The sequence below is a fragment of the Nematostella vectensis genome, chromosome 7, assembly GCF_932526225.1.
Source record: "Nematostella vectensis chromosome 7, jaNemVect1.1, whole genome shotgun sequence".
NCBI classification, from domain to species: Eukaryota; Metazoa; Cnidaria; class Anthozoa; order Actiniaria; family Edwardsiidae; genus Nematostella; species Nematostella vectensis.
Window position 1 is genome coordinate 15,031,981 of NC_064040.1, and position 221,096 is coordinate 15,253,076.

The window sequence follows — 221,096 nt, forward strand, 5'->3', positions numbered from 1 at the left end:
GACTCATCCTTTAGGCCCTTGAGCTCGGCGACTTGATCACATTTTTTGGTAAAATTCAGCGAAGACAAAGCAAACAAATCCACTGGTCTCGATAAATCCATGCTACTGAGATCTGATACTGACCATGAGCGAGTCCTGGATGGACTTGGAGAAGATGAAATTACGTTTTCAGAGGAGCGATCTCTAGAGCGTCCTTCCGCCATGACAGCCACACTCATATAATGACAAACCTTAAGATCGGCGAGGTTCGAGGCATTCTGTGGTAGGCAGGATATGGTGAATGACAATGGAGCTAATGTGTGTAGAAATTGTGGTGTTCATCATGGATACGATTATGCCGTCGAGTATGTTGATTTTTACGAGAATATGTACAGGATACGTAGGAAGTCAGTGTACCATCGGAAGAACCATTTAGAAAATGTGTTGTTTGATTTTGACTTAGAAGGGAGTAGGCACGACCTACTTAGGAGGTTCAGACTAGTTGAGACGGCTATGAATAAGTTATTTACTAGGAGACGATATATTCAGATAAAGTTCATTCTCTACAAATTGTTTCAATTGAAAGATGAAAAGCGGAGTATGAGGCAATGTATAAAATATATCAGTCCTAGGACACTGAGGTATTATGAGAAGTTGTGGAAGCAGGTTTGTCATCAAGCGGAGAAGAAGTTATCACCATCTTTCTCTAAAGATATGTATATGCTTCCCATATGGGGTCTTATCATAATAAAACCTTATGCTAAAGTTTTGTTTAGTTTGTCTCATTTCTACCATTATCTGTTCGCGGATATGGTCCTCGCTTTTTTTTCTCTCAACTGAGGTGATCGTTTATATACCTTTTCCCGTATCGACTCTCACATTTCATTATATTTTTCAGCCTCTTTGATAATGAGATTGAATTCGTCTAAGGATATTTGGTTGTCGGTCAATGCTTTGCTAATAAGGTCATCGATTGAACTCAATTTAGATTCAGCTAGCTTCACGATATCTGCGTGTTTCTGTACATTTTTCGACATTCTCTTAGAGACTGATGCCGTCACTGTTGAAACAATAGCACAAAAACCTGACAGAACACCTTAAGGTGCAGAGGGATCCCAACCCCAGTCAACCCAGTCCCCAATGCCCCAGCCGATAGGGCTACTGAGAGGGAACCCGACCTGATAGCTATTTTATTTATAATCGACCGAGACGTCGCGTACTTTTTCCTAACTCTTTGGTGGTGTTCGAGGTTCGCGCTAATAGAGTTCTTAATAGAACAGATTTGTTGTAGTCTGAAACTTTTACCATTGTCTTCCTCGGTTGGGATGGTTGGGTAAATTTGGCCACATCTCTCATGTGGTCTCGCTTCGTACATGTTGTCTATTATATTATATGGTTAGATAATCTCGATGTACGTTTCTTGTTTTTGGCTATCGTACATGTATTCGACATCGCCGGATAGCTCCTCACACATTACGTTGCAAGTGAAAAGCGCTGGGTTAGCACTCGACTCGGTGTTAATGTGTAGGACGGTTCCATTAGCACCCCATGCAAAAAGCCTGTACCTCACAGCTGAAATTGTCTGAGCGTTATCGAATACTACACCAGTGCTCGTGTGTAGGTGGTTTTTCGGCATGATCACACAACAAGAGGCGCCTACTTGGTTACTAGACGCTAGAACGTTCTGCCGAATGAATTGGTAAGAGGCGCCCCCAACGCTCCTCTTCCAGACGAATTAGGACCTCGAGTCGGTGGACACGCCGATGATCTCCGTGCAGTATAGGGCTAAGTTCGCAGTTAGTTTGATTATGTTTTGGTGGTTCTGCAATCCTGGGCTGATGTAAAAGCCAGTTACCTCTCTCCAACCATCGTTGCCGAGTAATATTTGGGCTTTGTGTATGTGCCTCGCCCTGTATGAAGCTATACGGGCACTTTTTCCTATATCGTCAGTGACTGACTCACTCACTTGGTAGTTCGCCGCTGTTTCGCCTTTGATGCCGAAGGCATACACTTGGATTTTTTGGGGGCTTGGAGAGTTATGTGAGACGGTGAAAGTGATAGTACCTATGAAGTTACCTGTGTCGATTACAGCCTCAGTGAATCGGTAGCCTGGCTTCCCATTCATGGCGCCTCTCTTAATGCTATCCCCACGGAAGCCCCACCCGGCCGTTTGGATGTTGATGGTTCCCATCGTAAGCATCACATTTGGGTCTATGCAGTAGCACTCGATTCGAATGGTGTAGCCTCTAGATGCTGTCAGTCCGGTAGTGTTATCGATAGGTAGAGAGATGGCTATTGTTTCTTGTGCCCCATTTGGGACATTGTCTACTAGGTAGAAGCCTTGGTGTTTAGGGTACAGCCCTTCTGATATATAGGCTCCTCTATTTATTTTCAGGTTGCTTGATGTTGAGCTCCAAAGGCTTTGGTTGTTTAGAAACCACAATGCGTGGTGGGTGATATATCGTATGTTAGTGGATAACTTTTACTCCCTGTGCGCCCTGGTCTCCTTTGTCGCCCTTGACCCCTTGTATGCCCTGGTCGCCTTTATCACCCTTTTCCCCCTGTAGACTAGCGTGGTAACACTTCAGTCACTCTGACGTTGGCACTGACGACGCTTTTTTCTACGATGTTGAATATTACGTCTTTCCCTAATGCCTCAAGCTTGAAGGCTATTCTCTTGGTCGGGCTGTAGATTATTGGGTATATAGTCTTGAGCGACACCCCATTGAAAGAGTTCTGTAGTCGTGCCATACCCCAGAGGAGTCCTTAAGCTGTGTGTCGACGAAGAGGAGCGTCCCAAAGGTCGGATCCGTTGGGTTGCAAGTCATTAGCTCCCCATTCCCCACACCTGTATTTAGCGCCGTCATGCTGGTCTTAGCGCTTTGAAACCTCAGTCAACTGTCGTCAACCCTGTCTCCCCTCACACCTGGGGCTCCAGACGCTCCTGGCGGCCCTCGCTCACCCTTAGGGCCTTGCATGCCTTGTTTAAAAGTGAACTCCTCAAAAGTTCGTAGTTTAATTGTCACGTTTGATAGTGTCTGTGTGAAGTTGAAGCCGGTGTCATTTAGTTCGAACTTACCGATTTCCGTAGCGAAGGTCGCGTTTCTAACGTTTGGGAGCTGTACCACGGTGAACGACCCATAGTTGCCCGTGCTTAGTTGAACATACAAAACGATCCATTCGGTTAGACTGTCAAACTTATGGTTAAATTGACCGCTTGATATGGTAGTGTCGTAGTCGTAGTACTCTATCTTTTGGTCTGTCAGTGGGATACCAACCTCGCCGAATTTAAGCCCTTGCACCTTAATCAGTCTATTGTCTTGGCTTAGGTTGTTCTCTCTAATCTCTAGGATTGTGGTGGATGTGACCTCCAGTTTGATCTTGTAACTAGGGTTTGACCGACTGATTTGATCGTTGCCGTCCAGGTTGCATATCGTGTCTCTGATACTGCGCTTATCGACTTAACCCATTTGAAAGTGAAGATGACGAGATCACATTTTGTCATGTCAAAGCCTATATTGATGGCACCACTCACACTCCAATCATCTGTATCAACCTGGCCGACGACGATGGGTTTGTTACTTCCTGAGCCCCCGTCCCTAGCAGGCGCACCTGGCGGCCCTTGTTCGCCCCGAGGGCCTTGGACACCAAGATTCAAATCTTGTGCTTTATTATTACCATATAGTAATAAGTTATACTAAACTCGACCGTAGAAGTTACTGGCTAACTTCTTGTCTGGTTTACTCACATACAAGAATGAGTACGGTTTACTCACTGATTTACTGTTTTGTTCCTTGCTAACGCAAAGCTCACGAGTGATCAGTCCTCTTTCGTTTGTAGATGGGAAGTCGTATACACAAAAGTGACTACAATTTAACCTGACGTCCTTTGATGTCTTATAGTATGACTGACTTAGGTATATTACGCTGAAGTTCTTATGCCGACCTCGAATGAAGTAGTCGATAATTGATGCCTGGTTCTTTTCACACACGAAGTCGTCGAAAATGATTATTTTTTGTGTCTCATCGTCTAGCTCCCCCACGGGGATGACGTCGTCACTGCTACACTCGATAACGCTGTAACCCACTTCGTGACTGATGTCGCTAAATGTGTGGATGAGGTCTTGGTATTTCGACTGCTCTAGGCGTACAGGTAGATCTTGTCAAAGTGGATGAGGGGTGTCACTAGCATATGGATGAGGCAGTTTGTCTTTCCCAACCGTGAAGGGCCTGATATCAAAAGTCGGAAGTTATCGCTAGGCATGAATTTGCAGAGCTGCTTGTACTTTTTGTTCGCTCCAGTGTTAGAGTCGTAGTTTGGGATGTCCATTCGTATACAAGTACCGTAGATAATTTGAGATAGGTTGTGATAGTTCAGATAAATTTGTGTAACGTATATGTATATGGACATTTCCAATTTGAAGAGGCATATCATCCCAAAGATTGAAGCTGGGAAGATGGTTAGGATCGTTCGTGAGGCCATTAAGGAAACAGGACGTATCAAGCAGGATGAGTATGAGGGTCAAAGAGAGGCGTTCAAGCCCTTAGTTGAGAAGTTGGATAAGCAGATAGAGGAGATAGACGATCTGAGAGAGAAGTATATAGACTCTATGAGTAGACCAATAGTGTATCGAGAGAGGCCGGCTATCACCGATGGAAGCGAGGCTGCTGCGTCCAAGATGGTGAATTTGGACAATGGCTTCACCGACGATAAAAGAAAGATTCTGAGTGACGCTGGGCTTCCTTTACCAAGTGTAGTGTGGAATAGGCAGATGCGTGATGATACAACAGTTAATAAGATGTCGGATAAAAGCAGTAAACTGAACCAGGATCTGGGGAGGAAGAAGGGGCGTCTCTTTGTTACTTAGAAGTCTAAGGAGAAACATGCTGACGTGATAAGTGGCTTCACTAAAAGGATTGATGTGATAAAGAGGTATAGGGATAGGTTAGGGAGTTTTGGTGAGGGGGCTAAGTCAGTAACCTCAGATGGCGAAGTCAGTCACCTCAGACTAATAGCCCGTAAGGACGGTCAGTAGGTGTACGACATGAGAGTCGACTTCGATAAGATAGATATACTCACAAAGCGTCTCAATGGTAGTAAAAAATACAGTGACCTCTCTAGAATGGAATTCAACGAGTTGAATAAGCTAGGTGAGCTCCCAATACATAGAACCTCAAAGAAGTATTCAAAAATTGGTTCAGGTGTGGTGTACTACAACGACCCCAAAGACCTTCTATCTAGGTTGGATTTACTTGGTGGTTCGATTCAAGCATGTAACGACTCGGTTAAGGGTAAGTTCTCCGAAGTCGCTCATGTGCTAAGGAGATTGGGTGTTATCTCGAACGACCAACTTGGAGAGCTTTTATCTAACTATCTTGTATAGATGGAAAATATTGTAGAGAGAGCTGTGTACATCTCATCCCGTGACCGGGAGGCACGTGGCGTCAACCGACCCGATGATTTCACTATTCAAAATGAACCCGTCATTACGGCTTTCTAACGACGCCAGACACGAGATCGCCGTCGACAAGATATCGATGACCTACAGCTGGCATAACATCAACCCCAAATATGGGAACGATAGTGTCAAGTACTCACCTGATGGTGGGGCGACTTGGACAACCGTCACCTTTTCAAGTCGGATGTGCTCATACCATGATCTGAACGGTTTTTTACATCAGGACATGAAATCGAACGGTCATGTAGGGGTTGCTGATGGTAAAGACAAATTATATATCGACATCGTATTCGTCCTCACTACCTACAAAGTCGTCGTCATAGTCGGCGATAACTATGAACTGGACATAAGGGGGACAAAATTCGGCGAACTTATAGGATTCGACCCAAAAGTCATCTCGAAGACTGAGTATGGATCTAAATTACCCAACATCATGAACAGCATCGACATGCTCCACATCAATACTGATCTAATAACCGACAGCATTGTAGGAGGTCGCGCTAGTAACACGCTATTTGTCATACCGACAGACAACTTGAGTAGGAGCTGCCAGTTCTCAGTCCAACCAACCAGAGCGCTGTTTAAAAACGTGGCTGCCAATTTGATTAGCAGTATGAGATTCTACGTCGTGGATTCTATTGGTCATCTTATCAATCTCAACGGTATCGAATGGCACATGACTCTAATCCTGAGGTTTATAAATTAGTTTAACCTAATTGTATATGAGTTCTCAATATGAGATATGACCCTGATGTGGCTAGATACGTGTTGAAGCATATCTACGGCGGGGGCGTTTTTGACTCGATAACTAATCTCGGCCGTAAGGTGTTTGGGAAGACAGCAAAGAAGGCTGTAAAGGATGCGAGTAAAGCAGTCTCAACCGCTATAAGCAAAACTGGTGATTACGCTGAGAATAGAGCAGGGGATCAGATCGTCAAGCTCCTACAGAAGAACAAAAAGGGTGCCCAACCCACTGTTAGCCCAACACCAACCAAAGATGCTCCGTTAACTCTGAGATCAACGAACGTGTCCAGCGTATATTAAACGGATCTGGAAGGGTGCGAAGGTTGAGAGTGTGAGGTATTATCTAACCTTATTATATAAATGTATAGAAATCCGAAGTACGTACAGCGCTATGAAGACGTGTCGTTCGATCTAGAGACTCCACTAGTCTCAAACGTCGCGAACAACGCGCACCAAACTCTCACAGGTTATCGTATTGTGGCCGACAACATTGGAGAAATCGCGCCTCTCGATTGGTACAACGCCCGTTTTGAGGTTAATTTCAAAGTCCAATTGCTAGCGGATGGTGGAAACATCGCTGTCGACGATCACAATGGTATTGTAAATGGTAGTCATTCACTGATCAAAGAGATATCCGTCAAGGTCAATGGCATTCTTGTCTACGACAACACACAGGCAGATCACACCGTCAATATCAAGAACCTACTTGAGTACGACACTAGAATACGAGAAACGACAGGATCAAACGAGTTTTACTTCCAAGACACTAGTAGATTTGCTGAGGAGAGAGCTGGTCAAGCGGGTCATAATATAGGTTTTTCTATTAGAAAGGCTTTGCTCGGGACATCTGCAACTGTCAACACTGATACCTCTCAATAGATACTCTTTCTTCGAAGCGTTCGAAGACAAACTCATGCCTAACACAAAGGTTCAGATACAGATCACTCGGAACAGTTACGCGACTCTCATATGGCAAGCAGGAGCGAATTGCCGAGTCGTTATGACGAAATTCAAACTGTGGGTGCCACGAATCATCGTCAACTCGGGGGGTGAGAGCATGTATATGATTAAATATTTAGCTCCCCATAAGTGGACTTACCTAAGGGAGATGGTCGAGCGGTCAAACTCAGGAAGAGCCCAAACAGGGAGCTTTAAGATAACCAGTGGAATCAACCGTCCTAGACACGTTTACGTGTGGATATCCAATGACGCCAATGAGGATTCTTAAACGGTAAATCCATTCCTATATAACACATTTTCGGTGGCTAACAAAAGGACGCTAACGAGTTGTCATCTAGAGGAAGGGACTGGTAACCAGTATCCAGAGAGTGAGTACCAGGTTAGTTCTGAGATGTCTAGGGTGTTCCGAGATGTCTTAGGATACGTCTATTCTATTAATGACTACAAAGGAGGAACCCTACTGTCCAGAAGCAGCTTCGGCAGCATTTTCCCATTCATTTACTTCGACTTGAGGAACCATAAGGCTGATATTAAAGATGGTACCACCAAATTGACATTCAAATATAGATTAAGCGCTGGGACTAACGCCGACTACAGCGTGTATGCCCTTGTTTTGTACGAACAGGATATCGAGCTAACACAGTCTAATGGGAAGCTGTTATTGAAATCATAAAACGGTTTTTGTATAACGTATTAGTATAGATGTCGTTGTCAAATACAATGTAAGATTGACTCGAGGTCAAAAGGAGAAGTTGCTCAAGTCATATGAGAAGAAAGCACCAATAACTCTTCGACTAAAGCATAGCCAACTGTCAGGCTCAGATACTGTGCTGTTGACAAAAAGCCAGATTAATCGAGTTGAGAAGTCGAAACGGAATAGGACAGGGACTGACATAAAAATCAGTCAGACTCAGATTAGAAATCAGGAAGGTGGATTCTTGGGCGCTCTATTGACAGAACTTGCCCGCCTTGGGTCAGCAGCACTTCCATACCTATCTAAGGCCGTCGCGCCATTAGCCAGGGGTGCTCTTAGTGGACTAGCTAGTTGGGGTGTCAATAAGGCCTTACCAAAGACTGGCTCTGGGCTATTCAGTGTCCCGCAAGACAAAGTTGACAAACTAATAAAGTACAAGGGCTACCTAACGCAAAAACAAAAGGAGCAAATCGTTCAAGCCCTCCAAACTGGGTATGGTATCCCACAGTTTAATCTAACTAGAAAGCAACAGGAAGGGGGGTTCCTCGGGGCGTTGCTCGCTTCGATAGGGGAGCCCCTGCTTATGTCAGCTCTATCGGGTAAGGGTCTCCAAGTAGACAACCGGCCTCAGAACTACCTTCAAACGTACAGAACCCCCCCTCCCCTCACCACCACCCGAGCCTAAGGCCGGCCGCCTAAGCCAAAGACCACCTCCATTTTACGGTCAGTGGGATGACCCAACGATTGGATATGGAGCTAAACCAAAGAGAAGGCAAAAAAAAAGGCAAGAGGGCTCCTGCTAGGCAAAAACAGCCCGTTTAACGGTATCCCACTACTCGGAGCGCTGCTATAAGGTTTGTTAATAAACCACTTTCAAACATCGACCTTCTAAAATGGGTCACCAAGCTAGGCATAGAACACTTCAGAGGTGTACATAGTCGCGATGATCTACCCAAGCGGATCCATAAAAAGGAATGTGGGATAGTCAACCTTGACGATAGTAGAGGCGCTGGAACTCATTGGGTCTGCTACCGAAATATAGACGACACGTACTGCGAATACTTCGACAGCTTTGGAATTGGAGTGCCACATGAGGTTGAGCGGTACCTAGCTACGTCTGGAAAGGCGCTTGCTTATTCAGGGGATGAGATCCAAGAGAGGCTGTCAGTACTTTGCGGCTACTGGTGCTTGTACTACCTCCTAGAGAGACAAAAGGGGGTCTATATGTTCGACGCTATTCATAATGACTCGATAAGTCTAAATGACCAAGGGGGGAACCATAGGTTGTGTATACTCTAATGATATATGAAGTCTTACTGCATCAAGGAGAAGAGAGTCACTGATTGCATCCCAGACTCTGAACGGTACGAGAAAACTAAAAATGGACGTACGATTCTAAAGTGTACTTGTTCATCATGTGGCATAACTAAGAGCGAATTCGTCAGCGCAAAGGAAGGTGGTAAACTAGATATCCATAAAATGATCGGCTACCTGCCTAAGTCCAAGGGCGGGTTCACACCTGGGAGCTATAAATAAATGGGGCCATACAACCCGCTTGAGAAACAACTCGTATACGACAAAGAGACTGGCCAAGTGACTAATCGGAAGGTCAAACTGCTGAATAAATCGCGGCGTACCATGACATTTGCTATGACATGGGGAAAAGCAAATGGAAGTCCGACGGAAAAATGGTCGAGTCGCTTGATCGAATACCGTATGGTGAGATGCCTAAGTGGGGGTAAACCGCACGCTTCCTTATCAATGCAAAACGAAAACTGGGCCTCGGTGTTAAAATGCCAAAAAACGGAAAAAGCCGTCGAGTGAAGAAAACTGGCTGATGAAGAACTAGCTGATGAATTACACAAGCCAGTAAAGAAGAAATTCACCCGACGGCGCGTTATAGTTAATCATGCAGATGAGATATGGTGTCCCGACTTAGTCGAGATGCAACAGTTTAGCAAATGGAATAAAGGGTTTCGATACCTACTCATGGTTTTAGACGTATTTAGTAAATATGGTTGGATCATACCGTTAAAAGGTGAAACTGTAACTGAAGCATTCGAAACAATTATCAAGGAAGGAAGAAAACCAGAGTATCTATGGGTCGATAAAGGTAAAGAATTCTATAACAGACACCTGAAAGACCTACTAATGAAAAATGGTATACAAATGTATTCGACTGAGAATGAAGAAAAGAGCAGTGTTTGCGAACGATGGAATAGAACAATTAAAACCAAAGTGTGGAAAGAGTTTACTGTTCAAGGTAATACGCAATATTTAGAGATGCTACCTAAGATTTTGAAGCAGTATAACAACACCAAACACTCAAACATTAAGATGACGCCCGTAGAAGCTAGCAAGAAGAAGAATGAAGGTTTAGTACACTTCAGTCTATATGGTAACATGGAGACACCAAAACAAAAGCCTATATTTAAAATAGGCGATAAGGTTAGGATAAGTAAATATAAACGAAATGTGTTTCACGAGGGTTACACACCGAATTGGACTGAGGAAGTTTTTATAGTTGATAAAATACAATACACTAATCCAGTCACTAACAAAATTAATGATCTAAATAATGAAGACATACAAGGTAGTTTTTCTACGAACCTGAACTACTAAAAGCCAAGCAGGATGTTTTCAGCATCGATAAAGTCATTCAGAGAGATTATAAAAAGAAGAAAGCTTTGGTGAAGTGGAAGGGGTACAGTGACGAATTTAACAGTTGGATACCATTCAGGGATTTAAGGAACATGTGAAACGTTTTAAAGGGATACTATATAATATATAAATTATATCAATGGATACAATATATATATACCATCATTATCGCTTATGTTAAAGTCCATAAAACCTTTTCAGAGTTGATAGACTTTGTCAATTCTTTATATTTTCATCTTCAAAATGGTATGTGGTTCGTATGGACCCTATAAAACACGAATTAGCGCGAATAACTCAAATCTGTAATATTGGGGTATTTTGGTCAACCTTCGGAAAAACACCAATGAGCTTCTCTGGGAGCTCTTTCAGAAGTTTCTTTCTATCGCTACCCATCAAACTTGTGAAGTCATAGCTACCACTTCCCCTACCATCTGCATTAAGCTTCTCCCACACTTGAAATGATACCCCACACGACCGTATAGTTTGTACTAATTGACTCAGATGGCTTGTGCTTCCTTTGTTTGATCTTTTACTGATCTGAAATATAAAAAAAAATTCTGCTTTGAGTCAACTTTTTGTAGTGGCATTTCCTAAAGCTCAGTGGCACTTTACATTTTTAAACTTTACTACAATTCCATTGCTAACAGTTTTTCTATTGTACGACAGTCAAGTGCTAAGTGACTTTATTATCTCAAAACCATGACGTCATACAACGTCACGCAATCATACATAATACAACATCCCCCTTTCAGTTTACACAAGATCATGTCCATAAACTTATAACTAACAAACTTGAATTGGAACGGTCTAAATTCTAATTTGCATCCACACTAAATAATCATCATAATCAGGTGTTCAGTGACACTTGTGAACGTCCAACTAATAATAAATCATGTCTGGATTATTAGTGGGCTTTAAAAGTCTGCCCGACTTTCTAACTACTGCCTTAGATGGGCTAGGGGAGGGAGACGCAGCAGGTCCTGGCGATCCTTCTCCTCCTTAGCGTACTGGTGGTCGGTTGGAAGGGCTCGGTAGGGAGCTGGACTCTCCAGATGTCGCCACTGGTTCATGGACTAACACTCTTCTGTTCCTTCTGATCCCTGAGCCATTTTCTGTTACCAGTTGGTAGGATCTCGGGCTTGCAAGTTTCTTCTCTATCTCTCCGTACCTTTGCTGGTCCCTTATGAACACCTTGTCTCCTTGGTGGAGTGTTGGGAGTTCCACAGCCCTGTGGTGAGAGTTGTAGTTACTGGAGTAGCGCTCTCGATATTCTTGTTCTCTCTTAAGCAGCTGTTCTTGGTCGATCTTTCGGGGTCTTAGGTTTTCGGGGACCGTTGGCAACTTGTTACGCAGTTTCCGCCCCATCAGAATCTCACTAGGGGTTAGGCCGTTTGCCAGGGGGGGCAGAACGGTATGCTAGGAGACCAAGGTGTGGGTTTGTGTTCTTTTGCAGGATGTTCTTGGCGGTCTGGACCGCTCTCTCGACCTCACCATTTGCTTGTGGGTAGTGTGGAGAGGAGGTGATGTGGGTGAACCCCATGTCCTTGGCAAAGTTGGTAAATTCCTGGCTAACATACTGGGGTCCGTTATCCGAGACGACTGTGTCCGGTATTCCGTGCAGAGCAAAGATCTCGCACATGTGGCGCGTGACTGCAGCTGAGGTAGTTGATCCTAGCTTTCGGATTTCAAACCATCGGCTTGCGTAGTCGACAACGATAAGGTAGTCGGTCTGTTCTAGTTCAAAGAGGTCTGTACCGACCCGGCTCCATGGTAGGTTTGGGAAAGACAGCGCCATAAGGGGTTCTCTTCGCTCTGGTCTAAGTTTGGCGCAAGTTTGGCATCTGTTGACCATTGCTTCTATCTGCTTGGTTATGAGCGGCCACCACACCGAGGAGCTCGCGCGCCCTTGGCACTTGGTAATGCCAAGATGGCCTTCATGAATGGTCTCCAGCATCTCTAGTTGCATGCTTGAGGGGATAACTAGCCTGTGATCATACATCAGGATTCCTCGGTTGACCGTCAAGTGTTGCTTCTTCTCCCAGTATGGCTTTAGGAGTGGTAGGGATGGCATAATGGGAGGCCATCCCTCTAAGCAGTAGGTCTTCACCTGCTTGCATATGGCGTCGCAGTCCTGGGCTTCCTGGATGTCTTTGAGGCGCAGTTCCGTTGCAGGTAGGGACTCTAGGACTGATTCGCTATGTTTTTCTAATTCCTCGATTTGTTTTAAGTCCTGGGGAGTGGGACTGCTTGTGGGTGCACGAGACAGGGCGTCCGCTGTGTTTTGGTGCACTCCTTGCACGTAAGTGACCTCGGGTGAATACCTGGCCATTCGGAGGCGAAACCTCAAAACCCTCGGGGGCAGCTTGGAGAGGTCTGTGCTTGAGAGAAGGGGTACCAGTGGGCGGTGGTCCGTTTCTAGGGTGAATGGTGTCCCAAGGATGTAGTCTGAGAACTTTTCACATTCCCACGTGGCGGCCAGCGCCTCATTCTCGATGACTGCGTATCGCTTCTCCGTGTCGTTTAGAGAGCGTGAAGCGAAGGCGATTGGGCGCCGGTTACCGCTGCTGTCGCTTTGCAGTAAGACTGCTCCAAGCCCGTCCTGGCATGCATCGGCAGCGACGATGCTTCGTTTGTTTGGATCGTAGTGTGCCAGCACATCTATAGAGGTCAGTTTCGTCTTGATCGCCTAAAAGGCCATTTCCTGAGGCTGATCCCAAAGCCACTGCTGCTCTTTCTTAAGTAGCTGGCGTAGGGGCTCATTGATGGTTGCTAGGTCGGGTATAAATTTGGCCAGCTGGTTGACCATACCATTGAAACGCTGGAGCTCTGTCACAGTGGTAGGTCGGAGAAAATCTTGGATTGCTTTGGTTTTCTCCGGGTCTGCTTCTACCCCATCCTCCGAGATTACATGCCCGAGAAACTTCATGCGCTGTTTAGAGAACTCAAATTTCTCGTTCAATGTGACTCCAGCGTCCTTGAGCCGCTGTAACATTTTTCTGGCACGGCTGTCTTGAAGCTCCTGTGTGGGCCCATGTATGAGGATGTCATCCATGTGACAAACTGTGCCATCGAGGCCCTCTAGGATTCGAGACATGGTACGCTGAAATATCTCAGGGGCTGAGCTGATTCCAAATGGGAGGCGGTTGAAGCAGTACCTGCCAAATGGTGTGACAAAGGTGGTGAGCAACCGAGACTCCTCGTCGAGGAGTATTTGCCAAAATCCAGAGTTGGCGTCTAGCTTGGTGAAGACTTTGCATTCCTTAAGCTTTGCCAAGTTCTCGTCGACACTTGCCATAGGGTGGATCTCTCGTTTTACTGCCTTGTTCAGCGGTGTCAGGTCAACGCAGATCCTGACATCACCGTTGCGCTTGGGAGCGATCACCATGCCTGAGCACCAGTCTGTGGGCTCACTTACTGGTGAGATTACCTTCTGACGAACCATGGCCAGTAGCTTCTCTTTGACCTTAGGGAGAAGTGGGTGCGGTACACGTCGGGGTGTGTATAGACAAACTGATACTGCGTCCGGTTTCAGAGGTATCTTGTACTTATCCCTCATGAGGCCCAGCCCTTTGAATAACTCGGGGAATTCTGCCTTGAAATTAGGGGCGGTCTCCACATTGTGCACTGCTGCTGACGGTATTAACAGCTGGAGTGCCTGGATTGCTGACTTGGAAAGTAGATTCTTAGATTGGTTCTTCATGACGTAAACATTTTCGCGGGGTGTCCTCCCTCCGAATGCAAATAAGGCGTCTGTTATCTGCCCTTTTATCAAGTGGGACAAGTTCACTCCACCGGGTCCTCTGAACATGCTTGTCGCCTTGTCCAATCGCCGGTTTTCCAACCACGGTACCTTATCGCCAACCACTGTCACCTTTGACCCACTATCAAGTTTCAAGGTACAGGGGTTGTGGTTTATGAGCACTTCCGCTGACCAGAATTCATCGTTGGTGGTGCTCACTTCGCCCATGAAGTAGCAGTCGTCTAAATAGTAATCTTCCTGGTAGCTTCCTTCCTCTTCTCTATTTACTTCATGCACTTGTTTGTTTGACCGACAGACTACGGCGTAGTGGCCTGTTTTGCCGCAGTTACGGCACTTTGCATCCTTAGCAGGACAATCTTTCTTGACATGGCCTGCCTTTTTTCCACACCAGTGACAGGAGGTGGAGGAGTTATGGCTTCCCGGGGTTGGTGGTCTACGGTCTTGGGTTTGCCTTCTTTTGTTCCCGTTTGTTTTTTGTTGTCCACCGTTGTTACCGTTGTTACCCCGGCCCTTTCTTTGGTTGTTTCTTATTGTTCGGCTGCCTCTTATCTGTATGGTGAATGGTTTCTGCCTGGCTCGAGTATGGTTTCCCGCTTATCACTTGTCGGTGAGTTCTTGAGATCTCGGCAGCTCGAAGGCTTTCCACCACCTTATCTAGGCTTGGCACCGGCCGTTCCCTTAAAAGGCGTTCACGTCCACTCTCATCGGTAGTACCTATGACTATCCGATCTCGGATGAGAGAGTCCTTCAAGTCACCGAACTCACAAGAGTTGGCTAGATGACGCAGGCGGACGACATATTCGTCGACGGACTCGGAGGGCTTCTGTGTTGCAGAGTTGAAAACAAACCGTTCATACAGCACGTTGCGTTGGGGTACAAAGTATTTTCTAAGCTCTTCTATAATCCTCTTCGGGTCTTTCCTGTCGGCGTTGATCAGGGTGGGTAATGAGTTCATTATCTTCTTGCTTTCAGGGCCCATTACCATGCAAAGTGTTGCGGCTACTATTTCCTTGCCTGGAGGGGATGTCAATTTCGACCTTAGATCGGTAGCAATGGTATAATAGTCCCATGAGGATTCGAAGTCCCGGAAGTTCTCCACTACGTCTCCCTGTAACGACATTGGGGGTGGGGCTGGGATCTGATATGTAGCCATTACTGTAAATAAATTCGCACAATAACAAAGACAGAGTGATAATTTCAAGAAGTAAGTAACGCTTAAAAAATATCTGAAAAATTATGCGCGAAAAAACGTCGCGAAATCGCGAAAAAGATCGTACTAGAAAATTATAGCGTGCGGGGTATACCTGTGTTACGGTCCCAGGCCGCGCGCGGTCAAAACGTCGATGGCACGTTTTGTTTTCGTGAATGAAAACCCTCAAACTGAATAAGCCTGCCGAGTTCGAGTTTCCTTTGGAACGGCAAGAAAACCACGTTATGCTTACTTTAAACTGTCCTAACACTACTCTAGTTAAAGTCTGTATACGTCCGGAGTCGTTATAAATACCCGCTTGAGATGAAAGTCCTCCTAGAATTGGAATTGATGTGAACCTGCCGGCTTGTCGTAGTTTATTTCTGACAACGGTAAGCTTGTCTTTGTAAGCTTATTTACAGAAAATACTCTTTGAATAAATCAACTCAGCTGTTAAGTCGACGTAGATTGTACTTCCCAGTGTGTGGTCGCTGTCTGTGGTTCTTGTGTTTCTTTCCAGCTCGGTGAATTGAAGTCAGCGGTACGTTGTCCCTTGACTTGAACTATACTCGCTGAGGTTAAGTTTTTGTGCAGTGTCGAACGGATCGTGTCTCCCACAGTTTTTTCCCTGTTTTTCTTCGGTTTGTCCAACGGAATGTCCCAGATAAAACGCTGACTTGTTCACTTGGATATTAGGCTGCTAAAAACTGATTTTTAGCGGGTCCTCAGGGCTGCCACCATATTGTACGACGGTCAAGTGCTAAGTGACTTTATTATCTCAAAACCATGACGTCATACAACGTCACGCAATCATACATAATACAACATTTCCACTTCTTATAGTAATTGTACATGGACAGTCATTCATGTCTTTAAAAGTGCTTTATTTGTCATAAAAAGTATATTATCAGGTAGATTGTAATGACCTTTCCCTTTTCATCCCACTGCATTGCATCTTCTATTGCATTATCTATCAGGATGTCTGTCACCCTCAGCATTAAGTGGAGCTCATCTAATAGTATGTGGTCAGGTTCGATGTTGAATAGGGGTTTATTTACACAGCAGTAATTCTCTCCTTTCTTTTTCCACACTCGATAATATCCTGTAGGGTCCTGCGTAGTGGGTCCTTCTCATCATCCTTGCTCATATCACCTCTGGGGAAATTACAAAACAGTTACCTTGTATTGTAGGTCACTTAGACCTAGTATTCTTAACAATTTTTACCTGTCTTTCTTGTGAACTTTGCACCAAAGACAAGCATATGCTGAGTTTGCAGAACTCAAACCCATTGTTTGTAAGAGGAACTGAAAAAAAGAAACAAATTACTAGATGTTTTTCTTTTTAAAATGTCACATTCTGCTAAGAACCTGTAGACGACTGTTACCTTATAGTCTCCGCCCAGAATGAACTCTACATTTATCTTCTTGCCATCAAGTTCTTGCACTGCATCAATTTCTTCAAGAACATCTTTCAAGCTCTCTGCTATTGTCTCATACTTCTCTGGACCATTGATAACTGCCACTGTGTGTGTACCTCAAATGTATTTGTAAGATGGTATAAAAAACATTGGAATGTATAGCCTTGTTCCATGTGTAGCCAGAGATATAGCATATAAATGAGGTACACATACCTTTCGAGGAAAGCAGATCATCAGGTGCATTCAGTATTGCAAAGCTAAAAAGGATGAAATTTGAGGAGCGGCTCATTCTGGCCCCGTCACCACTGAGCTTTATCCTGACATGGTCTGTAACCATACCACTTGCTCTCTGTTAAAAGAAATGGGATACCACTTCTATTTTAACTTGGGTATTTATGATTTATAGCAGGCAGTCTATATTTCCAGCAACCAGATTATCTAGTAAATATCATGAGTGCATATGCTTATTTTTGTAAATATCATTACTGTACTGTATGTACAAATCAGGATTTGTTGTTGCATTGATGTTTCCTGGGGTGTGATTTGTTGTTGCATTGTTGTTTCCTGGGGTCTGTGTGTGTGGGGGGAGGTATCATTTCTTAATACATTTTTGTACATGAATCAATTCTGATTCAAATTACTACAACTCACCAGACTCTTGATTTGCTCTACCAGTCTCTCCTTGAAAGAGAACTGGGCTCCTGGAACTTGTCCTGGAGTGGGCCTGATGTTGCACTGTTTATTGAGCTCTGAGCGACACTGTTTTATGATATAGCCTCTAGGGGAGCCATCGACTATTCTTGACACCTTTTGGATAAAATCATCCCCAACACCAAATTTGTCAATCAAAAATAGAACACTTTCTACAGTGGCTTTGTCCTTTTCATTAAGTGACAGGTATTGGGCATTCTGGCCTGGTGTTTTGGATCCACCTTGACATGCTGTTGACAAGTCCAGATTGTAGTTTTTCTCATTGACAGAGTCAGCTACTTGGAGAAAATCAAGCTCTAAGCCAAACAATTCTACAAATGCAACTGCTTTCTCTGCTTTATTTTTTAGTATTTTTATTTTTCGGTTTTTACTTTGTTCGGTCTTTAATTCAGGGATGGGGGTCCCCACATTTGCATCGCATGTTTCCCTCTTCAAGTGCCTAATTTGCTGTCTCAAGGAGTCATTATTACCCTTGAGCCGTTGCACCTCTTGTTTCAAGGCTGTAACTAGTTCATCACGTTCTGCAATGGAAGAAGTTTCCTCAATTCGTTCTTCCACCAAATCCTTTATTTCTACAACTTCTTTCCTCAAGAGTCGGACTTTGCAAGCGCTGGTGCAAAAGTCCAAGCGCTGTTTCACCGATCCCCGTACGTTTAGTTTCTTTTTCTGTGCCGAACTTCTCCTGCATAGATCGTCCAATCTTTTTTCAAGTAAGACGCTTTCTGAGCTGATCTTCAGAGTGGCCCCTATAGACTTGTTTAGCAGGTCGAGGTACCGAGTGTCCTTCGTTTTGATTAAATACCAGCCAGCAAGGAGGGGTCGCGGCAAAGTTATATAACCGATGACATCGTTTTCTGCAAGGCGTTGCTTGTGCTCGTACCTGGAGTCACTTTCCGTCAGTAAAAAACTCGAAGAATGGATCCGTCCTTTGTAATATATCCGACATAGTGTTTTGCCAGGATGAAAACCTACCGACTGGTGTTTTTGTTTTCTCGTTACGTCGCCATTTCTTTGATAACTCAGTCTTTATAAACTGTAAACATTGCGTAGTATTTTTTTACTACGCGCGTACTACGATGAAACTACAACTTCATTCATGAACTACCCGCCAATGAAGTTCCCGCTAAATTTCAAAATGATTGACAGATAAAGCCTGGAGAGGAACGGCCTTTAGCAATACAGGGCTCCCGGCAGTCTTAGACAATTCGTAGCAACATCAACAGCCAGTTTTCAAAGAGATGGCGCGCGATAAAATGCTTCAACTTTCTCGACAAACGTTCGATTTGTCATTCGAATGTCAGGAAACTACGAACAAAACTTCAAGGGAGATGTGGAAATCATGCGTTTTATATCGCAAAAACCGGATTACGATGAAGCGGTAAAGACAATCTTCTCGATGAAGACTCAAGGTAAACATGTCTTTATTATGATTCCGATGCAGGTTTTGAGCCAAGAGATGTTATTACTGAGTGCTAGGTTTTATTTCAAGGGTATCTTAGACAAATTTACGTTTTTTTATTCAGATGCATTTAGCGAACAACACAATGAAAACGCTATTTTTAAAACCTACAAAACCGAACTATTTTTTCATTATGTGTCGAACATTATTCTATATCTGTTATGTTAAATCTTTGAAAAATACGATTCCGATGCAGGTTTTTTCATTCTCACATTCGGATACGGTTAAAAATTCGTTGTAGGGTTACGCGTAAGTCATTTCTTAACAAACTTCGTTGTTTCTTGAAAACCGTTAGCTCAACTTCTGGTTATTAGCGCGCATGCGCGTGGTTAAATATTTCTGGCAATGTGCCTAGAATACTATAAGCTAGATCCATGCAACTACTTCACGTCCCCCGGTCTTTCATGGGACGCCATGCTAAAAATGACCGACATTAAACTGGAACTCATGACAGACATCGACATGTTCCAATTGATCGAGAAGGGCATGCGCGGTGGCATATCATACATAGCCAATAGATACAGCAAGGCCAACAATAAGTACATGGAATTATACGACGAGACGGCGCCCTCGAAGTATGTTAATGTACTTGGATGCAAATAACTGGTATGGATGGGCTATGAGTCAGTACCTACCAACTGGTGGATTCAGATGGATGACAGAGAAAAGAATCGAAAAATTGAACCTAGCTAAGTACAGCGAGAGTAGTAAAAAGGGGTTGATACTAGAAGTCGACCTAGAGTACCCCAAAAGCCTTCACGACCTCCACAACGACTACCCACTAGCCGCGGAGAGAGTGAACGTATCAAAGGACATGCTGTCCAAGTACTGCGACAAGATAGCAACAAAATACGGCATACAAACAGGTCTAGTCTCAAAACTGATCCCAACCTTAAAAGACAAAGAGAAGTATGTACTACACTACAGAAACCTCCAGCTATACACAGACCTAGGCCTAAAAGTAACTCAAGTCCACCGAGTCTTCGGAGTTCCGGAGTTCGACCAATCACCAAGGCTAAAGTAGTATATAGACCTCAACACTGAAAAACGTAAGAACGCCAAAAACTCATTCGAGAAAGACTTCTTCAAACTGATGAACAACTGCGTATTCGGAAAGACTATGGAGAAGTTTAGCCTACGGGCACTATAAGATCGGACAATAACCCCGATCACCCATTCGAGATGCGAATCTTTATTTGACACATACCGGCATCCACCAGTTTGGAGAAGGTATAGAGCCTCAACGCACTGATCTCTAGTATAGTAGCATACTAATATGAGCACTAAGGAGACATACAACCACGACAAAACTGAGGAAGAAACTTGGTTAGAGACCACGGAAGAACCCAACGAGCCAGACTGTGAGTCAGACTAAGACAAGCCAGATCCTGAGTACCTCCCAAGCGACTCAGAGTATGACTCCAGCGAATACGACTCTCAATGAGGTATAAGCACTCGCCAATTGTTTAAAAATAACTTCTAATATAGTAGTATACTAATATGGAAGCAGAACCATTGATAAGAAAGTCAACAGTCGTCACCTACAACGACCATGGTGAAGAGACCACGCTGTCTGTGGAGGCGCGAGGAGTACAAAATCGGATCCGGCGGATCTGAGAGCGCCACCGACTACTCCTTCCACAAAATTGGACAAGACTACAAAAAGTCAGGCGTTAGTAAGGTGAGGAACGAAGTAGTCACGACATTCACATACGAAGACCGAAGCAGGAAAGTGGTCGGGAAGGTCAACGTCATCCACAAAAATGGACTCAAACGGGACGAGAACATGGAGAGGATGACGATCTACCCAAGTAGGAGCCGCCCGTGGATCCTAATGTCAGGGAAGGGCAACCCGGAGGGCGAGCCCAGGCGAACCGAGCCCGCGCTTTTTTGCACCAAGTCTGGACGACTCGGAGGCACACCCAACATGTACGAGCCAACGTCTATGACATGATCGAACCCGCACACACCTCACGGATTCCACGAAACGAAGAAAGCATATAGTTCCAGTATTTTATTCATAAGCTGACACCAAAATCTTGTATCATATAGTCTCACCACAATATGATACCATTAGTTTCACCAAAATATTTTATCATATAGTTTCACCAGTGAAAAATATCGTACGACCAATCAGATGCTAGATACGATGGTTTTCACTAGTGAAGAAAATCGTATCAGTTTTTACGTAACTTGTTTACCTTCGCTTTAGTTTTTTTCACTTTTCCATTGCTAAAAAAGAAAATGGCTTCTTAATGTTTTGAGTCTCTCGATAAATCAATAGAAGACTTTATTGAGGAGCAACAGAATGAGAATACGAAGAAAAAGGACAAAACAAAACGTTGCGTTGCTTGAGCAGTTTCTAGACTTTAAAGAAGAGAGGCGAAAGATTAAAGAAATAACCCAAGCATTTACAGAGCATTACCAATTATTCTACTGTCTCTGAAAGACAACAAATGAACAGGTCACGAACACTGAGTGAGGAACGGCTAATTCATCCTATCATTCACAGGAAACTACTCAAGAAAATCATGCAAGTTTAAAGGGTCAATGACCGGAACGACATTTGCTCGTTCGTACAACAAACACTAAGCCGGTCAACAAGATCTTTCACAGGTGCCATATCAGTTGAGGGCAAATAAATGTTTTAAGTAACTATTCGAATCAGTCTCCAACTCTAACAGTCGAAAAGAATTCAACACCAAAAAGATACAAGCAAATTAGAGCATTGGATTCAGACTCAGACTAGGCTCTCTGTCAACTGAAGGTTTTTCATTTACGACTTTTTTTGTCCGCAGACCATTTTTGACGTTAAAAATACTTATTTTCACTATTTTGTATGCTTGTTTTGTACAAAATCTTATGTTACTGGAATAAGATTTTCGATAAAGTTTAAATGCATAATAAATGATTGCCGTTTCTGTCTATGTTTATCTTTTTCTAGTTTCTAAATCTCAGTATATATATAATAAACAAATTAGACTCGCTCGTTCGTTTGATTTCATCACAACTCGTGAATAAAAATCGTACGCGCTCACCAACCATGAAGTAATCTCTATTCATATTACTGAAATTGTCGGAAGACAAGATCTAATGTAGTAAGTTTCTCCATCGTGTTGTTCGTCATGGACGTCAAGCTTTATCTCAGCAAGTCGCCTCTCTATTGAATCAAATACAAAGTTTCTGTAATGAACGACGTCTGAGGTGCCTCCAGGGAAAGCAACGGTCAGCGGATACACGTCAATTACCGGGACTCCCGCCTGACACATGGCCCACGTGGCGTATGCATTGAACAATCGAACACGCTGGGGAGGGATGAAATGGACAACACTGTTAATTAATCGAACGCCCTGGGGATTAAATAAACCACACAGTTTAATATCTCGGGCACAAACTTCCAAGACGGCTAAAGCAGTAATTGGTATTACAACTGCAATTTGCCATTCGGCATATACACTGTTCATTGAAATAGATGTACATTTACTCACGTGATCTGTAAAGAACCTCCACATGGTCCTGTTGGCAAATACTGCCTTCTCTTTATGAATCATTGTCGTCGACTTCCATACAACTCGCGCCCTTTTCCCTTTGATTTCTTGCAAGTACTCTGCCAATTCATCTATAAGACTTTGGTATGTGGTGAAGTTTATCGCCATAGAGTAGTGCAGGCCGATATTTAAGACCATCAGGCTACTGCTGTCCTTCATCGAGGGCTCAGACAGCACGGACCGAATGTGGTTTAGCACACGAGTCGAGTTAAAGTCCTTGTCGTCGTTTTTACGTTTCTCCCACTGCATAGAAATGTATGTTAGTCATTGTATATATGATATTGCTTGGGAGGAACCTTGGCATGCTTTTGTTTCGAAAATAACGACAGTTAATTATACGAATTATGATGAAGGTAGGTTGTGGCTTGTGATTATAATGATAATGATAACGATAAAAATAAGGATGACAATGACCATGATATGATCTAACGCTTTCGGTAATCAGACAGACATACCCATTCGTTTCCTACGGGGTAAATCCAGTTATACGATACACGACAGCTGGAGAATATTGACGTGCAGATAGGCTTGCTGGCCATGGAACCATGAAGACGTACTGCAAGGGAGTCACCGTATATCCACAGGGTCCCTGAAGGCTTATGGTCAGGTGAGTAATGTGAGAGGGGGGGATCTGGAAAGACCCATGATATCAATATCAACAATTTGGTCAGGATCAAAATCATTATGTGATTAACTTACTGTTAAGGTGAGCTTGTCCATTTTAAGAGACATCTTTTAAAAATTTATTGAAAAGATACCCAGAGTTGCATACCTTTTTTTGCCTTTTTTGTATTGTTTTTTTTATTATTAATAGCTTTATTGGACAATAATTGTAATGTACAAAATAGATGCCCAGTGGGGCCGTGCGTAAACGGGCACTAGGCCCATGGAAGACACACCCCCAACTTAACAAATTGAAAATAAAAATAACAATAAAACCAATTGTGGTAGAAGCAACAGTCCTGTGCGATGCTCCATGTGCAGGGCAAGTCTATGTTGAATTCATTGACAAGTAATCTTGATAGTGTTTCTTCAGAAAATATGTAAACGTGACTAGGCAAGAAGAACTTATTAAGCTGAGTTACATAATAGATTCCATGGTTTTACAATGCGATAGAAATAAGATGCTTGAACCTTAACGTAAAAGAGCTCAAAGCAGCTGAATAAAAGATGTAATTCGTCTTCCTTGTTTTTCGACATCTTTAAGGTACACTTAATAATTAGAGAATATCATCTTTTGCCCTAGACGCACTATGTGTGGTCCCAACCTGAGAGAAAAGGGCGCCAAGTGTTTCCTCGCCATCGACCGTAACCATCAGACACAAGATCACAATGCTCGGAACACTTCATGTCAGATAGTAGCTCTATGATATATTGAAACAAATAAAATTATTATTGTCTAATGACCCAGGAGAAGATTTAGGAATTCTAGAAGGGAGCAATCATTTCGAAGGGCATTGGGGACACCGGCACACTGGAATTCCCTGGGCCCTTCACTGTGACTCTTTTTAATATTTAGGAAATAGAAAGATCTAAAAACGAGCAAGTCAATTTAAAGATGCTTACAAACGAATACTAGTAGATGTCTAGAACATATAAAGCCTTTTTTCCAGTTATGTGATGCTTTTGCTTTTCACGTGACTCACCGGTAATGCTGACTTCTGGTAGACGCCTTTCTGGTACAGTGATTGTCAAGTTGAAAGGTTCATGATAGAAAAATCGATTTAACCGACCTATTACTCCTTCTTCTTGGAACTTCCCATGAGAATTTCCTAAAACGAGAAAGGGGTTTGTTGTTGTTGTTGATGTAATTACTGTCCTTATCCGCGATTAAAGAACGCATTACCTTATAACCATCACATAATCAATAAAGTGTATTAGACTACGCGATATCAGTTTTACTCGACAAGAAAATTCAGCCGAAACATTTTTGTAATCGAGAAAGGCAATTTACCGAACCCTATTGAACGGTTGTTTCTGAATCATTAGCGGGTATAAGCAATCGCCTCGGTGTCGGGTGTTTCACTTCGACACAGAGGCGACTGCTTGGAGTCTGCGCCCTCCCTTAAACTAATCAATTGGAAATTTGTTGCCGTGGTTCAAACCTGCTTATACAATTTGGATGCGGTAGGTTTAATAACGGGGGACACTGATGCACATCTTAGAAATACACGTAACTCAAGTTACTAGGTTTACCTATTATGAACCAGTTAAAGGGAGGGTCCGTCAGCCCTTGGCAAAGCGTGTAGTCCAGATAGATGGCCAGTCGGTACTTCCCTGGATCCATGACCAGGAATACGGCCTCGTAGGTGCCATTATCATGATCAATGACTGTAGCCGCCGTTGACGTATTCCCTTGCACCAGCACCAACCAATCGTCGCCACCAATGCGCTTAGCAACTCCGCTGGGCGTGCGAGACTCGATGAACACTTTGGAGAATTCCCCAGCCGGACGCACATCCATGTGGGAAATAACACTCGCTGAGGCGCTAGTGCGTATGTCCTCACCCCAGCCCCGCAACACCACGCCGAAGTCCATGTTATTAGCACACGGTCGAATAATGTCTTCCCAAGCCATACGCGTACGCCGGACACGTGACCACTGTCTCACAAATTCACCTTTTAAGGTTTTCAAACTAATTTGAAATTGGTGTTCTCTAGCTTTTTCAAAACCTGGAGTCCTTTCAAAAGAAGACGTCCCCATCTTCATGAAGGTAACATTGTCTTTTATATTTTTTAAATTGTCCTTAACCCCATAAGCAGATTTGGGAAATGGACGCAATTCTCTCGAGCCATTGCAGTATTTATCCCACACAAGATATGCGCGGAAATAAATGAAAGACACTACCCACACAACAACAAATACAATCACTAATCTGATTGGATTTGGTAACAGCCGATGAGTCAGTCGGTGGTTTCGTACGGATGTGGTGGGGATCATCTTATGACTTTCGCAATCTGGGAAAAATAATGATAGCCAATCATCATTCGAGTGTGTAGCCAGGAAATTAACACATTTTGGTGATCTTTAGGGGGGGCGTGTTCGTCCCCTCCGCCCATCCCTATAGCTTAAGGCGCCTACCATTTAAGTAATGCTCCGTGTGAGAGCTAGACAGCCTAACGGTGCACGCTGGCGTGTCAAATATGCTTCAGTCAATTCTGGAAATTTTATTGCCTAAGACAAATTTATAGCATAAGATACACATACACAACATGATTCATAGAGTGATTTTCATTAACCCGTGAACTACACTTTATTGTGATCTAATTCTATTTTTCTCTTTTGTGTTTAACTGCCTATTACCCTTTGACTATCACACTTTGTTTCACGGGTTAATGAAAACCACTATAATATTTTTGTAGACTCTAGCTATAGGGTTGATTATTACCTATTATGCAGCTTTTCAGGAATTTATATGAGGGGTACCTTGTAAATATAAGACAACTAACAGCTATTGGTTTTTTTTTCTTCTTCTGGTTGATTTGACACAGAAAATATATAGGTAGACAGCAAAGGTCAAATAAGGCCGTAGAGTTTTTTTTTGACAGCAAAGGCCGCGTGTGATCTGGAACCTTTATAACAATTGCTGGCTGAAAGTGACCCATAAAATGATATTTTGTTAGCGACATATAAAATTGGCTTCTTCGTTGCCTCCTTTTTGCGTTGTTATGGTTATATCATTTGATTCTGTATAAATCTCATTTAATGACTTAATAATATAAATTATTATAAATAAATTTAAATTACTTAATAATATAAATTGAAACCAGCCACGCAGGCAAACAAAAAAAAAACAGTTCCTAAGAACTTTGCTAGCATTTGTGAAATCTCAAACCCTGACTACAAAGTAATAATGATATTAAAGGAAATTGTATTCTTATATCTTTTTCTGTGCCTTATCTAGCCCGAAAAAAATATCTACCGGCCGGGGTTAACGACCATTACCAAAGGTGTCAAACGCGATCCCTCCCCTTCAGTCGGGCTTGTGTTAATATTTTTCCAAATATCTACCGTAGCCGCGTTTGGTTGCAAAAACTATGAATTGACAAATATAAAAACTATGAATTGCAAAAAAACTAAATAATTCGAACCGACGCAAACCATTCGGTGTTCTATAGGGGAAGAAACATTTATATTACCTGATTACAAAGCAAAGAGATTGACAAAGATTGACAAAGATATTCACATATCTTTGTCATTGGTACCTTATGTCTGGATGAACCGTAAGCCCCATTCATGAGATCATGGCGAAAACCGGCCTCTTTGCGATCGTGTACGACGTTGTATTTAGTGCATAGTGGAAATGATAACAAATGAAAAAAGCGCATCTCAAGCCAAAACAATGGGCTTGATCAATGACAAGAAGTACTGGTAAGACAGTTTCCATGAGGACCTGCATTTTGCAGGTTTATACCCGTCGGAATTTGTTGCTCTATTTTGAGGTCATGTTTTATTTTCAACCAAAAAAGCCATAATATTTCTGTTGTCGGCTGCATAGTCCTTTTTTATTAAACACATAATACAGCAAACTGACCATTTTTTATTACCATGGTAGCTAAATACAGGCAGCAACGTAGGCTCGATTTCCAGTGTGTCCTAGATACTGACCCTAATCCTTCCTAACCATATAATTGAAATTGTGAGATTGTATTAGCTGTTATTTGTTTGATTTTTTTCGCTAGAGTTTCTTGCGTAATATAAAACAAAAAAGGCTTTGGTAATTTTTGGTAGATAATACTTTTTTGAAATATTGAAAATTGCAAGACACTCTTAAATTGTCCAATTTAGGCAAAAATTATTACTTATTCATGATTTATGGAAACTTTGCACAATCATTTAAAGAACGGATCATCTACTTCAAAGTACCAATTTTTTTACTTTTAGTAAAAAAATTTCCCTATATGGGAAACGTTACTATGGGGTTTAAAGTGCCCCTAGCATCGGATTCCAGTAACTTGTTTAACTTATCCGGAGATGAAGAATAGGTAAAGAGTTTTCATATGATATCAGAAAATATCTCGAAATTTGACCACGGGCAAAGACACAAGCGTTTAAAAACAGCTCTTTCTTTTCACAAGTTGACCCCATAAAACGAGCCCAGTGAGAACAGCGGGGGCTAGCATCAAGCTAAAATGTGCAAGAAATTTTCTCATCGAGTAGCTAATGAATGACTAATTTCATTTTGAAGTTGAAAACGCTTTTCCTTTTTATATCGTTTTTTTTGCCGCTAAAACATAACAGGGAAAAAACTGCTGTCGCTACTTTTTATCAATAGGTGAAAATAACCTTTTGCTTTTTTTAAAATAAAATAACGCTTTTAGGGGATGTTAGCAATTAAAAATAAGTCGAACAACCCTTCGTTGTGAAGGAAAAGGACTAGAAAAGGAAAAAGAAAATAAAGAAAACGAAAAACAAGACTCGAACCGCGGACCGAGGGATTCGTATTCATGCGCGCTCACCGATGGGCCATCGAGGCAAATGGGAAATTTCAGGGAAAAATTATGTATATATTTGGTACCTGTTGAATCGAAGCATCACGTCGAAAATTCGTAAAAAGACGTAACTCAATTGAAAAACTAGAGACCTTAGAATGATTCAATGAATCTACAATTTTGACACAGTATTAAGCTCTAAATAAGCTTCTTCTCAAATTACTATAAAAAAAAGTTTATCCAGAAATTTTTGCACTAGCGATAAAAGTATTTGATTCGACGAGGACAAAATAGATGGTCTTTTGGTCTTTTTGGGAAGGGGGTCATTTTTGTTAAAGCGTTGGGCATAGGAACTCTAAATTTCAAATTAGATTAATGTTTGCGGTTGATTACCGTTAAGAATTGGTAATATAAAACTTTAAAGGTTTAGATTTTCAGGCTTTTCTTTGATCATACGATAATTGATACCCCAACTTGAAGTAATTGATTCGCGGCCTCATAATGATTAAATCCAATTAGAACTGCGCCCCTGCTTCTGTTAACTCAAAAACTGACAAAAACTAATGTTTAAAAAAAATTCTATCGACATTTTTTTTACGTAAGCACACTTTTCATTAGAAATAGGGGAAATGCCGTAATTAAAAAAAAATTGACGCCGAAAATATCTTATTTATAGTTATACAGATGATCATATTGATTAAGAAAACTAGACCCTGCGCGCAGGGTTGACTGGGATACCTGAGATCTGCAACTTGCTTGGGCCCTGTGTTGTGACATGTATGACAAAGATTTTACTGACCACTTTGTATATGATAAACAAATATATATATCATCTTGGTTTTTATTTTTTAAAAGTGCCATATCACAACACTGATTGGGGCAAGAAAAGTAAGAGCATCATCTCTTCAGGTGAGGGGGTGGACTCAAGGTGTGCTCCATGGTTGTCCTATCTTTTACGGTGTAAAAATCTTACAAATACTATCCCACAGCAGAGTTAGCACCGAAATAAAATTAAGAAAAGCTGAGAATGTGTTTTGAAATTGTAATTTCTTAAAAAATGTCTTTGGTTCACAGCTCTCAATGTGCTATGTTTCAGGGGTAAATTTATATTGACACCCAGAGTGAGTCATATTGTATTAACAATATAATTTTATTGAAATTTATTTATGTAAGTGCTATGTAAACAACAACATTTATTTATTTTAAATTCAAATGAGAGGGCTATAGAATATCCAGACTTGATTGAAATTATAGCATATACATATTTTCAAGATCAACAACACTACAAAGGCAACACAATTATCTAGATTTTATTGAAAATGTTCCATAAAAATAAAATGACATTCAATGAGAGATAAAGGTATTTTAGGGAAATAACAAAACTTATATCTAAAGGAAGCACCAAAATACCCCAAAAATAAGCACCAAAGTACCAAAATAATTTTCATCGATTTACATATCTTACACTACACATGGCTACTGACATGTTTACCTCTAAATAGAGACCAAAGCAAAGCAGCAGGCTTTTAACTTTTCTCCTCCTTTCTCCTTTCTTTTCTCCTGCGGCCAAGCCCACTACATCTCCCCCTGCGGCCAAGCCCACTACATCTCCTCCTGCGGCCAAGCCCACTACATCTCCTCCTGCGGCCAAGCCCACCACATCTCCTCCTGCGGCCAAGCCCACTACATCTCCTCCTGCGGCCAAGCCCACTACATCTCCTCCTACGGTCAAGCCCAATACATCACATTTTGCGGCCAAGCCCACTACATCTCCTCCTGCGGCCAAGCCCACTACATCTCCTCCTGCGGCCAAGCCCACTACATCTCCTCCTGCGGCCAAGCCCACTACATCTCCTCCTGCGGCCAATCCCACTACATCTTCTCCTGCGGCCAAGCCCACTACATCTCCTTCTGCGGCCAAGCCCACTACATCTCCTCCTACGGTCAAGCCCACTACATCACATTTTGCGGCCAAGCCCACTACATCTCCTCCTGCGGCCAAGCCCACTACATCTCCTCCTGCGGCCAAGCCCACTACATCTCCTTCTGCGGCCAAGCCCACTACATCTCCTTCTGCGGCCAAGCCCACTACATCTCCTCCTGCGGCCAAGCCCACTACATCTCCTCCTGCGGTCAAGCCCACTACATCTCCTCCTACGGCCAAGCCCACTACATCTCCTCCTGCGGCCAATCCCACTACATCTCCTCCTGCGGCCAAGCCCACTACATCACATCCTGCGGCCAAGCCCACTACATCTCCTTCTGCGGCCAAGCCAACTACATCTCCTCCTGCGGCCAAGCCCACTACATCTTCTCCTGCGGCCAAGCCCACTACATCTCCTCCTGCGGCCAAGCCCACTACATCAGATTCTGCGGCCAAGCCCATTACATCTCCTCCTGCGGCCAAGCCCACTACATCTCCTCCTGCGGCCAAGCCCACTACATCTCCTCCTGCGGCCAAGCCCACTACATCTCCTCCTGCGGCCAAGCCCACTACATCACATCCTGCGGCCAAGCCCACTACATCTCCTCCTGCGGCCAAGCCCACTACATCACATTTTGCGGCCAAGCCCACTACATCTCCTCCTGCGGCCACGCCCACTACATCTCCTCCTGCGGCCAAGCCCACTACATCTCCTCCTGCGGCCAAGCCCACTACATCACATTTTGCGGCCAAGCCCACTACATCACATTTTGCGGCCAAGCCCACTACATCACATCCTGCGGCCAAGCCCACTACATCTCCTCCTACGGCCAAGCCCACTACATCTCCTCCTGCGGCCAATCCCACTACATCTCCTCCTGCGGCCAAGCCCACTACATCACATCCTGCGGCCAAGCCCACTACATCTCCTTCTGCGGCCAAGCCAACTACATCTCCTCCTGCGGCCAAGCCCACTACATCTCCTCCTGCGGCCAAGCCCACTACATCTCCTCCTGCGGTCAAGCCCACTACATCTCCTCCTACGGCCAAGCCCACTACATCTCCTCCTGCGGCCAATCCCACTACATCTCCTCCTGCGGCCAAGCCCACTACATCACATCCTGAGGCCAAGCCCACTACATCTCCTTCTGCGGCCAAGCCAACTACATCTCCTCCTGCGGCCAAGCCCACTACATCTTCTCCTGCGGCCAAGCCCACTACATCTCCTCCTGCGGCCAAGCCCACTACATCAGATTCTGCGGCCAAGCCCATTACATCTCCTCCTGCGGCCAAGCCCACTACATCTCCTCCTGCGGCCAAGCCCACTACATCTCCTCCTGCGGCCAAGCCCACTACATCTCCTCCTGCGGCCAAGCCCACTACATCACATCCTGCGGCCAAGCCCACTACATCTCCTCCTGCGGCCAAGCCCACTACATCACATTTTGCGGCCAAGCCCACTACATCTCCTCCTGCGGCCACGCCCACTACATCTCCTCCTGCGGCCAAGCCCACTACATCTCCTCCTGCGGCCAAGCCCACTACATCACATTTTGCGGCCAAGCCCACTACATCACATTTTGCGGCCAAGCCCACTACATCACATCCTGCGGCCAAGCCCACTACATCTCCCCCTGGGGCCAAGCCCACTACATCTCCCCCTGCGGCCAAGCCCACTACATCTCCTCCTGCGGCAAAGCCCACTACATCTCCTCCTACGGCCAAGCCCACTACATCACATCCTGCGGCCAAGCCCACTACATCACATACTGCGGCCAAGCCCACTACATCTCCTCCTGCGGCCAAGCCCACTACATCACATCCTGCGGCCAAGCCCACTACATCACATCCTGCGGCCAAGCCCACTACATCTCCCCCTGCGGCAAAGCCCACTACATCTCCTCCTACGGCCAAGCCCACTACATCACATCCTGCGGCCAAGCCCACTACATCTCCCCCTGCTGCCAAGCCCACTACATCTCCCCCTGCGGCCAAGCCCACTACATCACATCCTGCGGCCAAGCCCACTACATCACATCCTGCGGCCAAGCCCACTACATCTCTTCCTGCGGCCAAGCCCACTACATCTCCTCCTGCGGCCAAGCCCACTACATCTCCTCCTGCGGCCAAGCCCACTACATCACATCCTGCGGCCAAGCCCACTACATCACATCCTGCGGCCAAGCCCACTACATCTCCTCCTGCGGCCAAGCCCACTACATCTCCTCCTGCGGCCAAGCCCACTACATCTCCTCCTGCGGCCAAGCCCACTACATCTCCACCTGGGGCCAAGCCCACTACATCTCCCCCTGCGGCCAAGCCCACTACATCACATCATGGGGCCAAGCCCACTACATCTCCTCCTGCGGCCAAGCCCACTACATCACATCCTGCGGCCAAGCCCACTACATCACATCCTGCGGCCAAGCCCACTACATCTCCCCCTGCGGCCAAGCCCACTACATCTCCCCCTGGGGCCAAGCCCACTACATCTCCCCCTGCGGCCAAGCCCACTACATCTCCTCCTGCGGCAAAGCCCACTACATCTCCCCCTGTGGCCAAGCCCACTACATCTCCTCCTGGGGCCAAGCCCACTACATCTCCTCCTGCGGCCAAGCCCACTACATCTCCCCCTGCGGCCAAGCCCACTACATCTCCTCCTGGGGCCAAGCCCACTACATCTCCTCCTACGGCCAAGCCCACTACATCACATCCTGCGGCCAAGCCCACTACATCACATCCTGCGGCCAAGCCCACTACATCACATCCTGCGGCCAAGCCCACTACATCACATCCTGCGGCCAAGCCCACTACATCACATCCTGCGGCCAATCCCACTACATCTCCTCCTGCGGCCAAGCCCACTACATCTCCTCCTACGGCCAAGCCCACTACATCACATCCTGCGGCCAAGCCCACTACATCACATACTGCGGCCAAGCCCACTACATCTCCTCCTGCGGCCAAGCCCACTACATCACATCCTGCGGCCAAGCCCACTACATCTCCTCCTGCGGCCAAGCCCACTACATCACATCCTGCGGCCAAGCCCACTACATCTCCCCCTGCGGCAAAGCCCACTACATCTCCTCCTACGGCCAAGCCCACTACATCACATCCTGCGGCCAAGCCCACTACATCTCCCCCTGCTGCCAAGCCCACTACATCTCCCCCTGCGGCCAAGCCCACTACATCTCCCCCTGCGGCCAAGCCCACTACATCTCCTCCTGCGGCCAAGCCCACTACATCTCCCCCTGCGGCCAAGCCCACTACATCACATCCTGGGGCCAAGCCCACTACATCTCCTCCTGCGGCCAAGCCCACTACATCACATCCTGCGGCCAAGCCCACTACATCACATCATGGGGCCAAGCCCACTACATCTCCCCCTGCGGCCAAGCCCACTACATCACATCCTGCGGCCAAGCCCACTACATCTCCCCCTGCGGCCAAGCCCACTACATCTCCTCCTGGGGCCAAGCCCACTACATCTCCCCCTGCGGCCAAGCCCACTACATCTCCTCCTGCGGCCAATCCCACTACATCTCCCCCTGCGGCCAAGCCCACTACATCACATCCTGCGGCCAAGCCCACTACATCACATCCTGCGGCCAAGCCCACTACATCTCCCCCTGGGGCCAAGCCCACTACATCTCCTCCTACGGCCAAGCCCACTACATCTCCTCCTGCGGCCAAGCCCACTACATCTCCCCCTGTGGCCAAGCCCACTACATCTCCTCCTGGGGCCAAGCCCACTACATCTCCTCCTGCGGCCAAGCCCACTACATCTCCCCCTGCGGCCAAGCCCACTACATCTCCTCCTGGGGCCAAGCCCACTACATCTCCTCCTACGGCCAAGCCCACTACATCACATCCTGCGGCCAAGCCCACTACATCACATCCTGCGGCCAAGCCCACTACATCACATCCTGCGGCCAAGCCCACTACATCACATCCTGCGGCCAAGCCCACTACATCACATCCTGCGGCCAATCCCACTACATCTCCTCCTGCGGCCAAGCCCACTACATCTCCTCCTACGGCCAAGCCCACTACATCACATCCTGCGGCCAAGCCCACTACATCACATACTGCGGCCAAGCCCACTACATCTCCTCCTGCGGCCAAGCCCACTACATCACATCCTGCGGCCAAGCCCACTACATCTCCTCCTGCGGCCAAGCCCACTACATCACATCCTGCGGCCAAGCCCACTACATCTCCCCCTGCGGCAAAGCCCACTACATCTCCTCCTACGGCCAAGCCCACTACATCACATCCTGCGGCCAAGCCCACTACATCTCCCCCTGCTGCCAAGCCCACTACATCTCCCCCTGCGGCCAAGCCCACTACATCACATCCTGCGGCCAAGCCCACTACATCACATCCTGCGGCCAAGCCCACTACATCTCTTCCTGCGGCCAAGCCCACTACATCTCCTCCTGCGGCCAAGCCCACTACATCTCCTCCTGCGGCCAAGCCCACTACATCACATCCTGCGGCCAAGCCCACTACATCACATCCTGCGGCCAAGCCCACTACATCTCCTCCTGCGGCCAAGCCCACTACATCTCCTCCTGCGGCCAAGCCCACTACATCTCCTCCTGCGGCCAAGCCCACTACATCTCCACCTGGGGCCAAGCCCACTACATCTCCCCCTGCGGCCAAGCCCACTACATCACATCCTGGGGCCAAGCCCACTACATCTCCTCCTGCGGCCAAGCCCACTACATCACATCCTGCGGCCAAGCCCACTACATCACATCCTGCGGCCAAGCCCACTACATCTCCCCCTGCGGCCAAGCCCACTACATCTCCCCCTGGGGCCAAGCCCACTACCTTTCCCCCTGCGGCCAAGCCCACTACATCTCCTCCTGCGGCCAAGCCCACTACATCACATCCTGCGGCCAAGCCCACTACATCTCCTCCTGCGGCCAAGCCCACTACATCTCCTCCTGCGGCCAAGCCCACTACATCTCCTCCTGCGGCCAAGCCCACTACATCTCCCCCTGCGGCCAAGCCCACTACATCACATCCTGCGGCCAAGCCCACTACATCTCCTCCTGCGGCCAAGCCCATTACATCACATCCTGCGGCCAAGCCCACTACATCACATCCTGCGGCCAAGCCCACTACATCTCCTCCTGCGGCCAAGCCCACTACATCTCCTCCTGCGGCCAAGCCCACTACATCACATCCTGCGGCCAAGCCCACTACATCACATCCTGCGGCCAAGCCCACTACATCTCCTCCTGCGGCCAAGCCCACTACATCTCCTCCTGCGGCCAAGCCCACTACATCTCCTTCTGCGGCCAAGCCCACTACATCACATCCTGCGGCCAAGCCCACTACATCACATCCTGCGGCCAAGCCCACTACATCTCCTCCTGCGGCCAAGCCCACTACATCTCCTCCTGTGGCCAAGCCCACTACATCTCCCCCTGCGGCCAAGCCCACTACATCTCCCCCTGCGGCCAAGCCCACTACATCACATCCTGGGGCCAAGCCCACTACATCTCCTCCTGCGGCCAAGCCCACTACATCACATCCTGCGGCCAAGCCCACTACATCACATCATGGGGCCAAGCCCACTACATCTCCCCCTGCGGCCAAGCCCACTACATCACATCCTGCGGCCAAGCCCACTACATCTCCCCCTGCGGCCAAGCCCACTACATCTCCTCCTGGGGCCAAGCCCACTACATCTCCCCCTGCGGCCAAGCCCACTACATCTCCTCCTGCGGCCAATCCCACTACATCTCCCCCTGCGGCCAAGCCCACTACATCACATCCTGCGGCCAAGCCCACTACATCACATCCTGCGGCCAAGCCCACTACATCTCCCCCTGGGGCCAAGCCCACTACATCTCCTCCTACGGCCAAGCCCACTACATCTCCTCCTGCGGCCAAGCCCACTACATCTCCCCCTGCGGCCAAGCCCACTACATCACATCCTGGGGCCAAGCCCACTACATCTCCTCCTGCGGCCAAGCCCACTACATCACATCCTGCGGCCAAGCCCACTACATCACATCCTGCGGCCAAGCCCACTACATCTCCCCCTGCGGCCAAGCCCACTACATCACATCCTGCGGCCAAGCCCACTACATCTCCCCCTGCGGCCAAGCCCACTACATCTCCTCCTGGGGCCAAGCCCACTACATCTCCCCCTGCGGCCAAGCCCACTACATCTCCTCCTGCGGCCAATCCCACTACATCTCCCCCTGCGGCCAAGCCCACTACATCACATCCTGCGGCCAAGCCCACTACATCACATCCTGCGGCCAAGCCCACTACATCTCCCCCTGGGGCCAAGCCCACTACATCTCCTCCTACGGCCAAGCCCACTACATCTCCTCCTGCGGTCAAGCCCACTACATCACATCCTGCGGCCAATCCCACTACATCTCTTCCTGGGGCCAAGCCCACTACATCTCCTCCTGCGGCCAAGCCCACTACATCACATCCTGCGGCCAAGCCCACTACATCTCCCCCTGGGGCCAAGCCCACTACATCTCCTCCTACGGCCAAGCCCACTACATCTCCTCCTGCGGCCAAGCCCACTACATCTCCTCCTGCGGCCAAGCCCACTACATCTCCTCCTGTGGCCAAGCCCACTACATCTCCCCCTGCGGCCAAGCCCACTACATCTCCTCCTGCGGCCAAGCGCACTACATCTCCCCCTGCGGCCAAGCCCACTACATCACATCCTGGGGCCAAGCCCACTACATCTCCTCCTGCGGCCAAGCCCACTACATCACATCCTGCGGCCAAGCCCACTACATGACATCCTGCGGCCAAGCCCACTACATCTCCCCCTGCGGCCAAGCCCACTACATCACATCCTGCGGCCAAGCCCACTACATCTCCCCCTGCGGCCAAGCCCACTACATCTCCTCCTGGGGCCAAGCCCACTACATCTCCCCCTGCGGCCAAGCCCACTACATCTCCTCCTGCGGCCAATCCCACTACATCTCCCCCTACGGCCAAGCCCACTACATCTCCTCCTGCGGCCAAGCCCACTACATCTCCTCCTGCGGCCAAGCCCACTACATCTCCCCCTGCGGCCAAGCCCACTACATCACATCCTGCGGCCAAGCCCACTACATCACATCCTGCGGCCAAGCCCACTACATCTCCCCCTGGGGCCAAGCCCACTACATCTCCTCCTACAGCCAAGCCCACTACATCTCCTCCTGCGGCCAAGCCCACTACATCACATCCTGCGGCCAATCCCACTACATCTCCTCCTGGGGCCAAGCCCACTACATCTCCTCCTGCGGCCAAGCCCACTACATCACATCCTGCGGCCAAGCCCACTACATCTCCCCCTGGGGCCAAGCCCACTACATCTCCTCCTACGGCCAAGCCCACTACATCTCCTCCTGCGGCCAAGCCCACTACATCTCCTCCTTCGGCCAAGCCCACTACATCACATTCTGCGGCCAAGCCCACTACATCTCCTCCTGGGGCCAAGCCCACTACATCTCCCCCTGCGGCCAAGCCCACTACATCACATCCTGCGGCCAAGCCCACTACATCTCCCCCTGCGGCCAAGCCCACTACATCTCCCCCTGCTGCCAAGCCCACTACATCTCCTCCTGGGGCCAAGCCCACTACATCTCCTCCTGCGGCCAAGCCCACTACATCACATCCTGCGGCCAAGCCCACTACATCTCCCCCTGGGGCCAAGCCCACTACATCTCCTCCTGGGGCCAAGCCCACTACATCTCCTCCTGCGGCCAAGCCCACTACATCTCCTCCTGCGGCCAAGCCCACTACATCTCCTCCTGCGGCCAAGCCCACTACATCTCCTCCTGCGGCCAAGCCCACTACATCTCCCCCTGCGGCCAAGCTCACTGCATCTCCTCCTGGGGCCAAGCCCACTACATCTCCTCCTGGGGCCAAGCCCACTACATCTCCCCCTGGGGCCAAGCCCACTACATCTCCTCCTGCGGCCAAGCCCACTACATCACTCAGTTTCGACCCATGGCAGAGGTTTCTTTTCCTCGCGAACGCCATCCCAGCGAAATACAGAGAAAACAGGCCTATACTAGCAGGGATGTCGTATTTAAGTCTATAACATATTTTGGATTGACATTACCCAAATTTTTTTTTGTGTGTGTGTAATATTTTTTGTTCCGATAATCAGAAGTTATTGCGGATTTTCTTAGGCCTAACCATTTGTCCCCCTCTAATGTACACTTCGCGAGAACTTAAAAAGTTGTATTTTCTTATGTTATTTGATGCATAAATCATGTACAATAGAAATTGACATACCTTTGACTACGACAGTCGTTTGATGTACTTGATTTCTTTTAATAACTGATTTAGCTAGGCCTGACCATTTGTCCCCCTCACAATTATATTTTCACCAAAACGACTACCTTCACCCGGTGAAAACGCCCGCTACAGGCCCGCTAGCATCTATCCTATATGCCCGCTGGACCATACTTTAAAGAAGGCCCGCCGCTAGCGTCCTTTTCAAATGCAGGCCCGCTTAACGCCCGCTAGCGGGCCTCGAAAAACGCCCGCTACTTGCCTTCGGTAGCGGGCTTTCTGGACGCCAGCAGGCATTAAAACTGAAAACAGCGGGCCTTATGTACGCTAGCGGGCATAAGAGCGGACTACAGCGGGCGTTACTTGAACGTAAATACCCGGAGGGCCTTTAAAAGACACAAGCGGGCTTCAAGAGACATCAGCGAGGAAAAGGCACGCTAGCGGGCATCGAGGTCTGGTTAACAAGCGGGCTTATTGCACAGTTAGCGGGTTTAAAAACGGACGCCTTGGTGTAAAATCTACGTTTGTTACGCCAATGGGTACCAACGTCATGCACATAGCCAAATGCCATCGCATTGGGATTTAAAATGTCACCTAAGCAGAATACACAACTTCTCCTTCAGAACAGAAACCAAAACATGAGAAACTATGCAGGTAATATACAAAGCATCCATTATATTATTATTATTATTATATTATCTGAATGAAAATCCTTATTTCCAAATAGCATTTATAATCTTCTAGGCTTTTATAGGACCATCTATTTTAATTCCCACCCTTATCGAACTTTAAATTTTGGGTTTTTAAAGTTGTTGCCATTATGTGAGGAGAGGACAGGAGGGGGGAAATCTAATAACCAAGCAAAAAGAAGATTATCCCCCTTGCGCTTGTCAAACTTTTATAAACCTGCAATCTATTCCCTGTAGAGGGACAGTAAACCATAAAGCTACCAATTAACTGTTTTGCTTGTTTTCTTATCAAAAGAGTTTGAAAAATGGAACGGGCAAGTGGAGGAAGAAGAACACTGTTTATATGTCAAGTTCTTAGGGGACAAAAAGGACACAGAAAAAACACCATTACTTCATATTTTCAATGTAATAGATGATGGACACGACAACGAAAAGAAGAAAGAGCGGACATCTAAAGTACAAGGTAATAATGCAAATTTTCTGTGGCAATAAAGTTTTGTGTTGTTGTTGGCATAGATACTGTAGAAATGAAGCATGAAAATAGAGAACTTGTTTGCCCCAGTCTCAAACTTTACATAAATATCCTAAGTTTGCTGTGGCTTTTACAACAGCATCATAATTGCATACACCTATTTCATATAATTTATATAAGTGCAAACGGCGAATGGCCATTGTCAAATTGCAGTTCTTCTTATCATCTTTATTCTTACAATTAGATACCCACAAGCAGTGACTGGGCTTGGAACTGCCATTTGCGAATTGCTATTCGCACTGACAACGTTTATTGAAATACATTTTTTGGTCTAAAAGTTTATTTATTTGGCTTGCCACCACCTTATTCTTATCAAATAAGTTATTTTGTCTTATTGATGATGTTACTTTTGTTCCAGGGACATCTAAAATCAACTGCAACTGCACATGAGTTGGCCAAGGACTCCCAACTGCTTGCTGCCTTTCCAGCCATGAAAATTTTGCAACAATGTTCTTGTTCTTTAAGGAGGTAAAACAAATTGTGGTGTGGTTCACAGCTCATTCTTCATGTCACCGCACCGCACTGTGCACCGCAGTTCTACAATGCATATGTGGCAATAATGGGGTGTCCTCTACCAACGAAACTTCTATGTGCCTGGCATGTAGATAAGACCTGGAAAGAGGAACTTAGGAAGAAAATTAGGTGCTTAGAGGTTTAGGTTGAGGTGTATCAAATGCTCCGTACAGTAATGAAGCAGACATCAAAATCACTTTTTAAAAGATTCTCTTCAAGAATTACTTAATAGATTGTCAAGTGGATCAAGAACAAAAAAAATCCATAGCTATTTTATCAAAGAGTGGGTAAGGAAACAAAAGCATTGGGCGTATTCATATGGAGTCGAGGCCTTCCATAAAGTCTTTAAGAGACTCTACCTACGAGGGAAAGTAAATAAGAAAGTGGACTGCCATCTTGTTGACCTGATGAGGTTCATTCGAGATTAGGGGTTCGATGGGCTAGTCAAATTAACAGAGGGGAACTAACCTATCGGATTTCAAAAATAATAGACCGCCATAATCAAAGGCTAAATATGTCAACAGACTCAGTAAACAAGATAGATGAAGGAAAGTGGTCCGTAGGTGAGAATGGAAAAGACATACACAGTAAAACCCCTTGAGTGCTGATCTCGAATTATCGAGTAGCTCCGTTCCTGATCAGCCGCCAAAGAAACAGAGAAAACTTCAGGGAAAAATCCAGCCTTCTATCTTGCTGTTTACTAGTCACCAAAACATATCACCGAAAAACTCACAATATTCAGCTGCAAGGGAGAGGAAATGTAACATTTTAGCGAGACTGAAATAGAACAAAGTACTGGCCTTACAAAGATCTACAGGAAGTTCTGGAATCGAATAAGTGAGGAAATCTGCCGTGCGGATTTTCTGAAATCTTTTAAAGCAGGGGCAGTTTAGGGGGCTGTCAATGTTTCTTGGACTCTTGATAAAACTAAATACCTCAAAGAAGACGTAGAAGAAGTAAACGATACACTCGAGCATCAATGCACTAAGGCACAAGCAAACCGAGTAATAATGTGGAATAAAACAATACACAAAAACAACGAAAGGGTTGACAAAGGGAATGATAGCTTAACAAATCTCAAGACCAACTCTTGAGGGCAAGACTGGAGCTGTTTGAAGCTGACAATCCTTCGCTGCGCAAACAAGCGTACTTACTTACTTACTTAACCTCTTCATCCCCGGTGGGACATAAGGCCGCTACAAAACGCTTCCACTTTCGCCGATCGCGCGCCATGTGCTGAGCTTCTGCGAGTGTTAGCTGGTGTCCCGATAACTCAGACAGGATGGTTCTTCTCCAGGTTGTTTTAGGTCTACCGGGCTTTCTCCTTCCTGGTGGTGTCCACCTTAAAGCAACCTTTGGAATGCGTCGCTGGTCCATTCTTAGAACATGCCCAAGCCATCTCATGCGTCGGCATTTGATTTCGTCAACAACACTATGGCTTCTGGTCTTTTTATATAGCTCTTGATTGGAGATGACTGCTGGCCAGAATATGCAACATATTCTTCTGAGACATCTATTGTGGAATACGTCGATCTTCTTCATGTCACTCTGTACCACTCACAAGCGTACGGAACAGTGCAAAAGGTTGAAAAAGAATTAGAGCAAGATCTTAAGTGAACTGCGAAAAGCACAAGACGCACTGCGCGTCGAGTCTTGAGTATCCCACTCAAGACTCGTCGAATCTTTGCTGTGGAGCATAGACAGAAATATCTGGCTCAGTGCAACCCATTTACCAGGAATTCAGAACTGCAGCTGACCAAAAATCTAGAGAATTCAATGATGAAAGAGCCCTTGTCTGGGCTTCACCAAGTGAGAAAGGAATTTTCTAGTGAATGGCCTCATACTCTCCAATGTGGGCCATCTTTGCTACCCAACCTTATTCAAAAATTGTTTTCAGGCTTATTCTGGGTTCCTTGGACCTGGAAATGTTTTGTTTGGCTTTGGGGCAAAGAGACATAAAAAACTGTTATGATTATGGGGGAGGAGATTGCCCGTCTGTCTGTCAAGGTGTTTCCAAGACTCCCATGATGCAGTGCAGGCATGCAAAATAGGCTAAACATGGTGACTCGCTTTTAATGGAGGTTCTAGCATTGATTATTGTGACTGATTGCTGTAAAATGGGACCGGACGGAGCGCAATAAAGGTATCAATTTGTGACTTGATCTGTGTTTGCTTGTCCCTATTTGTAGTTTGGAATTTTGTGTCTTTTTTGGTAAGAAATGTGTCTGAGTTAAGGATTTGTTTACGAATTGGTCAGAAGTCAAGGTTGATATTTTGACAATAGAGTCAATTCTATTACATTGCTTGGATGCGCTTTTGAAGGTCGTCTATGCCTTGGAGGAATCCATGAGTATACGGGTTTGGTGATGTTTAGTTTGCATTTCTGACGTTTCGGAGTTGGGCCTTTATTTTACAGGCGTCTCAGGGCGTAATAGTAATGAAAGACTAAAAGGTGTGTCCATTAGATACTTTAAAGTCTCACGTGACTCTATTCTATTCCTTATTTACCGTCATTTATTATACATTTGTGTGAATGTTTTTGAACTTTTGTTGTTTTCATTATATTTTAACTCACTTCTTTCTCCACCAGCTTGTACACCTTACCCCTTATCAGCCTTTTTGTTTTCCGGTCTATACCTCCCTACCCACTACGTCCTTCCTAATCTTCCCTCTCACCCTATACGCAATGGTAAGAACAACTGCATCACTATCCAGGACACTCCTTATAGTCCAACTCCACTCACTGTAGCATTATCCCCACAATAACCCTCCCGCCCTCACACCTGCCACCTACCTCTACCCGTATCACAATCATTATTCCCCTTTTATGTCCCCCTTCTCCCCAGGTGCCATGGTACGAATACCCGCTTTTAACCAAAAAAAAGGTGACAAGGTAGAATAAAAATTAAACGAAACTTACCTGGAGTCACCAGGAACAAGGAATTACGTGCCCATCCCTAAAGGATATACCCACTCAACTGATTTGCGGTGGAATATTTTTGATAACCACACCTGGCGCCCGTTTCTCGAAACACCCGAGAATTCTCGGGCCCGAAAACTTTATTTTGCATTTTTGCCCAAAATTTCGCATGTTTTCCTTTTTGAGAACCGTTTTCATGTTTAAGAACAGTTTAAACTTCCTCTTGGTTCATATTTCAAATGATTACGCTCAATAGGGCTATTTTCGAAGTTCTGCTGAAGCCAGAAAGTTACCCGAAAAGTCTCGGGTGACTGCGAGGCCCCGAGAACTTTCTTAATATTTAAGCCATGTGAATTTCGGGCCCGAGAAGTTCGGGAAATATCAAAATCTATAAAAGAATCATCCTGTACATGAATCTTTGTGATCAGTTTGGCGGTAAGTGCTTTCTCACGTAACTCCTTGTTCCTGGTTACTTGGCAGAATCCCAATCAAACTTCAACTTCCAGGTATTTGATTGAGATTCTAAGTATCGTTTAATTTTTGATTTTATGTTGTTGCTGGAATCCCTATATGGAAGTCAGATGTCACCATAATATCATTATGTGCTCGTACTCACAAGTACTGTACTACTCAAATGTACCAAGTCGACTGTTTCATCTCATTTGCATGCATTTGCATTGAATACGGCTCATGGATAATACGAAAATTGAACTTAGCCTAAGTCATTTAATAGCTGGTGCGTGTCCGAGTCGGGCTTATTTCAAGTGGAAGCATACGTTGACCCTATTTCACACGAGACAACACTATTAAAATGGTTAAATTCCTACTTTCGTGGAACTTGCACGTAAGTATTCATTACCAGTGACTGTTTATAAGATTTCATTATTTTGTCACAGAACAAAAGAACACGGGAATTGTATGCACTTTCACAAGTCAAGGACCTAGTCGAGCATGCCGTTTGAAAAAAAACAAGTTTAATATAATTATCACTGACCAGTTTTATGTCAAATACTGGTCAAATATACATAGTATTTTGTATGTACATAAAAAATCAGCAGGAACATTGCACACCGGTAAGGGAAGGGTCATTATTCTACTGGGAGGGAGGGCTGCTATGTTGAGGGGGAAGGGTTGCGATTTTATGAGCGTTGATTTGGGGAGGGTCTCAAATTTCGATACAGGGTTTATAGAGAGGGTTTTATTTTTTAACAGATATTCTGATCAATTTCCGAGCCTCCTAAAAGTCTGGAATTTCAAAATTTTTCTGCGGAGAACCCCAGACCCCCTACAAAATAAAAACGGATGTGATGGGCCTGCTTACAAGTTCACGGCTTGCGTTCCGCTGACATTGAAAACCATTATCCCCTAAAATTCGGCTTCTACTTTTTATTATTATTATTTTTTTTGCAGTTTTGGTTTTATTTACTTCAATCACTGAATTTGCGAATTTCAAATTCATGTCAAAGTTCCCCCGTCCTACTAGCTTTTCAGATTGGTAAGAAAAGATATGTAAATAAGATTTCAGTTGTGAAGGAGCTAATGATGCTATTTTCCATTTAGGTTTTAATAATGACGGGCATTTTATATATTTGGAAATGGCAAAATTTTCACGTGGGCGTATGCCCCCACACCCCCTATACAATATTATTTACACCCCTGAAAAATGGGCTCCAAACAACACCTCAAGGCATGGTGGTGTTCTAGGCGGGTGTAAGAGCTCGGTCGGGATAGGGTTTGGTGGCCCAGAGACAAAGAATTACAATGAAGTTGGGACGTTTAACAATATAATTCACTCGCTTTCGACATCGGGTTCAAGTCTAAATCTGATACACCCAGCATCGTATTACTAGCGACCTAACTGTCATACAATCATCGACTTAATCTCTTAATCTGTTTTGCTACAGCACGCACACATCACTACATATACCCACCCATCCCTTCTTGTATACCACCCATCCCTTCTTGTATACCCACCCATCCCTTCTTGTATACCACCCATCCCTTCTTGTATATGTAATAGCACGGTCAGGATAGGGTTTGGTGGCCCAGAGACAAAGAATTACAATGAAGTTGGGACGTTTAACAATATAATTCACTCGCTTTACATCGGGTTAAAGTTTAAATCTGATACACCTGGCATCGTATTACTAGCGACCTAACTGTCATATAATCATCAACTTAGTCTCTTAATCAGTTTAGCTACATCACGCACACATCACTACACGACCTCCGCTGCCCCTTCATGCGGGGTAGGCGCGTATCCAGGATTGTCTGAGGGGGGTGCGCGGTCATAGGTAGCATATGGAAAAAGCCTAGCGTTTGAAGATTCCTTAATAAGAAATTACCCGCTTTTTGAGCGCCAAGGGGAAGGGGGGGGGCTGAAGGGTGCGTGCAGCCCCCTGTGCATATCAAACATATCCCCCACATATAGTGTCCTTCGTATGTATTGCCTTATATGGGCATTGATGCCCATATTCCCGTTCCCTGATCTCCTGAAAACATGGTGAAAATATGCTGATTCATGTCAATTTGAGACTTGCGGCCAAAATTTGTTAGAAAACCTTGATCGCTTGGTCAAATCTTTTTTCTCACTGATCTTGAAAAGCCCTTAGACCCAGGCTCCCAAGAGGTCGGCCGAGTGGGTATGAAGGACACCCAAATTTTGATATGTACGCGCCTACGGGGGGAGGGGGCGGTATCTGTCTCCTCACAATTTGAATTTGAAACGGCGACATCCAGGCCATCCGCAAAAGGGAAATATTTGTCTTCTTCGCAAAGTCCCTAATCCCCTTTCTTTGTTTGTGCTGCGCAGTTTGCTCGTTACATATGGAGAAAACGTTGTCGTTTTGGGGATCTGGTACCGAGGAAACTTCTCTCAGCTGACTAAAGATGGTCACAGTAACTGTTTTTCTCTTCTGGTTATGAAGTTTACGAAGCCCCTGGGGTACACTTACCTTAAAAATTACAAGAATCATGCAGATTTTCAAAATAAGGAATATATTAGTATTCTTATATGAAAGTGACTGCGTTTGGCAAAAACTATAATTTTTGGCTAAATTTTCTTGATATGATTACAATTGTGAGTTGTCTTTATTTGTGGACAACTTCTTATTACAATTGTGGGTGTTTATTACATTTGTGAGCTTTGCACTCATACAGTTATATGGAAGAACGTGTCGTACCAGGCGCGTACACAGGGGGGAGGGGTACGCAGAGTGCGCGCGCACCCCCCTCTCGGCTGCCAAAAGGCGGTCATTTCTTATTAACGGATCTTCAAATACTAATACTTCTTTCATATGTTAACTATGACTGCGCACCCCCCCTCCCCTCAGCCAATCCTGGGTACGCGCCTGCGTACGTAAAGCATCTAACAGTTAGAGTATATTTACTCTAAACTAACCAATACGTTTTTTTAGCCTTTTTTGTGTTCTGGGGGAAGGCTTTATTTTTTGGCCTTTTTGGGAGAGGGTCACCATTATTGTGATTGAGGGAGGGCCGCAATATTTGAACCAGAAAAAAAATTCAACTTGGCAGCCCTCAACCCCCCCCCCCCCCCCGATAAATAATGAAGTTTCCCTAAATTCCATTTCAGACGCGTATGTTCCTTCAAAGCCTGACCAGAATAAAGCAATTCAATTCCGAAAATTCGCCATATTGTGGATCAGTCTATTTGGTGTGTGGGATCTGTCTATTTTGTGTAGGGAAAGGGTGCTGTTGCGAATTTGCAAAGGTTTGAATTTGAATCAATTATTTTCACATTTACATAATATATATATATATCTTATTCGGTCCAAAATAATCCGAATGCCTCTAGACCGCGAAACACACGATTCAGCTAGGCGACTCGAACTCGAATCGTACCTATTTCCAAAACAATAGGCTCGACTGAATTAGGTTCAATTTCGGTTAAGCATTATAGCGTAGCCAAGCGCGGCCGCAGGCCGCGCGCGTAGCCCATAGGCATAGAAATATGGTATAGGTATGCGACTTGGTTTTTGTGGTCATCGCGCGGGTACCCTGTGGTGTCACTCGCCAGCCAGCCAGTCAGTCAGCCACGCGACTCCCAGGCCCCACTCGGCCCCGAAATTGCGACTAAATACAAGCACGGAGCAGGGGAAAAAGTTTCGAAAAGTTCTTGTCGATTATGCGATGATTATTTATTTTGCCTCAAATTTTGTGACTTAAGGATAAAGTCAACTAGAGGAGATCTACTAACATTCATTCACGCCAAGATTTATCTGGTTTTAGCTAGTAAATTTAAGCAAGTAACAGTTCACATTAAAAAGCGAACAGAACCACAAGAAAGCGACCAAAAAAAAAAAAATGCAAGGTGAGTTTCGGACGACGATTTGTATTGTCTATTGAGGATATGACAGTTATTAGGCTTTTTGTTGTCCTTTTTGTATGCTTTGAGAATGCGAGTACTTAACTCAGTAATCAAATTATTTGAGCATAACAGGTTTTGTTTTGACATTCTTCGTTTAATCTATATTCTTGATTGTGTTGAATAAAATACAATACAACAAAAACTGGAATTCGTCTTTAATAAGAATTCTTCAGGGCAGATTGATTGTGTTGAGATATTTCATAAAGGCTAACCAATATCGTGTTGCATTTGTCAAATACTGCTAAAGAAGACCGTTCTTGTCTTTATATCCTGTGCTCTTAGTCCTAAGAAGATACATATCCTTAGAAGATACAGCAGCTTTTTCAACTTACAAGAGAAATTTTCCTTACCGAGGATAAAAAAAACCCTATTTTCAATATGTATTGTTGTTATTGTCTGCATCTTGCATCTCATGTGTTTATTTTTTTTTTCAAATAGTTGTGGAAAATTAGTTAGATTATAAATGGCTTGATAAAAAGATTGTTTTGAAAGAAATAATAAATAATTGTTTTCACTCTTTTATGAACCAGGAACTACCTGAGGGCCAAGATGAATGCTAAAGACTGGAAGACATGACAATTAAAAATCATGTCTTGAAGAGAACAGTAGGATGTTCTTATTCACTGTTTTCACTTATTCACTCACTCTCACTCTATTTTAGAGGTTTAGATTTATTTCATTGGAATAGTTGGATCCAGGGTTTCTCAAAACACCAAAATATAATGCATTACTGGATGTATATTTGTAGATATTAATTTCCATGGGGATGGAAAATCACCACTTAAAATGGTACATTAAAACTTCAGTATCTAAAATTGTGTATGACACTATATTCCATCTTTGAAATCCTGTTTCATCCATTGTTCTTCGCAAGGACAAAGCTTGTCAGAATGTAGCTTTACAAATGTACATTAATGGAACTTTTATTAAGGGAAGGGTTTTTTAGGGCAAGATACTCAAACTTTATAACACTAGCAACAACCTTGTTCTTTTTCAATAATAGAATTCTGTTCACATAGCTTGGATAGCATAGACATGGCCTCTTTAAAGGCCTGTGGTGGTGAAAGGGTTAAGATAATGGGAAAGGGGAAATGTCAAGAAATGCTCAATCAAATTATTTTCATTACTGTTATATTTTTTTCACCAAACCTTTCAAGTTGAGTCAATTTACTTTATATCTCCTCTCCCGTCGACTATTTTTTAGTCAATTGATATTCTTTGCTTTCTCTCTACCCCAAACATAGATCAATGAAAGGGTTTGGTTTGAAATTAGAAGTTAGCATTTTAGCACTGTCAGTGATGCCTTGGATGTTTTTTTTTAGGATTTGCTTCCAAAATCAATCTGTTTTTTCTTCATTGCATTCATTTGGGAGTAGGCCACCAACAACAAGGCCACTATATGGTAAAGGGGGGTGCACCAATATGTAATGCATAAAAGGAGATATATTTTGGATTTTAATTTCCAGACATTTTTTTGAATATTCGGTCCAATGAAGGAGAGAATCGCCTCTAAATCAAAACATAAAAATTACAGTATGGCATCTAAACAGTCTAAATATATTATTTTGAATCTTTGGAATGCTGTTACATCCATGACATTTTCTGCACAAGGGCAAAGCTTGTCAGAGTATTGTTTTGATTAAAAAAAATATTCATAATGGAACTTCTATGATGGGACATAAGAATTTACCATTAGACTCTTGACAACTTTGACAGCCATATTCACACCAGGAATTGTGTTTGTTAACTTTGATGTACTGCATAATTTAAATTATTGAATAAGGCCTGGATCCATTTGGTTGGTACAATAAATAAATCTCAGTAAAGAGCAGGATCCTAGATCCCCCAAAAATACCCCGATCAGTCAACACAAAAGGTGTTCAATGCTGGCTCCGCTTTTAGGCAGTGCCTAAATCTATATATTAGTCGAAATATTTCCGCATACTTCAGGAACCGCGGAGCATGTTGAAAAGTGTGTGTTTGTGCAGTGCTGGTACATCTGTCCACAAGCCTAATATTGACTCTATACTCGTTCTTTTGCGCATTTGTCTCCTTTTCGCTTGAACAAGACGGCAAACAATCGCTCAAGTTTTAACCACGGTCTGTCTGCTGCTCTCTGCCATTGGTAAGCAAACCGAGCGAATCACACGCGATTTTTAAAAGTGCTTAAAAGCACTTGCGTCTGGGAGACTCGAGCGCGGTAAATGGTACATACGAGTACGTATACTACAAGTCGTTAAACCCGTGTCGTGTAAATCATAATTCTAAGCTCATATAAATCAGAATTTTCATAACCTTCACCGTTTTTTTTTCTTTCGCGCAATTCACAAAAAAAGTGTTTGTCATAATTGGCTCACGAGCGTTCGCCTCATTTTTCGCGTGGTCGGAATTCTCCCAGCATGCGGTAGGTAACACGTTACGCTACGACTCTCTAGTGTCACGCGAAACGACACAGCGTCTTTTAAAACGTTTTCTCTCAAATTAACTTCATCTTCCTTTTTCTTTTGAATTGTATTGCTTGTCAGCGAGATAATGCATTGGAAAGTCCTTTTTTTAGAATTATCTACTACCCCTCCCTAGAGCAAAAATGTACTAAAATTCCGGTTATACAATTCCGGTTGTAAAATTACTATTTTATTCAAACAGGAATTTCCGGAAGTGGAAAGAAAAGCGTGACTCGTGAATCAGAAACGAATGGGTCGCTTAAACTCGGAATTTCATCCAAAAGACTAGAAGAATTACATGCACTGAACTAATATTTATATTCGTAAGACGTCCCAGAGATGTTTTCTTACGAAAGGTCCCACGAGGTTTACACATGATCGCTGAACAACAACAGCGGACCTACACGAATGATGCAACGCCGAGTAAAACGCGAACAACAATGACACTCTGCGATTGAACTAAGCATATAGACGGTCTAAAATCACTAAAACCTAAGGCGAACTCAAGAAACTACGAGGCAAATTGTTGGGGTGAATAAGCGACGAATATGAGAGGACTGAGGCAAAATCACGGTGAGTTAACGCTTTCATTGTAAACAACAGCATCGAACAAGACCGGCATTGTTTCGATCAATGAAAACACTAATAAATTTTGCCGTAGAAATATGACGGAGACATATTTTTATTGAATTTGATAAGTAAAACTACGAGGAATGGTATCGTCTTTTATAGACATTAGGCGAAAATGGGTTTTGTACTCGAAGTTTGTGACTGAGCGAGTTTTACTTACGATAACATTCTCGCTTTACTATTGATCAAATTGAATTTATAGAATTTAACACAGTTTCCCAATATTTAGTAATGTTAGTAGCGCATAAATCTTTTTATTGTCACAATTTATCCCATTAAATTTACCATTATTTTTTACCATATTATATTTCTTCGTCGTTCATAGTAAAGTAATTGGTAATGTAATCTTTTGGTCTGCTAGAATTAGCTATGGCGATGGTCTTTTATGCATTAAATGATATTTTGGATGTTTAACATCTACACGCTAAGCAGGAAGCTATTGACTTAATCCATTCTGCGTCAAAGCGAGGAATAGTTACATATTTTTCGATACAAGCTTCTTCTTTTGAAATAAATACTTTTACTTGGTCTCACGATCAATAACATAAATTTAGAATAACAGTTTTGCTTTGTTGGTTGTTGATTTATTTTGCAAATAGCTAAGGTAACTTTGGTTCTGAATAACAGCACATATCAAGGCAATATTGTAAACATGAAAGATCCCCGGAGCGAACAAATCGTAGGTCAAAAAGTCGTATCCTCATCTTCCGAAATCGCGTCGTCTCAAATCTCGTGTTTTGTCAGAGATTCAAATAAGGATGCACTTCGTAGAATCGATGTGTCGTAACCCGTTGTGGTACCAAATACCAAAATACCAAATAAATAAGCAAATTAGAATAAATAAACTAATTCAGGTTTGGAAAGCTTTACAATCCTTTTTATGTGACATTGATATGGCTTCCTCAGAACAAGGTTTCCGACCGCAATATGGATAAAAATTGATACTCACTCAAATTTCCCCGTTATCAATTGAAATGCATTATCATCAATTTATTCGGTGCATTCCATCTATGAATTACTTACCGATTTATATCATCAACTTGCTTATCAATTGTTATCAATTAGATCATGTATCAACTTATATAAATTAGAATTTTGATTATTAATTATTATCAATACTTGTATCAATTGAAAATCATTTTCAATGAAGCGCAGGGTGTGCGCAAAAAGACTTGGTTACCTAGAAGGACCAGTAATTCCACGGATACAAATCATTATATTATCCTAATAATCATAAGATATGCCCCCACTACAAGCAGCTAAAGGCCATTCTAGGCCACCGTATTTGAAGGGGAGCAAACAAATATAAGTCAATCAATTGGCCTAAAAAAATGACCTGTATGAGAAAAAAATGCGAATATTTATGGATATCGCTCTTCGTAGCGCATTCCATGACTTCCTTACCTTTCTGCCTGTGCTTTTATTTTCACAACCTTCAAAGTGTTGCTTAGTAACTGCAAAAATGTTCAAGTATGAGCACAAAGCGCGGAAAAACAAGAGGAAATTTGTTAATACATGCTTGAAACCGTGTAGACAGCGCCAACATAGCTGTCATAGTTTTTGAGTTGCTGTGAAGAAGTTGGATTGGATCATTCTAACATAACCAATCATGGTGCCGGCAGTGCTGGCTGATGCTTCCCCCCGGGAGGGGGGGGGAGGTGATGTTGGCCCTATCGGCCCCCCTCCCGAGGAGGGAGGGATGGAGGGTTATCATTTTTGCGGGAAATTCAAATCTATATATGGCTTCTGCTATTGTACGTCTTTCTTGTCAGCGCAAAACGGCAAATGGCGGTTCTATAACCAAAAGGAGCCATAGATCTCATTAAATTTCTATGACCAAATAAAATCGCATAATCATACCATTTCTCCATACCTATTGAGCTCCGCGCGCGGCCCCGGTATCAAGTGTTGGGGAATACGGATAAATCATACAAATATCAATCATAGGTCATCGATGTATGGCTCTGACATTGCTGGACTTTTTTCAACAACTTTATTTTTATGAATAATTATTACCCATAAGCACGGGCTTAGAACTGCCATTTACAATTCTCCAATCGCCACTTGCATTGACAACCTTTTTTGAATAGTCGTATATTTTTTAAATGATGATAAACTTCTGATTACATACATAACATTAGATGCTTTTGAGACATTAAAACATTGGTGTTTATTTTTTACAGCGGAGGGTGGATGTCAACACGATGTTTCTTAACAATTCATATTTCAACGTTCTTCGTAAAATCGACAACAGCTGGGATGATAAACCGCTGACATCCGGGAGATCGCGCACCAAGAAATGGCGGGAAAAATTCTCCCGCTCCAACTCGTCCAAGTCCTCCAGATCACTCGTCAGCTCCAATAGCGTAGAAAGTGGGACCTGCAGCGAAGACGCCAATTCTGGTTACTATGGTGATGACGAGATAGAACCGTGCCTGCAGTGCCGTGCAGCGGATTTCCCCCTGAGAAGTCAAAAGGCGAATATCGAAGAGTATGACGTCATTAGTATTGAGGTGAATGTTAGACACCCTCGGCGAAATGGATCATCTTGTCGACATTCAAACTCAGTAAATTTTGATGAGTTTGTTGTCATTCCTTCCTCACGCGAGGAATTTTGCGCGGGAAAATTTAAACAAAGTACTCCAAAAGCAATCTCAAATAGGACTTTAGGGTCAGAATCATCTAGTACCACTTCTCCGCACATTCTAGTCACGTGCACGCCTAAGATTGTCTCGTGCGCAACACCTCTTAGCGATGCTGGACCCATGGTGCATTCGCCATCCTGCACGTGCTGCACGCCTCAGAAGCCCGTGCGTTTTCGTCTGGACGCCCCGTCCCGTAGTAGCTTTGCTGATGCCAGGTTTTGGTGGCGGGAAAACATCACGTGGCAACTGCGGCAGCGCAACAAGACGCAAACTGCGAACTTCGCGGAGCTACAAGAGACTGGACCACACTCGCGCGTCAAAGTAAAGATTAACCGAGATATCGCGCACTTTTTAAACAGCTACGGGGAGTTCAGGCCGCACAACGAGTTCCTCAACACAGCGCTTGTGGAAATGGAGGGGAACGCTTTGTACAGGGCAGACCTGGTAGAGGCTATCCGACTACACGGGGGTGGGGAAGAGGAATTGAGTGGAGATGGGCTAGCGTCGCTGGCTCAGGCGTACATTCGTAAGCAGTCAACAAAAGCTAATCCTCCAGAGGAAACAGACGATGAAAGCCGGCAATTTGTACAGCGGCAGTCGAAAAAGCGCATGCACACCCGTTTATTTGTCCCGCGGTGGAAAGAAAGCATCACAAATCAGATCCAAATGCGAAACATTTTAGAATGTAAGTATTTCACCGATGCTATCGTGAGAAGATCACTACAGGTAAACGTTAGCGTATCCGTAAGCACGATTGACGAATCGCAAACAATGACAGAAATAGAGGACTATGACGTCATATCTTCGGATGAAACGACCCAAGGCACAGAGCTGTGTGGGAAGGCGCTTAACTCGAGCCAGTCCACCTCGCAGGGATACCACAGTGCTCCCACGCCACTGGTGGCTAATGGGAGTGCTCAGGTGATGGTAGTACCGTAGGCGTGTTAAAAATAGAAGCTGGAGTGCCTATTTGCGAAAGACATACAAGACAGGATTCGTATATGGCTGCGAAAATGTAATTAGTTTTATCTAATTGGATACCATAACTAGACAGAGAACTATCTTTTTATGCAATACTGACCGAAGAACCGAACGTTGGAATGTTTACAGAGATTTTTATGAGTGATAAATGGACCAGCTAAGTGGCAATCTCACCAGTTTACTTCCGGTCGATGACGTAACAATCTCCGATGATTTTTAAGAAAAATATTTCAAAATTGTAAAAGCAGTGTGTCTGAAGTTTCTTGTGTGTCTGAGAGTGTGACTGATAATTTAGAGTGGATGGTCTGTTAACTAGCGCGGATTCTAATAGGATTCCTTTTTTCCTAGTGCTGGATGGATATATCCACTTATTTGAAATGTATATATGTGCATATTCGGTGATCATTTTGGAATACGGTCTTATTTTATCTTATTTTCAAAAATGTTCGCAAAGTGAATAGTTGTATCCTCCTCTAAGCCCAAACCAGTAGCTTTGCCTGGATCTTTAACCGATATAGCTATTCATTCCAATTTTTAAATTTTATGTTTGCTATATTGTAAATAATTGTGTTTTACACAAATAAGATATTTGATCATTTCGATGTTTTTTTTTTTTACGTGACAGACTTTACTTTAAAGAAGACGTATGAATCTTAATAAAAAGAAAATATTTTACATGGCATGTCTGGTATCCCGTGCTAAATGATAAGGAACAAATTTTATCCTGTCTATAGGGACATCGGCTCCTTTGATGTTTCTGTCAAACATCGGCAAATATTTGTCGCGTTGGGTCAAACAGGTCGCACGGGTACCTGTCAAGGAATCTAACCACACTCAGGGGGCTGTATTTTGATGTTTATTCCCAGGGGGGGGGGGAGGGTACTGAGCCTATGTTTGGGTATAGGGGTGCCGCTGGGGGGTTTGAAACCTGACCCTGTTAAGGACAAAAATCCTGAAAAACCATACCCTGTTTAGGACAACACCCTCAACACCAACACCTCAACACAACACCATTTTAGGACCCTGTTCAGGACAACACCCTCAATTTTGGGACGACCCAATTGATTTATACCTTTTTTTGGGTAAAAACACATCCTTAAGACACGTTTCATCAAGCATTTTAAACTCCAATTACTTAGTCTAGAAAAATGCTGTATTTTATCGCAAAATCGATAGCATAACCAAGCATCCGGTTAGCACGTGAGAGCAAACAAGGCAATCAGATCGGCGGCGGGATCAGCTGTTACGAGGTTTAGCAAGGCAACCAAATTGGTACCCTGTTCAGGACAGCCTTGCTTAAAGTTATATTCAATGAATCACGTGTACATTACAAAGGGTCTTATTACAAATCATTAATCCACAACTGAAACTAATCAATAACTGAATAACTGGACTTAAGCGCATTAACTTGCGCGACAGCACCTCAACACTTCAAGATAACTACTATTAAGTTTATCTAAACAGAGATGTCTTTGAAGCCTCGCCAGTGCGTCCAAGGGCAGTTCACTGTAGAATGAAGATCTATTACAGGACCGTACCCTGGATTTTTAATTTTTCTTGGGGAGTACGTAATCTGAAAAAGTGGGCCTAATTTTTTCCGGGGGAATAGATTAATGACACACCAGAGTGTACACCTTTTTATTTTATTTTATCTTATTTGCTTATGTTTTATAGTTTTTTCTACAAAATAGCACGTCCAATGCGAACCGGGGTGGGGGGGGGGGGGGGGGGGGGGGGGGGGGGGTTGGTGCGAATCCTACGGTCCTACGGGCCGGGCGAGTATGATAACAAGTAGTGATGTATGGCTGTTGTTGAACCATGGTCATAGAGCGGAGACCCAGAGGGCTCACCCCTCCCCCTTGGCCGCCAAAAAGAGGGTCATTACTTATTGAAGGGAATTCAAATACTTAGCATCCTTTTTCCATGATACCTATGAATGCGCACACCCCATTCCCACTTATTTATTTTCAATTTTTGAAAGCTCCGCCCTGGTTATCGTTACGCTCACCGCGAAGACACCGTATGCCTTTCAATGAAAAAATACGGCTTCCTAATTAGTTCGTGGTAATTATTTCAGCTTTTGTTGAAGACTTCAGCTATCGTGAAATTTATATAAACCTAACAACATAACCCGTTCAACGTCGATATCACTAGTTAATTCCATTAGTTCCGATTCCTTTCCAGTTCTTCGTTTTGCATTGGAGTGAATTCGATCCCAGTCGTCTTTGAAGATCGCAAATAGATCGTAACCAAGGTCGCCCCAGCTCCCTACGGGCGCTCTGGCGTGTGCCCCTTGTTCGAGATAGAAGGCGATTGGACTAAAAGCTGCGCTACCCATGATGCAGTGCTACAGGAAAAAAAAATATGATGAAAACGTGGTGATACGCTGTTGTTTTTGCGATTTTTTAAAGGGATTGATGATGGACTATGATGCATTGCTAGTTTTTAACTTAAATAAGCAAAACAGTAAAACGTCCAGAATTTCGTCTAGAATAATCCAAGAGACATTGTGGCGACTTTTCAACTTTCTATAGGCGGTGCGTAAATTTCCAAAAACAACCGTTTTGACGATGTTGAACGCGCATCCAAAATGCCACAGACTGGCGGGCCACAGCTGATCCAAAATGCGAAAAAATGCAAAAGCGAAATTCGAATCTAGCGCCAATTTTGGCTATAGCACTCTGACAGCTCTATAGCTTTGTCTGTAAACTCCACTTCGTATGCCATTTTATATCAGCGGTGGCCCGGTGATATTTTGGATGTGCGCGCAACATCGTGAAAACGGTCTATTGCAAAGAATGGCTGCCAAAGCATAGCATTATGCTAACCCCTTTAAGCACTACATGTCTGAGCGAGTATACCTTCCTTGTTTGGCCGAATATATCGAAAGGAAGCTGGAGTTTGTTGTCCGTAACAAGCAGTATCTCCCCAGGACGACTCGACGTTGATACGGAGCGTAGAGCCTCGAAACTAGTACCAGTCCCCTGTCCTCGTAAGACGGAAGTGACCTGAGAGAGCTGGCTTTTGTCCAAGTAATATCGGACATCTCGCTCTACTTGTCTGGTCTTGTCGGACTCGTAGACCAATACTGTGATGTGAATGTTGCGTTCTCTTGTCCGAGTGTACATATCTAAAGTTAAAAAAAAGATAAAATTAAGTCATGACTTTTGTATGCTTCTTTCTAGGCTTTTGGCAAAATTTTTGGTATATCATTTTGAATGGCACTTCGCCCCAGTACTGCAAGGTCACCTTACCCGGGCGAGTTCCCAGGATTGGCCGAAGAGGGGTGCGCAGTCATAGGTATCACATGAAAAAAGCATAGTATTAACAGATTCCTTAATAAGAAATTACCCACTTTTTGGCCGCCAAAGGGGGGGGGGGGGGGTGGTGCGCGCGCACCCTGCGCACCCCCCCCCTGTGTACTCGCCTGTTACCTTCAAACGAAAACATCATGATCTTCGTCAACTTGTCCCATCTAAACACGGGTACCACCACGCGTATGGCGGGGTTCTGCTGCCATGACAACAGGGGCTGACAGAGCTGCGGGTCACTATACGGCTGGTACACGTACTCGGCTATGCGATACAGAGCCTCTGAGTCCAAGGCCTTGATGATTGCGTCGATAAAGTATCTGTCGCCTTGAAACTCGTCTGTCTTACTCTCGACGCTCGTAATTGACACAAGACTATACTTCCTGGTCAGAAGATATTGTTTATCTCAAAGGCGGGTCCGTGTTTTTTTTTTTAATAGGGGCGGTCGTGTCAGGGGTGTAACGGACATTAAAATACTGGGTGGGGGGCACGATACAAGAGTCACGAAAGGAAAAAAAAATGAAGGGGGTGTGGGGAGGCTTCAGTCGTGCATGTTCTTTTTTCTTGCCTCTAAGACGTGCATGAATGTTTTTCATCGTTGTATGCAATTTTGTTACTGTCTGGTTTGGGCTGCATGCATTGTTTGGACTGCATGCATTTTTTCCAGGCTTTTCATCGTGTGTGAATTTTTTTTTGTTCCTTACCCACCCACCGCTTCACTTTTCTAAAGGTCCGTCCTTAATAAAGTTGGGGGCACAGCCACGCCCCTACAGGTCATTTTCTTATATTTTTAGAAAACCTTTTGGGGGGGGGGAGGGGGGGTTGCGAGTAATGGAAGGACCCCGAATATACTCCCAGAATTTTGATTTACTCGAGAAATAAGTGTGATACGCAATTAGAAATTGTTGCATTCATTTAAAGCAAGTATGAGCTGCAGAGCTACCTCGTCATGTTCATGTCCATGGGTGGGCATTCGATGCCCAAAGGACCAAAAGCCGTTAAAATTTCCTTTGGTAAACCCAAGGGAGGCAAAATAACTTAGAAATGGGAAAGGGCGTCTATTTAAAGACAAGCACTTGCGAGAATTCGAATCCTCCGTTTCTGTTCCTTAGACAGGGGTTAGCCTATTAGGCGTTTGTTGGTGTTTCCGCAAAGAACACTCGGATTTTGCTTGGAATGTGTCCGCCATTTTGAATTACGAGCGCGCGCGAACTGGATTTGAGTACAAAAAGGCAAAAGCTTGGGAACCCCTCCCCAGCGAAATCCAGGTTTTCTTCGCGGAAACACCAACAAACGCCTACTATTAGGCTGAGAGAGGGTAAGAACAAATACAAGTCCTACCACCCCTCCCCTACATTTACGTATTTATAAAGCTTGACAGGAAATACATAAGTATTTCGGTGGTAAAACAAACAAAGCGAGGCCAAAAAATTCCCTGATCTTGAACTCGTCCAAAACTACCCCCTTTTTTGTTGGGACGTTCTATAGGGAAAAGCGGATGGTTACGGTCCTAAAGGAGGCAAAAGCAGATTTGCATATCCGCATAGGGATCTCCCAGGATTGAAAACGTAATTTTAATTACTTACCCATATTCTAAGGGGTCCAAATGATTTTCAAACAGATACGGGCATTCAATATTATGACACGATAACTCGACTACAATACAAAGACTAGCTATTCTAATTGCTAGCTATTCTAAATCACATTCAATGGAGAAGAGAATGTGCAATTTACCTAGTGCTGGGACACTTCTGTCATCATACATCCCGCGGAGGGGAACGTCCATATTAGTATACCAGGGTGATCGGCTTTTACTGTTTTAAGGTAAAAAAAATTCTACCAACTGCTATTCCTTAAGATGTTGAAACTGTTCCGCGTTCTCTCTTATCCCTTAGGGGTTCTCACGCTGTTGGATTATCACATCCTTATAACTGGACATGATTATCACATCCTTATAACTGGACATGAATGTGGTCAGGTGCTTTGATGGGTAAGAATTTCTGTTGACCATACACAAAATGCTATCCCTTAGGGTTATCGAAATGATTTGTGGCCAACGATCACCGCTGTCTGTTTTTATGGGAGTCCCCCCGGACTATACATACCCTGGGTGGCTTGCTTCAAGCTGTACAAGATAGCTAGAGACCACCTCCTTCGCGGCATCTTCAGCTAGCGCTCCTTCCCCTCTGTCTATTACACTACTAGAACCGACTGCCGCGTAAAACACGCGGTTAACTCGTGCTCCCTTTCTTGTTTTCTTTTGGTCTCTTATCAGAACTTCAGAGTCTCTGTTTTTACATTTGAGGAGAAGTTCACTAGTCAAGGCACCCCCTAGTCGATGTTTTCTCGTGTAATCACTACTAGCATCGTAATGTCTCTTTATTCGGTCTTCTCTGCGCATATCTAGAAGGTCATTAAGAACGTCATTGTTCATTAAGGTTTGCATATCTGCAATTGGTGCAAAGGAGGAAAAGAACTCATTGCTGATTGGTTGATACATCAAGCTCCCAGGCCTTTTCCAATGAACTTGCACAAAACTATCACCCCTTCCTTGCTTATGAATTATTTCAAAGTAATATCGGTTACATTTTGTCAGGTACAGTTGTCCTGACATTTGGTCAGCGTACTTAAAGAAATCCCCTGGAAATGTCGACCCCGCTACTGCTCCATCTCCGACTGCCGCAACCACTCGGGCATTCATCGGGTTCTCGTCGGTACTGACACGAAGCTCGGACGAATCATCAGACGCTATTGCAAATCTAAAAACTCCAGTTTTATCCGCATGAATGTAGCCAATAATCCATTGGGCGTAATTCTGCTCGGAATTCATCTTGATAAGCGATGTGTTGCTTAGAGAGTGCACATCCGAGGCAAAGTAAGGAAAATATGGGTGTCCTAGAATTGACATGACATCCGAACCAAGAATATCTTTCCATACAAATCTGTTTAGTTTGTCAGTTTGCACGGGGAGTTTTTTCAGCACTGTCTGGTTATCCGCGCAGAGATTCCCCCAGTTGATGGGCTGCATGAAGTCATCGCCAGTGGCCATTGCAGCTAGCCTCTCTAATCGATGGCTTCCGGTTAAAGGTAGAAGCTGGAACTGTATATACACAAGAGCTAGACAGCAACCAAATACAAGCCTTAGGTAGCACTTGCAGCGCCTTTTTCTCATCATGGTGAAAGTTCCACGATCTGATGAGAGCTGGCGCAGACAATATTGAACTTGTGAAGTGTGAAACAACTGCAAAGCACTTAAGAATTCCTTGCAAAGATATCATTGTGCGAGCGTGTGAAAACACTAATCTTCTCACCAATAACGAAGCTGTTGCTAAGACGATGAGTCCCATCCATGCGGCGAATATTTCATATAAACAAATGAAGATTTTTTCCTCTTGAATATTTTATGATTTAAAAACGATATTAAGCTATTCAGCTCGTTATCACTCGTTACAATTGGATTGGCAATTTTAACGAAAATAAGGAGAAATAAGATGAAATAAAAAAATAAAATACGACCATTCTTCTCAAATTGACCGTAAAACTTGTATCAATCTGGAATTGTCTGTGAATGATTGTAGATCCCTGGTTTGTGCGCTGAAGTATTCTTATTTGATTATTACTGAGTCCATCCAAGATTTTAAAGTTTTGTTATTGTTATTATACTCTAGGATCTAGAGAATAGGATGATGTTTCGCGCTTACTGCATGTATATTACCAGGGCGTAGAAAGGAAACAACTTAAACATTATTTTTAGCACTTGTTATTCCAACAATGGTTAATAATATGGCCATGAATAGGTGCACTTACTATAAATAGCACGGCGGAAACAAATCACTAATACCGCTTTGATAAAGAATTGAAGTTCGTCATCAAAAATAACAGATAAATAGGTTGAATTTGTGACGGTCTAAAGTCAATTAAATGTTAAGTATGAAGGGTAGGTGAGCAAACTAACAATTCTGACAAGAAAAAGAAAACAGCCTCGTGCATAAACGCATACTCCCTTTCTTAGACTATTTACCATACGCCTATCAAGTATTAACAGGCGCGGCTAACACAGGATTAGGGGGCGCATACATGACCCATTTTTGGCCGCAAAGAGGGGGGGCGCAGACATAGGTATCATATAGGAAAAGCATAGTATTTTACGAATCCTTAATAAGAAATGACCCACTTTTTGGTCGCCAAGGGGGGAGGGGTGCGTACGCGCCTGACTAATGGCCTGTCTATGGTAGTAGGGCTATGTGGACCTAAAGAACATCCCCCGCTCTACAAATTGCAACCACGGAAGTCAGAGAGCGTCCACATAGAACAGCTTTTAAAGTGTATCCCCATACACCTTTCAGTCGAGACCAAGAGAAGGGGACGGGGGGGGGGGGGGGGGGGGGGGTAGCAGCAGTAGTGATGGCGCTATTCTAGGATGTGGCGAGTTCTTGGAAACTTCTATTCAGGCACGGGCTGAGTACAAAGGTGTCCTTTATATCACCCGGATTTGTATCAATCAACGGGATATGTAACAACAACCGGATTTGTAACAAAAATAAGCCAGATATGTAACACCAACCGGATTTGTAACTAAAACCAACCAGATATGTAACAACAACCGGATTTGTATCAATCAACGGGATATGTAACAACAACCGGATTTGTAACTAAAACCAACCAGATATGTAACAACAACCGGATTTGTATCAATCAACGGGATATGTAACTACAACCGGATTTGTAACTAAAACCAACCAGATATGTAACAACAACCGGATTTGTAACAAAAATCAACCGGATTTGTAAACAACGTTTAACAAACGAGTTTGTAACAACAATCGACCGGATTTGTAATCAATAATCGACCTAAGGATTTCGGGTTGTCGGTGGGGACTCTAACGATGATGTCATCAAAATACTGTTTGGTGCATAATCTTTTAGCAGATACATTGTTACAAGGCCAATATAGAGGCTGTCCGGTGGTTTCTTCCTACGTTTTTGTAAACTAAAATAGTCCTAGGGGAACAAACTTGGTTGAGGTGTCCATGCTGGCAAGGGGGCCAATGCTGGCCAGGGGGTGTACTGGCGATGTCACGTGACGTGACGTCATAGATGACGTCATCGAAGCAAAAATACCTATATCATCCCACTAAAATAGTCCTAGGGGAACAAACTTGGTTGACGTGTCCATGGTGGCGGGGGGCCAATGCTGGCCAGGGGATGCACTGGCGAAGTCACGTGACGTGACGTCATCGATGGCGACATCAAAACAAAAATACCTATACCATCCCACTAAAAAAGTCCTAGGGGAACAAACTTGGTTGACGTGTCCATGGTGGCAAGGGGGCCAATGCTGGCCAGGGGATGCACTGGCGAAGTCACGTGACGTGACGTCATCGATGGCGACATCAAAACAAAAATACCTATATCATCCCACTAAAAAAGTCCTAGGGGAACAAACTTGGTTGACGTGTCCATGGTGGCGGGGGGCCAATGCTGGCCAGGGGATGCACTGGCGAAGTCACGTGACGTGACGTCATCGATGGCGACATCAAAACAAAAATACCTTTATCATCCCACTAAAATAGTCCTAGGGGAACAAACTTGGTTGACGTGTCCATGGTGGGAAGGGGGCCAATGCTGGCCAGGGGATGCACTGGCGAAGTCACGTGACGTGACGTCATCGATGGCGACATCAAAACAAAAATACCTATATCATCCCACTAAAAAAGTCCTAGGGGAACAAACTTGGTTGACGTGTCCATGGTGGCGAGGGCACTGACGAAGTCACGTGACGTTACGTCCTTGATAACGTCATCGATAGAGGTCAAACGTGGTTGGCCTGTCCCAGTAGGCATGGGAGATAGGTGACGTCATGTCATCGTTGACTCAAGTTAATTGGATAAACGCATATTTTTAGACGACAAGAACAATTTAAGCCTACCAAAGCCTGATCTCATAAAATAATTGAAATTAATAAAACGGCAACTTTGGTATAATTTAACAATTAGACATATATTTTTACGTTATCTTTGAATAGGACAGAGGGCGCACTTTAGTTTTTATAATTATTTGCTTTTTCCTTCCCCAAGATAATCGATATATGAAAGCATAGTAAAAGAAACACGGAGAAAGTTATATTTAACAATTTTTTTTCTTGGAACTAAATCTTTCTTTTATGAAAAAGGGATTAAGAGAGTCAAATAAGATGTTCAGACATGTGACACGAACTTTTCATTCTCACACTGTATATGATTGGCAGTTGTACTTATTGTAGATGGCTCATAAGTTTGTTTCTAACACAACAAAACAAATGCACCATGTGCTGAAGCAAATTATCGCTTGGATAGTGGAAAAGATCGTCGACCGGTTCTCGTAAAATGCGTCGTGACGGGCGAATATTTAACGAAATATTGCGAAATATATCGTTTTAAAGCTGAATAAACGTATAATACGACCATATATTTACATTAAGTCAATTCTGTATGATAGGCGCTCGAAAACTGAAAAAAAGGAAAAACCCTGAGCATGCGCACTTTGAAGAGATGGAGAAAGAAGATACAATTTCTTACAATGGCCATCAGTTGCTTGTATTCCGGACTGATTTCCCTTTTCAAAACACAAATAACGTGAGGCCGAAATGCAAATACCCAGATTTTGGCTTTTTAAGATGATTTTCCTTGATCATCCTTGCCCTATGTATGAGCTCATAGACGAAAAGCTCAATTTAATGACACTTTAAAAAAATCGCATCAATTTTAAAAAGTCGCATTTGATATTTTGTTTGATATTAAGCACTAAGTACTTAGGTGAATTTTCCGCCTTGTTTGATGTGAAATGAGCTTATTCAGAAACGTCGAGTCATGTTTCTCCCTCATGTCTGTGCTCCCCGAAAACTGACATAACAAGTGGTGTTTACATATCAAGCTATTGGACCACAGGGTTACCATTTGAAACCGGCTCAACCGCAGGGTATCAATCACCACATATCACACATACCAAAATCTGCGAATTTTGATTGGTTGTTTTGTTCAAAAGAAAATGTTTCTCAAAGTCGTACGACGTTTTGATACCCGATCTTACATAACAGTTTATAACTTGGCAAAAAGAAGGACTCTCTAAAATCGCAGACACGATATTTATCTCAAGTTATCGACTAAGACAATGTTTTAAACATGAACTCTCTACGATGAATTCTGTAGGTACAATAGCTTCGTAAAGCACGCAGATTGAAGCGAGACTCATAGCAGTTATTCGCTGCTAAAGCTATGTAAACATAAGAGCTATTATGTCACAATTTGTCAATACAAGCAAGCTCCCTGATGATAAGAAGAGCAGTTAGCTGTTTTTCACTGGGAATTACTATAAATTAACAGAAATAAGCCAACATATTTATTTCTATAAACAGAATACATCGGATTGGTAATGTTAAAAGTCGACTTGCGTTACAAAATTCAACATTCTTTGACGGTGTTCTAACAGGATTAAGAGGATTAGTCTCGCCTCTGTGCATGTTTATTGTGAGCAAAAATTATGTTTCTCTTATGATTACAAGTAATGTTTTAGAACTTTTAATAAAAATATTTTGGGAAATAATAAAGCATTCGGCTAAACTGCAGAATACCCGTCCACTTATCGCATTTTCCTTGTATTTACTGCCTCGTTCTATAGAAATCGAGGTGTTAAGTCTCATTGTTAACTCTTTGTGGACGGGTATTCTGCAGTTGCTCCAAGCATTCTGCCATTAACACATTGACCCCTCAACCGGCCTGTACCGGCCATGAGAAGTACCCACAACCCACAACATTCATAAATGCAAAATAAATACAACAAGATGAAGACACTCAGGCATCAGTTTAAGGGATGAATGGTCCTGAAGATATGCATCCAACCAAGGCAATAGGAACTACTCTTTAGCCAAATAATAATCTCACAGAGGTTCTATGACAAATTTCAAATCGAAGGAAAAAAAAAAAGGAAATTACCCCTCTCAACAAAACGCTCAAAATACAACACAAGGAAGAGAGATCAGCAAACACAGCCCAATTAGCATTTGTTCTGATCCTCCAGGTTCAATTCCGTGGCCTCAAAACACAATGTCCACTCCTTGAAGGCTTGTGAAACTCCACTTGGGTGCCATTACGGATTGCAAAGCATTCTGGGATATTCAGGGAAAAATTCACGAGGGGAGGGCAACTCAACACTCCTCTCTCCAAAGTCAGATGTTTTTTTTATAATTCTTTCAGCCCAAAGCCAAACAAACAAATTCCAAGTCATACAGGCCCAGAATAGCAGAGTAAATAATTTTGGAATCAATTTGATTCCAAATCAAAAAACAGCATTTAGGAGATCTGCGGTGATTCTAGAAAATTATTTTCTTATCCAGGCAAAGTCAAACAAGAAAAAACTTTTCCGGCAGAAAACGATGAGCTTTTCCTTTCAAAATCCTATATGCCATAGAAAAATAATTTCTAAACCCATCTTTCGAAGTAAAAAATCCAAAAGACCAGAATGTCCCTGCAATTTTTCGCTGCAAAGTCAAAATTTATCGTTCTTCCAGGGTGCTGACAAACAGTCGGTCCCCTGAGCGCGGTCGGGGCCTGGCACAATAGAAAATACAATAAAGTTCTCAGCGGTTGCCATGGCATTGCATTCTGTTGAAGACCGGCATTGTATTTTCTATTGTGCCAGGATATAATTGAGATATAATTGTATAAATGGCATTAGTCCCCTAGATGGGCCCAGGGCTCTTGGGACAAATATTTCTCAATATTGTTAAAATAAATAAAAAAAATTGCTAACTTCTGAACCATAGCAGCTAAGAGGCTAAAACTTGGTGACTTTTCCTAAAATATATTTTCGGACGTTTTGATACCATTGACATGTCGAGGAGACGCTCCATGTTACCATGGCAACCGTTTTTTTACTCAGGTTTCCCAAAAACTAAAAAGTAGTGAATTTTTCATATTTTGGTCCTGCTTTTCAGATTTAAATGCCTCTTCTGACTTTATAAGTTTGTTTAGGTGACAAGTTTCACAACAGCGCTAGACTTTTTTTACCTCGGATATTTGGGGGAAGGGGTGGGGGTGGGTAAATTTTGCTCTCTCAAAGCTGTTGTTTAAAAATGTCACTAGATTTACTAGATGACACTTTTAAAGTTAATATTATGCATTTATCATTACTATGAATAGTAATACATTCTTGCAAATACTTTTTTCAGTAATAATTCTAGATTTTTTTTTCTTTTGCAAAGATCATAAGAATCCAAGATGGCGACCCAAGACGGCGGAAATTCTTGCAAAAAATTGATTATAAACGTTTTTGTGGCTTTTTTGCATTGTAAAGCAGTTAAAAGGTTGATTCTGACATATCTGAAAGATGCAAAATGATTTAAACCCAATATCTGATAATTTAGGCAATATTTGAAAGAATAGCTAAGCATCCTATTTATGACGTCATAATCTATTCGACCACAACCGATATAGGGCGTGACAATTCTTTGCATGCTGGTGATCATTGTCTGTAAGTTTGATGGTCATAGCCTAGGCGGTTCATGAAATACGGAGCCCCCCCCCCCCAGACAGCTAAAAAAAGCCAAGTCTGAATAGGGTTAATAAGCCCGTTATTAAATTAAGCGTTGAAAATTTCTTACATTAAGCTTTAACTGTTTAAGTTAAGCGGCCGCGCATGTAGCTCCATATGTAAAGAAATTTGGTATACGGCTATACGACTTGCTTTGTGGTCGTCGCGCGGATATCCTGTGGTGTCACAATCCATCCAGCCAGCCAAGTCAATCATGCAACTCCCAGGACCCCACTCGGTCTTACGCTTTTACGTGTTTAAACGCCTCACTTAAGTGCTTCCATTACTATTCTCATCAAGATGTCACGAAGCAAAATCAAAACAGAAAGGTAATGTTATTGTGTTATTAATAAGAGAATTTCTCTTCCGCAACAAAAAAACACAAGTTCCGCACTATAATTTGAAATCAAGGGAACGTATAAATTATATGAGCAGTTTCCGTTATATTGTCAAGTTTTTCTGGTTGTTGTTACATATCCAGTTGATTGTTGTTACAAATTTTGTTGTTGTTACATATGTGGTTGTTGTTACATATCCCTTTGATTGTTACAAATCCGGGTGATACATCCTCTGGGTGGATACACCGGCCAATTTCCATTTTGCAAGATCAAAGTTTGTATGAGGTATGATAAATAGGCTTCGGCTCGCCGGAATCTGACAGGTGCACTTTCATCAGATTATGATTTTTGTTTTCAAATTTGTTCCTTACAGGAGAGTGAAACAGTGACAGTCTTGGAGCCCTAAGACAATTTAAAAAAAAAACACCAAGGTTAAGGCTAGATAAGAATAAATATTTGTAAGAAGAGCGACTGTAGTATGATTCTGAGATGGGACATCTTATTAGGCCTATTATGAAAAGATTTAATTTGAAAAAGAATGAGAAATCGTTTTACACAGATTATAACCCAATAGACATGGAACATTTGGAGTAAATGCAACTAAATACACAATGTATCACTAAAAAATATTTCACTTACAGTTGGTATAACAGTACTCCCAATAGAACCTTAATATGCATTTTCGTTTAATATGTACATGTATATTGTACTGGAATGAAATTTGGTACTTAAGGAAATGTATGATTCTAAGCTTTATTAACTAATCATTGAAACTATCATCACCAGAAAATATCTTTGTATGCATAAAGATAAATAATCATGGAGAAAACAAAAAACAATGCACACAAAGGTTTGGTTTAATAAAGGCCAGCAAAGATCACTGCTGTAAATCTATTCTCTTTCACTTGTATTTATTTTTCCTCATTTTAGAAATTCTTCAACTACTTATCTGATGCGGGCTTTTTTTAAAAGTGAATGACAAAGTAGCTTTGTTTTAAATGGCATGCTTACTGCTTGTTGAGTAAGTACACATGTGATTGCACGCACTATTTATCGGATTTTTTCCCTGTCTTGGATGATGGAACATACTCACATTCTCCTATAAAACTCCCATTATGAAATCCCCCTTGGCCCAAGAAAATTACTTTTGCATATTATAAGAAAGAACACTGATTTTGCATAATGGGAGGTCCCTGGAGATGCAGCTTGCTCCACGTTCTAGTCCACTTTCAAAGACACGTTTGCGCCTGCAAGTCATCTTATTCACAATCAATGGGCCGCTGTTTAATTAAATGTCCACTAACAGCATCCGCCCCCTCCTTGTTTCACGGGGGTGCTGGAGTTGATTTTGACGTTGCTGCCGGCACCTTGAGGGGCCGGGGAGGGGCCCATCCGGTTCTTGATTTCAGCTGCCATTGTCATAAACGCTTGCTCAACATTGGTTGCATTCTTTGCACTTGTTTCCAGGAAAGGGACGCCGAGAGATTCAGCATATTCCTGGAGAAAGATAATACCAATAAAAACTTTACTACATGTGAACTCAATCAGTGATGCATAAGTAAATAGTTGCCTATCCTAGACTTGCTCTATTTAATTTGCATCACATTTGATACCCCTACAAAGTACCCATTGAAACTACACTATTGAAATTTTAACTAATCTACTTCAATGAGGATCTAAAAATAACAGAAAATGTGAGAGCTTTATACCCTAACAAAGTGAAGTCTAAACTTTTTGTACTGAGAGAGATGCTTGTGAGGTAACCAACATTTGCCAGAAACTTTAAAATAACTATCATGATAAGAGTGTAAAAAATAAAAATAAAAAGTAAATAAAGGGCACACCTTAGCTGTTGTGAAATCCACCACTTTCTTTGTAGTGAGGTCACACTTGTTTCCAACAAGCAACTTATTGACATTTTCACAGGCATAACGGTCAATTTCTTGTAGCCACTGTTTTACATTATTAAATGACTCCTACAAAACAACCAGATTAATTCATCAGATTAGGCAAACGATGATATAACAAATGTAACCATGCAATCTAAACTCTGAAGGAAAACAAAGAACAGAATGAGTTAATGGGAGTTCAAGTTTAACAGATCAATTGAAAAGCACATACATCTTAACTGTGAGGGAACAGCAAAATTGAGCTATCCAAGTTTGAGTTAGCTGGGTGTTACTGTACAAACATAACATGAAAGCCATGTCTTGAAAAAGGTGTCTTACTGGAGAAGGGGATTAATAAGTCAGTTCAGAGTTTAAGGAATGACCAGGGAAGAATGGGTCGATCGGACCAAAATCAACTGGAAGTAAAGATTCCCCACACAAACCTCTGTATTTTTTTGCGAGATATGGGGTGTGGGCTTCAAAATGCCATATTTTACGAAAATATAGACCAAGGTTGGATGCAATCTGAAGCGGTAGTACCAATCTTTAAGGCGATGGGCCTCTTTGGGTTATAGGACTAAATTTTTTTTAGCCTCCAGCAACGATAAACAACCAACGCTTATCGCGCCCAAAATGGTATTTTGCTGTACCGTGTGTGGCTTATTCATTGTTTTATCAACACTATTTCTTCGGATATCAGAGATTATATCCCAGTGATTAATTTCTGTGTGCTCAATGGTCAATATGGGTAACATGCATATTTTCACCAGACAAATATCAGGCAATAAATATCAGCCATTATTACATGATTGACACAGTTTCCATTGTTTTCTGTAGAGCTTTATTTCACGTACAAACCTCATTAATAGGCAGGTAGCTAAGAGCCCAGGGAGGGTTTTGATATTCAGCAGGATAGAGCGGGGCTAATGAATTGAATTGAACTACTCATTTTAAATGCAAGGGATGTATATAGATACATCCCGGGGAAGCTCGTATACATCCCTTGCATTTATAATGAGCAATTAAATCAATTCACTGCCTGCACTCTTTCATGCTGAATATCAAAACCCAACCATATGGCACTTAACTTTACACTTTTCTAAAATCTATTGGACCATAAACATGACAAACTTCAAATATTATTTTTTTACAGCTGCAGGTCTTTTTAGGAGTTTGTTGCCACTTTCGTCCTCGCCCTTTATGACTTTATCAACTTTACAAACATCCTCTCGCAATCTTCATCAACCCTAGAATCGAACACCTTTGATACTATCGAAACTTACGAAACCATCCGATCCTGCCACAGCTCTGGCTCTAATTCCTCTCTTCTGCACACTCTTGCCAAGTACGAACAGACCACACCGTGTTCGTTTTAGTGTTCTCCGGAATCCTGTTGTTCTTTCTCTTCTCAACTTCTCCGTTCCGACAAAATCGAAATCCGGAAGAAACTAATTGGCTTGCGAAAACATATTCTCTGTCAGTTCGGACATGTCTTCGTCACTCTCCGTCTCAGAAAAATATGAGCGTTATGCAAACTAAAGGGTGCAACAAATCTCATTCAAACGCTCCTTTTGTAAAGGAAATCACTTGCTTATTGCATAATTGTTATTCCCTACAAATAAAGAACAGCTATCGACTACCCCCTATTATAGATAATTGTATATAACATTGTGAAATGTCATAAACTGGCCGGGAAGGGAATACTCTTCTTTGTATTTGGTACAATTAAGATACCAAGGCCTTTGTTTTCAAGGATGAAATAGTTTTCGTGACTATTTAGCACATACCCATGTGGTTGATTGTTAATAGTTTTCCTTTTTAATCGCCGTAGAAATTGAAGAAGAAATAACTTTTCGATATATATGCTAATTTCAAAGATTAAGATTCTGCGGCCTTGGGATCTATATCGCTTATTGCCTCTGCTCTCGGTAATTAACTCTTACATAATGTCCAGCCAAAGTGATATCTGTCCTGTGAACATTTTTGTGCAGTCAAAACTTGCTTTTCATCTGCTCAATAATTCCTCAAACAAACACCAAGGTTTTTAAAAACGCTATGAAGGTACTGAAAAAATGTTTGATTCTTTCATAGAACTATCATCAATATATTTTTTTATCCTGAAATGCAAAAGAAAAAGCAATGACAAAAAAATTCACAACAGCATGTGCTGGTGGCGTCATTCCCGTGCATGTCAGCCAGCGCAGAAGAAAATTGAAAACTTTTGCTTCGATTTCTATTCCAGCCCTCAGCAGAACAATAAGAAAACAGTGTAGGTGAAAATCAATCAGTTGCAAATGCAAGCTTTGAGCTTGTAGTTTTTGTTCTAATGAAAAAATTGTTGCATGGATTTTTATGGATTGCTAATGTGAAAAATACAAAGGGGTTTGCTTTTTGGCCAACAGTTTATTTTTAATAACATTCACCATCATTGGACTGCTGATATCCCAGCTGCCATAGGAGAGTTTTGACTTTAGAAAGGGCATACAGTGTTGTAAACATGGTGATCGTAGAAGAGGGGTTAATCGTTGGTTTTATCATCGCTCACCGCAGAGGCAATTTTTGTATAATAATCATCAAATTAATGAATCATACCTTAGGATTCATGTTGCATGCTGTTTTGGTCAAAACCTACTTTTTGGAATGAGTTTATACACCCAATATTGCTCGAAAAATACAGAGGTTTGTATGGGGAAAAAAAGACTTCCGGGGGATTTTGGTCCCATGTTTCAGATTCAACCTATTTTCCCCCGGTCATTCCTTAAACTCTAAACTGGCTTATAGAGAGACTAATTTCAAAATCTCATGTTTGTAAAACAACAATCCTGGCCAAAAAAAATGGGACTTGTCCCCTCCCCCTCTTGCCTTTAAAGCCGAAAAACGCTTCTAACGATATTAAATGAGGGGGGATGTATTGTAGTTGCTGATTGGAGGCTGTTTGGCATTTACCAAAGTGTCAGATGCTATGTCAGGGTATACGTTCATTTGTCTTTTTGTATATCAACAACTCATTTGGTGTCCTTAATCAAAGTGGGATTGGTTTTGTTTTCCATTTTAGATCACCATTTTAAACGAACTGTTTAAAATAAACATAAAGCAGCTTAGTCAGACTATATTTCCTTAGCTTAGAGGATGCCAGGAGTAATATAAGAACCAAACTTGTTATAACTTGAAAACTAGTACCAAAAATGATTAGCCTGTACATAACTTATTCCTGATCATTCAAAATGTTATTAGACAAGTTTATTGTGGAGTAATTATAAGTTTTGAACTAGTTTAAGCTTAATTCAAAGATAAGCAATTGACTAAACCATCCCGAGTCAAACCATCAAATACCAGTGATAAAATAACAAAACATCTGACTCAAACATATATACACTGAATGACTTCGATTGTACAGGGTTGTGCTTAGGGAACTATTATGCTAGTACTTTAGTTACCTAATTACTTGAATAGAAATACATACTGACTGAAGAGGCTTTGTTTAGCATAAAAGGAAAGGGAGCTTTCGCCAGAGGAAATGTAACAGACTCCAAGGACCAACAGAAAGCAAGTGACTTTTAGAACTAGCAAATACAAATAAAGGTAATTCATCCTGAAAATATTTTATCAAATCAGCACCCATTTAACAAATGACCTAAAACGTTAAAGTAATTGGCCGGGAATCGGTGTGAGTTAGGTGTCTGGATTTTGCATAATAACTTATTTTGGTGTAGAATTTTGCATGACGTTGCAAAATAAAATGAATACTTACTTGGTCCGTAACATCATATACTACAATGATTCCATGGGCTCCACGATAATAACTTGAAGTAATCGTCCTAAAGCGCTCCTGCCCGGCCGTATCCCACTAAATTGGGTTGAAAAAAGCAAAACTGTATCAACAAAACAATATCAACTCCAAGCAACATTCGTAATTCTTTCAGGAATGAATTATGCAATTTGTTGGGGAGCTAAATGGCTGGTTTACCACGATTTAATATCAAAGTTGTCATGAATGATTCTACTTACGATTTGTAGTTTAATCGTCTTTCCGTCCAGTTCTATGGTTCTGATTTTCTGAAGAAGAGAGATGACCCAGTTTCAAGCCGAGACTTGGACAACAAATGATATGTATCGAAACATCACAAGAGAAAAGCAACCTTGAAACTGAGGATACTTACGAAATCTACGCCGATTGTGCTGATGTAGCTTTCTGTATAGGTATCGTCCTGTTGCGATAACGTAGGATGAGAGTAAATACGGAATAGTAGGAGTTTATGAGCAAGGCTCAACTATTAGGCAATACTTTGCAACGACGATACGGAGGGGAGGTGGGAAGTGTGAGGGAGAGATTGACCTCGCAGGAAAGTACTCACCGCAAACCGAAGCAACAGGCATGATTTTCCAACACCAGAGTCTCCAATAAGCAGAAGCTTGAACAGGTAATCACTACAGAGAAAGAGAATAACGTTTGTCCCAAGTAAACGAAGGAAATTTAGTCTGCAACGTAGATCGTCCATAGTTCAGTCTAAAACCTGCCCCTGGAAAACACCAACTACGCCATGATTTTTACTTACTATTCCGGGTTCATTGTGGACATGTTAATTTATAAAACCCGCTTGTCTATTCCTAGCAGAGCAAAGCTTCTGCTAAACCGAAATCCGAGTGAAACGATGTTAAAATGCCGGTATTTCGGCCGAATTTCTCGAGAAAGAGGAAGCGAGTTGTTCCGTCAGCTTGGCGTGGTGCTAACAATGCTGCCTAGAGGGGGAATGAGCCAATTGCTCCAAATCATGACGTCATCGTTTAGCGGCCGACGTGGCAATGAGTTGAAATCACGCGCAACCCGATATAACCCCGTAAACTCGGCCAAAACCTCGCTATTACGAACACCTAGGCATCACTAACGATAAAGCGTTACCACAAATTTGGTATCTCGATAAATATGTCAAAAAAGGCTAGCTTTTGTGCTCTCTTGCTAAAAATGATGTCTCGGAGTGAGCTTGTGCCAAGTCAACCGTCAAACAAATTCTATCATGCTTCTACAACTAACATACGTACATATACATTGTGTTAACAATCATGTAGCAGGTATTTTTTTTCAAAAAAAATATTCGATATGTTAATATAGGGACATGATCTTTATGAACTGTTTGCTAAAATAATTAGGAGAAGATGTCAGAATCCGTAATTACTGGCGGGCTAATTATTACTGCGCCGCTCTGAATCACCTTGCTCTCATCAACGAAGGTATATGTGTAGACACTTTTTTCACCTAACCAACAAATTCGATATTTGAGTGTGCTATCTTTTTTTTTCTTTTCGTTTTTTTACCCGAGAAGACTTATGACTATTGACCAGTTGACCGTCCGACCAACCGTTCCTTTGGTTATATTTTGGTGTAGTCGTCGATGCGGATAGATTAAGATTATTATTGATAGAGCAAGGTTATTCTTTCTACTTACAAGTATTCTGGCGGTTCAAGATCTCCGCGATTCGACTGCATTTTAAGCTCCTATAAAATAGCCCCCTTTACAACTGCTTACTAACGAAAAATATTTATATAATGCGCTTTGGAGAAAAATCCTTAATAAATGATAGCAAACATTTAGAATAGCATTTTATAAGAAGCTGAGTTACACATAGACAAAAGTTACGTATATCATTTTATAAGAAGCAGAGTTACACATAGACAAAAGCTACGTTGCTTTTATGACGCTACGCGGGTTACGAGGTATGACGTCACATCAATATATTTCACCCTCAGCAGCCGCCAAAATAGTCTGCTGTGCAGACGCCCTTAGTGCCCCCTCCCCTCCCCCCTCACGGACACACATACACATGCGCTCATTATACTCATTTGCCCCAAAAGACACCATATCAAGAAAATTTAGTGAAAAAATGTCGTTTTTCCCAGACGCGGATACTTCCTATATATATATATTCCTTATTTGGAAAAACTGCACGATTCTTGTCATTTTTAGGGCTGCCGTACCGCAGGTGCTTCGCAAACTTTGTGAATTGTATTCAGAAGAGAAAAACAGTGACTGTGACCATCTTTAGTCAATGGAGAAAGCTTCTGAAAAGAAACTAAAATTCCACGGTACCAGAGCCCTAAAACGACAACGGTTTTTGCATATGACACAAAAACAACATACCATATCAATCAATGTTGCTTTCAAAACTGCCGTTTTTCTAGCTCGTTCGGTTAAACCCTTAGGACATTACATACCATATTTGGATGTCAGCTTTAATCATTTTTGTCTTTTTCTTTTCTTTATCTTTTTCGCCCGGAACGGTGAACCTCCACGTAAACCACAGGCAGCCCATGATTTCTTTTTGTGCCTATTGATCTTACGGTAAACATTGACCATGTACAATGACAAAAAAATTAAATAAATAACTTGCTAAAAATATTAGTTTAATGTTGTGTTTATGTTCACGTTTTGCGTGTTCTCTAGCCGGATTAAAGCGAATACCTATTAAAAAGAATACCGATTCGAGCACTGTTCAGGACGGACTTAATGCGGCCAGCATCAAAGGTTTCCCGCGTTCTGACCTCAGGCACTTTTAAAGCCATTTAGAAAAGCGACTGCCATTGATTGATATGATTTTGACACTGCCTTTCATTTGTCTGTTGTAGACCGCAGCTCTGCGTTTCGTTTTATCAGTTATTTTTGAAGCATTTGGCCATAGAGTGCGTTGTCGATATCGCGGATGGCCAATTTCTTGTCATTGTAAATTATTACTCATGTGTCGTATTTTGTTCTCATGCAGCTGCGATTGGCCTGATACACTCAATGTCGGATCATCTTGGTATTGGCAATTACTGTATCTGATAAAGTATTTGCCTTGGGTGATGTGAATAGACGGAGACGCAAAGCGTCTCAGAAGGGGCTCAGATGCGTTTCTATAAGCCTTGGAATAATGGTTCAATAGAGGACGCGTTTAATAAAATAAACTGGGCCTACTGACAAAACGCAATATAAATGGACCCTGTCGCAATTCGAACTCGCAAGGCATGAAAGTTTTTAGGAAGCTTGTGAAGATGATCCAAGGACACCCCCTCCCATCCACCCGCCCTTCCTTGAGAAGTGTGGTTTTAAACAGTTGAATAAACGGGGGGGGGGGGGGGGGGGGGGGGGGGGGGGGAGGAGGGGGCTTTGGAATGTCCACGAAAGGCAAATATAAAAGGGAATGGACATACACCTATTCAAAATAAGTTTGTACAAATCTTGTATCGTAACGCACAGTGCTTCATGGGTATCAAATAAGCGCAAAATGAAAACAAATCCAGCCTCCGAAAGACGTAGAAATCTTGTTTATGTTGCTGTAAACTTTGACACAGCTTTTAGATACCATAGAGCCATTTATAGCTTACCATGAAGCATTGCGGGTTACGATACATTGATTTTGCAGTGCAACCATATTTATTGTATAGAATAATCAGTGGAAAAAAAAAATTGGCGGATAGTCACCAATACATCCTCTTCTCTGGATCTCTTCCCCCCAAACTGACCAGCAGACTCCTTCGCAGGGAATTTGTTTCCTGAGGTAAAACAGGAGCTAAACATTTTTCTGGCTTCTTGAGTTTCGGGTTTCTTGACAAATGAGGAAGATGGAGTAACCCTTTATGCGGTCGCCACCTCTTTCCTCAAAACACTTCTTCTCGTACCTAGGAAGATAGTGCCTACCTGTTTCTTTCTTTGGAGAGACAACTGAAAGTGGTTTCCAGGGTTTCCAAGGAGTTAAGTACAGAGACGATACGCAGTTCAAAGACACATTTATTTTTTCATAAATAAAGCCGACCCATTTACCTTGATGGTTATGAAAAGAGTAGTTAGCTTGAAGTATCCTAATCATAAAGAGGCCATTTCAGAAGGAAAAACACATATAACAGCGAGTTAGGAAGCTTAATACGTTTTCACGGAACAAATCTTCAAAACATCTGCTAGGCACGTGGGATTCGAGTGATTTCACTCATATAACATCAAAGCAAAATCACCATCTTTTCCACATTTCCTAGTAGACAGGTTTCCTGTCTGTATGTAAAGCGGTAACACTTTACAAACGTGCCAAGATTAAGATTTTAGAGACAGATAGACCGGAAGGACCAAAATAGCATAAGTTGTTTCCAACAGGGGCTATGGCATTAGTTTTTGAGGACGAAAGAAAACTCAAGCTTGCCTGAAAGATAAAGAATTTCAAATGAGTCTTTATGGCTCTTTTGGCCTCCCGTTTGAGGTTGAAAAGAAATTAGCAGGTAAACTCCAGACGTGGTTATGGTAAAAAAAAACTATCGTCACCCTCTCTAGCGCGATCAGCTGTTTTGTGAAGTCACCTCGATATCCGCAGGCTCACTCCTGTAAACCTTCTCCTATTTTAATCTAAATGTGTGAGCTGAAAGTATGATTTGCCTAGCGAAGGAGCGACGACATGACACGAGACACTACAGGTACCTGCTACTGATAATTACAAACAATTCCTTGCAATCTTAATCTTATTACAATATTTATATATAAATAGCCTTGTTTTCTTTCCTACTTCCTAGAATACCTTTTTTCTTTTGCCACTGATAGAGGTTAGATAGGAAAGAATGTGGTAATTTCTAAATCTATTCACTTTCTGAAGTCCTAAAAAGTTATGGCTCTTGATAATGTAGCAATATATAGGAGTGCAGTTGTGTTCTACTTTTTATCTTCAGCCGGACTCTCTTGAATGCTTGATGAGGTACTTCCGGTAGATCCCAGCCTCCCTCCACTTCTGTCAAGGGCGATCCTACTACTTCCGCTGCCAAGTATTCGGCTTGAAAGCGCGCTACTGAGGCTGCTCAGGGTGCTAGTGATACCGCTGGTCTGTCTTCGTGACAGCACTGGTCGCTCCAGTCTCTCCTCGACCTGGGACTGCTGTTCGCTGAGTGGATCACACGTGGACCAATCAGGAAGCTTAGGGTGCTGTTGGTAGCGTTCTCGTGTAGTGGATCGGTCTGCGAGAACCTCAAGACTTCCGAAAATAGCACCTTTAAACAACAATGGATTTCGATAACGTCAAAGAAAATTTATGTTTTTCGGTTCCTCATTCAGTCGGCCGGTATGTCGGCTTGACGCCGGCGCCCTTGATGCCCATCTGTCTGGCCTTACCTCCTAGCCAGGCTAAAAAGTTGGCCTTACCTCCTAGCCAGGCTGAAAAGTTGGCTTTACCTCCTAGCCAGGCTGTAATGTTGGCCTTATCTCCAAGCCAGGCTGTAAGTTGGCCTTATATTCAAGCCAGGCTGTAATGTTGGCCTTAATTCTTAGCCAGACTGTAATGTTGGCCTTAATTCTTAGCCAGGCTGTAAGTTGGCCTTATCTCCAAGCCAGGCTGTAATGTTGGCCTTAATTCTTAGCCAGACTGTAATGTTGGCCTTACCTCCTAGCCAGGCTGTAAAGTTGGCGTTACCTCCTAGCCAGGCTGAAAAGTTGGCGTTACCTCCTAGCCAGGCTGAAAAGTTGGCTTTACCTCCTAACCAGGCTGTAAAGTTGGCGTTACCTCCTAGCCAGGCTGTAAAGTTGGCGTTACCTCCTAGCCAGGCTGTAAAGTTGGCCTTACCTCTACCTCCTAAAGAGGCTGTTATGTTGGCGTTACCTCCATGCCAGGCTGTAAAGTTGGCGTTACCTCCTAGCCAGGCTGTAAAGTTGGCGTTACCTCCTAGCCAGGCTGTAAAGTTGGCCTTACCTCTACCTCCTAAAGAGGCTGTTATGTTGGCGTTACCTCCATGCCAGGCTGTAATGTTGGCGTTACCTCCTAGCCAGGCTGTAATGTTGGCCTTACCTCCTAGCCAGGCTGTAATGTTGGCGTTGACAGGTGGCTGATGCATCTTGACTGTCTTGATAAAGAGCTTGTCTTTGTATTTTGGGGACTGGAGTAGCAGATAAATCTCCTGCATCAGACGATGTCTGCAGAAAGAGAGGAAGGCAATCAGAATAAAGTAGGTTAAAGTAGATATCTGAATACCAGAGGTGGTAAGTCAGAGCAAATCAAGGAAACAATGAAAAAGTGAAATATCCACTTTCATATAATCTCACATAATCTGAAAGCCTGTGCCCACCAACTTTCCCTCTAGCTTATGTTTGCAATGCTGATCAGTACAAGAACCTGCACAGTGAGGGGGGGGGGGGGGGGGGGGTGACTAGCACTATGTAAAACAACGTAAATGTATATTTTTTGTTATAATACCCCCTTCCCCCACTTTTTCTATGGTCTGAGTGATCTGACTGCCTGTGTTCACCCCAACTCCCTGCAATATTTACAGTGCTAATAAGCTTACTTGAAGCCTGGTGTCATTGCTGTCCCTCCAATCAAGACAATATTTTCTGCGAGGGTCTTACGGGTATCAATTGGACACTGTGTTGGGAAAAGAAAAAAACATGCCTTGGAAACAATGCCAAGAATAGATTTCTCTCATAGGAAACAAAATTAATAACACATTTGAAACGACTACCAAAATCAGTAAAATATATATACAGGAAAAAAACAGTTTTTGTTTTGTCTGTGCCAACGATTTTTTGTGTATGGCTTGTAAAGCAAATAATAAAATATGAATAAACATAGTTCAAGCTCCTTACCAGAAGCAAAGAGTCAAGTAGAGCTGTAGCAAGAGATTTCTCCTCTTCATCTCCATCAAACAAGATATCAAATGTCTGCTCCCTGGTGAAACAAGATGAAGATGCAAAACTAATACTGAAACAAGTAGATGGTATATAGGTTGATTATACACTAGACTGGTTTGTTATTGTGTATGTTTTATATCAACACCTGTGGAGAGCTGCAAAAGCTGTGGCACATGCTTCACTTCATACGGCAATTGCTGTATCTTAAATGGCAATGTGAAGAGACAGAGAATGCGTTTCTATTGAGCTAAGCCTTGGGATAATGGTTCAATAATGGTTCAATAATGGTTCCCTAACAGGGTGGCGAGAGAGGCATCTGTTAGCAGAAGACATAGTCTAAATTCAGGGTTAGGTCAGCTTGCCAGGTTAACAACAGTAAGAAAAACATTTGGGACACTGAATCCTTTGTCCTCTCAGATAAGGAATACAAGTAGGAGGTCCTGCTTCTCGTCTTATCTCATCTACTATCAAGGGATGTAAAAGAACTGCTAGGGATACAGGCCAGCGGTACCATCTTCAGTGACACTTACACAAAACAAATTCAATTACTAATTACTCAAACTTGTGGATGTAAACCACATGGAAGAAGCCCTATCAAAGCTAGCAAGTCAAGTCATTTGCATGTGAAGAACATTTGATCATTTATTGCATTTTTTCTCTGTTTATTTGTCTATGTTAGTCTACGGTACCTGATTTGTCCTTCAATCCTAAGAATCCTGCCTCCATCCAAAGGGTAGTCAACCTGTGGGACCAGAGAGGCAGGACGTGCCTCGTTTTGGGGTCCACTGAACTTTGGTGCAACAAAGCATGTCAAAACTGCAAAACAACACTATGCTCAGAACATTTTCCACCAAAAATACAGCAGCAAGGGTTTTTAAATGTTTGGAATATACATAAACTAACTGGTATTTATTATTTTATTTTTCTATTTATTTAAGATCAAGTTGAAGATTTGGCATATTTTGGCAGTATGGTATAACTGGAAGTGACAGATACAGAGATAAAAAAAAATGATGCCACAACTAGTATGAATAACAGTGGAAAATAAGGTTAAAGGGAAATTTATAAAACAATCACAGCCAGAAAGCAACTCAAGGAATCACTTTCTTGACAAATACTGCAGGCATGATCACGCTTCACTTTTCTCTGCATGATGACATGGCAGCTATTGCTTTTTGCTGCAAACTTTTGATTACTGCCTCTGGCTTGTAAAAATGCTCAAATAGTACAATACCTCAAATAGTACAATACCTCAAATAGTACAATACCTTTAATGTCTTCAAGAATTTCCTCCTCTAGTGACCCTATAGAAAGTAATCCAAATCATCACAGGAAATAAATCTCAGGTGTAAAAAATGTTAAAACAAGTAAAAGAAGGTGTACTTGATAATGAAATGTACAGTGATTTACCCATAACAGATGACAAAGGTTTAACACCAGTTTCTATTTGAACAAGGCTTATAAGTGATTTTCCCATAACAGATGACAAGGTTTTAACACCAGTTTCTAACTGAACAAGGCTAATAATAAATGATTTTCCCATAACAGATTACAAAGGTTTAACACCAGTTTCTAACTGAACAAGGCTTTAATAATAAGTGATTTACCCATAACAGATGACAAAGGTTTAACACCGGTTTCTATCTGAACAAGGCTTCTCTCCATCAGTTGCTCTTCGAGGTGTCTGTCACAAAATCATCAAGACGAAGCAATTAGAGAGAGGGCACAGGGGTGGTGTTGGGGAGGGAGGTGGGTGGTGTGGGGAAGGGAAGGAGGGACAGGGGGTGGTGTGGGGAAGGCAGGGGGGTGGTGTGGGGTAGGCAAGGAGGGGGGCGGTGTGAGGAAGGCAAGGAGAGGGGGGGTGGTGTGGGGAAGGCAAGGAGGGAGGGGGCAGTGGAGAGGGAAATGTGCTTCACCTTTTCACAACCCTGCTAACTGCATTTTTCAATATTCTGTGGACTCCGTTCTAAGCTAACCCAATTACAAATGATGCCTTTTGATTGGTCAGTGCGTTTGGAGAAGTGGTGTTATTGGAAACCATCTCAGTGCTGGCCAATCAAAAACGATTCAAGAATTATGAATGAAGCCAGAGGGTAATTGTAAATCGTCAATGAGAGTTATAATTAATGGTCTGGTTTAGATACCTGTGAAGGGCTTTTCCTGCTAGTGGAATGCCTGTGGTGGCTTTCAAAATTGCAGTGCCCTCATAGATGTGGTGTTCTATCAAGGACATGTTTAACAAACAATAAAATCAACAGCATTATCTGGATTAACAGTTACAATATTCAGATTATCACAATACTCGAGAAAAAAATACTGGAAAAAAATTTGTTCACACAAAAATAGAAAACCAAGAGCCTTCGTAGTCTCTACATTATTCATACACGTTTGTAACATAATCCAAAATCGATGCCAGCAAATCATCCTATCTTATGCCAACTACACTGGTTATGTAGCAGTGAAACAACAGGGTATTTAGGCGACTGCCAACACGGCAATTGAAGTGGTAGTGATTAGTCAACTATGCTAGGCCAGGGATAGGACAGGATTTGGATGGTTGCCTAGTGAGCAGGTGGGCTTTGTGAGAAAAAATCATTTGTTCTTAGAAATAAAGGATATTGGTAACACGAGGGATTCACTATAACCACAGTCCATAACAAGACCAGAAGGAATGCCTAGTGAAAACAGGCTCAGAAGATGGGACGGCGCAAACGACACTGACAGCACCTGCAAGAGAAAATGTATTCATTCATTTATCTATTATACAGTGGATAATAAGTGCACATCAACACAACAGGAAGCCAGCAACTGTTTTTTGACAAAATAATACACATGCCAGCTTCAATATAATGGTAAATTAGGAATAATGAATAAATGGTCATATTAATTAACAGAAGATTAATTTGCGCAAACCATAAACATGGATGGTCTGGTAGAAACACATGGTATAACCAGGGCTTCTGGAATTATGTGCTTGTGCGGAAGCGCATAATTCGGCTTTTTCGCGTAATCTGCATGATCAACCAATTCCTGCGCAATCCCGTAATTTGGCTAAATTTTGAAAGACAAAACATTTAAGTGCACAGCTGATGTGTTCTTTTAGGGTTCTTACCATCATTTCTCGTAAAAAAAGCAGATATTTTTTGTAAAATCCCACATATTAGTGCCTAATGATTGATTTTCTGCAATTTTTTTTTCCTAATTTAGCGCGTAATTTAGCAAAGAATCCCGCGTAATTTTGAGTTTTTTTTCGCATAATTCCAGAAGCCCTGTATAACATACCTCAAAATGTCTGAAAAGAACTTTTGCCAGAACTTCTCTGAACTGAGTAGGACACAGAATTGACTCACATATCACAACTCTTCTCTCTTTTGGGTTAACCAAGAGATATCTGACAATACAAAATAAGACAAAAAGGGTGTTAGATCATTTAGATAGCCAACAATATCTAGTAAAAAGGGTATTTACAGTACCTAAAGTAAATGAGGTGGATGAAATCTCGCAGAATGGAATAAAGTTCATCTGGCTTCCTGTTCTTGATGTGAAAGACAGATACATCCTCTCTCTAGAAAAAAAAAATAATCAGTTTAGTTAATAAATGAATAAAATTAAAAAAAAGGACACACACAAATCCAGAGCCAGGCATATATGTCAATAGCCAACACGCTAAATCTTGCAAGATCCCAAATGGTCTTCATAGACGTTTTAGTGATACTAAGATCGGGCCATAAATTCCAGTTTGCATTGAAAGTAAACTGTTTATTACTAACAACTGAAAAAGTGGGTCATTTGCTAACACCAGCCAACTTTGCTCACTCGTAAGAACCAACAGTTCCAACCAATTTATACATGGGCACATTATTTATCACACACAATATTTCTTGAACATGATGTTTCTGTAATAGGTCATAAACATTATTAGGTTCACAGCATAGTTTAATTGGGTGGCTAAATAATCAGAGGCAAATACAGGGGGGTGGACTGGGTGGATATCCACCCCCCTTTTTGAGTAATAAAAAATAAAAGTCAAAAAAGTGGACACAAATATACTTTTTTGAAGGAATTTTTTTTAGATACAGGAGGTACTGTCCATGTGCCTTTGCCTGCTTGACTTTGCTGTCGCAACAAATCCAATACAGCATTGAGTAGTTAGATATATGTGACCTACCAAGATCCACTAGACCACTTATCCACCCCCCATTTTGAAATTCTAGATCCGCCCCTGATGATAACAGTTTATCACAGTAACATGCACACATATTGTGTCAAGAAATGATATGACAACCTTATTATTCTCTTTATCCAGTTTTTACCTTTCCATTTACAATGTGAAATATTCTACTTGGGATTATATGTCTTGGTGCAGTTTCTTTGGCAAAACCAACTCTGAAAAAAATCACAATTATCCTGTATCTCAATAAAAATAAAACGAAGGGTGGCAGTTTTCCAGCAGAAATACGAAAGCCCTATAAAAACACTCTTTTTCCAGGTTTTCATATTTTTTAAAGAGATAACGAGGGCCAGCGAAGGGAATGAGCTTCTAAATTCAGTTAGAAACTCTAGAATTTCGACACTTACTTTGTATACGCAGCACCGATGTCAATAATAACGGCATGTTTTTCCCCACCAAGTCCAATTACATCGAATATCGGCATAGTCAAGCCGGAGCAGCCGAAATTTCGGCCTTTTTATTGCACACAACGCCCAGGAGGAGAAACCCAATTTTCCAAAATGTCCAACATGGCGGCGAGCGCAGACTCTGAAAATGTCAGCGGTAATGCAAAAGACAACAAGTCTTGCCCAGGATTTCACGTTCGGCTAAAAACTTGCGTTGACACAGGGTTACCAGGGCAAAAATTAGGGATTTGTTGGCTCTCATTTAGCGCGAAAGCATTCAGTGAGTCTTGAACCTTTTGCGCGCCAGAGGGCTTCCAATGTTTAAATTCAAAATCCCTGAGAAAAGGCTTACATGTAAAAAAGACAGAAGAAAGCTTGGTTCCAGCTTTTGTTCCGCGTTTCCACTTTATTTTCCTCAAATAGTAACAATAGTATTAGTCGTAATTACTCGGGGTTCCTGTGGAACGCCGAGTTTAGGTTTCGGCCTTCTTGGTAGTCGCATTTGGTTTAATTATAAAACAAAAATGAATTATTTTCTCAAAGCTGCTTGATCTGCACTACATCATTTTCGACATAAAATCACCTATGAGAACCCCGAGTTCACGCAGTTATGCGTCTAGTTCAATTTTACGGTTGGGCGAGCGGTTCCACCTCTCTATTTTCAGGTGATGTGGATTGGAAATAACAAGAAAGGGAATCCACGAAAGAATAATAATCCCACCCCCCTTTTTATGGAAACCCTTGCTTCGTCCCCCCCCCTGTCGTCAGGAGTGGATGCATGCGATCTTCTGCACCTTCAAATATCTATTTAATGACCGTTACTTATGCAATATTATTGTTAGTCTGCAATGCAGGCGTTTATCCGGTGTTTCTGTAGCGAAAAACCAGCCTCGAGCCATTCGTGGTGGCCATCTTGGATTTTAAGCCCCGTTTTTCAAAACACAGGGTCCCCAAGCTAATGTTGTATTTTACGTGTTTCATTCTGTAGATATATGGTGCGTTTATACAATAAAAAAAAATTGGGACGAAAAATATGATAAAATACCTTCAAACTTTTATTACCTGTTTGTGGAGTTGTTATTTACAACCCTGTGAAGTTTCCATCCATTTGGGGCAATATTGAGCGATTGTTGTTCCCCCATACTAAGAGAAGATTAAGGTAGCACTCTAATGATGCCGATCGGCAAAACGGGCGGTAGAAAATCGCTTCTAGAAAACTGGAAATTCGAAATTTCACCAAAATAACTGCAAACAATATTATACACAGTGATTAACGGCCCGGCAGCCGGATGGGGTCCTAAAAAAACAAACGGTCCGGCAGTCCGAAATAACCCTATGTTCCTCGTTGAATTCAGCTCATATCTATTCCAAAACATTTTTTTTTTGCTGGGAATACCCAAGCGCTGTCTTTTGAATAGATTTATTGGGTTTGGCGTTTTCTATAAACGCTGTACACAGGATATTTACTCCCCGAGAACGGCACAATGGCAAAATGACAATAACAGACAGCACGATATCTGAAATCGCCAATGCGTAAATCCCGATAATAGCTCAAACTCACCTAATCCCCCCATAAAAACTGTCAATTTTTGTTTGAAATAGCCAAGCGCTTCAAGTTGAATAAAGAAATAAAATTTTGCATCATTCTTCGGGGGGGGGGGGGGGGGGACTGGGGACTTTCGTAGAACCCCAACGCCTACGGGAGGGGTGTGTTATAGGGGTCAGGGGGTCGCTTTCGAAGGGGATGGCGACGCGTGCCCGTTTTCGGTAGTATTAAGGGAAGCAAGGGGGGAGCCTAAAACGATAACAGGGTGGCTGGCCCCCCTTGTGTGGTAACATGTGGGAACCTTGCAATTAGACACTCGTCTGTCCTATAGTATACCGAGCATTCGAGAATGAAGTGCGGAAAAGATTACTGCAGGTGGCTAAAGGCCGGCCATGCAAACACGTGTGGCAAGAGGTGCATGGACATCTACTGCAAGGTGCACCTCCAAAGGCTCCGTAAGGGCAGCCCCCTCCCCGTGCCGTGCAAGATCTGCGGCATAGGGACGCCGTCGGAGACGCGGTTGTGTCGCCCCTGCGGAACGAATCGTGTAGGGCAGAGGATGCGCGACACAGAGAGGCGCGCTCGGAAACAGTTTGCACTCGCCCTGTCTGATATTTTAGCCTACGATACGGACAATTTAGAGACTGGGTGGCACAGGGTATACCCAAACATGGACGCTTAGATAGAGAAGATTCTCAATAGCATGCCTGACAAAGAGGCGCCTGCCGTACTAGCAGGGCTGGTCCAGAACATCCTGGACGGGGACATCCCCGAGGTTGTCAAGCACAAGCTGCTTATGCAGGGGGTTTCATAGAAACTAGTGCGAGGCGCGGATCGCCCCTCCGGGTCTCCCAGCCCCGTCTTAGGCTTGGGAGGCGCGAATCGCCCCTCCGGCCCCCCCAACCCCATCTCAAGCAGATAATGTTTCACGTACATCAATAATTGGGGCAATTGCTAGTGTAGGCCGGGGGCCGTTCCGCGTACATAAGGTCGGGGCGAAAAAGCGCATGGATAAATCTACGCAAAACCTACGGAGCGCGGAATGACCGTTTTTCGGCCGTAAATTCGAAGCCGCTGGCGTGGCGTTTAAACCTGAGTTTTACTCACGTGGTGCCCCCAATCCCCAGTTTGGTCGTGCTTGTTTTCATGACTTCGAACTTCTCTCGGGATTTCTCTGCTTAAGCATCGGTAAAAGGGCGATGAATACCGTCGTGTGTTCTTTTTATCGAACGCTCGATCGCCGGCGAGGTCTACGATTTTATGGCAGCCACAGAAGCCTCCTGTTTACGAAATACGGTTTCATAGAGGCGGTCGAACTCTTTAAAACTCCATCTACGAAGGCGTCCTCTTCTTTCCCCTCGGCTGTTACTGGAAGTTTCCAGCCAAGCACTTTAGGTCTAATCCCGTGTTTGAGTCGAGCCGCCATCTTGGGTAATTGAGCTTGGTACTTCATGACATACGTTTTTAAGGACTTTGTGACTCGCACCCTAATAAATGAAGCTGTTATGAAGTATCATGGCTATATTTTTCCAATGATGCAGTTCGAACCCCCAAGGACTTGCAATTAGACATCCGTCTGTCCTGTGGTATACCGAGCGTTCGAAGGATGAAGTGCGGAAAAGATTATTGCGGGTGGCTAAAGGTCGGCCACGCAAACACGTGCGACCGGAGGTGTATGGACACCTACTGCAAGGTGCACCTCCAAAGGCTCCGTAAGGGCAGCCCCCTCCCCGTGCCGTGCAGGATCTGCGGCATAGGGACTGTGTGGCATCGAGAGGCGCGCTCGGGGGTGGTTCGCACTCGTCCTGTCTGACATCGCAGCCCGCAGTACGGTCAATTAGAGACTGGGTGGCACAAGGTGTGCCCAAACATGGGCACACCTAGAGGAGGTTCTCGGTAGCATGCGTGACAAAGAGGCGCCCGCCGTACTGGCAGGGCTGGTCCAGAACATCCTGGACGAGGACATCCCCGACGATGTCAAACACAGGCTGCTTAAGCCGCTCGTACCGGCGAAGGTGTGGACAGACGCAGTCGACCCTTTGCTGCCGGGACGACGGCAAGAGGGCCCGGAGAGCTTAGACCCCGAGGAGTACTATTCTCTCTTCGTCGGCGGCGCCCATCTTCGGTTCCCAAGCGTGGATGCCACTCTTCGGGGCCAAGACATAAGCGCCGGTGTTTACCAGGAGATACGAGATCTTGGTGGAACAGGTGTCATTGCTCTAAAGCCGGTTATGCGGGGGCCTGATATTGATGACGACGGCTCGGTGTGGTGGGTCTCGCACGAGCGAGAGTCTCTGAGGGCAAACGCAGTGTTGCCGCTGTTGCTCGAGATGGTAGACCCCGACCGGCGTTACAGACTCTTTACGGTCGTTGGTAAGGCCCCCGCAGAGCCATTGGCGCCAATCACAGAGGAGGAAGGGCGTTTGGAGCACAAGATCGGTGGGTCGTTAGTCAAAAGGGGGGGCCAAATCGCAGTCGGTGCCCTGGAAGGCATCGATGCGGGTATTTGGGAGAAAGGGCGAGAGTACCTCGTCTACGTGAGAGGGGAGTGACGCCTTCGCTAACTGTGTTGTGAGCTATGTTGCCGACTTCTTGAGGAATCGCGGCACCTCGCGCTCCCTTGGTCTAACCAAGACACGAGGCAAGATCCTCGAGCGATTTGACAAGAAGCTGGCCACTACGGGATGCACCAAAGAAGACCTCTTTGAGATGGAAAAGAAGCTCGAGGTAAAGCTAGTAGCCGTGGACGCCCTGGGTAACGTTCTGTGGGACTCGGGGAAGTACAAGACTAAGACGAGGATCACCATCCCTTGCCACAATAACCACGCCTGGGCGGAGCTTCCGACTGAACCACCTGCGATCGCGACCGTCCACGGCCTAGACTTCGAGGCTGAGGGGGAGCTTCGTTCGTTATGTCAGGAGAAGGCAGCGCCTCGCGCTACCAGTGCCGCCACAAAAACGGGCGAGGCAAAAGTGCGAGAGGTGCTCATTCGCTTTATAAACAGGGCGATCCCCAGAAGCACGAGGATCTGGCTGTGTGGGCGTGTTATAGTCACGCACGAAGGCAAACTGTACCGATCGGGACAAGACGGATGGGCCATCGACAGGGCGTTTACAGACGAGACTGGATATGATCCTCAATGGCTCCCTGATGACCACCCAGCCTACCAAGAGTACACCGAAGCTACGCACTCGATGGGCGGTGCAATAGGGTATCGCTTCAAGAAGTGGACCCAAAGAGAGAACATCAGGCCAACGCCTCTTAAATACAGGGACGTCTGGCGAGCGGCGCAGGTTGAGTCCAAAGTGTGGAATAGCAAGGAAAACTTAGGGGCGCAGTCTCATGCGCACATCGACATGCGTGCGGCGTACCTAGGATGCAAGGACAGCGTCTTCGGCGGCGCCTCGGACGCCATTGATTTGGTACGGAAATACAGTTTCCCTACGAACGTGTATCGTATCGCGGATGTTGCGGGACGGCCATTGAGCGAGGTTCTTCAACTGACCGGGGCCATTCAGCTGACCGAGTGGGGGTTCTCTGAGGCCTGCCACCCCTACACTTCCGGGAGGGTAGGGCAGCACTTGGAACAAAACGAGGGCTGGATCACCACGCCAGAGCTCAAGGACCTGTTAGACTCGGGTGACCTCGTCATGGCCGCGGCGAGGGAGGTGTTGTATAGCGTCGGAAAAAAGGACTCTATCAAGTTCCCCCACTCCATCGCGTGCCGCCCCGGCGGCGAAGACTCGCAGTACCCTGAGGGTCGAGATCTCGCTGTCCGTTTCGTAGGCAAGTGCGCTCGCCATGGCGACGAGTCCTCGATCGTAGTCCGCGACCGTGAAGAAGCCGCGTATCTGACAAACCTCCTTGCGGGCACCGACCACTTAGTTAACTTCGAGCATGCCGACGGGGCTCATCTGATCCAATACAAAGACGGAGTTCGGCGCTCACAATGGTACCATATCAGGGCCTTCGTCTTGGCGTACACAAACATAGCGTTGCGACGCATGTTGAGGCGAATCCCTCGCGAAGGCGTCCTCCGAGTGTGCACAGATGCCATATACGCAAAGGCGGTGCCCAGTGGTGTAAAGCTCGTGGAGCGAAATCCGAGGTATGGAGAGTGGCGCCACAAGAAGCCTGGGTACGAGTGGCGACCCGAAGCGGCTTGGGGTCCGAAGAGGTCGGGATGCTTGGCTAGGGAGCCAAGCACTGCGCCGAGTCTGCCGTGCGATCTAGTGGCCGCAACCTCTGCAAGGATGTATCTAGCCGGCCAGGGAGGATCGGGGAAGACCGAGTGGGCGGTGAGCATGTTCCGCGGCCGCAACGTTGTGGTGCTCACCCCCGAGAACGACCTCGCCTACGACCATCGCAACAACCCGCGCCTCGCGGTGAAGGGTCAAACCTACCACCACTACCTCTGCATACCAGCGGAGAAGCCGATAGAGGAGTGGAGACCTTACGAGCTGGGGCACAAACTCGACCGTCTCGCAGAAGTAATTATCATTGACGAGTGCTGTAAGGTACAGACTAAAGTGCTACGCGCCATCCTAGGGTACCTCGCCACGCGGCCGTGTCAGGTAGTGTGTTGTGGCGACTATGGGCAGGTCCCGCCCTGGGGAGATAAAGAGGGGCCTCACGATATGCTCAAGGAGTGGGCACAAGGGAACATCCGCTGGTTCGAGTCCGACTACCGCTGCCTGTGTGAAGACTGCGGAAAGCCGTACAGTACATGCGACTGCGGCTCTGCCGCGCCCTCCTCCAGGCTCCACGACATAAAGGGCCGGATTTGGTGTCAGCCAGATTCCCAACAGCTTGAGGTGTTTCGAGAGGAATGCTGTATACACCGGCATCTCCCGCGTGCGGCTCGCCGACCAGATAGTCCGTGTCATCGGGGGGGATGACACCCCAGGTGCCTTGGTTCCCACAGGACTGCAGGCTACGCCCAGTGAAGAGCTCATTATAGCGCGAATGAAGCGATACGCTATAGACGACAGGCAAAAGGGTCGAACAAAGTACACGGGGCCGCACCACGTTCTGACGGTAGACCACGTACTCGGCATGATTGCTGACGCGGAAAAGAAGTGCACGCTCAGGGCACTCAGCTTCTGCTTCAGGGGTACACCAAGAGTCATCCCCAATGCTTCAGTATCGACCGGCGGGACGACAGTCAGGGTCACTACAATTGGAATGTCAGACTCACGTGCCTTAGCTGCAATAGAAGGCACAAGCGCTGATCGCGCTAGTGTGACGCTAGGGTGACGCTAGCGCGACCAGCAGATTTCTTTGTTCACGCTAGCGTCACGCTACGCAACTGCGAACGCTTGAAGCCGTGCTTAGAGTACGCCGTGTAATACAACACCGGCTGTCCGGGCTCCATGACCCTCTTTAGTATTGGGTATGCCTTGCTTGTCCTACCACGGGTCCGTCGCTCGCCGTCGGCCCTTGTCCTGAAGGTCTTCCTCGTTTACGGCGAGGTACACCTCCGTTCCGACCTCTAAGCGGACCTCTAAGGGAGGCTTTTCGGCTTTGAGAGGCACGCGCCTCAGCTTTATGGCGTCTTTAGGCGCAAAGCCAGTCATACGAGTCTTCGTTGCGTTTATGTCCGAGATGACGATTGGCAGAGCAGTAACCCACTTGCGATTTGTCTTGCCGGATGCAAGCTCCTTCGAGTACTGCGCACGAAATAGGCGCTGTGCCAGCCAGCGATGGAAAGACTCGGTGAAAGCTTGGCTCCTGTGGTGCCCTGGCTCAGCCCGTCGGACCTCCACCCCGTGGTCTGTTAGCAGCTTTGTGGTAGCACCCTTGAACTCCGTGCCGTCATCAACCATGAAGACTTTAGGCCATGTGAGAGGTCCCTCTGCATAGATGCCAGCGAGTTCGCGGGAGACGACGGCCGCGCTCTTAGTCCTCAGTGGGCGGGCGGCTTAATACCGTGAAGCAACGTCAACGACAGTCAGGGCATACTTGTACACGCGGTCGGTTGGCAAGAATAGCAGGTCAGACTGGTGGATACGGTTTGGTATCTGCTCCGAGAAGTGGGCGTAGGTAGTCGGAGGAGGGGGTGTCTGTGTGTAGCCCCCGACGGGCTGCGAGCTTACCCACTTGCGCACTCGATCTATGGAGGCTGAGCCCTTGGGAAGTTTGGCATGCAGAGCGGTCACTCACTGGAAGCCGCCTCTGGCGTAGTATATAGGGCGAAGGAACGCATCGAGTTCCTCGTCGGGCATGCGCTTGCCGTTCCGGCGTGTATCGCGATACATTGCAATGCGTTGCAACGCATGTATCAGTCTCCAACAGGCGGACGCCGTCTGCTCGGGCGTGCATACGTACTGCTGCGCGAAGCGCTCGGTCTGCAATCATCTTATACGTATACGTATACGCGCAGCATGGAAAAAGGCCGCCTAGACGCAGCGCTGGAACGGTAGCTGCATCACAGCAAGCGGCCAGCTGCGTAGCCGATGGCGACAGCGCCGGCGCCAATGTACGCCAACTCGGCGTTTTTCTGCGTTTTGCTGGGGATGTAGTAGTCGGACAGCTCAGGAGCCCGCATCGACTCCAGGGATTGTTCCGGCCGGGTCTGGTTGTAACGTTTGAGCGCGTAGTCAGTGTCGGTGAAGTTTTGCTTTGCAAGGGACCCTCTCTCGCGACTTTGAGCTTGCCAATCGAGGATTTTTTGTCGCCGCTGTTGGTAGCGTCCATAGTCTTGTTGGTATTTCTCTAGGGCCTTGTCGTGCCTCTCCTTCTCAGATAAGGCAGGGCTCTCATCGTTCGACAGGAACTTTGCGAGGTAGTTGCCACCAACGAACGCATTCGCGTTTAGGACGGCGCCGCCAACCAAAATCGCGATAGAGGCCATGTTTGTGCTTTGCACACTTCACGTGCGTACACTTCACGTGCTGTGTGTATGTATACGTATACGTATACGCATGCGCATGAATTGTGCAAAGCACGCACGAGTCTAATACGCGGCCTACGCACGCCACAGTACACTACTACATGGGCAGGATCTTCTGGTTCTCAAGGTAACCCTTCAAAGCGACAGCATCTGCAACGGCGGCAGTCATTTTTGCGTAGTTCATGGCGTTCGCGGAGGGGTCTTTGGTGAAGTCCTCGCGTAAGACCTTGCGCCCAACCCAGCCGATACCGGCGACGAGGCCGGTTATGACTGCGGCGTCGGTGATTGTCTTTGTAATCTTGCTCTGCTGCGTCGTCGACATATCGGTGCACGGACGTGCGGATATGGGTGGGGCCCTCGTGTCTAAATGTCTGCTTATTCCATGGATAACAGCCGAGATTTGCACTGTCCGGGAGCGCGAAGCGCTGTCGCCGGAACGGCAAGTCGCCGGTCCTTGGTCTGCTGTGCGGATCGGTAGCTCGCTGGTTAACAGCTGGTGTGCGAGTGAACACGGCAGCTAGCTCCCGCCTACGTGTGTAGAGGCCGAACAATGACACTAGAAGACCAGCGACCCCGATAACCGAGCTAGCCGACCAGGCAGAGTTGCTTTCCGGGACTGGTGTGTGTGCGATGCCTTCGGCATCGTCGGCGCGCAAGCCCTCGCGTCCCTGCGGCTCGCTCGGCCCCGGGGCCACCGGCGACTGCACGTCACGAAGTGTCTCTTTCTTCGCTCTGTTAATTCGGTTCCACTTTGCCAAGCGCCTTCCGGCTTCAACTCGCCCAGGGTGTTTAGGTCGGGTCGCGAGTGGTTCGGGGCTCGTGATTCTCTCCGCCAACGCCGAAGGCGTACCTGCAGGTTCTTGATGATGCTGAGCAGCTTGCTCCGCAGCTTGTTTGTCAGGTTCCGTTGACGTTCCGGCAGGCTGGGCACTAGTACTTCCCCGAGATTCCTCCATTTGTGTTGACACGCGGTGTCAACTACTTGGTTGCTGAAGAAGTGGCAAGCTTTCAAATGAACGTCTGCTCTGGGATGGCAGACTCGCCACTGTGCGTATTCCGTTCCGGCAGGCAAACCACTGGTGAGTCCGCGACTGCTACCTCGTGTTGACACCGCGTGTCAGCGCTTGCAGTTCCGGCGGTGTTCACATGACGTGCTACGTGTAACGCCCCGACGGCTAAAGCCATCAAACGACCTGCAGAGCTCAAAATGTGCAGAGCTCGTTGTTGATGATGTAGTCGGACACTAGGTCGTTGTGAAGATCGGCCACACTGTCTATCGGCAGCGCCATGCCTACTAGCTTGGTCGTAAGCTTCAGAAAGCTGTCTGCCAGGGCGTCCGTAGTCCGGCTGGCTAGAGCGGTCTCGTATCGCTTCTCCCTCACCTCCTCGGCGCTCATGCGTTTGACGTCGTCGTGAGTCAGGGCCTTGCCTACCATTTCTCTCGACTTTCCCGAGGCTACGAGAATCGCGAGTTTCTCCCTCGCGTCTGCTATCTCAGTTAGCTCACCTCCGGTTGCCGTTCTGGCAGGATGCGTCGAGCAGTCCAACGACTCGACGGCCGGGAGGCCTGCGGCTCCCCCCTCAAGACTCTCAAAGTGTTCGTCGCTCATCATGCCGTGGCTAAGGTGCACACACACGTTATGCCCTAGGGTGGTGGTTACCGTTCGACTAGGGCGATGGTATAAGGGTGACGCAAGCAAAACTCTAACTTCGAGAACTTTTTCGTCTTGAGCGCCTTCATGTACTCTTTCATCTTCTCTTCTGAGAGCTCCGCGCCGTAGTCATGCAGGATAGCTTTCATTTCCGCCTTGCTCGGGGTATAGAAGACCACCAAGGCCGCGATGTTCTCACGGAACGGCTTCGTGATGCTGGTGAGCTGCTGCGTGATCACCCACACGCTGATACCCACGTGGCGCGCGCTGAACGTCAAGTTGACAAGCTGGTCAGAGCGCCTCTTTACGTCTTTCGAGGCCGCACAGTCGTCGAGTATGATTAGCGTATTAGTGCCTTCGAAGAGAGCGGAGACAAACCTCAGCAGTATGTCGATCTGACCCGCCTCAGGTGCGATGACAAAAAGACGATTGTCGCCCTCGCCGAAGCCATCGTATGTTTTGTTGTAGACAACGGTAGGGCACACGCGTACGATGTAGTCAAACTTGCCCCGGAAAGGGCCGCGCAGCCGGTCCACTACGAATTGGGTCTTCCCGCATGACGTCGGGCCCACGATGAGAGCGTTAAATGGGATGTTTTTCGGGTCCATACCGCTTCGCGCAGAACACGCTCCGGCGTATGTGCTCAGTATTGTATGGACTCTAGCTGTCCGTTCATAAGGTTAATTTGAGCGTCGGCCACCACAAACACGTGACAGTTTACGGTACCCGTGCCGCTCGCCGTGCGTTTTATCTCGAGGTGCACACCGTCGCGGGTATTGACCAATCGGAGACCACCCCCATGGATGGCGCTGTCGTCCGTCGTTCGAAGGTCGATCCACAGAGCAAACTTGTTATCGCCATAGAACGACTCGGGGCCGATTGCCGGGGCGGCAGGCGCTCCGCTGTGCCCCCCGGGGAGGGGCGGACGAACCGCCTTTTCGCTTCCCTCCAGAAATCCGTGGGGCGCAGCCCCTGGCTGAAGACCTTGTTTGGCATGCCGTCGATTGTAACGCGAACGCTCTTGATGTCGGGGTACACGAACTTCTCAGAGTCGCGAGCCCCTGCCGTGTATGGCTCCACAAAGAGGAGCAACAGACCACTCATAGACCTTCGCGGCAGGTTAACACTCTCGTTGAGAGAGTGTCCCTTTGCTAATCACGAAGGTCTTGTGAAGGTTCACTTGCTCGTAGAAGAACGTTGTGCCGTTTTGGTAGGCGGCGGCTGCAGACCGGGCGAGGTTGTCGTCCCTCAGGCTTTCGTATTCCAGCTCTAGATTTTTGATGGCATAGGATAATTTGGTAGCATCGCTTCCGACTACTACCTGGTCAACCGCTGCGAACGTGATCTCGAAGAGCAGCGCCTCGGAGAGCGCCCTTGGGTACAGCACGCCGTGGTCCGTCAGCAGAGAATGGTCTAGCGGGATGGTGTACCTCGCCACGTGGGCGGCGTTTAGAGCGTTCTCCTTGGCGTTACTAGTCGCTTTATCGCCAGCCTTTGAGCGAGGCTTGCGCATGTTTTCTGACTGTATGCCCTGCTCCAGGCGGTCCTCTCTCTCGACCTTGGACAGGTAAAGCTCCTCATACGTCTTGAAGACGTCGTAGCGGTTGGTGTCCTGGAGCGTTTCTCCTGCAAACGTGATTTTCAGGCGGCTCACGAGATTTCGGCCGACGTTGTTCACGAATGTATTATTTGCATGGCCTGAGATGGAGAGATCGAGACCGACCCTCAAGGAGCCAGGCACGAACGTGACGCCTTCCGATAGCTTTGGGACCGCCACATATAGCGTCTCGCTCGAACAGTTCTCTCGGCTTTCAACCCCAGAGGAGTTCTGGGTGTTCGTTGGGGGTCAAGTTTATCGCTGACTGACATCGTATATATATACGTATATATGTATACATAAAGTACGAAGCCGCGTGGCTATGGTGCGGACCGTTAGACATGTCTAATATAGCATAGCACGAGTTATGCGCACGCATCATGGGTGATGTTGACGTTGACATTGACGATACCTTGCCGGGTGCGTCCGCCGATCGCGGGGCGGGGGATGACAAGACGACGCCCCTTATCCCGTTTGACCCCGACGATGGGGAGTCGATCCCAATGACGAGCACGTCGTCGCGTACGCATGCTGCGCATGGCATGGCTACGCTGAAACCTCGTTCATCACAGAGGGTGCAGCGACAAGACTAGGTCTCCAGTCCCTCAGGGAGGAATACCCAGACCTTAACGAGAATCTGCTACGGTTCCAGTCAGACCGGAGGGGAAAGACGCTAATACAGGTTCGCAACCTCGACAAAGGAGGTTGGTCTAAAGCAAGACAGCTGTTCAATGAGGACGGGGGCGTTCGACAGGACGTTGCAAAGCTGAGAGGCTTCAGACTGGCGATGGGGTCCGTGGCAGAGATCATCCAGGAGAACACAGAACGGGTCCAAGAGCTGCAAGGGGTGGTAGCCACAGACAGGGAGACCATCGACGACCCTAACACGTCAGAGAGTAGCCGCCAAGAGGCCCGTGAGCGCAACGAGGAGAGGCTGTCCGAGATTGACGAACTAGAACGCGAAAACCTAGAGCTCGAGAACCAAAAGCCGCTAAGAGAGCGCATCAAAGCCATCTTCAAAAAGTACGGCTTTACCATCACCGGCATCGGGTTGGCCGTAGCGACGACGATCGCGGCCATTGTGACGTCGCTCGGCAAGTCGCTCTCCTCCGTGGCCAGAGGGGTCGGTAACGGGCTAAAGGCCATCGGGAAAAAGCTAGGCGAGCTTCTCCCCGGGCTAGTAGGCAGCATCGCGAACTTCGTGTTTAAGTCTGCAGGAGAAGCGGTGAAATTCCTTGGCGAAAATGCGTGGCTGCTCATTCTAGCCGTAGCCGCGTTCTTGGTTCGTCGAATGCAAAGGACAACCCCGCCTTGAGGGCGGTGTGTTAACTTTTTTCGCCCGTCATGCTATGCGTAGCGTGCGTACGTGGAGAGGGGGCAGGGGCCGCGCCCTCGGCGTGCACTTTCGCAGGGGCGGAATCCTTGCTTTGCCGCCGGGACGGCACGCGGTCGATCCCAGGGTCAGTCGCGTGTTGCACCCTAGGATGCCCGCCGGCCATGTTATGAGCACCGACTGGCTTTGTCTCGGTGTTGATCGCGTTTGCGCCGAGCGTCATGGAGTCCGTGGCTTTCTGCAGCTTATTGTTGTAGCCCACGACGCTTTGCGTGTTTATCACCAGATCGCTCGGCATCAGCCACACCCCTGGTGCGACCGCAAGACTCAGTCTCACCTTGGCCTCCTGCACGGCTAACTGGTACCTTTGCACGCTTTGAGCGATGTCGTTTTCTATGATCGCGTCTTCAAGCAGCTTCGTGAACTCCGCCTGCGCCTCCATTGCCGGCCCACCGGCCCCCGCGATAGAGGAACGGACGTTTACCTGCGCGCCAAGCACTGTGTAGACGAACGCCTCGACCGAGCGATCGAGTCTTCCTATCCCTGCTTTTGTCAGCCCCTCGCCTTTGGGAGGCGCAAACCAGCTATATTGCACCTCCCCGTGGTTGTCGTTGCGTATGTAACCCACCTGCTTCCCACTATTGTACGTCCCACCTTCGTCGCTAAACAGATTGAGGTGGCTCGGGTACTCGTCCGCCGCCGTGTCGTAGCCACGGATCACGTGCACGTTGCGATACCCCTCCCCCGGGTAGAACACAAACACATCGCCTAGCCCGTGGTTCCGCCCGCCTTTCCATCGGAAGTCCGGCTTACGCGGCAAACCGAACTCTGTACATAGACGCTCGAAAGCGGCCTTCTTGTAGGGGTTACCTTTTTGCGTGAAAGGGCTGTCGCCAGGCAGGGGGGCGCCGAGCTCGTAGAGTATCCTCCGGGTGGTAAAGTAGACGTGAAACCTAAGAAATCCACTGATGAGAGAGGGGAGCGTGGCGAAAGCGGGGTCGACTAGGGACACCCCACATCCGGCGGTTGCGCACCAGACCGCAAAGTTGAGTTGCTGTGGCCAGTACCCATAGGAAGGCTCCGATAGCCACCGGCGAGACTCCTTGGCGGACTTGTGCGTGACTACTGTCTCTTTGAATATGTCTCGGACCCTAGTCGTGAATCATTTGTCCTCAGCCACGTGTATCTCCAGCTGCGTGAGCAGTGGGGTGATGTCTGAGGCCGTGCTCTCCACGGGGGTCGCGGGCACGGCGTAGAGCAGCTTTTGCGCGAGGGTCAGAGACCTAGGGAAACCGGTTTTTGCGCGTTTGACTTGTTCGGCTATAGCGTGTTTGATATGTTTGGCTATAGAGGCTCCCGCCGCAACTGCCTCCTTCTTCGTCTCCTCCTCCTCCCTTCGGGGAACCTCGTTTAGCATCCGCCAGCCTTCCCAATCCATGCTCAGCCTATTAAACACGAAGGCGGGCTATGTTCAACACAATGGTGGTCCTACATGCTCTCTTAAGGTGACTTTGCCGAAAATAGAGGCCCTCTACATCTTCTGCGATATCGTAGACCGCACGCAATGCCTCGCCTTAGACAAGCCTTCAAACGTTCTCGCCTGCCTAGAAACCCGCGGGAGGCCGCACGAGAAAGCCGTCTATTGGCCCGACATCCACGTTTGTGTCGCAGCATCTTCCTCTGAGTTTATCTTGAGTATCCAAATATGGATCAGGGATGACCGCGGTAGACGGGTGGACTTTAAGGGCAAGCCTGTTCGCCTCGTATTAGAGCTAACCTAGGTCCGGCGTAACAAGCATGGCAAACAGCGACGTTAGCAGCGGTGCCATATACCCCTCGCTTCCCAGCGTCTGCCCCCGGCAAACGCACATGACGCCTACCGCTCCGGCAAGCATCGGGGGCGACGTGCAAAGCTTCCGACTCCAGAAAATATGTGACACTCAGGCGGTTCTAGACAACGAGATAACGCATCATCGAAAGGTGCGGAAGAAGTATAAGCGCGCCTTTGCCGTTACCCATGCTGTGTCTGTGGCATCCGGCATCGCTGCAGGGGCGCTTTCCAGCGCCGGGGTGGGGGTCTCTTTGAGTGGGATAGGGGTTCTGGTCGGCGGTCCGCTGGCAGGGGTCGCTGGGCTGGTCGGTGTCGTGGGCGCGGGCGCGGGGGTAGTCTCTAGGGGTCTTAGCCAAGGTGGCTAAACACGAAGACACGATAGTTTTAGCGGAGAGTAAGAAAAACTCGATCAGCGAGCTGGTCTCTAAGGCTCTGCAGGACGGGCATATCTCAGACGAAGAGTTTTGGCTAATACTTCAGGAACAAGAGAGATACTACGCGCTCAAGGCCGCTATCAGAGCTCGACACGGCCTCGCACCGCGTGAGAAAAAAAGCGGGAAAGGGCACTCCCTGGAGACACGCGAAAAGATGAAAAAGAGGCTGCGAGAAATTCGCGAGGAGTTCGGGAGCGAGGTGTTCGAGTAAAACTCAGGTTTAAACGCCACGCCAGCTGCTTCGAATTTACGGCCGAAAAACGGTCATTCCGCGCTCCGTAGGTTTTGCGTAGATTTATCCATGCGCTTTTTCGCCCCGACCTTATGTACGCGGAACGGCCCCCGGCCTACATTAGCAATTGCCCCAATTATTGATGTACGTGAAACATTATCTGCTTGAGATGGGGTTGGGGGGGGGCGGAGGGGCGATTCGCGCCTCCCAAGCCTAAGACGGGGCTGGGAGACCCGGAGGGGCGATCCGCGCCTCCCACTAGTTTCTATGAAACCCCCTAGTCCCCCCCCGCTCGTTCCGGCAAAAGCGCGTCGACGAGAGGCTGACAAAGAGGCCGCGAAGCAAGAACCTTGGCGCGAGTTTGACCCGCTTCTAAAGCGCCCAGGGGACTTAGATCCCGAGAAGTACTATTCTCAATCAAGTTAATCAACTCTTTCCGTATCTAAAACGCCATTCTTTACCCGTCTTGTCGAATTACTTATGCTTGACGCGAACCCATGGGATGGATTTTTCACACACTGCGCCTAGGCTCTGGAATTCCTTACATCTGAACATAAGAAATTGCGACAGTTTAAATGAATTCAAGACAATGGTTAAAACCCATCTTTTCAGAAGTGCTTTTTAACATGTTTTAAAGAACCTATCATTTCTAGCATTATATGTTAATATATTTTGAATTGTTTGCTGTTTTTACTTTTTATTTGTTATATCAAGTGTATTTTGAGATGCTATGAGTTAGTTAGTTAGTCTAGTTTAGCTAGTTAGTTAGTTGTTAGTTAGTTAATTAGTTTGCTAATTAGTTAGTTAGTCAGTTAGTTAGTTTAGTCTAAGATACTACATAAGTTTGAAATACTTTATATAAAATATTGTTACCTTATTTTTTATATTGTAAAGCGCCACGGATTTATAGTAGAAGTGGCGCTATAAAAATCGATTATTATTATTATTATTATTTTTCAACCGTCGTGTGTTTGCTGGCTCCTCCAGCGAGCATGCGTTTGTTACGACAAATGAGTCGACCACCGGCGGTACGTTTTTGTTTTATTCCCGCTTCCCCACATTTTTAATCTGAAGCGTATCGTTGAAAGGTAGTAAACGCGTAGGGGCAGAGCGGGGACAACAACTTGGAATGGTAATACGTGGTTTATTCAACACTAACAGGACATTACACATCACCTAGAGCCCATGTTCAGATACATTTTTTATCCTGCACACACAGTACGGAAATACAACCTTTAGGCAGGCAGAAAGGCGAGAATGAAAGACAAACCGTGGACAAACGAAATGCGAACTTAAAATAATAAACTAAGAATAAATAGAGGCATGTGATTTATAATTTGTAGCATATTATTTTAAATCTTCCTACCATTTAGATTTTAATACCCGCCGTAATAGGCATTGGGTTGTGTAATATTTGGTGTGTTAAATAAAGACTGAGTCGAATAGTGAATGGTTCGTTTACTACATTGCTGGTCAACGGTCAGCAAACGACTGACTCGCTAGTTACATCAACAATTAACAATTAAAATCAACTCAAATCACGCGTTACCAAGGTGACGGTACAACATTACAGGTTGGTTTGTATACTTCCCTGCTAGCAGAGGCCTCTTTTCTCTATATTTCGCTTGGCTAAAAAGAGGCCTCTGCTAGCAGAAAATTTGTATACCCGCCTTGATAGGCATTGGGTTAGTTTGACAAGCCCTCACTCGGGCAAATAAACAATCCAGATCGGAGGAGACTTGACCACAGGCAGCCACAAATTTCTGGGAATATTTGGCAACGCCAAACGTCTCGTGTTTTTGTTGACAGCATCGCCAGTCGCCATCGATGGATATCCATGCTAAATCCCCTCTGTAACTCTAGAAAACTGAAGTGAAAATGATCTAACACCAGTGAAAAATACACTTTGAAAGCCGTGAGAACTCATACGAAGGTAATTTAGACAAGTCGTAGCCATACCTGTCAACCTCCGAAAATCTCAAGGCTTGATAATTTCTTTGGGTGAGGGGTGGGTATATTCTTTTTTTGGGGGAGGGAGGGGTATAACCTCGCCGGCGTTCGCCGTAAAGAAAGCTTTCGCGAACAAATCCACTTATAGATCTCACGAGGGTGTTAGATAAATTGCGCTGCGCACGGGAATTATTGTTTTAAATATCTTAATAGAAAATAGGCAAAATGACGATTTTCTATAGAATAATTTTTCGGAAACGATGAAAAAACTCTAAAAAGCGGGAGATTTGATACTAAACGCGGGAGAGCCGAGAAGGGGTCCAAAATCTTGAGACACCCGCCTAATGCGGGAGAGTTGACAGGTATGCGTAGCTTGAACTTACCAAAAAACCTCCAAGATACCTCGCCAAGAATAAGAAGAGTCGAAACCACATAACGCCGAGTACTTTACTAAACTGGCGCGCATGCACCGTTATGTAACAGGAAACCCACACAAAAAAGACAGTCGACTACAAAATTAGACTTGCTCTCCGCTCTCTGCGCTCGCTCCGAGCAATGAGTGAGTCTATCAAGGGCTATCCGTTCCATATTCTGTTAGCATTAGTTCTAAAAGAGTGTTTCTTGACCATTATTTTCTTCACCTACTACAACACGACTGGTATAAGCAGCTTCATGATCTTCCATAGTCTCAACCTGAATACAAAAATGGCTCCCATCCGACGGAAGAGGTAAACAGAAACAGAGATGTACAAAAAACACAGCCGCCCCAAGCAGAGTGACCGCGCCTGTCACATAGAACGCCAGGGAGTAAGAACCAGTGCGATCTGCAATCATACCTGGGACAGATAAATTGTGATAAGAATTTCAGAAAGCGGCAGTTTCATAAATGCAAGGGTAACTCTCAATTCGAGCAGGGGTGAAGAGGGGGGGGGAGCTGAGATAAGTACTGTACCCTCATCGCACCTGCGATAGCGGGACCGGCAACGCTAGATAATGACGTCACCATCTGAGCCTGCCCGAACGCCGACGGACCTCTTTTCAGGTCAACACTGTTTATAAACAAAATATTGATAGTCACTTTGTACGCGCCGTCTGCAACCCCATAAGCCACTGCGAGAACCGCCAGGAAAGTAAAGGTCGAAGCCAACGTCAGCAAAATAGTGACAACTCCTGATAGGACAGCTGCTGCTTGATTGACGTGCCTCGGTTTGATGAAACTGACGTCACACAGGCGTGCGGAAATGAGGCGGGAGATAATGCTGCTGATGCCAATGAAGACGAATAGAAGAGAGCCTTTCTGGGCACTGACGCCTTGCTCCGCAGAGTACTTGATCTATGAGATACACATTATAGAATAGTCGAAACACAGCACTATAAACACATGTTTTATTTAGGGGGTGGAGGGAAACCTCAGGGATGTGGGTCGTAACATGACTCAAATTTAGATTTGAGCACATATCAGTCAAATTTGTTTTAAAAACTGTCGTTTTTCTAGCTCGCTCGGTCATTTTCTTATAAGGAACTACATACCATATTTGGGAGTCCCGCTTTAATCAATTTTATGCTTTTTTTATCGCTCTGGAACTTTGTAAGTCGAGAATTTCCACGTAAACTTGCAGGAATTCGTGTTTACTACGATATTGCTGGCAGAAGCTGGCAGCCATCTTGGAAATGGAGCCTAGTCCCTATCGTTTTAGAATATCACCCGCGCGCTCGCCCCTTTTAGACCATTTAGAAAAACGACAGCCATTGATTGATATGCATTTTGCACAAGATTACCGTTCTTAATTCTGTTGCACTAGCGCCTACACTGGGGTCAGGGCGTGATGAACAGTAGAGGGCTTGTCGTGACTTTATTTATTTAAAGCCTGAAGTCTTGGACACCTAGGGAGCTAATAGTGAAAATCACGATTTACTTACGTACTTACCAAGTTAACAAAAGGCGCCATATGACCAAAGCTACTGATAGAAATAGCCACAACTGCCACAGTGAAGTCCGGATATTTCCACACGGACAAGTCAAACATTCCCCTACAAGGGGACTCCGTGGCGGCTCCTGCCGATGCGGCACTAGCATTGTTGGCCAGCGGTACTTCCACATTTGGATCATATATAAACGTTAGAAGCAGAAGCAGCACAGCCCCTGTAGCGAAAACGCGAAACGTGTCTCTCCACCCGAGGAAGTCTATCAATAACTGAGATAGCGGTCCGAACACTAGCACGCCCATAGCCAGATGATAGTGTTTATCGAAGTACCGGCGCACTGAAATGAAGGATGCGCAAATAGAACAAGCGTTGCCAAACCCCATAAAGAGGCTGTATGTGAAGTATAGAGGGTATTAGACCGGGCTAGGGAGCTCAGTACCAGACCCAATAGCGAGGAGAGAATCCCTATGCCGTTCGTGACGCGACATGTCCAGCGTTCGCACAAGTTGCTCGCGAGAACACACCCGAGGAGCGTGAAACCAACCGATGTCGATCCAACGAGCGCTGTGCAAAGAAACGTTTATATGGTGTTAGCATATGGACCCACTCGTAGCCTCTATTTTGATGGCCGATTAGCCAAGGGTCGAGTTATCCTCAATAAAATAGCTGTATGTAATTTAAGGAAAATCATAAAGGGAGAATAGAAAATGGATAAAAAATTTAGTGAATTTAGTGTAAAAACTGCATAGAAACCTAGCCTTCACAGGTTTTGAATGACGTTATTGAAAAAAATAATTTCCAGATTCGTCATTTTTGTTCAAATTAGAACCTGTTTTGGGGTAAAAGATCTAGCTTGGAAGGATATTATGGGTTAGGTTCTTATACGCGGAGTTTTAATGTAGCAATATGTCAAGCTCTCACGAAGGACTATTAGGTAAAGCTGGTGAACATCAGTTAGACATTCAATCCCTCCTGTTAACGAACACTTTTGCAAGTCAAATTCTTCAGACAAAGTCTATAGATAAAGCATTAGCAGACACGTCTATATAACGGGTGCTCGTTACACAGAGGTTAATAAAGCCATAAATGCCCCCTTATACCTGTGAGTTGTCTGTTACTTCCCAAAGATTCCATTAGCGTGGGTAAAAACACACCAAAACTGAAGACCAGTCCAGCCATCACCACTGAGCATGCGTAACCATAGGCCAGAACCAGCCAAGCCCATCGGCCGTCTCTTGGATGTGGTGGGCTGGGTAGCCTGTGGTGATGGCGCAAGGAAGGCATAAAGCTGGAGAGAAAATCGGAACATGATATTATCGTTCTGGGCAATACAACCATTGGCCCGGAGTATTTGCTTCGGTTGTAGTAATAACCAGTTTTGTTAGTATGACAAGACGCAAACGATTTTAACTGAAAGTACCCCCATAGGAATATGTGTATGGTACGCATTTCATTGGGGATTTAGAAGACCAAGCGTTGTAATCCTTTTAGTGTGCCTCAGTGTAATCCGCGCTGTCGTCAAAGTTGACAAATTGATTCAATAAAACGATAAAAGAATAGAATCGGTACATATTATAACTTTTGAAACATATTAGAACCTCTTTAGTAGCCGCCCTGACGAAGGACTGCAAGTAGAGTCCGAAACGTTGGAGTCTTTCGACTTCTGTTTTCCCTTAACTTTTTATAAACAACAACGAATATATATGCCGTCAAAGAACGCCGCTTTACAGAAATCACTTGGAATAACAACGATCCTTAGTCTATATACTTCAGGGGCCTACTCCCCGTGTACGTTGCGGACGGTGTTTGTTGTGGCGAGTTAACTGTAAATCAAAGAGATTGAGTGAAAAAAAAAATATTTATTTCAAGCCTGTGAAACAGTGAAATAAAGTCCTGGTAAAATTTTACCATACTTTGTACACTTGCAAAAGGGGCCAAAACGATACGTTGGAAGTATAAAAATACTAAGGGAATCGCAAGTCCTGGAGGAACTAAGCATAAATTAAATTCAAAAGCAAAAGAAGATGTATCGAGATGGAGGGGGTACTAAATAGCGCTTACCAGCACGGTTAAGAGCACGACAAATTCGTCACGACACACAAGCAAATCTGACACTGAAAAAGAAGCTACACTGAAAATCGAGAACTTACAGTTTAGATCATTTGCGTCTCCCCAGGAGCGGGGGGGGGGGGGGGGGGGGGGGGCTAGATTGGGATGGTCGTCGTAGCCAGTCTAGCCCCGCCCAGCTTTACAGGAGACCACGGTTGCAAGAGAGTTTATATCGTTTATTTTAATCAAGGGAACCTTTTTTTCAAGTGTTTTCTAAAATACAGAACAAGTGTAAGTGTCGATACAGAACAAATGACTGTCGCTCATTTTATTCTTTTCTTTTGCAATTTTTAGTGTCAATTCCTAACGTGTGTCAATTCTAAGCAAGATTTAAAGACAACTAGCATCTGCATGTTTTAGGCAAAACGCTGCCCAAATAACTTATCTGACTTTTTATCTTTATACAGTACACTGACAATGGCTTATTTGATTCAACTGTTTATACAGATATCTTTAAATGGATTGCTTTCTATTTAAGACTCACCTTATACTTATATGCTTTTAGCTCTCCTTTAGTTGAGTTACCTTATTCTTGATAGTGCGGGTCATGCGAGACCGTATAGCTCTGTTGGACATAGCCTACGTGATATTATTCGCAAAGAACTTAAGCTCGTCGGTATGGCCGCCGGCGATATCAGCGATGTTGTTGCGTGGCTGAACTTTTTTAATGACAACCAAACGAGCAACAGAAAGCAGCCTGTCAACAGGGAAAAGACGAGCATCCCAAAGGAAATTTCAGAAATTAAAGAACTTGAGTTATTCAAGAGAAAACTCTTAGTGTCTGCCTTGGCCGTTGAAAAGGAGCTGGGGAAAAATACCGAAGCCACATTGACATACATGCCAACATTCAAAGTTAAGAAAACCGGAGATTTTGACTTCAGCTGCAATTTGTTACTAAACAAAGTTTTAATTCCAATTTTTGCCACTAGGGGGGTCTGCCAACACAACAAAAACACCAACAATGTCAATTCTTTACACAACATTTTGTAATTTAAAAAAAAATTTCAGATGTAACTTATTTAAACACAATCTCATAATAAAGTATTCAATGATACATTATACATTTTTTTGAGTTTGATGTAAATACATAGGGGTTATTTGCCGGGTGGGAGGTCCGTATCGTGATCGAGGTCTTGAAAATACTGACCGAGGCCGAAGGCCAAAGTCCGAGGTCACGGTATTTCACGATACGGACCGACTTTAACCCGGTAAATAACTAATGTATTTTTTTTCTAGCGCCAGCGAAAACACACTTTGAGCGAGAAGCGCTCGCAAAATATCAATTCTCGGACCGAGGGCAGATATAGGAATCTCCGAACCGCTCTTTTAGCCAATCAGAATGCAGGATTCGTTACCGTGACCGCTAAAAAAATAAATGCATGTTTTAGCTATTGGAAATAAACTCTTGTTATACAAATGCCGGAAAGATAATTCACTCACATAGATGCCGCGGATCAACTTTGACTGTAGAGACTTTTCCGGGGTAAAATTCGGCTGTCAACGCAGGCTACTTTGACTGCCGTTTCCTAACTGTTAACACGGTCTCAAGCGGAAAAGGTGCATTTTTAAAACATTTTAAACCAAGAAACTAAAAAACAGGATGTCATTTTATCAACCGGAGATTAACCTAAGAACCCGGAGTCTCCGGGTGAAAACCTTAGTGTTGGCATGTATGCATTGATTGATCACATCGCCGCCCAGGTCAAGTAGGCCAACTTGAGAGCTTCTCGACCAGAACGCAACAATAATGGGAATATGAGAGGGGAAAATTAAAAAACAATCTCTTTCTAAAAGGGAGGAAATTCTAAGTACGGCTTTGGAGCTCCCGCACGCGCCGCTCGAGCGGAGCCCCATACCTAAGAAAAAGTGGCATATAAAACAAATATGGTAATCCATCGACTCGAGTTTTCATGATGCGATGTCCGTCCGTCCGTCCCCTAAAAGCATCGTATGACAACCAAACTTGGTATGTGACATGTATGTGTCAAGGGGGTGCCCCAATATAGTCACGTGATTGTGACGTCATCGATGACGCAAAAAAATGCTGACGTCATCAAAATAAAAAGATTTATATTTCACGAAGAAAACATCGTATGGCAACCAAACTCGGTAGGTGTCATGAAGGTGTCAAGGGGGATGCAACAATATGTTCACGTGTTGTGTGACGTCATCGATGGCTTTACTTAAAGCAAAAAAACGTGAAGCAAATACATTCATATCTCTTGAAAGAAACATTGTTTCACAACCAAACTTGGCAGTTGTCATGTTTGTGACAAAGGGGAGTGCTAAAATATGGTCACGTGATTTGTGACGTCATCGATAACGTCACTAAAATCTAAACTATTCTGATTTCATTAAGAACAAAAATATCCATATCACATGAACGGAACATCATATAAAAACCAATCTTGGGAGGTGTCATGAAGAGGTTAAGGGAGGTGCACCGATATAGTCACGTGATTGTGACGTCATCAATGACGTCACTAGAAGCAAAAATATGCTGACGTTATTAAAATAAATAAATATTTATATTTCATTAACGAAACATCGTGTGACAACAAAACTCGGTAGGTGCGATGTATGTTTCAAGTTGTGTGCAATGAGATGGTCACTTGACGTCATCGATGAGTTCAATATATTAAAACTACCCTGACCCCGAAACATCGTATGGCAACTAAACTTGTTATGTGTCATGTAAATGTGGGGGGAAGAGGTATAACAAGTTGGTCACGTGATCTGTGAAATTGTCGTCAAAATCAGAAATATACTATTTGATATTTCTAAAGTTATTAAGCGAAAATAAACAAAGATTTGGTCGTTTGGAGCTCCGCTTTTAGGCAATGCCTAAATCTATAATCAAGCACTATCTTTGACGTGCACTTTATTTAAAGACGAGAGACAACAGTGCTTTAACATTAATTTTATTGCGACGACAATCAACGAGCTCCCCTGAGTATTTCAAGTTCACGGGCAGCCTGCGTATCAAGCGTTTTGTGGGGTTTCAGTGGAAATAGAGACCGCTCTCTACTCCACAAAAACGCTTGCTAGGTAGGCTAAATTACGGGGCAGTTAAAAAAGTAAGTCTGTTTTTCTGTCTTTTTTTATTTAATTATTTATTCGCTTAGTTCTCAAGTCCTAGGTCACTATAATTTATGCGGGAGTGACGCATCGACTGTATGAAAAATGTGTAATCAAAATAAAAAGTAGATGCTAATAGACACAAAGTCCTAACAAAAATCCAATTTCACCGAATATATGATTTTCACATTTACATTGCCCCATATAGAAAATTAGCATAACTAATTTAGATGATGGTTTTATCGTTGCAGTGGCCCCCAAAATAGTTTTCTTTGAAAGGGGTGTAACCCCCAAAATAGTTTTCTTCGAAAGGGGTGTGCCAGTCATACGGATCGTTGATGGTGATGGTGGAGTAAGTACGCAGCTGCTTTGTCTCCTATTATCTTTGTTCTACAAAGGAGTTCTTTTGTCTCTATTCTTCTCGTTCTTTGTGTCGAGGTGCGGATATTGTTAATTTGCCCAATCAAATTGCAGCTTGTGAGAGCTGCGTACCGATCCCCCGTTCTTTGTGTCGAGGTGCGGATATTGTTCATTTGCCCAATCAAATTGCAGCTTGTAAGAGCTGCGTACCGACCCTGATGGTGAGGGTTCCAACACGGAATCGCTGAATTAGGATGCTCGAAAAAAAAAAGTAAAGATGAGAAATCTGAGCTGAGCTGCACTCGCTCGCGCAATAACTTTCTATAGTCGTGTCAAATTTCTTATAAATCATAAAAATATATTTTACAGACCTGGAAAGTCTCGATGGAAACGCATTACTGACCGACAAAGAAGTGTGTGGGGAGTTTGTAGTTAGTTTGTGCCTCGCCCGTTTCGTTCTTTAAAAGCAAACGCGACCGTACGGCAGCACTTTTCAGAAAAATATATATACTTATGCCATATTTTTATTTGTTTTCTGTATGGTGCCACAGCTGTCTTTATAATTTTTAAGAGCATTACGATGCGTGTGTGGCAAAACGCGACTCGAGGCCCTGCAAGGAAAAGGAAAAGGGGACCCAGAGCAGAATCACACCGTTTACTTGTACTTACCAAAGCACAGAAGCCAGCATTTCAGACTTCGAAATAGCGGATAATCCAGACAAGACACATCATGACCCCTATTTGATAATGTAAGCAACCAAACCGAAGAGAAAAAAATATATCGACTACAATTAATTTCAGCACCTAAACTAGAAACTGTTTTTGTTCTCGCTACCTCAAGACTGTATGAAAGACTTGATAGGCCTTATGCGCAACTGAGCGCGAAGTGGATAGGTGAGGTGACCTCAAGACTATTTGCTTTTTGGCAGATGTGTACAGCGAAAGTGGCAACAACAATCATACATTCCATTTCTGGAACATCGGGCAAACATTGATTTTATTTTGTGGTTTATGTTTGTCGAAATTGTCTAGAACAAGTTTACTCTGTTAAGGAGGCTCAAAACAGTTTTTAAGTTAATATTCGCACTTACTAGCTCAGAGGGGGCGCTCAGGGAGACACGAGGACGCTTTTACTTACATGTTACAATAATGCTTGGAGGCGCATTATCACAAGGGACATATGTCATTAATATGATCAAAGCGCTCTTACTCAATAAGAGTACATTATTGAGATGAATGAATTAAATTGTTTTATAGCAATGAACCTCCTATTGTTTTGACGCCGATTACGATCTTATAATGGACCCCTTGGATAATCCTGTCAATTCTTTGGACGAAGGAGCAGTTACTCCGAACAAAGCAATGCCAACTCCGAGGACGGTGACTTTATTGGAGAGGATGATTTTTGTAACTGTGATTCTGATATTGCCTTTCCATTCGAGGAAGGTGAAATTGAGAAATCAGAAGATTTTGATACTGACTGGATAACTTTTGCGATAGCCATAGAACAGGCAGATGACGTACGTCTGCATAAAACTCAATGATCTGATCAAAAGAGGTCTAATTTACAAGGATAGAATACTATATAAGTATTTAAAGCCGCATTGTCACCAGTTTACTTCCTCAGGTCCGACATAAAACCTCAACCGATAAAAGACAAAAGAATCTATTAGAATCCGAGATAGTCAACAGGCCATCCGCTCCAAACTATCGATCACATCCTCGAAGAAACTTCCAATAGACACACTGCTTTAAATATTTTGAAATATTTTTCGCGTTTTCCGTTAAAAATCATCGGAGATTGCTACGTAATCGACCGGAAGTAAACTGGTGACAATGCGGCTTTAAAAGGACACTGTCCATTGTATGGTGGGCGTAAATCATGTATACGACCCAGAGGTATTGCAGTTCTTCAACACCCTGGAATACCTTGGGGCGAAAGTGTTGTGTTCTTTCTTTGTGGGCCAATGTACCACGGTACGGGAAGGGGAGGACGAAAGAATACAAAGGATGCCAGTATGAATTTTGGAGAACCTTCTAAAACCACTAGACAGAAAGCAAAAGGGGGATACCCAACCTCCAGTGGCGTCCAAAAGGCCATGCACCTTTGTTTTCTTAAATTCATAACGGAAGGTGGAAACAAAGACGATCCTTTGATTGACAATGAACAGACGAAGTTATATGGTGCCGTTTTGCAGAATGACGGGACTGCGCTACAACCGGAATACAATTTGATGACATTCAAAAGCGCAACGTTGGGCTCAAAGCAAAAGTTGATCTGAAGTTTGTGAGAACCCGTCAACAACCCCTGAATTTCTTAAAGAAAATGTCATAACTGAGACCAACGTTTCCCCCATGACCTTTTTTCACAGACTCTCACAATGCCAGTGGCTGTTGAATATATGTCAAAGTCGGGGAAAGATGGACATAATATGCTCAATTTGTTTAGAAAACATATTTCTGTCTTGCAATGCTGCAAAGCCTGCGTCGAGAAAACTCCATCTGTCGAATGTATTTCAAAATGCGACGAAGATATGTGTGTAAGAAAGTGCAGCGTATGCATAAATGCCAAAGATGTGACGAATACAAAACTAAAGGACATTCAAGCTACTCCCCTTGACTGCGAGCGTGTGACCGCTGCCTTTCAAACAACCAAACGTGCATTCGCCTGGTAATACTCGCTTTATCAAGTAATTGCGAGGTAGGGAACAAAATGGCAATGGAAATTTTGGAAAAGCAGCAAAAAGAGAAAACAAATGATCCCGAATGTGATTTTTGTGCTATCATTCCTGATGGCGTTCACGTCGGGAAAAGCCTCAAGTACAGCTTCGCTAACTGGTTCTGTCTACTTGAAGGGCACAGGGTTTCTCTAGCCGTGTTAAAAACACTTCTAGATGACAGTGATCCCGTGATCAGAGCAAAAATGAGAAAAGCGCTGATGAAAGAAGAACAAGGACAGAATGGCAGTCGATCTTACAGTCACTCGGGAAACCCGTCGTGCATACGTTAGTACCAAATAAATACCGCCTCACAGACACCAACAAGGTTGGACTGTATCCCCATCCGACCTCGGTGACTCTCGGTCCAGCTGGCAAGGTGCTCTTCTTGGACTGCAATCCACTTACAAAGAAAAGTAAGTTGTGCCTATAACTTGTGCCTGTAAGCCTGTTGTGCCTGTAACCTATATCCTATCTCGACCGCACAGGATTTGCATTTGTGGTAGAATAAGAGAAGCAAGAGGAGAACTGTGATAGAGGTTGCGGGCAAAATGTCCCCCAAGATGAACTCTCTTAAAACAAAGAATGCAGTTCAGGACGAAAACCAGGACGTATGGGGCGTGTACCCAAGTGACGGTAGCGGAGCTAAAGGAGAGACTTGAGGAATCTTTGAAAGTGAAAAGTAACCAATGGAAAGAATCCAAAACGGCTTTGGACTCAGTGAGAATGGACAATGATCTAAAAGTTGAGGCAATTTGTAAAGCAAGCGAGGATATATATACACAGTGGAGACCAGCCTGGACGGAGTGGGAGTCTTAGGGCATGTGGACTTGTGGAGGAATTTGGACGATTTCCCGCGCAAATCAAGGAGGTTGTGGACATGTGCGTCGTGAGTGGATGTTTGGTGGTTGCTCATAAGAACGGAGTGGAGAAGATCGGACTTTAATCGGCATCACGTTTCACTACTGTCGGATTGCAATAGTGTTGGGGGCGTTGCTCCATATGGTTCAGATCGAGTGGTGAATGTGCGTGCCATTAACCACGGGAGTGGTCAAGTGAAACCGGAGTCACTGCTTTCGGTGAAGGTCGAAAACTTCCATGCTGTGTGCCACTTTAAGCATCCGACCTGTTCGGCACTACAGTATGCACGAGACGTGGGTGCTACTGTGTTTGAATCGACTAACGGATGACTCAGTGGTCAGCATTTTACTTTACCCACCCTACATCATACTACCCTGTTCCTACAACACAAATTCTCCTGTCTGAAGTTCCCAAAATATACCACCAAACTAAAATGCAGATGTCAATAAACGATATGAGACCAGGAGGCATTGGGCAAATGTGTCCGGCAACGAAATAAAAGGCTGGACCACTCCCGCTGAATATGTATGCAAGTAGTAATGAACGTTCAGGAGTACAAGTGGTGTTTGAATAGGAGCTGGACCAGTTGTCAGAAAACGACAGTAAATCGGATCTGTCAGATGACGAGGTGATCGTCTAGGAGAGCGAGGGAGAGGAGTCTGAGGAGTCGGTAGAGGCGATAAGAAACAACGAGGTGAACTTTCTGTTTCATAACTCCAGAACAAGATCAGGTCGGGTAGTGAGGACGACGGAGAGAGCAATGCTATGGATTTAAGGTATTTATTTTTTACTTTAGTCACTTATATTGCGTATGCACCAGACACTGAAGTGTCGTGTTCGGGGGTCGTTTGGGTTCGCGGTATTTAGTAAAATCTCTCGGTTTCTCAGGAAAATTGTTATAAAGCTGCAATATTTCAATATTCTTATTCAACTATTCGGCATCATGTTTGACTGCGGTGAATGGGATTTTACAAAATCAGACGCGATGCAAATTAATTTCACGTCACAGACAAGCTACAGTTTCTTTTTAGTGTTTTGAACGGAGAATCGTGCAACCTTTTTCGAAATATAAAGATTTGTATTGTAGTATGCAGCAAATACAAGTATTTGTTTGGATTTTGGACGCGGGTACTACGGTATTTGCGATTTTTGAACGCGATATAACAGTATCGAAAACGTGAAAAGGAAACTTTTTCGGTCCGTGGAACGTGAAGGCCATTTTTCTGGTTCGTGATCCATCCCTTTACCACCCTGTACAGCTGACCGGATTAGAATGCCATTTTTAACTATCAGATGTCATTTATTGGCTCGTTTTGTGACAGCACTATTGAGATTCCGAAGATAGAGTCCATCTGAATTTATCCAACCAAGCGCCTATTTAAAACAGAGTGAGGAACTAATTTTGCATGTTTTGATGATCTCGTGGTAAATAAAACGCTAAGCCCCTCAGGCACGTTGCCAGAGATTGATATGGATTGGGTGGGGTGGGGGCGTCTGCGACTGAATATTATGCAAAAGGAGAAACCACTGTACTGCATCATGGTGGACTACCATGAAATAACATATTTTACGTCCAGTCCAACAAAACAGCCAACATTTCAGGCCCGGCAATGCTGGCGCTGGGATGCAAAGGTTTTTGCCTGACATTTCCTTTGTCTTGTTGTCGAACAAAAGTAGCCAAGTCAGCCCTCTTTATTCAATCCTTTTTATCAACACTGAATAGTAAGAATAAAATATTGAGATTTGCAATATTTTACAAGTACTGATTCGAATTACGACATTGATAAATTGTACATTATATATGATTACAATTATACGCTTTTGTAAAGAGTTAATAATAAGGTATTAATTTTTTTGACTGAAAAATTCTCCTTATTGCTTTCAATAATTTGTAGTTTTTCAAAACAATGGAGTTAGAAAGCACCCTTGATATAACAGTGGATTACAATAGCGTTTGACAAGTTCTGTATCAATGTTCAAGTGTTGTATAATTTAACTGAGATCATTTGACCACCCACGATACCCTCAAATACTGTTTGGGTAAGATAGGAAATTCTCAAAACAAACCTTATAGCCTAGAGAAAGATGATAAAAATGTTTAAATTTAGCCCTGTAAACAATCAGGGATCACGCCACCTTGAGAAGTGACAATCAAAGAAAAATTCAAGGAAAAAATGTATACACCATTTTCTGAAGATGGGTCATGACAATTCATCCATCTTTTCTGTGTTTTCTCTATTCAGTTCAGCATGCCACAGGCCCCAGGTTTGTTTTGGCAGGAGAGTCGGTAGAAAGACTCTGAGAGCTTCTGGCGGGTGACCCTGAAGACAGACTCTGTAAACTTGTTTGGCTGCTACTTGCTGTGCTCGATAAGCCTCTTGTACTGCAAGCCCTCAGCCGCTGGACTGCAATCAGGAAAACAAGAATGTTACGTTAAAATGTTACTTGAATCCTCTGGCAAGATTCCAAAACTAAGGCCATTATAAGAAAGTGTTTTTTGTTAAGACCACCATCCATGAACTGAAATGAAACCCAAAATATTTTTGTGCCATTTAAATCTTTGTTGAAAATTTGGGGTCTTACTTGTGCACAATGCAAATTTATCATAAAAAGCAAGAAAAAGTAGCATTAAAATTTGCATGTTTACAGTAATTTGGACAGAAATATAAGGAACTATTCTCAGTTACTGAGAATTGTTTTTTTCTATTACTCAAAACCACATTCTTTTAAATCAGAAGGTCACACAAATATGTCCTGTACCTACTGTATCTGTAAGTGCTCACTTACCATAGCCATTCCCCTGAAGAAACAATATCAGTGCTTGTGCCACTTTAGCAGGTTGCTCCTCTAGTGGCATTCCACCGCAGTCTGACACTTTCATGTACTCTGATATCTTGGGATCCAATCGACTGTTGCTCTCCACCACATCGTCGCCATGGGGGGAAAACGTCCCTGTTACCAGCAGGGTGGGGCACTTTAGGGATCGTGGGTTGGGACCTCCCTCTACTGGTCGGACAATGTCAATATTTGTGCGTGTGATGTAAGAGTTGATAAAGAGGGCCAGATTGTGTGGGTTTAGGAGTGACCTGAGGCTATCTTTGTAAGCTGAAGACAAATCCAAGTTTTCCTCCTTTGTTTTCTCTCCAAAGTGGTGCCAAAGTAAGTAATCCTCGACAAAAGTAGTGAGCCCCTTGTTATGGAGCTGCCGCACACACACCTAAGGAAAACACCATAAATCACTACTTTTAATATCAGTTCTCCAACAAAATGGGTTACCAGACACAGGCCTTACTCTTAATAAATCTTTTTCAAAAGCTCAATGGTTCATTTCCTTGTACTGTACTGCTACTCTTTGTGTTGGCAAGCTGTCAAATGTAATAGCTTTCAATCTATCATAAACAAACTAACTTGTGAATACACTAGCCATAGCTAGCTACAGGCGCATACCCACGATTGGCTGAGACGGGATGGGCAGTCATAGTACTCATATAATAAAAAGATAGTATTTGAAGATTCCTTAATGAGAAATTACCTCCTTTTTTTGGCTGCCAAGGCGGGGGGGGGGGGGGGGGGGGTGCGTGTAGGCGCCTGAGCTAGCAGGATGCAGTTGTCCCAAATAGGTTTATACATTTACAAAAAAATCTATATGAACAAAAAATGCTGTCTGAGACCTAGTTCCAAATAAGACATCACTTCCCCGAACACAATCTCTCTGAATACTGTAATGGCTTGTCATGAATTCCCACCAACCCTCTACTGATGTGTGATAGACAACGAAGTATTTTCCCACTTACTCGTTTATTCCTTAAATTTAATGCCTTATTTTATAATAATTAGGGCAGAAGGGGCCTGAGTGGGGGGGGGGGGGGAGGGGGGGGGGGCTGTGTAACTTAAAAATTCTGTCACCACATAAATTCAGTCCACCAAGTTAGTGCTTTTCAAAGGTTATTCTTGTACAACAATTTCAGGTGACCCTCCAAAAAATTCTGAGGGTGCTATGGTAATGAAAATTAAGGTGTGAAGCCCTATCATTAACCTATCGTGGAAGGGGATTAATGAAATGTAACAGCAGCACATGCTTGTCATGTGTAAATGTTTGACACGTACTGTACCTTTTGGTATCCCCACTCTATCCATCCAGACTTTCCAACGGACAAATTCACCAAGACCAAAGCATCAACAAAATCTGGATACATCAAGCCATAGCGGCAGAGCACATTCGCGCCCGCGCCCACCCCTAGGCCAATAAACCGAGAAATGGAGAGTTGCTTTACGACTTCGTGAACAACGAAATCGGCAAGCTCCTCCATCGTAGGATAAACAAAAGTTTCAGGCAGCTGTTTTTCGCAGTTTTCTTGTCCCGGGGCGTCTATGTGGTAGATGCAGAAGTGCTCCAGAAGGGGCTGCACGTCGACAAAATTGAAAAACCCGAGGAAAGCGGAGGTATGATTTTGCCCGATATCGTGAAATGTGACGATTGCAGGTTTGCCCTCGGTGCCTTGCATCGAGACTCGCACATCACCATACTTCGTCTCGACATTCTTTTCCGCGAATAGACACAAAAATGCGTTCTGGTCGTGGAGAACTTTGCGATCTGACTCGTGAACTTCGATGAATGACAGTGGGATATCATTTGTCATTAGGGGCTGAGCGTCCGCCATCTTCGCTCTCGCTCTCTTCTGTATTTTTTTTTTTTGCACCCTTCCTCTCACTGGGCATTATGGGTAATATAGACGCGCGTGGGTTTCTGGGAGTATCGCCAGTCTCCTCTCTGTCATCGGAATTTCTTTACAAGCACAACAAACAGCGAAAGCAAATTCCAAAGTGTCTACAACAAGAAAGAACTTGTTATTTCTTCCAGAAACTCGCGCAATTTTGGTGCCTGGTAATGATATATAGTGTTAAAATGTTCTCATAATTTAGTTAGCTTACATTTGCGACGAGAAGTGGTTTCCCGATGGAATAGTCCGTGGGCGGGAAAGTCGAAAATCATGGCTGTGGAAACCTTGGTGAAGTCAAACATGGACGAATCGTTAAATATCGGAGATGACGATGTGCGTGAATTTGAGCGGAGTGATGTGCATGAGAGCCAGGGAGAAGAAGATGAAATAGAGAGCTTACAGAATATTCGCCTGCAAGCGTCTAGCGAACTTTCTGATGGCGAAAGGATGATGTTGTATGAAAAGGCTATCAGGTATTAGTAAGTTACGTCTTTTGGAGACAGCTGATTCCATTGTTGAGCAATTATAAGAACCCCTTTCACAGGTAGCCCAGGCTCACGGCGAGTGTAGTTTTATTACAGAGTTTAAGTAGCAGCAACGTCAAGTTACTGTTATATTTTCAAATTAGCATATTTATTTCAACATGATTTGTTCCCTCATACAAACTCTGTAATAAACCTACACTCGCCGTGAGCCTGGGCTACCTGTGCCCCTTTCACTCAAATTCTAAAGGCCAAAAAGGCAATTGTAGTTAGCCAGGCTCTACCCTATAAGAAGGGGGGCATTTGGGGGGTCTAATTACCACAATACCTTACAAAATTTTCGAAAATACCGCAGAAAAAATGGGAATATCACATACCGCACAGAAGGACAAGGTTTTGAATGCATGCATGACACCCCAACATTTCTAGGTTTTCTGCTAGATCATCCCATACAAAGGGCAAATCCCAAGCACTGCAGGAATAATTAACGCAGCAATACCACAATATTTTAATTTTTTACCGCAATACCACAGTTTAAAAAACAAATCTCACAGTGTTTTGAATACCGCATCACCACATGTTTTTTGCTATTTTACCGCAATCTTGTATAAGAAAAATGCCAATGCTACAATTCGCAAAACCCAATGTCCCCCCCTAAGTACCATCCAGGTGCGAAATAAGGATTGACTAAGGGATGGGGGGGGGGGGGAGGTTAAGGTTTTCAACAAGAAAGCATTGTCTTGTGGTTGCTGAGGGGTGGGGTACATGTCTTAGGCCCACCCCTACAAAGTAAGCAGAGATAATGATTTTTCCGAGCATTCTTCAGGTAGTGTGCAGGCCTGTTACCCAGGATTTTTCTTGGGGGGGGGGGGGGTGCTACCTTATTTTTCCGGGGATGGGGGAGTTTGAGCTTACTGATGTACTGATAAAAATCCGACCACCCCCAAAAGAACAAAAAGGGATTTTTTTTATCCCTTGCAGTATAGTTTATTATCTGATTTAGCTAAAAAGGTTGATTTATAGATTTATGACATACTAAAGTGATCTAGAATGCCTTTTTATTATATAATTCGCCTATGCTATAAAGTTTTGTCTGCAAATATCATGCCTATTGCGATTGGGAAGTGGACTTTCTGCTGTTGTTTTGGGTGCGAACCCACCCCCTGCACCCCCCCAGATTTTAATCACTTGATATGCATGCCTTTTTGTAGTTTAACATCATTTTATCCCACTTAATTTATTAGGTACATCAATTGACTGGAACTAATGCCTTGATTTTATTTTCTCCACCAATCTTATCCTTTATGCTCCCTGTCTAGATTTAAGGTAAGATTGTACTTGAACATTTGATATAGCCCCTAAGGTATTCTGTATTGTTGATGTTTCTATTTGTTTTTCCTCAGAGGAAAGGTAGCTCTAGACACGCCTTGTACTGTTTTCTCGGCTGTCTACAAGGACTCAAGGGGGGAGCTTCCTTCACTGTCCTGCCTCAGTGTCTTCATTATGTGAGTATGAATTTGTTACCATTATCACTTCAAGCAGCAATACCAGATTTCAGGGATACAATAAACCTTGCTGTATCTATATCTTACAGATTGCTGAGCTCTACAGTGAAGAGGAAGACTGTATCCTTAGTGAATGCTGAACACAACAAAATAGTTTCTTAACTGTACATAGCAATCATCCTATGTCTCAAGTCAACAGCACCCTTGTACACTGTATAGTTATGTTAACATTATTATAATCAACTTCTTTTACGGGGTTTTGGGGAGATGAAGGGAGTTCTTGTTCCTTGACAATTATAGATGGCCCAGCAATTCAGTTTGCACAGGCAGAAAAGCTGTACTATGAGACTGCACTGATCACAGCTGGGACATCAGACCTGTTGAACCAAGAGAAAGGTGGGTGGAGCATAGCCTTTTCTGTAGGTGTCTCCATGCAACGTCTAGATGCAGCAGCCCTGTGGCAAGTGGTACAAGCAAGCAGCCCCTGAACAGCCTCATGCTGCCAAATTTGTCTCTTATGATTTTGAAGTGTTGTCTGGAGAGGCTGGATGGAGCAAAGGGTGGGTGATTAGAACAGAGTACTGTAATTAGGACATTCAGGAAAACAAAGAAAAAGATCGGTGACAAGGGATATGATAGTCTCTTGAACTAGGGTATCAAAGGGAGAATGGAGCAAGGGAAAGTATTGTTTTGAGCCACTCCATATTGTCATGAGTTACTGTTAGGGATGATTAACCAAGGGGTTGGAATGGGGATAGGGGGTTTGAGTTAAAAAAAGGGATTGACAAATTAAAGATTGAGAGGGAGGGTAGGTCAGCGAAACTCACTGGTCAGGCCTGTTGCCAAGAAGCGTCAATCAGAAAAAAGTGTTTTTTGATCATTTTTTTTGTCTTTTTCAGAGGCCAGCCCTTCTGGAGACCTGACATCCACTGTAAGTTCAAAATGTTTATTATCTTGGCATCTTTACTGGTTGTGAAAATGTATAAAAAAGTTTGTAATGGGGTAATCCAATTATTTGTGCAAATGGCACCTTAAGTTGGAAATTTGTTCTAGACATTTTCTAGAACTATTTTTGAACCTCCAAAATCTGAAATCGTTTATATCTTCTAAAGGTAAAGCAACAAGATGACGGCAAAGATGAATCTGCATCTGCTTCCCATCCAGAGACTGAGAAAGCTGATGAATTTGAGAATCTGGCGCACATGTGCTTAAAACAGAAAAAGTAAATATAAATTTTGTTGTACAATAATATTTTTCAGAAACCTCTGACTTGATCATCAGCCATGACCATGACCACAATGCTAGACATTGGCTTAAAGTAGAGCCTTTACATCGACTTTGAATTGATTTTTCAGCACACAGCTAGCACTGGAGTACTGTGCAAAGGTAGGATTGTCATGATCGTTCCTAATCAATCATATTTTTTGCTGATGACTGTGTCGTATGTTCAATACTTTGTCTCTTTCTAGGCTGTGAAGTTGAGGCAGGCTCATCTAGGTGAGCGGCACCCTGCAACACTGCGTACTCTGGACCTGTTTACTGTCATCTATGCTGAGATGGGCAAGGCACAATATTCAGGTAAAGTACCGAATACTTTTTTTTCATATTTCAAGATCTTACTAAAACAATTATCCAATTTTTTAGCTGCCCTGGATAAGCTATCTGCAATTCAAAAAAAGGATTCAGAAAACCACCAAACCACCAATGAAGAGGAACCCTCCAATGGTGAAACAGAAACAAAGGTAAATGAAAATAAATCTACAGAGCAACAACAAGCAGAGAAAGGGGAAAGGACAGCAGACCAAGATGAACAGAGCAATCCATTGCCAGAACAGCAAACAGGTGAGAAGGAAAGATTGCCAAACGAACAGACAGTCAGATAGCCATTAATACACACAAGCAGGCAGACAAACATATATAAAGACAGATAGACAAATTGGGAAACGTACAGACGCGGGCACATTAAATGATGGACATGCAGGAAGAGGTACATAAAAATATTCAGACAGACAGACATGAAATGTCCACATCACACGAAAAAGACAAAAAAAAAATGATTAAGTTATTGTTCTGAGGCATTGCTATACGATTGTCTCAGTAACAAATGTTAGCAAAGGAATGTTTGAAAATTATCAAACCAAAAGGAATGTTAGCAAAGAAATGTTCAAAAATTATCAAACCAAAGAGGTCATATCACTAAACACAGACAAAGATATAAACCTGGTTATTTTATGTTATGCTGTCTAGGCCCTCATCACCTGATATTGACCATACAAATACCATTCCACATCTAACTATGGATCATGTCATCTTTCATCTTCAGATGATGCAGCATCGGATGCCATCCATGTCACCCTGACCACCAGCGTTGCCTTATCTCTCTACTTTATTATCACCATAATGATGGGTGTTGGACTTACTGCAGTCATCTGTTACTACACCCAGGCCGATCCACATACTGCCTACTCCTATGTGATAACGAGGCTGCGCTTCTATTACTACTACTATTTCAGGAGGGCGCCGCATGGCGATCATTACTTCTAGGGTTGCAGTGTTTTATGGTTTGCATTTGCATTAAACAGAAAATTTGATGAGGGTAGGTTTAAATTAATTTGTGGACACAAATGTATATGCACGCATATCTTTTAGAGCTTTTTAAATAGTAATTTTTTTAGTTGTAGTAGAGTAGTCCCGTCTAGTCCCTTTTTTTGCAAGTTTTATTAGCATTACTGGGTATTTTTATAAAAATTGTACAGCCTTGAGCTTTCAGGTGCGTGCGGAAGGTGCGAGTGCACCCGCCTTGGTGGACAAAAGTGGGTAAAAACTATGCTTTTTCAATATAATATCTATGACTGCACACTCCCCTTCAGCCAATCCTGAAAACGCGCCTGGCTTTTCAGAAGTCATTTTATTTATGTATGTATGTAGATAGCTCAATAATCTTACTCTAAACATTTGTACAAAGCAACAATAAACAGTAATGATTTAACAAATAGAGAGAGATCTTGAAAGATAGCTCTGTGATAGATCACAGAGACCTTGGTTCACCCAATACTGTCCCTATATCAGAAAGGATATTATGGACTCTCTATTTCCATCTGTTCCACTTGGTTTTCATCATTCCCTGATGTTCTCCGCTTGAACATCTTACTATCAGGATTGTTTTCTGGATTACGGCAGGTCTTAAGTTTACTTTCCAATGCTTTAACCTGGTCTTTAGTAACTGTAACAATGTGACTTGTAACCATGTTAACAATTGAGTTAATGGTATCCATGAGAGCAGTCCCCTTGTCAGTTACTCCAAACTTCTCGTTTACATACTTCTGTAATTCACCACCAGTACTCCCAACTGAGAGCGCAGCTAGCGCGATCTGTGATGGGGAAAAGTGAAATGCTACATCTGTGCGCATGGCACGTAGTAAAAACTCCTCTGCCTTAATGCGCCAACTCTCAGGATTAACCTTACCCTCTGATAAATACATCTTAATGTCAATCAAAAACCCCTCCATAGGACGGAAAGGGTGATGGATTGTCAAATGAAAATCCAAACGCTCCATCAACAACAACTCATGTGCTAAAATAAAATCCATTACTTTCTCTCGACGATCTCTCGGCAAAATTTGCACAAAGTTTTCAACTGAAATGTTGTACTCTTCAACCTTGCACGCCATGAACAAGCAAACGAGAAACATTTCTTTCGGCGGGTGATCCATGACTGATGTCTTCACATAGAATCTCTTTAGGTATGTAATAGCGGTAGCGGTAACTGAACGAGGAACTGGCGGCTGGAATTTAGCTGATACTTCCACGATGACCAGCTCATAGTATTCCACCAGTTTCTTTTCTTCTTCAACTGTCAGGTATTTTACGTTTTTCTTGTCAGGATAGGCATCGCTATGGCGAGATTTGTACGCGCTGTTTACATTTTCACGCAGCTTTTGTACTTCTTCTTGATTTATGAATATCCAGTGCTTTCTCTGAGTGCTAGTGTGGAACATTTTGACCAAAACTTGTGCAGAACGTTTTCACGGTTATTGGCCGTTTGGCTTGAGGGGAAGCAATTTTCCACCGGCGTAGAGGAAGGGTGAGTCTGCAGGAAGTCAGCGGTTAATGTATATGTTCGGAACCAATCGGTCGACTCGTCCGAAATCCTGACTGATAAAGGTAATTTCAAGATGGCGCTGAAATCGCGAGGTATCTACAAGATACTAGTCTACTAGTTTTACAACAAAATTACGCTCTTCATTTTCTCTGCATTTTAGTGGTAAAATCCATGACAACACTCATTTCCAACGGGGATGGGGGGGATTAGCCGAGGGGAGCGGCAAGTAACTCGGGGGGGGGGAGGGGGGGTGAATAACACATTGTCTCTCTCTTCATCGGACGGGGATCATCGTCGTATCTTTTAGGGTGTAAATTTGGAGCCTTGGGTATCTTTTAGAGGGGTGAAAATGAGAATGCCCAGATTTTTTACCTCGGTATCTTTTGGGTGCTATTATACAATCGCTCATATGACTTGTAGCTCATTAAAGAACGTTAACACGTGTCAATCGGTGTTTTTAGATCTGTACAGGACCCGAAATGATCCCAGGGCCCGAAACGATCCCAGGACCCGAAATGATACCCAAAAGCACCCCAACTGATCCTCGGGCCCGAACCGATACCGAGGAGTCCCCGAAATCAACCCCAAGGAATTGCGGTAATGGACAAAGGGAAAGCAGAAGAAATACTTGCAATTTTGAAGCGTAATAAAGGGTTAACAGCGACTCGATTTCTAAGCAACGTGACTTAAAAATATTAAATTCCAACACAATACTTCTATTTATTACATTACGGCGTTAAACCCATAAACAGGGTCCTGGGATCATTTCGGGCCCTGTACAGATCTAAAAACACCGATTGACACGTGTTAACGTTCTTTCAGATCACTAACCAGCGAAAACATCACACAACCCACGGGACGATAATTGATAGCGAGCTTAACAATGATCTGTTTGTTTTGTCTGAGGTATTTTTTAGGGGGTAAATTCATGCCTAACCACGCCCGTATACGTATAATATCGGAGGTCCCCCCTCTCCCCACCCACCCCGGGACAGGCATGTTCTGTCCAGCCGTGCGCACTTCACGGCATCCTGTTACAGGTTGTAACAAAGAAATACTCGCGAGGATTAGCTGCTTAGATAAAATTTAATAATAAATATACACTAACACTATAAATGGAATACTGCTTCCAAAATAGAATAAAAAATAAAAGGAACTTTAACATCATAGAAATGCCGATTTTTGTGCTGCCTGGTAGTTCTGGAATCTTTCGCAATGGTTATACGACCCAACTATTATTGTAAGGAGAGTTGACCATGGAAATTACAGCTACAAGTAAAAGCCCTTCTAAGTTCTTAAATGCTCGAGTCGTTTACATAATAAATAGCGATGACAATACCTACATTATAATGTTGCACTCTATTTTTATACCGGACGTTTTGTAATGCCTAATACACCGGAAGTCAATGTACCACACCGCTGATAGCCGGGGAATCAGTCGGGATTTCCGACTGCGTACCGGGTTCCGTAAAACCGCTGACTTCCCGCAGACTCACCCTTCCTCTACGCCGGTGGAAAATTGCTTCCCAGACTTGAGACCAGACTTTAAATTATGAGCCCGCGATGATGGAGGACTGGTGGCTATTACTAAATTTCGAGATCTCAAAATTCGAAAGTGAACTCATGTAAATGGTGTATATAGTAAGTCATTTTAATCTATTTTTTGTTTATATAAATTCCATGTACTGTTCTTGATTGGAATACAAAAATGTTGTGATAAAAATGTGCATTGTTTATTGTTGGGGCTCCTGTGGTATGACTCAGCGGTTACAAGCCTTAACTAAAATGATGTAAACTTTCGGCAAACGTGAAAATCTCTTTCTAGTTTATTCAAACCCTGATATTCCTAGCTATCGATATGCGAAGAGGTAACATCAATGCTCACTTCTGGTCTCGAACCACGTACAAAGCTGATAGAAACGATAGATCTTCCGGGGAAAGACGCAGAGAAAGTGAGAGGGGTGAAACTTCTATTTCATGGCGACGAAGAAGCGAAGAAAAACCAGTTTCTGACGATAGTGTTACGGGGTCCAGGCAAGAGCCTCTACCCAGACAAAGATGGACAGATGGTAAACTTACCCTCCCTTGCTTAGTTTTATAAGTGTACCGGATAAGACGACGATAACACATACACTAAAAAAATAATTACAGCGTACTTAAACACACCATCCCGGCGTAATTAATCAATGAAAATCGAAATCAATCGATGCTAATCAATCGATTAATATTGGAAATCGATGATCTGCAAGTTTGTGACCTTTCATTGGTTACTAATCGATGATGGTACCATGATCGATTAATATCGATTTTAATCGATTTTCATTAAATATGATCTGAATGATCGCAAAGATTTCAAAAGAGTACAAATGTATCATTTATTAAGTATACGTTCATTGTTAAAGACCCTTAATGATACCTTTTTGAAATGGGCAGCAACAGAGTTATAATCCTTTTCAAAATAGCTCATTAAAAAAACATAATTACTTTAACATTTCAAACATGTCGCTGGTCCTTTTCCAGGCTTCGCTGGCCCACCCTCTTTCCCTTTGACAGACCCTTGTGGATCCTTGAATAAAAGAACAAATGCCATTTATATTGTGTCTCCCTGCACACAAGCATCGGAGTAAACGCATAATTCGAGCTGAGCTTGTGTGGCAAGATGAGTGAAGTGAGTGGCCTGCTATGATCTCTGTCGACGAAACGAGCAAAACGTTAAAGAGCATTTCTATTAATTCAACAAATCATAGTTCCACTAATGACTATCAACAACCGCAACGACAGTCTCCCTGCACACAAGCGTCTAAGTAAACGCGTAATTCGGGAGCAGAGCTTGCGTGGCAAGATGAGTGAAGCAAACAGCCTGCTATGATCTCTGTCGACGAAACGAGCAAAACATTAAAGAGCTTTTCAACAAATCATAGCTCAACTAATGACTATCAACAATCGCAACGACAGTCAATCAGTAAACTTATTTTTCGATACACGAAATCACATTATGAACATTTGTTGGCCCGGAGAATGTTATGAAATAATATCGAAGCCAGGGAAGTCAATCGATGACAGCCGATGATAATCGATGAAATTAAGGAATATTTTTGTGTGACTATCGATTAATCATTGATTACCAATATCAATCGATATTAATCGGCTGATTTCATCAATTAATATCGATTTATCGATATTAATTCAGATTGATTCAGGATGGCTCCTGAATAAATCCCCATAAAATGTGACAATTTTGGAGGGATTCCGCTTTCTTTTTCATGCATTGTTTGATTATTCAACTATCCAGCAAAACAAACTACTATAGTATTGATGTAACAAAACTGCTCCAAAACCCAACACAACCACCAGCTAGATAGACCACCTAAAATAAGGCCACCTCCACTTCCTCTTTAGTTTTTCTAGTTTATCGATTAATCATTGATTACCAATATCAATCGATATTAATCGGCTGATTTCATCAATTAATATCGATTTATCGATATTAATTCAGATTGATTCAGGATGGCTCCTGAATAAATCCCCATAAAATGTGACAATTTTGGAGGGATTCCGTTTACTAGTGAAAATTCATGTCTGTTTTAATATGCGAACCCATTGTCTACGTTGTTTACCTGAATAGCAGCACAGCATGTGATAGTAGATCTGCCGATATCTGTCATCGGACTGGGGCCGCCAAAAGCTATCCCGAGTTTGGTCATATAAATAACTGGCGAAAACAATCACATAGAAAAAAAAAACTCAAAGCAAGGTTTAAAGTATTTGTTTATTGAAATATAACCTAAAATATGCATTAATTGTGGGCTGATGCCCCTGTGTCTTTGTATGAATATCCGATCTAAACCAAAAAAAAATAATGAAAATCGTATTTTAATTGATAATGGTACAATCATCGAATACTTATGGACGAAAGGTCACAAATTTGCTAGACATCGATTAACCATGGATTTCCAATATGAATCGATTGATTAGCATCAAGTGATTCCAATTTTTCATTGATTATCGTTTTTATCAATTAATAACGCTGGGGGGTCTTTTGAACATGCAATATACGCTGCATTCACGGAAAGCAGCTCTTAACTTAAATGAGCATGTACTAACTGACCGTGTGGGGTCATGCCAGTAAGTGTTACTTGAACAAAATTCTATACTTACAAAAACATGCTCTGCGTTTTATGTTTTTTGCTAAAACTAATGTTTTACCCATACAGTCGTTATATTTTGAATCGGTGTGCCATCTTATGTATGATATCCGAAATGGAACCGCCCCACCCAATATTCTAAACCTCTTCACGGATATCAAAAGCGTCCATTCTTACAATACACAATCATCAACCTCAAATAAATTCTACATACAAAAATCTAGACTTGAAATCAAGCGAAATTCTTTTTCAAGAGTAGGCGCAAGGGTGTGGAATGAGCTGCCACAGTCATTGAGAGAGTCCTCCAAAAAACAGTTTAAAACAAAACTGTGTTCAGCCCTTGTTGATATCCTTATTAAATATGATGACTATATTGATGTCTGCCAAATCAGCACAGCTTTGAAAAATCACAATTTATTGGTATCATAAACTCACATACTTATGTTTGCTTTGTTTTCCCCTTTCTATATCATAAGATAATTAATGCTATTAATGCTCTTTTTCTCTAAGACCAGAAGTGTTTATTTAAATTTTCATTTTTCTCCCAAATTTTGTCAAATTTTCAAATTTTCTTAATATACTAGTTCTCACTTAACTTTGCTTATACAATTATATTTAATATTTATGTAAATAAGTAAGTGACTGATCCTTCTTGATTAGCTCGTCTATTTGCGGATCAGTCACACAACAACTTGATACAATAAAAAAAGTCAAAAGTTAAAAAGTTACTGACTTACTTTCTTACTTACTCACTCATGTACTCACCCATGTACTCACTCACTCACAAACTCACTCATTTACATACTCACACACTTACATAATTTTACTTTACTCACTTACTACTTACTTACTTACTTACATACTTTTTACTTACTTTCACTTGCTTGCTTGCTTTCCTGTTTGCTTACATACTTACTTACTTACATATGTACTTACGTACTTACTTTCATACTCCTCATAAAGGGATGGGGGAACGCTCAACTTCAAGTATAAGCATAACTGGGGGAGGGGAGCGGGGGGTCGAAAGATCCCAAAAACTAAAAGCCCCTCACAAAAAATTGACAATTGACTAATTCACTGTATAACCAATTCAGCCCCTTTCAAAATTAATTAACTTTGGACTATGCAAACGATGTATGAATACAGCTTGATGGAATACTGTTTACATTTTTTATAGCTGACAAGCCCTGTCAAAGTGATGATTCTAAAAGGCATAAAACAGTTAACCTCGAACAAGACACATATACTGCACCCCCAAGCATGCCATGCTATACAAATGCCCAGGGTGTTGGCAGGAACTGGTACTATACCAGGTGGAGTAGGGACCGGCGGCACAGGGCCAATAGTGTTCCTTTCAGTGTGATGTCATACAATGTGCTGGCAGACAGTCTTATGCAGGCACACCCTGGGCTGTATGAGGGATGTAAGGAGTGGTGCTTGGACTGGGAATACAGGAAGAAGAATCTTTTAAAGGAAATTCTACATTGTAATGCTGATGTAGGTTTGCATTACAATAAATGGCTATTTAAATTGGAGCCTTTTTATAATGGTCTGAAGACTTTTTATATTCATGTGTCTGTTTATTGGAGATTGTATTCACATAGAATTTGAAATTGACTGAAGAATTGGGAGCCAGGACTTTGGAAATGGCCCAGAGGTGTAGCCAGGATTTAAAACAGGAGGGGACCAAAAGGCCCTTTCAAGGCATTTTCACCAGCATTTTAGATAATGTATCACACAATTACTGTATTTTTGGCTGCTAGAAGGGGGGGCCCTGGGCCACCCCCTGGCTACGCCCCTGGGGCCCATAATATAGGTCTATTTTATAGAGGTTCCTCCATATTAGAACCTTTAGAACCTTTATATTAGAACCTTTAGATTAGATTAGATTTTTAAAGGAAATTAAAAGCTAAAGCTTGAAAACCCTAGTAGTACATCAAGAGTTTTCAGTCTTAACATTATATTTTCATTTCGTTTGTTAATTTTTTTTTCATTTGTTACATGGTTTTTATATGTGTGCTCAAGATTGGACAGGTGCTATTGTTAAGTCGGCCAATGGTTCTGGGTAGTGATCATTATTGATATGAGAAACATCCCATTATCCAGCCAATGGTTCTGGGTGGTGATCATTATTGATATGAGAAACATCCCATTATCTGATATAGATTTTTCTTTTGGTTTTTAGATATTATGTCTTCAAGAAGTAGAGTCTGAGCACTTTGATAATTGGTTTTTCCCAGAACTTTGCAAAGCAGGTGAGACATCATATCGTAAGGCAGATTTAAAGGGGTTTTAGAAAGTACAATTATAAATGCGCTTTAACTGCTACTACTACTACTATTATTATTATTATTATTATTATTATTATTATTATTATTATTATTATTATTATTATTATTATTATTATTATTATTATTATTATTATTATTATTATTATTATTATTATTATTATTATTATTATCATTGATGTTTTCAAGAGAGAGTCTAACAAGAGAGTCTAGACTTTTTCATGCATTGTTTGATTATTCAACTATCCAGCAAAACAAACTACTATAGTATTGATGTAACAAAACTGCTCCAAAACCCAACACAACCACCAGCTAGATAGACCACCTAAAATAAGGCCACCTCCACTTCCTCTTTAGTTTTTCTAGATGTGTTTCATAGTACAAAGGTTTGACTTCCCAAGCTGGGATTTTGTGCCAACCTAGATAACTTCCTTATTTGTACATTAATTGCTATTGGTTATCTTTTACAGGATATAAAGGCTTCTATAAGAAGAGAACTGGGAAGAAGTTGGATGGTTGTGCCACATTCTACAAGAAATCACGGTTTCATCACTTACTTACCCAAGAGGTTGAGTTTTGCAGAAAGGACATCTTGGTCATGGACAGGGATAATGTTGCCTTGATTGTGGTTTTGAGACCTAGATATGAGAATGGCAAGACATGCAATCACACTGCACTCTGTGTGGCCAACACCCACCTATTATTCAACAAAAAGCGAGGAGACATCAAGCTTCTGCAGTTGTCTTCATTATTTGCAGAGATACAGCAAGTGACATCCAAAGTGTGCTCTTCTGAGGGTTCAAGGGGCATTAAGCAGTGTGGGGTTATCCTCTGTGGGGATTTTAACATGACTCCATGGTGTCCACTATATAGCCTTGTGGTTCAAGGCTTTTTGGATTATGAAGGGATGATCAAGACAGCCTTGTCTGGGCAGTGCTCACCTTACAGGAGGTACAACGACAAAGATAGATTATGCAGTGATATCATACCTAGGGAACTGAACCTTATGTATGACTGCACTTGGGGACCAGCCAATAAGAGCACTGAGGAAGAGAATGTTGATAAAAAGGATACGACTCAAATAGGGACCAATGTACAATGCCGGTCACTAGGGCAGACAGCACCCACTGTAAACTTAAATGATTGGCCACAATTAGGAGCTTCATTATCTTCAGTCTCGGACACATCGTCTTGTTGGGCACACTCTGGAAAAAGTACTATCCCAGTGACAGAAAGTGATCCACCGGTAGGAGGATCAAGCACTACTTTGATCACCACAGCCCCACTGGGTAACAACTCTAATCTTCAAAGGTGCCCAACAATCACACACCGACTGAATTTCTGGAGCGCATATAACCATGCTCACCGTCGAGGAGCCCATGAAGTGACCACATACCATGGCTCCCTGGAGCCAGGCTGTACTGTAGACTATATATTCACCTCTGGCGGGGACTCCGCTCAAGCGTGCAGATACTGTTTTAAGCGGCATTGCATCATTGAGTTGCGTGGAACATTAGGGTTGTTGACTGAGGAGCAGATTAGGCAACTGGGTGGTTTACCCTGTGACAAGCTGTCTTCAGATCATTTGGCTTTGCAGGCCTCATTTTTTCTTCATTTGTGAGGTTTTAGATCATTTATAGATAACTTTGTTTCTTCCTTGAAGAAACAGGTCTTCCTTGGCATCAAGGATCCACCTGGACAACCAGACTTGGATGCTACACCTTTTAAAAGAGAGCTGTTTAATTTAAATCATATGATTTTAGATATAGTACTATGAATCTGGCATGGTGATGGTTAGAGTCAGGGAAGTACATAGACATGCATTTGCTTTGGCTGAATGATAAAATTTCTTCATTCCTTTCACTCATCATCCTTTCAAAAGGTTTATCACCAAAATTCAGTAGCGAGTGGGTTTTAAGGGTTTGTGGTGAGGTAGCTTTAGTGCAGATTTTCGGTTTTGGATTTTTTTTGGTGTTGTTTTGCAGTTTCTTAAGGTCGCTCGCGCGTAAGTCAACAGATCACAAACTGAGCGCATCATCAATTTTAAACTTCGCACAGAAGCGTCAATGTTTATACGATTGCTCTAGATTTATTACCAAAGACGACTCAATGTATGGAGAGTGCAGAGAGTTAATTCCCTTGAAATAGTTCTACAACCCAAAATTTTTTTAAACTTGGCAAAAACAATATTGATGTTAAGGGCTTTCAAAAAATGTAATAAAAAATGGGGTTACCAACCTCGTTTTCACAACAGAGGGGCGTAGAGTTGACGCGTTTTTACTGATCGCGCAAGGAAAAATCCCAACTCTTAGTTTTCAAAAAGAGTGCCTATAGTAATCAAGTTCTGTTTGTCGAGCTGCCAAAATCCGATATCCTAAACAATAACCCGTAGTCAGGTAGTAGGTAAAGTTCAAAACAAATCACATTTTAAGAGATCGCACTGAAAGACATTGTTTTCGCCACTATTTATACGGTAAAAAGCGCAATTTGGAAGTATTTTTACGGCTTTTAAGAGAAATAACAAAACTTCTACAACCCAACTTTTTTTCTTCTTTCAGTATATCATTTTTCCGTATATATTTAACTATTTGAGCAAATAAAAAATGGGGGTAACCGACTTCGTATTTCTGTCAAAGCGATTTTAAGTAAAAAACGCGCGCCTTTTGCTGTGTTTTCTTGTACAACTGTGGCGCGCGCGCGCACTTAATACCGAAAAAATTCGAACAAACAGCGCGCACCAGTTTGCATGTTTTCCCGAAAAATCTCATATGCTTTTTTGTGTGATTTTCTGTGAGATTTTGCAGTTTTGATGGCCCCCTTACATCCCCTCAGTGGCAGATTTCACCCTGATTTGTTCACATTTTATCAATAAGTCTGTCTTCTTAGGCCTTAGTGAACTGTGCTAATAAAAAAAAACTCCCCATCCCCTATTGTCAAGCCAGATCCACCCCTGAAATCAATTTTCTTTTCTTTGTGTTTCGCTGGGCGAGTCTCAACAAAGAAAGAGGGCCCGCTAATAGGGAAAAAATGTGTGCGTAGCTCGCAATATGTGCGCGGTCAAATAAGGCTCTCCCAGGGAGACTGGGTCAAGCCAATTGACCGCGCGGTTACCTAGCATAATCAAAATGGCGACGTGGCACGACTGACTAGAAATAACATCCGACGATAATTCTCCAATAAATCAGCTCTGTACCTCGAGAGGGACATATTTACACTCTCACTGAAACGATGGGGCTTTGTAAATGTCCGAAGAAGAAAGTCACCAATCAGTTTTGCTTTGAACATCGCGTAAATGTGTGTGAATACTGCCTCGTCTCGAGCCATTCGAGGGTAGGTCGGCTTGTGGCGCACTTTTGCACTGCGTTCTCTGAGGGTCTTGTTGATAATGAGATCCTGGATATGAAGAAAATTTTTTTTTTCTTAGTTTGTGAATGATATGGGGTAGCGACTATGCGTTATTATGCTAGAGAAAAAGTTAAGGGAATGTTTGTAGATTGAACTGTTTTGACTATTTGGTAGAGAGCTCATTCCAAAATGATTTTATCCCGGTTTTCATCCTGGAACGATTTCTCTTTCTACAACCAGTTCTCAATAAAACTCATTCCTGTTTCACGTGGGTGCAATGCAGAAGTCATCCTTGAATGAGACTCGTTTTGGAATGCACATCCCATTCGTATATCATATGGATCCATCTAGAGGACTGGTGGGGGGCGGGGGAGGGGTCATGCTGCCAGTAACCTATCAGATTGTGATAAGTAGCTGTTAATTATGGATCTTGTTTTTGTTGTGATTTCTTGTGGTTTGTTTATACCCTAGTGTAAAGTCGTATCTACACTGGTATTGATTTCTTGTGGTTTCTTCATTCCCTAGTGTATTCTAAAGTCATATCTGCACTAGAATCGATTTCTTGTGTGTTTTTTTTCATTCCCTAGTGTATTGTAAAGTCTTATCGAGACCATAATTTATTTCTTGTGGTTTCTTCATTTCATAGTGTATTGTAAAGTCATATCATCACTGTGATTTATTTCTTGTGGTTTCTTAATTCCCTAGTGTATTGTTAAGTCCTATCTACACTGGCTCCAAGACAGTGACTATAACCCAGTGTGCACTCTCTGTAATGGCAATCTCTCAGATGGGGATGTTGTCAGATTAATCTGTTATGGTGAGTAAGCTGTGGAACAGGAATGGCCTTAAGAGTTTCAGTAATTAATTCCAAAGGACAGACGGCATGCACTGCTAAATAATTCCTTGCTTCAATGACAATTGCAGTTCGAATTCCCTTAGGGGCAGCCCTTTGGAGTTATCTGCAGACTGCTTTTGGCCTCTCTTTGGGGCAAATCCAGGATATTGATGACAACCCATTTGCTTTTTAACAGATGTATTCCACTTGTCATGTATAAACAACTTTGCTCAGAGCTTGCCACCAAATACAGCACCTGCAGGGTATACTTGCCCTAACTGCAAGGTAAGTTATCAATTTCCGGCGTACATAAGATCAGTGACACCACGTTACTTGGCCATCTCGTTGCAACCCCTTTAGACACCTACATGTCAAGCTGTGCTGATTAACAATGTTCCTGTCATGGGAGTAATAATATTTTTTTATTGCTGTCATGGATAACATCACATCAAATGAACTTAGTGTGTAACTAAAAACTTGAGACTATCCACCCAATTTAAAAAAGGGCTTTGAGCCCAGGCAGACTCCATAAAACGTATGTACCAGTGTGCAGTCAGGCTCACAGCCGTTTATGCCCACCAGAATGTCATATTTCCACCGGAAAAGATGGTCTCCCCTGTTGTAGAGCAACTTAAACAAAAGCTGTCTGCTACTAGCTGGGCCAAGGCTGGTCTTGGGATACCTGTGGTAAGATATAGACCCTTTCATGGTTAAAATAACAATCCTTGGGAGACCTGTGGTTTTACACCAAAGAGAGGCTCAAACAGGTATTCATGTTTCTTCCCGCCAAAAGCAAGTAACACAAACAGAACACAACAACCTTTTTTTAAATTTATTTAATACTTCATTGCATAAACATGCCAAAATATGCCTGTTTAAGCTCTCTTTGGTGTAGGACCACAGGTTTCCCAAGTATAGTATTTCTAGCCACCCCAGTAAGGGGGATGATAGAATGTTAGCGCAGTGTATTGACAACCATCGACAGTTGTCCTTGTCAGGACTTATCAGCATGGTATACTGTAGCTGGAGTGTTTCAGATAAACTTAATCAGTAATTAATTACAGGGTAATTTTAACCTATGCAAATCAATGTTCTTTTAGGTGTTCGTAGTGATATAATGTTGCCATTAAATTAAATCGATGTTGAAACAAATCTTTTTTCTTATTTTTGAAACAGCTACCAGAGCAAACTCAAGTGCCATCCCAACAAATGATGTCCAATCAATTGCCGCAAGGTTTGTTCAAATTCTTCATGGGTACCACACACAGCTTACATTGTTTTCAGGGGTATAAATTATTTCTACATTGATGACTTTGAATACCCTGTAGAGAAGTGCAAAAAAGTGTAAAACAGCAATGATGTGTGAAATATTTAATAAGCAATCCTTCAAATTGGGACCCCTGTCCCACCATCAACAATGTACACACTAGAAATAATGCAATGCACTTTCACAGCCATAAAGTAAAGACGTTTATTCTTGGACATATAATAACTTCCAAACCCAAAATGTTTCTTATTGCTAGACCTATTACTGGTTTACACATTAACTGCAAACAAAGAAATTGCACTTTTGTGTAAAATGGAAGTCTGAACATGAGTGTAAAGTGGAAATCTGAACACGAGTGCCCACTTTTCGAGGTGCACCCTTTTACCCTCCCTTGCTCTAAATCCATAAAATCAAGGTGCAAAATTGAGCACCCTAGCTGTTTATTTATCTACAGCTACTCAAGCCCAATCTTACAACAAACCTGAGGTACAAACTCAGCAGGAGATGTACTATAAGGCAGCCACAGCATCCCGGCTAGAACAGAGACCTCAGAGGGATCACATCATCCAGATGAGCCAGCAGGCTGTTAATCCATCTGCCTTGCCCCAAGATGGTAGGCACAGGAATGTGATAATCTGGTTTGAGTTGGATGACTCACATGCTTCAATTTAATACTGTAAAAGCCATTCTCTCCAATAGGCCCCCCTTGAACCCCTCTTATTTTCAAATAAGTCCCCCTATCTCTATTAAGCCTGTCCTCCTCCCCTCTCTTTCTAAAAAGCATGACAAAATGTTTCCTAGGATAAAAGTGATTCTTTCTTGGTTTATACATTAAGTATGCCAAATGTCAATGTCAAATGGCTTCTTTAGTATCAGTTAGCAGTGCACAAGTATCTTTATAATGTCGTCTGGCAAGAGATCATTTACGTTGTTATGTTGTTTTTTTTGGTTTTAGCCATAAAAAAGAGAAATAAGCATGTCTCATAATATGAAATTTATATGATTTAGTGATCACCTTTCATTACAGTATTTGGGATAAATACTAGAATGCTATGAAAAAATGAAGGGGGAATCGTCATTTGCCTTGATAACGTTTATTGAAATAGGTGAATAAACATTCTATGATCACATCCCCTCCCTGTAACTTCCCCTTTTGAATCAAGGTCCCCAATTATGCCAATGCATCTTTCTTTTGCCAAGGTTCCTCTGCTTCCAGCCACTAATTTCTTCCCATGAGTTATTAATCAAGTCACATGGCTGTGACAGAAAAGAGAAATTCGATCAGAGAGCAATGATAACATTGCAGGTTGTGATTGTTACTCAGTTACACTTTTCCTTACTTTCTAGGTACAGTATCACGCAAAATACCAGAGAAGCGACCTGAAGAGTCTCTAAATACATCAGTTGACCATGACGAGAACAAATACCAGCGCCGGGGTGCCATAGACTGGTTCTCAAGGTGGTTTGGGTGAGTTCAGTACACAAATGGCTATTCATAAGAGGACCTGGACCAAAACTATAATGCATAAGCAAATTAGATGAAAAAAAGCATTCTAGATCACTCTGGTGTGTGATAAATCTAAAATTCAAACTTTTTTGTAGCTAGATGCGATAATAAACGTTCGGTGGAGATGGCATAAAAATCCTTTTTTGTTCCTTCGCACATTTTTATCAATTTTCAATATAATTGTCACGCTCAGGATTTCCAGTGAACAAATAAAATAATAAATTTGAAAGATAAACCCACTTTTAGGTGGGATGTTGAATAACGACAACACATACAATGTGGCTCAAGTTGAAGGCTTAAGGACATGACGAAAAAACCTGGAAAATTCGCAATTCGAGATAGAGGAAGAAGACACAATTTCTTACAATGGCCATCGGTTCCTTGTATTCCGCACTGATTTTTAAAACACAAATAACGTGAGGCCGAAATGCATATACCCAGACTTTCGCTTTTTAAGATATTTTTCCCTTGATCATTCTTGCACTATGTATGAGCTCAGGGACGAAAAGCTCAAATTTCAATGACACTTTACAAAAAGCCGCATCAATTTAAAAAAAAAAGCCGCACATGATATTTTTGTATTTTATTACTCACTAAGTACTTAGAGAAATTTTCCGCCTTATTAGATCTGAAATGAGCTTATTTGATGCGTTAAGTCATGTTTTTCTGTCATGTCAGGCTTAAGAGACTCATAGCTTAGATACGAAGTTATTTTTTGTGTGGAAACTGCTCCAGCCAGCATTGCGGGGACCAGTCTAAGAACACCAGTCTAAGAACACCAGTCTAAGAACACAAGCTGCCAGCAGTCGCAAATTGTAGATGGCAGCTTTTGATGTTTTTCTACATTTTCCCCCAGTACTTGAAACTTGGCGTGTTAGTTCTATGACTCTTCGGGCTTGTGCGCCGTTTTGTTGCTTTTGTTGAAGAAACATCGGGCGCCAAAAGCCAAAAGCGTAGAAAAGAATTCAGAGTTATTCCCGTGATGCTTTACGTTTCATCGTCCCGCCCGTGATGCATTGCGCGTAACGCCGTTTGATGACTGCATACGAGTGCGTTGCCTAATGATTTCTTTGCTGGTTTCAGGAATCGAGTGAACACAAAGAAGCAAACGTACGATGATCCGAACGCGTCACTCAAGCGCACCATGATGATATTCTTCCTGGTAATCCTCGCATTTGTAACTGTCACCGTCATCTTTACACGTGTTGGGAGGAACGCGGCTGCAAACGACCCCTTTTTAGACCCGCGGTCCAACCCGCACATCCGGGTAGAGAAAGACTCGTAGCGGCGACTAATAGAACCCACCAAAATGACGTAAGGACCCCTTCTGAGGCTCGCGGTCAAACCCGCACATCCGGGTACACAAAGACTCATAGCGGCGACTGATATAACCCACCAACCCTTGTGAGTGCCGCGGTACAACCCGCTTACCCATCAATATGACGTAACCTTAAGATTGATGCCTTATAAGGAGTGGACAACTGGTGCGGCTTGCGGCTTCCGACCTAAGCCACATAACATCCGAGCAGGTTATAGTGACTCATATTACCGGAGCTCCGCTCTGCCTCGATATAAACGTTTGGCACTGTTTTAGTGTTAACAGGATAATATTCCTGGGCAGCTTTTCGGGGGGCCAGCAATCTTAGAAACACACCGGGGGCCGGGCGAACGATCGCAAAGTACCCTGGGTCTCCGAGCAGGGTTCTGACGAAGGGCCACATTCATATGAAAACGATACCAAGAGTACTTATAAATAATAATAATAATTTGTAAAAAAAAAACCCTTTCTTATCCGGTTTTTAGCTCCAAAGGTTTCCAAGCCGATGTCTTGCGGCTCATGAATCGTAATAGTTGTTTTAGAAAAGTAGGCATTAGGCTAAGGGACCTTAGGCAGGTTTTTGTTGCAAGTTGATCTGTCTTCAGCAATCACGATCTCCCGAAGCCATTAAAATGTTGATTTTGCTGCAGACCAGTTTTCCTTGCAGTGATAAAACAAGTAACAAAATCAAGTTTAAATGCAAAAGTAGGATGGACTACTTTCTGAGACACTATTTTTCTGCAGCAAAACGATTTATTTCGAGTTGTTTTTGTCGGATGGTGAAACGCACACCATTGGTCCTCAACATTACTTGTTTTACACTGCCTTGATGATCTTAGATATTGAATTATGGCACAGTTTGTTTCTGTCTCTCTTTTAACGTTAAAAAAAAATTAAACTCGTGCAGTCAACCTTCGGTAGAGCAAAATTCATGTGTACATTTGAACCACTTACGGGGTTAGAAAAAATATCGAGTCCCTAATGCTTGCTTTTCTAAATATGACTTCAAAAGTCTTTCAATTTGTTAAATACTATCAGTAAGAATGAACAGATCACTATTGGAACAAAATAAATACATCAGATAAAGAAATACTTGTGTATCAGCATTTATTTACAAAGTTTAGATAAAAAATTAGACAAAATATTGCACTATAGGGAAGCGCTATTTGTACAAAATAAACTGATTTTATCTTTCGCATTCAGTTTGCGATAAACTGATTGACTTGACACCGTGTGGTTCTGTCGGCGCAAATGCCTATTGTCTGTTTCCTCAACCCTGAATGGCTCTCGGACGGTGCGACCTGTCTCTTCTCCATCCGCGCGGTTTTAGGATTCTCAACTTGTACTTTTAAAACATCTGACATTAAACGCCAGTATAAGTTATGATATACTACGCAAAAAAAAGCGGAGCTAAGAACGCAACATGAACTCAAATACTCGTTGCAGAACAGTCGCGCATGACATTCCCCTTCTTCTCAAGGTCATGCGCAAAGAGAAATCCGCCTCGCAAAGTTGGGCGTAGTTACCCTGGGTACCAAAGAGCCTTGAAGCGGCGACAACGCCTCGCGTAGAGCCTCTTGTACACAAGGTAGCGCATAGAAGGTCCCCTTTGCTCTTCCGCTGACCACGTGCGGGTTTTAGTATAGTAAGCTTACCTTTCTAACTACATTTACACTATATTTGTTTCTATGCTGAATGTGCCAGTTCTTCAGGACGAAATTCTAAGAATACTGCCTCGTAGATGATTCTGATCATGAACATGGCGAGGTTTAGGCCTAGGGAGAGAGCATTTAACTTTAGATAGAAATATGGTCTTCGGCCCGCATCCCTTTCAAGACAATCATACTATTTTCTCTCGATATTCCCATGCATCAACATGCAAGTGCAGCCGAGATCATCAACCCACAGAGGATATTACAAAAAACCCGGTAAAATATTTAGTTCTAACAACATGTCAAGCTTGGATTTGTGTTATGCAAGGCGATTGACTTTGAATGAAAAAAAGCCACGGTTTGTTGCGTAAGTTTTCTGGCGCTTTGGTTTGCGCAACCGAGAGCCCATGGCAATAATTAGGAGCGTACAACGGACTCAATTTCTTAGAAATTGTTATTTTTATTATATTAACACAAGTAGCCTAGGCTCATAGCGAGTCTATAGCCGAGAGCAGCCTACTCAGCCGTCCGCTCCAATTAAGTACAGTTGGTCCTCTTATAAGCGAGTTGGTAATATTTATACATTAACTTTTCTCTCATCTCTTACCTGTTGAAGCAATGCTTATATAAAATCCTACGAGTTGATCCGATAACCCGTTATACACACACCCTAAGGCGCCCATGCAAAATGCTACGCAATGCATGAACTAAAAAAAGAAGATAAATCAAAGGGAAAGTTGAAAACTGGTTATAAAATGATACATTCCTGTACCTAGGATAATATTTTTATTTCTAATACTTACTAATATAAGAAATGTGATGCCGTAAGATGTGTTCTCCGGTGTCTCGAGCCTCTTTGTAGCGACGAAATCGTTGACCAAGACGCTGAACAACACGATGCAAAGGATCAAAGATAAGGTCGGGTAGATCTCCTTACGATGTAGTTGAGTTCCTCGGAACTTAAACTAAAAGAGACAAACGCATTTATTTTTCCAATACCAATGCTTGACAGAAACATTATAAAAAAAAACGTGTGTATAAAATGATTGAAACAAATATATAATTCCTACCATTTGTCATGTTTGGTGAGAATTCTTTAGTTTTTTGTGTTTCTGGTGGCTCCAGGATTAATTCGGAACGTTTTCGTTCGCACATGTGGATCGTGCAAGTCTCAGAACTTGGAACACTGGCTATTACGTCACTGATTAGAAGACATCTCCGAGCGTTGCCGTAGAAACGAAACTTTAGTGGAAAAAAGTCACATTCGTATTTGCTGCCAATACGCATAGAGTTTGATAGGGTTCTTTTAGAGCAAAGTTTATAACTATTAAACATTTTAGAAATCACAATACATCGCTTTAGGCGGCCAGTTTACTTTATATGCCGGGTTTCCTGTGTAATCGCAGGCTCAGCAACAGCGGGCTTTCAATTCAAGATGGCGGACGAAGCGTGGTGGAATCGCCGTCTGTCTACAAACCAAACTCTTCTTCCGGGAGTAAGCTGTCATCTTAAAGTTGAAGATTTAGGTAAGAAAAATGCCACATATAACTCATCAGACTAAGAAAGTTTGAAATATATATTTTTTAAAGATATTTTTAATACTATCTATTTTGTAATCATGCATGTAATTAAAGTTATTAAGTAAATACATTTTCTAGATGTGATAAAAACTGCCAAGCATGAACTCTCTCTGCTTAGCTGTAATTTAATGAAGAATCAGTTATGGACTGAGATGCGAATACTCCATGCTGTCATCTACAAGAACAACAACCAGCACAAAAAGGAGAAATACTTTCAAGGACTAAAAAAAGTGAGTGAATCAAATATGACCTGATGTTAAGTTTGGGAACTATTGAAATGGTTATGATTTTATTTGTGACGATGATAATGGGTGATGTTAAACGTTGATGGTTGTGGTAATGAAGGTTTTCATAGACCATGATGATCATTAATGATGTTGGTGATGACAATTTTGATGTTAATGATGATAATGATGGCAATAATAATAATAATGATGATAATTGATGATGAAGGTGATAATTGTGAGCCAGGGGTATATCAGAGGGTTGGAAGAACCCCCACATGACTTGTGACTCTAATGGAGAAAAATTTATTACCACTTCAAGCTAGGGTGAGCTACCTAAGAGAAATGGTCTGCTAAATGGGTAAACCAGCACCCCCTCCCCCCTCCCGCTCAAAATCTTATTTCTTGGCCTGAGTGGTAATGATAGGCAAGGACGATGCTATGTGGTGTTTGTCGTTTGAAGATGCTTTGTGTTATTTGTGGCAATGATGGGCAAAATCACAGGAGTCACAGAAGCAAAGACCCCATTCAAGGGGAGCAGTGGACTGTCTAGGGGGGGGGGGGCTTTTGAGGCTGAAAGCCCCCTATGATGGAAAAGAAGGCTAATATAAAGAAAGTGACCTTTTTATCACGGGTAATATTGCAACCCCCCTTACTTCATGTTGCAATCCCTCACCACCCCTTCCCCCCTTTAGAAGACCCTTGATTCACTCCTGGGGATGGAATCGAAAGTGTCATAAGATTTGTTGGAATTTTTTGTGATGATTTTAATTTTTCGTGAAGATATTAATGGCCAAACTCCCTCCTAGATCCACAAGTATTTGAATAGCTTGGAACAGATGTCCCTAGGGAGTACACTGGTATCTCTGGTGAAGCAACTGCCAAAGTAATGGCCTCAATTTCTTATCATTTACATAAAATCAAGGCTTAGTTAAATTTCTTAGTTATGTTACATCATCTTTTTGCTTAAAGAATCAAACAAGAATCTCCACCCATAGCTGGCCTATCACTGCCTTGTGTGAGATCAGTGGAAAACATGCTTGTGCAATTCATTGGCGCTGCAAAGTTGGCCTTTCAAGTAAGGAAATCTATTTAATAGACCATTTTCACCCCTTTATTTGGCACTCACTGTCTTGTTGACATTGAGAAATGGGAAACTGATTTTAACGAAAGCCGGGCAGCTTGGAGACTAATGTTGCAGAAGCTACGTCACCTTAGGGGAAGGGGGCATGGGGTCTTGGAAAGTCTTAACAATGTCCTGACGTGTGAAGATGTGTAAAAAGCCCTGAAATCGCCTCAGGGGCCCTTCGTCAGAAAGGCTGAAACAAGGTTTGCAGACCAACTATCAATAGGCAGCTACAGGCATGTTAAACTTTGTACATTTGAGGATTCAGCAAATTCATGTTTGCTTCCATTTTTTTGTATACTACTATGCCAAATTTGTTAAGTGATGTCCCCTTGTCTTTTTTCTAGATTATTGAGTATTCAAAAACTATATTTCAGTATCCTTTCTATTTATGTTTCCATATTGGTGTTTATTTGTTTTCTAATAATATACAGTAAGCAAAAAAGACTCAAACTCTGTTGGATGTGTATTGGGGGTAAGAAGCATTCAATGCAGGCCTTCCTGCTTGTTGTTAATGCCAACTACCTCTTTAGCCTCCTTTCTCAAAGTGACCTTTTTCTTCTAGAATATGTAATTATTTTCTTATAGTCATGATCAATGTTTCCTTGATAAATGATACTAGACTTGTAATGGGTCAAATGGTGCTGGGCTTTTTCCTGAGATTTCATGTTGTGAATGCTTCTTGTATCAGCAGATTGAGGTAAGAGCTAAAATAAAATTATGTCCACTTGCCTTATTGTCCCAAATTAAAATTTGTTTGTATTCTTCCTTTAGTATCCTGTTAAAAGATTTTTGTCAAAATCTATTTGATGGCTATAAATGCTTATTTGAACTCATCAAAGTCTTGAGAACTGCTCAAAATGTGAGTACACATCTAATTGAATTATCTAAATTCGTTTTTGTCATAGTGGCACATTCTTATAGGCTATAGTTCTCTTTGAAAATAAGATATTTGCTTTTAGTAATAAAGTAAATTAAATCCTCTTGAATCCATGTGAAATTTAACCCATCCTACAGTAAAAAGAGATTAATTTTATTCTTAAAACTTCAAATATTGCAGGGGAGGTTTTACTATTGACTTATAAAAATGAGCGGGCATTGTTTTGGCAAATAAAACAGTACAAGGCAGGCTGTATGCATAACTGTAGCACCAGTAGCTAAGGGAAGGGACAACAATGTGATGCTGTCTGTGATGTCAATTTACAGGCAGATTTAAGTGAAACTTTACATCTTCCTACTTGCCTGAAGACGTGGTTAGGTACTGACAAATCTGTAGATGAAGTTCAAAGGTAATGACATGAGAAATCAATTTACAATCAATTGACTAACTTATTAGAGGACTGTACTTACAAATTTGCGATTCATATCCACAGTGTTGATGAAGACACAGTAAAATCCACAGCCAACCAAAGTGTTTCCCTTCTTGATAAACTGTTTGCCGAAAGTCCCGTGACTGATAACAAGCCAAGAGCTAAATCTTCTACAATGCTACCATCATCTGATTCAAATGATGTTGGAGGTCAGTGAATCTGAAATGTAGTTTTCAGAATTTGTTTGTACAGTACTCCCTTGTCTAAATACTGTTTTCCCCTCTCTTCATCCCTCAACTTCCATCTCTTTCCCACCCTCCCTCTCCCTCTTTTCATTCCATTTCATGGCTGTAGCAATCTTCGAATTATTGGGGAGGGGGGGGGGGGGAGGCAAGAAAACAGAAACATTAGAAAACATCAGAAACATAAACATTAGAAAACAATGGGGGGCACCGGCACGCCCCTACTGGTCCTTTCCTTGTATTTTTTAAAGATATTTGGGGGGGGGGCATATGCCCCCAGTGCCCCACCCCCTGCTACGGCCCTGCATTTGAAATTTATTCAACCTTGTTTTTTAACAGAAGTGGTGTCACTAGATGAGTATATGCCACATGGCAGATTGGTATGTTATTTCATGATAATTATGTTTAAATACTTGTGTGGGTACCTACTGCATAGATTTCACATTGGTTTACATTGTTTCCTTTGCAGATAAAGGAAGAAAAATGTGTAAAAGAATCATCAAACTCAATCACAGCTCCTATCCAGAACACATTAGAGCGGAGGAGTCTAAGTTACAAGGGTTTGGCTGCTGCTAGGCATGGCAGACATTCAAGAGGAAAACAAGGTGTGACCAAAGGGCTTTATCAAAGAAAAACCAATAAAGATGATAGAGTGGGACACATAACAAGTCTTGTGGATTTCAAGCCAAAAATGCACAGAATAGCAAAACTCTACCAAAATCAACTAGCAATGTTGGACAAGGAGAAGTTCCAATCAAATGATGTTACATCCAAGAAGTTATTTTATTCACTTTTGCGCTGGAAACATTGCAAGAGAAAGAGTTTTGTTAACAGGTGGAAACAGAGAACTGGCCACAGGATTAAGAGATCTGAGAAAACATCTAAAGTTAGGATTAATAATGTGAATGCTAAAAGGAAGGAAAAACTTGCTGATTGTAGCAAGGGTTGTGTAGACCATCAACCTGTAGCAATGAAGAGTTTGATGGGTAAAAACAATAATGCAGAAATTGAGGTAGGAACTCTGGATCTTTTTCAAAGTCATGACACTCTTGAACAAAATAGTAAAGTCTCAACAAGTTGTAAAGGGGTTGATATTGATGACATCTTCAATGCTTTAGGTGTTTGAGGAACAAAATACTACAACTATACTGGTCAACCATTGTTATAAAAAGTTAATTTATTAATTTTTTTCTTCACACTACTTCAAAATGAAGCTTTATACTTTCTTTATTGTGAGGATACCGTCATCGATTGATAGCGCCAGAGGTGGATCTAGGAGGTAGCATCTTCGCCCCTCCTTTGCACAAGATATATAACAAATTTTAAAACTATCAAGAGATAAAACTTACTGATGTTTATACCCAAAGGTTTGATTTAAGCAGCTGCCTTGTATTTTTTAAAGAGGGAGTTCTCTTTATCTTTAGATCCACCCTTAGTGCTATTCCATAATCTTCTAAGATTGAATTCATATACCATGTACATTTAGTGAGCTGAACATGAAACTAGAGTTCACAATGTACGTACAGAGTACACCATGACGAATGTCATCAAGTGCCATTAATCTGTGAGAACGCTTAAAAATCATAAAAATGGAATTATATATTATTGATATCAACAGCAGTTTTTTGTTAAAAGCACTCTCTTAAACATTTAATTGGACGTGTTTTGAAAGTGTCAAGTTTGTCAACATTAAGACAATGTCAGGCCCTATTACCTTTTTTCAGGTAAACTTAGAATGACCCCTCTGTAAATGTTTATAAGAAGTTATCCAGGCCTATAGCCTGGTGGGTTCCCATGAGCTCACCCTCCCTTCACTCACCTGTATGGTCTACTCAAATTAAAGAAAAGGACTACTGTAACTTACTTGAGGAAGCATGTCAAAACAATGGGCTTTACCCTGGTGTAATTAACATTCCTAGAGCACACCTTTGTATTCAGCTATCTTCAAGATGATTCGTCCTACCATTTGTTATACCAAGCAAAAATTCACAGGTTCTTACACCTGGAATGAGCCAGAAAATGGGTCACTAAATGTTCAATTCCCCCTTCCCTAATACTCCTGGCTACTGGAACTGATCAGTATTGTACTATGATAAACAAATGCATTATGTCATCTATATCCATTATGTCTGGAGTTATTGTATTTATGTTTGATTTATGTTCTAGGTTATCCGCTTTCTTAGGCTTGGCTTAGATTAAAATCCTATATTGTATTAAAATACCATGGATTTTTCCATGTCCAATTTTGTCACTAAGCTACTTTCTGAATAAGCTTTGGCAAATTATGGGCCAAACGTAATGATGAAAATTTGTTTAGATTGTTTATATATGTACTGTAATCATTTCTGTTGTGCAAGAGAGTTCCCTTAGCATAGGAAGAGCTTGCTAAAGGGCTTTCCTTTGTCTTGCCAAAAGCTTACTTAGAATTGTTCATCAAAAACTTGAGACCAGAAACTTGGCAAAGTTCAAATCTCCACTATCCCCCCCCCCTCTATTTGTACTTTTAATTAGGCTCTTGACCTCCTACAGGGCTTCTGGAATTACGCGCTTGTGCGGAAGCGCGTAATTTGGCTTTTTCCACGTAATCCACAAATTTCCGCGTAATCCAGCATAATTGGGCTAAATTTTGAAAGACAAAACATTTAATTGCACAGCTGATGTGTTCTTTTAGGGTTCTTACCTCTATTTCTCGTAAAAAATAAGGGAGATATTCTTCGTAAGAGTGCGATATTTCGAACTGAATTTCGAAAACAAATAAAATGACTAGGCGCTCTTGGCTTAACCGAGAAGGCCTAGGACTAATAAATAAATACCTTTTTTTATTGGCTGGTGGCTAGGAGCAAATTTAATCTTGCCTAAGACATTTTCACGCAAAAAAATAACCTTTTAAAGTTATTTAGTGTTTTCCTTCGGTACAAAATGTAGTTTGGGCGTAACAGTCGATATTCTGTGTAATATAGCGCATAAATCAGTACAAAATCCAGCAAAATTTTGATTTTTAAAGAAAAATGTATTGCAAAATCCCACGTAATTTAGTACGTAATGATTGATTTTCCACGTAATTTAGCAAAGAATCCCGCATAATTTTGAGGGTTTTTTTCGCGGAATTCCAGAAGCCCTGCTCCTACTTCAAACAGCTGCTTTCTTAATTAGCTTTGGCAAAATATCGGCCAAAAGTAATTATGAAAATATGTTAATTATTACTATATAATCATTTCTGTTGTGCAAGTAGAGTTCCTTAGCAGAGGGAAGGCTTGCTAAAGGTCTCTCTTTTTTCTTGCCAGAATTGTTCATTAAAAACTTGTGACCAGCAACTTGACTAAGTTCAAATCTCCACTTTTCCCTCCCAACCCCCCTATTTTCCCTATTAATTGGGCTCTCAACTTCCTACTTCAAACAACATCTTTATTGCCTGTAAAGAAAGAGAGATTTTAGAGATGGTTAGTAACTATAAGTGGCTTAGGCAGAGTTGAAACCCAGAAGTCAGTTTGAGTTAGCTGGGAGTTATGTAAATTCCATTGTAAATGCCAATTACCAAAAAGAGTGTATGGTTAGGTACATACCCTCTGCATAGCTGCTATCCAGGCTAATCCAGACTTCTTCTCAGCTTCTGATGTTCCAATTGCATGAAGCTTTACCTCCATCACTTCAGCTCTTTCCTTGTACTTTAGTATTATGCCGCTTACACGATCATCTACAACAACATCACTTCAGTATTATGACACTTACACGATCATCTACAATCACAACACTTTAGAGTTACGACACTTTCACTGTCATCTACAATCACAACACTTTAGAGTTACGACACTTTCACTGTCATCTACAATCACAACACTTTAGAGTTACGACACTTTCACTGTCATCTACAATCACAACACTTTAGAGTTACGACACTTTCACTGTCATCTACAATCACAACACTTTGGAGTTACGACACTTTCACTGTCATCTACAATCACAACACTTTAGATTCATACCACTTTGGTGGTCGTCTTCAACCACAATACTTTGGAATTATGCTGCTTACATGGTCAACCACAACAGAAAGGGGGGATGTTTGGGGGGTCTAATTACCGCAATACTGCACAAAATTTTCGAAAATACTGCAGTAATAATACGAAATATCGCACCTGCGGTGTTTCAAAATACTGCATCACTGCATGTTTTCTTTGCTTTTTTTACAGCAATCTTATAGAAAAAGGGCCAATACCGCAAATCCCAATGCCCCCCCCCACCAGAAAAATGAGCAATAAAGTTCTTACCTGGGTTGTCAGCAATCAGCTGAACTGACACAAGACGAGAAAGCTCAATGGGTTCATGGTAGGCATCTCCATCACATTCAAACAGAATCTCCCTTAGAATAAAACCAAATACATAATGATCCTGTTAACTGTAGCTCACAAACTACAAACATAACATTACTTGAATCCCAGCTAAAGTGGAACCTGGATTCTACGATGTGACTTGGGAGAAAGAAAGTGTATCATAAAATCTAGGTATCCTCAGAAAGAGGTCCTCGATTTTTCAATATTTAAGGGAAAATCCTTTGAAAATATTGTTGTAGCGAGGTCAGGTTAATTATTAACTTTAACACAATAATAATATTGTTACTAACTGTACTCTGTGTAAGACTGTACAGTTACTCTCTGTAAACTGTAATCTGCATTTCACAAGATCTGTCAAGTTTGTACAGATGTGGTGTCTTGTTGATAGAAGAATCAGTAATACTGTTGTTGTATCGAGGTCAAAATTACGCTTGGGAGAACAGATTTGTATCATAAAATCGAGAATATTGTTGTATCCAATATTGTTAGATCAAGGTAATTTCTCATACATTTCACTTTATTTCCGAAGGGAGAAAGGAGCGTCATCGTAAAATAGAGGTTATCGTAAAATCCAGGTTCCACTGTAACTGAAACTATTTTTGGTTATCGCAATTGAAGAAAGTTAAATTACTTTTATTCTTGTTTATTTATTCTTGAGTTAGTTCCATCAAGCACATACTGTATGGATTAAGATAATTTATTCATAAGTTATGTGAAAATGTGGGCATCTAATATATTTAAAAAATCAACCCTGATCACTTTAATCTCTGCTAACACTATTGATATTTCTCTCCCCTCAGCACTTGGGTTAGAGAGCCCCCACACTTTATAATTTCATATCTTACTGATGTATTCAGTACCTGTGTGTGTTGTGTTCCAGTTTGCAATTGAAGGTGAGAGGGGCTGAATTGTCCACAATGAAGTTTGCACCTAACATAAACAATAATATTCAGTACATTAGCAATCCACACATACATAAACAATAATATTCAGTACATTAGCAATCCACACATACATAAACAATAATATTCAGTACATTAGCAATCCACACAACATAAACAATAATATTCAGTACATTAGCAATCCACACATACATAAATTCCCTGCCATCTTAGCGCAGTTCAGTTGTGCTTCAAAAATGTTGTAAAATGATTTTTTAGTATACAGTAGTAAAGTGATTCTGTCAAGACATACCATTGCAAAGAATCTTTAAATGTTTGTGAAAAAACTCTTCTTCCCTCTTTGCGACATGTGAACATTCTTCGCAAACCCTGACAGGATCGATGAATGACAGTCGTTCCAACATCACCTTGTGGTCACAACAGCCGCCACAGTATATTCTACCACACCTACGACAATGGTGCTGTTTTAAGGTAAAACAACAATTACTAAAATGTACCCTGTAAATATTTTAAATCAATAATATTGTGTATTGATTTTTACCAAATCTAAAGGGTAGAAGAACCTTAACCAAATTGGAATAGAATAAAAAGAAAAACGCAGAGATAATTATTTTTAATGACGACCTTTAGAGAGAAATCAAAAGAAAGTGTTTTGTGCAAAAAATACGTCAAAAGAAAGTATTTTTCGTTAGATTATGAACAGAATTTAGTTTATTTTCTCCCAAAAAAAACATTGCATAAGTCGAGAAATGACTTTTCTTTCCTTGGCCGAACAAACCCATATCATTATTAGAAAACACAACAGACTGAAAGACCACAAAATAAAAACCAATCACGACACAGAGGCCTACCCTGCGATGCGTGAAATCGAACTTCCGATTACACTTCACACAGTTTGGGAACTGCAAAGAGAATCTACAATCACACTACACTTTACAGTAAAGACATGTCGTTTCTCGTGGAACATACAGCTATAATATTCTACAATATAAAAATGTTTAATACGCGATTGTTACAGGTTCAGAATAGATTGCAAATTTTAAATGGTTGTCCTAGAATACCGCTAGCTAACGTTACCAATGCATCGTCTTCCCAGTGAGGCTCTTCCAGCATGAAAGGCGACCTCTCGGCCTCGGAGGAGACCATTCTTAGCCCGCTTTTGCCTTTTAGCAGTTGTTTGCTGGAAGACATTTTGTGCTTCGTAAATCGCAAAACAAGAACCCAGCGGACTGCAATCTAAAATCTGCGGGCTCATTTAATCAATGAAACCTCGGATTTTTTCCCGCGAAAAAAAAATAAAACAATATTTTCTTTTTATTTCCAATATTGCTTGGATTATATGTTAGCTTTACATTTGTTTAACCCATTTACTGTAATTGTCTCCTTGGCACCATTTTCATTGAAATCAAACAGTTTGTTATTGTTTTCCCCATGACACGTCAATTTTTCGCATTCCGAGGAAATATCGATTTTGCTTCGGGAAACAAACAGAAGGCTTCACTTTGTTGAGCCGAAATGAAAGTATTGCGCATTAACTAATTTATTTTCCATTTATACTGTAGATACATAGAGTTTTCCATTTATCATAACGACTGGCTCTCGTTTTAAAGCGTTTCAATAAGAGCTTGGATCATATTTCAGTCGGAAAGAAAATGAAAACTACGCTATGATGAAGAAAAACCTGTCAAACTCGGCTTTCTTGCTGGTTTTTATCGCATCTTTTAAACTCACAAAAGTTGAAAGCACAAAACCCGAGACTGTCGACCACGGTAAGCTTATGATGGTTTTATTACACTCTTTGATCGCCTAAAAGGGGAACAACAACTTGTGATTGCAGATAACGTAATATGGTTCCACGTCGGGAAATAAGGGAAATAATATGAGATGTTTTTAAAAAGCTTATTACAATTAAGTAATACTATTATAACAGGCACTGTTTATTTCAGTGCAGAGCACTGTTGAAACCGTCGTTTCACTCTAATGCAAGCTAAATTTGTTGAACTAGTGGAGATGATTGGCGAGACGTTTGATAAATTTACTTTACTTATATACCCTTACAAAAAGTATCAGCTCGTTTTTCCTTTTAAAAAGAACACCCCCCCTCTATCTAAGTTTGTCCCCCCCTCTATCTAGGTATGTTAAACTTACTTTTGCCAGTCTATATTACAGGTCAATGGACATGGGTTGATGGTAGCAAGATCAGCAATGCTCCAAATACATTCAATGCTTCTCACAAGTTTCCAGGCGCCCGTTATGGTGCTACTACCTGGAAAGACAGATCTGGTAATGTCTGGATGTTTGATGGTCATGGTCAGACCAAACCTCTCCAGGAACTCTGGCTGTTCAACACAAAGTCTAAGTCATGGTCCTTAGTTGATGATGGTGCGAAAAACATTTCCAGGCCCTCACCCTGTGTGCACTGTGCATCTTGCTTTTATCAAGACAAAGTTGTGGTGTTTGGTGGTGTGATTAAAAGAAAGGGGAAGTCTAAAGCATATACATGGATTTTGGATTTGAAGACAACATCCTGGACAGCACTTCAAGATGATAATCCCCCAGTTAGAGTTAAGCAGTCATACTGGTGTGATGCAAGCAAGGGCATTCTCTACATCTATGGAGGGGACAATGGTGCCAAAATTATTGATGATATGTGGAAATTCTCATTCAAGGACATGGCCTGGTCATCCATTACTTTCTCCAAGCTACCTACTTTTCCTGGCTCTCGGTTCTCTGCCACTGCCTGGGAAAATAATGGCACTTTGTACCTATTCGGAGGCCAGGGGGAACTCGGACTAATGTCTGATCTATGGGCATTTAATCCTTTAGATTCTTCCTGGACAAAAATCAAAGGAAGTGCAAATGCATCAGCAGCTGGTGTCTATAACTTGCCAGGTAATAATCTTCCTGGGAAGCCAAGCCTGCCAGGGTGTCGACGCGATGCTGCCTCATGGTCAGACAAGGATGGTAACTTGTGGATGTTTGGAGGAGGTGGTTGTGATAACACCACTGGCCGGGATCCTGGCTTCCTCTCAGACCTTTGGTTGTTTAACACCTCAACCAATCAGTGGTGTTGGGCTGGAGGTCTTCCTATAAGTGAAGGGATACCCACATTTGGTTTGAAAATGCAGACAAGACCCCAAAACCTTCCAGGACCCAGAGAGGCAGCTGTCCGCTTTACCCTGGATGAGAACCTGTGGTTGTTTGGGGGATCAGGCCATGATGTGAAAGGTAACGATGGGGTGCTAAATGACCTGTGGGTGTTCGGCAGCAGCTATGTACCACCCAGCACCGAAAAACCTCAGACTGACACCAAGAAGTTACCTGGAGACACCCTTGACATGTCATACGCAGAGAGGGTAGTTATTGCTTTGGTGATCTTGGCTGTTGTCATGGCTGGGATGCTTGCTATTTTTTATCGCAAGGAGTGTAATATTTGGTGCTGGAGACAGAGAAACCCTGCACCAAAGGTCAAGTATGAACAGATAAAGTCAGGAATACAAGTTCCTGATGTGTAGGTGTTGGCAGGGGGGGGGGGGGTGCAGACAATACACAGCTTTACAGATATTGTGAAACACTTCTAAGATATGGCAAATCTTCAATTAAAAAAACTGCTTCTTTTTAAGAAGAGGGGCTTAGGCAGGATTTGAAGGGGGAAAACAAGGACCAAGACTGTATTTGCTAAGCATCAGTTCAGTCATACATGCTGATAATGTGGGTATGCTTCCATGAGAAGCTGCTTAGAGCAGCCTAAATATTTATGTTAGAGCAGCAGACAGTATGAATAATATGTCATATTTGGCAGGAAGTGGTGTGACTCAATATAGCTTATAAAAAGGGTTTCTATTTTGTTTTTAGGTATGTTACCACACAATGTGTAAGCATTGTGTGATATTTCGAAGCATTGTATTTGAAGGTACCCATAAAACTTACAAAAAATCACACACATAGCTTACATTTTACCTTATTTACTATAAAAACTCCTACAAGAATAACACCTAGAGTTAACCAGGTGACAGTTGACAAGGGCAGGTTAAAATTAAGGCAAGTTGTCTCAAACAATTTAAAAATAATATGAAACGTTAGCAATCGATTATTGTAGCGGTCGTGTCAGACAGAATAAGATTATTCTCTGTAACTCGGGATAATCAAAGTTCATCAGAGTTGTCCCAGTTACTCTTTTATTGGCCCTGCAATAGGGCCATATAACAGTAGTTTCTTTGTCACTAAAATTTTTCACTAAATTGTTTTACAGTAAATACATTGTTTTTTAGTATTATTTTTTAAAGTTATGTTTGAGTTGTATAATAATCACATAATTTGTTGAATAGTATTTATAATAGTATATGATCTGTAAAATATACTTAAATTAAAATCAATTGCCATAAAAAAAGAAATGTGTGAATGCAATCATTAGATAGATTCACAGATTAAAACTGAATGACAAAATTTTCATATGAAAGTTGTTTTTTGGATGCTCACAAAGCTCTGTCCATCTCTCATTTTGCATTCAAAATCCAAGGATTTTAGACATGCACCCCATGTAACATGGGTGTTATCTTTCACGGAATACAACTTGCTTTGTACCTGGACATTCATCTCATGGCCTGTATTGAATTTCAGGGAAAGTACAATGTATGCACGGTCCTTGCTCTTAGATGAAGGCATACCCTGTGTTGAGAATAAACCCTCATAAACACTGCAGTTTTCATCTATCTTCTTCAGTTCTGCTTTCAAAGAGCCACCAGAGATAGCTGCCTCACTAGAAAAGAATAAGCTGATGTAAGTCGGGGAGTTCTTGAAAGGGCTTGTAGGGAGAAGTCTTTAAGAGGAGCATACCTGTCAACCCCAGACATTCTAAAGGCTTTGGATTTTTTTTTTGGGCGGGAAAGGGGTTGGGTATATTAATTTTTGAGGGGTAAGGTGGGTGAAAGCAGCTAAATTGCTTTCCTGCAATCATTGAGCCAATCAGCAGACATTTGCCATTCAGAAATCTCTTGTGCTCAATATAGGTTTCACATGCATGTTTAATAATGGTGCTTATTAACGGGGAATTATTATTTTTCATTACTGATAGAAAATAGGCAAAATGCTGATTTTCTATAGAAAGATTTTTCTTAATCAATAAAAATCACTAAAAAGCTGGAGTTGAGTGCTCCACACAGGAGAGTGGGAGAAGATGTCCAAATACTTGAGACACCTGCCTAATGCGGGAGAGTTAACAGGTATAGATAATCTAGAGGTAGAGATAATCCATGGATTTTAGCTTGGTCTGACGGGACAACAAGAAATTCCTCCCCTTATCACCGAACAAAGTCTAAGTTTCAATTTAGGCATTATACAAACAAACATACAATAAAGTTAATTCCTGAGCTCTGTCTGAACACAGGCTTCCCACCTGGGTCAGTGACGGATATCTAAGGACATGAATTCACGCAAATAAACATCTATGAGTTACTTCTTCATGCTCTATTCATTAAATAAACTTAGTTGGGATGTAAATGGATCCGTCTTTGGTGTTTTTTCTTTCCAAGAAGCTCAATTTTACAAGTTCAGAGCGATATAATTTTGTCTCGGATTTTAAGTCGATACTAAGTATTTTAATGAGACAAGGCTGGAAACTTTATTCTGACTACCTCAGCTTCAGCACGATTTTTTGTACAGCTATGGGGAGTACATGCAGACTGTTGACGTTTTTTTGTAGGTTTTTAGGCGGATTGCTTAAAAACTCGATTCGGAGATAGTTCCATATACAAAAATGGTAGAGGAATTTACACATGTACACATGTATTTATAAGAGAATATAACCTGTTTTTAGAGTGATTATTGGGTATGACATCAGCAGATGTTTCATATCTTATAAAATTAATTGTCCAGAGTTAAACACCAATAAAGAAACACACACCAATCATAAACTAATATTTTCAAACAACTGGAATAGCTTTGAGGCATTGTCTTTCATTAAAAATAATATTCTTTTCATTGATATCATCTTAAATAACCATATTTAGTTAGAACACATAAAGGAAATACAACACCAGGGAAATGTACAACATTGCAATTTAAAATTCATGATTAGTCGATCAAGTTTCTCCTTGTGTCAATCAAAAATGCCAAACTGTCAATTTGATATGTGATTGAGCTAAATTGGTCAACCAATCAGAAGAACGTTTAGTCTCAAAAAACATTAAATGAGTAGATCAAACATATAGATTAAAACAAGTGACAAACCAATTTACTGTGGACAGAGACTAATTACCATTATTTGTTTGCCTGTGGTGTGCCAAGAAATTTAAATTTGAAACGTTCCTTTCCACTTTGTTTGTAGTGTAGTATTGATATGTTTGCTTGCTAAATTTCATCTAGGATATTGTAGGACACAAAATAGAACAACTGCCTATAAACTAATAATAGAACACTTACGCCAAAGTCTGAGGTGGACGAAACTCTAGAACGACTTTGTACTTGGAGTCAACTTGTAACTTCAAGGTTCGAGTTTCTTTGAATCTTTCACCATCCACTTTGAAAAATACAGGCGATGAGTCTTCTGATCGAGTCAGAGACAATGATGTTTTAAAGGCTCGCTCCTCCGTCCTGGCGGAAGCCATTTTCAAGGCTAAACTGACGCGAGTAGTGGATACACACTCCAAACAAGCCTTCGACTGCTCTTTTTGCGCTATGGCTGTCTGGTGTCACGCTCTAACGTCACGCACTTCGTGTATTGATTATAACCACAGGTAGACCACTCTGTCATGTTTACAGATGATCAAACAAAATTTTCCATATTAATACTATTATAATACCAACCTAATTATGAAATATGATTTCGTAAAGTCGTAAGTTATACTGTTCATGAGGTCATAAATCAACAAAGCATATTATTAACTATGACCAAAGCGACAGAGCAAAAAAATGGCAAGTTTTCCCAAAATAAGTTCTGGTTAAGTCTGGTAAGCTTGAATTTTTGCATAGAGGTTCCTTATGTTATGTTAACCAACATATCAAAAAGCATTTTTTTCTAATGGATTTGTCTTTGAGATATGAGGCTTGAAGTGCAATTTTCAAATGTTCAAACTATGAATTCTCCTCGTTTTTAGGGAGAAGTTGGGCTCTGATCAGAAATTAAGCCAACTTTGCTCGCTTATATCTAAACTTCATATCTTTAAAATTTCTTTAAAATTTGGAATTAAGCTTTTGGTCAGAGGAACTGCTTTTCTGCGGAATCTTAAGCTTATATATTGAGAATTGGTGTGTTTGAGTTTGTACAGACGATAGCGTGCGCGCGCGTCGGAAAAAACCTTCGAATTTCGTTCTTTCACTTTATTCCTTTAAGGCCCTGTCACACTTACCTTTTTTCTCTTGCGACCTGTCTCGCAAAAAAATTGTTGCAGGTCGCACGCGCATTTGACGCATTTGCGTGTGGCACCCCCTTTGCAACTTGTTTTGCATTTCTCAAAGTCGCACGAAAAGTAGAACGCTCTTTTACTTTCTGCAACAAATTGTTTCAAGTCGCAGAAAAAACTTCACGTGTGACAGGGCGCGTGTGACCTGCAACAATTTTTTTGCGAGACAAGTTGCAGCCGAAAAATCTACTTGTGACAGGGCCTTTAGTCAGATTAGAAGTAAAGTTTTATTTTCCCTTTGCAATGCTAGAGGTATGGCTGGGCTGGGCTGGACTGGGCTTTGTTTATCCAGAACATTATTTTCAACTGCTATTTCGATATTTACGGAGGAGCTCCGCACTTGACGTGGTCTAGCGGCCTTTTATACAGCGGGTCTATCTACAAGTCTATCTACTTTTTTTGCACTGTGGTGCCAGCATGAGGCATCAATAGCCGCAGTTTGCCCTTTTAATTTTTTGATATTAATTTTGGGGCAGCAATTCATTGATCCCCATTGCACAAAGCGCGAGTGATTCCGCGGAGACTTTGCTCGGACCACAGGCTTCCCACCCGCGTCAGTGAAGGTTTCTAAGGGCATACGAATTCACGCAAATAAACATCTGAGTTACATCTTTATGCTCTATTCATGAAATAAACTTAGTTGGGATGTAAATGGATCCGTCTGTGGTGTGTTTTTTTCTTCCCAAGAAGCTCACTTTTGAGTTTAGAGCAATAGAACTTTGTCTCGTATTTTGAGTCGATACTAAGTATGTTAATGAGACAAGGCTGGCAACTTTATTCTGACTACCTCAGCTTCAGCGCGATTTTCTGCCGGATTTTAAGCAGTACGAAAACACTGACACTGGTGCAAGATTGGAGAGGGATGGAACTATCTCCGAATCAAGTTTTTAAGCAATCCGCGAGAAATGATTTTTTAGCTTTCCGTCGATGATCGGGACATAGCCGATCGGCTTTGCCCCATGATGCATCGGGGTCACGGTGCGACCACCACCTGGCTAATGCGTGTATCAGTGGCTTTTCCCAGGGGTCGACTCCCGGTGACCATGGGTGATATGCAATAACATTCAATCAAAGTGCTTAAAATCCCCCTGGTATTGGGCGATAAAAAAGTGACAAAATCCCTACTCCAAGGGAACAATTTAAGTTCCAAATAAGCTATATACAAGGAAATAGGAGTTAAAATTGTTTTGCAAAAAAATACACGTCAAACGTTTGTGAAATTTTCCAACAAGAAGCTCATAACGACGACTGTACGACTGAAGACTGAAAAAAGAAAATATTGGAGGAATTTGCGAAGATATTGATAGACGGTGGCTTCTTGTACCAAGGTGTGTACTAGGATGTTTAAATTATAACAGGAGCCTTAGAAACGCAAATATATGATTTTTCTATATGCATTAAATTTCGCGAGATCCAAGTTCGCGGTCTTTATTTTCCACGAGTAATTTTGAATTCGTGAAATTTTTTTGAAATTAATAGATACCTCTGACTGCGTAGCCCCCCATCCCCAGCAAATTCTGGCTACCCGCCTAAAATATAGATTTTTCGCTGGCAATGCCCCCATATTCATGGTGCGCGATTTCCGAGGTTTGCATTACGCGCGAGATTGAAAACAGCACGAAAATAAGAAACTGCTACAAGTATTACTGTAAAAATAAATTTCATGTGCGTCAAGCAAAAAAATTATGATAAAAGCGCAGGAAATAATAGGCTGACAATATATAATTTATGCTCGTTCAAACGTTTACCTTCTAAAAGCGTCCCGCCCATTGGAACAAGCAGTATTTACCCCCTAAGGTAAATACATGAAATAAGCGTCACCTTGAAATCCCCCCCCCCCCCTCGCCAATAAAAAAAATATTTTTATTTTAGATTTCAGGCCGCTAAAAAAAGGGACAAACATTTAAGGTATTTTTCTTCCTATGGGGGAACAGGCAATGAAGACAACAACGAAGATAGTATTCTTTTCATTTGAGATCGAAATCGTTAATATAAGCTTTATTAGAACATCTTTGGATAAAATATACAATGTATTTACATTAAGAAATATAGCAATTTTAAAACAATCAAATATTGTCAAATTTTTCTTGGTGTGTGGCATGTGGGCGGGTGCTTCTAGTACTAATGCGTATGATTACGAATAAGAAATATATATTTAACTATATTTTTTCATTTATATATATTCAGTATAAAATCTATCCTATTGCCAAGTGGATATTTAATCTTTGGCTTATTACTATACAGGCAACTTGAGAAGTGGGGCAGAGCTCCCTAGCCCAAGAAAAGGGTCCAGGATTGAGTGTAGTGGTGTACTAAGATAATGTCATAACTGGGGGGCTTGTGCCCCACCCTCCCCTCTTCCCCTGTTTTAAGTTGCATTCATATCCTAAGCAACACTTTGCATATGCAGAGCAGTTACCTCCCCACCTCCCCCCACACTAGTACCATCAAGCAATACCCCTTGCAGCCAGATACGGCCACGATACAACCCATAATGCATTAGCTGTATCAAAGGCTGTACAACAAAGCAACCCCCAACAATCACTATGGCGGCAATCCCTGGACGCTTGGAGTAATCCAGGAAAAAGTAAGCCACTCTGCCACTAGCTAGCCAAACAATGATTGTTGTAAAAAAATAAATAAGCCCATAAATTGTTGAGTAAACTACGTGGAAAATTCGGACTGGAACATTATGGATCATGGAATCTAGGATCATGATGACAGCATTGATGAGATGTGAGTTGATATTGAGGTAGCCAATTAGACCAATAGTGGCCTGGCGGCCAAACTTCTGATGAAGGAGCCCCCAATATCCCACTGATACAATAACTGAATTTACAGCACAGACATTAAACAACAGCCACATCAACTTATATAATTTTGGCATATATCCATCTGGAGTAAAGGTTTCATCTTCAGCTGCACCAGGGGTGGATATTCCTTCCTCGCCACTTTGTGACACAATGCCAGCGTGATCTGACAGGTTAAGCCTTGTTTTCACATATTTTATTGTGGTGAGGATTGCCGCGAGGTTGAGGTAAAGTGTGAGTGTAATCAGGCCCCAGAAAGTGAATGCGAAGCTGTACCAGCGTTTGAAGAACAAGCGATCCACAATGACATCAACAGAAATGTAAAGTGCAAGGAGCCAGCGATATGCCAGGTACGCCCCAGTGGGCATCCACTGAAAAAGAAGCATGGATGACCAAAGCTTTTGAAATGAATTTCATGGTTCAAACCTATACCCACTCCTTTTGATGCGCAACTAGCTGATTCGTGACATTTTATAAATGAATACTAACCTTCCAACTATGATTATAGCCTACTGAGTCTCACAGAGCTTTCCCATCCTTGGGACCCCAAGGGTGTAGGGCAGGGGATACCCCTAAGGATGAGCTTTCCCTAATTTACGTCTTACCATAATGATTTGATTTACCAGGGGCACAGGCACACACCGACATTTCATTTTCCTGGTCTTTTGGGGGTCGCTTATTGGAGTGGGGTGCTTTTTTGGGAGGGAGTGATTTCATTTTGGCAAAAAGTATCAGCCGAGAGAGGGCATTTGGAGAAAAAGAGAGGTTGAAAGGTTTCAGAGGTTGTGATTATCATTAAAAAATTGGATTTAAGTTAAGTCAGTAGAAATTTTACATACCTTGGATGAAGTGAATGTATGCAGGTCTGGGTGGGATGGAAGTACATTGCGGATGCGAAACTCTTCTTGTATTGACATCTCTTAGCACATCAAGTCTGTGACAAATCCACAAATAGCAGCATATACTTTAGCTGTAAGGCTTCCTTTATCCCAATTAAACCATGTATGCAGGGTAGTACCCACAACCCCCTTTTCCTTTTCACAACAAGCTCTGGACGCCCTGAGGGATAGCAGATATTAAAAGATGGAAGTCTTCTATGCAGCATTCCTTGGTAAGGGGAATATGTTGACTGTGGTGGGTAGGGCAAGCTGTATACAGGGTCGTAGCTAGCATGGGAGCAGGGGGGGCTGTCCCCCTGGTAGTGGAGGAATCTTATAAAAAAAAAAAAAAACAGGTGCATACACAGGAGGCCATAAAGTTGGTCATTCCGTATTAAGGAATCTTCCAATCCTATGATTTTTCCATACACCTATGACTGCCCACCCCCCTCCCCCCACCCCCTTAGCCAATCCTGGGTATTCGCCTGAGACATCCCCCTAAAGCAAATAAAAGAAACATCTGAGGCTTGCCCCCCCCCCTCCCCCCGGACAAAATGTTCTAGCTACACCCTTGGCATATATGTTTCATGGTGTTTTATCAGAGAAATCCCGGCGAGTTCGCTTTTGTGGCAGCCATCTTGGATTAATCGCGATGAGTGCAAAGGTATAATTCAGGTTTTTCTTTGCTTAAAAAACATTAAAGCGTCTACATGCGGGCTATCGATGTCGCAAATAAGTCGTGGGCCCTCGCCTTTGTCACAATACTTTGACATTTAGTTTCCGCAGGGAAACTGGTTTCCGCTAGCATGCACATGCAGCTAACAGGGAAAATGGTAAACAGCGTGAGTGCGATCAGCCATGAAAACATTCCTTTCCTAGTTGATTTAAGAGGATAAAATCAATGGTACCAAATCACATCAGTAATCTTTTGTCTTTACGTAAAAGAGCACTTAGTGACGCTAGGACTAAATCATAAGTTTGTGATAAACGAAACAAAGAAATGAACGGTTTTAGAGGGTTTTAGCCGATATCGAAGGTGCTAAACTCACCAGATACAATTTACATAAGTATGTTGCGTTCGCTTTCATTATTTTCTTACCAAAGAGATAGGCAGCTTGGCATGGAGAAAAGGAAAAATAACATCGGAAGAATGTCATATGATAAACCCCCCGACACCCGACAACAGGAATAAACATACTCTGGCAAACACTGTTGAAACGGGCTTACTGTGGTAAACATTACCGTTAGTTTTCAGTTCCTAAAAATGGCGGACGCGGGAAGGAGGAGAGCTGTATGTTATCTGCAAGTGAGTGATCTCTCTACTGCTAGGATGAATGAGACAGGGCCATAGGTAAGCCAAAAAAATAGTATCAGCAGACTGTGGATACGCTTAAAAAGAGCGGATATGTTTTTAGCCTTCTTCACATAGTTTCACGTCTAATGAAATAGGAAAAAGGCTAAACCAAATCGAATATAAAGTAAACATCGCTTATTTATTATTTTTTTAAAAGATACAATGGAAGACAATAATAGCCCGGGGGAGGGGCCTAGGCTTTGATTTGAAACAGGCCCAACAGCAGAAGCTGGTTAACGCTGTTTGTCGCGGATTTGGAGTTTGGAGATGAGTGAACAAAAGAAAAGAACACCAAATGCAAGTGCACGCTGGCATGTGAAATTCTCACGCGTGATGATCTCCTCACCCCGAGGGCTTAAGAAAGTACGGTCAAACGGACATAAGGCGCACGCGCGTAACCAGAATTGGCTAGGGGGGGGGGGGGGGGGGGGTTGCACGGTCATAGATTCCATATATGGAAAAATCATAGTCAGAAGGTCCGCTGTTTGGTCACCCCCCCTGTGTATGCATCTGAATCCCTCCCCACAGGCTGAAACCGAGAAAACCCGGGGGGGGGGGGGGGGTTCTTCAAGGTAAAAGTGATAGGGATGCTCGTCGGAAAATTCGAAAAATACCCCTAAAAATACCTGCACGACCAAAAATTGCTACCCTAAACAATACCTAAAAATCCAATTTCTAAGAGAAAATCCTATTTTTTTTTTGCTCGGATACCACTTAAAGAATACCTGAGGCCCGATTTTGACCCCTAAAAAATACGACGAGCATCCCTATCAAGCCGACATTAGAAGAACCCCCCCTAGGCGAGAAAGGATACACAGAAGGATACAGCCTTTTTTGTATAAGAACGTCCATCCTGAGATTCCACAAAATTTTGAGGAAATGTAGAGAAAATGCACCGGCTTAGATGGCAGCAAAATATATATTTTTTTGTTTGATGATTGGGAGAGAGGAGTGTGCACCCCCTGACGCGACTGTCTCAGGTATCGAAAACCAATTAATTAACCAAGCACTCCCCAAGCTACATTCTTATAGGGGTTTTCAGAGATTTCATTACAAGGCCCGTCGGATACAATGCCGATCATATTACCGTTGATCTCATGTTTCTCGGGTCACAAAACAGTCATGCAATGCGCAAGAAAATTACTTAATACACATCTTGCAAACAGCTAGCAACACGAATGACGCTCTAGCCGCAGAAAACAAAGCCCATTTACCGCTCATAAGTGGTAAGTACAAGAGAGAATCCTTTTCGAGAAATATCTTTTTAACACATTCCAGAAGGAGATCTTTACTAGGGCATCGTGCAAATTGCACAGTTTGCAGTATCGTTGTGTCCTCCTTCATTCACAACAGGAACCATGTCGCGAGAAAAATCAAGTCGTCATTGTGAAGCTAAAGTGCAATTTTCTGTTGTTTCTTAATGTAACAACTAACCGTAAGATAGTGGCTTTTATTTTATGATCCTATGGGCCGTTCCCGAGTTCGAATAGCCAATATAGAACAGATAGAAGGTTTAACATAAAGCTATTTTTCTTGGCACACGATTTGTGTCTTCAAGGGGCAAAAAGGCATCTCGAACCCCCGCACGTATTCTTACTGTAAAAAATATAGCGGCACGTAATAATTTTACATTTGTTGACCCTTCTCTTGTCTGTACATGTGCTTTTGGCTATGTTTTGGACAATTAAAGTGATACTTGCTTGACCCTTCAACTCGATATTCTCATTTATCTCATAACTCTTATTGGCTCGAGCACATACGTGATAGTCTCGGCATACTGACTAAAAATAACTCTTAAAAGTAAGCGCCAGATTTTTATAATTCATTTGTTTGTTTTAACTTTTGGCTCTTGCAAGTGATAAAGCGCTACGTTATCTGCATGGAACAAGTCATTTATTGAGGGAGGGGAGTTTATTGTTGTTTTTAAAAGAGTTCAAGGGATACTAAGAGACTAGCCTCCTCCGCAGGCAACTCATAATGAAAAGGACGGAAAGAATGGGTTACCTGTGGCGAAATTGCGGAAGGACGAAAAGAATAGGTTACCTGTGGCGAAATTGCGGAGGAGGGCGACTAAGGAGAAGTAGCAGCGCTTCCGGTTTGTCACTTCCGTTTTTTGCCACAGGAAACCCAATCCTTTTTTTTTCTTTTTCTTGTCTATGAAATGCCTGCGGAGGAGGCTACTAAGAGACTAAACAGTCATGCTCATGCTCGAGGTATGCAGCCGTTCGGCGGCAAATCTAGTTGAATTAAATGATTAGTGAGTAAACTAGACAAGACCTCTAAAAAGCCGTCCTAAAATATACGCCGCGGTGTCTAAACGAGTAAACTAAAAGTCTATTTCTTAGCATTCTATGGGACGAAACTAGATAATAAAAAAAAAAAACACCATTCTCGTTCCCAGAGCTCCTCCGCTGTTGTGACCGAGAATGAATGTAATAAAACACAATGAAAGACAACTTGTTGACGTTTGGTGATTTGACTGTGCATAATCTCCGCTGTTTGATGTCCTTATTTGACAGAGAGCGGGTTGTGTAAAGTAGTGTTCTACCCAGTCGCGCTGACCCCTAGCCACAAAGCTCTCGGTCAAGCGGCTGCATAACTTGCTAGCCTCGACATGGTGCTGTGCACATCGGGTGCCCCACACAAGCAAGATGGCCCATGGGCGTGGCTGGTGTTGGCCTGTGTGTTTATGACCGGGTGGCTGAGTGGGGGAGTTGGGTACAGTTTTGGTGTCTATCTTCCTGTGCTTATGGAGGAATTCAATGAAACAAGAGACAAGGCTGGTAAGATATACCCTAGTTTCAGAGCCTCGAATGAAGCCTTTAGGTTAACAATGAGCTATCGAGGCCCTGAATGAAAGGTGTTTGGTAGTAAGATTTTTTTTATTAAAATTCACACATTCGCTTCCTGATTTAAAACCTTTGGGAATGGTGCACAGTTTTAGTTAACGAAAGATCACATATTACATCCACGGACCCAGGTTGTCGCAGAGATCGGGGACACAGGAAGCTCCCCTTTTTCTTTCGTGTTCGCCTGAGGATGACTGTGGGATGTTGAGAGGAAGGGAAATAAAACGCATTAATGTATATGAAATAGAAACATTTGAACACAAAAAAGGAAAAAAAAAGAGAGAAGGAAAACTTGGCGGGAATTTCATAGGAACGCGCGCTCTGATTGGTTCGCTATCTCGGAAATTATGGACAGTATTTCACCGCTAAAACTCGGAAAATGAGTCGATTTGTAAAATTACCATAAAAAACTTCCTTTTTGCAACCGAAGTTGCGGGGCTTTACATTAAAACGGCATTTTTTTGCTAAAATTAATGTAGATTCAGTGTCATAGGCTGAGTACGCGGGGGGGGGGGGGGTACTCAGCCTGTGTTTGGGTATAGGGGTGCCGCTGGGGGTTTTGAAACCTGACCCCGTTTAGGACAAAAATTCTGAAAAACCATACACTGTTTAGGACAACACCCTTGATTTTAGAACCTTGTTTTTAGGACAACATCCCTCAATTTTAGGACCCTGTTAGCACGTGAGAGCAAGCAAGGCAATCAGATCGGCGGCGGGATAAGCGGTTACGAGTTTTAGCAAGGCAACGAAATCGGTGCCATGTTTAGGACAGCCTTGCTTCAAATTATAAACCCTGTTCAGGACAGAGAGGCCTGAAATATATACCCTGTTCAGGACAGAGAGGCCTGAAATATAGGACAGAGAGGTAAAAAACCATACCCTGTCCAGCGGCACGTCCCCGTCTCGCCCATATAAGGGAGTACCCCCCGGAGTCTTTACGGAAAATCGGCTTCAATACCCCTGTGTTTTCGACAATTTCCCGCCGAAATGAAAATTGCTGAAATTTTATTTGCGATAAACAAAAGTCATTTTAAGCTCATGCACCTGTAAACGGCTTGCCCAAGGGGTCCACCCCCGGGGACACCACGGGGATTGTAAAATTGGAGAAACCATCCCGATGATTTCCCCCTGGGGAAGAGAATTTTTCATTTACCCTTGTTAGGTTCTTTTTTGCATTGCAATCCCTCTGCCATCTAGCAGTTCTTAGAAGGTTGACAATATATTTCACCTTGAAGTTGAGACATACCTAATTTTTTTACGATAATTTGTCATGAACGTTCCAATGAAACACGTCAACTTGACAAACTTTTCCCCGTAGTCACATGCCAAATTCCATGCACTTTTCTCAAGAAATTATGGGTGATATTTCACTCGCCGTGAAACAATCCCTTGCAGCCGTCACAACAGATCATAAATCTAAAAAAGAGAATAAGTGAATTAGCACCAAAACTATACGACATAAAATGCTTTATAACCAGCGCATGTTTGCTGTTCTACAATCCCTACCCTGATTGCAATTCCGTTAGCATGTTGTAAAATATTGTGCGCCAATACACAGATCATATTTTTGGTAGGCAGACCCGTACGCAGATCAGATTTTCTCTTCCCGTGAAAACAACAATTCGAAGAAAGCGGTTACGAGACACAAGAAAACAAATAAAAGATACACAAGGAAACTAAAGGGGCTGAGACATCGATAAAACGTGATTTTACAAACCTTTTCGACACAAAGCACACAAACAAAAAACGTCTCCCAATGTCTTCAGTGGAGGTTCTGTATTTCGAGGTGGTTGAAAGCATTCTGTGGAAAAACAGAATCGATTTAAATGTCCTTAATCTTCAGAGCGAACGAAATCGGCAAAACTGATACGAACATCAACAAAACTGTCAAAAGTGATGCCTCGTCTCGCGCGACCATTAAGGTAAACGAAGTCGGAAATTCGAGAAAATGATTACAGCAAATGTCTTGTTCAGTCCCCGCCAAGTATATACTAAAACAATTATTCTCCTCAGTCTCAGCGAATAGCTATTCACTTCGCCTCCGGCAAATAATTTTCAAATATCTTGAGGTTTATTAGCAGGGGCGGTTAGGGTTATTTTCGTGATCCGTGAACGGCCTTTTCGTTTATCGTGAATCGTGAAAAGGACCAATTAAAAACCGTGATCCGTGATTGCTTCCTTCGCCGTGATCCGTGAATGGCGAAATTTGATCAGCGTGAATCGTGATCTATGCTCTTTAAAAATCGCGAATCGTGATTTCCGAGTAAAGATGGATCCTTGTGGTTAGTTTATCAGTTTATCGTGAAACTTGATTTCGTATAAGAGCAAGTGGCCGATTAAGAACACCCAGGCCCGATTTTAGGGAATAAAGTACCATTTATATAAGAACACATCCAGACTGTAAAATGAAAGTTGTTCTTATATGAGAAAATATCAAAGACCCACACTACTTTTCATTGCACACATAATAGTCCCACCCAATCATATATATATGTAACAAAATATTAAACAAAATACTGTTTTTTAATCAATTTTTCGCTAAAATTATACTTCAGATCTCACATTTCCTGAAAACGCTTATTCTATTTAGATGTATTTGATTATAAGGGCTACCCGTTTAATTGAATTTATCACGCTTCGTTCTTGCCTTATCCCCATATCTTAATACAAACACTCCATCATCATCCATCAACTTCTGAACTCTTCCTTTTCCAGCGCTCGTCTGCTCACTCCAGTTTGCCACATTTCTATGCCTGATTGCAGTATCCAGCCAACTCTGCGAGCGCTATGGATGTCGGTTAATCTGCGCCATTGGTCACGTGATCTCGGCTACGGGATTTGTGTTGAGCTCGCTGCCTCGTAGCATAATCCCTTTGTACTTTTCGCACAGTCTCTTCACGGCGTTTGGAAGCAGCTGTATCCAAGGGTCGGGATACCTTATCATTGGCTTATACTTCAAGAAGCACCGCTCCTTGGCTATAGGTTTCGTAGCTAGCGCAGTGGGCGCTGGCGCAATCTGTTGGGGACCCTTAGCACAGTTCTTACTCGGGTTCATGAGCTGGAGGAACATTTTCAGGCTGATTGCGGGGTTGTACGTCGCACTTTGTTTTCTGACGATCTTTTTTGATCCTAATGTGGAAAAAGATGGGCAGGAGCGGGAACGAAATGTGGAAGGTCGGAGTTTCTTTCGGAGTATGTTCGATTTATCGATATGGCGAGGGCCGATTTATGCTACAGCTGTTCTTTCCAACATGATCGCGTCCTTTGGACATCACACAGCAACAATCCACGTGGTATGTTTGTTTGTTATTTATTTTATTTTATGATAGCCTTCTGTCATTCGAGATATTCATTTTATCATTTTATCTTGATTCACTTTATGCTTGGGACCGGATTCACTAAACGGATTCACAAAAGAATTTGCCAGTGGTCGTTAAAAAGCGTATCAACATTCTTTTTCTTTGACTGTTTTTGCTTTTTCCAACCCCTAGAAGAACTGTGCGATTTCAGTGGTACGAACTTTTCAGAAGTCAAGAGCCCAGGTCGTGACAGCTTGAGAGTATTAGCGGTGTAAAAACCTGGCCCTCTACATTGGGGACTGTGAGTCCCTAGTCTTCACTGATAAGGGGACGTACCATCTTCAGGGGCACGAAATCGCCCTCGTAGTTTGCTTATGAAGTGTTTAGAAACATTGTAAAAAAAGCGCTTTAAAAAATAGCATTTTCATTGAATCCTCTACGCGTAATTAACTTGCGTGACATTTCTTGTTGTTTTCAGGTTAAGTTTGCCTTGGAATTGGGTGTAAGTGCGAGCGAGGCCTCGTCGCTTTTTGTGTTTTTCGGTAGCACATCAGTCATCGCGCGGATAGCGGTAGGTAAACTTTGCGACATCAAGTGGATCAAGCCGATTTACTTGAACCAGGCAGCGGAGATTACAAGTGGTGTATCCACCATACTCTTGACTCAAGCCCGTAGTTACCCAGGGCTTATCGTATTCTCCATATTCTACGGGATAGCAGATGGCACCTTCAGAACCACGCTGAATGTGCTGTTAATGAATAGTGTTGGGCCCAAGCGAATGGCGTCTGCTTTTGGCCAAGGGAACATGATGATCTCGTTTTTCGCGGCGTCAGGTCCCGCGCTTGCTGGTAAGAGTACAATGGACTCCCAATGAAACCCCTCCGTAACTCGATATCCCTATTAATCGTATCTTCGGTATCTAGAACTCCCGACTACCGCGATAACTCGAAGACCCAGCTCGAATTCCCGATAACTTGAACGGGGGTAATATTTTTGATAACTTGAAATTCCGATAACGCGAACCTTCGGTAATCCAACTCTTTTTGACTTCAACCTTCGGTAATCCAACTTCTGATGACTTGAACCTTCGGTAATCCAACTCATGATGACTTGAACCCTCGGTAAGCAAACTCCTTATAGCTTGGACCCTCGGTAATCCAACTCCTGGTAGCTTCATCCCTCGGTAATCCAACTCGTAATAGCTTGAACCCTCGGTAATCCAACTCCTAATAGCTTGGACCCTCGGTAATCCAACTCCTGATGACTTGAACCCTCGGTAAACCAACTCCTGAAAGCTTGGACCCTCGCTAATCAAACTCCTGGTAGCTTTTACCCTCGGTAATCCAACTCGTAATAGCTTGAACCCTCGGTAATCCAACTTCTGATGACTTGAACCTTCGGTAATCCAACTCCTGATAACTTGAACCCTCCGAAATCCAACTCGTAATAGCTTTAACCCTCAGGAATCCAACTCCTGATAATTCGAATCCTCGGTAACTCGAGCTCTCACTCGATGTGTTGTCTGTTTCTAAGAATTTTAACACCTTTAACTCTTCCTATGCCAGAGTCGATACTTTGTCTGTGTTGAAGACTGTGGTTGTTCTATCCGCTGGTGTCAGTTGGGCTCTTAAACGTAAAGCCTGTGTTGATGGCTGTGATAGTGATGGATGGTGATGCTGGTGTTAATTTTAGGTGCGGGTGATTGTAGTGGTAGCAATGCTCGTAGATATGGGCGATGACACTAACGGTATGGATGAAGTTGTTACCATTGATTGTCTAACTAGAAGATTTTGGATAGGTCTGATGGCTGATCATTTCGACTCATACATCCCATCATTCTACATGGCCGGGAGCATTACCATATTTGGATCATTTGTCTATGCGGCATTGCTATGCGTACGACCAACCGCTGACCAGCCTGCAAATGAAATTGAGATGGCACCAAAGGAAGACCACGTCTACTCAAACAGCAATAACGCCTGCCAAACAGAGGATACGCACTTGTAACCACAGGGGTGCAGCCGGGTAACCTTCACGTGACCATCGGGTAACCTTAACGGGTAATCTTAGGGTCGGACCATTAGAAAAGTGAAGAAGACAAGGGGGCAAGAAACAAATAATAGCCATACACGATGAAAAGCCTGGAAAAGAATGCATGCAGTCCTAACCAGACAGAAAAAATGCAAACAACGATAAAAAAAATTCAAGTACGTCTATGAGACAAGAAAAAACACATACACGACAAAAATCTCCCCACCCCCACCCTCCCCCGCTTTTGTAATGGTCCGCCGCTAAAGGTCTATAGCATAACAGTGGGATTATATGATATGAATCAGTTGTAGCCTTGAAAAGTCTCTGTATGATCATCGAAAGATACTCGAGGTCACCTTTCTTTCTAGCAGAAATTTCGTGTTCTAACGCTACGTTGTGTATCTCATAATGTATTCCATGTTCATGGAATACATTATTAAACTATTACACTATTTAAATTTGTAAAATTCTGGGTTGAAACAATTCTGATTTGAAGTTAATGATAAATGGAAATATATGAAAATGGTACTTAAAAGAGCAAATATCTAATAAGAATTCATTGTGATTTCAACGAAATAAATTCAATTACATTGGTTGTTGTCAACAGCAATTCTAACCCCTAAAACATAGCAAATTGGGTGTAATCGAAGCAATTTTGACAAACAGTCGGTCCACCGACCGCGCTCCTTGGACCGACCGTTTGTCAGAACCCTATAAGAACGATAAATTTCGACTTTGCAGCGAAAAATTGCAGGGTATTTCTGGCCTTTTGGCCTTATTCTTCTATGGCATATATGATTCTGAAGGAAAAGGCTTTTTCTGCCGAAAAAGTTGCCTCGAAGAGTCGAAGGTGTGTTTGCCAGGGCGAGGTGCTTCCTACCCTGTTGTGTTTTAAGGTAATGGTACCTATTATTGGACACTTTAGATTTACGCTAGAATATCTCGCGTACAAAACACAATTGAGTCTTAGATTTTACAGCTAGAAATCACTGACTATTACACATAATAATTCTCCAATTTAACAAAAATTCGATGGTTAATTTTGGGAGAAAACAATCGTTCGTAAGACGTGTTGTGAAGCCTATTATCGGATACCTAGCCCTATTATAGGACAGCAGATTTCTTCTAAAAAAACAACAGGAAAATCATGCTTCATTTTCATTAAAATACTGCAGACAATAATTGTTTATATATGGACTTTGCAAAACTCACGATAGTTTTTAGTTTGAGACTCTTTCTTCCCCGTAGCAAGTGATTCAAAACACATGTATAGCGCGAGTGACAAACTGTACGGCGAAATGTGAGATTGCTCATCGATCGATCAAATTTACGTTGAATCGTTCGATGATTGCTCGACTGTCCGATAATAGGGAACCGAGGTTAGGTACGGACAATTCGAGCTATCCCGAAGTGTCTACGGAAACAGAGGCCAAATAGCATCCTGGGAGATCAACAACAAAATGGCGGATTCGCCGAGCGACTTTCATCACGATCGTTAAATCTTGGACTTTTTTATGGCTTCTTTTCGTCCTCGCGCATTCAAGTCAAAGAGAGGATTTCAATCGCCATTTTGCGGTGCGTGAGAGAAAATTATTTCTAGTTTTGCGAAACAATAAACACTCGTAAAAAGCTTGAATACATGTTTTCTGAATGTTATTTTTTCGACTCGATGGGTCATTTTTCGGCGTGTTTTCCTATTGTTTGAGATATTTACATTTTTTACGAGTGTCCGATAATAGGGCACTGTCCGATAATAGGTACCACTACCTTATTACGAGTGGAGAGGAGGTGAAACGAGATCAGGGAGGAAAATTGCCTAAACTGTTATGAACCACGGCTGAAACGGAACAATCTATGACAACAACTTCAAGAAATTGGCTTTATAACAGATATATTCGGTGAACAAATTAAAGATAATATTCGATACAGGAACATTTCGTCTGGTTTGCCCGTGCTATTACGGACATAAGCTTCTTGGTGACTCTCCAGACGTGCGACTAAATTAATACCTAAAATTAGCGCTGAACTACCATACCATGCACGCCAACTCACTACTCCTCTCCTACGGGCACGAAACTAAGGACCTTGTTTTTATGTTTAAATGCCAGAATGAACTCTATAGTATTCCGAATTACTTTAAACCCTTGCCATCAGTAAGATCGTCCCGCCACAGGAGCAACCTTGATATAGCCATATCGTATCACACTCTGTAAAACTAAGCTATGTCAAAATTTCTTTTCCTTAGAATTCCAAAGGTGAGAAATACGCTCCCTGTAGATATACGCATCACGTTATCATTAAGGACCTTGTTTTTATGTTTAAATGCCAGAATGAACTCTATAGTATTCCGAATTACTTTAAACCCTTGCCATCAGTAAGATCGTCCCGCCACAGGAGCAACCTTGATATAGCCATATCATATCCCCCTCTGTAAAACTAAGCTTTGTCAAAATTTCTTTTCCTTAGAATTCCAAAGGTGAGAAATACGCTCCCTGTAGATATACGCATCACGTTATCATTAAGGACCTTGTTTTTATGTTTAAATGCCAGAATGAGCTCTATAGTATTCCGAATTACTTTAAACCCTTGCCATCAGTAAAATCGTCCTGCCACAGGAGCAACCTTGATATAGCCATATCGTATCCCCCTCTGTAAAACTAAGCTTTGTCAAAATTTCTTTTCCTTAGAATTCCAAAGGTGAGAAATACGCTCCCTGTAGATATACGCATCACGTTATCATTAAGGACCTTGTTTTTATGTTTAAATGCCAGAATAAACTCTATAGTATTCCGAATTACTTTAAACCCTTGCCATCAGTAAAATCGTCCTGCCACAGGAGCAACCTTGATATAGCCATATCATATCCCCCTCTGTAAAACTAAGCTATGTCAAAATTTCTTTTCCTTAGAATTCCAAAGGTGAGAAATACGCTCCCTGTAGATATACGCATCACGTTATCATTAAGGACCTTGTTTTTATGTTTAAATGCCAGAATGGACTCTATAGTATTCCGAATTACTTTAAACCCTTGCCATCAGTAAGATCGTCCCGCCACAGGAGCAACCTTGATATAGCCATATCATATCCCCCTCTGTAAAACTAAGCTATGTCAAAATTTCTTTTCCTTAGAATTCCAAAGGTGAGAAATACGCTCCCTGTAGATATACGCATCACGTTATCATTACTCTCTTTTGAAAACAAACTAGCAGTCAGATATAGCCAGGCCCTCCAAACGGTCTTCAACGCTGAAAATGCAACTACGTCGGAATCTGTCCGGCCGCACTAGGTGTATCCTTGCGCAATAGTGCAGGAAAATGGTGCAGAATTGTTCAAATTAATAGTAGGGTTATGAAATTTGGCAGTTTGATTGATCTTTGCACCACGATAAATTCTAGATAGGATGGCACGTCCAAAAACAAGTACTTCCAGTTTTATAGGGGTGGAATTGATTATCACAAAAATGAAGGAAACATACACTTAATAATAATGTACGGGCCCAAACTTTCTCATGTAGATAAAGGTTTATATATTTCATATTACCGTTACAAGGGCAACGCCCTCACAACGATACTTCGAGAGCTATAGAGGTGCAATTACTATGATAAAAATGAATATAAAACACACTAAATATGCTAGTTAATGATTTTACTCTTGTATATGGATTAACATCTATGCCGTGAACAGTTTTTGATGGGATGCCACGCCCAAGTTTGGGTACTTACAGTTTTACAGGCATGTTTCATTAACCCATTGACTCCTGGCTTTTTTGGAGCTGAATTTACAAAAAACAGACTGAAAACAGATACCTCCCCCCCTATTCTGAGTTTTATACAGCCCGTCAAAGTCAAACACAGCTGCACCTAGTCAGCGGTATCCAAGCTTTCCAACAGTGCTTTGCGGTCCCCACTTTTAATCCCTCGTCGATGTGCTGAAGCCAGCACAAGTTGATGGTTGCTTGTATTTTTCATCAAAAATACAGCTATGAGCATATTAGGAGAGTGTCTCAGGACATCATGAAGTCTTTTGGGGCATAATTGAGTGCCTTGCTTATGGATATTTGCAAGCAAAGGTGGATTCATGATGATTTTTTCTTGTTTGGCTTTGCCCGGATGAGAAAATAATTTTCTAATGAATCACCACAGCTCTCCTAAATGGTGTCTTTTCTGAAACCAAATTGATTGCAAAATTGTTTACACTGCTATTCTGGGTCTGTATGACCTGGAATTGATTCGTTTGGCTTCGGGGTGAAAAGACTTATAAAAAACCATCTGACTTTGGGGAGAGGAGTGTTGACTGGCCCTCCCCTCGTGAATTTTCCCCTGTATCTCCCAGAATGCTTTGCAATACGTAAACATATTTTCGTGGTTGTACAATCCTTCAAGGAATGGGCATTGTGTTTTGAGGCCAAGGAAATGTACCTGGAGGATCAGAATAAAGGTATCTATTTGTGTCTTGAGCTGTGTTTGCTGATCTCTCTCCCTTGTGTGGTATTTTGAGCGTTTTATTGAGAGGGGTGATTCTGCTTTTCTCTCCTTGTTCGATTTGAGATTTGTCAAAGAACCTGTGCTATTATTTGGCTTAAGAGTAGATGCCAACACCTTGGTTGGATGCATATCTGCAAGACCATTTATCCCTTAGACTGATGCCTGAGTATCTTCATCTTGTCGTGTTTCTTTTGAATTTATGAATTTTTTGGGTTGTGGGTACTTCCCAAAGCCGGTACAGGCCGGTTCAGGGGTCAATGTGTTAAGCAAACGATTTTTCATATGGCGAGGTTGAAAAACATTTTAACGGAGCTTTGTCACCATGGATCTGTTTATTGACAATTTTTATGACACATAACCACCCAAGCAAACCGTCGATTTCACGTGACCCAGAAAATTCAAGATGGCCGCCATTGTATAATTACCGTGAAAATGGTTAAGTTAAATACTATTATACATAATAACTAGCGTGAAATCTTTTTATAAGTGCTAGTTAAGTTTTCTAAGAAACCCTAGCCGATTCTGACCAAAAGAGGGCTGCTATGTTCTTTAGGAATGTGTGATTCCGGAAAATATTTCCCCTTAATTCCCCAATTCCTACTTAATTAATACGCTAAACAATAGAGGATTCCAGCTCAAAGGTCGCGTGCGCACTACCCTAAGGCACACCTCAACAAACAGAATGAAGCGCACGCTTTTTTAAAGCATGCACCAAACGAGGTTCGCGGTGCATTACGGTAGTTGAGGAAGTTCCATGGTCAGTGTGCTGCCCTCCCCCCTATCAGCGTCATTTGAAAAAAAAAAGACTTAACGCTTGATTGCTTTAGCACGAATAGTGAAATGAGCAAGTGTGTATCAAAAGCTCTAGATTTACTAAACAATGGGTTCTGATGCTAAAACGAAGCTCTTGTTTTCACGGTTTAAAAAAAGTTAAAAGACAAGCTGGATTAAGATTTATATAATATTCCAGATTATGTCGTGAGATTAAAAGTATACCAAGCTGAAAACCAGAAGAAATTGCTTTCCTAGATATGTTTTCAATTGAATCCTTGAATGTAGCTCTTTATTATATATATTATAATTGAAAGGAAAGTTTTGTTAACATAGAGCCAAGTCCTGTTTAGGAGATTATTATACAATGGCGGCCATCTTGGATTGGAACTTGGCGGCCATCTTGGATTTACTGGGTCACGTGAATTTGACGGTTTGGACGGGTGGATTAAGGCGAAACTGGTTATGTCATAACGAGTTTCATTAACTAGCATATTTAGTGTGTTTTATATTAATTTTTATTATAGTAATTGCAGTAATTGCTCTATAGCACTGGAAGTATCGTTGTGAGGGCGTTGCCCTTGTAACGATAATATGAAATATATTAGCCTTTATCGCCTGAAAAAGTTTGGGCCCGTACATTACCATTAAGTGTATGTTCTCTTCATTTTTGTGATAATCAATTCCACTCCTATAAAACTGGAGTAACTTGCTTTTGGGCGTGGCATCCTATCTAGAATTACTCGTGGTGCAAAAGTTTATAACCCTGCCAAATTTCATAACCCTACTATTAATTTGAACAATTCAGCATAAATTCTGCACCATTTTCCTGTACTCCACCGTCCTGTTGTGATTAGCCATTTAGAGTAGATATTATTAATGATTGCTTGTAATTTTTTTTCTCCAATTTTTCCTTTATTTGTTGTTGGCTTACACTTGAATTGGAGCCATGCTCTGATGCGTTAACCTTACCGCTATTATAGTGGTAGAAGCCTTATAAATAAAATAAATACAACAATACAAATAGTGGCGCAATGGCTCAGTGGTACGGGCTTCGCTTCTCAAGCAAGAGTGCCGGGGTTCGAACCCTGGTCAGATCAACTTGTAATTTTTTCAGAGGTGTAATAGACCTGGCTCTCTACATTGGGGACTGTGAATCCCTCGTCTTCTCGGATAAGGACGTTAAGCTGGGGGGACGTAAAAGGACCGCTGGGGACTCTGGCCCGTGGTACCATCTTCAGTGACAATGTCGCCCCATGACAGGTAATCCGGAATCCGGAATCCATGAAAAAATGAGATATGGGATCCGGAATCCATGAAAAAAATGAGATATGGAATCCGGAATCCATGAAAAAATGAGATATGGAATCCGGAATCCATGAAAAAATGAGATATGGAATCCGGATTCCATGCTGCTGGGATCCGGAATCCACGAGAAAAAACCCACATGGAATCCGGAATCCAGAACCCTATTGGAGAACCTGTCATGGGGCGAACAATGCTTACACACTAACTCACTCATGATTGTTAACTGCGTGGAGCAGTCCGTATCTACACACTGACTGAGTAAAGTCAGTCACATGTGAAGCGCATTTGATGATTTCGTATGTTAAAGTGCGCTATTCAAATGACAAACATTTCATTTCAAAACAAACTTGATGCGCAACTGATAGCGTAAGGGAACAAGTTAAAAACATGTTATACACACAGATTGAGTATTAGAAGTACTCGAGAGTAGTGAAAATAAAATCAAAAGTTTATTCCACCAAGTCAAAGCATACTAACTCAATAGCTCTTTTGTCTGTTTACGCTAGGATAAGATGCACAATTGAAGTGTTATGAACTGTAAATATATTCTCATTACAGCAAAATACAGTCACAGCATGTCCAGCATGCCAATACCAATGGAAAGTTTACAGGCACATAACACTCCACTTGCATCTTTAAAACACTTCTAGATTTCTTGGAGATCATTTAGCAAATCCCTATATTATGGCAAACTTTTTCACTAATGAAAAAAGTGAAAAAGAAAAAACAAAGATAAAGAGGCTTAGGTGCAGATAAAAGTCAGAGCAAAGGAAGTAGAAGCGAAGGAAACCCTGTAAAAGCGGAGATTACTCTTCCTTTTCCATTTACTATACATTCACTTTATTTACACTTTCATTTTCTTCTCTGGTCCTTCCGCTAGTGAAGTTTGACCCTAAATAAGGGTATAAAAGCATTATCAATGTCATTTGCCTGTGGCATTTAGACTTGTACTAATGTATTTTGAACTGAAACAATTTGTGTTATTTATATTAGTCTACCTATGATATAAAATTCAACTTCAAAGCCTAGAGTGAGCAGTATTACTATATTCCTATATCCTATATATAAATTATTTTAATCACTCGGTGCATGATTGTGCTTAAAAAATATATCTCAATTTAATTTGTTGTTTTAAATCTATTGAAAGCTACTTCTCTTTCTTTTTGAGCTACCGAGTTTCTTAGAAAATATAATGACTTTTGGATTGTCTGGGTCATGATTGATGACCTTCATGTCAACCTTGTCGCCTTGCCGTAAGATGTAGTCCATTAGCGCATGACTCCGCTCACCAGTTAGACTCACAATGTCTTTGATGATTAGGTAGGCCTGCTCAACTTGCTGCCTGTTCAGCAAATCAACACTGTGCCTAACACCCTTAATCTCAATAAAAGGTTCATCTTGGTTCCTGAACAGCTCCGCTAGCCTGCCCAGATCTTTAACAATAGGACAACCAAGTTTACGTATAGTGTTCATTTGAGAGGATATCAAAGAGAAGAGGTGAAGAGACCTCTTCAGTCGTACCATAAGTGGGACGTTCAGCTTCTCCATTGAGACCATAGGGTCAATATCCAAATGAAACTCATACTCACTGTCTGAGGATCCATGACTGAAGCCGACCCTCATTTCTGAAAGGGGAGACAAAATTCTGGTCAATAAACTCAAAATCAAATGCACAGTTCCTGTGAAAACTACATACCATCAAACATTGTCATAAAGAAATAAAATAACTTGCAGTAGGGGATCCACAGTTTTTCAAAGGTTAGTTTACAAAAGCTATATCAAAGTTTCCAAGACCTCAATCGGCAATCTTTTATTTAAAAAAAAATAAATTTAAATACAGCTGAGACTGTAAGGGACCTCGAGTCCTGTTCTTTGCCTCCTACGGCCGTCATCACCGGGAATGTAATAAATAAAATAATAAATAAATAAATATAACTAAGGCCTGGTTGCAATTCACTTGCAGTTCCTCTTTTTAAAAGGATGGTTCTATTGTACTCATGGATTCACCTTATGATCTCTCACAGTAACTTACTCATGTGGGATGGAGGCTTGGGATTCTATTCTTCCTCAAACACCTCCTCACAAATTTGTGGGCACAGCTACCTCTCTTAGTTAAATGAAGTCTAGACACTCTAATCTTCACAACACATTCTTACCTCCTACGCAGGCATACTATCGCCCCTGGCAGAATTGAGTCTAGCGAAACTAGCTTAACTCTTCTTCAAACACCCTCCCCCACATGCCACTTCAATGATGGGTGTGGCTCTCTCACCTGGCGGAATGGAGTCCAGACACTTAACAAGCTCTTTATTTTGTTCCATCCCCATCAAAGACTTGAACTCTTGTTCTGTATCCTTTAAAAGTTTCCATTGATTCAAGAGTTTGTCATATCGCAAAACAATATCCACAGCTCCAAGTTTAGTAAACACTGCATTGGTATCTGTAGAGAGGGAAACATAATATATGTTTGTGTTTGTGCACCTCAATACTTTTTTAACTTCAACCTATGTATAAAAAATGAAAGCCTCTTTCTTTTGTACACAAAAGAAACCTTCTTCTACTTTGCTATCTCATTAGGCAATGATAATTATTGGTTTCAGCTGGGGTTAAGGGTGTTGGGACATTTCTCTGAGGGCCGTTGCTAAGGAAACTTTGAAACGCTATAAATCCTCCAAATATTTGTAAAATAAAATGAATTTAGGTATGGCGTCATTGTTTATCAATGTCTAAATTTTGATGACGTCTCAGGCGGTGACGTCATCACATGACATCACAACAAAAAAATTATGTAATCTTTGCTGTTGAAGCATCTGCAATGATAAATGTAGTTTCATAATATTATTTGTGAGAGTACCTACAAAGTTACGTATGTGTTTTGGATTCTGCCAAATAATAAAATTTTCGCACATTTTCAATTTGTATTTTTCCACTCTTTTTTGAATAATTTCTTTATTTTTTAAAATATCGGAAAACCAATACATGATCCGTCCACTTTTCTCAAAGATTATAGAGTTGGAATTGCAAACCGGAAGTAGAATTATCTATGCATGCGCAATTGAGTATTGCGATAAAGCCTGGTTACAAATGCGAATGTTGTGAAAGAATTTTGTTATCAAAATATCAGTAAAATTTGCATTGAAGCAACTCGTTTGCTTAAATCACAACTTCAGGTCGCTAAGTAGGTGCCATAGGTTAAAAATCATGCTCACCTTTTTTGTTTTACAGTATTTACTATTTTATTATGTTTTTCCCGCCAGTTTCGGCGTTTGTTTTCGAAACTAGGAATGTCTTAAATTATTTTCCCACCATTCGACTTTCCCGCCTTAAAGTGTGAAGTTCCCGGATGGTTGCGAGCGTGCCTAACAACCGAATTGCTAAGTAACAAGAAATGTCCCAACACCCTTAAGTTAGTATAAATTATTGTCTTACCTGGGTTGTTTGCCCATATTATCTTAATCTCTGTAGATTGTTCAACTTTGTTTTTCCTCCCTCCATGTTGAGAGTTAGTGATGCTAGCCTCAACATCATATAAACTAAACAGCTTTACCAGGCTACTGGTAGATGGCTGTCTGAGCAGAAGTGAGTTGTCCTACGAAAGGGCAGAACATAAAGACATGGATAAGAACACAGGTTAAGTAACGAGAGGCGAAAAGGGTGCAAAATGAACAGTTCAGAAGCCCCCCCCCCCCCCCCCCAGGGGGAGAGGGAGTTCTTCCCATGTCAACCTGATAGGGATACTTGTCATATTTTTAGGGATAAATATCAGGCCTCAGCAATTTTTTGGGAGTGTCCAGGAAAAAATAGCCTTTCTCTTAAAAATGAATTTTTTAGGGTTCTGGGGTATTTTTTGGGTAACAGTTTTTGGTCATGCAGGTATTTTTAGGGGTATTCTTCAAATTTCCTGATGAGCATCCCTATCACTTTTTCCCTGAAGAATCCCTAATTATTGCTAATTATTGTTAAAACCTAAATAGAAAACAGCATCATTAGCTCCTTCCCAACTGAAATCATATTTAAATATATTCATACCTATCTAAAAAGTTAATGGGGGGGGGGGGGGGGGTGACTTTGACATGAATCGACATTCGTAAATTCATTGATGAAAGTTAATAAGACCAAAACTGAAAAAGATGAAAATAAAGGAGGCCACACTTTAGGGGATAATTTAAATGCATGCCAAACAAAAGTCATAAAAGGGCAAGAAGAAGGCCCATCACATTCGTTTATCTATTTTGTAGGGGGTCTTAGGTTCTCCCCAGAAAAATTTTGAAAGTCCAGACTTTTAGGAGGCTCAGAAATTGATCAGAATACCTGTTCACAGAAAAAGCCCCCCCCCCCCCTAAATCTTTTATCAAAAATTGAGGCCCTCCCCCAAATTGGTGCTCAAAAAACCGCAACCCCACCCCAAACATAGTAGCCCTCCCCCCTTCATTAAATAATGACCCTTCCCTTAACATCACTGTGTGTGAATTTCATTCATTCATCAATTGCTTTAAACTAAAAACTGAAATTTAACAATATGTATACATGATGTATATTTATTTCAAAGTGATCAGGGATCTAAAAAGAAATCCAGTCCAGGAGCTAGGATGAGCTACCACCTATCTAAGAGAAAATGGTCTGCTAATAGGTTAATGAACCCCCAGCTACCTACAAAAAGGGAAAATGGTATGCTAATAGGTTAATGAACCCCAGCTACCTAAAAGAAAATGGTCTGCTAAATAGGTAAATGATCCGCTGCTTAAAATCCTTGCTACAGCCTGGGAATTGACAGAACAGAGTGTTATATTTGTATGTTTCTTTGCACTACTACTGTTTCTTGCAGTACTGGGAAGTACTGTTAATATTACCCCTCATTGCAAAAATCAGACATTTTCTTATCCCTACCATAATTACCTCAGGAATTAGTATTTTCTAGACAAAACAATAAGACATTGATATTTACAAATTCCCAACCCACACTTATACAATCCCACCTATGTAGTTGCAGGGGAATAATTTGAGAAATATTTTGGCAGGATTTCTGGAACATACTGTCAAATATTTCTCACCGTTACAGATCTCATGGATACCGAAACAAAACAGACATAGAATAGCGTTGACAACACAATTGAAAATCATATTCATTCGTTTTAAACTTATAAATGGAAACTATCAAAAAAGCGATTAAAAGCGGTTAAAGAAAATTATAAAAAACTCCATAATATAAATTGTTTGTTTTGAATAACAATTAAGTTAAGTTAAACACCAGGTAAAATAATAAACGAGAATAAATGAACATTTAGTACAAACAAAATAAATTTTAGGTTTTAAACAAAAGCGGGGATTACTTCTCATGTTTGAGAAATCATGGAAAATGTGAGTATACTTTATTTAGTCACAGAATTTGCTACTCAATTTCTTGGCTCCTCTAAAATTTCTACTGCTCTGTTGCGAATAAATACGACACAGATCGTTATAATTTCAAGCTTTGTTAAACATTCAAGTACACTTAGACTGACATAATTTTGTCATCAAAATGAAATAATATCACAAACTTAGAAGAAATGTGTTGGGACACGATCCAACACAAAGAAAACGTGCATTTTGACTTGAAAAAGCCAATCTCTATTATAATCACAAATTAAGCTACATAATTGTATAGCAAAACAAAACAATCCTTTTAAAAATGTTTGCAATTAAAATTGGAGGAATCAGTGTGTTCTAGATAAAGATAAATACACAGAGCTGGAAACTACTAGACCAAGTCACATGCTTTATAAAATTTCGGCAAAGCGCCTTTCACAACTAAATCTTTTATAAGTAAGTAACTTAGTGATATTTATTTTCTTGTCAGTTTCTCTAGGCTCACCTCATCTTTTGGAAATCCAAGCAGAAAGCAGCAAAAACATCTACCCATTCCTACAGCATCTTCTCTCGTCTAAAGGATCCCTACGGCCCATTAGAAGAGATTAGATTTTGCGACTCTGCTAAGGTGACCAAAAGGACCTGTAATTTGAACCTTTTCTCTTTTATTTTGTTTTCACTCGTGACTAGACCTAGGCCTCGGACCTGCAACACCACAGGGTACCACAGTGACAAGGATTGTATCAGTCCTCCCAAGCCCCTCTTAGTCTATATTTCATTAAAAAAATAGTAAAAATATCGTACCATAGGGAAACTCGAAATAAGGCATGTATTTTTCCCAACTCCTTTTTAAAGTAAAAAAAAAATTGCTGTTGATTTGTCATCATCCCCAGTCCCTCGCGTTCTCCCGACTATATTGGGTTCGGATTCTTTATTACTGCTTTCTAAGGATCAACATTTTCGTTCCCCAAAAAGTTACCAAAGTCCTTATATTTGCTTCTAAACAATGACTGAATCAGATGAAGACGATGGTGATACAGCTACAAGTTCAAAGGAAAAAGTTAATGGATCGCCCTTTGAAGAAGAAAGTGTTCTTTCTTCGAGAACAAAAGTCCTGACAGTTTCGTTGTTGGTTGCACTACTGTCTATCTCTTGTTACGTTTTCTTTATAGAGCACCCCATCTTAGAGGGAACAGGAGATAAGATCGAGGAAGAGATAATGGGGCTGTTTGTCAGCTACGATACGAATGCAGATGGAAGGCTAGATCCGTACGAATTTGTACCTGTGGCACATCGAATACTTGGCCAAAAAGTAAGTTTGTTGTGAACTTGTAAAATGTTTAAGTTATATTAATGGAGTTATTGGAGTTTAATTGTATATGGAACGCTAAATTCATGTATTAAATTTTTACTTTTGAGTTTTATTTGTGCTTTTTCTGAACTGCCATTCCCATCTTTTCAATTCAAAGTACAACAACCATATCACCATTAGTTATAGAAAAAAATATGTTTGTGGCTTTGGTGTTTTTCTTTAGGAGTCCAGATCAGAAAAACAAGCTGTTGTCCATCAGAACTGGGATGATAGTGGTGAACACCTTACCATGAAGGCTCTATTTAAGCCACTAGAACTCTCAACAATGACAAAAACAAGTGACAGCTACTTTGTAAGTGCCCTCTTTATATCTGGTTCACACTTAACTTAAAGTAACATTATATTGCAGTGCCGAAATATTGGCGGGGTGGGGGGGGGGGGGGGGTGGGGCAGAATACAGAAACATTAAGAAAATATTTGGGGGACGGCACAGTCATACCCTTACAAGTCATTTCCTTATATATTTTTTAAATATTGGGGGAGGGAGGGGGAGCACGTGCCCAACCAGTACAGCCCTGTAATGTCAGCACAAAGGGTAAAAGTTTTGAAGGGGGAGTGACCCCACCCCTCCTAGTAAGGTGGGATTGTAATTAACAAATAATACAAGAAAAATGTGTTTCCAAATATAAGGAATAACTGAGCCTTGGTCCTTAATTGTGGTCATGACCAGCCCCCCCCCCCCCCCCCCCCCCCCCCCCCTTCAAGCAGTAAAAAATACAGTAAACATATGAGACATTATCTAAGATATGGGAGAAAATGCCTTGAAACGACCTTTTGGGCCCCCTCCTGTTAAAAATCCTAGCTATGCCACTGATGACCATGGTAGCCTGTTTAAGGTATAGCTCCTTCTAGTAAAAAAAGGTTGGGTTTCCATATATTATATTTTTCTTCAATAAGTTATCTGATTCTGCATTGACTGGACTGAAGTCCTGGAAAGTTGTCTCCATCCCTTCCATGACACTTCCAGTGAATGCTTTTGCTGCATTTCTGCCCCCATCGCATGCGTCTACTGGCATGCTTGGCACCCCTTGGTTTATTGTGGAGCCACAGATCGCTAAATTTAGTAAGTACCCCTACAGTTTTAATCCCCCAGTTTAAATATAAAGCCAGATAATAAACCCTGTGGGAGGGAGGTAAGATCGAAGAGCCTCAGGATTGAAAGGGGGAGGGGGAGATACCATAAACACAAGGCCCTAGTTTAGGGATTTCAACTCTGCTCCCTAAAGGAGTTTGTGTGAATTATGATATTAAATGATGTCAAAATCAAGCTGACTATGTTCTCCAATGAATAAAGCTGATAGCAATAGAATAACTAATCTTTTCCTCTGGCATTCCTTGAATAATAATTGGGAAAATGAATTTTAACAAACATTCAAAAAACCTGTTATATTATAATCCAGTCAACATTAAGACTCTCCTGAAATAATAGCTTTTTTAAAAACCCTTTATCAGGTCCACAGCTATCCAGTAACCGCTACAATCCGCCAGATGTTAGTGGCAACAATGCCGTCATCCATCAACTTCTTGCCATGTTTCACCCTCGCCCATTCATCTTCACCCGGTTTGGTCCCCAGGGAACAGCAGCTTGCATAGAGGCTCAAAATAATGAATATCTAGCAATCCAGTTCAGGTACTCTCAGTTCTACAAATCATATCTATATCTATGGGAGAAGAAGAAGGGGATTTAAAGAATACAGACCCATATTCAGACAACCTAACTAGTGGCTGAAGTTGGCTTAAAGACAAGTGGTACAGTGCATTATAGTGGTGCAGTGCGTTACCGTAGTAAATGGGTTGACCCAAAAAAATGGGACTGGAGCTTGAAAATAAAAAAAACATGTTAATCATGTCTACCTGGCTATGGGTAGAATAAGGCTATCCAACCAGCATGGCATCTGAAAACTTTGTAGACAGCAATTTTATGTAATCCATTCTAAGTCAGACCAAGGCGGACAGCTCATTAGATACCATGCCTGTTCAAAGTCTGAGTAACCACAGGGGCATAGCCTGGAATTTCTGGTTGATGTTGTGCTTGTAAAGATAAATTACTTTTTGAAAAATGCCCCAACCGCAAGACATACCTAGAATACTCCATACAAATAATTTTTTTGCACAGAATACATGCTGAGTTTCAGCTCAACGAACCCCCATTGCATCCATTCTGGTTCAGCCCAGCTCAGTTTGCAGGGCGTCTTGTCATTAGTCGGGATGGCAAACACATAGCGTCATTCCACATGGGTGTGCCCACAAACAAGAGCCTGAATGTTGGTAAGAGCAAAAAGTACTCAATGGAAGGCCCAATAGGAAACCATGTTTTAATACATATATGCATAATTATGTATAATGTATTATTGTTTTATTATTATTATGTCTAATAATGCTATCTTGTAAGGCAGCACAATGCATGGGACCTGGTCCCATTCATGTTGAACCTTTTTAGTGACTTGACCAATTTTTATTTTTGTATGTTTCTCCATTTTTTCTTATGTATCATCTGCCCCCCCTTAGCTTATCTAGCTTGCGGTCAGTTAAGGAATGTTTTTCACAGTGCACAGTTTTAGTATTTTGAAAAATTCAACGTGAGCTATGTACCTGTCCAGCGGTGTAGCCAGGATTCTTAACAGGAGGGGGCCCAAAAGGCCCGGTTAAAGCATTTTCTCCTGTATTTCAAATAATGACTCATACATTTACTGTATTTTTGGCTGCTAAAGGGGGGGGGGGCGGGCCCCCTGGGCCACCGCCCTGGCTACGCCCATGCTGTCAATAATAGGGGACTTGTGCTAAGAGGTTGACTTTTTGGGTGGCAAGCAAGACAAAGGGGGAACTTTGCAAAGTGTTATATATTAATTCCTAAAGCGGGCTAGGCTGTACAGCCTGCTAAACAACCTATAGCTGCAAGCCATAGCTATATAATAAATAAAATCTATAATTCAATTTTATTTAGAGTTTTTTATTCATGTTCATTAACCTATTTACTTTCTTTTAGATATGGAATGGCTTTTAGGAAAGCCACAAGTCACAACAAAGCAAGGTACAATATTTTCAAAATGAATTGCAAATAAATTCAACTTGAATAATTATAGTTATTGTGAACTATAATCAAACTTGTATGTGGATGTATTAAGCTTTCAGAAGACTAGTGGCAAACAATATTTTCTCCATGCGTGGCACTCTATTTCTGTCTTGGTTAAGGGTGGCCCTTAAGGTACTAGCACTGGCTAATTTCGGGTATCTCCATTTTTCTCGAAAGTGCCGTGTTTTGTACAATTTATATGTGCAATTTGAACATCCGAACTAATTTTTCTATTTTTTCCAAAAGCGAATACAGAATCAGTGAACTAAAATGGGACCTTTTACCGGAACCGGAAATAAATTTACTTTGCTGATTCGAAGGAAGTGACGCTTTGTCACATAATATCCACGTTTTGTTCACACCTTCGGCTGGGCACATGCGACACGATCGGCTTCAGCATGGCGGCTGAGAATTTGCAACTCGAAGCAGCTTTCTTGGCATTCAACGCCGAGTTTGCAAGGAATGGGTAAGACAAGTATATCATTGTCTTTCGACGATTTTTAGTGTATAATCAGTATTCCCCTTTGATTTCAGATTTGGACAGGCGCCCGCAGGACTTTTAAGTATTCTGAGGCATTTTCGCCTCCGAGAAGGGGAGAAAGTTAGCGAAGGCCGCGCCAGGCTTTACAAGCGCCTCTGGTGCTTACTGTGGGTAGGTTTCGCCTGAAAAACTCTAATCAAATGTAGTTAAGTGTCATTAGATTTTAAGTGAACAACAAAAAGTCTCTCATCTTCGATTTTTGTCCAAATATGATACTTTGTCCTGGTCTTATCAACCTTGGAATGTGAATATATGTTGTTGCAAGATTGTGGGAATTTTAATTGTTTCTCACGCCGTTTGTTTGTATTCTAGTTTGGAAGTAAGAAGACATTGGGGGCCGGCCTTCCGCGATGGCCGACGTACGTTTACCCGGAGAGCCTGAAAGCGATCGTCAGGCTCATTGTTCCGGGTAGCGTACAAGATTTTGAGGACCCGGACCACGATTCGGTAGGTGACACGCTATGATAAAAAAAAAAACTTAGCAAATTTATGGACTCCAAGCTTGTTTGGGGCTCAAGTTCCACTTGCAAATGTGTTATATCTATTGGTCAACGAATTTTAGTTTTTCCTCAAACCCTGCCAATAACATGACAGTTGTTTATTATTTTTCTTTTCATTGTAAAAATAATTTGTGCGGCTTCGGTATCCTTGGATTCGTATTCACCCATGTATTTTTTTTTTGTTATTTTGTTAGGTATACAAGATCAACATTGCAATTTTGGCCGAGGCAAAGTGGCCAAAGACGAAGTAGAAACGAGATGATTCGAATCTATTTTTATTGATTTTATTGATTTATCTACATTGTATTAGTTACTTTTCTATAAAAAGTGTTTTCAATAAACCCATAAAATACACTTTAGCGTATAACACTTTATTACGCTCTATTTCCTTTGTTTGCTTTTGTCTTCCCTTGACTGTCATGTATAAACTTGACTAGAACATCTATCATATTTTGTATGCTGTATAAAATGCATAATAAACTTGAACATGTTGTGCAATTCTACTCTTTGTTTTTGGGATTCTCACTACAGTCCTTGTGAGAAGTGCGCTGGTGGGTGGTTGATCCACACTTACATGGCCGCTTTCCACTTATTACAGTCCTTTGTCTTAGCATGTTCTCTGCCTCTCTTATCAGTGCTGGATCATCATCATCATCATCTAACTCGTCATCATCTTCAGTGCCATATGTATGCAGCACTGCCTGCCTTTTGTTCCACTTCTTTCTCTCTTCCTGGTCTTCCTGTCTAGCTTGCTTATTGGATATTCGCTGCTTCTTGGCTGCCTCTGTCTTTTGTTTCATGAGGTGGTTCATCCTGTCCTCAGTTGCTTTATCAAGCGCCTTTTCAATGGAAGGAAGCACAGGCAGATGGAGTCGAGTGTAAAGGTCCTTTATCCAGTGGTATTCCTTTCCACGATTTTCCCAGCACCATGTCATATTCCCCTGGGCCAACCCACAGTTTGTTGATGTAATATAGTGCAACCTAAATTGGGAAACATCCAATGCGCATTAGATCACATAGATAATGAATTTTGCGCTATATAAATAATAAAATTATTATTAAATTATTATGTATTTATTACTAATTTAAAACAAGGCTGGGGGCACTGGTATGTTACACATGTAGCAAAAAGCATGAAATTGAATCTTTCATTACTTATCCCACTTCTTATTCCACCCAAGGCACCCTTCCTTTGAAACAACTGTCCAGGGCATAACTTTTCATACTAACACAATTCATTCACTGAAACTGTTTAGTGGATGTTCTAAAATAGTGCCTTTAGCATAGGTGATTTATAATGATGCCAGATTCTGTCTGCTTTCTATATTTTGTTATATGTCTTACCTATTGAGACTTTGGTCTTTAGCACGAAAATGGGGAAGCACGTTGAAATGAGCCTCACACTGATTGGAATGGCCACGGCCCATCTCAGGATGTATTACTGATTTCGCGTCAGCAGCTCGTAGCTCGCACTCCAGTTGGTAGGCCATGTGATGAAATGGACACGACAACTTGTTTTTTGTCGAATATGGTATTCCCTCACATTTCAACTCAAATTCGTCTTTGCATTCTCCACATGAACAAACTGTTTCTGTATGGAAACCACAGTTCCCTCCCTCCCAAGAGTGTTTATCAACAACATGGTGCTGGCTCAATGCTCTCATGCGTCTAGCATATTCTTCGGGAGAGTCACACTGCTGCAAACAGCAAAAATGGTTAACTCTAGCATTTTTCAGAAACTGCTCTGAAAAGCAACCACAGTTCTTTGAATGGCGTGTGCAATGGCACTTCAAGTTCTCCATTTCTGGAAACAGTTCTTTCCATTTAGAAATATGGCCACTGGTGAATGCCTTCTGCTTGGCAAAGTCCTTCAGATTATTCCCGTGGGATCTACCCACATGCCCACCACACTTGTATACTCTTTGAGGGGGTTCCTCCCCATAGACATTGTGAACTGACTTCTTTGAAGAAGAGTCCCCATCCTGCCAAACACAAATAATATCACACCCTTCTTCTTTTGCCTGTCCATAGCATTCCTCAGCAAGAACTCCTTCCATAGACTTGGCCGTGCCGTGGTACAATTCCTCACCCTCTTCCTCCTCAGTTATTTCTCCCCTCATTGATTTGTGCCCATACCACAGAAGCCCTTGGGTCATATAATTCTTTACAATGAATGACCCATTTTTACTGAAGTGTCCACGGGTGTGCCAAACCCCGTCTGACGTAACGACAGCTCGGTCCCAGCTCCCAAGATCTACACTGTTCATCTTTTTCATTTTTTCTTTTTCATCTTCGCACATCTCGTTTACGATTTCTTCAATGTGGGGATATATCAGTTTAATCACCTCGTAAAATCTGTTCTTGGAAATTGCGGGTATCCCAAGGCAATTGTTTAGTGTTTTCTGGAATTTAGAAAATCCATGTCCAGTAACAATAAACGCCACTGCAAGGGCCAGACCAACCACAGTGCGACGAGAACCTTCAACAGCCAGTGATCCTTCAAAACTCAAGCGTCTGTTGGTGCAGCCATTACAAACATAAAGAACATTTATAGTTCCACCAAGGCCAACAGTATCTATCTTTGCTGGAATCAATATGCCTAAAAAACACAAAAACAGTATATCAATATGTGAGTATAATGGTCAGGATGGAATTAGAATGATTGATTTTCTTTTGCCTTTTTACTAGAAAATCATATGCAATAGTTCTTTTTTTTTTCAATATGTTTAGCTTGGAATTATAATATGAAGGGTAATATGAGGGTCAGGGACCTGGAGTCTCTTGCTTTATGTAAGCTTATACAGTGCAAACAACATCGTCTAGTGAGTGTTTTACAATGCAAGGACGCCGTTGCCTGTCAAACAATAACAGTCAAAATCGAAGCATGCAAACCAAAATTATGTTGTACCGTGGCAACCTGGTGTAGCACATCGAGAATTACGGTTGACCTGATCGACAAGATTTGTTAGCTGCGTTGATTCAGCGACAAATAGCTGTCGTTCGAGAGTTGGCTTGTCCTGTTCGCCTTTCTCTTGAAGCGCAGCGTTTACTTTTTGGACTTTACTCGGGCTTGGCAAAAACTCCTCCTGGGAAGAATCCTCATACTCGGAGCTTTCATCGTGTAAATTAATGCCACGTTCCTCCATTCTTTTTTTAGCTCGTGCCATGCCATGGTAGACGGTTTTATTCGGAGAAATGACTTTCACAGCATCTCCAGTGGAATAGCTTTTTGTCTCGGTCCTCCAAAGCGATGGCAGAACTACATCTTGCCTCGAAGACACGCCGGTCCCTCTTGCTTCAGCTCCGAGTTTTCCTCTTTGCTGAAGAGACTTCCTTCTCTGAGACTTTGTTTGTTTCTTCTTTTTCGGAGCCATAAAAGGCAGAAAAAAGCTAAGGTTTAGTGATGTTGAAATATTGTTTGTTTCTCGTTCGATGATGGTTGTAATGTGAGATCACGCTTCGACGCACCGGAAGTAAATTGTGCATGTCACGCCTCCTGATAGGCTAGATCCTAGCAACCAGCCATAACATACCGTATTTTTTTGTTCCTTTGTATGGAGGGGACGGGAAATGTTGTCCATCATGGCAGCTAGGAAATGTGTAAGTGGGTTCTGAGAGCTTCGATTCAGTTTCTGCGAGTTTTAACGAATTATTTTGACCAAATACCTGCCTAATAGGACTCATGGGAGTTTCTTTTTCATTTTTTAAGTCGACAATAATGGCATTCTAGCTGCAATTTGCCATGTTGCTTAACCATTTTGAGCTAAACAATCTGTAGCTTGCGAACTCCATTCCGAAGAAAGGGGGGTAAATTGTGATGAACCCTCCCCCTTCATTTTTGAAGTGATTTTTTTTGCCACTTTTAAAAGGGGTAAAACAGTTTGCAAGCTACAAATTGTCAATGCAACTGGTTACTTTAGAATACCGAAATAATTATATCCATAGCACACGCGGTTAAAGAGAAAAAGGTGAACGAGTGATTTTTATGACACGGGGGGGGGATAGCGCTAATCCAATTAGGAGAGGGTATCACATTGCAAAAATATCATGAATCCATTATATTATAACTCTTTTATAATGTGTAGAAATATGGATATTTTAATGTTGAACGTTGGGAAGTTTTGAGCTTCCAAAATACCCCCAAATAGCCAGTGCTACTACCTTAATAGAGTTATTATGTTTAATTTATTTTGTGCTTCTCTTTTTAAGAAAATGATGCAAGTGAAACGACTTCAAGTAATATGGAAGTAGACATTGGTGAGTATCATGTTCAATAAATAATTTCAAAAACGTTCTGGTCATTTGTATTCCAATTACTTTAGAGTTTATTTCAATGAATAAAGGCCAATGCAGTTGTTTAATGGTATGTAGGTGCTTGCTATCCATATTGGAGCTTGTAATTCCTAAAAATAAAATTCGGTAATTACCATGAGTAGTCTTCCATTGTTTTTTAAAAAAAGTGTGTAACCAAATTTGCAATGTGAACAAAGTACATTTCTTTAGGAACCTACAAAACTTACACCAAGGAATGACATCTAAATGATATGAATCTATCATAATCTAGAGAGAGGGTAGCAAATGGAGGCTATTTTTTAATTTCCGCCCTAGGGGCATGTTTAGAGGAAAAAACAAGGTTAGGGTCCAGATAAGTAATTCCCTTAACAGGGATTAATTATGGCATCCTTAGCTCTGGTCACCAGATACATTTATAAACTTCTTTAGGTCTGGTAATAGGTCACTAGATACATTTAGAAACTTCTTTTGCTCTGGTTATAGGTCACTAGATCCATTTAGAAACGATTTTTACCCAAATACACTCATAAATGACTGTCTCTTTAACTACCAACAAAGGGGTCAGCTTGGGTCGAGTTAAACCCCTCGGCCTTCACATTTGAACAGAAACAGAAAACAGTTTTCTTTTTGCTGCCTGTAGTGATACGAATTTCTCTTCCAATCTTCCCATCCATGGCATGTACAAACAGGGGGTGAACAGGGTGCGCAACCCCCCCCCCCTTGGTATTTAAAAAGTGGGTCATTTCTTATAAGGAATCTTCAAATACTACGATTTTTCCATATGATACATATGACTGGCCACACCCCCCCCCCCCCCTTGGCCAATACTGGGAACGCTCCTGACATAATAGAACGTTTCGATGGTTGCTGCGAGTCCCATTTAAATAAAAAAAGAGTACAATACAGTTTTTTTGACTTTATTTTCGCAGGGTTTCTTCCACAAATGGAGATTGTTGACCAAGGAGAGTCTTGCTCGGTGACAGCAGGGGGTTGTGATTCTGGAACATCTGGGAAACACTCGGATAACATCGAATGGAATGATCAGATTCCTAACTGGGCTGCCGAGAAGAAATTAGAACAGCATTTTTATCCCTTCAAAAAGGTACACATCTGTTCGTGCATTTTGTTATGGCAATTAAAAAATCTCTCTTTCCTTTATTTCCGTATTTCCTTTCTGACATGGAAGGGAGGGGTAGGGGGTAGGGGGTAGGGGGAGGTTATCCTGGAAACCTAAAAAGATTTTTTTTTTATAACGAATATTCATGGAGATGCTCAAGTGATCGAATGTCCACATGCTTGCTTATATCGGACTTCAATCTTAATTTATCGTAGAACTTGCAAATGACTCAGCGAATCCTCTTCTCGTTTTCAGTTTCACCACTAACATGCACTTAACAAAACCAAGCTTTTTAGTTTCCCTTTAAATCGACATCACCATTAGGCTGCACCAGATCCATGAGTCGTTACGTTCCATTACCCCAGCCACGGGGCTCATATACCTTAGATGTTGATATAGTTGCTTCTCGTCACCTTAGGTCGACTATTTACCTTTCAAAGAGGCGTTCAACCGGGCCAAGGCCGAGAAGAAGTTAGTTCACCACATCGTTTTGTGGGGAGCTTTGGATGACCAGTCATGCTGAGGTAATTTTGTGACTTTTATAAGCAGATGGAAAGGGGGGGGGGGGTGTTGCTGGCAGCTAGGCCTGTAAAAACGGGATTGCTTCTCAGGCCAGACGACCCAGGTTCGGGTAGGACTTTCCTTTAATTTCAGTTGGCTCATACATACGGATGTTTTCAGGTTTGGGTTGGACTCCATATATTTCAGTTGTTTTATTCATTCGGATGTTTTCAGGTTTGGGTTGGACTCTCCATAGATTTCAGTTGTTTTATTCATTCAGATGTTTTCAGGTTTGGGTTGGACTCTCCATAGATTTCAGTTGTTTTATTCATTCGGATGTTTTCAGGTTTCGGTTGGACTCCATAGATTTCAGTTGTTTTATTCATTCGGATGTTTTAAGGTTTCGGTTGGACTCCATAGATTTCAGTTGTTTTATTCATTCGGATGTTTTAAGGTTTCGGTTGGACTCCATAGATTTCAGTTGTTTTATTCATTCGGATGTTTTCAGGTTTCGGTTGGACTCCATAGATTTCAGTTGTTTTATTCATTCGGATGTTTTCAGGTTTCGGTTGGACTCTCCATAGATTTCAGTTGTTTTATTCATTCGGATGTTCTCAGGTTTCGGTTGGACTCCATAGATTTCAGTTATTTTATTCATTCAGATGTTTTCAGGTTCGGTTGGACTCTCCATAGATTTCAGTTATTTTATTCATTCGGATGTTTTCAGGTTAGGGTTGGACTCTCCTTAGATTTCAGTTGTTTTATTCATTCGGATGTTCTCAGGTTTCGGTTGGACTCCATAGATTTCAGTTATTTTATTCATTCAGATGTTTTCAGGTTCGGTTGGACTCTCCATAGATTTCAGTTATTTTATTCATTCGGATGTTTTCAGGTTTGGGTTGGACTCTCCATAGATTTCAGTTGTTTTATTTATTCGGTTGTTTTCAGGTTAGGGTTGGACTCTCCTTAGATTTCAGTTGTTTTAACTATTCGGATGTTTAAAAGTTTGGGTCAGACTTTTGTTAAATTTTAGTTGTTTTATTCCTTTGAGTTGGACTTTATATTTCAATTGTTTTGATTATTCGGGTGTTTTCAGGTTCGGGATGGACTCTCCTTAGATTTCTTTTGGTTCATTTGAATGAATGTTTTCAGGTTCGGGTCAGACTCTCCTTAGATTTCCGTTGTTTTATTTATTCTGGAGTTTTCAGGTTCAGGGCGAACTGTCCTTAGATCTCGTTTTTTGGTTCATTTATTGCTGGATGATTTCAAGTTCAGGGCGAACTGTCCTTAGATCTCGTTTTTTGGTTCATTTATTGCTGGATGATTTCAGGTTCGGGGCGGACTGTCCTTAGATCTCGTTTGTTGGTTCATTTATTGCTGGATTATTTCAGGTTCGGGGCGAACTGTCCTTAGATCTCGTTTTTTGGTTTATTTATTGCTGGATGTTTTCAGGTTCGGACTGTCCTTAGATCTCGTTTTTTGGTTCGTTTATTGCTGGATGATTTCAGGTTCGGACTGTCCTCAGATCTCGTTTGTTGGTTCATTTATTGCTGGATGTTTTCAGGTTCGGACTGTCCTTAGATCCCGTTTTTTGGTTCATTTATTGCTGGATGATTTCAGGTTCGGGTCGGACTCTCCTTAGATTTCCGTTGTTTTATTTATTCTGGAGTTTTCAGGTTCAGGGCGAACTGTCCTTAGATCTCGTTTTTTGGTTCATTTATTGCTGGATGATTTCAGGTTCGGGGCGAACTGTCCTTAGATCTCGTTTTTTGGTTCATTTATTGCTGGATGATTTCAGGTTCGGGGCGAACTGTCCTTAGATCTCGTTTTTTGGTTCATTTATTGCTGGATGATTTCAAGTTCGGGGCGAACTGTCCTTAGATCTCGTTTTTTGGTTCATTTATTGCTGGATGATTTCAGGTTCGGACTGTCCTTAGATCTCGTTTTTCGGTTCATTTATTGCTGGATGATTTCAGGTTCAGGTGCGAACTGTCCTTAGATCTCGTTTTTTGGTTCATTTATTGCTGGATGATTTCAGGTTCAGGTGCGAACTGTCCTTAGATCTCGTTTTTTGGTTCATTTATTGCTGGATGATTTCAGGTTCAGGTGCGAACTGTCCTTAGATCTCGTTTTTCGGTTCATTTATTGCTGGATGATTTCAGGTTCGGGTCGGACTCTCCTTAGATTTCCTATGTTTTATTTATTCTGGAGTTTTCAGGTTCAGGGCGAACTGTCCTTAGATCTCGTTTTTTGGTTCATTTATTGCTGGATGATTTCAAGTTCGGGGCGAACTGTCCTTAGATCTCGTTTTTTGGTTCATTTATTGCTGGATGATTTCAGGTTCGGACTGTCCTTAGATCTCGTTTTTTGGTTCATTTATTGCTGGATGATTTCAGGTTCAGGTGCGAACTGTCCTTAGATCTCGTTTTTTGGTTCATTTATTGCTGGATGATTTCAGGTTCAGGTGCGAACTGTCCTTAGATCTCGTTTTTTGGTTCATTTATTGCTGGATGATTTCAGGTTCAGGTGCGAACTGTCCTTAGATCTCGTTTTTTGGTTCATTTATTGCTGGATGATTTCAGGTTCGGGTCGGACTCTCCTTAGATTTCCGTTGTTTTATTTATTCTGGAGTTTTCAGGTTCAGGGCGAACTGTCCTTAGATCTCGTTTTTTGGTTCATTTATTGCTGGATGATTTCAGGTTCGGGGTGAACTGTCCTTAGATCTCGTTTTTTGGTTCATTTATTGCTGGATGATTTCAGGTTCGGGGCGAACTGTCCTTAGATCTCGTTTTTTGGTTCATTTATTGCTGGATGATTTCAAGTTCGGGGCGAACTGTCCTTAGATCTCGTTTTTTGGTTCATTTATTGCTGGATGATTTCAGGTTCAGGTGCGAACTGTCCTTAGATCTCGTTTTTTGGTTCATTTATTGCTGGATGATTTCAGGTTCGGGGCGAACTGTCCTTAGATCTCGATTTTTGGTTCATTTGTTGCTGGATGATTTCAGGTTCGGGGCGAACTGTCCTTAGATCTCGTTTTTTGGTTCATTTATTGCTGGATGATTTCAGGTTCGGACTGTCCTCAGATCTCTTTTGTTGGTTCATTTATTGCTGGATGATTTCAGATTCGGGGCGAACTGTCCTCAGATCTCGTTTTTTGGTTCATTTATTGCTGGATGATTTCAGGTTTGGACTGTCCTTAGATCTCGTTTTTGGTTCATTTATTGCTGGATGATTTCAGGTTCGGGGCGAACTGTCCTTAGATCTCGTTTGTTGGTTCATTTATTGCTGGGTGTTTTCAGGTTCGGACTGTCCTTAGATCTCTTTTTTTGTTCATTTATTGCTGGATGATTTCAGGTTCAGGGCGGACTCTCCGGGAGGGGCCACTGGAGAGCCGCCCTGTGCTACAGCTGCTGCAGGACAACTATGTAAACTGCTGGTCACTGGTGGAGGAGCTCAAGGTTAGCTATTGAAGCCAATGAAGAAGAAGATGATGATGCCAATAATAATGCTGATATCTGCGGCTTATGTTAATGATGATATCTGCGGCTGATGATGATATCTGCGACTGATGTTGATGATGGTGATGCTTATGGCTATGATGGTGATTGTTTCGTTTGTGTTGTTAATGTTATACCGATAATGGCTGTAATTATATGATGGATGATGGTGGTGGTAGTGATATAGATGTGGTGTTGGTGATGATGATGATATCATGATAACGATAGTGGTGGTGATAATAAAATGGGAGATGTTGGTGATGATGATCATGTTGATAAGGGTAAGGATGGCGATATAATTAAATAATGATGATATTATAAGTGGATGTGATGTCGTTGTTGACAACTTATAAAATAACGTTTTTAGAAAATCTCCAAAGACGGAAGTGATCAGGAAATGGCCAACATCGCACAAATTAGCCTAGATAACTACAGGTATCTGTGGCCCTCTTGTGTTCAAGCGCAAACCATATACCTATACTTGTGAATAGTCCTTTAAGAACTCGATATTTTTTTTGGTGATAACATACAACCATTTTATTACCCTGTCCAGATACGTACCTAGCGTAACATAACATACATGATAACATACAACCATTTTATTACCCTACCCAGATACGTACCTAGCGTAACATAACATACATGATAACATACAACCATTTTATTACCCAATCCAGATACGTACCTAGCGTAACATAACATACATGATAACATACAACCATTTCATTACCCTATCCAGATACGTACCTAGCGTAACATAACATACATGATAACATACAACCATTTTATTACCCAATCCAGATACGTACCTAGCGTAACATAACATACATGATAACATACAACCATTTTATTACCCAATCCAGATACGTACCTAGCGTAACATAGCATACATTATAACATACAACCATTTTATTACCCTATCCAGATACGTACCTAGCGTAACATAACATACATGATAACATACAACCATTTTATTACCCTATCCAGATACGTACCTAGCGTAACATAACATACATGATAACATACAAACATTTTATTACCCTATCCAGATACGTACCTAGCGTAACATAACATACATGATAACATAAAACCATTTTATTACCCTATCCAGATACGTACCTAGCGTATGGACAAGAGGCAGGGTCTAGCATGGGAGCAAGCCCCCCCCCCTCCCCGTCCCCCTCCCCAGCAAATACAGGTTGACTTAGCATGCCTCCACCAATCCAAATAAAATATTCTAGCCACGACCTTGTTATAAAGTATTAAGAATAAAGAAAAGTAAACAAATTTGATGATTTATTCTAACCTTTATTTATTTAGTAGAGATCTGGCGAGATCCATGGTATCTTTCGACAGAACTGCCATTTATAGGCAATCGCTTTAACTAACGAATTAGATGCGATCAAGCCCTCGATTAGTCACGCATATTTCGGTACACCTCTGTCACCTTCAAAAAATCGACCGGTTCCTATCTCAAGCGCTTCCTGATTATCCCTCAGGGAAATGACGACTGTTACCTGTATTTCAGGTTTCCTGTGGAATCCATGGTCATGCATGCGAACGGGAGCCTAGTGGCGAGAATGAATGCAAATGAGATGATGGAGGTCCCGGAGCACGACAGCTTGCCAAAGAAAATAGTGGAGTAAGTAAAGCTCTAAAATCTGTATTTTATAAACAAATAAACCGAAGGGTCCGCTTTTTCTAGAAATTTTAGCTGAATGCATGGTGTTTCAAAAGATATGCAGGGAGCCCACTCAGAGGGAAAGATTTGATAAAGTATCTCTGTTATTGAGGCGAAAGCGAAAAGTTAACGCCTTTAGGCCTTTATTGTAACCCAGCAAATTAGAGTTTAGCTAGAAAGTAAAATGATATGAGTGTCCTGGTGGCGCAGTTTACAGAATGCACTTCCTCTCTCCCGGTTCTGACGTGAGTCGATTTTTTTTTACTTTTCTCCAAAGGTATTTTCTCTTGGTTCTCTGGTTTTTCTCCCTCAAAATACAACAACAGGTTTCATCCTGAAGTGATTTTGATTCAAGTTAGCTTCCCAGATTTATTTATTAAAAATGTTTGATCTATATTGAAAATTGACTAAACTAAACACAAAACAACAGCGACCCAAATGCAGTCCAACTGAAAAAAAACAACAATTTTGACATTGCGATTTTTTTAAATTCATAATTTCTCACAGAGCACCTTCTTTTCTCGATGGACTATGTCCATGTTTAATGTGAGTTTTAATGCATAAGTTTTTCAGAGCACCTTCTCTTCTCGATGGACTATGTCCATGTTTTCTTGTGAGTTTTAATGCATAATTTCTCACAGAGCACCTTCTCTTCTCGATCGACTTCGACCATGATTTTTGTGTAAGGTTTAATTCAGAATTTCTTACGGAGCACTCTAGCGCATGTCCTGTCATCAGCGAACAGGTCTGTCAAACTGCAAGTAGCTTCGCGTCTCTTCGGCCCAAAGTGCTCCGTCGCCACTCTAGCCGCTAGGTGTCCATCTAGTTTAGTTTAGTTTATTGGCTTTGTCACACAAAAAAATACTACGGTTTACAATAGGAAATAAACAAAATAAAGAAAATAAGAAACAATGTGACGGGAGAAGAAAACAGGGCGTAAGCCCCAATTGAAATTCTTTCCCAACTCTCCTTTTCCTCTCATCTCGTATCCATTCCATATTCCCCTCGTCTTGTCGCTTACTTATTCCAACCTCCTTGGAGCTTTGGAGTTTCTATCCATCCGAGTTTCATCCCTCGTTTTTGCTCGTCGGTGGAATTTAATTTGGGATAGGCATATGGCCTTGAGTGTTTTGCGCTTGCTTGCTTGTCCACGGACGAAATTCCACAGCCCATTTTCTCTTGCCTTTTTTCAAATTAGAAACTGATACTGATTTATGGCTCTTTACTGGACAGTGTGCCTTGTGTTAATGATGGTCCAGACAACGAGTAGTCCTTTATTATTAGAAGTACTTGCGTCATTGGTAATTTTAAGGGTTTTTTTACCTAATTATTTTCTCTGTCTTGTCGACTTACTGGCTAAATATAGTTTTGTGCTATCCCCTGCCATGAGCTGATATTACTTCCGTTAAAGTCTGGGGACGGTTTCTAGAGAAATAGCGGGAATGCAAGTATAAAGTCTGCTCTATTCTAGGCATAGGTTTAAAGCAGAATAGCTCTTCCGTACATAACCGATTCATGAGTAGAAATCGTAAAAGAATAAAAAAAAATAAAAGTGATTTAACATTTTCGAAAACCATTTATTTATTTTTATTTTATTTTCTTGATTTTCATGATTTCTAATCATGAATCGGTTATTTTGAATAAAGCTTTAGAATTTACTGCGTCATTCCATTATGAGCTGTTTTTAGACCCATCGAGCTTAATTATCAAAGCAATTGTTTCGCAATCCCTTAATAAACAGTAGAATGACATAATGTCGAATAAACGGACTGTATGGATGGATCCTTCCATGACCAAATAAAAAGCTTTCATCATACCAGCGATTTTTTCCATGGATTTCCTTTGGATCTGGACCTAATTGTTAAGTCAATTCCAACAATTTTCGTTTCCCTTGGTTATATTAGCTCCTATTTTCCTTTCGTTACTTTTCAAAATTAGAAATATTGATAGAATGTTATATTGTGTTTTAATTCATAATTTCATAATTGTTTCAAAATTCCCTTAATAAACAGTAGAATGACATAATGTCGAATAAACGGACTGTATGGATGGATCCTTCCAGGACCAAATAAAAAGCTTTCAACATACCAGCGATTTTTTCCATGGATTTCCTTTGGATCTGGACCTAATTTTTTAGTCAATTCCTACAAATTTTTCATTTCGCTTGGTTTTATTAGCTCGTATTTTTCTTTCGTTACTTTTCAAAATTAGAAATATTGACAGAATGTTATTCCGATTTCGGTTGCATATTATTATTAAGTGAGCTCCAACACGAAAATGGGGATGTCTCATTACTTAGAAATACCATCCAGCTATTATAAATTTGCAATCGGCCCCGTTAACACGAAACTTTCCTTACACCAACTGATTTTCGTCTCCTTTCGAAGTGCAAGGGGTTCTACTCAGCCTTAGTCTGAAGTGGTGGATAAGCATGATTCTTCTATCAGGATAACGGGGTTTGGGGGCCTTTTGTGGACCCTCTTTAAAGGCTAATCAACCCACCTAACTAAATTATTTTTTGCATAGGACCACCTTCCACCAAGGATTCGAGGATGACATTAGCTACACATACTTCAACTTTCTAAAAAACAGCCTGCGCACGGAATAGTCTACACAGCTCGCGAGCCAAGACCTATGATGTCACCTCTATAAAATACTGAGTGTATAAAGGAGTGGCGGATGAACGCTGGCTCGATCTCCCCTGGGATACCTGTGTGCTTTTGTAGTCGTTTCTAGTGGTAGTAGTTTATTTATAGTAGTGTAGAAATGTATAAAAGACAAAATTAAAAATAATACTTTATTAAAACAATTTTAAAATAAAAATCTTTATCTAGATGGACGCAAGTACATAAAATTGATAGAGTAATGATAACTTTTAAGTTAGTTTGAGAATAAGTCCTTCTTGAAATGTTGAAAGGATCGGGGCTATCATAGGAGAACCACTCAAACGCCTCTGTAAATGAAAAATCTATCGCAGAGTTCTATAACGATGTGCACGTTCGCCTCTTTTTTCTTTTTTCAAGAGCATTTCTATAACTGCCCCAATCACATGTAACTCCAATCATTGTAAATCTGATCCCCTGTACACTGTAGCGATCGGAGCCATCATACGCAGGGCCATATCAGGGGCGGGGCCCATTGTTTCTTAATGTTTATGTATCGCCCTCCCCCCCCCCCCCCCCCCACAAAAAAAAATAATTCGAGGCTTGCTACAGCTATGTATGGAAACGAGAATCGTATGGGACGTTGCCCCACGCCTGGCTTGACTTTGTTATCATAGTGACTGAGTCCCATGGCGTCTCCAAAAGTAATCCGAATATTGTATGGGGTTGCGTGACATGCATGACTTGACATTATCATTACAGTGAATGAACCTCAGGTACTTTCGCCCCAATCATGGCATCTCCATGGGTGTTCCAGATCTTGTAATCTCCGGTGCTGAACTCAGAGGCTGATACAGAAAAGAAGGCAAGCATTTACTAAGTTTCTTTGAAAAAACGAGCAGTTGTATGTTTTACATTGGCTAAATACCGTTGACACCCGGAAATTATGTTTAAACGTGTACCATAAAAGATCGGCCAAATTTTCCAAAGAGAACACGTAGTTTTAGTTATGTATTTGTAATCTTCCGATGACTCGAACTCCAGATAGCTTGAGCTATTTTCGATTTCCCTTCAAGGTTTTGTGTTAATAAGATTCGAATTGACAATTTGAGAAAACAGGTAACCCACGTAATAAACCTTTAGAGAATTGAGGGTTTGATAATTCCAATAACATTTTCGGGTCAGTACGCAGCTCTTACAAGCTGCAATTTGATTGGGCAAATGAACAATATCCGCACCTTGACACAAAGAACGAGAAGAATAGAGACAAAAGAACTCCTTTGTAGAGCAAAGATAATAGGAGACAAAGCAGCTGCGTACTTACTCACATTTTCACTTACAGGTAATGAACTTACAGGTAATGAATTTGAATTTTGAGCTAGGATAGATATTGAGTGAACGAGGATCCACAACACATCCCGTCATCGTGAAGTAAGACAACTTGAAAAAAACCTGCAAAACGAGTGATAAGTTCACAAAAACAAGAATGCGTGACATCAGACAGGATGCGTGACATCATACAGGGGCGGCGGAAGGGAGTTGAGGGACAGGAGGCTATGTTGAGCGGATGACGTTTATTGCATGTGAATTCCAGTTTTTTAAACTAAATGGTGCACACAGATGCATTATACAGCCTCCACTACGCCGCCCCTGAGATAACACTAGTAGTAGCGCGGGGACCATATTAACACGATTTTCTTCAAGCTCTTATTTTGATTGTGTTAGCTCTGTTTTTGTTGTGGTGAATATATAAGGAAGATCGTGATAGTACATGACTCAATAATGGAGTTGATAGCAAGGCCAATAAGAAGGAAGCCATAAGCCACCATGTTTTTAAGCGGTCCAACTCGTACAGGGTGGGGGAGGGGGGGTGGGGGCATACCTGCACGTAGCTGTTGATGCCTTCACAAAATGGGTCCTCAATGAAGCCTCCTGCCTCGGGTGCATTCTGGGATATTGCCTCTACGTCCCCGAAATACACTGTAGCAGAAACTGTGGTTTCTAGAGACTTCGGGAACTTTTGCCCTGGTACGGATACATGAAAGACACAACAGAAGTCAAAGTATATTTGATTATTCTTTATTACAGAAAAAACAGCACTTACCTATGTTCCAAACTAGCCGTCTCTTCTCGGGTGTAATGACCAATGTCCCGGATGAAGGACCAGCCGACTCCACCCTCATTATAAGACCCCTTAAGGTAACAAAAAACAAGGATTTGTTAACAGGCTGACAAACAAAACATGTATTCAAGCAAGAAACAAGAATTACCAAGCAGTAGAGGATCTAGGGGGAGGGTTTAGGGGGTTTAAATCCCCCCTTTGGGCTGCCAGAAAGCCATATGTAACAAAAAATTATCTCCCCCCCTTTGTCACTGAGACAAACCCTAGATCTGCCCTTGCCAAGATACTTCACATGAAAACACCATTGCAAGAAAGTTTATTAAATGTCAGGAAAATATATCAACACAATGTTGCAGTGGTATGCAGTGGCCACTATGAAAATAGAATAGTTTTGCTGTAGTTTTCACTGCCCTTCGTCGGTGCCAAAAAGCAAGGCTTTCCTCTGAGTTGTATTATCCAGTTTGGTTGCTTCTTTGTCACTTCATTTAAAATATGTCCGTTTGAGTTATGAAAATTCATAACCAAACACAAATAACAAATATGTACTTTTATTTTATACATACTGAGAAATACTCCTTGAAAACATATTCAGTTAATTTTCGTTCGTTCACTCGTCTCAGCAAACAGAGGCGCGAACGGTGTTTTTTCACCGTGAAGAAAAGTCGTTTGCGGTTCTGATTGGACGATAATTTTTCACTGCACTTGAATGGCTTCAATCCCAACGCGGGAAGACGGGTAGCTTTGCATGTCACTTTTGTTATTGAGCTCTATTGAGCGAGAGAATGAAATTTTACTTTGAAAATGGAATACAAAGCAGGCCCGTACCCAGGATTTTTCTTTGGGGTTGCGAAATCCGAAAAAGTGGACCTGATTTTTTACGGGGGAATGGGGAGTTCTCTGATAAATTTTTTTTTATGTCTTTGCAGTATCTCCACGGGACGTTTATTGTCGGATTTGGCTACAAAAAAGTCTGACTTATGGATTGATGGCATATCGGAGTGACCTAGCTTATGATTTATAGTTTTGTCTACAAATAGCACGTCTATTGACAAACAAAGGTGGACTTACGGCCGTTGTAGGGGGGGGGGGATGCGTTCGCACCCCCTGCACACCCCCTGGGTACGGGCCTGAAAAGCATTCAAAATAGAAGACAATAGATTTGCTACTCTCAATGACACTGTAGAGGATTATGTAAAAAGTTTTGAAAACAAGAATACAAAGGGAAAAACCGAGCGAGATGTTAAAACGCTATCTAACATCGCAGGCTCGCGCGTGACATTAACGAGACAGATTCATTTCAATGTAAGTTTCTGTCTGTCTTCAACTGAACCGTTGAACAGCACAAACCTCGGAGCCTCTGCAACCAATTCTAGTAAAATGCTATGTAATAAGCTAATTATAAATTTCTCAATAGGTATATAATAAACAAAATACAGCATGGAGAGCGCTTTGTACAGTTTTTATTCACTCGTTTTTTAAATAAAAACTCACTCGTTCGTTTTTTGATACTGCACAGCCCGTGAATAAAAACCGTACGCGCGCACTTTCCATGTAGTATTCTCCAAGTCTTGTATCTGAACACAGCCCTGTGAACTGTATACTGTTGCTCTTACCTTTTGAAAAATGGAAGATGTGCCTCGCAATAATCAAAAGAGTTCTTGACTTTAGCATTTAACTTAAGCTGAAGGGAAATCTGCACTACTTTTGCATCACCCTACACAAAATGAATGACAATGCAATAAGTATAACTTGCTACTCAGTGTGATTTTTATCATATGTTTTCTTATACAAGCAAGATCCCTTATGCAATAACCTGGGGGTACCAGGGGCTACGAGCTTCGCGGCGACAACAATTTCGCTCAAAACGTTTTCACTGCGAAGCTTGGAGCCTCTGGTACCCAGGCTACTTATGCAAAAGTCTCCCATGGAATGGAGATAAATAGGGGTGGGGTGTGGCTTAGAAATAATAACAAAAGAACAAATGTGAAAGCTATATAATGTCTTTTTTGGCTTCATTCGCAGGGAAAGGGCACCTATATTCCCATAGTTATAAAGTAAACAAACCATAAGGTATTACGATTATACACAATCCACGCTTATAATCAATACTGTAAAAGCTGTAATATGCCATGGAGTCTTATTCTTTTCTGGCTCCTACAAAACTCTCAAATGCTTTAAATAAGTATAAATTATGTTTTTTTCTGTACATTAACAATGACATTTTGGTGCTTTTTTTTACATTCCAACCAAGTTATGTTTCTTATGCCTCTGAAGGGGAAAAGAGGGGGACAAACTGTGGTTTCCAATGATATGTAAACTCTTGCCATTAATGTCAAACAGCTAAATACTGTAGCCTTCTGGCATATGCCATTCAAAATCCTTCAAAGCGTTTTTATTGGCCAGCACTGAAATGGTTTCAAATCTCACCATCTCTCTGCAAGGCATTAGCTTATCAAAGCCCCAAGTGTAATTATATTGTTAGTTTGGATGATGGAAGCCAGATGGTGATTTAGCAGTTTAGCAGTATGATGAAAACCGCAGTAATAGAGAGAGGGGGCATATGTCAAGAAATTGGCTCTGGGGGCATGGCCATTTCCCTACTGGTCATTTCCTTATAATTTTTAAAATATTGGGGGGGGGGGCACATGCCCTCAGTGCCCCCCCTGCTATGGCCCTGTATAAATATTTGTAAGATTGAAGATAAAAACTAAAGTAATCCCCTTGCTATAATGCTGGCAATGTATTTTGAAATAGGTGTACTTTGTACTCACTCTCATTTGGTAAATGCCCTCAATAGGAAGACCGCTGACCATTCCAGAGTAGTGACAGAGTGGAAATGACTCCAATGGGGGCCTGAATCTTACTCGCCTCCCTGCTGACCCAGGCCCCAGAGGGCCAGACTCGGTTGAGGAGTCCTGGAAATAGGTATCCCCCTCCTGTACACTGGGGTGGACAATGAGGAATTTCAGGGCTGGAGATATGATGCTTGCTGTGATCTCTGGGATACCCTCCAAATCAGCCTTAAAACACAATTCAGGAAAATGTTTCATACCACCTGAGCAACAAAAGAGAACACATCCCCCAATAAAAAAAAAAAAAAGAAATAAAATCCTGGTCTATACCTTGCACATGATTATTCCAAACAGTTGAACGGCATCAGTGGAGGAGTCTGTGCCATGCTAAAATAACAGAGTTTGAACAGATGCTGTTGAAATTGTATCCATCTTATTTTAATGTGATTCTTACCAGCCTATGGGTTACCCCTTCTTTTTAGAGTCTTGAGTCTTTCTGTAGCAAGATTGTATTGTAACTCTACTTATTCTTTTTTCAACTGATGTTTATGACATACCTTAACCAAGTTATCCAAAAACAAGCTCGAAAAAAAAACTGTGGCCCTAGTTATTAAGAGACCGGATAGTTCAGGCTAAAATTCCTAAATTTGACAAAAGTCTTGAGCTCGGATTCTGAAATGCAGGTCTCGAATTTACCCATCACTAACCCTCCAAGTGGAGGAAGCCTGTTCCTATATATCTTTCTAGGAGGATTTGGTTGTTTTCTGCAAAATTAACTCTCTTGTAAGACTTAGAGAAAGGAAAAAGGAGTCTGTTTAGTAAAACTGTTCACTTATGAGAATAGCTTCCTCATACTAGATAGACTAGGATGACTGATTAAGAACAAGATGTTTGAAAGATATAGTTTATTAACGTATGTAACAAGTAATCACTAAATTTGGCAAAGCAGAGTTATTTACCCAGTTTGATAGCCATACTTTTATTTAGTATCTCACCTGGGCTGCTTTTATTTCTTCTCTTATGGTGAATACCAGCTGCTGTTTTCCTTTGTGCAAAACAGGTTTCCAGGCTGGGATCTACCATGTAAAACATTATAGGGGTGTGGATATAGCCAAGGGGGAAGGGTGGGGTCCTATTACCTCTTTACAAGGCAAAACATTGAAGGGGTGTGGATATGAACAAGGGGGAAGGGCGGGGTCCATGTTACCTCTTTACAAGGCAAAACATTATAGGGGTGTGGATATAGCCAAGGGGGAAGGGTGGGGTTCATGTAACATCTTACCTACAAGGCAAAACATTGTAGGGGTGTGGATATGACCAAGGGGGGAGGGCAGGGTCCATGTTACCTCTTATCATAAGGTTAAAAATTATAGGGGTGTGGATATGACCAAGGGAAAAGGGTGGGTGGGGTTAATGTTAACTTATTAACAATCTGAAACATTGTTGGGGTGAAAGAAGCTGTCTTCCAAAACCCCCCAACCTCCTTGGCTACAGGTCTAATCTGACATTAAATGTTACAAGAATAACCCCATCAACATATCAAGATATATATTATCTAATCAATTAAAAGGTTAATTGAATGACCAACTGGCTGAAGAAATTCATTTCTTTAGTTGACTAATTTATTGATTTAGAAAAATATGATTACCTTTCCTTTTTGAGTGGAGGCAATATCTTTTCCTTGAATCAGAGCTTGAACTGTGGTTGGGTTGACATCAAGTGGAGTCCCAAATGGACACCCAACAGATAGGAACGAGTGTAGATCCCTTGCTTTGGACAACAGCTGATGGAACAGAAAAAATTGACACGTTTTTTTAAATTTAAATGGGTGCTCGCACATTAGTTTGATAAGTTTGATAAGATATGAAAAGTGTGTAGCAAAACAATGTTAAATTCTTACTTGCCCAAGTGTTATAAATAGAAAAAAAAACAATTCTCAATGAAAGGGATTTTATAGAAAGTATGAAGTTGGTTTATTTATGCAATTTCAAGGTTTCTAAGGCAGCCTATGGCTTTACGGTTCAATGCCTTTGGTTGGCAGAAGTCAGAACATAATTTTGGCGTTTGTATTTGTTGGTGATAATTTGCAGAATGCTGAGAACTGTTGGTAATATTTCATTAAAATCTATTAGAAGCTTGTAAAATAAACCTGTTCTTTTGTAGTCCATGATCCAACAAAGTCTGCTACAGAATGCAACATTGAGTACCCAACAGTCACACCAGGCCTGTAAAAACATAATAAAATTAAGGTCTTGGTAAATTTGACACCACTGTTTGCTTTTGGTGGTTTTTGCAAAACCTGTATCAATAGTTTTTATACTTTATTTTGGCCCAAAAATTTTTTTCCATAAATCGTATTCTAAGACGAATAAAAAGGGCCTTTGCTGTTTCCCGTGACCTGTTGACCGTGAATTCACGCCAAATCTTTGACTTGTATTATTTTAAGGCGAGAACTCAAGCTTGTCGGGCGTAGCATCGTGCGAGTTTTAAGATATCGCCTTCAAATTTTCGATATCTGATAGATAATTATGCCATATAGAGAGATAATTCCTCACCCCCTATGTCATAAAGGGGGTGAGGAATTTTCGACTGAAGATCGCTTTTATAGCACTTTTCGTGTCCAAATTTTGCCAGAAATGAGAGTTCCAACTATGATTCGTGATATTTTGTTGACAGTGTCAAATAACAACAAATTCTAAAACACTTTGGTAGATCATCTATCTGTCATTGAGATGCAATTATGTGCAAGTGCATGCGCAATAACGTGAAGGGGCATTATGCTCTAGAATAAACTCAGTACTTTCGAGTTTGGGGCCTCAAAACTTAAACGTGGAATAAGCCATTGCAAAAATAAAACATGCAGGAGATATTTCAATCTTTTATCTTTTATTTGATATATAGTTTGTACATGTAGTGAAAATTGCGGCACGACAATATTTTTTTCTGCGGACACGTAGTTTACCTTAACCGAGACTTTAAAAGTGTGTTTTATCACTACAATTAGATGTAAATAATTTTAATGGTTCTTACAGCTCAATTAGGGGTGGTCTTTGTGCAGAAATGTCTTGCTCCACCAAAGGAACACATGCAAACACTAGTCCAAACTGATAAAAAAACAAAAGTGGCAATTAACTATTTTACTTTTCTGTAGTCTACTAAAGGGACTTATTACAGTAGTCGGCAACTATTCAGAATTTTCAAGCTTATTAAATAATTGTCATACATTACTAGCAATAGGTTGATTATGCTAAAGGATATAAAATCTTTTTGTTTTATAAAAAAAAACATTTTTATTAGAACTTCCAGCCTGAGATTTCACAAAATTCTAAGAACATGCTAAGAACATGTTATTGTTTTGTTATTGTGATGCATTGTAATAAAATGCATAATAAAATTGTGTTCAAAATGAAAAGATAGAAGATGATTATGTTTATTGATAATTTGTGTAATTCTCTTCCATACTTTCCTCCGTATAATATTTTTATATACTGAAATTTAAAAACACCGTTTCAACCTTAAAATGCTCAAAAATAAGAACTCCCAGCCTCAACTGAAATTTGATGTTCTTAATAAATAAAAAGTGTATGAAAGTGCTTTAACTCACCTTTTCTAAAATGACAACTGGCCACAGAATTCTTCCATTCTTTAGTAGTACCTCGTAAACAGGCTTTGATTGTGCCTTCATACAGGAATCATGCTTGGGATTAAACTAAAAAATGCAATTAACTTAGTCAAGTTAAAGAAAAAGAATGCCTAGAAAATAGATTTAACAACATTATTGCATAATAAATCTACTTATGTGTATTTCCTTGAAAGTGATAGTTATGATTATTACAAGGTGCAGGGTGCCTGTTTTTGGTCAAAACAACTGCCTCGTTGCTCCTAGCTAGCTATAGTCCTGAGGTACATCTCTGAATGAGGGGGCTCAATACATAGCTGTCAACTCAAGTTGGACAGAAATCTTGTGAAATACAGTAAATATGTGAAAAAAAACCCAAGAGAGCCAATGTGGGTGAATACAGAGAATGTATGAACATTCTCACAAAAAGGCTTGTGGTGAAGTGAATTGACTGTAATTCATATGAACAACGATATTCTTAAATAGTTTGTTTTACAAACATCTGCTTAATGACACAATAAAGATTAATTTTCTAAGAAAAAATACCTCTTCATTGGACTGTGGTTTCTTGTGACCCAACTCATCCAAAATGGCATTACAGAGATCAAGATCTAAAGGGAGATCTACGTGACTGTGGAATTGTAGAATGCTTGCCCGACGCTCAACCGTGCTGAAACGCCTGTAAATAAATGAATTCAATCAAATCAGGGATGGATCCAGGCCTAACATTGATTGATTCCAAATGGTCACGGACCAATCAAGGGGGGGGGGGGGTATAGGGGCATGCCCAACAGGAAATTTATGAAATTACGTGTTTGAAACATGCAATCTGCAGATTTTTTTAAGAATGCATTTGGCATTTTAGGGATTTATATAGTCAAATAATAAATTCAAGGTTAAGTTTCACCGTGCTGTATAAAACTTATGGTCATTTAAAACAGTGAGTGACTTCATTCATCGATTAGTCAGTTATTTCTACCTAATTCAACCAAATTTGTGTTCTTGAAAGTGTGGCGAGGCAAGTACCAGTTATTCTCTTCGAATACCCCTTGGCAATATCCAAATGGTGTGATTGTTATATATAAAAAACAACCTCCCCTTGCATTTTAACGTAGCTTGTGCCACACAGACAGCAACTAGTATCAATAATTGTTTCTATGACCTCTCGATTCTAAGCAATTTTACGGTGGATTATCCCATCTAGTTGCTGATCTATTGGCACTTCTCCTCTTTGCATGTTTCTCCTAGATTCATTCATTAGAGGCACCGTGTACTGGCCAATTGTGCTTGTGCGGTATCTTTTGCTAATGTTGAAACTACAAGAGGTGATTTTACTAGCCTATTTACCTTACTGAAATAACAGCCGAAAATCTTCCCAAATAAAACACAGGGCAAACAGAAATCCCATTTATGTACTAAGAATACACTGTCCGGGGGTTTTGCTAAAAAACATTATGTATTTTACTTACGAAGGCGACCACTTTCCATTGCCATATACTCATAGAGAACTTGGAAGAGTTATTGTCTGGTCGCCACACTTTCATTATTAATCCCAACTTCTAGGGATCTGAATTCGATCAAATTCTACACCATAATCAAAAGGATAACACTCCTTCTTTCGGCAGACAGGCTCTTCAGGAGAAAAGTCTGCATTTTGTGAAGCCATGCTTTGCTCGGTTCTCGGTTCGAGAGATGTGTACAAGAGATCACACGCTAAAGCTAGCAAAGGCCTACTTTCTCAGGGGTAGAATCAGGATTTTATTGTCAACTGATTCCAAAGTGATTCACACGTTATAGCAACCAATCAAAACAGAGCTTGAGTGATTCCGTGTGGACCGTAGGCAATCGGTGAAGAGCTTGAGTAGTTCCAGAACACGCACATAATTTTTATACACGCGCAAAATTTCTAAATGGGTCCCCTCCCCCAAACTAGATTTATCACTCACCATCAGGAGCAATATTTCCCGTGGGGGGACCGGAAATGCTGTCCAAGCGCTAAAGGAAATAACATAGCCTACGTGCAGGGCTAGAAATAACAGCGAAACAACCCAGGAAGCAGGTCTAATAGTGTTTAAATAACAGACAACAGTAGATGTTTATTTTATTGAACGTTCTAAAATTCAAATCTACATAAAAAAAAACATTTTTCTGGGATTTTGAGTGATTCACTGGAATCAGTTGAATCAGTCTGGATCCACCCCTGCCAATGGGCATTAAAATGGGAATCTGTGTATTCGTGGTATTGTACTTTTTTCTTACCCGAGCAAGCTAGTAAACTGTGGAACATAAAATGACTTAACTTTAAGTGTTTTTGTTTTGTTTGATTAGACATATTTTTATATCTTACCTCGAGAAAATGACAGGATTCAAGCCTTTGTCCAGCCCAGTATTCAAGATCACCCAAAGTCCACGTAAACTCATTAGTGCGTTATCATTCTATGCCATTACAACTCTTGATTAAAACCACAATTAACTGCAAAACACCTAAACCGCGATATTTTCTCTTTTAGCGCAACTCGTCCGCCATCTTGGATAGAAGACTCAGTCACGCATGCTACAGTCACCGAAAGTTGTTCTAATCCACAAGCAGACAAGGTCAGTCAAGGATACAGGAAGTCACGAGTAGTCCAGAGTCCATTTCCGGTTGAATTTGCCTTTCTGCACTCGCATTTACTTTGGCGTAAATGACATCTCCATCTCCCATTTTTTCTGTCACTGGGCAAATCTTGTTGAATTATCAACGCAAAAGTACAAGGGACAGTTTGGTTATCGGGTAATTGTAAAATATCGGTTAACTCACACCACTTATTAGCTTTATTTCAATGTCAATCAACATTGTCTAGGGAATCAACGATTGGCCAATTAGCGACCTGTATTTTGTGACGAAAACCCCGCCGAGGACAAACTTTGAACCCAAATTGAATTCGCGCAAAGGATTTTTACCATAGAGAAGGTTCAAGGATAAAAGCCGTGGATCCGGAGTCCGGGATTAGACGAGCTTATTCTCTCCTAAACAACGAACCGCAGCAAGTTAACGTTGAAATACAAAGAAATGGGGCGCAGTGCTGTTAGCGAGGGCGCTGAAATTCTGCAAAGGAAGACTGGAAAACGACATGCTGAAATCAATGATAACAAAGACGTTACCGCGTCAAAAGAGATTCCAGAAATGAATCATCCAGCATCGAAAGGGGTTGTTGCATCGAAAAGGCTTCCAACACGGAAAGGGATTCCTTCCAAATTTCAGAAGTTTATGTTTGTGTTATCAAACATTCGCTTCATCATAGAATGTTTGATTTGTAACGCTCTTGTTCTGATGATCGCCCCTTACGTTTTCCCGGTTATCATGGTATATTTTATCCTCAAGAAGATCGAGCAATATGTGGAACACTGGAGATATCGGGCCACCCCTGTAGGTGGCGAGGACGCGCTCTGGCTGCAGGACTCGGAAACCAACAGACTGATCATTACTTCGATCGTGTTCGTGAACCGCCCGGGAGACATGAAGACCGCAATGTCAGAGTTCCGTGAAGTAGTCAGGACGAGGCTTGTCGATTCCAGGAATTCGAAGGGAGAGCTTAGTTTTCCAAGGGCGCGTAAAATGGTTCGGCCCGGTTACTTTCAGTACTTTTTCCAGGATGACCCGGACTTTGACATAGAGGATCACGTGTTTAAATACCAGGGGGACCCCCCAAAGTCAAAACAGGAACTAGAGGCCATTGTTTCAGAAATGTACAGTAAGCCATTTCCGGAGGGAAAATCCCCCTGGTATTTCTGCTGTGTTCCAACTGATTATGGTGACAAAAGTGTTGCAGCTATTTTTAGAATGCACCATTGTATGGCTGATGGTGTATCCCTGTCCAGGCTTTTGACCAGGGTATTGCCAGATCATTACACTCCTCAAAAGGAAGCCAGGAAGTTTTCATCTTCTGAGCGTGGTTTGATGACAGCGAAAGGATTTTTCATAATGACCAGGACTGTGATCGCCTTGTTGATGAGTTTCGCTGATCGTTCCATTGTCCATGGTAAGGATTTGAAAGGGAAAAAGAAATGTGTCTGGTCTGAACCATTTGACCTGAATATAGTGAAGCAGATAAAAAGTAAGACTGGGACAACAGTCAATGATGTGTTGATGGCCTGTCTCTCCTTGGCAATCCGCCGCTATTTCCAGAAAAGGGGGATAAACAACCCAGAGGATTTCACCTCTTCAATTCCTGTTGATGTTGGCAAACCTACAAAGGAAACAGTCTTCCAGAACAAGTTTGCTGTTGTTTTTATGAAGTTGCCAGTTAGTCATAATGGTATCTTGGAAACTCTATTTGAAACAAAGAGACGCATGGATGTGTTGAAGATGTCTGGGGAACCAATAGCAATGGCCTACAGCATGGCGATGTCTACTGAATTCCTTCCAGAATTCCTGGTCAAACCTTTAGCCAGCTTCATTGCCAGCAAGGCAAGCTGTGTCCTTTCCAATGTTCCTGGTCCACAGTATCACATGTCAGTCAGTGGCAACCCTGTCCAGGCACTGACGTTTTGGCCACCACAGAGAAGTAACATAGGAATTGGCTTATCCATATTCTCATATGCGGGCCAGGTAGTGGTTGGAGCTGACGGTGACCATGAAATCATGAGTGACCCTGAACTTGTTACTGTGTTGTTTGGAGAAGTCTTACAGGAAATGGCTTTGCATGTACTGGGTACAAAAATACAGCAACCAGTTTACTAGGAGTTAACTGAATGATTTGAGGTAAACTTGTCATAGGCGAGAGATTGGGGAGCCAGTATTTCACCATTTACTTCCACTCAGGCTACCTGTATGTAGAAAGTACTCTATTCTGATGCAACAGGGTTTCAGTGATTGGTTAGTGAGGACTAACTGATATCAGGCCCATACCCGGGTTGGTACACACACACAACAGCCAAAAGTCCACTTTTGGTTCGCAATAGACATGCTATTTTTAGACAAAACAACCCTCGGTACGGGCCTGGATATGATATTATAGGGGCTGTGATAGTGCCCCTCTAAAAAGTATTAAAAAAATATTTTCATAAGAATTAGTAATATAAGTTGATTAAAATATGTAATTTAATTATAATAAACACCATCTTTCATAATAAAAAAGTAACCTTTAAATCTCTATTATCTGAATAAGATCAGAAGATAAAAAAAAGAGATCAGAAGAAGTATAGAACTTTCTTTGTATCAGAATTAGATACTAGGAAGAAGTTTAATTTTAATAAGTACACATCCAGGTTGATATTTATATTTGACAGACAAATATCTGATTAAAGAAAAACCCAATCCATCTTATAAGCTGAATTATGGTAAGAGTCCCCACCCTAAATCAATTGGCAATGCAAATGAGAGAGGTGGGGGAGATGAGTAAAAACAAAAAGGGGTGAATGTGTGTGAGGAGGGGGTGGGGGTCCATGAAGACTAGTTTCTATATTTTAAAACAAAGATTTTTAAGATCCTTTAAAACAAGTGATTAATAATTTCTCCATATATACCAATATCTATAATGATTCATAATTCATACAGTTCACAGAACAGAGCAAGTAACACTGTACACAACACACAGTACATGCTACACACAATACAGAACAAGTAACACTGTACACAACACACACAGTACATGCTACACACAATACAGAACAAGTAACACTGTACACAACACACAGTACATGCTACACAATACAGAACAAGTAACACTGTACACAACACACACAGTACATGCTACACACAATACAGAACAAGTAACACTGTACACAACACACACAGTACATGCTACACAATGCAGAACAAGTAACACTGTACACAACACACACAGTACATGCTACACACAATACAGAACAAGTAACACTGTACACAACACACACTACATGCTACACACAATACAGAACAAGTAACACTGTACACAACAAACATAGTACATGCTACACACAATACAGAACAAGTAACACTGTACACAACACACACAGTACATGCTACACAATACAGAACAAGTAACACTGTACACAACACACACAGGACATGCTACACACAATACAGAACAAGTAACACTGTACACAACACACACTACATGCTACACACAATACAGAACAAGTAACACTGTACACAACAAACATAGTACATGCTACACACAATACAGAACAAGTAACACTGTACACAACACACACAGTACATGCTACACAATACAGAACAAGTAACACTGTACACAACACACACAGGACATGCTACACACAATACAGAACAAGTAACACTGTACACAACACACACAGTACATGCTACACAATACAGAACAAGTAACACTGTACACAATAAACACAGTACATGCTACACACAATACAGAACAAGTAACACTGTACACAACACACACAGTACATGCTACACACAATACAGAACAAGTAACACTGTACACAACACACACAGTACATGCTACACACAATACAGAACAAGTAACACTGTACACAACACACACAGTACATGCTACACACAATACAGAACAAGTAACACTGTACACAACACACACAGTACATGCTACACACAATACAGAACAAGTAACACTGTACACACCACACAGTACATGCTACACAATACAGAACAAGTAACACTGTACACAACACACACAGTACATGCTACACACAATACAGAACAAGTAACACTGTACACAACACACACAGTACATGCTACACACAATACAGAACAAGTAACACTGTACACAACACACACAGTACATGCTACACACAATACAGAACAAGTAACACTGTACACAACACACACAGTACATGCTACACACAATACAGAACAAGTAACACTGTACACAACACACACAGTACATGCTACACAACGCATACGATACGCCAACGGCTCTGACAAAGCACACATCTCATAATTTACATGGCATACAAAATGAAAAGTACATTACGTACACGGTAGGCAAAGCAGTACATAACAAAAACAATAAAGCTCACAAAACGCGCTTGGCGCACACAACAAGACCATAATATAAAGCTAACAATGCGCGCTTGGCGCACATAACACGACCATGATATAAAGCTCACAAAACGCGCTTGGCGCGCACAACACGACCATGATATAAAGCTCACAAAACGCGCTTGGCGCACACAACACGACCATGATATAAAGCTCACAAAACGCGCTTGGCGCGCACAACACGACCATGATATCAAGCTCACAAAACGCGCTTGGCGCACACAACACGACCATGATATAAAGCTCACAAAACGCGCTTGGCGCACACAACACGACCATGATATAAAGCTCAGATAACGCGCTTGGCGCACACAACACGACCATGATATAAAGCTAACAATGCGCGCTTGGCGCACACAACACCACCATGATATAAAGCTAGCACAAAACGACATTCAAAACGCATGCAAGTTTAATTGTCGCAAAGGCTTGTTGCATTTATTTAAACGGTCTGCGCAAAATTCACACAACGCATACGATGGACAATACAAGTGAACAATAAGCGAGCTTCCGTCTTTTTGTATTATTTATTGAAGTTCAGCACTTTTATCCTTACAATAGTTGATTTTGTCTTACTACACACAAGATGAGGTAGAGTGCCGTGCGTCTCAGAAATAGGCCTGTTCCCAGGATTTGATTACGGAGAAGGAGGGGGGGGGGGGTAGTATTTGAAAATCATTCAGCAAAAAATACCAGCTATACCCCTAAGCCAGATAGGAACTGTTTGATTTAGTATTTGCTTCGCTTAGAAGGCAATAAATCAGTGGCAGAAATGTGAATTCTTGGTCCTAACGCCGCTGTATCAACGATACTCGTGCAATTAAAAAATTACATCGAACGACTATGATTTTCAAATTACAATTTTTCTTTTCTTTAAATATCTATACCTCCCTACCCACTACCTCCTTCCTAATCTTCCCATTCACCCTATACGCCATGGTAAGAACAATTGCATCACTATCCAGGGCACTCCTTTTAATCCAACTCCACTCACTGTAACATTATCCCCATAATGACCCTCTCGCCCTCACCCCTGCCACCTACCTCTACCCGTATCACAACCATTATCCCCCTTTTATGTCCCCCTTCTCCCCAGGTGCCATGGTACGAATACCCGCTTTTAACCAAAAACTTGGCTAACTGTATGTGCGATAGAAAAAGTTTCTAGATGGATCTATTGGTTATTACCAGAGCTAAGGATGCCGATTTGAAGTAACCGAACTGAACCGTGGTCAGTGAATTACTACTGTTGGCCCCAATAGCCACCAATACCATCATCATAAATACCACTAACACACGACTACACCACCATTGACCCCAATAGCCACCAATACCATCATCATAAATACCACTAACACACGACTACACCACCATTGGCCCCAATAGCCACCAATACCATCATCATAAATACCACTAACACACGACTACACCACCATTGACCCCAATAGCCACCAATACCATCATCATAAATACCACTAACACACGACTACACCACCATTGACCCCAATAGCCACCAATACCATCATCATAAATACCACTAACACACGACTACACCACCATTGACCCCAATAGCCACCAATACCATCATCATAAATACCACTAACACACGACTACACCACCATTGACCCCACCCTGCACCAATACCATCATCATAAATACCACTAACACACGACTACACCACTATTGACCCCAATAGCCACCAATACCATCATCATAAATACCACTAACACACGACTGCACCACCATTGACCCCAATAGCCACCAATACCATCATCATAAATACCACTAACACACGACTACACCATCATTGACCCCAATAGCCACCAATACCATCATCATAAATACCACTAACACACGACTACACCACCATTGACCCCAATAGCCATCAATACCATCATCATAAATACCACTAACACACGACTACACCACCATTGACCCCAATAGCCACCAATACCATCATCATAAATACCACTAACACACGACTACACCACCATTGACCCCAATAGCCATCAATACCATCATCATAAATACCACTAACACACGAGTACACCACCATTGACCCCAATAGCCACCAATACCATCATCATAAATACCACTAACACACGACTACACCACCATTGACCCCAATAGCCACCAATACCATCATCATAAATACCACTAACACACGACTACACCACCATTGACCCCAATAGCCACCAATACCATCATCATAGATACCACTAACACACGACTACACCACCATTGACCCCAATAGCCACCAATACCATCATCATAAATACAACTAACACACGACTACACCACCATTGACCCCAATAGCCACCAATACCATCATCATAAATACCACTAACACACGACTACACCACCATTGACCCCAATAGCCACCAATACCATCATCATAAATACCACTAACACACGACTACACCACCATTGACCCCAATAGCCATCAATACCATCATCATAAATACCACTAACACACGACTACACCACCATTGACCCCAATAGCCACCAATACCATCATCATAAATACCACTAACACACGACTACACCACCATTGACCCCAATAGCCACCAATACCATCATCATAAATACCACTAACACACGACTACACCACCATTGACCCCAATAGCCACCAATACCATCATCATAAATACCACCAACACACGACTACACCACCATTGCCCCAATAGCCACCAATACCATCATCATAAATACCACTAACACACGACTACACCACCATTGACCCCAATAGCCACCAATACCATCATCATAAATACCACTAACACACGACTACACCACCATTGACCCCAATAGCCACCAATACCATCATCATAAATACCACTAACACAGGACTACACCACCATTGACCCCAATAGCCACCAATACCATCATCATAAATACCACTAACACACGACTACACCACCATTGACCCCAAAAGCCACCAATACCATCATCATAAATACCACTAACACACGACTACACCACCATTGACCCCAATAGCCACCAATACCATCATCATAAATACCACTAACACACGACTACACCACCATTGACCCCAATAGCCACCAATACCATCATCATAAATACCACTAACACACGACTACACCACCATTGACCCCAAAAGCCACCAATACCATCATCATAAATACCACTAACACACGACTACACCACCATTGACCCCAATAGCCACCAATACCATCATCATAAATACCACTAACACACGACTACACCACCATTGACCCCAATAGCCACCAATACCATCATCATAAATACCACTAACACACGACTACACCACCATTGACCCCAATAGCCACCAATACCATCATCATAAATACCACTAACACACGACTACACCACCATTGACCCCAATAGCCACCAATACCATCATCATAAATACCACTAACACACGACTACACCACCATTGACCCCAATAGCCACCAATACCATCATCATAAATACCACTAACACACGACTACACCACCATTGACCCCAATAGCCACCAATACCATCATCATAAATACCACTAACACACGACTACACCACCATTGACCCCAATAGCCACCAATACCATCATCATAAATACCACTAACACACGACTACACCACCATTGACCCCAATAGCCACCAATACCATCATCATAAATACCACTAACACACGACTACACCACCATTGACCCCAATAGCCACCAATACCATCATCATAAATACCACTAACACACGACTACACCACCATTGACCCCAATAGCCACCAATACCATCATCATAAATACCACTAACACACGACTACACCACCATTGGCCCCAGCCACCAATACCATCATCATAAATACCACTAACACACGACTACACCACCATTGACCCCAATAGCCACCAATACCATCATCATAAATACCACTAACACACGACTACACCACCATTGACCCCAAAAGCCACCAATACCATCATCATAAATACCACTAACACACGACTACACCACCATTGACCCCAATAGCCACCAATACCATCATCATAAATACCACTAACACACGACTACACCACCATTGACCCCAATAGCCACCAATACCATCATCATAGATACCACTAACACACGACTACACCACCATTGACCCCAATAGCCACCAATACCATCATCATAAATACCACTAACACACGACTACACC

The 221,096-nt window shown here is 42.2% G+C and overlaps 26 protein-coding genes and 2 long non-coding RNA genes across 35 annotated transcripts; 11 read left to right on the forward strand and 17 right to left on the reverse strand.

The window, feature by feature from the left end:
• Nucleotides 1-11,871: 11,871 nt before the first annotated feature.
• Nucleotides 11,872-15,409, reverse strand: LOC116618013 (uncharacterized protein K02A2.6-like). The gene is made up of 3 exons (XM_032381247.1): nt 14,858-15,409; nt 13,305-14,805; nt 11,872-13,154 (listed from the first exon to the last, which is right to left on the reverse strand). Exons 1-3 carry the CDS (start codon nt 15,407-15,409, stop codon nt 11,872-11,874), a joined length of 3,336 nt encoding a protein of 1,111 aa, XP_032237138.1.
• LOC116618012 lies at nt 14,523-19,448 on the reverse strand. The gene is made up of 6 exons (XM_048730667.1): nt 19,417-19,448; nt 17,514-18,597; nt 17,076-17,211; nt 16,830-16,966; nt 16,670-16,749; nt 14,523-16,599 (listed from the first exon to the last, which is right to left on the reverse strand). The coding sequence occupies exons 1-6, from the start codon at nt 19,446-19,448 to the stop codon at nt 16,500-16,502; spliced, it is 1,569 nt and encodes a 522-aa protein (XP_048586624.1). The 3' UTR covers nt 14,523-16,499.
• On the reverse strand, nt 18,978-26,957 carry LOC5511899. 3 transcript variants are annotated; one of them, XM_032381266.2, is made up of 8 exons: nt 26,787-26,957; nt 25,663-25,755; nt 24,777-25,538; nt 24,227-24,352; nt 23,849-23,944; nt 23,036-23,211; nt 22,521-22,823; nt 18,978-22,337 (listed from the first exon to the last, which is right to left on the reverse strand). In XM_032381266.2, exons 3-8 carry the CDS (start codon nt 25,519-25,521, stop codon nt 22,092-22,094), a joined length of 1,692 nt encoding a protein of 563 aa, XP_032237157.1. In that variant the 5' UTR covers nt 25,522-25,538; nt 25,663-25,755; nt 26,787-26,957; the 3' UTR covers nt 18,978-22,091. The 3 variants fall into 3 exon arrangements, with proteins under 3 accessions (XP_032237157.1, XP_032237156.1, XP_032237158.1); XM_032381265.2 differs by lacking the exon at nt 25,663-25,755; XM_032381267.2 differs by lacking the exons at nt 23,849-23,944; nt 25,663-25,755.
• Nucleotides 26,958-49,903: 22,946 nt separating this feature from the next.
• On the forward strand, nt 49,904-54,640 carry LOC5511866. The gene is made up of 2 exons (XM_032381268.2): nt 49,904-50,275; nt 52,516-54,640. The coding sequence occupies exon 2, from the start codon at nt 52,537-52,539 to the stop codon at nt 53,914-53,916; it is 1,380 nt and encodes a 459-aa protein (XP_032237159.2). The 5' UTR covers nt 49,904-50,275; nt 52,516-52,536; the 3' UTR covers nt 53,917-54,640.
• Nucleotides 54,641-55,929: 1,289 nt separating this feature from the next.
• On the reverse strand, nt 55,930-60,444 carry LOC5511898 (N-acetyl-beta-glucosaminyl-glycoprotein 4-beta-N-acetylgalactosaminyltransferase 1). The gene is made up of 4 exons (XM_032381207.2): nt 59,375-60,444; nt 57,393-57,652; nt 56,820-57,088; nt 55,930-56,305 (listed from the first exon to the last, which is right to left on the reverse strand). Exons 1-4 carry the CDS (start codon nt 60,442-60,444, stop codon nt 56,051-56,053), a joined length of 1,854 nt encoding a protein of 617 aa, XP_032237098.2. The 3' UTR covers nt 55,930-56,050.
• LOC125568227 lies at nt 58,674-61,167 on the forward strand. The gene is made up of 2 exons (XR_007312145.1): nt 58,674-59,093; nt 59,866-61,167. It is a non-coding gene; the product is annotated as an uncharacterized LOC125568227 (long non-coding RNA).
• Nucleotides 61,168-68,013: 6,846 nt separating this feature from the next.
• LOC5511865 (ras-related protein Rab-1A) lies at nt 68,014-73,812 on the reverse strand. Its single transcript, XM_001632180.3, has 7 exons — nt 73,620-73,812; nt 73,419-73,491; nt 73,224-73,271; nt 73,072-73,119; nt 72,815-72,910; nt 69,019-69,150; nt 68,014-68,671 (listed from the first exon to the last, which is right to left on the reverse strand). The coding sequence occupies exons 1-7, from the start codon at nt 73,640-73,642 to the stop codon at nt 68,474-68,476; spliced, it is 618 nt and encodes a 205-aa protein (XP_001632230.1). The 5' UTR covers nt 73,643-73,812; the 3' UTR covers nt 68,014-68,473.
• Nucleotides 73,813-76,808: 2,996 nt separating this feature from the next.
• Nucleotides 76,809-84,465, reverse strand: LOC5511897 (actin-related protein 10). The gene is made up of 13 exons (XM_032381208.2): nt 84,270-84,465; nt 84,005-84,077; nt 83,165-83,256; nt 82,974-83,082; nt 82,311-82,418; nt 81,836-81,903; nt 81,299-81,375; nt 80,960-80,995; nt 80,381-80,507; nt 79,647-79,728; nt 79,349-79,425; nt 78,853-78,977; nt 76,809-78,061 (listed from the first exon to the last, which is right to left on the reverse strand). Exons 1-13 carry the CDS (start codon nt 84,344-84,346, stop codon nt 77,730-77,732), a joined length of 1,383 nt encoding a protein of 460 aa, XP_032237099.1. The 5' UTR covers nt 84,347-84,465; the 3' UTR covers nt 76,809-77,729.
• Nucleotides 84,466-100,950: 16,485 nt separating this feature from the next.
• On the reverse strand, nt 100,951-107,047 carry LOC5511864 (monocarboxylate transporter 10). Its single transcript, XM_001632178.3, is given in 6 exon segments — nt 100,951-102,612; nt 102,855-103,109; nt 103,705-104,111; nt 104,114-104,266; nt 104,803-104,990; nt 106,296-107,047. Coding segments are annotated over 5 exon segments (1,005 nt in total). The 5' UTR covers nt 104,987-104,990; nt 106,296-107,047; the 3' UTR covers nt 100,951-102,606.
• A 7,456-nt stretch (nt 107,048-114,503) lies between these two features.
• Nucleotides 114,504-117,536, reverse strand: LOC5511896 (protein NDRG4). Its single transcript, XM_001632177.3, has 3 exons — nt 116,940-117,536; nt 115,615-116,044; nt 114,504-115,232 (listed from the first exon to the last, which is right to left on the reverse strand). The coding sequence occupies exons 1-3, from the start codon at nt 117,486-117,488 to the stop codon at nt 115,072-115,074; spliced, it is 1,140 nt and encodes a 379-aa protein (XP_001632227.3). The 5' UTR covers nt 117,489-117,536; the 3' UTR covers nt 114,504-115,071.
• A 55-nt stretch (nt 117,537-117,591) lies between these two features.
• On the forward strand, nt 117,592-122,528 carry LOC5511863. The gene is made up of 11 exons (XM_032381228.2): nt 117,592-118,021; nt 119,350-119,356; nt 119,434-119,535; nt 119,625-119,655; nt 119,836-119,931; nt 120,435-120,466; nt 120,648-120,757; nt 120,891-120,921; nt 121,005-121,113; nt 121,180-121,377; nt 121,859-122,528. The coding sequence occupies exons 1-11, from the start codon at nt 117,819-117,821 to the stop codon at nt 122,077-122,079; spliced, it is 1,140 nt and encodes a 379-aa protein (XP_032237119.2). The 5' UTR covers nt 117,592-117,818; the 3' UTR covers nt 122,080-122,528.
• LOC5511895 (cyclin-H) lies at nt 122,425-123,616 on the reverse strand. The gene has a single exon (XM_001632176.3). The coding sequence runs from the start codon at nt 123,531-123,533 to the stop codon at nt 122,613-122,615; it is 921 nt and encodes a 306-aa protein (XP_001632226.2). The 5' UTR covers nt 123,534-123,616; the 3' UTR covers nt 122,425-122,612.
• A 1,789-nt stretch (nt 123,617-125,405) lies between these two features.
• On the forward strand, nt 125,406-131,930 carry LOC5511862 (protein angel homolog 2). Its single transcript, XM_032381227.2, has 4 exons — nt 125,406-125,706; nt 128,960-129,279; nt 129,968-130,037; nt 130,541-131,930. The coding sequence occupies exons 1-4, from the start codon at nt 125,496-125,498 to the stop codon at nt 131,689-131,691; spliced, it is 1,752 nt and encodes a 583-aa protein (XP_032237118.2). The 5' UTR covers nt 125,406-125,495; the 3' UTR covers nt 131,692-131,930.
• A 1,245-nt stretch (nt 131,931-133,175) lies between these two features.
• Nucleotides 133,176-139,432, forward strand: LOC5511861 (zinc finger protein-like 1 homolog). The gene is made up of 8 exons (XM_032381212.2): nt 133,176-133,400; nt 134,121-134,232; nt 134,447-134,535; nt 134,833-134,937; nt 135,427-135,484; nt 135,972-136,130; nt 136,865-136,985; nt 138,108-139,432. Exons 1-8 carry the CDS (start codon nt 133,299-133,301, stop codon nt 138,307-138,309), a joined length of 948 nt encoding a protein of 315 aa, XP_032237103.2. The 5' UTR covers nt 133,176-133,298; the 3' UTR covers nt 138,310-139,432.
• LOC116618001 lies at nt 139,433-141,402 on the reverse strand. Its single transcript, XM_032381215.2, has 4 exons — nt 141,065-141,402; nt 140,798-140,959; nt 140,602-140,701; nt 139,433-140,117 (listed from the first exon to the last, which is right to left on the reverse strand). The coding sequence occupies exons 1-4, from the start codon at nt 141,065-141,067 to the stop codon at nt 140,029-140,031; spliced, it is 354 nt and encodes a 117-aa protein (XP_032237106.1). The 5' UTR covers nt 141,068-141,402; the 3' UTR covers nt 139,433-140,028.
• On the forward strand, nt 140,111-146,091 carry LOC5511894. The gene is made up of 12 exons (XM_001632221.3): nt 140,111-140,270; nt 141,401-141,520; nt 141,653-141,804; nt 142,608-142,684; nt 142,771-142,876; nt 143,272-143,300; nt 143,547-143,624; nt 143,699-143,786; nt 144,131-144,213; nt 144,298-144,443; nt 144,816-144,856; nt 144,946-146,091. Exons 1-12 carry the CDS (start codon nt 140,219-140,221, stop codon nt 145,600-145,602), a joined length of 1,629 nt encoding a protein of 542 aa, XP_001632271.2. The 5' UTR covers nt 140,111-140,218; the 3' UTR covers nt 145,603-146,091.
• Nucleotides 145,636-150,945, reverse strand: LOC5511893 (zinc finger FYVE domain-containing protein 21). The gene is made up of 7 exons (XM_032381213.2): nt 150,784-150,945; nt 150,558-150,608; nt 149,999-150,167; nt 149,665-149,734; nt 148,742-148,833; nt 148,040-148,170; nt 145,636-147,888 (listed from the first exon to the last, which is right to left on the reverse strand). The coding sequence occupies exons 1-7, from the start codon at nt 150,895-150,897 to the stop codon at nt 147,856-147,858; spliced, it is 660 nt and encodes a 219-aa protein (XP_032237104.1). The 5' UTR covers nt 150,898-150,945; the 3' UTR covers nt 145,636-147,855.
• A 232-nt stretch (nt 150,946-151,177) lies between these two features.
• LOC5511860 (tip elongation aberrant protein 1) lies at nt 151,178-154,096 on the forward strand. Its single transcript, XM_001632220.3, has 2 exons — nt 151,178-151,475; nt 151,876-154,096. Exons 1-2 carry the CDS (start codon nt 151,373-151,375, stop codon nt 153,219-153,221), a joined length of 1,449 nt encoding a protein of 482 aa, XP_001632270.2. The 5' UTR covers nt 151,178-151,372; the 3' UTR covers nt 153,222-154,096.
• Nucleotides 153,656-156,407, reverse strand: LOC5511859 (CB1 cannabinoid receptor-interacting protein 1). Its single transcript, XM_001632174.3, has 2 exons — nt 156,127-156,407; nt 153,656-154,465 (listed from the first exon to the last, which is right to left on the reverse strand). Exons 1-2 carry the CDS (start codon nt 156,309-156,311, stop codon nt 154,156-154,158), a joined length of 495 nt encoding a protein of 164 aa, XP_001632224.2. The 5' UTR covers nt 156,312-156,407; the 3' UTR covers nt 153,656-154,155.
• A 2,655-nt stretch (nt 156,408-159,062) lies between these two features.
• On the reverse strand, nt 159,063-162,163 carry LOC5511858 (protein rolling stone). Of its 2 annotated transcripts, none has more exons than XM_048729714.1 (3): nt 162,037-162,163; nt 160,756-160,850; nt 159,063-160,287 (listed from the first exon to the last, which is right to left on the reverse strand). In XM_048729714.1, the coding sequence occupies exons 2-3, from the start codon at nt 160,831-160,833 to the stop codon at nt 159,493-159,495; spliced, it is 873 nt and encodes a 290-aa protein (XP_048585671.1). In that variant the 5' UTR covers nt 160,834-160,850; nt 162,037-162,163; the 3' UTR covers nt 159,063-159,492. The 2 variants fall into 2 exon arrangements, with proteins under 2 accessions (XP_048585671.1, XP_001632223.2); XM_001632173.3 differs by lacking the exon at nt 162,037-162,163 and adding an exon at nt 161,894-162,022.
• A 1,091-nt stretch (nt 162,164-163,254) lies between these two features.
• On the forward strand, nt 163,255-171,963 carry LOC5511892 (monocarboxylate transporter 3). Its single transcript, XM_001632219.3, has 5 exons — nt 163,255-163,374; nt 164,668-164,931; nt 167,713-168,290; nt 168,775-169,144; nt 170,095-171,963. Exons 2-5 carry the CDS (start codon nt 164,763-164,765, stop codon nt 170,301-170,303), a joined length of 1,326 nt encoding a protein of 441 aa, XP_001632269.3. The 5' UTR covers nt 163,255-163,374; nt 164,668-164,762; the 3' UTR covers nt 170,304-171,963.
• On the reverse strand, nt 164,930-182,878 carry LOC5511891. 3 transcript variants are annotated; one of them, XR_004295994.2, is made up of 7 exons: nt 182,742-182,878; nt 180,320-180,479; nt 179,163-179,330; nt 178,480-178,515; nt 166,715-166,798; nt 166,244-166,413; nt 164,930-165,191 (listed from the first exon to the last, which is right to left on the reverse strand). XR_004295994.2 is itself a non-coding variant. In XM_032381282.2 (5 exons), exons 1-5 carry the CDS (start codon nt 182,787-182,789, stop codon nt 178,028-178,030), a joined length of 708 nt encoding a protein of 235 aa, XP_032237173.1. In that variant the 5' UTR covers nt 182,790-182,878; the 3' UTR covers nt 177,321-178,027. The 3 variants fall into 3 exon arrangements, 2 of the variants coding, with proteins under 2 accessions (XP_032237173.1, XP_032237172.1); XM_032381282.2 differs by lacking the exons at nt 164,930-165,191; nt 166,244-166,413; nt 166,715-166,798 and adding an exon at nt 177,321-178,323; XM_032381281.2 differs by lacking the exons at nt 164,930-165,191; nt 166,244-166,413; nt 166,715-166,798 and having other exon boundaries at nt 177,321-178,515.
• On the reverse strand, nt 172,193-172,796 carry LOC125568209. Its single transcript, XR_007312123.1, has 2 exons — nt 172,633-172,796; nt 172,193-172,411 (listed from the first exon to the last, which is right to left on the reverse strand). It is a non-coding gene; the product is annotated as an uncharacterized LOC125568209 (long non-coding RNA).
• Nucleotides 182,726-201,634, forward strand: LOC5511890 (selenoprotein N-like). Of its 2 annotated transcripts, XM_032381276.2 has the most exons (14): nt 182,726-182,864; nt 183,409-183,548; nt 183,772-183,900; nt 184,506-184,671; nt 185,061-185,238; nt 185,725-185,876; nt 186,595-186,639; nt 191,932-191,979; nt 192,945-193,117; nt 193,551-193,656; nt 196,988-197,091; nt 197,498-197,565; nt 198,659-198,772; nt 201,338-201,634. In XM_032381276.2, exons 2-14 carry the CDS (start codon nt 183,456-183,458, stop codon nt 201,417-201,419), a joined length of 1,458 nt encoding a protein of 485 aa, XP_032237167.1. In that variant the 5' UTR covers nt 182,726-182,864; nt 183,409-183,455; the 3' UTR covers nt 201,420-201,634. The 2 variants fall into 2 exon arrangements, with proteins under 2 accessions (XP_032237167.1, XP_032237166.1); XM_032381275.2 differs by lacking the exon at nt 182,726-182,864 and having other exon boundaries at nt 183,128-183,548.
• LOC116611990 lies at nt 186,978-188,220 on the forward strand. The gene is made up of 4 exons (XM_048729717.1): nt 186,978-187,147; nt 187,216-187,333; nt 187,535-187,669; nt 187,917-188,220. Exons 1-4 carry the CDS (start codon nt 187,080-187,082, stop codon nt 187,971-187,973), a joined length of 378 nt encoding a protein of 125 aa, XP_048585674.1. The 5' UTR covers nt 186,978-187,079; the 3' UTR covers nt 187,974-188,220.
• LOC125568208 lies at nt 187,982-190,360 on the reverse strand. Its single transcript, XM_048729715.1, has 2 exons — nt 189,067-190,360; nt 187,982-188,703 (listed from the first exon to the last, which is right to left on the reverse strand). The coding sequence occupies exons 1-2, from the start codon at nt 190,020-190,022 to the stop codon at nt 188,223-188,225; spliced, it is 1,437 nt and encodes a 478-aa protein (XP_048585672.1). The 5' UTR covers nt 190,023-190,360; the 3' UTR covers nt 187,982-188,222.
• LOC5511857 (AP-5 complex subunit mu-1) lies at nt 201,595-212,727 on the reverse strand. 2 transcript variants are annotated; one of them, XM_032381277.2, is made up of 14 exons: nt 212,295-212,727; nt 210,494-210,626; nt 209,933-210,037; nt 209,359-209,432; nt 208,478-208,553; nt 207,977-208,111; nt 207,324-207,404; nt 206,659-206,715; nt 206,308-206,556; nt 205,150-205,250; nt 203,519-203,607; nt 203,297-203,439; nt 202,755-202,866; nt 201,595-202,262 (listed from the first exon to the last, which is right to left on the reverse strand). In XM_032381277.2, the coding sequence occupies exons 1-14, from the start codon at nt 212,366-212,368 to the stop codon at nt 202,171-202,173; spliced, it is 1,521 nt and encodes a 506-aa protein (XP_032237168.1). In that variant the 5' UTR covers nt 212,369-212,727; the 3' UTR covers nt 201,595-202,170. The 2 variants fall into 2 exon arrangements, with proteins under 2 accessions (XP_032237168.1, XP_032237169.1); XM_032381278.2 differs by having other exon boundaries at nt 202,770-202,866; nt 212,295-212,707.
• A 122-nt stretch (nt 212,728-212,849) lies between these two features.
• Nucleotides 212,850-215,255, forward strand: LOC5511856 (probable diacyglycerol O-acyltransferase tgs1). Its single transcript, XM_001632217.3, has one exon. The coding sequence runs from the start codon at nt 213,000-213,002 to the stop codon at nt 214,668-214,670; it is 1,671 nt and encodes a 556-aa protein (XP_001632267.1). The 5' UTR covers nt 212,850-212,999; the 3' UTR covers nt 214,671-215,255.
• The last annotated feature ends 5,841 nt before the right edge of the window (nt 215,256-221,096 follow it).

Excerpts from the sequence above, each read along its gene's own strand:
- LOC116611990 (XM_048729717.1), top strand. The coding sequence starts at position 187,080 with ATGGCGGCTGAGAATTTGCAACTCGAAGCAGCTTTCTTGGCATTCAAC. Across the intron at positions 187,148-187,215 it reads GCCGAGTTTGCAAGGAATGG|ATTTGGACAGGCGCCCGCAG; the intron begins GTAAGACAAGTA and ends CTTTGATTTCAG. Across the intron at positions 187,334-187,534 it reads GCCTCTGGTGCTTACTGTGG|TTTGGAAGTAAGAAGACATT; the intron begins GTAGGTTTCGCC and ends TTTGTATTCTAG.
- LOC5511866 (XM_032381268.2), top strand. The coding sequence starts at position 52,537 with ATGTTTCTTAACAATTCATATTTCAACGTTCTTCGTAAAATCGACAAC.
- LOC5511892 (XM_001632219.3), top strand. The coding sequence starts at position 164,763 with ATGGTGCTGTGCACATCGGGTGCCCCACACAAGCAAGATGGCCCATGG. Across the intron at positions 164,932-167,712 it reads TGAAACAAGAGACAAGGCTG|CGCTCGTCTGCTCACTCCAG; the intron begins GTAAGATATACC and ends TTCCTTTTCCAG. Across the intron at positions 168,291-168,774 it reads ACACAGCAACAATCCACGTG|GTTAAGTTTGCCTTGGAATT; the intron begins GTATGTTTGTTT and ends TGTTGTTTTCAG.
- LOC5511863 (XM_032381228.2), top strand. The coding sequence starts at position 117,819 with ATGGCTGTGGAAACCTTGGTGAAGTCAAACATGGACGAATCGTTAAAT. Across the intron at positions 119,536-119,624 it reads TGCCTCAGTGTCTTCATTAT|ATTGCTGAGCTCTACAGTGA; the intron begins GTGAGTATGAAT and ends TATATCTTACAG. Across the intron at positions 121,114-121,179 it reads GGGCAAGGCACAATATTCAG|CTGCCCTGGATAAGCTATCT; the intron begins GTAAAGTACCGA and ends CCAATTTTTTAG.
- LOC5511893 (XM_032381213.2), bottom strand. The coding sequence starts at position 150,897 with ATGTCTTCCAGCAAACAACTGCTAAAAGGCAAAAGCGGGCTAAGAATG. Across the intron at positions 149,735-149,998 it reads TTTAAAGATTCTTTGCAATG|GTGCAAACTTCATTGTGGAC; the intron begins GTATGTCTTGAC and ends TGTTTATGTTAG. Across the intron at positions 148,171-148,741 it reads GCTGATTGCTGACAACCCAG|ATGATCGTGTAAGCGGCATA; the intron begins GTAAGAACTTTA and ends ATGTTGTTGTAG.
- LOC5511865 (XM_001632180.3), bottom strand. The coding sequence starts at position 73,642 with ATGTCCACAATGAACCCGGAATA. Across the intron at positions 73,120-73,223 it reads GCACAATCGGCGTAGATTTC|AAAATCAGAACCATAGAACT; the intron begins GTAAGTATCCTC and ends TCTCTTCTTCAG. Across the intron at positions 68,672-69,018 it reads TGGATTTCACAACAGCTAAG|GAATATGCTGAATCTCTCGG; the intron begins GTGTGCCCTTTA and ends ATCTTTCTCCAG.
- LOC5511859 (XM_001632174.3), bottom strand. The coding sequence starts at position 156,311 with ATGGCTTCCGCCAGGACGGAGGAGCGAGCCTTTAAAACATCATTGTCT. Across the intron at positions 154,466-156,126 it reads CGTCCACCTCAGACTTTGGC|TGAGGCAGCTATCTCTGGTG; the intron begins GTAAGTGTTCTA and ends ATTCTTTTCTAG.
- LOC5511895 (XM_001632176.3), bottom strand. The coding sequence starts at position 123,533 with ATGTTCCACACTAGCACTCAGAGAAAGCACTGGATATTCATAAATCAA.
- LOC5511857 (XM_032381277.2), bottom strand. The coding sequence starts at position 212,368 with ATGAGTTTACGTGGACTTTGGGTGATCTTGAATACTGGGCTGGACAAA. Across the intron at positions 209,433-209,932 it reads CAGTTGTCATTTTAGAAAAG|TTTGGACTAGTGTTTGCATG; the intron begins GTGAGTTAAAGC and ends TTTTTTTATCAG. Across the intron at positions 203,440-203,518 it reads ACGGCTAGTTTGGAACATAG|GGCAAAAGTTCCCGAAGTCT; the intron begins GTAAGTGCTGTT and ends TATCCGTACCAG.
- LOC5511894 (XM_001632221.3), top strand. The coding sequence starts at position 140,219 with ATGCAAGTGCAGCCGAGATCATCAACCCACAGAGGATATTACAAAAAA. Across the intron at positions 142,877-143,271 it reads CTGCAAAGTTGGCCTTTCAA|ATTATTGAGTATTCAAAAAC; the intron begins GTAAGGAAATCT and ends TCTTTTTTCTAG. Across the intron at positions 144,857-144,945 it reads ATATGCCACATGGCAGATTG|ATAAAGGAAGAAAAATGTGT; the intron begins GTATGTTATTTC and ends TTTCCTTTGCAG.
- LOC5511891 (XM_032381281.2), bottom strand. The coding sequence starts at position 182,789 with ATGGGTAGATGTTTTTGCTGCTTTCTGCTTGGATTTCCAAAAGATGAG. Across the intron at positions 180,480-182,741 it reads TTGGATTTCCAAAAGATGAG|GACAACTCACTTCTGCTCAG; the intron begins GTGAGCCTAGAG and ends GCCCTTTCGTAG. Across the intron at positions 179,331-180,319 it reads AATATGGGCAAACAACCCAG|ATACCAATGCAGTGTTTACT; the intron begins GTAAGACAATAA and ends CCCTCTCTACAG.
- LOC116618012 (XM_048730667.1), bottom strand. The coding sequence starts at position 19,448 with ATGGCGTCCCATGAAAGACCGGGGGACGTGAA. Across the intron at positions 18,598-19,416 it reads GAAAGACCGGGGGACGTGAA|ACTGAGTTATCAAAGAAATG; the intron begins GTAGTTGCATGG and ends CAGTTTATAAAG. Across the intron at positions 16,600-16,669 it reads AAAGTTCACAAGAAAGACAG|AGGTGATATGAGCAAGGATG; the intron begins GTAAAAATTGTT and ends TAATTTCCCCAG.
- LOC5511860 (XM_001632220.3), top strand. The coding sequence starts at position 151,373 with ATGATGAAGAAAAACCTGTCAAACTCGGCTTTCTTGCTGGTTTTTATC. Across the intron at positions 151,476-151,875 it reads ACCCGAGACTGTCGACCACG|GTCAATGGACATGGGTTGAT; the intron begins GTAAGCTTATGA and ends TCTATATTACAG.
- LOC5511898 (XM_032381207.2), bottom strand. The coding sequence starts at position 60,444 with ATGATGAGAAAAAGGCGCTGCAAGTGCTACCTAAGGCTTGTATTTGGT. Across the intron at positions 57,653-59,374 it reads CTTGAAGCAAGCCACCCAGG|GAAGTATAGTCTTGTGTCAA; the intron begins GTATGTATAGTC and ends TCTTCTGACCAG. Across the intron at positions 57,089-57,392 it reads CATGATGTTTTCGTTTGAAG|ATATGTACACTCGGACAAGA; the intron begins GTAACAGGCGAG and ends TTTTAACTTTAG.
- LOC116618001 (XM_032381215.2), bottom strand. Across the intron at positions 140,702-140,797 it reads GCATCACATTTCTTATATTA|TTCATGCATTGCGTAGCATT; the intron begins GTAAGTATTAGA and ends TTCTTTTTTTAG. Across the intron at positions 140,118-140,601 it reads TATAAGCATTGCTTCAACAG|GCCTAAACCTCGCCATGTTC; the intron begins GTAAGAGATGAG and ends CTCTCTCCCTAG.
- LOC116618013 (XM_032381247.1), bottom strand. The coding sequence starts at position 15,409 with ATGGCTACATATCAGATCCCAGCCCCACCCCCAATGTCGTTACAGGGA. Across the intron at positions 14,806-14,857 it reads TCTCAAGAACTCACCGACAA|ATAAGAGGCAGCCGAACAAT; the intron begins GTGATAAGCGGG and ends TTCACCATACAG. Across the intron at positions 13,155-13,304 it reads AGAGCTCCAGCGTTTCAATG|ATGTGCTGGCACACTACGAT; the intron begins GTATGGTCAACC and ends TGACCTCTATAG.
- LOC125568208 (XM_048729715.1), bottom strand. The coding sequence starts at position 190,022 with ATGTGCGAAGATGAAAAAGAAAAAATGAAAAAGATGAACAGTGTAGAT. Across the intron at positions 188,704-189,066 it reads AAAGACCAAAGTCTCAATAG|GTTGCACTATATTACATCAA; the intron begins GTAAGACATATA and ends TTCCCAATTTAG.
- LOC5511897 (XM_032381208.2), bottom strand. The coding sequence starts at position 84,346 with ATGCCGATATTCGATGTAATTGGACTTGGTGGGGAAAAACATGCCGTT. Across the intron at positions 83,083-83,164 it reads ATCCACCTCATTTACTTTAG|ATATCTCTTGGTTAACCCAA; the intron begins GTACTGTAAATA and ends TTGTATTGTCAG. Across the intron at positions 80,996-81,298 it reads ACCTTTGTCATCTGTTATGG|GGTCACTAGAGGAGGAAATT; the intron begins GTAAATCACTTA and ends TACTTTCTATAG.
- LOC5511856 (XM_001632217.3), top strand. The coding sequence starts at position 213,000 with ATGGGGCGCAGTGCTGTTAGCGAGGGCGCTGAAATTCTGCAAAGGAAG.
- LOC5511858 (XM_048729714.1), bottom strand. The coding sequence starts at position 160,833 with ATGTCAATACAAGAAGAGTTTCGCATCCGCAATGTACTTCCATCCCAC. Across the intron at positions 160,288-160,755 it reads ATACATTCACTTCATCCAAG|TGGATGCCCACTGGGGCGTA; the intron begins GTATGTAAAATT and ends CTTCTTTTTCAG.
- LOC5511862 (XM_032381227.2), top strand. The coding sequence starts at position 125,496 with ATGCGAAGAGGTAACATCAATGCTCACTTCTGGTCTCGAACCACGTAC. Across the intron at positions 125,707-128,959 it reads CAGACAAAGATGGACAGATG|CTGACAAGCCCTGTCAAAGT; the intron begins GTAAACTTACCC and ends CATTTTTTATAG. Across the intron at positions 129,280-129,967 it reads TTCTACATTGTAATGCTGAT|ATATTATGTCTTCAAGAAGT; the intron begins GTAGGTTTGCAT and ends TTTGGTTTTTAG.
- LOC5511899 (XM_032381265.2), bottom strand. The coding sequence starts at position 25,521 with ATGATCCCCACCACATCCGTACGAAACCACCGACTGACTCATCGGCTG. Across the intron at positions 24,353-24,776 it reads CTTTAACTGGTTCATAATAG|GAAATTCTCATGGGAAGTTC; the intron begins GTAAACCTAGTA and ends TTCTCGTTTTAG. Across the intron at positions 23,945-24,226 it reads ACCAGAAGTCAGCATTACCG|AGCTACTATCTGACATGAAG; the intron begins GTGAGTCACGTG and ends AATATATCATAG.
- LOC5511896 (XM_001632177.3), bottom strand. The coding sequence starts at position 117,488 with ATGGCGGACGCTCAGCCCCTAATGACAAATGATATCCCACTGTCATTC. Across the intron at positions 116,045-116,939 it reads TAGAGTGGGGATACCAAAAG|GTGTGTGTGCGGCAGCTCCA; the intron begins GTACAGTACGTG and ends TGTTTTCCTTAG. Across the intron at positions 115,233-115,614 it reads TCTTCAGGGGAATGGCTATG|TCCAGCGGCTGAGGGCTTGC; the intron begins GTAAGTGAGCAC and ends TCCTGATTGCAG.
- LOC5511861 (XM_032381212.2), top strand. The coding sequence starts at position 133,299 with ATGGGGCTTTGTAAATGTCCGAAGAAGAAAGTCACCAATCAGTTTTGC. Across the intron at positions 134,536-134,832 it reads ATACTTGCCCTAACTGCAAG|AATGTCATATTTCCACCGGA; the intron begins GTAAGTTATCAA and ends TATGCCCACCAG. Across the intron at positions 135,485-135,971 it reads GTCCAATCAATTGCCGCAAG|CTACTCAAGCCCAATCTTAC; the intron begins GTTTGTTCAAAT and ends ATTTATCTACAG.